Source organism: Gopherus evgoodei, chromosome 1 (assembly GCF_007399415.2).
Source record: "Gopherus evgoodei ecotype Sinaloan lineage chromosome 1, rGopEvg1_v1.p, whole genome shotgun sequence".
Lineage (NCBI taxonomy): Eukaryota > Metazoa > Chordata > Testudines > Testudinidae > Gopherus > Gopherus evgoodei.
Window position 1 is genome coordinate 54,734,214 of NC_044322.1, and position 288,358 is coordinate 55,022,571.

The 288,358-nt window shown below is 42.6% G+C and overlaps 2 protein-coding genes across 9 annotated transcripts; both read right to left on the bottom strand.

Moving 5' to 3' along the window:
* Positions 1 to 14,254: 14,254 nt before the first annotated feature.
* MLNR (motilin receptor) lies at positions 14,255 to 17,689 on the bottom strand. The gene is made up of 2 exons (XM_030544615.1): positions 16,918 to 17,689; positions 14,255 to 14,570 (listed from the first exon to the last, which is right to left on the bottom strand). The coding sequence occupies exons 1-2, from the start codon at positions 17,687 to 17,689 to the stop codon at positions 14,257 to 14,259; spliced, it is 1,086 nt and encodes a 361-aa protein (XP_030400475.1). The 3' UTR covers positions 14,255 to 14,256.
* Positions 17,690 to 19,181: 1,492 nt separating this feature from the next.
* On the bottom strand, positions 19,182 to 214,217 carry FNDC3A (fibronectin type III domain containing 3A). Of its 8 annotated transcripts, none has more exons than XM_030564891.1 (27): positions 214,030 to 214,217; positions 201,386 to 201,483; positions 194,394 to 194,522; positions 152,255 to 152,330; positions 108,970 to 109,046; positions 102,914 to 103,151; positions 98,674 to 98,946; positions 94,332 to 94,390; positions 84,132 to 84,289; positions 82,058 to 82,117; positions 80,398 to 80,536; positions 78,366 to 78,419; positions 77,326 to 77,450; positions 74,350 to 74,524; positions 72,045 to 72,131; positions 69,569 to 69,707; positions 60,223 to 60,291; positions 50,986 to 51,104; positions 49,651 to 49,756; positions 48,765 to 48,940; positions 47,346 to 47,459; positions 42,686 to 42,835; positions 34,004 to 34,287; positions 31,464 to 31,673; positions 29,985 to 30,151; positions 26,171 to 26,298; positions 19,182 to 21,576 (listed from the first exon to the last, which is right to left on the bottom strand). In XM_030564891.1, exons 3-27 carry the CDS (start codon positions 194,490 to 194,492, stop codon positions 21,262 to 21,264), a joined length of 3,597 nt encoding a protein of 1,198 aa, XP_030420751.1. In that variant the 5' UTR covers positions 194,493 to 194,522; positions 201,386 to 201,483; positions 214,030 to 214,217; the 3' UTR covers positions 19,182 to 21,261. The 8 variants fall into 8 exon arrangements, with proteins under 8 accessions (XP_030420751.1, XP_030420762.1, XP_030420743.1 ...); XM_030564902.1 differs by lacking the exon at positions 214,030 to 214,217 and adding an exon at positions 203,143 to 203,302; XM_030564883.1 differs by lacking the exon at positions 201,386 to 201,483.
* Positions 214,218 to 288,358: the final 74,141 nt, after the last annotated feature.

A 288,358-nucleotide genomic window follows, 5' to 3' on the forward strand; every position in this document is an offset into this window, starting at 1 on the left:
CCAAGAGGCTGTGGCCACAAGGAAAGCTCCTGGTGGCTGCATTTGAGAAACACACTAAACTCAGCTTCTCTGAATCTACTCTGTGCCCTGCCTTGATTTCAAGGGAGTCAGACCAGTTTACACTAGCTGAAGTGCTGGTCCTAACTTATTTCCTAACTCCCTGCTATTCACTCGATTGGTTTTTTATCTTTTGTTCACTGTGCATTTAGTTGAAGAGGCCTGATTGTTACTGGAGATTTTTAAAGTTCGCACTTTGTTTTTATTCCTTCACTGCTCTCATTTCTCTGTTGGCTTATGCACCTTTCTCAGTTTCTCTCCTTCTGTCTGAAGGAATCTTCCCCAGCTGTAGCTTAGGCACATCCTATTACTGCACTGTGGATTTCCCAGGTGCTATTGAATTCCAGCTAGTTTTCTTGATCTCATTGTCTTCATTTCCTGCCATTTTATTTTCAAGCCTTTGTGTTTGATCCCACTTGTATCTTTTTCAGCAGCCACATAAGATTCTCTGTTAATATTAGTCTGGATATTTCTCTGGCCTTGGGTCCTTAAGTAGTTCCATGGAATCTAGGCTTTGCTATTTATTTTAGCCTTGAGGTCCCTTCCAGCCTTACATTTCTAAGGTAAACATTAGAGCAGTGAATGGCTTAGCTCAGTGGCTCTCAACCTTTCCAGACTACTGTACCCCTGTCAGGAGTCCCATTTGTCTTGTGTATGCCAAGTTTCACCTCACTTAAAAGTTACTTGCTTATGAAATCAGACATAAATACAAAGAAAGTGTCCCAGCACACTATTACTGATGAATGGTTTACTTTCTCTTTTACCATAGAATTATAGATCAACTGGAATATAAATATTGTACCTACATTTCAGTGTATATTATGTAGCGCAGTATAAACAAGTCATTGTCCATGTGAATTTTGAGTTGGTACTGTCTTTGCTAGTGCTTTTTATGTAGCCTGTTGTAAAAGTAGGCAAATATCTAGATGAGTTGATGTGCCCCCGGAAGACTTCTACATACTTCTGGGGGTACATGTACCCTTAGTTGAGACCCACTGTCTTAGCTAAGTGGATCATCTTCAAGACATACAGTTAAAGATGACCTGAAGTTTCTTTTGGGATAGACTAATGGTGACTTGCTGAGGTCTGTTGGAGAATGACAGTCCATCAATTAGAGAGAGCAGTAAGAAGGCCATATTCAGTCCTTGTGAGATCTCTAGCCAGTACTTTGTTTTAAGGCAGCCAAGGACCAATGGTGCAAGCTGCTAAGCACCAACAGTTCCCATTGACTCCACTGGTCACACAGCATCAGGCCATTAATGAAAGGCTTGGCATGAGGGAGGGAAGAGGTCAAGGACCAAGTTCCACCCTCAGTTTGACCTAGGAAATCCCATTCATGTTAATAGAGTTATAGGAGTGTAACTAATGGCAACGTCTAGCCCATAGCACTATTTTAAAAGTCTAACTCCATTGCAACAGTTAACCTTATTTTAGGTGCTTTTCACACCACTAGCTGGATATTAAAGCGACACTGTATGATATTGTTGACAGGGAATATCTGAATACAGAATTTCACAACTGAAAACACACACCTGGCCATAAAGCTATCAAATTTAATATTTACCAAATCATGTTTTCTTTTTACAGCCTCAGTAGACACAGAGCACATGGATTTGATAGAACAGGCGTATGAAACAAAAGCCTCCATTTTATAGCCTATTGAGACTGCCTATGTTTGTTTCCGCATGGTAGGTGCGAGTCAGAGTGATCAGGGAAGTTTGGACTCCAAGAAAGAGCAGGCTATTTGCTTTTGGAGAGAGTGATGAATGGATAGTAACAAGACAGAGATTATACTAATCAAATTTACAACATGTACAATTTCTTTGGAATATGGCTTTGAATAGAGCCATGAAAGAGCAGGCAGCCCAGCTTGGACCTATCCACTCCTAGACTGAAATACGGGCCTCTCAGGAAGAATTATGTGTTTTTTCCTCAGCTAGCACAGGGACATGCTTCCCAGGGGCACCCAGGGTTGTGGGGCACCTTGCTACCACCTACCCTTACTGAGAGGGAACCTTGTCTGCCTGTTGGGGGCCAGTTCCCTGACTCTCGCAGCCACACGCAACAAAGCACTCCCCTCTCAGCCCATGGGCTTCGCTGTTTCTCAAGCTGGCTAGCAATCTCAAAAAGAACAGGAGTACTTGTGGCACCTTAGAGACAAACAAATTTATTTCAGCATGAGCTTTCGTGAGCTACAGCCCACTTCTTCGGATGCATAGACTGGAACACACAGACAGGAGATATTTATACATACAGAGAACATGAAAAGGTGGAAGTCTGCATACCAACAGGACGAGTCTAATCAACTGACATGAGCTATCATCAGCAGGAGAAAAAAAACTTTTGAAGTGATAATTAAGATGACTCATAGAAGATGTGAGGAAAACTTAACAGGGAAATAGATTCAATTAGTGTAATGACCAGGGGCAGCGCCAGGGTTTTTGGCGCCCTAGGCGGGGGTCCTTCCGTGCTCCCAGTCGTTGGCGGCAATTCTGCAGTGGGGGGGGGTCCTTCCACGCTCCTGGTGTTCGAGGCACTTCGGTGGCAGGTCCCGGAGCGAGTGAAGGACCCGCCGCAGAATTGCCGCAGGAGACCTAGAGCGTGGAAGGACCCCCTGCCACAGAATTGCCACTGAGGGCAGCAAAATGGCACCCCCCCAAATCCTGGTGCCCTAGGTGATCGCCTAGGTCACCTAAATGGAAGCGCCAGCTCTGGTAATGACCCAACCATTCCCAGTCTCTGTTTAGGCCTGAGTTAATTATATCTAATTTGCATATTAATTCAAGTTCAGCTGTCTGTCTTTGGAGTCTGCTTTTGAAGTTTTTTTGTTGCAAAATTGCCACCTTCAAGTCTATCAGTGAGTGGTTAGAGAGGCTGAAGTGTTCTCCCACTGGTTTTTGAATGTTGTGATGGCATATAATAGGATTCTAGGTCACCGTAGAACTGTATGATGTTCGTGGGTCTGGAAGGACAAAAGGCGAGGCCATCATGTGCCAGCAATGCCCCTCTGCCATGTACATTGGCCAAACTGGACAGTCTCTATGCAAAAGAATAAATGGACACAAATCTGACATCAGGAATCATAACATTCAAAAACCAGTGGGAGAACACTTCAACCTCTCTAACCACTCAGTGACAGACTTGAAGGTGGCAATTTTGCAACAAAAAAACTTCAAAAACAGACTCCAAAGAGAGACTGCTGAACTCGAATTAATATGCAAATTAGATACAATTAACTCAGGCCTAAACAGAGACTGGGAATGGTTGAGTCATTACACTAATTGAATCTATTTCCCTAGGTTAAGTTCTCCTCACACCTTCTATGGGTCATCTTAATTATCACTTCAAAAGTTTTTTTTTCTCCTGCTGATGATAGCTCATGTCAGTTGATTAGACTCTTCCTGTTGGTATGCAAACTTCCACCTTTTCATGTTCTCTGTATGTATAAATATCTCCTGTCTGTGTGTTCCATTCTGTGTATCCGAAGAAGTGAGCTGTAGCTCACAAGCTCATGCTGAAATAAATTTGTTAGTCTCTAAGGTGCCACAAGTACTCTTGTTCTTTTTGCGGATACAGACTAACACGGCTGCTACTCTGAAACAAATAATTCTCAAACACCCAAGGTCTCCAAGTGTCCCTCCAGCACCCAGCCCCTTATCCACTGGGCAGAGGTTTTCATTGGTAACCTTACATGACATTCTTTGGTGAACTAGTATGTAGATCCTAGACCCTGGGATCCCTGCACCTCTTAGGTACCTCTGTTCCCTCTGACAATTGGCACAAGGTGGTCCCTCTGGGTCCAACCCTGCACTCACTGACATAATTAAAATGGTGCAAAAGGCTGAGAGGACATTTGTTTTGTTTTAGTGAAATCTGTTAAACCAAAAAATGGCTTATTTTAGATTAGCAGTCCACACCAGGCTCTGTACCAGTTTAGCTATATTGGTTTAAATTCACTTCTTAATTTGTATCTGTGCAGCTTTCTTGTATAGATCATACCTCTGTCTCAATCCCCTCTACTTTACTGTCTGGTGATAGTGTCTCATAGTTTTCAAACTTCTCCACCTCCTTCAACTGCCTTTCTGCCACATAAGACAATGCTCTAGGGGCTTGTTTTTACTACCCACCCACCCACCCACACACACACACACACCACGTGTAACATTAAACCAGTCTAGTTAAATAGGTACAATGTTGCATATGGACACACTCACATCAGATTAAACCCAGTTTATAGAAGTTTAGTTGCACAACTCCTTCATTTGAGAGGAAGGTAAATTCGTCAATCTTAACTTATTTCCTTTGTAACTAGTCTAGGCAATGTGCACTCCCATTTTTAGTAAGAGGAGCCATGAAGAAAAAAAAAGTCCCTCTACATCTCAACTTGCTTAGCACTAACAGCAAAATGACTTGAGAAATGGCCATTTAGAAATAAGACATCAAAAGCAAAAAAAGCAGCCAGCCTTATCTGAGAAGCACTTATTCATGTGAGTAGCATGTTTGAGTTTGGAGGATTTGACTTTTGCTTGTATTTAAACAAACTATTTCTGAAGAAGTGTACATCAAACAGTTGTACAAAGTGATGATTATGTTTATACAGGTCTCTTCTTGCACTATATGAATTTTAAAAATATTTTTCAGTGCATAAGAATAACCATACTGGGGTAGACCAATGGTCCGCTTAGCCCAGTATCCTGTCTTCTGATAGTGACCAACGCCAGGTGCCCCAGAAGGAATGAATGGAACAGGCACTCACCAGTGATCCATCCCCAGTCATCCACTCCCAACCTTTACCAGTCAGAGACTACGGACAACTGGAACATGGGCCTGCATCCCCAGCCGTCTTAACTAATAGCCATTGATGGACCTATCCTCCATGAACTTGAGTTCTTTTTTGAACACAGTTATACTTTTGGCCTTAACAACATCCTCTGACAATGAGTTCCACAGGTTGACTGTATTGTATGAAGAAATACTTCCTTATGTTTGTTTTGAACCTGCTGCCCGTTAGTTTCATGGGGTGATCCCTAGTTCTTGTGTGATGTGATGGACTAAACAACACTTCCTTATTCACTTTCTCCACAGCAGTCATGATCTTCTAGCACTCTATCATTTCTCCCCTTAATCTCTTTTCCAAGATTAAAAAAGACTGGGAGTGTTCATTTCTCCACAGAAGCTGTTCCATACCCTTAATAATTTTTGTTGCCCTTCTCTGTACCTTTTCCAATTCTAGTATATCTTTTTTGAGATGGGGAGACCAGAGCAGCACACAGTATTCAAGGTGTAGGTGTACCATGTTTATACAGTGGCATTTGATAATTTCTTAGTATTTATCCCTTTCATAATATTCTGTTTTTTTTTTTTATCATATGGGGCAGATGTTTTTGGAGAACTGTTCACTGTGACCACAAGATCTTTGAGTGGTAACAGCTAATTTAGACCCTATCTTTTAAAATATATAGTTGGGACTATGTTTTCCAATGTGTATTACTTTGTATTTAACAATGAACTTCATCTGTCATTTTATCATCTAGTCTTCCATGTTGGGAGATCCTTTTGTAATTCTTTGCAATCAGATTTGGACTTACTATTTGGACTAACTTTGTATCAGCAGCAAGTTCTGCTACTTATTTACCCCCTTTTCCAAGATAATTTATGAGTATGTTAAACACCACTAGTCCCAATAGTGGTGTCCATGGAGGACACCACTATTTCACTCTCCTCATTCTAAGAGCTGACAATTTATTCCTACCCTTTGTTTCCTGTCTTTTAACCAGCTACTGTTCCATGAGAGGAACTTCTATCTTATCCCATGACTGCTTTTTTTAAGAGCCTTTTGTGAGGGTCCTTGTCAAAGGTTTTCTGAAAGTCCAAGTACACTATATCTACCCGAATCACCCTTCTCCACATTAGTTGTCCCCCTCAAAGAATTCTAATAGATTGGTGAGGCACGCTTTCCTTTTACAAAAAACATGTTGACTCTTCCCCAACAAATGGTGTTCATCTTTGTGTTTAATAATTCTGTTCTTTACTATAGCTCCAACCAATTTTCCCCCATACTCAAGTTAGGCTTACCAGCCTGTAATTGCCAGAATTGCATCTGTAGACTTCTAAAAATTGGTGTCACATTAGCTATCCTCTAGTATGGAAGTTGATTTAAGTGACAGGATACATACCACAGTTAGTAATTCTGCAATTTCATAGTTGAGTTCCTTCAGAACTCTTGGGTGAATCTCTGGTCCTGGTGGCATATTACTGTTTAATTTACCAATTTGTTCCAAAACCTCCTCTATTGACACCTGAATCTAGGACAGTTCCTCAGATTTGTCACCTAAAAACACTGGCTCAAATCTCCATCATGTCCTCTGTAGTGAAGACTGATGCAAATAATTAATTTAGCTTAGGGTTATATTTGGGGTTCCCCCAAAGAGGACACTGCCAGTTGGGATGGGGGCAGGGGAAGCTGGAGAGGGAGGGGATTCAATTGGGGTGTGTACTGGAAGGGATACCTAGGAGGCACTGGAGGGGTGTAGTATCGCTCCCTATCATGGTGGCAGGGAGGCTGGAGCAAGCCCAGGACGCAGCACCAGCTATCAGTCAGCATCTCCCTGTGGGATTCCCCCTCCTTAGGGCTGGGAGCTGGGGTCCGGCAGCTGTGGCTGCAGAGGAATGGACCAATCAGTTGTGGATACATGAAGGGACCAATCAGGAAGCAGACCAATCAGGGATCTTTCTGAGCTGCAATGACTGCTGTGCAAAAATTCCAGACATGGCCTCTTATTTAAAAAAAATCTGACTAGACAGAAGGCAGTGGATCAAAAAAAAAAAGAGGCAATGTCTGGGAAAACCCAAATGTATAATAACCCTAATTTAGCTTCTCTGCTAGAGTTATGTTCCTTGAGTGCTCCTTTAGCACCTCATTTGTCCAGTGGCCCCACTGATTGTTTGGCAGACTTTCTGCTTCTGATGTACTTAAAACTAGTGTCTGTTAGTCTTTGGCTAGTTGCTCTTCAAATTATTTTTTGGCCTGCCTAATTATACCTTTACACTTGCCAGAATTCATGCTTCTTTTTGTTATCCTTGGTAGAGTTTGACTTCTAATTTTTAAAGCGTGTCTTCTTGTCTCTAACTGCTTCTTTTACTTTCTTATTTAGTCACAGTGGCACTTCTTTGGTCCTCTTATGTGTTTTAATTTGGGTTATGAGTTTGAGCCTGTATTATGGTCTTTTTAAAGAGTTTCCATGCAGCTTGCAGGCATTTCACTTTTGTGACCGCACCCTTTAATTTCCATTTAACTAGCTTCCTCATTTTTGTGAAGTTCCTTTCCTTAAATTAAATGGGATGGGTATGTTCAGTGTCTTCCCACACCCCAAAGATGTTAAATTCAATTACATTATGGTCACTGTTACCAAGTAGTTCAGCTATAGTCACCTCTTGGATCAGATCCTGTGCACCACTTAGGAGCAAGTCAAGAATTGTCTCTCCCCTTGGGGAGTTCCAGGACTAGTCTCTAAGAAGCAGTCCCTAATGGGGTCTAGAAACTTTCTGTGCATACTGTTCTGAGGTGACAAGTACCCAGTCAATATGGGGATAGTTGAAATCCCCCATTAGAGATGCTATAAAAATAGAAAATGCAATAATAATCTCCAAGAGCATTTCATGCTCACCATCCTGGTCAGGTTGTTGGTAGTATATTCCTGCTGATATATTCTTGTTATTCAAGCATGGAATTTCTATCCATAGAGGTTCTATGGTATAGTTTGATTCATGAGATTTTTATTATATTTGACTCTTTCACATAGAGTGCCACTCACCCACCAGCACAACCTACTCTCTAAACCCCTCCCCCTCAGCTGATCTCAGAACTCTAAATCTTCCTCCAGAATGGTCTAGTCTATTGGTCATGGTATTACAATTCCCGGCTCTGCCTTTGTGAGCTAATTAGGAGAAGTCATGTGTCTCTCTGGGCCTCATCCTCCACTCCTCCATCTGTAAGAGTAGAGATAAGAACACATGCTGACCTCACACTGATGTTGTGAGGGAAACTACATTAGAGAGTGAGAGGTGCTCAGATATTACAGGAATGGGGGCTGGTCCTGCCTGAAGTGCCATCCTATTGCAGGTCATGGCATGATAGACATAATGCCTCAGTTTCCCCCCTTCAGTTGACCCATAAAACTTCATGTCAGTCTCTCCTCTCCCAGTACTACCCCTCCTTTGGGGGCAGTTTATTACCCAGTGTGTCAATGATCCATAATATAAATCCATACACATAGGCTGTTTGTCACCCCAGTACAAGTAGTCCTCTCATACCTCAGTACCCCCATGTACCACACACCGGTACCTTTGACCACAGACACATTCCCTGTTAGCCCTCTCTTCTTCCTGTACCAGGACAGCCACACTAGCCCCTCCAGGCAGAGCATAACCCCACTCATCCCAGAATCTCTCTGCTAGATGCACTCTTGCCTAGGGAGCATCCTTCACCCCACACCCTCAGTTCCTCTTGGTCTAGCTCTCCAGCCCTGGAGATGTCAGCAGGTAATAGCCCTATTGCCCCATTGCCTTCAGCCTGCTCCAGCCCTTGGCTCTGGCTCTCCAGCTTAGAGTTAACAGGCAGCTCCCTCTGCTGCTTTTCCTCTTACCTTCAGCCCAGCAAACCTCTCTTAGTCCAATTCTACCTTCAGCTTCCTTCTTGGCCCTGCCACAGTCCCCTCGTCTCTAGCAGCTCATACCTACCCAAGGGTGGCTCTAGACATTTTGCCGCCCCAAGCACGGTGTCATGCCGCAGGGAGCACTCTGCCACTCGTCGGTCCCACGGCTCCGGTGGACCTCCCGCAGCCGTGCCTGCAGAGGGTCCGCTGGTCCCGCGTCTTCGGTGGAGCTGCGGGACCAGCGGACCCTCAGCAGGCATGCCGCCAAAGGCACCCTGCCTGCCGCTCTCCCGGCGACCGGCTGAGTGCCCCCAGCGGCATGCCGCCCCAAGCACGTGCTTGGCATGCTAGGGCCTGGAGCCGCCCCTGTACCTACCCTTCCAGATTGAAGCAGCCTACTTTGGCACAGTGGGACTCCCTGATTCTTTATAGCCCGAATATGCTGCCCTGCTCTCTTAATCAGCCAAATTTGGAGCAACTTCATTTACTGGGGCCAGCCACTTGTGGCAGGGGCCATAGAAGTGACAGACATGAAGAGATTCTATCTGCTATGACTAGATATAATCCTAGCAATTTAGGCCCCTATTCAGGACTGCACTTCATCTTCAGGTTAAACACATGCTTCAAGTGTTGTCCTGAGCTGGGAACTTAGTTTCAAAGTGTCTTTCCTCAACTGCAGAAAAAGAGTATATAAAACACCTTTCACTGAGAGGCTGCTGCCAGGCCCAAAATACCTTCAGAAAATGGGTAGAAAATGCCTTTGATAAGAAGGATTGGCTGAGACAGACGTCAATGGGGAATGAGTGCCTCTCGCTAGACTCAGTTGCCTGCTGCCCTGAGACAGCAGATGGCAAATGCCAGCCAGGACTGGGCTCTAGAGCTTACATTAGTGAAGGCTTTTAAAAAAGACATAAACCCCAGCCAGCATACTAGACTATACAACTCTGGGGGAGAAGTTTTGTCATCAATAGAGTGAACATATCTGAGCTAATTTACTTTTCAGCATAATTCTTTTGCCCATAGCTGTGTCCCCATAGAGATTGGTGGAGAAAGAATGGAACATTCACAGTTCTCCATAGAAAGCACAGGTTAGCCATCCAGGCAATCTAATCACCTCTCAAATGAACCCCTCCAGTCCATCAAAAACACTATTTTTTTCTGCTCAGAATGATCCATTAAACACTGCTCAGCCTGGATTTTCACATTTACTAGAGTTATCGGAATTGTAATGTTCTGAAAGGATATTTTAAAGTTCCAATTCTCATAGAAAATGCCTTAGGAGCAAATTCCGCTTGCCTTTCTCATATGACTTCCAAGGGGCTACTCACATGAAGACGGCAAGCAGGATTTGGGTTTATTGTATTATAACAAAAACAAAAGTAGGAATTTCATAAGGACCAGAGAAAAAAACCAGTTGTTTCCCAGCCTGAAAGAAAGATGGCTTTGTGGATAAGGCACTGCATAGGCACACAGATTTGAGATCAGTACCTGTCTCTGCCCCAGACATCCTGTGTAATCTTGGGCATGTCAAATCACCTATCCGTACCTCAGTTTCCCCATCTGTAAAATGGGCCTAATGATATTCACCACCACTGAAGTGCTCTGAGATCTACTGATGAAAAGTGCTGTGTAAGAGCAGATATAAGATGGGGCCTATAGTTGTTTTTTTGTCATAAGAATGGCCCTACTGGGTCATACCAAAGGTCCATCTAGCCCATCCTGTCTCCTGACAGTGGCCAAAGCCAGGTGCCCCAGAGGGAATGAACAGAACAGGCAAGTATCAAGTGATCCATCTCCTGTCGCCCAGTGCCAGCTTCTGGCAAACAGAGGCTAGGGACACCATTCCTGCACGTTCTGGCTAAGAGCCAATGATGGACCTCTCCTCCATGAATGTATCTAGATCTTTTTAAAACCCTGTTAGTATCTTGGCCTTCACAACATCCTCTGGCAAAGATTTCCACAGGTTGACTGTGCACTGTTTATCTGTCTTATGTGCTTAGTCTGTAAAGCCTTTCTGGCAGGCACTGTCTCTTATGTACCTAGCACAATGGGTCCCTGGATGTCAGCTGGGGCCAGAGCCGGCGCTATCATTTAGGCAGCCTAGGCAATCGCCTAGGGAGCCAGGATTATTCAGGGGGTGGCATTTTGCGGGGGGGGGGGAGGAGGCGGCTCCGGTTGACCTGCCGCAGGCATGCCTGCAGGGGTTCCGTTGGTCCGCGGCTCTGGTGGAGCTGCCGCAGTCATGCCTGTGGATGGTCGGCTGCTCCCGTGGCTCCGGTAGACCTCCCGCAGGCATGCCTGTGGCAGTTCCACCAGAGCCACGGACCAACGGACCCTTTGCAGGAATGCCTGCGGCAGCTCCACCGGAGCCATGGGATCAGCGTGGGGGGGCGGCAAAATGGCCGTGCATCCAGGGTGCGAGAAACCCTGGCGCCGGTCCTGGCTGGGGCATTGATACTACTATAATGTAAACAATACAAAAACCAAACAGCTCTCTGGACCCAACTTCCACAGCGAGCTCACAGACATTACCTTGCTCCAGAAAAAGAGAAGAGCTGCATGGGATTTTGGAGTGTAATTGTTCAGCCTTCTGCACCATTGACTAACGAGACTTTTTGTGGGAATACGGGCCTTACCCAAAACCGCACGTGTCTTTTGGCTGCCGTCAGTGGCTTTTGGCTCAAGCCCTGATAATTTCCCCATTATTCACCTTACTGGTGCATATCTAAACTGATGAGTAGTCAGTAAAAATCAGTGGCCAGAGCCTCTGTGTTTTGCAGACTATATAGATCTGGTTGAGCAGGCCACAAATAAACTGCCAAGGCATATCTCAGGCAGGTCTTTTGGGGGAGAGGCACAAAATACATTTATTTAAAGAAACACCTAAGGCCTAATATTTTGTTGAAACCTAAAAGGAATATGGAAACTGCCATCCTGGCTAAGAGCACTGGGTCATCTAGGGCTCAATCCTGCATCACTGAAGCCAATGAAAGTTTTGCCATTGACTTCAATGGGAGCAGGCGCAGGCCCCAAGTCCACTGTCTATCTCTGGCAGAAGTCTCTACCCAATGCCTGAATAAGGGGAGAAACACCAAAGTGGACAGTTTGGGAGTAACTTACTCCTGGGGGGCTGGGAGTTTCTTCCCAGTCCCTTCAGTTACATTGGTTAATATCTTGGAGCATGAAGTGTTTTAGCCTTTTCAAATGTTAGGTGCTTAAAAAACCAACCAACCAAAAAACAGTAGGGTATGTGACTGTGGGGTGCTTTCTTAGTCAGAGAAATGGCCAACTGATAACTCCAGCTAAGCAAATCACCACACCAACCTCTTGTAACAATGAGTTCCACAGACTAATCACAAGTTGTGCAAAATTGTTTCCCAATGTCACTTTTGTGATTTGCTGCCTTTCAGTTTTTAATCAACTCTCCCCTTATTCTTATATTTCAAGAGGGTAAATCGGAGTACCCTGACATACCTCCTCTTTACCATTCATTATTTGTGCATCCTCTGCTATGTCCTTCCTGATCTGTCTGCTCTTTAGATAATCTCAATAGTTTCATATGGAAGGCTTTCCATGCTGCTGATTAGTGTCGTTCCCCATCTTGGAATGTAGTTGGAATCTATTTCTGATCTATCTTGTTTTTATAGTGGGATGGCCAGAGCTGACAACAGTGAGGATGAAGTACCATTTATAGCTCAGCATTACAATATTTCTAATATTATTCTCCATCCCAGTCCTTAACATCGTACGGTTTGACTGCCAAGGCAATGCAATGTCAGACCCAGCATTTCTATACAACCACTCTACGCTCTGGTTAGTTTGTGTGTGTATGGATTTGTTTTCAAGTAAAGCGCATCACAAGCTTGCAGTTGTGGTTTTCTGAATATATTTATTCTGCGATGCTTGGAAAAGGGATATTTACAATGGGGACTCAAATGATCTTCCTACCAAACAGGGCAGATTTCAAGCCATCACGGTAACCAGAAACCAGTTTGCTTCTGGCATTTTGTATTGATCAGCAGCAATGCAAACAGTTTAGTGAAGCTCACAAATCAGTGTCACAAGGCTTTGTTTTATATACCTCTATTTATTTACAAAGTTCACAGGACAAAATGACATGTTCTATCAAACCCACAAACTAGCAACTGTTCTTTGTTCTCTTGTTAATTTAACATTTTGAAGGGCAAAAATCCAGCCTTGCAGGGGTGAGAAGTTGCTGCAAGGCAAAGGCTGTATGTGTATGGCATGCTATGAGCTAACTGGCTCCTCTGCCTCGTGGCCTTTATTCTAGCCAGCCAGTGCTCCCTTTCGTTAAACTAACGGTTTTGTCTGAGAATTTTAACGTCTGGGAAGGGTTTGAGTCAAACGCTGCTTTCTGGGGAAGTCTGTGCTGGAATTTTTGAGTCATGTTTTAACATGTCCACTCATATCATTGTAAACATTAGTGTAGACAGGACACACACGTTACTACACTAAGGATACACAACCACGGTAGTTAACATAGGTTAACTAACGTGTTAAAACATAACTTAAAGCATAGCCATGTGATCAATTACCCTGATGTGAATGCAGCTTAACTCCATTGGTTTCAGTGGAGTTGTTCCACATTTACATCAATGTAGCTGAAAGAAGAATTTGGCTCTTCATGTATAAGCAATATGCTTGACTTTCCGTAGATAACGATACCTTGTCTTCCTATAGCTCTGCCTGACTCCACCACATTCCTCACTAAAGCATCTTGTTTTAGTCTGGGTTTAAAATCTGTGGTCTCAGTCACAACTAGAAAGTTAACCTAATGTGAGCTAATTATTGTATATATTTAATAAGGAACAACACTGCTATTAAAATTATTACAGAGGATTGGTCCATATTATATAAATTAGAGACCCCTTAAATTGTACAGGTCATGCCTAAGGGACTGATCCTGGAAACAAGCATGCACATGAGCAACTTTACTTGGGGGAGCTTCGTGACGCTAGTCGTGTGAGTAAAATTACTCATGTTTGCACAATTAGACCCATAAATCTTCAACTCCAATCTTGCAGGACACTCATATGGATGGACCCCTGCACCTGCAAAGACCTCCTTGCAGCTGGGCCTTGTAATCTGTAAGTTCTTGTTAATGAGAAATCAATTTCAAAAGGGCAAGGCCGCTCTTGGAGGTTCCTTGGCCATCAAACCCAAACAGAAGAACCCCAGTATTTGGAACTGTCTCTCACAGCGAGTCCTAAAACTTGCACATAGCAACTTTTACCGATTGACATGTAATAAGTTAACAATGGGGTTTCCAGGTAATTGATGTCACCTTGCCCTTTGCTATTTTGTTGCCTTTCACTAGTCCTAGGCCAGTCTCATGATTCTAAGTTGCCTAGTCATTTTCTCTGTTAACAGAACAATACAAGTAGTAAGAAAAAATACAGTACAAAGAATTATAAAACTCCACAAATAGCAAAACAAAAAACTAGTCTTTTCTGACTATAATGCTAGAAATTAATTGCCCTTCCTTTATAGATTCTCTCTCTAGAAGTCCATCCGTGAAGCAGTCTCAGAAGGGGGTTACATACTCTTTTTTTATGCTAGTGCTGGTCTCAGTGTAACCACCAGTATCTCGGGTAGCACTGAAAACCCTTTCTCCAGATCTGCGTGGGAGCAGTAGTTTGTAGACGGCTGCCCTGTATTTCTTTGAAATGAGGTTGTAGAGGATTGGGTTGATGGATGCGCTCAGATAGAAAAGCTGCAAAGCGAATACATTAAAGTACTGGGAGAAAAGCATCATGCTGGTATCCTGAGTGTTTATAAATATGATCCTGCCCACATGGAATGGCAACCAGCAAATTATAAACGCCAGAACCACCACAGCTGTAAGACAAAACAACACACACAAAATAGTTAAGAGTCAGGATTCAGACACATGAAACCACTAACATTCTGAATGTCTAGGTACCAAAACGTATCATATATTATAAGTCTGATTCTGCTCTCATTACTTCCTCTCCTTACACTAATGTAGATCAGGAGTAACACCAGTGAAGTAATGAAGTTATATTGGTGTAAGAAAATGGGAACAGCATCACATCCATTAACTACTTTTCAGAACAAAACAAGGTAATTGAGACCCTCTCCAGCAAAATTCCTAGAGATTATTTAAACGGGGGGAAAGTGCGTATTTCAGTGAATATGAAATTGTAAACGATTGTATCTTCCCTGGAATAGCAAACACAGTAAAAATGAAATTATGGAACATTTTCAACTTCATTTATATAGTATGAAAACTAAGAGGAAATCCGGAATGAGGGGAGTTTTTGTAAAAGTGCACAGCAAATCTATTTTTGTCATCGATTTATTCTTTAACGTGGATATGTTGAAAAGGGTTGTACTGTTATGCCTGCTCTAACACGCTGCATAGTTAATGTGTTCTCTCTACTGGGCTCTTACTGTAATCTACTGTGTGCATTATTTTTAATTATTTCTATTTACAAGTTCACGAAACACATACAATTTCTTTGTATTACTTGTGACTTTTCAAAAGATAACATATGGCCAGTCTATTATAGAAAAGTTTAATGGTCCAAATTCATCCCTTGTGTAATTCCACTAGCTTCAAAGGAATAACCAAGGATCAGTTTGATCCATATGTCAAAAGACACTATCAACTGGAAATTCACATTTCTATCAGAAAACTTGGTCCTACTCTAGTAAAAAGAAATATTTAAGTTTACTACACTTGAAAGAAGTTCGCAAACACGTATTTTTCTCTAGTGGTTTTATTTTTTGCTTTGTGCAACTGACAATGCTCTGTATGTAGTCAGTTTCCTCTCTTGTTAAAAGAGCTTTTCATATGGCAACAGAGGCAGAAAAACCTTCTGAAAAACATTGGCCACAATGTATAAATGATGCTCAATCAACAACTCGAATCTTTTAAAATTAGCCAATATATTACAAAAATTAACACCGGCAATGTTAATTCAACTCTACAACTGTTAAGAACCTAAAACTAATTGTGTCAATGCATGTAAATAACTGAATTGTTTAACAAGATCTTGTTAATGAGAAATCAGTTTCAAAAGGGCAGTCTAAAATCTATTGTATCCATTTTTCTCTAAACACTTATATCACAGTTATCACAGAGTATTTTAGTATCTCCTCTGCTTGCAAATAAATGTTTTGCATTCCTGCAAGCATTTGCGGCTTTGTGGTCTAATCAATATTTTCTAAATACATAGACAGCTGGGAGCCACATGTTCAAATACTGGCAGGGTCCATTCAGCCCTTTGTATTTCTCCCGTAGCTGTCTGATACAAAATCGGTGTGTCAGATGAAGCCTTAGATGTTAAGGAATGAAAATCAGTGCCATTGAAGTAAATGGGAGTATCACCACCATTGACGTCAGTGGAGCCAGGGTTTCATCACAAGTCTTCTTTGCTGCATGTACCCATAATGATTTGTTAGCCCTTTTCATAAACATGCACCTGACCCCAATTCTCCATTCCTTTGCTGCCGGACTGGTTATCCACTTCTGAGACGGCTGAATTTCAGTGGTGCTGACGACTATGATGCATGCAAATGTATGAAAGCAAGATTTAGCAAGTACACCAGAAAAATCTGCTATTAGGCAAGGGAAAAAATCTCCCCAAGGAAGAGGCAGAAGCCTCATTATTAGAGTAATTTTAAACTGGGCAAAGCTTTGGAGACAGCATGAACCTCACCTACTGCTAGAAATTGGCTGAATACATCTATAGGGACCAGTGGTGGCTTGCTGAGGTCAGAGGTCACCAGGCCCCACTGAGCAGTTTGACCTAAGGGATTTTTCCACCTCTGATGTCCCTGCTCTCAGACACATCCCTGCTGAAATCAGTAGGGTGCAGACACTGGCTGAATTGTGCCCTATGAGGTCTCAGTCCTTTTCACCCTGCACTTCACCCTGGAGCCACCTAGGGTGACCAGAAAGCAAGTGTGAAAAATCGGGACAGGGGGTGGGAGGTAATAGGGGTAATAGTTAATAGGAATAAAAAAAAAGCCCCAAATATAGGGACTGTTCCTATAAAAACAGGACATCTGGTCACCCTAGAGCCACCCTGCAGAAGAGGGCTGTGGGGAGAGTGCCAGGTTGCCTTGGTCTGTACACAGCTGATCGAGCCCAGCCTGGGGGGAGCTGGGCGGTACCTGAGGACTGAGTGAGGGAAGGGGCCGATTCCCTGGGACTCACCCAGGATCCTGATGGTCTGTTTGTGCCCCTTCTCCCTGAGGGCTGCGTTGGGGCCCTGGGGCCGGACCTTGCTCCTCCACAGCGCCCTGCCGATGAGGCCGTAGAGCACGTTGAGGCAGAGGACGGGCAGGATGAAGTAGCCGGTGGTGACCCACAGCATGATGCCCAGCAGGCCGGACTCGGTGGCCAGCGGCGTGAGCCGGCACTCGCGGCTGAAGTCGGTCTGGTTGTCCTGCTGCTCCACGCCCACCAGGAAGAAGAAGGGCCCGGCCGAGAGCAGGGCGAAGGCCCACAGGGCCCCGATCACCACCTTGACGCGGCGCCTGGTGATCACCACCTTGGCCTTGAGCGGGAAGCAGATGGCCAGGTAGCGCTCCACGGTGAGCGCGGTGATGTGCAGGATGGTGCAGTAGGTGCAGGCCTCGCTCAGGTAGTGGGAGAGGCGGCAGAGCAGCTGGCCGAAGATCCAGGGCCGGGAGCGCCAGAGGCGGTAGAGGTCGAAGGGCAGCCCCAGCAGGATGAGCAGGTCGGACACGGCCATGCTGCCCAGGTACAGGTTGGTGGTGGTCTTCAGCTCCCGGCAGCGCCGCAGGATCAGCACGGTCAGCACGTTCCCCGCCACCCCCACGGCGAAGAGGCCGAGGCACACGGCGGTGACCGGGATGAGCGCGGGCAGCGGCAGGGAGCTGCAGAGGCGCTCGTCGCACGGGGACCCCGCCCACGCCTCGCCCTGCGCCCTCGGCGCGCTGCTGTTCTCGCAGCCGCCCCCCATGGCGGCGGCTAAGCGCGGGGCTGGGGCTCGGGCGCGCTGCCCGCGGGAGCTGGGGGAGAGGCGCCCTGGCCGCAGCCCATGGTGGGCGGCGAGCGAGGCGGGGGCAGCAGGAGCGTCCGCTCGGGCTGTTCTGCGGCTGGGAGCTGCCGCTGCTCCGGGGCTGAGCTCGGCTCCACTGGCCCCTGCGCTCCCCGCGGAGCTTATATGGCCCCTGTTCAGAGCAGTCGTTTTTCAAAGTCTAATCGAGTGACTGGCCCCAGCCCATCGGAAGCCCATTTTTCACTGCTGGGAAGTGAGCACGAAAGCCAGGCAGCCCCAGGCGTGCACCTGTCGCCAGCCCCGTCCGTGTTCACAGTCAGGGATCAGCGCCCCGCCTAGGCGGAAAAGGAAAAGTGCTAGTCAGGACTGGGCAGTTGTGCTTTAAACACCGAACCGAGCCATGGCTTTAAGGGAGAGTTTTTCGTTCTTTCTTTTACACTCAGCATGAATTGAACATCACGTTCCAACAGATCTCAAAACAAGCCGAGCGGAAACCAGCGATTTTCTCCTGCTCTCAGCCAAAACTTTGGATGTTGGATGCGGTCACCCATTGAACAACCGTCAAATGCGTTATTTGCCTGAAAGTTCTCACCGCCGAGCTCACCCTTCAAGGAATATGACCTCAGCTTCCAATTTGTAATGAAACTCAAAACTATAGCTCGAGAGTATCATCCAGCTTCTGTTGTGACTGTTTCACGCAGATCTATTTTCCAGTCATGCTACATTTAAAATGTAGTTCTTCAAGTAGAAAACGTGCACAATTTACATGACAACGTTGCGCTGGTAGACACAACTGCATTTTAGAATCTGAAATATCCGGTTAAAAGCTGCAGTCCCTGCTTTGACCTTACTCACACAAAATCCCCTGTGGAAGTTTTGCCTAAACAGAGGCTGCAGTTCCGTATGACAAAAATAGATTTAAAAGAGCTTGTATGAATGGATCATGTGGAAAAACTGATAATTTTCTTCTGGGCAACAATTAGCTTTTTTGTACTGTAACTCCTATTTTAAATCACTGCTTCTCAGTCTTCTTGCACTAACTTCTTGTACTGCATAAAGTAGGATTTTTACAATATTTAGGAACTACAGAATATTGTTCAATGAAATTGAATTTCAAATAGTTTAGATTTAATACGCATTCCTTTCTTCACTAACAAAACAATATGGTTATGAAAGCAATAAGGAAAATAATTTACAGGAAAGCAAAGCTAAGTTTTAAGAAAGACACAGTATAGCAATGAGGAATTTTCCTAATCTTCCTATCAGACTGATGTTTGAGACAGTGTCTGGTCACACTTATTTTGTCATAGAATAGACAGAAAGCTTAAAACCTTGCAAAAGGAGAATACTATTTTACATGAATTGTTGTCTCATTAAAAACTATGTCTGTCTGCCAGAAAAGTGGGGAAGTCCAGGAATAGTTGTTATATCCAAAGATCAATTAACAAACATGGAAAAAGAATGATACTTTTATTTTCCACACATTTTAAAGATACTTTTGCTACATAGTTTGTGTATATTTCTATGAGATTAAACATTTTTCATCTGTATGAAGTCCAACATTATACAAGTTTAAAGTGATATGTTTGGTACTGTATCTATAATGTTTTAAAAAGTTTAGAGTTTTTTTGGAATGTACAGTATATGAGGTAAAATTAAGATTACATTAAAAACCGTCTTCACTGCAGTAATCTGCACTGAGGTTCAAATGGCAAATACACTATTAAATGACATTTACTATCAAAAATAGGAGTTCATTTGAATTTTACTATGAAAAACATAAGCCACTGCAGTTTAACTGTAGTGACAAATCTTCCCATTTTAGACATTCAACCATATAGAAATCTCTGGGCTATTACAGTCAATCTCATTTGTACTGCCGAACATGGCACTTTTAAGAAGGTTCTAGAAAACATCTGCTGTCACTGTATTTTGTGGGAAGATATTAGCCTCTACATAAAAGTGACAAATTTAAAATAAAATGTAGACAACCAGTACATTTTAAAGACAGATCATTCTTACCACTTGAGGACCAAGTTCTTATCCATTTCTTTTTTAAAACAAAACTCAACAACATTATTCTACAGCACAGATCATTGGACGTAGAAACAATTACAATACATGCCCGTTCTAATATAAGAGAAATTCTTCAGAGATCTTCAAAACACAAGACAGAGGTTCTTTTTATTATTATTTTAAGACTGACAGAAGTGCTTAATACCATTAAAAATGCTAAATCCAACACAAGTAGAAGTCATTAGTGATCCACTATCTTGTAACTGAAATAAATTAAAGCTAATTACAAAATGGATAACAGATAATGTAAGTGTGATGAGAGAAAATTTTTTTTAAGATCGTTTCACTACAAGCTTTATGTAATTGGCAGTCGTTGACATCTGGCAAGATGTTCAATGGGCTACTTGATAAAGTTCAGTCTGGTCATTCAAGAACTCACAAATGCAAGCTCACAAAACATTGATGAATTATGCAATTGCAAAGTGCTCTAATGCAACGTTAACTACATGCAATCAACAATTTGATACAGTATTCAAAGAGACATTACATTAAAAGTTAGGTTCTCAGGAAAAAGAAGGTTGAAGTTTTCTGGTGCAAATTATTACACTTCCCCCTTCCCCTGATTTGGTGCCCCAAAAAACAAAGGCAGTGCTTCATTCCAGTGGCCACGGCAAGTCAATATAGGGGTAACAGCAAAAATTATGGTTATCCAAGAAAATTTATACACATTATCAATGGAGGGCACATATATCTATATAAACAGCACCCAATCAAATAAAGGTCTTATTTCAAAAATGATTTTTAACTTAGTTCTTTATAGCGTTAGATCAAAAAAGCTCTCTCTCTTCCATGTTTGTAGGAAGCTAAAGAGGCATTTTTATGAGTAAACATATCGGGGCCAAGATAAACCACTTGTGCCATATCTTTTTAGTTTTGCAAAATGTATACTTGCAGTGGAAAACTCTACATTTCGATAAGAATCTTCCTTCATGCATTCACTTCCATCCAGCTTACTGCCTGCAAAATGCCCCTTCTATTTTCATCATAATCCTGCTTCCCAAATAATTAAGAGAAATGAAGAGGTAGAAATACAGCGCTAGATTGCTTTCACAGCATCAGACTAACATTTTATACAGCACAAATTTGTTAGTGTAATTTTTAAATGCATTTTACTCATTTCTCCCTCCCCCCTTATGGTACTAATCCTTAAAAATGTGGACCAGGTTACCATTATTACACTCCTGCTTATTGGTCATAACCTTATAATGATACATTGCCTGCCTTACATAAAGTTTGTACTGCAAGAAGGCATGTTAAAGGAAATATTTCTGTGGCTTGCATTCTATAATCTGTGCCAGCATCTACTTAATAAGCATTTTAAGTGGCTGAAAAGATGTGCTACAATCCCAATGCTGATGCTAAATGCCTGTTTTTGTAAAAGCAAGAGAACAGAAATATTTTTAGAATATGAGAATGTAAAATGTAATGAGCAGCATTCTAAAAGAAAATGGTTTTTCTCACTTTATTACAAAGTACTGAATGATAAAGGCAATCAGAATGGAAAAGGTAGCAAAGAGCACAAGGATGACAGCAGCACACTGTTCATCACTTAGTGTCTGTTGTGTCCTTGAGATTTCCACAGTGTCTTTGTTGGTGCTGGTTGGTGGTTCAGTTCTCTGAGAGATGAATAGTACTGTGGTACTGTAGGGGCCTATCAGGTCCTGATGACCTACTGTTTCTTGGCACTGTCGAATGGCACACACACGAAAACGATATTCACAGTTCAGCTGGAGGCCTGAATACCGGAATGACCAGTCAGGCCCTTTATAAATCTGTCAAGAAAAAAAATAAAATAAAAATAAACAAAAACACTTCTAGCAAACTGGCACATTGTGTTTACTGTAAAAATTTAAACAAAATGGCATACTTATAGTTTAATACAGGGATTGGTAACCTTTGGCATGCAATTAGCCGGGGTAAGCTGGTTTGTGTACCTGCCACGTTCGCAGGTTCGGCCGATTGTGGCTCCCATTGGCCGTGGTTCACCATCCCAGCCAATGGGGGTGGCGGGAAGTGGCGGCCAGCCCCCATTGGCCAGGGACGGCGAACCACTGCCAGTGGGAGTCGCGACTGGCCGAACCTGTGGATGCAGCAGGTAAACAAACCAGCCCGGCCCTCCAGGGTGCTTACCCTGGCGAGCTGCGTGCCAAAGGTTGCCGATCCCTGGTTTAATATGTCTCTATATTTACTGTTGAAGTTACTGTGAAAATGGCAAGTGCTACTGAATCACCTGTGTTTTCAATGACATTCTTCTAGCCATACAGGCAGAAAAAATTAACAAAGATTAATGGAAAATAACTTTAATGCCTAATTAAATTTATTTTCAGTCATTTGGTAAAATACGTAGCATTACAAACTCCACTAGATCATAACTTGCAAAGCACCAAATTTAGCTCCTGTAAGAAGCCTTCACTTTAAGTAAACATTTTAAGTGTCAAATTCGATGTAAATCTCATTGTCTCACAATGGGTTTCTAGGTGATTAATTAGATGTCAGATTGTACGCAGTGTTGTTGTAGCCGTGTCACTTCCAGGATATTAAAGAGAAGAGGCAGGTGAGGTAATATCTTTTATTGGACCAACTTCTGTTGGTGGATATTAGAGAGACAAGCTTTTGAGCTACTCGGAGCTCTTCCTCAGCTCTTCATTCACACTGTTCCTTAATCTGAGGAAGAACTCTGAGTAGCTCAAAAGCTTGTCTCTCTAATAGCCACCAACAGAAGTTGGTCCAATAAAAGATATTATCTCACCCGTCTTGTCTCTAGATGTCAGATAACCATATTCATCAATTCTAACCAAATCCAACACATTTTTGCTGGATTTAGGGGCAGGTAACCGCCATTTTTGTTGTTATCATGAATAAATACAGATTTACACATCCTAGCTTGCATATTTATTGTCTTATACGTGAGGGCTAAATCATGCATCAAAGTCGTAAAATGGGCTACAAATGCAATAAAAAAATAAGGTATTCAGAAGTTTAACAAACGGAGGGTGGGGGTGCTGAAGACGGTCCTTGCTTGGGACTCCGTTTGGTCAAGGGCTGGCCCTGCCTTGAAAAGCCCTCTTTGTGATTCTTTTTAACCTCCCCAATTCAGTGGTCCCAACACTCTGTTCCTTAATCTATCTGTTGGGTGACTAGGCCCTATCTTTCACTGAACTCACTGCTGCTTCAACATTCTGAATGCCGGCCTCACGGAAAGCTGAGGCCTGATCTCCTACGGATCCATGTTTATAGATCCATTTATGTCTGCGGAAGTCTCACTGAAACCAATGAGACTTCATGTAGGCATAATGGTCTCGGTGGGTAAATTCATATGCTGTGTGGATGCCCATCACAAACACAGCATATGTTAATTTCTCTCTTTAAATGCTTTTATCCTTTTCTCTCCCATTATTTGATCTCATATTTAAGTGGAGTACTGGTAGCAGTAAACAAACATCAAATAATCCAAAACCTTTTCCTATAGTTGATTTCATAGTATTGAACACTGTCAAGCAAATAAATGCATGCAACTACTCATCTGTTTAGTGGTGGAAGAAAAAATCAAAACCTGTTTTCTAGATTTAGGTCTGGATTCTGTTGTTCATTTATACTTACAGGGTTAATTTAGTTGCATAAATACCTACTTTCTTTCACAGGTTAATAAATCTAAATAACTCTATGTAACCCTGTTTTGCTTGTCTTGATGCAAAATCTGATTTAAAGATGTTTTATGAACTAATATAATTAATTAGCTGTACAGTCAGATTTCATATAGGTATAATACATTTTCAGAGGAAATACAGTACATTAGGTGTATGCTATCAAAGTAATAAACTTCTCAAACTGAATTTGCTTGACGATTGTAAAAGTAGTACACAAGAGCTCTTTCTACTACTTGCTACATAAAGTGTTACAACCAAAATTTCATATCACATTAAGGGCATATCTTCTGGTCTGGTACAGCTACACTGACAGCTGCCCTACTTTACACCTGGTGGCCCATGGCCCCAAGTGACCATTCTGACAGCTAGGGATTGCTAGAATGTATAGACACCTTGGAGACCCCCTTCTTCCTAGACACAGTTCCCACACCAAGGGATGAGAGACAGGTTGTATAGGAAACCCTACAGCAGACCTATGCCACAAGAGGATTCCCCTACACAGAGGGCACCCTCCACTAGTAGGTCTTAAGGCTGGCCATGTCTATACTACAGGGACTACAGTAGCAGAGCTACAGTGTTGTAGCTCTGCTGGCATAACCCCAGAGTGTACGCACAGCCTATGGAAATGGTCGAGGTTTTTCTGTTGCTGTCACGCCCTAAGTGTTGATAGCTAGGTTGATGGAAGCAGTCGTCCGTCAACCTTGCTGCATCTATGCCGGGGATTAGGTCTGCTTAATTATGGTGCCAGGGGTGTGGATTATTGCACTAAACTGTGTTGACCTAAAATTTAAGGGTAGACCAGATCGCTTTTTTGTATTGCTGGAGTAGCAAAAAGCATCCTTAATGGACAAGAGAATCTGGTTCTAAGGCCATGTCTACACTGTAGATCAGCACTGCTGCAATCGAAGCAGCGGGTGTCGATTTACCAGGTATAGTGAAGACATGCTAAACTGATGGGAGAGCGCTCTCCCATCAATAGTGTACTCCATCTCTCCAAGAAGAGTAAGGAAAGTCAGCAGGAGAGTGTCTCCCATCGACCTAGCGCAGTGTAGACACCATGGTAACTGGATATAGCTATGTTGACTTCAGTTGTGTTATTCACATAACTAAGTTATGCTACTTCAAATCCATTTACTGCGGTAATATAGACCAGCCCTTAGTGGTTTAACCTAATGTATGTGCTCATTAACACGTTACAGGCCAGTTCCCCAGCTGATGTAAATCAGCGGAGCTCCACTGAAGCTCTGCTAATGTGCACCACCTGAAGATCTAGTACTATACATTTTGTAATGAGCAGTTAAGTACACAGTTTCTATCTTGGCTCTTTCAAAAGGGCTTCTCACCATAGTATCCACACAGCTTTAATATTCTGTTTCTATTCAGTACCCTGCTTTAATTTCCAGTGATAGTTTTTACAAACTTAATGCTACCTTTTAAAATCTACCTCAATTTACTGTGCTAAATAATTAGTGAGGCATATGGGATCACACAGATTGTTCTTTCAGTGTCAGGCTTTAAGAGTAATCTTCATTTTCTTTTACAGTATATTGGTAACATGAATCACTTATCAAAAAACAGTCCAACTCTGTCTCTAGAGGATATTACACAGCATTTAATGAATTCTACTGACATACTGAACGCTGCATTTGCAACTTAAAAGCTACAAAATCAATAAGTAAAATATGTAACACTACAATGTAGGTACTGATTTATGAGATTAGCAATGTGCATAATCTACCAAAACACAGGGCTATACTTATTTAATTTGGGCCCATAATAAAATCACAGTATCTCAAAATTAATTGTGCTTCCTCTTTGGAAGGAAACCTGCTTGCTTAATAGTGTGAAACAGAGCTCACAAGTCTAATTATGTGTCAATTTTCTGAGAGTTTATAGTGAAAGACATCAAAAGCTAAGGTGGTATTGTACATCCTCTGTTAAAAGCAGCCTATTTTGTTATTTGGCATCTCAAACTGCATATCTACATGGTAAAAATAGAAATTAACTGAAAAAATTCTTAACTGTTTGGCACTGGTGGTTGGCCACTGGCGGCCTGTCTGCTCTACTGTGCTTTCCATACACCACAGACAATACAGTGGAACTTTCTAGAATATCAATAGCTTTCCTTGAACAGTTCATGATGTGCAGTGAACATCGAGTTTGTTTACTTTTTCTTCATAAATCTTGCTTTCATTCCTTTAATTAGTTTGATTCTCTTTTCTCAATTCCTCCCATTTGTGGACATTTTCCTGACCCTCAGGTGCAAAGAACTGTACGTAGTATTCAAGATGACTCATCAGTACCATGTAGATTCATAGATTCAAAGGCCCAAAGGGACCACGGTGATCACCTAGTCTGATCTCCTGTATAACAGAGGCCATAGAACTTCTATAAAATAATTCCCAGAGCGTATCTTATAGAAAAACATCCAAACTTAGTTTAAAAATGGTCAGCGATGGAGAATCTACCACAACTCTTGGTGAACTGTTCCAGTGGTTAATTACCTCACTGTTAAAAATGTACACCTTGTTTCCAGTCTGAAACTATAACATCCTTTCCCTCTGTAAATATTTTAGAAGAAGAAACCTGGAGGATTAGCTTTGACACAAAATCAGCATGGGTAACAAATATAATGTTTGACCTGCACATTTTTTAATTGCAATTAACTGTCACCAATACACTTCACATAAACATATTATACTTTTTTAATGAACTATACCTGTTTGAATTCTGAGTCTTTTCCCGCCATGACTTGAAGACTATAAATAATTGGATCACCTTTCATTGGTTGCAAAACCTCCCATGTGATTTCACAAGTGTGGTCATTTACTCTCTCTATTCTTGGCGCTGTAGGAAAAAAGCAAATACATTAGTTAACTGGGTATTGTGTCCAGTTAGTGGTTTTCACTAATTTGTAAACTCTAGCCTCTATGGTATTTTATTTTGTTTCTGAAACAAAGAAACAAAAGATTTAAGTGCAAAGATATTTTTCTTATTCACTTCTCATGTTGACTAACACTACATAAATAAGGATGTTAGCACACTGCTTACATGTTTTGTTTCCTTCACAAAAAAGCAAGGACAATTATGATTCTCATGAATGAATATCATAAGAAAGGTTAGTTGCTATGAAGAAAGTAGTCTGAAAGAACTTTTATTCCAGAGAAGTGTTATGGAATACATGTAGATAAAGAATTGCAGTTTAAGATCAACTGACCGAGTCTGAACACAAGAATTGCCATACTCAACCATCAGACAGCGGAAAGAACCAGATTCTTCAGATGACAGCATAAGAACCCTGCAGTAGGCAGAGACAGGATAATATGATACCTCCCCATCCACCAAATACAGAAAGAAGAATCTGTACAGTGAGTGAGGGCTGGGTGAATCTGAGACTATACGAGAGACTATGGAAGAGACTGGGTGCCGGGTTATGTGTAGTAGTCATTTTATACATTCCTCAACAATACAAGGGAAGGAAGGAGCAAATGATGGCATAGGAAGGGGCCTCAAATGAGTTGGTCTGTAGGTGTTCTGGATGGATCTGACCCAGCCCTGCTACCAGGACACCAAAAATGCTAGACTCCAAGAAACATTTCCAAAAGGAATACTACTACAAATGCCTAGGCAAACTTATTTCTGACGTCACAGAAAGTTAAATCTGTACCCTAAGTTTACGGAAGGAGATGTGCAGTTTTGGTGACTGTGTTCAAGCTTGACAAAAGCCTGCCAACCCTGCTTTAATTGAAAAATTACATGTCCCATTAAGTATGGAGCTGCTGCTGATACTTTCATAACACTGCTCTACAGCCAAAATGCTTCTGAAATAAATGTAGTCCAACTTTACTAATTCTGGGTAATGGAGAATGAAAATGATGCTTAAAATTGTTGATTGGCTCTAGTTTTCAAGATATGCTATTGGGTCAGTATATACGACCCTTGACTTGGGAATGGCGGAGGATAAGTGAGTTATAAAGGGAAGGGATCTCAATTTAAACCAGAAATGACTAAAATACATCTTTGACTGGACCTATGAATAAAACTATGACTGGGTTTGGATAGTACTTGCTTTTGAGGCAAAACAATGAATGATGCAATCTGAAGCTGGTATTGCATCATACATGATATGAATTGCATCATGTTATTCCTAGAAGTCATGGATGATGCAATCATAACGAAGCTTACATCACTCTGCTGAACAAATTACTCATAGACTCATAGACTCTAGGACTGGAAGGGACCTCGAGAGGTCATCGAGTCCAGTCCCCTGCCCTCATGGCAGGACCAAATACTGTCTAGACCATCCCTAACAGACATTTATCTAACCTACTCTTAAATATCTCCAGAGATGGAGATTCCACAACCTCCCTAGGCAATTTATTCCAGTGTTTAACTACCCTGACAGTTAGGAACTTTTTCCTAATGTCCAACCTAAATCTCCCCTGCCGCAGTTTAAGCCCATTGCTTCTTGTTCTATCATTGGAGGCTAAGGTGAACAAGTTTTCTCCCTCCTCCTGATGACACCTTTAGATACCTGAAAACTGCTATCAGGTCCCCTCTCAGTCTTCTCTTTTTCAAACTAAACAAACCCAATTCCTTCAGCCTTCCTTCATAGGTCATGTTCTCAAGACCTTTAATCATTCTTGTTGTTCTTCTCTGGACCCTCTCCAATTTCTCCACATCTTTCTTGAAATGCGGTGCCCAGAACTGGACACAATACTCCAGTTGAGGCCTAACCAGCGCAGAGTAAAGTGGAAGAATGACTTCTTGTGTCTTGTTTACAACACACCTGTTAATGCATCCCAGAATCACGTTTGCTTTTTTTTGCAACAGTATCACACTGTTGACTCATATTAAGCTTGTGGTCCACTATGACCCCTAGATCTCTTTCTGCCATACTCCTTCCTAGACAGTCTCTTCCCATTCTGTATGTGTGAAACTGATTGTTCCTTCCTAGGTGGAGCACTTTGCATTTATCTTTATTGAACTTCATCCTGTTTACTTCAGATTTGCTCTATATCATCTCTAGAAATCATACGGTGTCATGCTCTCTTATTTGTCAGTGTTTGATTTTGCAAAGGGACACATTTCTGTTTAGCCAAAGTGAGCGGAGATGCCTGGTACTTGTGTGAACAGTGCAGATAACTTCTGCTATGTTTGTGGTGAAGTGACTTTTGCATCACAAAAGCGCAGTATAACCACTATGGTTAAGAAAACCTATCACCTTTATTTTGGCTGCAAAATTGGAGATCAGGACAAGAAGTGGGCCTCACACATATGCTGCAACACTTGTGCAACAAATCTTCGCCAGTGGTTGAACAGGAAAAGGAAATCTATGCCTTTTGCAGTGCCAATGATTTGGAGAGAGCCAACAAATCATACCAGCAATTGTTACTTCTGCATGGTGCCTCCAGTTGGGAAAGGTGTGTCAAAGAAGAAAAAGTGGACTGTGCATTATCCAAACATTCCATCAGCTATACGCCCAGTACCCCACGGAGAAGGACTGCCGGTTCCTGATGCACCAGAATCATTCTCACTTGAGTCAGACGAGGAAGAGGAAGAGGATGAAACTTCTGGTCCTGAACCATCAATGTCACAGGACCCACATTTTCTCCCATCCTCCTCCTCTGAACCACACCTCCTAACACAAGGTGAACTGAATGACCTCGTCAGGGATTTGGAACTACCCAAGAGTAAGGCAGAGCTGTTGGGCTCCAGACTACAGCAGTGGAATCTCCTGGCAGGCTATCAGGGCAAATGGAGCCCATCAATACTTGCAGACTATTGCTGGACAGTGACAAGAGATGCTCCATTTAATGAATACAAGAGACAAGCCAAGAAGTGCCGAATAGACACTGAATAGGACTAAACTATGTACATAATAGTTTTTTGCCTTTTGTTTCATACTAAATTTTATTTATATAACCCTTTTGCTGATTTTTAAAGTGTTACATAAACAGGACAGGTGAAATATTATCATGTAAAGCAACCATAAACACATGAAAAGACCTAGGTTTACAATTTATGATTAAAAATCTACTATCTACACAATATACATAGACATAAAATGTAAAAACTTAAATATCTTAGAAACAGTAGCCAATCAGTTGTTTTAATTGTCATATTTGAATTCAGCACATCAAAATACATAATAAATATCACATTTTATCTCTGAAGCAGACGACTTCTCAAAAATTGTAGACCAGTGTAATCTATGTATTTTAATGCACCCATTATGGAGTCTCTGGATGCCACAATGTATCATGTTTGTTTAGAGCACATTAAAGAGGAATTGTTTAAACCCCATCAAAAATAATTAATTGAATAAAATATGATCACAAAGTCCTTTCTATTCAGTTGAGTTTTAATGTTTTTTAAAAAAACCCTTTAACTTGGATTTGGGACTTAAACTACTCAGCACTGTCCCTTAACTGCAAGCTTGTTTATACTGAACAGGACTAGTAGTACTGATTTATTAAGTAGTGAGAAAAATGATATTACAGTTAAATGACAAGTGAAAATACAATGCTTACCTTTCAAGACAGCTGGAACAGATTTGGGAGTTGTGAAAATGTACTCCTGAGAAAGTGGACCTTCGCCAGCTTCATTACAAGCCTGAATACAAAATTTGTAGGATGTTGACTCAATGAGTCTTTGTACTTTGTATGTATGACATGGTCCTCTGTATAAGGATATAAACCTGAAAGTAGAAATAGTGATTATGTAAACAGACTACATAGATTCCAAAGTAATCTGCATGATTTCTACTTTTGTTTTAAATGCACTCATCTTTTTTTAATTGCTGGAACTTAATGAGAAACTCACAAATACCAATTTCCAAGTTAATTTATGATCTTTCAGTAATACAGAACAATGAGCTCACTTTTCAATAAGCAGTAACTGCTACTGGTCTTACTTCGCCTTGGAGTGGGAAAGCGGAGAGTTCAGTATGTGGTGCTTTCATTATCATTGCTCCTCTATAATCTTCCTGCTTTTCAAAAGTGAGTGGGCCTGGATTTTAGCTACCTGCACCTCAGCAATACTCCTCACTAGTTCCAAGAAATGGTCAAGTCTCTGTGGTTCCCATTGCTCTTCCACAATTTTGTGGGGAAGGTGTGCTATGGCCCAAATGTCACATCTGTGCGGGAGAGATGTGTCACAGTTGCAACATACGTTGTTGTTCTGACGGGTTTTTCTAGGCTGGCCACACTCTCTTGTGTCATGATGCTGGAGCAGGTTAGTTTCACTGGCCCGTCTATTTGCTTTTCAGTCTTGGGGGTTCTAATACATAGCTCAGGTTTTGTCCCAGAGAGAGTGGAGGGGTTTTGTTACCATATTCTACTCCTGCTCATTTCTGAGTTGGGGTGCAGGCATGAATTACTTTTTGATGGCGATGGTGAATTCCCTGCTATGTGGATCTGCATTTCTTTTTCTCCCTATGTCAGGACAGGTTCCCACTTGGTAGACCCCTACTTTTGTCCAGTTCTCAAGCTATCATATGCTCATACTACAGTAGTGTATGTGGTGCAGTGGTATTGTGTGTTTTGCTATCTAGGGAAAGGTGGTGCAAGTAAAAAATTAATGAATTTAAATCCTTAAGCTCCTCACCCTATAAAGAAAGCGTCAACAAGGTGAGAACTCACCCCTCATCCCCCAAGAGGCACATCAAGTTAAAAGAATTAGATCAGACTTAATCAACATAAATACTTAATAAAACCATAGAAAACAGAAGAGCATGGTGGCACAAGCCCTCTCAACTCCACATCAAGCTCCTCATGCTGAACCTTCACTATGAAAAAACTGTTCACAGTTTTAATTTCTTGCACCCGCTAATGCTGAACATCAGAGTCTCCCCTTTTCTTCCCTAGATAGACAACTTCTTAAATTCATTTTAAATTAAACCAAAGGTATGGTGTCTTCTTACATTATGCCTTTCTGTTACTTCCTTATCCATTAAACAACACTATGTGTAACGCAGAGCACATACAAAAGGAAGTGATATTAGTGCTAACCTTCCATTCTTATCTTCCATTTGAAGGTGATAATGAATGGAGTCAGTTACTGCTTTTGAAGTTCCCTCTCCCCATTTTAGCTTGAGAGTCTGAGAACTGTATACAGCACATTCCAGGCGAGGCGGATCAGGAGGCAGTGGCTTTGTTTTCAGTTTTATTGTGTGGCTGAAAGGACCTGCTCCAAGACTATTTAGTGCTTGAATTCGTATTCTAATAATTAAAAAGAAAAACATTATCCATGTAAATATGAATACAGATTTAAAAGGGTAATTAATTCCAGCACTCACATTCAAGAGTGTTACAGTAGAGAATAATAAGGTCATTGAATAGATACTACTTTTTATGATATACATGTCCCTTACCACTAAGAGCTGTTGGATTTAGTCATAAATATTAATGAATGTGCATTCATCCTGCAGTACTTTAAACAATCTATTCTATTAAAAATAAAGAATATTAACGCAAGGGTCATCATATAATAAGAAGCAATAAAAGTTCTAATGTCTGTGTCCTGGGACATCAAGTGATCGTAGTTCAGCACAAGAACTTATATTTATAGGACTTATATTTATAGAAAGCCATGATCTTCTGAGTCCCTTCCAATTACTGCATATTTTCATTATACGTGATAAATGAAGTAATAAGCAACAGACAAACATTCAACTTTCTCTGATAATAAACGTCCATGTTAGGACCGGCCTTAAAAGAGTTGGGGTGGCCTGGGAGAAGTTCTGAGAGCCTCCTAGAACTGAACTAATTCATTAAAAATGGAAGGGAATATTTGGGCTGCCATCAGTTTTTTCTCTTGCAGGTAGTTTGCAATGATGCTGGCATCACTGGTAGTGGCGCAGCTGGTCACTCCCCACAATGAATTATCAAGGGGTCCACAAGAAAAGAGGGAAAGAAAACAATAAATCAGAGGACTAGCAGATGTGAACTTTGCAGGCCATTGTGATTGTGGTAGGGGCTAGGAATAATCTGTAATTTTCAGGAAGTCAATGTCGCAAACTTTCAATCTCAGGAACAGGTTTACAGTTTAAAGGTCTGTGACTCAACAAAGAAGATTAGAAACTTATTTTTACAAAACAAAAGCAGAAAATAGCCCAGAGATTTAAAGAGCACAGAAATCAGGGGGACACAGCTGCAGACTTTATGGATTTCAAAGGTAGCCTTGATTAGACCAACATTCCATGACTCTAAGCCACCTCATTTTCCATTAAAATATCATACATTAATGTCTGTGTGTTTTGAAAAAAAAAAATCAGTGTTTGAGTAACTGCAACAAATAATCCAAGCTCTAAACATACAAAGGTTACAGTTGCAAAATGTTGGGATCCCTTTGTATGCACGTATTTAATTCCTTATATATCTATCACTATAGAACTGTTTAATTTTGAGTATGTTAATTTATTAGCACAGTGTAACCCTGGTGAGCATATATATGAGTTTTGTTTATTTTCACAAGAAGCTGGCAGAGTTTATCAAAACTATAATAAAAAAGTACTTTTGTGTGTCCAAGTGCAAAAATATCTTTGCAATGTCAATTTCCAGTTCTTTAGTAATATATATATTTTACAATTTCTCATAATGTGGCAGGCAGTAGTTCTTCAATTACTAATATAACAGTTTTAAAAGTAATAACACAAAAATCTCTTATTTCTAAAAAAATATTAAGGGTTACCCTGGCAGTCTATAATGAACGTCACACACACGGAGTGAAACCTTGACCTCAATGAAGTCAATGCGCGCTTTGACATTGACTTCAATGGAGTCAAGATTTCACCCAATATATTTTAATGCAGAGGATCTATGTTTGTAACATGAGCATAGAATGCTATTCTACTGTAAAAGTGACTAAAGTGGAACAGTGGAATTCTGTGTCCATCATCTTTTAATAACCGCCATATTAAATTTAACCGATTTACAAGGAAAAGGATATTTTCTGTAATTATCACTTTTGCAGACACCACCTGGGATCTCAAAGTTATGCTCTTTGTGCCTAGATGTATCACCACTAGCAATAAACGTTCTGCAGAAATTGCATCACACTCTGTAACAACCAGGCACTGGATCAGAAATGGAACATAATGACAAATGGACACAGCAGATCAAGTGATGTACAGTCCTATCATGGACAGTTCTTACCTAATTTGACAGATATCTTAGGAGTCTGTCTTTTTTTCAATAATTTGGCAACATCTATACAGCTTGTTTCATGACGACAAAGTCTCACTGAATTTGAATTTACAGTCAGAATTTTGTTAAGCAATATCAAGCTGATGCATGAATGGAATTAGGTTCTCTTTTTCCAGAACTGTATTGGTTCTGCCATGCTAACAGGAAAAACTTGGTAGACACAACTAAATGCCCATAGTGACCAGATCTGTTGAGTTCATTACATAGTCTCTTTTCTGACCATAGCTACATACTAATACTTTGATAGGGTGGTAGTGATTTGAAGCAATGTGGGAACAAAGACAATAGATTATTTTCCTTCTATGTAAAATGCTAAGGAAGCCACACCACTTTGCACAGCATACCTGTATGTTGTGTCTGGCTGCAAATTGTCTATGAAATAGCTTGAAACCTTCCCAACAGTTACAGGCTGCTTTTCTCCATAGTCTATGCTGTAGCCAAGGATTTCAGAACCATGGTCACAGGGCTTTTCCCAGCTTATGGCAAGGCATGTGGAAGGTGAATAGTGTGGACTCTCCACTTCATCTTCACTTCTTCCCTGAAGACAGGTCACAACTGCAGGCACAGAGGCTGGCGTCATGCATACAACTACTTCACTGAAAGGTCCTGCACCTGCAACATTCACGGCCTGCAAATGCAAAGTAACACAAGAATGGCGATACTGGGTCAGATCAATGGTCCAGCAACTCAGTATCCTGTCTTCCCACATTAGCCAATGCCAGGTGCTTCAGAGGGAATCAACAGAACAGGTAATCGGCAACTGATCCATCCCCTGTTGTCCATTTCCAGCTTCTGGAAATCAGAGGCTAGGGACACTCAGAGCATGGGGTTGCATCTGATTGTCTTGGCTAGTAGCTGTTCGATGGATCTACCCTCCACAAACTTATCTAATTCTCTTTTGAACCCCGTTATAGTTTGGCTTTCACCATGTTCCCAGGCAATGAGTTCCACAGGCTAACTGTGTTCTGTGTGAAGAAGTACTTCCTTATGTCTGTTTGAAACCTGCTGCCTATTAATTTCATTAGGTGACCCCTGGCTTCTTGTGTTATGTGAAGGAGTAAATATTTCCTTATTCACTTTCTCCACACTGGTCACTATTTTATAGAGCTCTATCATATCCTCTCTTAGTCATCTCTTTTCCAATCTGAAAAGTCCTAGTCTTTTTAATCTCACCTCATAGTCTTCCCTCCCCTTAATCATTTTTGTTGCTCTCCTCTGTATCTTTTCAAATTCTAACATATCTTTTTTGAGATGGGGAGACCAGAACTGCATGCAGTATTCAAGGTGTGGGTGTACATACTAGTGGCATTATGATATTTTCTGTCTTATTATCTAACCTTTTCCTAATGGTTCCTAATATTCTATTGGCTTTTTTGACTACCACCGCACACTGAGTGGATATTTTCAGAGAACTATCCATGATGATTCTGAGATCTCTTTCTTGAGTGGTAAGAGCTAATTTAGACTCCATCATATTGTATGTATAGTTGGGATTATGTTTTCCAATGTGCATTACTTTGCATTTATCAACATAGAATTTCATCTGCCATTTTGTTGCTCAGTCCCCCAGTTTTGTGAGATTGCTTTGTAACTCTTCGCAGTCTGATTTGAATGTAACTATATTGAGTAATTTTGCATTGTCTGCAAATTTGCCACCTCACTGTTTACCCCTTTTTCCAGATCATGTATGAATATGTTGACCAGCACTGATCCCAGTACAGATCCCTAGGGGACACCACTATTTATCCCTATCCATTGTGAAAATTGACCATTTATTCTTACCCATCATTTCCTATCTTTTAACAAGTTACTTATCCATGAGAGGAGGTCCTTTTATCCCATGACTGCTTACTTTGCTTAAGAGCCCTCTGTGAGGGATCTTGTCAAAGGCTTTCTGAAAGTCCAAGTACACTATATCCACTGGATCACCCTTGTCCACGTTTGTCGATCCCCTCAAAGAATTCTAATAGATTGGTGAGGCATGATTTCCCTTTCCAAAAGCCATGTTGACTTTTCCCCAACAAATGGTGTTCATCTATGCGTTTGATAATTCTATTCTTCACTACAGTTTCAACCAATTTGCCTGGTACTGAAGTTACGCTTCCCAGTCTATAACTGCCAGGATCACCACTTGAGCCTTTTTAAAAAATTGGTGTCACATTAGCTATCTTCCAGTCAACTGGTACAGAAGCTGATTTAATGATAGGTTTCATACCACAGTCAGTGGTTCTACAATTTCATATCTGAGTTTCTTCAGAACTCTTGGGTGAATCTCATCTGGTACTGGTGGCATATTACTGTTTAATTTATCAGTTTGTTCCAAAATCTCCTCTATTGACACCTCAATCTGGAATAGTTCCTCAGATCTGTCACTTAAAAAGAATGGCTCAAGTGTGGGACTCTCCCTCACATCTTCTGCAGTGAAGACCAATGCAAAGAATTAATTTCACTTCCCCACAATGGCCTTATCTTCCTTAAGTGCTCCTTTAGTACATCAATTGTACAGTGGCCCCACTGATTGTTTGGCAGGCTTCCTGCTTCTGATGTACTTAAACTCTTTGCTGTTAGTTTCTGAGTTGTTGGCTAGTTGCTCTTCAAATTCTTTTACTTTTACACTTGACTTGCCAGAGTTGATTCTCCTTTCTATTTTCCAGAGTAGGATTTAACTTCCAATTTTTTAAGGATGCCTTTTTGCCTTTAACTACTTCTTTTACTTTATTGTTTGTTGTGGCACTTTTTGGTCCTCTTACTGTGTTTTTTAATTTGGGGTATACATTTAATTTGAGCCTCTATTATGGTGTTTTAAAAAAGTTTCCATGCAGCTTGCAGGCATTTCAGTTTTGTTTAATTTCCATTTAACTAGCTTCTTCATTTTTGTGTAGTTGCCCTTTCTGAAGTTAAATGCTACTGTGGTGGGCTTCTTTGGAGTCCCCATCCCACCCAAGGATGTTAACTTTAATAATATTATGGTCACTATTATCAAGCAGTTCAGCTATATAGTCTTCTCTTTGACCAGATCCGGGCTCCACGTAGGACTAAATCAAGAACTGCCTCTCCTCTTGTGGGTTCCAGGACTAGCAAGCAGTCATTTATGATATCAAGAAACTTTATCTCTGCATCTCATCCTGAGATGACATGTATCCAGTAAATATAGGTATAGCTGAAATCCCCCATTATTATTTAGCTTTCTATTTGTATTGCTTCTCTAATCTCCCAGAGCATTTCCTAGTTGGGTGGTTGGTGGTAGATCCCTACTGCTTTATTCTTATCATTCAAGCATGGAATTTCTATCCATAGAGATTCTATAGTACAGTTTGATTCACTTAAGATTTTTACTATATTTGACTCTATTCTTTCTTTCATATACAGTGCCACTCTCCCACCAGCATGACATACTCTGTCATTCCTATATATTTTGTCTCCTGAAATTACCCTGTCCCATTGCTTATCATTGTTCTATCATGTTTCTGTGATGCCTATTATATCAATATCCTCATTTAATATGAGGCGCAAAGTTCACCCATCTTAGTATTTAGACTTCTAACATCTGTATACAAGCACTTAAAAAAATTATCACTTTTTAGCTGTCTGCCATTATGTGATGTAATTGAATGGGACTCATCCCATTAGTCTGGGCCACGTTCAGGTCCCACGCCAGAATTGACTGTCTAACCTGTGGGTACAGCTTGTCCAGCACCTTTAGGGAATGGCCAGCCATGGGGTTGGCAAAGATGGAATGCCCAGCCACTCCCGGGTGGGTGGTCGAGATGGCTGCCAAGTGTACCTTGATGAACAATGTCACCACCCTTGGTATTTCAAGTGCAGTAGGTAGTCCAGGATAAGTGGTATGGGTGCCTGCACTGGAGGTGTGTGGCTCTGAGAGCACCAGGTTGAAAACCTTTTCCACTTGGCAAGGTAGCTGGCCCTGCTGGAGGGTTTCCTGCTACCAAGTAAGATCTCCCTAACAGGAGCCAAGCACCTGAGTTCCATGGGGTTTAGCCATGGAGCTTACAAGCTGCGAGGTGAAAGGACTGGAGGTCTGGGTGGTGAAGGCAACCACAGTGTTGGGTGATCAGATCTGGGACCAGGGGCAGTGCTATTGGGATATCCACCAACAGCTCCAGGAGCATGGTGTACAAGTGCCGACTAGGCCAAGTCATTGCCACCAGTATGACCACTGCCTGTCTCTGCGGATCTTGAGAAGAACCTTGTGGATGAGTGGGAACGCAAATGATCCATCCAGGGGAGGAGAAACATGTCAGCAAGTGAGCCCAGACTGTGATTCTGGAAGGAACAGAATCACAGGCACTTTCTGTTGCCCCATGTGACAAACAGCTCAATCTGGGGAATTCCCCACCTCTGGAAAACGCTGTGTATCATGTCCAGGCGGATGGACAACTCATCGTTGTGGAAGGATCTGCTGAGGTAGTCCGCTGACTCATTTTGGGACCCTGGGAGGTAAGACACTTCCAGGTGAATAGGCTGGGCTATGCAGAAGACCCACAGCTCGAGGGCTTCCCGACACAGGGGAGAGGAACAAGTCCCACCCTGCTTTTTTGTGTAAAACATTGCAGTTGTGTTATCTGTCATAACTCCCACACACTTCCCTTGCAGTTGGGCTTGGAAGGTTTGGCATGCTCCTCAGACCACCCTCAACTCCTTGATGTTGATGTGGAGCAAGAACTCATCCTGTTACCAGAGGCCTTGCGTCCATAGTCCTCTCAGGTGAGCACCCCATCCCAGCACTGATGCAACTGTTACTAGAGACAAAGAGAGCTGGGGTTTGTTGAAGAGGACTCCCTCGTACACCTCCTGTGAGTTGAGCCACCAGTAGAGGGACCACTGTGTCCAGGTGGTCTCGCCTCGGATGGTAGGCTGACACTAACCAAGCTTGTAGAGGCATAAGCCTCAGCCTGGCATGCTGTACCGCATAAGTACATGCTGCTATGTGGCCACGGAGCCTCAAGCAACCCCTTGCTGTGGTCATAGGATGCAGTCTGAGGCTTTGAATGATGTCCGTCATTGCTTGTCTAAGAAACTGAGCTGATAAACTCTATCCTTTTAGTCGGTGATAGGGTTGATTCGTGTTCGTTGAGGAGGAATCCCAACCTGTCGAAGGTGGATCTCACAAAGTGGACCTGAGCCTCCACTTGATCCCTGAAATGTCCCCTAAGCAGCCATTTGTCAAGGTATGGATATATCTGCACTTGCCTCCAATGCAGGAAGATGGCCACGACCGACATGCACTTGGTGAATACTCGTGGGGCTGTGGATAGGCTGAAAGGGAGGACCGTGAATTGGTAATGGTTGTTGTAGACCACAAACATGAGGAAATGTCTGTGGGCAGGATGTATTGAGATGTGGAAGTACACATCCTTGAGGTCGAGGGCAGCGTACCAGTCTCCTGGATCTAGAGAGATGATGATCGAACTTAGGGAGACCATGCAAAACTTCAGCTTTTTCATGAAGCTGTTGAGGCCTCGCAGGTTGAGGATGGGTCTGAGACCCTCCTTGGCCTTGGGGATGAGGAAGTAATGGGAGCAGAATCTCTTGCCCCATAGCTCCTGAGGAACCTCCTCCATTGCCCCTGAGGTGAGGAGCGTTCAGATCTCCTGCATAAGGAGATGCTTGTGAGAAGGGTCCCTGAAGAGGGATGGGGAAGGGGGGTCAGGGGGAGGAGCAGAACTGAAGAGAATATCCCAATTCTACCGTATGAAGGCCCCAGCAGTCTGATGTTATTTGTGACCAAGCACGGTAAAATTGGGACAGACGGTTCAGGAAACAGGAATGAGGATCCCGTCTATTGACTGGTGCACTGTCCTCATACACATCTTCATAAGGTCTGTTTAGTGCCTAATGAAGACCGTGCCTGGCCTTGGCCTAGGCTAGGCAGGGGCAGGGAAGGCTTGCACCTGCCATTCTTGCCACACTTTCTTGAGAAGCCCTGCCTAGGCTGGGGAGGGTAGAAATGCTGTTGGGGTTGGGGCTTAAAATATTTGAGCTGGGTGTCCGGTGTATGTATGCTCAGTGATTTCATTGTTGCCCGAGAATCTTTTAGGCTGTGAAGCCTGGAGTCTGTTTGCTCCACAAACAGGCACATGTCATCGAATGGCAGGTCCTGCAGAGTTTGCTGCACTTCTGGGGGAAGCCCAGATACCATGAACTTCTCCTCATGTCTGCAGCATCCAATGAGGCTTGCAACAAGGTCCGTGCCACTGCCCTGCCCTCTTTCACTATGGCCCCAACCTCTTCCCTGGACTCCCTGGGTAGTAACTCCTTGAACTTTAACATGGAGCTCCAGGAGTTAAAGTTGTACCTACTCAGGATTGCCTGCTGGTTGGCAATCTTGAGCTGGAGTCCCTCGGTCCAGTAGACCTTCTGGCCGAATAGGTCCAGCTTTTAGAGTCCTAAGGCTTTGGGTTCGGACACTGCTTCCCCTGCCTTTCATTCTTGTTTAATGCGGCCACCATCAAAGTACCCGTTAGAGGGGATGAAGTACTTTCTTTCCACTCCCTTTGCAGTTGGGGGAATGGAGGCAGGATTTTAGTATTAGCCTGAATTGTCTTAATGAGGGGCAAAGCCATCCTCGATGGCCCCTCCAGGACCAGGTTATCCACCATCGGGTCCTCTGGCTCGACAACCTCCTTGGCTTGCAGCCCCATGTTGTGAGCCACTCTGCACAGCAGGTCCTGGTGTGCCTGACTGTTGATTGGGGGCGGCCTGGAGGAGGAAGACCCCGCTACTGCTTTGTCCAGGGAGGACGAAGGCAATGCTGGGGGGACACAGGGCCCTGCTGGCCATCTGGAGCCCTGGAGATGTCCTGCTTGGTGCCAGGCTACTCTGCGATGACTTCAGGTTTGGTGCTGGTGGTGGGCACAGGATTGGGAGGCGGCTGTGCGGCCTGCACCGATGTAGTCTTGGAGCCTCAAGGGGTGGGACAAGCCACAGCTGCCGGGGGCATTCATGGTTCCAATACCATCGAGTGGGGGCCCCTGGAGTGAGTGCCCTGGGTCTGGTGGTAGGCCCTCAGAGTCCAAAAGGGCCCCTGCCACTGCACCTGCTATGGCACTGCACCCACATCCTGCTTGTGGCGGCCTAACCTGCGCCAGCTGTGCCGCGAATAGTGGGACTCTGCCTCCGAAAATGTGGACCTGAAGTGCAAAGGCCACAGTGGTGCCGAGCGGAACGGTGCTGGGGATTGATGCCATGAGTACGGTGCAAGGAGCGGTGCTGCGATGGGGAACAGTGCCGTGATGAGTGGTGCCAGGATGGAAAGCGGTACTGGGATGTAGAGCAACACTGCGACTCAGAGCGGTGCAAGGGACAGGTGCCGCGTTGTCGGTGGTGACCAGAGCCTCGAAGACTGAGTTGGGGACTGTTGTGGGGAGCGATGGCACAGGGAGCGAAGCCCGGGAGATGGTGATCTCCTCAGCATTGACGGCTTGCCTCTAGAAGATGCCTTGTGCTGAGGCACTGGGAGCCTTATCCTGACAGGCGGGGGACTGAGGAGCTGTCACAGCAATTAAGTTCTGAGCAGCCTCAAAGGTGTCCCGGTCGGATGGGAGTTCTGTGTCCTCCACCTGGCACTCTTGATCAGGAGAGTCCAGAGGTATCATACTCAACAGCTCCCCCTGTGGGGCCAAAGTCAACAGAGCCATCTCCTCTGCCGTCGGCACCAGGTGCTCCTCCGTTGGATGCACTCTGGCAGCGCTATCTGATGCAGTGGTTCTTGGCATGGGCGAACGCCCCATGTCCGTTTTCCAGTGCTGCTTATGCGGCACCAAGGAATAACAGCAGTGCCGGGGAGACCCTCCACTGACTTTGGTGTCAGGGAGCGCCAGTGCTGATGGCCAGAGTCCTTCCTCCGCACTGTCTCATGCATGGAGGCCGGTGCACTCTGCAAGGAGGAGCTCGGTGCCAGACCCTGCCAACCCTAAGCCAGTTGCGGACAAAGGGCTGCCTCTGTTAGGAGTTGTTTCAGCCTGAAGTCCCGCTCCTTCTTTGTCCTGGGATGGAGTCCCTTGCAGATTTTGCACCGGTCTATTTGGTGTGTCTCCCCCAAACACTTGAGGGAAGAGCCATGGGGGTTGCCCGTTGGCATGGGCTTATGGTAAGTTCTGCAAGGCTTAAACTCTTGGGATCGAGGCATGCCCCAACCCCAGAGGGGAACAGGAAAATTGGGGTGGAGGAGCGCCCCCACTCCTACAACTAACACTATCTAAGAACTTTTAAAAAACAATTTATACACTAAACTAGCTGAGACTAGAACTAGGGGAGAGCTTGCGAGAGTAAGCAACCACAATTCCAACGATCGTCACTGGCGGTAAGAAGGAACTGAGGAGGTGCCAGGTTGGCAGGGTCCTATATTAACTGCCATGGAGGGGACACTCCAGGGGGCTCCACAGCTGACCTGATGCATGTTGCTAGTGGAAAAACCTTCCAATGACTGTGCACATGGCACGCACACACCTAACTGGAATCGATATGAGCAAGCACTCGAAGAACCACCTGCAGTTCTGCCTGTCTTACTGACTCTTTGCATGGAACTAGAAGCATATCAGCGAATGCTATCATGGAGGTCCCGGACTTCAATCTCTTACAAAGCAACCTACTTTGGCCTCCAGGACCTCTTTGCTACCTTTCCCTATGTCATTGGTACCTACATGTACCACGACCACTAGCTCTCCTCAGCACTGCACATAAATCTGTCTAGATGTCTTGAGAGATCTGCAACATTCACACCAGGCAGACAATTCACCATCACAAACCCATATCTATATTTCTAATGATCGAATCCCCCATTATTATTACTTGTCTCTTCCTAATAACTGGGATTCCCTTCCCCAGAGAGGTATCCTCAGTGCGAGAGGATACTATGACATCATCTGGAGAGAGGGTCCCAATTATGGGACCGTTTCTCTCCGCTCCACTTTGATGTTCTCCTTCCCTGAGAAAGTAAAATAAATATTCATGGAAACACTAAGAACTTGAATAGCAGGATACCAACAACAGGTCTTCCTCTTTACCTGAACCCTGCAGTAATATATAGTTGCAGGCAAAAGTCCTTTCATTTCATAATTGAGTCCAGTCCCACAGTAACAGATCTGCATGCATCCTTCCACACTGCCCCACTCCAAACGGTATTCTGTGATGTCGGCTCCATTATTTACTGGGACCTTTAAAGTTAACAGAAATAATTAGGACTTAAATTCATTGTCTAAAAATCAGACCAAACTCACCAAATCTTGACTACCTTCTCTATAAAACAGTAAGATAATGAATGTAGCATTTTAAGCCATAAAAGTAGGCCAGAAAGCTGTAGAAACTGCATTTCCACAGGAAAGTCACTCTATGGTAGCGTCAGCAATCTCCAGTTTATTACAGTACATGCAAAACACTGCATTATTTTATTGGTCTTGAGCACATTAAAATACTAATGGATAATGTTCATGGTGGCAGAATATTATATGTGGAGCAGTAACTGCTTTTTCAGTTGCTTAAATACTGAAGTGACACTAAGTGATAATCATAAAATCTATTAAATGCGGATATACTTCAAAGTGATTTCTCTTAAAGGACTACATTACAAATAATGAAATAAAAATTATTCTTTTCTTTCATGGAGGACTTACCAGTCTAAGATACTGCTTCTCACTGAGGATATGCTATTATGAATCATTGCTCCAGGGCATTTTTTTTTAAAAAAGAATCATTAGTTTAAGAAGTGGACTATATGAAAAAGGAATGTGATTGAACATAAACAACATTTGAGAGAATTATGTTTGATGTCCTGTAGCTGTGATTGACAGAAATCTTTCTCTTCTATAATTTACAATAAATTGTGGCATATTCTGGACTATTTTATAGATTACATTAAAATTGTTAAAACACATTTAGGTTGCAAAGTCAAACACTATAAAGTTAAGATGCACCAGAAACTAGGTTGGCTATGTAAACTTTAATCCTGCTCCCGTGTGTATATATCACAATACAGTATTTACATATATAATTATATATTACTGTTTCTGGAGGACTCCTGCTCATTTAGGACACAGAATGGACAATCGAGGAATGAGGCAGCTGTCCAAATAGTTTTATTCTCATTTTTCAGTTAGTGGCTCCAAGCCTTACTTACTCCACAGTGTTCAAAGCCTATGAGCAACACAGAATTATTTCTCTCATGGTATTTTTGACCATGGTACTTATAATTGTATCTGTGTTGCACAGCCATTAATTAATTTATCTCAACTACAAGATGACAGAATTACTTTTCCCATTTTATAGATGGGGAAATCAAGGCAAAGAGGCTTGGCTGAGACCACACAGCGATTCAGTAGCAGGGCCAGGATTAAAACTCAGGACCTCCTGATTCCCAGTGCTATGCACAATCCTGCAGACCAAACTGCCTTACTGACACAGGGGCTGAGCATCTACAGCTCCCAATATCATTGGTTGCATTTGTGAATGCTCAGCACTTCTGTGTCTCAGTCTGCGGGTATCTTAAGTTGGGCACCAGTAAATGAGGAATACACAATTAAAATGTTGGTTTAAATGACTTGTTTGAAATCATATAGGAAGACTGCGGCAGAAGCACGGACAGAACAGAGTTCTCCTGTGAAGCATTCACAGCAGTAAGAAGGAACTGAGAGGGCATAGGGCTAGCGAAGTCTGATATACAGGCGCATGAGTGCGGCACTCAAGGGGGCGCCACTGCCTACTCTATGGATACCGCTAAGGCAAAAATCTCTGACAATCGCATCCATGGGCGTGCACACCTAGAATGGAACTGACATGAGCAAGCACTCGAAGAAGAATCAATGACATTAGCTGTCAGAAGAATCATAGAATATCAGGGTTGGAAGGGATCTAAAGAGGTCACCTAATCCAACCCCCTGCTCAAAGCAGGACCAATCCCCAACTAAGCCATCCCAGCCAGGGCTTTGTTAAGCCTGACCTTAAAAACCCCTGAAGAAGGAGATTCCACTACCTCCCTAGGTAACCCATTTGAATGCTTAACCACCCTCCTAGTGAAAAAGTTTTTCCTAATATCCAACCTAAACCTCCCCCACTGCAACTTGAGACCATTACTCCTTGTTCTGTCATCTGCTACCACTGAGAACAGTGCAGATCCATCCTCTCTGGAATCCTCTTTCAGGTGGTTGAAAGCAGCTATCAAATCCTCCCTCATTCTTCTCTTCTGTAGACTAAATAATCCCAGTTCCCTAAGCCTCTCCTCATAAATCATGTGATCCAGCCCTCTAATCATTTTTGTTGCCCTACGCTGGACTCTTTCCAATTTTTCCACATCCTTTTTGTAATGTGGGGCCCAAAACTGGATACAGTACTCCAGATGAGGCCTCACCAATGCCGAATAGAGGGAAATGATCACGTACCTCAATCTGCTGGCAATGCCCCTACTTATACAGCCCAAAATGCCGTTAGCCTTCTTGGCAGCAAGGGCACACTCTTGACTCATATTCAGCTTCTCATCCATTGTAACCCCTAGGTCCTTTTCTGCAGAACTACTGTCTACCCACTCGGTCCCTAGTCTGCAGCAGTGCATGGGATTCTTACTTCCTAAGTGTGGGACTCTGCACTTGTCTTTGTTGAACCTCATCAGATTTCTTTTGGTCCAATCCTCTAATTTGTCTAGGTCCCTCTGTATCCTATCCCTACCTTCCATCTTATTTACCACTCCTCCCAGCTTAGTGTCATCTGGAAACTTGCTGAGGGTTCAGTCCACACCATCCTCCAGATCATTAATGAAGATATTGAACAAAACCAGCCCCAGGACTGATCCTTGAGGCACTCCGCTTGATACTGGTTGCCAACTAGATATGGAGCCATTGATCATTACCTGTTGAGACTGATGATCTAGCCAGCTTTTTATCCACCTTATAGTCCATTCATCCAGCCCATATTTCTTTAACTTGCTGGCAAGAATACTGTAGGAGACTGTGTCAAAAGCTTTGCTAAAGTCAAGGAATAACACGTCCACTTCATTCCCCTCATCCACAGAGCCAGTCATCTCATCATAGAAAGCAATTAGGTTAGTCAGGCATGACTTGCCGTTGGTGAATCCATGCTGACCATTCCTGATTACTTTCCTCTCCTCTAAGCGCTTCAAAATTGATTCCTTGAGGACCTGCTCCATGATTTTTCCAGGGACTGAGGTGAGGCTGACTGGCCTGTAGTTCCCCGGATCCTCCTTCTTCCCTTTTTTAAAGATGGATACTACATTAGCCTTTTTCTAGTCATCCGGGACTTCCCCCAGTCGCCAAGAGTTTTCAGAGATAATGGCGAATGGCTCTGCAATCAAATCCACCAACTCCTTTAGTACGCTAGGATGCAATAGAAGGCCATTATCCCTGGAGTGTGGAAGTAGGAAAGAGGCCACATGCTGGGTTCAGGGATGGTCAGTCTGGCTCTTTCCTCCCCTCCTCTCCCATGATATCTGAGGAGCTCATTCCCCACTGGGGCCATGCCCTAGGTCCAGCAAAGGTTGTTGGAGACGGGGGGTACCCCCTCCTGAGGAGGATGCCTGCTCCCCGAGTCCACAGGGAAACATGCTGCTGCTGCATTGTTCCCAGTGCAGTGTGGGCATCTTAGATTACAATGTTCTTATGCAGTTATTATTTTGATATGCTGCCAAAATTTTGTTGACAATGCAAATGACAGAAGAGAATGGTGATTCTCTGGCCCCAAGACTTTCGTCCTGCTGAATTTTAAAGTCCCGTTGTAAACAATGGAAGTATTAGAGATTCTTTTAAAAAAAACTTTCAAAACTCTTTTTCATGAAAAGTGTTAGGCAGCCTAAATATAAAGGTTTCTACCAGCTTTCTCTTGTAATGTGGGATTCCATCCAACACTTTGTTTGTTTGTTATTTATGCTCACTGAGACCATGTTACATAACATGAACTTTCCATGTGAGCTTCTGCAGAAGTATTTATATATATATATATTTGCTTTTTAAAAGTGAACATTTTATAGATGCAAAAATGCATCTGAAAAGTCTTCAGCCTTTTTGCATTCATCTATAATGCTAACTCCACATCACATAGTAAGCAATTTTTAAAAAAGTTAAGAGTCCTGCCCCATCCTGCAGTGACAATCTTTTTCAAATTTAGTCTTGATGAGATTTATTTTGCTTACTAAAAATCACGCACCTGAAAACTGAGAGGTTAACAGATAGACCCTTTGCTACATTATTACTGATGTGATGATATAAAGTACAAATCAGCTTAGAAAAGTGGTGAGTGTAAAACCATCATTGTATTGTGTGGCTATCTGGGTTTTCTGCAAAGGAAGAAACAAATGGTCTTAAAAAAGTTAGAAAGAATCTGCATCAAATTCATACTCACAGTGTAGCACTAGTGGAAAAACCCATAAAAAAATCAAAGGAACAAGAGGACATTGTGTGTTGAAGTTTGAATATGCGTAGATCATTTAGCTACAAATATTGTATAAAGGAAATGGCAAATGATGCTTTGAGGACTTTCAAATTCTGTGTTTAAGTTTCAATGTAAAGATAACCCATAATCAGGCAGCTTGTTTCTATTTTGGTTTTTTAAAAATGTTGTCTTAGCTACAGTTTAGGCTTTTTAAAATTGACAAAAGAATGTAAAAGGTAACAACCTCAAGACATAAAACAAGCCTAAAATACACAGCATAACAAATATTCTTACCTCCCAATACACCTGTGCACATGTTGCTGATCTACAGGTCACTTGAGGGGATTTGCACTGATCCGGTGGTCCAGGGGCTGTAGTAATTTCACATTTTTCTGAATAGGGTCCAAACTATTAAAAATAGGTTGACATAATTACTACCATATTTTTAAACAGAAGTTTTGCCCACAGTAGGTGTATATACTGTTAGTGTTTGATAGCATCAAATATTGTGTGACTGTAATTCGTAAGATGACTTGTCATGACTTCAGGGTTCATTGCAATGTTTGAGCATTCTTCAGAACTACTATAGTATTCTTCCTCTATTGGAGATGTAGTGAGAATAAACATGACAATTTACACTCTGTAACTTAGAAGAGCACATGACTTTGTAAATCACAGTAGCGAGGCTATATATGACAGCTAACCTATAACAGAGAATATTGTACAACTGTGTATTTATTTAAAATCTAAATGAAACAGAAGACTCCAAATAATAGGCTACAACTACAGTTCTTCCTCTGGATGTTAGAAAGTAATTCAGCATTCATGACTATTCTGCCCTTCGCTTCTCTGCCAATATTGACAACTAGTGACAATCGTAATAAAGGTTTCTGTGAGGTGTACTTCTGTACATTAACTAAACTGAGATGCCCACTCATTTTACTTGTAAATTAGGGTATTGGCTATTTAATAAAATCAAATATTTTAAAGCAATGGTTAATTTTAAAGCAATTAATGTAAGGTTAATGTTCAAAATATAAGGAACCAGAGAACATTTTCTTACACTTTGTGAAGTACACACTAATAGATAAAAAACAGAAAAGAAGAAAATGCTAGTTGCTGTGCTCCAGAAATCCTTCAGCTGTGGAATGCACACACAACAATCAATGTGCAAAACTAGAGTATAAAAAATCATTTACCTACTTACTTCACAGAGGTGTTATGATAATTTATTAAAGTTTGTACAGTGCTTTGAATAAATGTTATAACATCATTATCATTTAGATTTAAGTAGTAATCAGATGTTTGCTCTTTCCTTCATCCAAACAATCCAGGCTTATTCAAATTGGTCTTTAACTGTTGGGTACTACAGTGCTGCAGTAAATCACTGGAACCAATTAAATCTACATTAAGAATTTGCATGACAAAACTTCTGAATACACCTCTACTTGGATATAATGCTGTCCTCGGGAGCCAAAAAATTTTACCGTGTTATAAGTGAAACCGCGTTATATTGAACTTGCTTTGATCCACTGGAGTGCGCAGGTCTCCCTCCGCTCCAGAGCACTACTTTACCGTGTTATATCCGAATTTGTGTTATATCAGATCACTTTATATTGGGGCAGAAGTGTATCTAAAACTTTTGAAAACAACAATATGCATAAAAATGACTGCACTCTATGTAACTCATTTGATTTCAGACTGCCTCCTTACCCCAGCTTTGTTAGCTGCTCGCAGCCTAAAGCTGTACGTCTTTCCAGGAAGAAGGTTGCTTACGGTGCATTCAACATCAGAGCCTTGATAAACCTCTCTGTGTTCATCTGTTTCCACAGAAGACATTTCCAGACCATAACAGGTAATAGGTGATCCACCATCTGCTTGAGGTGGTCCTAAAAAACAGGGAAAAGGATTATATGGTCTTAAAAATATATCAACACATTTTGATTTCTCAGGCTATATCTACACCAGGGGTCAACAACCTGCGACATGCAGCTTGCCCGAGTAAGCACCCTAGTGGGCCGGGCCAGTTTGTTTACCTGCCACGTTGGCACGTTCAGCCGACCGTGGCTTCCAGTGGCAGCGGTTGCAGTCCCAGGCCAATGGGCGCGGCAGGAAGCTGCATCCCTCCCCACTTCCTGCCACCCTCATTGGCCTGGGACAGTGAACCACAGCCAGTGGGAGCCGCGGTCGGACGAACCGGCTGATGCAGCAGGTAAACAAACTGGCCCAGCCCATCAGGGTGCTTACCCTGGCGAGCCACGTGCCAGAGGTTACCGACCCCTGATCTACACTATAGACTTCTGCCAGCTTTGCTATGTCAGTCAGGGGTGTGAAGAGGTATGATCTCTGACTGACACAGTTGTGCTGACAGAAGTCATTAGTGTAGATGCAGCTATACTGGCAAAGTTGTACTTTTACCTCTACAGTTTGTTTTACTCGTGAGGGGCGGTTTTACTATACTAGTACAAAACACCCGTCTGTTGATAAAGCTGCACCCACACTTGGAGAACCTGGCTGGCATACTATACTGATATACTGATGTTGGTAAAGCACTCCTAGCATACACTTGGCCTTAGATGATAGTCACAATAACAATTACCCCATCTCAGCTGAATTTCTTTTGCTCTTGGTCTACCCTGTAATCTGGGAGGTTGGCCTGCACCAGGAAGCACTGCTGGTGTCTGCACCAATAAAGAATCAGATGCCTGTAAAGGAAAAAATTGACAAAAGCCGTAATATAACCAGGTGAATTTTGACCTTACTTCATAAAGAAAATGAGAATACTTTGAATTACAAATAAATATCATAAATGTCATAAAAATCAGTGAGGTAAAATATTGATAAATATTTCCATGCAGATCTCAGTTTAGGAGAAGATCTATAAAAAGAGATCAATAACCAGGGACAGTAGGAAACACATACAATTTTTGCACTGCTGTAACTATGTCAATTAGGCATGTGATTTTTAATTGATATAGTTATACTGGTACAAACCTAGTGTAAATACAGGTATGCCAGTATAAGGGTGCCTGGCACAAGTATAGCTTATTCCCCATCCCATAGGGGAATTAGCTGTATCACTATAAACATTTTTATATGGTTATAACTGTGTCCATACTAGAGGTTGTATCACTTTAACTATCCCGGTAGAGGTTTTGCTGTAAACAAGGCCTGAGAGAGAAGATAAGTAAAAATTGTTACCAAAAGGTAGCAATTCTTTTTTTGACAGCAAAGTTGAATTGTCCACTTTTGCACTGCTTTTTATAATTAAATATGCAGTAAACATCCACCTCCAATTTGGGGATGTGCACAGGAATGCACAGCATACCCCTTGTGTAGCACGGAGTCCCATTCCCTGCATATGCTCAGGCAAGGGCAGGCTAGAGGATCAGAGGTTGTGTCGATCTGCACACTGTTGCACAGGGATCAGAGGTGACTGCAGCGCACTATTCTGTGGCCTGAGGAAACATTCATTCCCTGCCCCACCTTCACATGTATTTAGCCCAGCTATTTAGACTGGGTGCTAGAATGACGATTTGGCTCTTGGAGAAATGAATATTCACATTGCTGTGCTGAGTTAAACAGATACTGCTTTAAGAAAGTTTTATTATTTCCAACAAATCATATCAGAAAAGTAGTGCAATTATATTGTCATGTTTTCTGTAAATTTGAATAGCAGTTGGAATAAGTAAAACATTTGTACAGAGAAATGTTCACATTTTATTTCTCTAAGAAATGGGAGCAGAAACTCTAAACTTTGGGGAAAAAATTCTGAAAATTTCTTGCGTCCCCAGTTATAGATCCTATATTACATAGTGGTTGTATGATCATACTACAACATTCAATGTTCCTAGCTTGACCAACAGATTTTCTTAAAGCTAAAGAGGTTTTCCACAAGTGTCACATTTATATATAAAATATCAGATAATATTACCGCACTCTGCCCTCCTTCCCCAGTACAGTATACACGTAAGCGATAAGAGCAGCCTGGATGTAGTCGATCACACAAATGTTCCCTAGAAGCTCCACTGTATATTACGTTCCAGTTGTTTCCTGAAAGGTTAAGAATTAGTGTGCAATGAACCAAGGTGCAATTTTCAGCATTTCAGTATCAGACACAGCACATATCCTAATTTAACTAAACAAACGTGTGTCATTTGTCAGACAAATTCAAAGCTTGCTTCGAATTTCCTGGAAATGATCTAATTATCTCATGACAATAGTTTCCTAGACAAATTTGTGTAGATTTGCTGAAGTGAAATATCTCCCTTATCTGACATACTCATTAACTAAGATGTACAATTTGTATTTAATAAAGCAGTTTAAATGTGCTTACTGGTCTAGTAATAATGTTTTAACTAAATAGATGGAAGAAAAATAATAGATGAGCCCATGGAAAAGACACTTTAATTAAATCATATGTATTCATTTTACACAGCAAGTCTATACTTCCTAAAATTAAAGTCTGATAAAGCCAGCCTGATGCCTGAGCAGTAGGAAGGGGCTTGCAGCACCTGAGATAAAATAAAGTTACCTACCCTTTGTAACTGGAGTTCTTTGAGATTTTTTTATGAATCTGTAAACTCAGGTGTTGTACTCTATGATTGGAGAATTGCTAACATAGTTCCTATTTTTAAGAAACGGAAAAAAGGCGATCTGGGAAACTACAGGCCTGTTAGTTTAACCTCAATTGTATGCAAGGTCTTGGAACACATTTTGAAAGAGAAAGTCATTAAGGACATAGAGATAAACAGTAATTGCGACAAAATACAACATGGTTTTACAAAAAGTAAATTGTGCCAGAGAACTTAACCTCCTTCTTTGAGAATATAACTGCTTTTTAGATAAAGGAAATGCAGTAGGTCTAATCTACCTGGATTTCAGTAAGGCATTTGATACAGTCCCACATGGGAAATTATTAATTAAACTGGAGATGTGGATTAATATGAGAATTGAAAGGTGGAGAAGGAAATGGTTAAAGGTGAGACTACAACAGATCATACTGAAAGGTGAACTGTCAGGCTGGAGGGAGGTTATTAAGTGGAGTTCCTCAGGGATCGGTCTTGGGATCTATCTTATTTAATATTTTTCTTATGGACCTTGGCACAAAAGGTGGGACGGTAATCAATCCGCTAATAAAATTTGCGGATGAGACAAAGTTGGGAGGTATTGCCAATATTGAGGAGGACCAGAATATCATATAAGAAGATCTGGATTACCTTGAAAACTGGAGTACTAGAAATGGGATGAAATTTAATAGCGCAAAATGCAAGATCATGCACTTAGGGACTAACAACAAGAATTTTTGTTATAAGCTAGGGACATAGTTGGAAATGACAGAGGAGGAGACAGACCTGGGGTGTATTGGTTGATCACAGGATGACTATGAGCTACTAATGTGATATAGCTGTGAAAAAAGGCTAATGTAGTCCTAGGATGCATCAGGGTGTGGTATTTCTACTAGGGTCAGGGGAGTGTTTATACTATTATATGAGGCACTGGTGAGATCTTATCTGGAATACCGTGTGCAGTTCTGGTCTCCCATGTTTAAGAAAGATGAATTTTCAAACTGGAACAGGTGTAGAGAAGGGCTACTAGGATGATCCAAGGAATGGAAAATCTGTCTTATGAAAGGAAACTCAAAGAGCTTGCTTGTTTAGCCTAACCAATAGAAGGCTGAAGAGAGATATGATTGCTCTCTATAAATATACGAGAGGGGTAAATACTAGGGTGGGAGAAGGAGTTATTTAAGTTAAGCACCAATGTGGACATAAGAACAAATGAATATAAACTGCCATCAACAGGTTTAGGCTTGAAATTAGACAAAGATTTCCAACCATCAGAGGAGTGAAGTTCTAGAACAGCCTTCCAAGGGGAGCAGTGGGGGCAAAAAACCTAACTGGCTTCAAGATTGAGCTTGATAAGTTTATGGAGGGGATGGTATGATGAGACTGCCCACAATGGCATGTGACCGATCTGCAACTGCTAGCACCAAATATCTCCAGTGACAGGTGATGAGACACTAGATGAGGTGGGATCTTAGTTACCACAGATAATTCTTTACTAGGTGCCTGGTTGGTGTCTTGTTCACATGCTCAGGCTCTAAACTGTTTGCCATATTTGGGGTCAGGAAGGAATTCCCCCCCAGGGCAGATTGGCAGATTTCCCATCTGCGTTTTTTTTGGCCTCCTCTGCAGCATGGGGTATGGGTGACTTGCAGGTTTAAACTAGTGTAAATGGAGGATTCTCTGCAACTTGAAGTCTTTAAATCATGATTTGAGGACTTCAGTAATTTAGTCAGAGGTTATGAGTCTATTACAGGAGTGGGTGGGTGAGGTTCTGTGGCTTGCAATGCACAGGAGGTCAGACTAGACTCTCATGATGCTCTTTTCTGGCCTTAAAGTCTATGAGATGTGTGGTCCCGATCTGTATCCCACTGTGGGTACACATGTGCTCCATATACCTAGGACCAGGAATTCTAGCAAGTAGTGTCCGTTGGTCTGCGCATGCAACCTCAGTCTCCTTGTGTCCTTGCTGATGGTATAAAGGGCGGTGTAGACTGATGCTTCTCCAGTTCCTCTTCTGACCGCGCATCAGAGATGATCCGAAGCAGAGGAGGAGGAGGGCAGGTAGTGGAATACCGACAGGGACCCCACATCTCGAAGAACTCTAGTTACAAAGGGTAAGCAACTGCCCTTTCTTTTTGAGTGCTGGTCCCTATGTGTATTCCACTGTGGGTGACTGACAAGCAGTACTCATAAAGGAGGAGGAGGAGGAGGATGCAATAATGGAGGTAGTATGGCTGCTTGTAGAACCCCTGTTGTGGAGGCTTGGACCAAGGCATAATGTCTTGTGAATGTGCGGATGAACCTCCACACTGCTGTCTTAAAATATCAGGGAAAGGTACTTCTTATCTATTTGGCGTACGCAATCCGGTCGAGTCAAACCACAACGTTTTATAAATGATGTTCAAGGCACAAAGACCTCCAGGAAGTTGAGTCATTTTGGAGTCCTCAGCAATCTGTGTCATGGGCCGTGGATGCCCACACTGACACAGTGGGATGTCTCTTAAACGCCACCAAAATTCCGCTGAAGCACAAGTTCCAAGTGTGACACTACACCCCCTATTCATCACAGTCATATTATGATATGATTACGGCATAACTGTGAAGCATTTTGTACAAGATGTGTCACGTAAGGTGTCATAAACAGATGGTTAAGGGTTAATGTCTCTTTTACCTGTAAAGGGTTAAGAAGTCAGCCAGGTTTACTGAGCACCTGACCAGAGGACCAATAGGGGGACAAGATACTTTCAAATCTTGGTGGAGGGAAGTCTTTGTTTGTGCTTTTTGTTTTGTTTGTTGTTCGCTCTTGGGACTAAGAGGGACCAGACGTACATCCAGGCTCTCCAAATCTTTCTGAATCAGTCTTTCATTTGTCAAAATTGTAAGTAATAGCCAGGCAAGGCGGATTAGTCTTACGTTTGTTTTCTAAACTTGTGAATGTTTCCTTTTGCTGGAAGGATTTTTACCTCTGTTTGCTGTAACTTTGAATCTAAGGCTAGGGGGGGCGGAGTCCCTCTGGTCTATATGAATCTGAGTACCCTGTAAAGCATTTTCCATCTTGACTTTACAGAGATAATTTTTACTTCTTTCTTTCTTTCTCTTTCTTTCTTTCTTTCTTTCTTTCTTTCTTTCTTTAATTAAAAGCTTTCTTTTTAAAAATCTGATTAATTTTCCTTGTTTTAAGATCCAAGGGGATTGGGTCTGAACTCACCAGGGATTGGTGGGGGGAAAGGAGAGGGGATGGTTAATTCCTCCTTGTTTTAAGATCCAAGGAGTTTAAATCTGTGTTCACCAGGGAATTGGTGAAGCCTCCCAAGGCAACCCAGGGAGGGGAAAGTCTGGGGTTGGGGGGGGGGGGACAGGGAGTGCGCTAGATACTGAATTTCTGGCTGGTGGCAGTGTTACCAGATCTAAGCTAGTAATTAAGCTTAGAAGTGTTCATGCAGGTCCCCACTTTTGTACTCTAAAGTTCAAAGTGGGGAAAGAAACCTTGACATAAGGTGTCATTGGAAAAGTTGATTTGCTAAATATGATTATCCTATGTGTGTACATATATAATTGTTGTATCTGAAGTTGTGAATATTGACTATGTATCTGTATTTCAAATGTGGTTACACCTAGGTGACACCCGCTAGGCAAGTCCTTTTCCAGACCCTGTAGGGAACAGAAGCAATGACATTTCCTGTTATTCTCGTGGCGAACAGGTCCACTTGGGGAGTTCCCCACCTTTGGAAGAGTGTTCGGGCTACCTCCAGATGGAGCGACCACTCGTGGTGAGAGAAAAAGGATCTGCTGAGGAGATCTGCCAGCATGTTCCTGACACCGGGGAGGTGTCAGACCTTGAGGTGGATCACATGCTCAATGCAGAAACCCCATACTCTGAGAACCTCTTGACAGAGAGCCGATGAGCATGCTCCCCCCTTGCCTGTTGATGTAGAACATAGAGGCCGTATTGTCTGTCAGCACTCTCACCACCTTGTCTGCCAGGTGCAGCAGAAAGACTCTGCAGGCCAAACGTACCACTTTGAGCTCTCTGACATTTATATGCAGCATCATCTCCTCCGGGGACCATGTGCCCTGGGTCTGGAGTTCGCTGAGATGTGCTCCCCAGCCTAGGTGTGAAGCGTACAATATCAACTTGATGGAGTGACAAGGGCTGTCGAATGGAACTCCTTCTAAGACAGCCCTGGAGTCAATCCACCATTGCAGCGAGGCAAGTATCGTTGGCAGGATGGTAATGACTTTTTCCAGGTGATCTCTGGACTGGGAATAGACGGTTGCCAGCCAGGCTGTAAGGGCCACATCTGGAGCCTGGCATGGCAGATGACATATGTACATACTGCCTTGTGTCCCAGCAGGCACAGACAAACCGTGGCCATGGTCAAGGGGAATGTGGAGATGCCTGCAATGAGGTCCACCAATACTTGGAACCTTTCCTGTGGTAGAAATGCTCTGGTGCAGGTGGTGTTGAGAATTGCTCCGATTAACTCTATCCTCTGTACTGGAACTAACATTGACTTTTTGTTGTTTACCAGCAGGCCCAGGGATCAGCACGTGGCCTGCAACACCATGACATCTCTTTGGACTTGGGACCTGGATCAACCTTTGACTAACCAGTCATTGAGGTATACGGGTAGATCTCGATACCCTGACAACTGAGGTAAGCCGCTACTACCGACATGCACTTGGTAAACACCCTCCGTGCTGTCGCTAGGCTGAAAGGGAGGGCCGCAAACTGGTAGTGGTCTGATCCCACCATCAAGCATAGGAAGTGCCTGTGTCCTTAGAATCATAGAATATCAGGGTTGGAAGGGATCTAAGGAGGTCATCTAGTCCAACTCCTTGCTCAACCCCTTGTTCCTGTACATGTGAGGAACCTCTTCCACCGCACCGTGCTGCAGTTGGAGAAAGGCGGGAAAGATATATCCAGGGTATAGTTTGATAAGTAGCACTTGGGTGCATCCTCAAAATGCCTGCTTGCTCCCATGCTTAGTACGCGTCAATCCCACTTGGGCAGAGGCGGGTGGCATTTGAAGCTGCTGCTCTTTTTGTGGGATGGCTCCCGCCGGGGTTGGCTCCCTTGGCCCTGAGATGGCTGCGGTTTGAACTGCTTACGGACTGGACCAGGGATGTATAGTCCTAGAGTTTTCAAGATAGTGTTGGAGTCTTTTAACCCATGCAGTTTGCTGTCTATCTGCTTTGCAAACAGGGCCCGGTCGTTGAAGGGGAGGTCCCACATAGACTGCTGAGCCTCAGTCAACAGGCCAGAGAGGAGCAGCCAGGATGCCCGCCACATAGAGATGGCTGAGGCCATGGTGCGAGCCGCGGAGTTCGTCACATCTGAAGCTGCTTGGAAGGCTGCTCTGGATGCAGCCGGGCCCTCTTCGAGGATCGCCCAGAATTCCTTCTTGGACCCTTCAGGAAGCGAAACCTCAAACTTGGCCATGGCCTGTCACATGTTGTAATCGTCACGGCCGAGGAGGGCTTGGTGGTTGGTCACTCTCAACTGAAGGCTGGAAGACGAATATATTTGTCGCCCAAACAGATCCAATCTCTCTGAGTCTTTATTTTTGGGCTTGGGCCTGGGTTGTCCCACCTTTCCCTTTGATTAACAGCCTCAACTACGAGAGAGTTTGGGGCCGGGTGGGTGTAAAGATACTCGTGCCTTCAGCTGGCACGAAGTATTTACGTTCAGCCCTTTTAGAAATGGGGGGGGCAGGAAGGAGAGGGTTAGGCACAGGCCATTAATAATTTCTGATATCCGTTTGTGTAGGGGCAAAGCCACCCCAGCAGGTGCGGTGGAGCAGAGAACGTCAAATAAGGACTCCGATGGCTCCTCCGCCTGGACCCCAGGTTGGAGGCAACCCTCTTCAATAGTTCCTGATGAGCTTTAGCATCATCTTGTGGAACTGGGTGAGGGGGACCCGTGATGGCTTTGTCCAGCGACAATGAGGACAAAGCCAGTGCTGTAGGAGCCATATGTCCCCCCACCACATCCCCTGGTGGTCCAGCAGGCTGTTCCCCTGTCTCTTCATGGGCCTGGGGGGTCCTGCCTTCCGGGGCCTCTATCTCTGGTGGAGGGAGGGATGCTGAGGCTGATGGCCTATCTGAGGCCCCCTGTCACCGTCTGGACTGTCTGCGAGGGCTGAGGAAACCCTCAACAGTTCCAGGGATACCAGGCCGCTGCCGGCCACTGGCCTTGGGGCCATGAGGTTGGTTGCAGTGCCGACAATGTAGACAGTACTGCTGGTGCCAGGGCTTGTCCTGCTGTCAAGGACTCCTACTCAGTTCCAGAGTCGGAGGTGGAGTGGTCGCTGCCAAGGGACCATGATCGAATGGACCAATGTTCCTTCACCATGTGGTGCTGGCTGCTACGCCCTGACAAAGTCCTGATCAACCAAGATGAGTCCCTCGCACAGGAACTTGGGGACCATTGGTGTTTGGCGGATCAGCATCAGTAATCTGTCGATCTACACCTCACGCTGCTTGACCGATACTGGGACATGGAATGGGATTGGGTGCTGGAGCGGGCCAGTCGTCAGGAGGATCTCCCTGATTGTGGGGATCCAAGTCTTGGTGACAGGTGTCGGTGACCACGTTGAAACAATGGTTCGCATGACCAGTGCCGCAGCCTTGGAGACACAAAAGGCTGGTCTTGCTGCTCTTGTCAGGGGGCATGAACCTCGGTAGGTCTGCGCGCCAGGTTACCTACTGTTGGTGCCCAGGGTCCGGAGACCAAAGAGGGCTCTGTTGAGCCTGCCTCCCTGCTTCTGAGACGTGATAGCTCTGAGCGAGTGAGCACTGGCAGAACATTCCCCGCAGTGAGGAACAGTACTGCTGAGGTCCCAAAGTGGGTTTACCCTTAAACATGGGCACTGCTGGAGCCAGTGTGGGCATCAGGATCTCCTTTGTTGCCTGCAGGGCCTTGGGTGTCAACAGGACATCTAGATAACGGATGCCCTCGTCACTGTCTGGGGTGACAGGCATGGTACGGGATGGGATGGACCACTCTACCTGAGCTGGGGCCTGACTACCTGACGGAGGTGCTGAACCGCTCAGCATGGGTCTTGGCTCTCTTCTGGCCCTGTCCTTTCCCTTACGGGAAATGGGAGATCTTCCTCTTGTGGTTCTCTTTGGCTTCCTGGCCGGAGCTGGGAGGGGGATCAGTGCTGGTTCGAAGTTGGTGCCGTGGGGCACTCCACACCAATGCTGTGGTGCTCAGGGCTGACTCAGACCTCTGCTCCAGTGCCTGGCACTCCAGCACTGACTCCATCAGGAGTGCCCTGAGATGGATGTCTCTCCCACTTTTTGTTCAAGGTTTGAAGGATTTACAAATGTGTCATTTATGTGTCCTTCGCCTAGACACCTCAAACAACTAGCATGTAGGTCGCTGATGGGCATAGGCATAGGCCACTTACAATGATCGCAGGGCTTAAAGCCTAGGGACTGGGGCATGCCCCGTCCCTAGGCTGAGTCCCATCTGCGACCGACTAAACTAGAACTAATACTAAGGGAACTACTAACTATTATACAACTATTTTATAGGAAACATTCAGAAGAAACACTGAAAGAAATGGTGTCAAGTATCAGAGGGGCAGTCGTGTTAGTCTGGATCTGTAAAAAGCAACAAAGGGTCCTGTGGTGCCTTACAGACTAACAGATGTATTGGAGCATAAGCTTTTGTGGGTGAATACCCACTTCGTCAGATGCATGTGGTGGAAATTTCCAGGGGCAGTTATAAATATGCAGGCAAGAATCAGTCTAGAGATAACGAGGTTAGTTCAATCAGGAAGGATGAGGCTCTCTTCTAGCAGTTGAGGTGTGAACACCAAAGGAGGAGAAACTGCTTTTGCAGTTGGATAGCCATCGACAGTCTTTGTTTAAAACTGAGCGGATGGTGTCAAATTTGCAAATGAACTTTTAAAGGTGGCCATCCTGCAGAAAAAAAACTTCAGGACCAGACTCCAAAGAGAAACTGCTGAGCTTCAGTTCATTTGCAGTTGACTACAGTGGAACTTAAAAGCCATGCTTCAGTACCCTTCCAGAACAGGGATGCTTTCCTGAACTGGGACCATAGCGCTGTTTTAGCCTGAACCATGCTACACACAACTAGCTATAAACTAAGGGCAAAAACAGTTGTTATTCCAAAAGGGCTCTGCATCATTTTCCTCATTTAATGATGGTAAGCACAACAGGCATGTTATTAACTAAAAGCTCAGCCACAAGAAAAGTATCCATTCTGGTTGATCTCTGCCATGAACCAAGGGTGTACTATGTGGTCTTATCTGTAATTTGGCCATCCACATAGAATGCCTGTAATACGAGGATTAAATCTGAGCCATCTCTTTAGATAGAATAGGATACAACCATACAGCCTACTAATTACAACTTGTAAGAGTATTCTTTATACATACATTCAGAAAAACAGAGTACCTTTTAGTGCCTTTCATTTTTCTATTATAGCAGTTCCCAGAGGTGCCAATCATCTAAGCATACAAAAACAGTCCCTGCCTGACAGAATTTACAATGTATATCAGAGATATAATGAAATGCCAAAATCAGGGAATACCGTGCTATATTTGAAAAGTTCCTACATTAATTCTTACCATTTGAGCCTTCAGAAATCTCCACGACATATTTAGTTACTGCTGCCCCTCCGTTGTCTTTTGGTGGATCTACCAAATATGAACAAAAAGTCAGGCAAAACACACTCTTCTGGACACTATTGTATTTACATGACATAGATGAAAAACTTTCTGTGGAATATTTAAGGAAGTTAAGCTAGTGTCTAAGACCCAGATTTTTAAAGGTATTTAGACATTGCTCTGGTCAGCACTGCAAGGCCTAAATAACTTAGAAAAGATGGTTACTCACCTTTGTAACTGTTGTTCTTCGAGATGTGTTGCTCATATCCATTCCAATTAGGTGTGCGTGCGCCGCGTGCACGCTCGTCGGAAGATTTTTAACCTAGCAACACTCGGTGGGTCAGCTGGGCGCCCCCTGGAGTGGCGCCGCTATGGCGCCGGATATATACCCCTGCCGACCCAACCGCCCCTCAGTTCCTTCTTGCCGGCTACTCCGACAGTGGGGAAGGAGGGCGGGTTTGGAATGGATATGAGCAACATATCTCGAAGAACAACAGTTACAATGGTGAGTAACCGTCTTTTCTTCTTCGAGTGCTTGCTCATATCCATTCCAGTTAGGTGATTCCCAAGCCTTACCTAGGTGGTGGGGTCGGAGTGAGATGTTGCAGAATGCAAAACTGCTGAGCCAAAGGCTGCATCATCTCTGGACTGTTGAACCAGAGCATAATGTGAAGCAAAGGTGTGGACTGAGGACCAGGTAGCTGCGCAACATATCTCCTGGATAGGTACACGAGCCAGGAAAGCAGCAGATGAAGCCTGAGCCCTGGTAGAATGCGCGGTGATGTGGCTTGGGGAAATATGAGCCAAATCATAACAAGTGCGGATGCACGCTGTCACCCAAGATGAGATCCTCTGAGAGGAAACAGGTAGGCCTTTCATTCAGTCTGTCACTGCGACAAAGAGTTGGGACGTTTTACGAAAGGGTTTTGTCAGCTCAATATAAAATGCGAGCGCTCTACGGACGTCCAGAGAGTGCAATTGTTGCTCCCGTCGCGTTGAGTGTGGCTTCGGGAAGAAGACCGTGAGAAAGATGTCCTGGTTAATATGAAAGGCTGAAACCACCTTAGGGAGGAATGCCGGGTGTGGTCGCAACTGCACCTTGTCTTTGTGGAACACAGTGTATGGCGGATCCACCGTAAGAGCCCTAAGCTCGGAGACTCGTCTGGCCGATGTAATGGCTACGAGGAAAGCTGTCTTCCAAGACAGGTATAGTAACGAGCAGGTTGCTAATGGCTTGAATGAGGGAGACATAAGTCTGGTTAAAACCAGGTTGAGGTCCCAGGTAGGTCTGGGTGGCGTACTTGGGGGTATAAGCGCTCCAAGCCCTTGAGGAACCTCAGAACAATAGGTTGATAGAACACAGAATGGCCATGTTCACCTGGGTGGAAGGTAGAGATGGCTGCCAAGTGTACCCTCAGTGATGATATTGCTAGGCCCTCCTGTTTGAGAGACCAGAGGTAGTCCAAAATACAGGGGATTGAGACCTCAGTGGGAGTAAGATTAAGCGTTTCACACTAGCAGGAGAAACGCTTCCACTTGGCCAGACACATTGACCACGTGGAAGGTTTCCTGCTACCCAGGAGAACTTGTCGTACTGATGCAGAGCAACGCAACTCTGACTGGTTTAGCCACGCAGCAGCCACGCCGTGAGGTGAAGGGCCTGCAGGTCCAGGTGGCGAAGTCTGCCGTGGTCCTGAGTTATGAGGTCTGGGTGGAGTGGTACGGTAATTGGGTTGGCTATCGACAGGTCGAGCAACGTGGTGTACCAGTGTTGCCTGGGCCACGCTGGAGCAATCATGATGATGCATACTCTGTCCCTGCGGAGTTTTAGCAGGACCTTGTGAACCAGCGGGAACGGTGGGAAGGCATAAAGGAGCTGGCTCTTCCACAGCATCAGGAAAGCGTCCGAGATCGATCCCGGTGAGAGACCTTGGAAGGAGCAGAACATCTCGCATTTCCTGTTCTCACAGGAAGCGAACATGTCTATGTGGGGAAATCCCCATTTCTGGAAAACAGAATGAATAACGTCCGGGCGGATTGACCACTCATGAGACAGGAAAGACCTACTGAGTCGATCCGCCAGAGTGTTCCGAACGCCTGGGAGAAAGGATGCTACCAGATCTATCGAGTGGGCTATGCAAAAGTCCCAGAATTGGATGGCCTCCTGACAAAGGGGGGAGGATCGTGTCCCTCTCTGTTTGTTTATGTAGTACATGGCCATTATGTTGTCTGTAAACACTGAGACACAACGGCCTTGCAACTGTTGCTGGAACGCCTGGCACGCCAGGTGGACTGCTCTCAGTTCTTGGACATTTATGTGTAATGCCAGCTCCTGAGATGACCAAAGGCCTTGACTACAAAGGTGACCGAGATGAGCACCCCAGCCGAGAGATGACGCGTCCGTTGTCAGGGACATTGAGGGTTGGGGCGGATGGAACAGCATCCCTGCACACACCAGGGAGGGAGTTAGCCACCATTCTAGGGAGCCTAGGGTGCTTGGGGGAATGGTGACTATCGTGTCTATTGGGTCCCTGCCCAGGCGGTATACTGAGTTGAGCCAAACTTGGAGAGGATGGAGGCGGAGGCTGGCGTGTTTGGTTACAAACGTGCAGGCAGCCATGTGACCCAGGAGACCGAGACAAGTGCGAGCCAAGGTTGTCGGGACATTCTGTAAACCTTGGATGATTGTTGCCATTGCCTGAAACTGCGGCTGTGGTAAGCAGGCTCTGGCTAGACTGGAGTCCAGGATAGCTCCTATGAAGTCTAACCTCTGCGTGGGAACCAGAGTGGATTTTTCTATATTGATCATCAGGCCTAGACGTGTGAATAGGTCCTTGACGATGCCCACATGCTGAGTGACTTGTGTCTCAGAGGCCCCTTGGATGAGCCAATCGTCCAGATACGGAAAAATGTGTATCTGACGTCGGTGGAGGTAGACGGTGACTACGGCCATAAACTTTGTAAATACCCTTGGGGCTGTAGAAAGGCCAAATGGCAGGACCGTAAACTGGAAGTGCTAACGGTTGGCTACAAAGCAGAGGTATCTCCTGTGTGGAGGAAAAATGGTGATGTGAAAGTACGCGTCCTTCATATCAAGGGTGGCATACTAGTCTCCAGGATCCAAGGACGGGATAATGGTCCCCAGGGATACCATGCGGAACTTCAACTTTATGATAAACTGGTTGAGTCCTCGCAGGTCTAGGATAGGTCTGAGACCTCCTTTCGACTTGGGGATTAGGAAATAACGGGAGTAAAACCCCTTGCCCCTTTCGGCCATTGGTACTTCCTTTATAGCTCCCATGGCGAGGAGCATCCACACCTCTTGTCAGAGGAATTGCTCGTGAGAGGGGTCTCTAAAGAGGGACAGGGTTGGAGGCTGGGAGGGTGGGGTTGAAATAAATTGGACGTGGTACCTATACTCCACCGTACGTAGGACCCAGTGATCTGAAGTTAACTGGGACCATGCCAGGAGGAAGTAGGACAGATGGTTGGAGAAGGGAGGAGAGGGATCCTGGCCTGTAACTGGTATGCCACCCTCAGGCGCACCTTCAAAAGTTCATCTTTGGTCCCGGTGGTGGTTTCGAGGGAATCTTGATTTTGGCCCCCTTGGGGTCCTGATGGTCTGCGACCACCTCGGCCGCGCTGCCTGCCAACGTCCTGTCTTTGTCTAGGCGCAGAGTATGGGTGGTGAGGCTGGGGACGGAAAGGCCTGTGTTGGGTCACCGGCGTATGCATGCCGAGAGAGTGCATTATGACCCTGTTGTCCTTCAGGCTTTGCAGCCTGTGGTCAGTCTTTTCCGAGAAGAGGCCTTTACCATCAAATGGCAAGTCCTGAATGGTATACTGCAGCTCCGGTGGGAGGCTTGAAACCTGAAGCCATGAGATATGCCTCAGGGCAACACCCGAGGCCAGAGTCCTGGCTAATGAGTCAGCTGCATCCAACGAGGCCTGGAGTGAAGTTCTGGCCACCTTTTTCCCTTCCTCCAAGAGGGCAGCGAACTCTTGGCAGGAGTCTTGAGGGAGAAGCTACGTAAACTTACCCACCATCACCCAGGTGTTATAATTATAGCGACTAAGCAAGGCTTGTTGATTTGCCACCCGGAGCTGTAACGCACCTGCCGAGTACACTTTGCGGCCGAGTAAGTCCATTTGCCTAGCCTCCTTCGATTTCGGGGCTGGCGCCTGCTGGCCATGGCATTCCCTCTCATTAACAGACTGGACAACTAGTGAGCAGGGAGGAGGATGGACATGCAAGTACTCGTACCCTTTAGGGGGCACCATATATTTACGCTCGACTCCCCTGGCCGCAGGAGGGATAGAGGCTGGAGACTGCCATATAGTATCGGCATTGGCCTGGATGGTCCGAATAAACGGTAGGGCCACTCTAGTGGGGGCATCTGCCGATAGATGTCCACTATTGGGTCCTCTACCTCTGGGACCTCCTCCACCTGGAGATTCATATTGAATGCTACCCTCCTTAGGAGGTCCTGATGGGATCTCAGGTCGATTGGAGGAGGGCCCGAGGAGGATGTTCCTGCCACCGCCTCATCTGGAGAAGAGGAAGAGGAGATGCCGGCGACAAGCGGGTCCTGTGTGGCCTCTTGCTCTTGGGCGACCTCCTGCTCCAGTGGAACCTGGGAGTCTGGTGGGTGAACTGGGGCTTCCTCCATAGCAGTCGGAGGGGGACGGCTAACCGTCACCTCTGGCACTCAGTGCTCTGATGGGACAGAGTAGGACAGAACTACTGGTACGCCTTGGGCCTGGTGGTACGCCCAAGGTGTCCTGAAAGACCACTGATGGGGTCCTTGGTCCTGGGCCTGAGTCTCTTGGAAGACTCTGGTGGGCACATCAGAATCGCGGTCCTGTGCCTAAGAGCTGTCCATGTGGGACGACACTGATGCGTGTCTGGATGGCCATGGAGGGGCTGAAAAGCCCAGGGCAGAGTCTCTGTCTCTAGTGGACCTTGCTCTACTTGGTACCGGGGACCGGGACTGGGAGGCATGCTGGTACCGGGAATGAGATCGGGACCTGCGACCGGAGTGGTGCCGGGAGGTCGACTGAGATCTCGAGGCTCAACGTTGAGAGCGGCTACGGGAGTCACGGTGCCTGGAGCGGTGCCGGGAGCTGGATCGGTGCAGAGAGTAGTGGGCCGGCGAACGGGATACTGAACGGTGCCGTAAGTGCGACCGGTACCGAGGAGGAGAACGGTGCTGGGACTGTGAGCGGCGTCAGGAGCGGGAGCGCCAACAGGACCTAGAACGTCTGCAGGACCATGATCGTGAACGGTGCTGCTCTGCTGTGCCGACAGAGGATGGTCTTATCAAGGCAGGCTTGCCCATAGACTGTATTACCCGCACCGGCGGTGCCGGGGGTTGAGGCAGCATGGACTCTGTCATGGCAATCAGATCCCTCGCTGTTGAGAACGTCTCCGGTGTGGACAGAATAGTAAGCGCAACCATGGCTCGTGCCGGGGAGCTGACAGGCACCGGACTCGACGGCCCTTGTGGGACCGGAATCAACGGTGCCGACATCGTTGGTGCCGTGGTAGGTGTCAGTGCCGGGCGATACGACTTAGACGGGCTCTCTGGCTGCGGTGCAGGTGGCACGGAAGCAGCAGGACTCTTAGTCTTTCTCGACCTCGGTGAGAGGGAGCGGTGCCGAGTCGACTTCGGTGCCGGAGATGGCTGGTGCCGAGAGGCCCTGGCACTACTGGCGTGGTCCAGTGCCGAGGAGGCGCTTCTGCCCGCCGATTGACCAGCGCTCGGTGCCGAAGGCAGAAGGATAAGAGCTGCCTCCATGAGGAGCTGCTTTAGCTGACAGTCCCGCTCCCTTTTTGTTCTCGGATTAAACCTTGCAAATGTGACACTTATCTGTCAGGTGAGATTCCCTGAGGTACTTAAGGCAGGAGTCGTGTGGATCTCCTGTTGGCATCGGCTTATGACAGGCCAAGCACGGTTTGAAACCTGGTGAATGGGGCATGGGCCCCGGCACCGGGTGCGGGGAAGGGGCTAATCCCCGAACCCCTCTTAACTATACACTAACTATGAATGATAAAAATTAACTAAAACTGTATAACTTTGAACTATATACACAAAAAAAATAACTAGAGAACTACGAGTAGCTAGGGAGGTGAAGGTCAGTAAAACCGCACTCCACTGTTCCAACAACCCATAGCGGTGCCACTCCAGGGGGCGCCCAGCCGACCCACCGAGTGTTGCTAGGGTAAAAATCTTCCGACGAATGTGCACGCGGCACGCGCACACCTAATTGGAATGGATATGAGCAAGCACTCGAAGAACAAGCAGGACATAGGCTCTTAAGCACCTATGTCACTTTTAAAAATGAGAGTTGGGCTCCTAAATCACTTGGTTTTACAATGCTGAGTGAAGCAATACTTTTAGAAGTCTGGGCCTAAGTGCTTTTCTGATTGGGTAGGGACTTGAGAACATATTTAAGTACTTCGCTGAATTGGAGCCTTGTCGGGTTCCAGAAGAAGTTGCTTTTTTTTTTTTAAATGGAAAAACCAGATGTTAAGCAGATTTATTTTAATGACTAGGTCAGAGATTTAATTACTTATATGTAGGGATGTCAATTAATTGCCATTAACTCACGTGATTAACTAAAAAAAATTAATAGTGATTTAAAAAATTATCGCAATTAATCGTAGTTTTAATCACACTGTTAAATAGTAGAATAACAATTGAAATTTATTAAAGATTTTAGTTGTTTTTCTACATTTTTAAATATATTGATTTCAGTTACAACACAGAATACAAAGTGTACAGTGCTCGCTTTATATTATTTTTTATTACAAATATTTGCACTGTAAAAATGATAAACAAAAGAAATAGTATTTTTCAATTCACCTCATACAAGTACTGTAGTATGACCTCTTTATCGTGAAAATGCAACGTACAAATGTGAATTTTTTTGTTACATAATTGCACTCAAAAAGAAAATAATATAAAACTTTAGCGTCTACAAATCCACTCAGTCCTACTTCTTGTTCAACCATGCTAAAAGAAACAAGTTTCTTTACATTTATAGGAGATAATGCTTCCTGCTTTTTATTTACCATGTCACCTGAAAATGAGAACCGGCATTCATATGGAAATTTTGTAGCTGGCACTGCAAGGTATTTATGTGCCAGATATGCTAAACTTTCATATGCCCCTTCATGCTTTGGCCATCATTCCAGGGGACATGCTTCCATGCTGATGATGCTCGTTAAAAAAATTATGCATTAAACAACCTAGTGACTGAACTCCCTGGGGAAGAACTGTATGTCTGCTGTTCTGTTTTACTTGCATTCTGCCATATATTTCATAGCAGTCTTGGATGATGAGCCAGCACATGTTGTTCGTTTTAAGAACACTTTCACTGCAGATCTGACAAAACGCAAAGAAGGTTCCAATGTGAGATTTCTAAAGATAGCTACAGCACTCGATCCAAGGGTTAGGACTCTTAAGTGCCTTCCAAAATCTGAGAGGATCGAGGTGAGAAGCATGTTTTCAAAAGTCTTAAAAGAGCAACACTCTGATGCAGAAACTACAGATCCTGAACCACCAAAAAAGAAAATCAATCTTCTGCAGATGGCATCTTACTCAGATGATGAAAATGAACATGCGTCAGTCTGCACTGATTTGGATCGTTATCAAGCAGAACCCGCCATGCATGCATGATGTCCTCTGGAATGGTAACTGAAGAATAAAGTGACATATGAATCTTTAGCACATCTGGCACATAAATATCTTGTGATGCCGGCTATAACATTGTCACGCGAATGTCTGTTCTCACTTTCAGGTGACGTACACAAGAAGAGGGCAGCATTATCTTCTGTAAATGTAAACAAACTTGTCTGAGTGATTGGCTGAACAAGAAGTAGGACTGAGTGGACTTGTAGGCTCTAAAGCAGGGGTCAGCAACCTTTCAGAAGTGGTGTGCTGAATCTTCATTTATTCACTCTAATTTAAGGTTTCGCGTGCCAGTAATACATTTAAACATTTTTAGAAGGTCTCTTTCTATAAGTCTATAACATATAACTAAACTATTGTTGTATGTAATGAATAAGGCTTTTAAAATGTTTAAGAAGTTTCATTTAAAATTAAATTAAAATGCAGAGCCCCCCGGACCGGTGGCCAGGACCCGAGCAGTGTGCGTGCCACTGAAAATCAGCTCGCATGCCAACTTCGGCACTCGTGCCATAGGCCTACCCCTGCTCTAAAGTTTTACATTGTTTTGTTTTTGAACGCAGCTTTTTTTTGTACATAATTCTACATTTGTAAGTTCCACTTCCCTGGTAAAGAGAGACTGCACCACAGTACTTGTATTAGGTGAACAGAAAAATACTATTTCTTTGTTGTTATTATTCACGATTAATCACCTGATTAGTCACGCTGTTAAACAATAATAGAATACCATTTCTTTAAATATGTTGGATGTTTTCTACATTTTCAAATACATTGATTTCAATTACAACACAGAATACAAAGTGTACAGTGCTCACTTTATATTTAGTTTTATTACAAATATTTGCACTGTAAAAAACAAAAGAAATAGCATTTTTCTATTCACCTTATACTCATAGATTGACAGATTGTGTGGGAATTTGTACCTGGACTTCAGGAAGTACACATATTTCAAACTAGAGCTGTGTGAAGCTCTCATTAGAAAATCTGAAAGTATTCTTCACTCTGCTGGTTTCATTATAAACCCAAAGCTCAGACCAGGTTCATCCAAAGGTTTGTGAACCCAGGTCCAGCTGTAAGCGAATCTAAGCCAATTTATAGTTCTGCAATGAAACACTTTCACTCATATATTTTCAACAGAAACCAGGAAAGATTGTAGTTTTGGCAAAGTTTCCCTTGAAATCAGCTCAAATATAGAAACTCCAAGTGAAACTCAAAGACAGTAGTAGAGTGAGCTCAGGCAAACTGAAACCAAAAAAAAGTTTCTCATGAACCCCTGTGAACCAAAAAGGCTAAATTTCCCATAGCTCTGTTTCACACCTGATAGTTAGACTACTGTGGCATCCTCCTAAGTACCCTGAAGTCACTAGGTCAATATTCTGCTCATGGTTACACTAGTGTTAATCCAGAAAAACTGCTGACTGCAGTAGTACTGAGAGCAGAATTGGTCATTCTTCACATACCAATGTACATAAATACATGCATCTGAGGAAGTGGGTATTCACCCACGAAAGCTCATGCTCCAAAACGTCTGTTAGTCTATAAGGTGCCACAGGATTCTTTGCTGCTTTTATAAATACAGAAGAAAGTATCAAAATAGAACTGAACAAAAACTTTACCCCAAATTATTTTAAAACTTTGTGCACGAATTTTTCCTTTAACTGATGGTTTTGAAGGTACTCCAGGCTTGTCTGGGCAAGTAGTAAAGTCAACTACCTCACTTGGACTGCTTTTGCCTTCCAAGTTATAGGCAATGACCTGTAAATAAATAAATAAATAAAAATTATATATATATACACATACATGTATATATATATATGTATTCTATAAACAGCAAATGTAAATTTTTGGTAATCTACAAGCTGCTAATGCAAAGTGTGTCTAAATCATTTATATATATGTTTAATTCATAGGTTATAAATCAGCAAAGGAAAGAAAATTATCACACATTTTTGTATATTATACCATTTTAGTAGTCAACCACTTCACTGAAACGAAAAATGGCAGAGAATTGCCAGCAGCGAAATTTTAATATTTTAAAAAATGAAAATTAAAAAATTAGCATTTTATAACAGTTGTAAAGAAAACAAAAAACAAATGAACAAACCCCCCCCAACATTTTCAAATCCACCTGACTAAAGTTAGGCTCCTAAATCTATATTCAAGGCATGTAAAAGTAGCCTGATGATAAGACACATTCAGGAAGCTGCAGCTCCCAATGACTTTAATGGAATCTGTGGGCACTTGGTACTTTTGAAAATCTCACTACTTTCATTTATGTGCCCAAGTATGAGTTTAGGAATCTAACTGTAAGTACAAGGGTTTGAAAATTTGGCCACAGAATTTTTGGTAGTCTTAAATACTGAGTGGTATTTTTTAAATAAATGATCCTTAAACACAAATACACCACAACCTCGATATAACATGAATTTGGATATAACGCGGTAAAGCAGTGCTCCAGGGGGGCGGGGATGTGCACTCCAGTGGATCAAAGCAAGTTCAATATAACACGGTTTCACCCATAACACGGTAAGATTTTTTGGCTCCCAAGGACAGCGTTATATTGAGATAGAGGTGTATAAACTGCATATGCACAGAGGCAAATTTTTAAACTGCAGATACATCAGTCAGTTAGTATTTAACTTAAAAAAGCAGTTAGATCACATTATGGTTGCTGGTCAAATTTTATATCTGAAAAAAAATTAAAATTAGAGCTACACAATACTATACTAAACTACTCACTTCACCTTTTGCAACCCATTAGTTTGAAAATAGCCTTCAAGCCCACCCTTCTCATTCTTCCCCCACAACTTCTAGGACACCAGAAAAATTTACATATATATTATAAACCCTCAAAAATAAAATTACATTGGAAGCATTCATACAATAGCAATACAGAAGTTTGGACATTACACAAAATTTTACTTATTCTACTGAAGGAAACTGAAGTACTAAAATTTGGATCACATATGTTCCTCACTGTGGTAAAAATAATTTTGTATGATTAGTTTAATAAAATATTAAAAAATGTGACATTTTAATAAAAGCAAAACATTATAAAATAGAATACTTGAGACAACATAGTCCTCATCTTTTAAAACTTTTTTCTTTTAAGAAAATAGCTACAGAAATACAAAGTAGGAAATGTAAAAAGTAACTGCACTAATCACTGGTGCCAACAAAAGCAAGGAAGTTATTAAATAAATCTGTCACACCATCTTTCCACGATCTTAAGGAATGCTACTACTACTACTCCTAAACCTCTTCCATCTATAATGAAATGAGAGAGTTGATTAACACAGCATTTATTCTTTGTACTGTGTGGGAGAACAAGAGCCTCTTCTATTTAAAAATGTTTCAGTTAAACAAAATAGCGTTTGAAATTTGTATTATGTAATATGTTCTTGGAGCAATATTGTGCTATTAAATCCCCACAGATCTATCTCCAAGAAGCATTTTAAGTGTTGTCAGCTTAAATACATATGCAACTGCTGGGGCCCCAATTTTACACTATGTTGGGGATATCCTGCTCAAAACAATGCACGACTAATGCATTCCCACACTTGGTCCTTCATAATTTTTTTTTTAACTGTTGTAGCATCACTAGTTAAAATGATTAGGCCAACATATTCTACAGTGAGTACCCCGAAGTTTGCGTTCTAAAATCTTTTCAGGTTCCTAACTAAGGGGCCTAATTTTCAGCAGCCTCAAGCAACAAGCAGCTGTTACTGTAATCAACAGTAACATTATGGTTGCTGGTCAAACCAAATTTGAACAGCAGCTGTTACTGGAATGCCCTACGTAAATTATTAAATGGAGATTTTAAAATGTATTGAAAAAGTATTACTTCTGGTAAAAGATCAAATAGCTTTCCTCTCTCATATTACAGAGAAGGCATGCTCTCCTTGGGCAGCTCTCGTTTCTTACCAATAAATGTATGAAGTGATATTTTAAGTTTATCCAAACAGTACTTTAGAAAAGTATCAGTAAGTGTCTTACCAGTTTGTTTCATCACAGAAACCAACTGTAAAAAACAACTGCCAACACTGAGCAACTTTGCAATGAATAAAACCAAAAGAATCTGAAGAATCTTACCCTAAATTTATACTTTGTACTACGTCTAAGATTCTTCACTGTGCAGGTGAGATCATCTCCATTGTATTTTGGTTTGAAACCATATCCCTATAGAAGGAATAAACTATTAATACTTGAAATATATTTATAAACCAGATTATATAGACTAGAATCATAGAATATCAGGGTTGGAAGGGACCTCAGGAGGTCATCTAGTCCAACCCCCTGCTCAATGCAGGACCAATCCCCAACTAAATCCCCAAATGGCTCCCTCAAGGGTTGAACTCACAACCCTGTGTTTAGCAAGCCAATGCTGAAACCACTGAGCTATCCCTCCCCCCATATAGTAGATCTCATAAAATCTGAAACATAGTAACCTGTTAGGCTGCTTTGAGTGAAATTTTTATTCTGTAAACAAATATTTTTGAGTCACCCATCACCATTTGGGATGGTGTACAATGGAAATAAGAGAATTATGATCAAAATAATATGATAAAATCAAAATAAAGCCATCATCTTCTGACTATAAAACAGAAGTTCTAACGCAACAAAAGGGAAAAGGAGAAAATAATATGTAGCCGATATTGGTCATACTAACGTATCTTTTGAGGGTAGTAGGGGCAATCATAGCAGGATTCACTGAAAAATGATTCATTGAAATGATTGTCAAGGGGAGCAAGTTCCACACCACAGGGACTTTTGCCAAGATCCTTCAAGGATTTACACATGTACTTGACTTTCTATACAAGAATACTACTCATGTGTACAAAGCTAAACAAGGTGTGTTTCTTTCCAGGATCAGGGCTTAACAGCAAAAGCATAACTGATAAGGATGATTGTTTGACATAACAAAAGAAAGGAAAACAATATGGTTTTGTCACTGTAAAAGCAAGTCATAATTTTCATTTAAGAGGAGGGAAAAGTCATGACAAATGATATTTCAATATTAACAGGTTTTCCTTGGAAATTATGGGAAATCAAGTAAATAACCTTAATTTACAATAAAATTTGTTTAATTTTAAAATGATCGTTGAAAATTATTTAAAAGCCCATACTATACTACATAGAGTTAAATTTGTAAAAATTAATGAAGGTCGCTTATTCAGAAGGGGACTGATGGGAGTGGTAAATGCCATAACTTTTTAATTTAACAGTACTTTGAAAGACCATAAGCCCAAGATTCTTTTATGTAAGGTTCCTTACTGCTCTGGCTGTGTAAAGGGGCCTTGAAGTGGGCATAAATGCAATTTCCTTTGTGGCCCTCTTACACTGCTAGAATGGGAAAAAGGAGGCCTTACTGTAAATGAAAATCAGATTCATGATTTGTATAAAAATAATCACAGAAGTCATACAGATGAGGCTAAGACTGCAAACATAGACAAAGAGAACAGCATGGGCAGATCTCTGTGCCTGTGTGGTTCTCTTTCCAGGGCCTGGGCCTTAGTCAGGAGCTACAACCATTAAGGGACTTAAAACAAGAAGGGTCAACTTAATCTGCTACTTTATCTATAGTCAATGCAAGGGATGCTGAAGTGTAAGACAGTGATCAAATGTGCTGAATTTGTTCATGAAAAGCACTTCTGGGAGGCATGGAAAAAGAAAATAACCAATTGCCTCATGGTCAAGATTGTATGATTAGTTGTTGCAGTCGTCATGGTATAAGTAGGATACAGCCTGTATAAACTGCACAAACTCGGACACTTTCTTACCATCTCTGACATGGTCTTCCACAGAAAGGATGTGCTCAAAATTGACACCAATTACTTGCTCATTGTTTACAAATACATCCCTTTAACAAACAGGGACACAAAGAAAGTGAGAACATCCTTCCAACAATGTCCTCTTACTTGCTAGCAAGACTCATCCCTTTACAGGATTGAGGATAAGGTATATTCTTGCCAAGGCCAAAGCCTAATTTGCAATGTCCGTAAGGCAAGAGACGCATGAATGTTTAATATTAGAATATAATTTCATTACAATGGAAGGACATTATTAAATATTTCTATTTTATTTACTGATATCACCTAACCATTAGTAAAAAACCTTGCTGATTACAAAAATCACAATTGCATACTAATTTCTGTAGTGAATTTTTTTTGCACATATTTTCCCAATTTTGATTTTATGATATGAAATTTACCATCTCCCTCTACATTTAACGTATATGTAATAAAAGCACCCATAAGTCTCATTAGAACAACATCACATCCCCAACAGAAGATCCTGTCAATGGCAAGTGTTGTTATTACATTGAGATACTATTACGTGTGCTAAAACATTCATTTATGGTCTCTTCTCTTATTTAGAATATTTATTTCACACTTACTGAGGTCTCATCCTCCATCTCTAAAATATAAGAGATTCCTTCATCTGTTGGTGTTCCTGAGGGTTTAGTCCATTGTAAGGATAACCAGGTAACTCCAGCTTTAATCAGCATAGGACTGGCTGGCATTGATGGGGCAGTGCCTGAGGTATGATACAGGACTTCTTCACTAAAACCACTGTTTTGAAACAAACAGTATGTAAACTAAATAGGATGAAGCAGGAACAAGAATAATACGGAATTGCTATAACAGTTTCAGGCCAATTTGTCAGACATGCACATCACTGGTAATTGCATACTGGTACATGAAGTTGACCATCCTGTACAAACAAATTGTACCTGTGTGCGTAAGTCATGCTAATACAGGTTATACATGCCCATATTTGAACGTTTGGCCTGGAATTAATATACATATTTGTTAACCAAATAGACCAAGAACACAATTTATTTTTTAAAATCCATATAGAAGTGACATTATTTGGACAGCAGTAAGTCTCTAAAACACTTGCACGTTTATGTACTTTATCCAACTAATGCCAAAGCTTGTTCTTTCCACCTCTGCCCTGTACTGTTTTCATTTGTCCAAGATTTACTAAAAAAACCAACCAAATTCATTCTGCTCCCTAACCAGCTACCTGTGCAAACACTTGTACACTTCTAAGTGAGCCTACTACTTATCAAGTGTTAATTTTCCAGGAGTCCAAAAAAATGGGACACGTAAAGCCTCTCTGAAAGCTAAGCTTCTTGTGGAATTGCCAATACAAAATTTGTATTTTGTAGTAAATGAAAATACAGTGTAGACCACTGACTAATCTGGCAAAGCCTGATTTGTCAGCCTTACCTGATATATCTTTGGGTAGCCTTATTTGGAGACAAAAGGCAAGTAAAGGATACAGGAAAGAACGAGAGACATTACGAAACAGAATCATTAGGGAAGGAAGCAAGAGTGAATGAGGGATTATTGGGAGCCTGGAAAATATAGTTCTCTGTATGGCTTACGCAACAAAGGTAGCAACCTAACAACTTTTATTTCAAAACTTGGATTTCTTCTACACTGTCTGGACTATCTGGGTCTTTTTAGAGTGGAATCCATCATGATATCATTTAATTTCCCTGCATATCTATTTACTTTTGTTTTTTTATGTTTTCAAACACATTATAATGATGTGACTACTATAACAAAAAGTTGTGATCTTTAAGTATAACAGATGGGCCATAATTTCACCACGTTTTTTTTTTAACAAATAAAAACTAAAAGACAACACGTGATAAAGGCTTCCACAAAGGCAACATGCAAATCAGACCTTGAGAATTACTATATAATGAGCACAAAACACGATAGAACTTTCCTAATTTTGGGGACGATATTAATTTTTGTACTTGCACTAAATCACTAGTAAGAACGTCCCAGGAACAGAGATGCAGAGGTGTGTATATCATGAAGTTAGTTACTTTGAACAAACAAACAAACCAACCCAAATCTATATCTAGGTATGCTAAATGCATGGAGTGAATGGAAAGGCGTCATGACCCCGCAGGTCTTGAGACTGGGTCCACAGGATTGTCAGTTAACAGTCGTCTCCCTGCTCCCACCCAACATATTGCTACTAACCAGCCAAGCAGAGAAACCATGAAAACAAAAGTTACACGAGGTCTCCCCGGGCCCTCACTGGAGGAACACCAGGATCTCTGATTGGTCAGGGCTTCCTATTTAAACCCAAAGAGAGCCACAGGAAGTTGTCCACACAACTGGGCTCTACTTGGCTGTTACATCAGACCTGGTTCCTGCCTCTCTGCCTGGACTCCAGGTTCCTGCCTTGTTACTGATTCTTGCCTTTTCTCCAACTTTGGCTCTGACCCTTTGCTTGATTCCCAACCCCAACCCTTGCTCCAACCAGATTACCCAGCCACCTACATCCCGGCCCCAACAAAAGGGCAGATAACAGACCTGTCTACCCCACACTAAATGCCAAAATACCTAAGCATTCACCCAGTGGGTAGATGTAACTAATGGGCACGTTAACACAAAATAAAGTGTCAATTTAAAAAAAATGTTCTTAATCTATTATTTTTACTCTGTAGGCCCAATCAAAAGCGCACTGAAATCAATGGAAAGAGTCACACTGATTCCAGTGGGCAATGGATCAGGCCCCCGATAATTCACTCAGAAACCTTCTTTTAGCTATTTCTCTCTGCTTCATTTTTGTACTTTTCCAATTTAGCAAATATTTTGTGCTGTATTTCATATGTGCTTGAAATTAATAATGGTTAATAACTTAAACACATATAGGATTTATAAAAACAGAACATTTATTTTTGGTCAGTAACATCACCTAGATGAAATGCTGCTCTCAGATGCCTAAAGTTCCCAACAATGTTAATAAAAGACATCCTCAATCATACCTAGGGCAAAATTTGGCCCCTCCTCTTGTAAGAGCTCTCCTTAAATATTGTTTATTACTTAAACGGAATTATAAAGCCAGTAGTGTATTTTTATGTCTATAAAATATGTGATTTAAAAAATGTTTAGAGAGTGATTAGTTTTAAAAGGATATACCACCATACAGATTAATGCCCTCCACTAGCTTACAATACAGGAAATGTGAGCTATATGTCCAGATATTCACAGATGGACTAGGAGGTGTTCTGTCTGTTTTTATTTTAATTTTCAAGATTTTATCATAACTGTTTATGTGTAATGTTACCTATTAAAATTACTTCAAAATAAAGATTTCTGCTTTAAATCTTTTAAAATCAAAATGGTTTAATAACAGGAGCAATATATCGTATGTAGTGGTAAGAACCTCTAGGAGGTTTAAGAGCATTCAATGATATGTCTCATGCCTTATCGTGTATATTAGGTGGGGATATAACGTTATTTAATTTCATCAGTATTCTGTTATATGTTGTTCCTACATATACATGCACGTGGATGTAGACACACTACATTGTTTATGTTTATAACATGGTAATACTCACCTCATGCCCATGTCATTTTTGGCTGCCAGTCTAAAGGTGTACCCCATTGCTGGTGATAGTTTAGTAATTCTATTCTGCTTCTGTTGGCCATAGTAACACTGACAAAACTCTCCATTTCCTTTTCCCTAAAAGGAATAATTAAAACTCATATTATTTACACTGTTCATTAAACAAGCACATCTACTGATTAAAACAGTTTGCTAAATCTTGAAGAACGTTCATCCAGTTAAACTCAAAACAAGCCAAGGATGCCATGGTTATGAATATTGAACTCAAAATGCTGTTTTCTCAGTCCTTAGCTCCACAGGGCTGATGAAGAGGGCTGTGCATGTTCCGCTCCACAGCCCATCTAACTCCTCTCCTGATAAGCTCTGAAGTGTCTAAGGGGATGGGTTGGGAGATAGGTGAGCGATGCATCCTTACACAAGGAAGGAGATCTTCACATGGAAATGACTCTCAGCTCACAGATCCTGGGAGGAAGAACAGGGCCACCAGAAAGGAAAAAGCCACCCTAAACAGTGACCCAATAATGTAAATTTTAAGAGCCACCTGATAATACTGCCATTTTCTATTTAGCAAGCAAAATTTGAGGAAATATAGCTGTATTTTTGACACCTTCTTAGGAATGAATTGTATATTACCAACACTTGTCTCAAAGATATAGGTCACAATTAAGGATACAATTTGGTCACAGATTCTGTGACTTTAACAGACCTCCATCCGTGACTTCTGCTTTCACCCCGCAGTGGCCAGTGGGGCTCCAGCTGCCAACCCTGCCCTGCAGCTGGCAGGGCTCCAGCTGTCAGTGCCTCCCTACCCCTTGTGCAGGGCTTCAGGTTTAGCCCCGTGGTGCTGAGCTCTAGATTCCATAATTTATAGTTTATTGCCGGCATCCTGCCCGTGAATTTTAATAAAAATCCTCTTGCCAAAATCTTAACCTTAGTCATAGTTTTCCTCTGAAGATATGTTCACATTCACATAAAACTATTTTAAAAAAAATATAAAGAGAAAAATAGTATAAATACAGCAAACTTGCTTACCTCATCCCATTCTAAAAGATAATTGTGTATTTTAGAACCATTGTCACAAGATGTCTGCAACAAGAAAAGAATAAAATTAGGACACAATAGCAGCAGGACAAGATCACTTTAGAAAAATGGCAATGGGCTAGAGACATTCATTTATAGGTCACCTGTTCCAATCAAGTCACGATTAGAGGTGAAAAAACTGCTCTCTGATGCTGGCTGTTTGAGGTTTACCTCAACTCTCCTTTTATTGGCAACACACACCTCTGAAAAATATTCTGGCAACAGTGTCAAATACCATCCTATAGCAATTTTCTGAGGAGGGTTAGATAGGTTAAAGGGTATATAAAGGGTTACATTAGCTTATCTTAATGAAGGAATATATATGTGTTTTGTAGTTTATGCCATGGGTTTTTAGCAGCTATGGGAAGGTCTTGAGGAAAAAAATGTAACTGGTAAGTTACAAGGTAAGTTGTAAAAATGCTGAGCTCAAAATGTGGCTAATAAGAGAAGAGAAGCATCTAATTATCAGAACTGGTTCTAACAAACAAAGAAAAGTTGTTTTGTGACATGATTAACTTATAATGATGCCTAATACAGCAATGTTATCTTGAAGAAAGAGGCCCACTCATGAACTCTTGTCTACAGGCTTAAAGGTCAATCCCAAACTAGCCAAAAACTATTTTTTAAGATAAGAGAATAGTCATCATGACATCACTTGTTTCTTACACTGTATAAAAGAATCAGGCTTCCTAGGAGTATTTATCAGATCCTACCTAATGATGCTGAAGCAAATCAGGATGAGAGGGTTATCCCTGGGACTGATCCTTTTGTGAATATTCTCATCAAATGCTTATGAATGTTTGTTACTGTGTGGATGTGGTAATTGTTTATTATGTAGGCATTTTAGACATGTTTAGAGCAACTGTACAAATACCATTTGGCCTTCAGATCTGGTGAATTGGCAATGTGGCAATACTATGTATTAATAATTCCAACAAGAGCCAAACTACAGCCACAGAGATTTTCTTAGTGTGATGGCTGATGATCTTGCCTATTACATTTCCTTTACTACATTAAAAAAACACCCTATAGATTATGATGGCCTTAACTTGTTCTTTTTCTGCTTTTTCTACATTTATCTTTGAATCCTGAAAAATGGCGAAAATACTTCTCCAGGCCTACGAAAGTCCATAGGACAGGAATTCTTTTCCATAAGTGACTTACTCCTACAAAAATAGGTTGTGCACCCCATTTTCTGCTGAAAACAGAGAATCAACATAAACTCAGTTAAATGCACAATAGTCTTTGTAAACTACATTTTGTAACAAATTAATTTGACAAAAATATACCGTACAGACCTTGAAGTGCAAACAGAAATGGTTTTGACTAAGTTTTAATAAACAAAAATACTGCATATCAATAAGTCATTTAAAAAATAGTCCATGTTTTAGATTTTGAAATAATCTGCAAATGACGAGACAAGTTCTTATTTAAATTTTAAAAGTTGAAACTTTAAGTGACATATCTATTTGTCCTCAACTCCACTTTTTACTTTAGCTGGATGTTACTGCTAAAATGATCAGTGGTGATTTAGTTAGCTATGTTGACACTTAAGTTGGCCATCTTTAAGTTTCAGAGTGTGAACAATTCAACTGAGATGAACAGAGCAATTTATGTTTCTTTAGGCTATTGGTTCAGAATGTCTGCAGTCTCACAAAGATAACAATTTATACTTGGGTTCATGTTTTTAGGAGTCTCAACACCAAAATTAACACATTTCTTTTTTAAATGCAAAAGTTTAGATTCTGAAGCATTCATTTGATAACAAATATTTTACAGTGTAAATAGTTGCTGATGGTCACTGTGAAACAAAAAAATAACACATAAAAATGAATGCAGTAATAAACTTTGAAAACATCCTTTGGGGTTGATTCAATACTGCATTACTTCCAACAACTGTAATTCCACTCTTAAGGTTATACTGAGATTTGCACTTAAAGCAGGTATTAAATCTCATCCTGTGGTCATTTAAAACAAGTCTTACCTTCCATTGCAGAGTGAGAGAATTTTTGGTCCGGTTAGTTATCCTTGGAGGATTTGGAGTATCAGGTTCACAGCTCATTGTTGTAAAACTCTCAGCTTCTGAAGGGCTTCCCTTTATGCAGTTGCATTCTGCTTGGACTCTAGAGTAGAAAAAGAGGTCAATAACATTTTGTTTCAGAATGTAAAGATACAATTTCTGTAGAACCTGAACTATATTTTGAGTTCATAACATTCAAAAAACAGCATATTCCCATCCCCTCCAAATGTTATAGTTAAAAGTAAATAATAAAAAAAGGTGGAAAATTTCTGCTCAATACAATTTATGTAAAGGGGAAATGCAATAGACTGCTTTGGATATACATACATAGTGGTTCCCATCAGTCAACAACTACCCTCCCTATAGTTATATATGAGAAACCACAGTTATCCTCTTGCAGTATACTGGATACCACTATGTGATAACCAAAGGTAAAGGTAGACTTTTAATGGTGACCAATGTATTAAAAAAAAATTATCCAAAGACAAAAGCGTACAAAAACACTGAAATTTATTGGTCAACCTCCATATTTTGTTTTCAGATATTAGCAGATTAATATTGTACACATTCCATAAATATGCAGTAAACTACAAGAACACTAAAAGCCAATTATTTAAAAGACAGACATTATGAGATGTATTGATATGCAGAGTATCAGATACATGAAAGAATTTAAGCAACTTCCACCAATTTTCACAATTTGTGCAACACCAGAAAGAAAAACATAACATATCATAACTTTAAGTTTGGTCTTTATTATTGACCACCTACCTGCATTAATTAGAGAAAAACCTAAAAACCATTGTGGTTTAAGGACTTCATGTTTCATACTTAGGCCAAAATGTTCATGCCTGGATACCTAATGTTAGGCACTTAAATACATATTTATCCAGTTAAATGTGTATTCTCCACCTCCTTTTGTTAGTCTGAAGTCTCATTAACTAGCATCTAAATTAGAAACAAGAGAGAGAGATAGAGAGAGAGGAAAAGGAACCAAGCATGGCATCTTCTCCCCACCCTCTGCCATTTCTTCCACGGGCCATGAATTGTGCAGCAGTTCCTGCTGGAACTGCAGAATTATAGTGAACTAGGGACCCTTGTAACAGTGCATAATCGGTCAGATTCTCTTGCCTGCTACTGTCTTAATAGTACAAAGTGGCCCTAAAATGTCCAGAAATAACCAGTGGAGAATTCCCTTTGTGTAGGTGAGCTCTCCATTGGTGGAAACCTGGCAGAAATGGCTCCTTCACCTCCTGTGCTGATGCTGCCATAAGAAGAAGGAAGGGAGAGTGTCAGGGGCGTTCTGGTAGCATGAAGTGAGAAGGAGGGAGCATGGTGTAGTGAGCACCACAACTGGCTTCCAGAGTCTGCCAGTCCTGGACCTCAGGGAGAAAGAGTTCACTACTCTTCATTTGAGAGTATCAACATTTCATCTGTGGCTAGTTCATAAATTATAGTGATCATCAGAGGAAGAGCAGCATGTCTGGTGTAAAGACTGAAGAAATCAAAGTCAGTTACTGTGTTCATACTGTTATACATACTAATTACAGTGAATAGTTTCAAATTTGGAAAGTTACTCTAAAAATTTCCATTGCATTTAATAGATAAAAAGAAGGGTACTTACCTTGCATGGTAATCAGTTGCTGGCCTGAGATCATTTATGGTAACACTAGTTTTTTCTCCACTGGAAAGAAGTATAATTTTGTTTAAAATATTGTCTCAGAATAACAGAAATTAAAGAGGGAACTAATTTAATCAATCCACCTTGCAGTGCAGGATTGTTCCACGCTATTTCCTAATGCTTTGTTGTTCCAGTATATTTAGTGGTGTTTTATTAAAGATGTATCTATCTTTTGGTTTCCAGTTCTTTTATATAAAAAAGATTGTCCTTCACTTTACGTGGTCCCCCAATGTGTGAGATATCATTTGAGTCCTATCCTTAGGTGGACACTATATGACAGTAATATCTTAAAATACTAAACATGTACATAAACGCTTTATAAACACTGATTTTCACACCTCCCTGAGGTAAATAAAATCATTACTTAAAATAGTAACTGATTCTTCAAGAGAGCTGCCACTGTATATTCACATTTGTGGGAACACCAGAGATGGGAATACCAGCACACCTGGAGTAGTTCTTACTGGGGCTGAATGAGCCCCAATTACTTCAATTTATACAACTAGTTCTCACACCATTTTACATTCAGAATGAGGCTTTAAAAGGGCTGTGTAGCCCTAGCCCCATTCCTTCCACTAAACCCAAGTCCTATGAGTATAGAACTTTGAGGAAGAAGGGATGGTGGCAGGTAGCGTGCATATGCAGAGACAACACACTTGAATAACCATAATTACTATGGTAAATAATTATTTTTATTCTTTGAGGTGGCCTCTGCATATTCCTACTTGTGAGAGGCAAGCAAGAAGTGCAGCCCCCAGGAAGGCATCCATTAGCTGGTTTGGGTAGCTTTTAGATTACGTTGTGAAGGCTCATCTCTTGTCCCTTTGTTTTAGGGAAAGAGTTGCAAGGGTCTACGATTCTGTTGGTGAGGCTTAAGTTTTGCTTACATTTCGCTGTTGCCAGGATATTGTGTTCTGGAAGTAATAAAAAGTTAAAAGACTGTCATGGGGTCTGTAGCGGGGTGATCCCCCGCTCCTGCCTGGGAGGACTGCAGTGGTAAAAGCAGGCCTGGAGAGAGCTGCAGCTCTAAAAGCTGGGCTGATTAGGGAAGCGGCTGCAGCTGGGCCACACCCCAATCAGGCCACAGCTGGCCTGTATAAAAAGGCTGGGAGACAGGCGCTCAGCAGTCTCTCTTTGCATTCAGAAAGAGAAGGGCCTGGCTGCAGGGAGATTAATCAGGTATCTAGAGTGGAGCAGGCCAGGGGAAAGGCCAAGGGAGTCCAGCCTAGGAAGGCCCCAGGCTGCAGGCCTGGTAACGCCTATTAGGTACTGGGTTGCAGGGGAAGCCCATGGGTAGCCAGAGGCAGCAGGTCCAAAACCCTTTGCCTGTGATGAGTAGCTTATACGCTGCAGTCTGCCCCAATGAATGGGGGCTAGATGAGGACTGCCAGTAGCCAAGACTGAAGCAAGTGGGGATAGTGGGTGGGAGCTTCCCTGGGAGGCGGAGACCCAGACTGTGGGGGTACTTCTAGGGGGCAGGACCCAGTTAAAGGGGCACTGGGGTCCTGGGAGGGACATGGGGGCTAGCAAGCGCTAGTGGGACACCGGCCTGCAGAGGGCGCTTCAACGGCTGGAGAGCTAATTCCTGGAGATGACCAGCAGAAGGCACAGCAGGGGTGAGGCCCGCATGTTTACAGGGTCCCAGAACCTTGGAAACATACCTTTGTTTTGGTGGTAGTAATAGTAGTACAAATTGAAGTAAGTAAACAAAAAAGATTTCGCTCTGATCCTGTATCATTTCAGAAACCTTAACTTCCATTGTAGTCAACCAAAGTACAGTCAGTGGAAGATGAAGGCATTCTGTTCCTTAAAGGGTCAAGCCTTTACATAGTAAATTATTGGTAAAGATTTGGGAAATAAAGCAGTTTCATCTTACTGATTAAAACAATTTGCCTCAAAAGTGAAGTCTTGTGAGATGTCTCATTATCTCACTCTGTAGATAAAAGGCAGTTTTTAAAATAGGCTTATGTACAAAGTTCAGGGCATCAGTAATCTAATAAAGATAACAAATACCTACGTATACACGGTTTTGTATTTTCCATCTTTTCCGGTGTTTGAAATCAGAACTTCATAAATGTACACCTCCGGCATATTATTCTTGTCAGTGTCCCCATTGATGGCACTGGATGGAGGGGACCATGCAAGTACTACTGTCCGTGCCTGAATGTCTGATATCTACAGAAACATAACATTTAAGAACTCTGTCATATAACTTCAACTGTGGGCCAACACTGATAACTAAACAGTATGAATAAAACAGAACAGAAAAAGTGACTTTTTCAGAATATTTGTTCAATTACAATAACTCACTGGTTAGGCTACAAGTGGGACCAAACTATGTATTTGGAAATACAGGAAATGGTATGATCACTTCCACCTTCAGACACAAAGCTATTTGCAACCAAAGAACATAGATAAGTAACCAGAGCCATCTAGTGGCAAAATATAACTGAACAGTCTGGTTACATTTGTTTGTCATTCTTGTGTATAATAAATTCTGGGAATAATTGTTCTTTATTTAACACGGCTCTAAATTTTTTTATTAAACTTGTTAAGACATGAAGTTAAAGGGACACCATGAACAACAACAAAATTACGCCTCTGTCTGAACATTTATTATCTATTGTTACATGTAACATTTAAGATTACTAAAACTGAAAAAGCTGCTTTTATATTCAAGACTGTGTATTGTGCCCATCACCATAGTATCTGAGTGCCTTCCAAAAGCACATTAAGTGACATGACTAACATTTATTGTGTGGTGCTCTTTCTTCCTTCCTCTCCCCAAGGGGAAATTTGTGCATGGATTTCTTGTTATTTTATTTTTTTAAGCATATGTATGCTGTGTTATTATTAACGAAGGTAAGTTTAAAGAGCATTTGAACTTTAGAATGGAAAGTGGTGAGGTTTGCAGTGGTTCTTTGATCCTGCAGGAATTTCTTCTGCAATCTTGAATCAGTTCTCTGAGAAAGCTCTGTCTTCTATATAAACAAGTCTCCCCCTTGCAGTACACAGCTATGTTGTGCCACGGGGCAGAGTTGTTGACTGAAGTCCAGTTCTTGTCACAGAGCTCTAGATGGCCTTTCAGGTATCCCGGTCCCAGACCATTAAAAGCTTCCCAAATAGAGACCACGAGTTTGAATTTGATGTGACATTCTAGGGGGAACCAAAGTAGCAAGTAAAAGACATCTCTGATGAGCTCATGGTAATCCTTGTTGTGCAAGAGGCATGCTACTGTATTTTGTACTGTGTACTCCTGGGGGAATTCTGCACCACTGCGCAATGCAGAATTTGTGCAGAACATTCCCCGCAGAAAAGATGGTTACTTATCTCTTGTAACTGTTGTTCTTCAAGATGTGTCGTTCAGGTCCATTGCAATTAGGTGTGCACGTGCCATGTGCATGGATGTCAGAAACTTTTTCCCTTAGCAGCTCCCGTCGGGACAGCAGGGGAGCCTCCTAGAGTGGCGCCCTTATGGCAGTGTATATATTACCCTGCTGGCCTGACCTCCCTTTGGTTCCTTCTTGCCATTGACTCCGACAGAGGGGAAAGGAGGTGGGTATTGTAATGGACATGAACAACACATCTCGAAGAACAAGAGTTATGAGAGGTAAGTAACTGTCTTTTCTTCTTCGAGTGATGATTCATGTCCATTCCAATTAGGTGACTTCCAAGTTTATCATTGGAGGAGTGTAGGAATCCTGGAACGATTTATTGAAGAACAGCTCTGCCGACTACCACATCATCTCTGGCCTGTTGGTTGACAGCATAGTGGGCTGTAAACGTATGCACCGAAGACCAGGTAGCTGCTTTACAGATCTCTTGGATAGGGACCTGAGCCAGAAAGGCTGTTGAAGATGCCTGCACTCTGTTGAATGAGACGTAATTGCTGGGGCTGGGACCTTGCTCAGCTCATAGCACGTGCAAATGCAGTCTGTAATCCAGGATGATATGCGTTGCGCAGACACAGGAAGGCCCTTCACTCTGTCAGCTATGGCGATGAACCATTGGATCGACTTGTGGAAAGATTTTGTGCGCTCTATGTAGAACTCCAAAACTCTCCATACATCTAGTGTGTATAGGCTGCAGTGTCTCGGGCTCGTGTGAGGTTTTGGAAAGAACACTGGTAAGCAAATGTCCTGACCCATGTGGAATTGGGAGACTACCTTGGGGAGAAATTTGGGGTGTGGTCTAAGCTGGACCTTGTCCTTATGAAACACCGTGTAAGGTGTTTCGGCGGTGAGGACTCTCAGCTTGGACACCCTCCTTGCTGATGTAATGGCCACCAGGAAAGCCACCTTCCAAGATAGGTAGAGGGAACAAGTGGCCAGGGGATCAAATGGTGGGTTCATGAGTTTGGAGAGGACCAAGTTCAGGTTCCAGGCTGGGACTGGTGGGTGAGAATACGGGAACACCCTCTCTGGCCCTTTGAGGAATCGCCCCACAATGGGATTTGAAAACACTGAGTGCCCAGACTCCCCTGGATGGAAAGCTGAAATGGCCGCCAGGATGGAGGAAAGAGATAGACCCTATTGCTTAAGGTGTAGGATGTAGTCTAAAATAACTGGGACAGGAGCCTGGAGAGGTTGAAGGGGCTTGGGTTCACATCAACAGGAAAACCTTTTCCATTTTGCCAGGTAGGTAGCCCTAGTGGAAGGTTTCCTACTACTGAGAAGAATTTGTCTCTCTGACTGAGAGCACTGGCTCTCCATGGGATTTAGCCATGGAGTTTCCAAGCCATGAGATGTAGAGATTGCAGGTGGAGGTGGTGCCCATGGTCCTGCGTGATCAGATCCAGGTGGCGGGACAGGGCTATCGGGGCATCTACGGACAGGTCTAGGAGGGTTGTGTACCCATGCTGCTGGGGCCAAGATGGGGTGATCATGATTACCGTTGCCCTGTCCCTGCAAATATTGAGGAGGACCTAGTGGACAAGCGGGATAGGAGGAAAGGCATACTTTAGACTCTTGCCCCATGGTTTTAGGAATGCATCGGCGATTGAGTCCGGACTGTGGTTTTGGAATGAGCAGAACTGAGGGCACTGTCTGTTGCTCTTGGTGTGAAGAGGTCTACTTGGGGATAACCCCACTTTCGGAAGATTAACTGTATGATGTCCGATCTGATTGACCCCTCATGCATGTGGTATGACCTGCTCAGGCGATCCTCCAGCTCGTTCCGTACCCCTGGAAAGTACGATGCTTTGAGCTGAATGGATTGGGCTATACAGATGTCCCAGAGAAGAAGAGCCTTGCGGCAGAGAGGTGAGGGGCGGGCTCCACCTTGTTTGTTTATATAGAACATGACGGTGGTGTTGTCTGTCAGGACTGTCATGCTGCGACCTTGCAATGTGGCATGAAAGGTTTGGCAGGCCAGATGAAACATCCTGAGATCCTTCAGGCTGATATGGAGAGGTATCTTGTCCTTTGACCCCAAGCCTTGTGTCCTCAGATCTCCTAAGGGTGCGCCGCAGCCCAGATCTGATGGGTCTGTTACTAATGTCAGAGAAGGTTGGGGCTTGGCGAAGGGGACGCCTGCACAGACCACTGGTCGGTCCAGCCACCAACGCAGGGATTCTAGAACCTGTTCCAGTATCATCACCACAAGGTCCTGGGGGTCTCATTACAGATGGTAAGAGAGTGCGAGTCATGCTTGTATGGGCCTGAATCTCAAACGGGCATGCTTGACCATGTACATACATGCTGCCATGTGCCCTATTACAGGGGTCGGCAACCTATGGCACGTGTGCCAAAGACGGCACACGACCCAATTTTTAATGGCACGCTGGAGCCTGCCAGGACTCCAGCATGCCACTAAAAATCCTGCCCAGCCCAACGCGCTCTCCTCTGCCCTCCACTTCCCCCGTGGGGGCAGGGAGCAGAAGCATAGCTGTGTGCACGGGGTGAGCAAATGGCCCCACTCTCCCGGCACGGCAAGCTGGGGGGTCCGCGCTCCTGGGCCGGAGCGTGGTGCCGAGCGCAGCAAGCTACCGGCCCCTCCCCCACCTTCTCCCCTCCCCTGGAGCCATGCCGCCGCGCGCAGCGCTCTGGGGGTTGGGGCTGCGCGCTCCCGAGGGCAGTGTTTGGCTCCGCGGGGAGGCAGACACGCTCCCCACTCAACCAGAGGGGCGGGGTTGTGTGCTCCCGCAGAGCAGCGTATCTAGCTCTGTGTGGAGCCTCATGGTAAGGGGCCCAGGGCTGAGGGGGGGGTGGATAAGGGGTGGGGGCAGTTAGGGGACAGGGAGCGGGGGGGTGGGATCCTGGGGGGGGTTAGAGGCGGAGGGGGACTGGATGGGGCATGGGAGTCCCGGGGTTTGTGAGGGGGCAGGGGGTGAATAGGGGTCAGGGCAGTCAGGGGACCGGGAGCAAGGAGGGTCCTCGGGGGGGAAGTTAGGGTGGGGGTGTCTCTGAAGGGGGTGGTCAGGGGACAAGGAGCTGGTGGGGTTGTATGAGTTGGGAGTTCTGGGGGTCCTGTCAGGAGGCAGGGGTGTGGAAAGGGGTTGGGGCAGGCAGGGAGTGCGGGGGGGGGGTTGGATGGGTCAAGAGTTCTGGGGGTCCTGTCAGGGGGCAGGGAGTGGTTGGATAGGCATGGGAGTCCCGGGGATCTAGCTGGGGACAGGGGTGTGAATAAGGGTCGGGGTACTCAGGGGACAGGTAGAAGGTAGAGTCCAGTCTGGGGACAAGGAACAGGGAGGCTTAGATAGGGGGTGGGGTCCCAGGAGGGGATAGTCAGGGGACAAGGAGCAGCGGGGTTGAGAGTTTTTAGGGGGGCAGTCACCTAGCACTCTCCCCTGAGCCCCGACCCCACACACCACACACTTTTCCCTGAGCCCCGCACCCCCTCCAGGCCCCTGCCCTGAGCCCTGTACCTTCCTCATACATACCCAGCCCTCTGCTTGACTCCTTCATCCCCCCCCACCCGCAACCCTAGCCCTGACTCTGGCACCCCCACCCATACCCAGCGCTCCCTCTGCCCTGACACCTACACCCCCTCACATACCCAGCCCCCAGCCCTGACTCCAGCCCTCTGGGTCCTGGCTGCCAGCCCCCGCACAGCCCGCTGCTGGTCTGGGGTTCTGGCTGACGGACCCTTGCCAGCCGGGGTCCTGGCCGCAGGCCCCGCTCAGCCAGCTGCCGGCCTAGGTGAACAGAACCCCAGACCAGAAGCAGGCTGAGCGGGCCGGCAGCATAAGATCAACATTTTAATTTCATTTTAAATGAAGCTTCTTAAACATTTTGAAAACCCTGTTTATTTTACAATACAACACTAGTTTAGTTATATAATATATAGAGTTATAGAGAGAGACCTTCTAAAAAATGTTAAAATGTATTATCGGCATGCGAAACCTTAAATTAGAGTGAACAAATGAAGACTCAGCACATCGCTTCTGAAAGGTTGCCGACTCCTGCCCTATTAGATGCAGATAACACCTATCGTGGTGGGGTACTGAAGCATTGATTTGACAATCTGCTCTATGGCTTGGAACCTGGGCTCTGGACGGCTTGTTTTTGCCTGTACCAAATCCAGGATTGCCCCTATAAACTCTATCTTTTGGGTAGGTATGAGTGACGATTTGGGAGGAGCCCCAGTCTGTGAAATGTGTCCATGACCATCACCATGTGGGACTGGACCTCGTCCTTGGAATGACCTGTCAGTAGTCAGTTGTTGAGGTATGGATACACTCGAACTTGCCTTTTCCACAGGGAGGCCGCCACCACCGCCAGCATTTTGTGAACACCTCAGGGGCTGTAGACAGGCGAAACAGGAGAACCGTGAACTGGTAGTGATATTGGTTTACGACAAACCAGAGGAAGTGTCGGTGCACCGGATGAACGGCAATATGGAAGTGTGTGTCTTTCATGTCGAGGGCAGCATACCAATCCCCTGGACCAGCGATGGAATGACACTGCTTAGGAAGACCATATGGAACCGGAGTTTGACCATAAATTTGTTGAGTCTGTGAAGGCCTAAAATGGGTCAAAGACCCCCCCTTTGCCTTGGGGATTAGAAAGTAATGGGAGTAAAACCCTTTTCCCCTTAGCTCCTGTGGAACCTCCTCCACTGCACCTATCTCGAGGAGCGAACAAACCTGCATAAGGAGTTGCTCGTGAGAGGGGTCCCTGAAGAGGAACAGGGAAGGTGGGTGGGAGGGAGGGAAGGAGGAGGAGAACTGGAGGAAGTATCCCACCTGTACCATCCATAGGACTCAGTGGTCTGATGCTATATGGGACCACATATGGTAGAAGTGGGATAGCCGGTTTAAAAACCGTGGGGATGGATCCGGGAAGTGGGTTGGTACACTGTTCTCAGGCGCACCTTCAAAACCCTTGCTTGATTCCAGGCTGGGGTTTATTCTGGCCTTGGTTAGGCGCATTATTCTGCTGTCTATGCCTGTTATTTCTGCCCCTCCTGCAATATAGCTCCTGTTTGGGGTGGAGTTGATACTGCCAATGCTGCTGAGGCTGAGGTTTGAAGGGCTTTCTCTGGGTTGCTGGCGTATGCATCCCTGGCGATCCTTAAGACTGTGCAGCCTGGAGTCTGTTTGCTCTGAGAAAAGGCCCAAGCCCTCAAAGGGAAGGTCTTGGAGGGTATTCTGGACCTCTGAAGGGAGGCCTGATGCCTGGAGCCACACTGAACGTTGCATGACTACCCCTGAGGCAATGGTTCTGGCCGCAAAGTCAGTTAAATCGAGGGAAGCTTGTAGCGAAGTCTTAGCCATAGCCTTTTTCCCCCTCGATTAACACCGCAAGCTCAGAGTGTGAGTCCTGGGACAATGATGTCCAAGAGTTGAAGTTATGTCTATAAGGATTGCCTGCTGGTTGGCTATGCATAGCTAGAGGGTACTGAAGAGGTCCAAATGCTTCGACTCCTTGGCCTTTGGGGCCGAGGCTTTGTTGGCCCTGTTGTTCCTTCTCACTGACTGCTGAAACAACTAGGGAACAGGGAGTCAGATGGCAGAACAGGAACTCGTAGCCCTGGGAAGGGGTGAAGTATTTCCTTTCTATCTCCCTGGCCACTGGCATGATGGAGGCTGGGTCTGCCATATAACATTGTAATTCATCTGTATGATCTTTATGGAAGGAAGTGCGACTCAGGAGGGACCCTCGAGCGTCAGGATGTCCACCATCAGATCCCCTCGCTCGACTGTTTCTTCTGCCTGGAGTCCCATATTGAGGGCAATCCTGTGGAGTAGCTCCTGGTGAGCCCCATGATCGATCAGTGGTGGTCCTGAGACAGATATGCCCACCACCACCTCGTCTGGGGAAGAGGAGGAAGTGAGGTGCAGCTGGTTGCCCTCATCTAGACCCTCCTGTGTGTCCCCATATGCCTGGGTCACTTCAGGGCCTGGCGGGCTGACACCTCTTGAGGTGTCGCAGTGCTTGGCACTGCCTCGGGCATTGGGCCTGGAAGTGCTGGTTGCTCTTGGGAATCCGGGAGCAGCCTGGAGAGAGTGGCATCCCTTGTCCTTGATGCATACCTGTGTGGCAACCTGGAATGGTGTTGCATGGATTACCCGGACGTAGAGGCTCTGGAGGTGATGCCCTGCTGCTGGTGGTAGGCCCATGGGGTCCAGCAGGTGCCATGGACCCGGAGGAGGCCATTGTGGCTGCCATGCTGAGTGGGATTCTCTGCTGGCCACGGTTTGATGTCTGCTGTAGCTGGAGCGACCGGAGTCGGCCTCGGAGCCAGAGGCTGTCGACGGAGAGGACCCGGGTGGTGCTGAACATTGAGTGGCCGCAGGGTGCCATGGAGCTGGGGAGCGGTGTATGGCTGACCGGGACCGCGAACGGTACTGGGAGTCTTGGGACTGGGACCGGTGCCTCTCACTCGATGCCAGTGAGGTTGTCGGTGCTGCACTCCTCTAGTGCCAGGTGACCAATGGCATCATGGACTGGCATGCAGTCATGGCGGATGCTGCTGTGGGGTTCGCTTCTGGTGCCATAACCTAGCGCTGGGTTGCGGGTACCGGAGAATAATAGGATGCCAAGCTTGAACGGGAGTGGTGCCGAGACAGTGACCTCGAGTGGCGCATCACTGCCGGCTTTCTTCTGGAAGACACCCTCTTGGGCTTCTTCCTGCACGGGAGGGGATTTGGCACCAACAACTCAATGAGGTCTTTTGCTGCCTCGAAAGTGTCGGGGGTGGCAGGGTGTTCGAGGACCTCCTCCAGATATTCGTTGGCACTGAATCCGCTGGGTACTGGATTCAACGGGGCCTGTGGCGCCGGAGTCGACGGTGCCAGTTCTTGGCTCGGACCTGCAATCTGTCTTTGTGTGCTGGGAGCTTCTTTGAGCAGCTAGTAGCTCTTTGGGGAGAGCGCCCTCTTTCCCCTTTCTTGTGACATTTAGTTGGTGCCAGAGAGGTCGACCAGTGCTGAGGTTGGTCATCCTGTCTCGGTGCCTGTGCAGTGCTGGGTCGCGCATGCATGCCGGGGCACTTCGCACCAAGGAAGCTGCGGCCAGTGCCGGCTGGTCAGGGGCTGGTGGTTGTAACGCGGCCTCCATGAGCAACTGCTTAAGGTGAAAGTCTTTCTTAATACGTGGCTTGAAGGCCTTGCAGATTTTTCAGCACTCTGCCTGATGAGACTCTCCCAGATATCGGAGACAGGAGTCATGGGAATCGCTGTTAGGCATAGACTTGTAGCATGTGGCGCAAGCTTTGAAACCCCGGGCAGCAGCAGAGACCCAGGCATGGGGGCAGCAGAGGGGATCCCAGGATGTGGGGTGGTAGCAGAGCACCTCGTAAAATATGGGGGTGCTGCAGCATCCCCTGCAACCCTACTTCCCTGAGTAAATGTTTAACCATGTAACCGACAGAATTTTAATCGGTTACACGGTTACTGTTTTTACATGTTATTTACATCCCTAGTTTTGACTATCCCAGCAGAGGAAAACCTTGGACTGAACTGGCCTCAGGTGGGTGAGATAGGAAGTGGCCCAGGGAGGGCAGCCTTAAGCAGCCTCAGTTGCCAGACCACTGGTGGCCCCAAAGGACTCTAGGTTGGAGCCTGGTGGAGTGGGAGGGCCTTGGGTCCCCTAACAACAACTCCCCTGCTCTTCATGGGTCATGTCCCTGACCACTAGCCCATGTTTCCTGACCAATCCTTGAGTGAGGACCATTACACTCTGCCAACCAGAAGCATCTCTTTGTTGAGCAGGTTTAACTTAACCCAGCTTTTCTTCATGTATGAGCTGATCCTTGTCAAGCACTGGGCTAGGATGATGGAAATGGTTTTGCCATATTTTTGAAGGATACAAATAGCTCTCATCTGCATATTGTTGGCATATGAGCTCATTAGGTCTCAGTAGTTCTGCTAATGGCTTCATTTTGATGTTGAATAGGAACTGAGAGAGAACTGATCCTTATGGAACTCAGCAAATACAGGTCTGGAGGTGAACAAGCAGTTACAGACTAAAAAAAATATTTTCCCCATTTGTTTACTTTGTGCATTTGACAGTACTTTATTCAGGGTGAATCTTACTTTTTTCACTGCATAGTAAATTAGTCGAATTTCCATGTCCAAGGCCCTATTTTCACTCAGGAACTGGGAAAATGGACACCATGCCATTCAACTTCAATTAAAAGATGTAGTAAAGCTGCAGCTCAGCCAGCATACTGATAGCACTGCAAGCTACAAAGACTATTCCCCTCAGCGATCCACACACACTTGCCTAAGTACCGAATTAACAAATTTCTGCTTGTAATATACTGAATAATTATTTGAAAATTTACTGAAAATTTTTACTTTTGAAACTGATTTTGAATGTTAACAAACATTTCCCTGATTCCTTTAATGATAAACTGCCTATTATAAGAGAGAGTTTTACCTGTATAGTTATTATGTCAGCTGCATTAATGCCACATATACAGAACAGAAACAACAAAATAACAGGATTCTGTGCGTGCTTGAATGATTTTAACCTTGATGAGTTTACAGTGGATGAAATTCTCTTCTTAATTACACTGGGACTGTATCAGGGCGAGCAAGAAAAGAATTCAGCTTAGTAAGTTTTAAAAAAGTCAGTTTCTCTAAAATTTATGAAATGACCACTTTAAGTAATTTGAACTTCAGTGAATGACGAGCCCTCAGTCTGGTGATTTTTCATTACTGTTTCTATCCAAAGGTCGTCCAGACCTGGACAACAGAAAACCAAGTATCACTACAGGGTAAAACCTGAATAGCGCAATTCTGATTTTGTGGAAAGTAGCATTTACTTACCACTGGCTTGGTAATATTCGAAAGAAGTGCTTCGAGTGCTTTTGTTTCTTCATCCTTTTCTTAAAAAACAAAACAAACAAAAGTCAATGAATAACTGTTTAACATTTTTACAGTAAAGCATCTTTTTAAATCCAGACAATACACACACATTTAGATGTGTGCAAGTGGAACTTCCTTATCAATTTAAGCTTCACTGATATAAGGCACTCTAAAACTGAAAGAAGAGTACCTAAACAAGGGGGCTGTATAAATTTCATAGATTATAGAGGCATGACCATCTCCTAAAAATATATTTATTTGAGTTTAAATAACCCATTGCTTTGGAGGGCTTGGAGACATCTTAGATATCTCAGTTACCTACCCTATTTTGTCCGTAGTATATTTTTAAAAGTGTTTACACTAACTAAACACTTATTTAAGATGCTTCATACATTTTCTCATATGCACTACTGAGTGGACTGATCTAACCTGGCTTAGGTAGATTAGAGGTTAGATGGGAGCTGTAGGGTATTTTTCCTTCATTTCTTTTTTTAAAAATGAGCAAATTTCAAGTGAACCCTCCTGACTTGCTAAATCTCCCACCAGAAAGTGAGATCAAGTTAATTCACTATTTTATATTCATAAGATTTTTCTTGTTAAAGTTGATTAAAAAATATCTGTGACCTGTTATGCCCTTGTTACTGCAATTCTAGGTGACATTATAAAGTGTTTCCTCTTTTTAAATCAACTTCAAATTTGACATAAAATCCACTGAAATAAAGTAGATTTGCAAAGAAGGCCTGCTCTGCGTGTGTATGTATTTATTTATTTATTTATGATTTTTAGTCAGAACAGAGTAAAACCGAACTTCATAATAACTGCATTTGAATCAATGATAAACAAGTGCAACTGTGAACATTAAAACCAAAAAGAGAAGGAAAGAAGCGACGATGAAAGTAGAAAGAAAAAATTTTGGTACACAGAGCTGCAATGCTGTTAGGAGAAAAACAGCAATTACAGTTTATAAGTGATTACATAGAAATACCTTTGCTGTTAAGATTCTCAATTGTTAGACAATAGAATTTTGGATGCTGCCTCAAAGAGAAACATCTTTTATATACACATGTACAACAGAGGTATGATGTCTATTAAAAGTATGTATGATGAAATGAGATGATGTGCAAATTAAAACAACAAAGGTAAAGTCAAGCCAAAATTTGAACAGTCTCTGTTTTCTTACTCTAAAAAGTTTGGCTACTTTAAATATACAGCACATATTTAAGGTTTATAACTGTACTGTAAAATGCTTCACTGATTTATTCTGTAACCTTCCAAATAAAACTGCTCAACATCTCTCAGTGAAACGGTGAGAACTGCATTTTTCTTAGTATTCCACGTAGACTATTGACAGCTAAGAAGTCTATCCTTACTAATATGCTATTTTGTTTTTAAGTTTACTAAAAAGCTGCAACATAGTGTACATTAAGAGCAATACTATTCACACACAGTGAAAATAGGCAATCGAGCAACAGTCATATAGCCACAGATCAGCCCAGCAACAACTCTGCCCCTTCCAGTAGGGAGAACACAGAAGTGATGTAGCCAGCCAAGCTGTGCGTGGTCAGCCACAGAGGTTGAGACAACAGTTCAGCCTACTGGTTAGAGCTGGGTTGGAGGTAGGGACAGAGTTCAGGAACTAGTCAAGGGTGAGTTCAATCCCTGAAGGGGCCATTTGGGGATTGGCCCTGCTTTGAGCAGGGGGTTGGACTAGATGATCTCCTGAGGTCCCTTCCAACACTAATAATCTATGATACTCATGTACAGTAAGTACTAGAGGGACAGAAGCAGAATGCCAGAGCCAGAGGGTAAACCAGAATCGTAAACCAGAGGCTGAGCTGAGGACTGAAGCCCAAGGCTGGAGCAGAACAGGGGCTGGCTTGAGAGCGGACAATAGATAGATCAGGAGCACGTTCAAAAACAAGGCTAGAGCAGGATAGGAACCAGGTAGGTGCAGGGACTGGAATGAATGGTTGGAGCAAGGACTGGAAACAGGATCTGGGCAAGCGCAGCTTTCAGCGTGGTATGTGTTGAGCAGCTGCTGATCTGCTGTGGGTGCTAAGCTTAAAAGATGGCTGCTAAACCATCAGCCAATCAGGTGCTGTGGCTACTTTGTCAGTTCCAAGGCAATGCAGCTGGGCTAATTGGATGCCTAGCAGCAAAATTAGTCAGGGAGCAGGTTAGCAACTGGTCTGGCCCCTGACAAGTGATGATGAGGGGATACCCTCTCCTGTGCAGCAGCATGACTGCTTTCTTTCTTCACTGGCTCAGTGCTGCACTAGCAAATATTGATGACATCCTAACTAGATATGGGTGCAAGGTTGTAAAGAGCCATAAAACCAGCATCTCTGTTAAATCCATGTTTTTTAGCATCCAGCCGAGATATGAATTTAAGTTCCCAGGTTTGTCTTTTGAAGTTGTTGTGCCACTTTTCTTTGAGGAAGAGGACTGAGTGATCAGATGTGCAGTGAAAACTTTGTCAAAAGTGTTTGCTGATGGGCGACAGGGTGTTTTTGCCTTTTATCATTTTTCTGTATGAGTTCATTTGAGAAAGCAGTGACTGTCTGGTTTCACCCACATAGTTGTTGTTAGGCATTTGATACATTGGATGAGATATATCACGCGTTGTGAAATGCAGTGTAGTTGTAGCTGTGTCAGTCCCAGGACATTAGAGAGACAAGGTGGATGAAGTAACATGTTTTATTGGACCAACTTCTGAAAAGCTTGTCTCTCTCACCAACAGAAGTTAGTCCAATAAAAGATATTACCTCACCCACCTTGTCTCTCTAACATGTTGTGACAGGCATGCATAGAACCCACGGACCTTGAAAGATGTGCTGTGTTGGTATTCATCATTGTAGCAGTGGTGATATGTCTGCAGGTTTTGCGTCTGTTCTAGAAGGGTATGGTGCTGCTTTGAGTTGGTGTGTCCTGGTCTACGGGGAGCTTGCGTCTGATGATGAGGTGGGATGGGGGGAGGGGAGTTGTTTGAAGGCCAGAAGAGGGGGCTTAGGAAAGATTTCATTCAGGATGTGGTCCCCATCAAGTATGGGTTGTATCTGTTTGATACCCCTTAGAGGGCCAGTGTGGGGTGGTAGGTGGTAGGCGACAAGTAGGGCTGTGTGATCAATGGTTGTTTTTCCCCTATATTGAAGCAGGTTTTTCTAGCATATCTGATCGGTCCATTCCATGATGTGATCTATTTCTCTAGAGGATTGTCCATGTGTATCCTGGACTTTCTTTTCAGAGCAAATACTTTGCCTGTCTGCAGGTAATAGATTTTTTTTTTTGGTATGTCTGGGATGGTTGCTGGGTCTGTAGAGGTAAGTGTGGTGATCTGCGGGGATTTTTTATATAGGTGTTTGTAGGGTTCCTTTGCTGAAGCTGATTGGGATGTCAAGGCATTTGATGCTGGTGTGGGAGTGTTCTAGAAGGAGCCTGATGAATGGTTAGTGGCTGTGGAGGAAATGTAAAGCAGTAGGGATGCAGACTTTGGGCTGAGTGCAGCTGACGGTGATGTGCCTGGGAAAGGCATCAGCAACTAGTGCTCCCACTGAACCCTGCTAGGACATGCCCAGAGCAGAGAAGAGAGATGGGGCTGGCAGTGCAGCTCCACCAGAGGTGGCGCGGGGAAGCTCTCTGAGTCCCGTCCCTTACTCACCCACAGCCACAGTTACCTGCTTGGCAGTAGGTTTCTAGTGCCCACTCTGGCCTGAGCCACGCCTGCAGTGGGGAAGTGATGGGAGAAGTAAGTGGGGAAGGAGCTGTGGGGAGGGTGGGAGCAAGGTGGTGCCAGATTGGAGCAGGTGTAGGAGGTGCACGGGGAGTGGAAAAAGGAGCCAGAGGTAAATGAGTGGGGAAGTCACATGCCCCCCCACAACCTTTAAATTGTGCCCCCAACCATCAAGAGTTACAGGTCATCTCTGGCAGAGACTGTTTCCCTCCATGTTCTTTACAGTGCCAAGCAGACTGTTTGCACTCTATAGGCACATCAACATGCAGTACAAAGAACATCAAAGAGAGAAACCACAATGGTGGACGAAGTGCAGACCTTTATCTAAATGGAATTATATGATGTGACCTACAAAACTTGCTCAGATCAATCAAGATGAAGCTCGCAGCTGCAATCTCTTGGGGCTGTCCCTCACTTTAATAACAAAGATGGTTGTAATCTCCGTTTTATTAGATTATGTGAAATCAACAGGATGCTGTCCAGCTCCAACCTAGTCAGTACGGGAGCTCCACTTCTACAGACAATTCACAGAATAAGAGGTAGCATTTATGTTAATTTTTTGCTAACACTTACCTTCTACTTCTGTATCCACTTGAGAATTACTTTTTCCTTTCCCCAAAGACTTGCTCTTTGTAGATCCTGTCCTGACACTACTTGCGTCCTGTCCTTTCACAAGTCCATTATGTTCATTTGTGGGAGAAGGACATTTCTGAGGTGATGGTGGCGGACTGTTCAATTTATCTTTCTGTGTTCCATGCCGATCTTTTAATTTTTTCTGTAAACGTTCGTATGTTTTACTAGATCTTTCGTCTCTAAAGTTGGACCTTCCATGGGTAGAGAGAGCATCTAAATTAAAGCAAAAACATGAAATGCTCAGAAAATATCATAATGTATAAAATATATTTACAATTTAATTTAAAGAGACTCCATATATATCTTGAAATTATATCTGTTCTTTTCTCACTGTGAACCTAATTAGCATAAAAGTTTATCTACTTAGCATTTCAATCAAACGTTAACTGTTGCATATAATTTTTTTTAAGGATAAAAATGTAACCTGTCTTCCTGTTTTAGTTAATACAATAGATCTTAAATATTCGGAAGTCTGCTTTTCCCTCTTTGATACTATTAAATCCTGCACCTATGTGGAAAATTAGTGCTTGCCAATATGACATCTGTCTCCCTCCACCAATGAATTACAGGCCAAGTAGTCTCAACAAGGTCCTGTTGGTGCAACAGACACAGTAATACCTATTCTGATTTATTTTATAGAGTGCTGTAAAGAAGTATTAAAACAGAAAAGGGAGAAACCACAGTGAAACCATATAACTCTTATAAATTCACTTACCACAGTGTTTGAAGATCTCATTTCAGGGCAGCTGAAACACCACATATTGAGCAAACAAAATGAATCAGCACTTAAGCCCTGATTAAGCAGACCACACTCATTTAGCAAAGCAAACTGAAGAATAGGCTTTGTTGAATTGGGACTAGAGAGCATTTTACTATAGCAGTAAGGCACAGCAGGGGATGGACATTGTACCCTAATGGGGGTTCCAGTCAAAAATGTTCACCTATCTCCTACTGGCTGCAACTGGCAACTAAGTTTTGGAACAGAATAATGAATTACTATTTTAATGGTCTTTCAGCAAAAACCAACAGAGATCAGTAGAAACCACCCCCAGCAGCTGAAGTATACTAATGGCATGAAACTAGTATAGTCAGGCATGCTCAGCACATTATTAATCTCTGTTTAAAAATTAACAGTAGATTTCTATATATTTATAATATCACAAGCAAAGCTATTCTCCTAATCTGTTTGATGAGGCGGTAAAAACAGTGAACAGCGGTGAACTGGTGTACAGCTGTGACTTCACCAAAAAAGCCCAATCACCCAAACAGAGCATGGCTTTGGACAAATAATGACTAACAACAAGAAAGAACTGTTCGTTCTTGTCAAATTTTGTACTAAAGATTCTACTTCCTTTCCCAGCGCTAACATTTTCATTCTTTTTTAACATCACATACAGAAGTGCTTTAATTACACAGTGCAGCCTTTTAAAAGGTACACACCACAGCACCAGCTCTGTTTTCTCAGTGTAATCCTATCTGTCATTAGTAAAGGAAACAGCTGGTGTTTGTTATACTTATGGGAAAAGGAGATTCCTCTCAGGGTGAACAATCTGTCACTTTACTTTCTCATTTTATGCACTAGTTGCATTTAGATTAAAAGTTTAGAAATGGGAAGACAGGTATCAGATGGACGAGATGGTTGACTTATCAACTTTTGGTAGCGAAGACATTTTATTAAAACAGATTACTTAAAATGAAAAAGCTTTTTAAAATGTATTCTTTGCAATAATATACACGACATATATATGTATACACACTTTATAATAATACTAATTACAATATATATAAACAATCTAACTATGAGGGAATAAACCTTCTGGATATTTTGATTTATCACTAATGTTTTAAATGGGCAGAAGTAACACACCAGCATCTTAGCTTGTGTAAATGTACCATATTGTTGCTCATAATCTGAAAAAATAACTGTGAAGTTCACTTACAAATATAAATATTAATTCAATTCTCAAATATGAAGAAAAAAGAAGAGCTAGCTCCTGTTCTAGTCTGAAAATTTTAAACATGAGAGATATTTTCTTTCAAAATTTGCCATTTTATTCGGAACAATCTGTGGGTGGAATGCTAGCTTAGTTAAAAATATAAAAATGACTGCCATTAACTTTATATCTTTCTACTGTGTGAAATAATCTACATACAATAAGTAAACCAATTATGATCAGAGCTACATATGTCCTACAATTCTGAAGTCATGGAATTGGCTGCAGTATCAATTCCTTACCATAGAACTGTGCAGCAGAATTAAAGGCCTTAAATATATGAGAAAGTTTTAGTTGTTTAAATTGGTTTCTAAACAGACTTAGTTAAATGGGTACAAACCACTTGTGTAGACACTCTTGTTTTATTTTAAAAAGAGTCTTATATTGGATTTAGTATAAGCTGGTAGGGAATCAACTGAGCTAAATCCAACATAAGACACTTTTAAACCAAAATAAGATTGTGTCCAAGGGGCTGGGGGGTGGGGATGGGAGGGAGAGTTGTACTAATTTAATTAAAATGCTTTAGAAACTGATTTTTAGTTTAATCAATACAACTTTTTAGTGTAGTCAAGGCCTAACATTTTATTTAAAAAAATAAATTTTGAGCCATTATTGGGCAATGAAATACTATCCCCCAGAGCCTGAAAACAGCCTGAAAGAGCAGACCTGAGGAGGGCAAACTCATTCATTGCAACTGAGAGTTGACTCTGAAGTGTACTGATGACATTTTGAATCTCAACTTTATTAACCAGTTTATTACCAATCATTTTATTAGAAAAATCCTGCTAATGTGCTTATTTATGGTTGCTGATGCACTGGTGGATATTTGAAAAGCGGCCAATTGGGTGATCAGATTACTAGGGAGGTAAGCTAGGAGTTCAAGCTCTCCCCCAAATTCCAAGTCACTTTTGTTTCTGCACAAAAGGGAAAGGAAAGAGAAGATGAATACTCTTCCTTTTCCATTTCCTATCCCCATCTTCTCAGTGCCTAAGCCTCTGCTAGCTCCTGGCTGCCAAAAACCCAAGCTACATTCCATACTGGATCCCAGGAAGAAAAACTCCAACAACCCCAAACCCAGAAGTCACAACCTGCAGCCAGAGCTGGTGCAAGGAAGTTTCGCGCTCTAGGCAAAACTTCCACCTTGCGCCCCCTGGCCCCAGCCCTGCGGCAGCTCCCCGCCCCCGCCCTGAGGCACCCACCTGTGGCAGCTCCCCCGCTGCCCTGAAGCACCCCCCTTGCAGCAGCTTCGCCCTACTCCTGGAGCCATGCGGCACCTCCCCACCCCAGCTCACCTCTGCTCCACCTCCTCCCCGAGCACGCCGCCCGTGCTCTAATTCTCCTCCCAGGTTTGCGCGCTCGGGGAGGAACAACTGTAAAAAAAATTGGGGGCATCGCTTTCTGGCACCCCCAAATCTTGGTGCTCTAGGCAACCGCCTAGTTTGCCTTAATGGTAGCACCGGCTCTGCCTGCAGCTACCACTCCTGACGTCTTCTGGAATGCAGTTTGCTGCTGTTTATACAAAAATGTGCAACTTGGCTAAGAACCATAAATATTGGAACAGTGCAAAATTTAAAAAAATTCAAAAATTCAGGTATACATTGAATTTAGTGTAAAATAAACAAGGAATAATGTACTGTTTTATTTTTCACATATTTAATTCAATACAGATGCTCTGGTTTTGAATTTACTTGACGTAACCATGGAAATTTCAACATGTCACAGATTTCTACGCTGCTTATGTGGTAGAAATTCACAGAATTTGGATCCAGTGTCCCATAGAGAACAAAGGGCCTACTTATAATGCTGAGGTAATGGATTTAAATACTGAATCAGAGGAAAAAGTGACACTTACTGAATCACTAAAATCATATCATATAATGCCTTGCCTTTTCCAGTGTGTGAGGGCTCCCTTCTAGAACTCACCAGGCCTAATTCTGCTTAGACTGGGATATCAGACAATTTTCTGAAACAAAATACTTAATGTACTTTAATAAAAACGTATATGGTTCCCTGATACTGTCTTTATTTGTACTGCAGGATGCCTAGCTAACAGCTCGAATTTAGGCTATAGTACTGCTTAAATTTAACAGTTATACAACAGAAGAATACTGAATGGACTGGAGTCACCAGAGGAACACGAACACATTGCTTTGATAGGATATGTAACTCTTCGACAATTTACTTACCCAGATCTCCATATACCTGTGAAGTGTGATACTGTGGTATATACTGCGAAGCCATATCACCTGCTCCAGTCACTGTTGAATATATATGTCGTGGTGGAGGCGGCATCATGGCTTGAAGAGGAATGAAACCAGGCAACGGATGATGCGGAGGCCGATGTATTACTGCATGACTGCCAGGGTGAAATTCTGGAGCCTGGGGAACCACCACAACCCTTCGAACACCATTGTCTTCAATAACCTGTAAGCCAAGAGGACAACTTTGATCAGGTAAAGGACTGCTTCTTAGATAGCAAACAGCTAATTTCAAATATATGCCACAAAGAGGAAATGGAGTCTGGAACTATGCAGTCTGAAAGATGATAAATCAATAAATCTTTTTAAAAGAGAATTTTTCGTTTTGAATGTAAGAGCAAAAGAATCTTCAGTGGTATAAGTAGAACAAAATAGATGATAAGACAAAAAAAAGAATGCGGGCGAGGAAAATGAAGGATACTTAGTAGTGTGTTTCTGTAGGTTTCTTGTAGGAAAGTGTAAAAGTACAATTGATTTCTGGGTGGGAAAATAATGGGGAGAAAATACTTCTCCCCCCTCTTAAAATGAAAGCTGCGTGTAACAAAATTTTATAAACAGTTTTTAATCCTTTTAGGCCATTTTGAGGTTCACCAGTGTAGTTAATCCATTTTTTAAAAAAGTGGAAAACTAAATATGATTCAGTTGGTAGTATAACCTGCTACCTAAAAAAGGATCTGGCTTGGAGTAACCATAGCTCAAAGTATTGTGGAGGCAGTAACCTTAGCCTCCAGAGTGCCAAAAAGAAAAAAAAAATTACACAGACTTCAAGATCCCAATAACAAGTGTTACAAAATACCTCAAAGGAAGTTGTCAGGCCTCTCAGCTGGCAGGTCTGCATGCTGATGAATTTGTAGTTGATATGTAATAGGGTGCGATAGATGTAAAATGGGGTGGGGTGAGGTGGGGAGGGTGGAAATAGCCATTCAGAAAAAAAGGAAAACCTGTGTTCCCACTGTAATATCCTAAATAACTTCCTAAAATAGGGAACAGACTCCTTGGAATATATTGTTATTTGCAATGATATTTGGTGAGATGACCACCTACTGCAATGTAGGTGTGGGAACAGGAATACACAACAATTAAGATAAAGAAGTTAAAATCTGTTTAAGGCTGAATTGATCAATTACAGAAATACTTATCTTGAATTTAAGATTAATTTTTTAGCCATAACATAGCTTTAAAATAAATACCATGTGACTTTCCAAAGGATTTGGTACTTTGAAACTGTCCCTTCCTGTAAAAGAAGAGTATTTTAAACTAAAACAACGTTCCTCAAAGCTACCAAAACCGACGAAGTCCTATTCTTGCAATTCGAATATAACAACAACAGTATAGGCAACTATAATTAGAGTTGGCCAGCTTAATTCCTCAAACATAAAGATGTAATTTTAATTATTTAAGTCCCTTATGTTTGTAGCAAGGATAGTCATACGAGTTATGCTTCTAAGGGCTTGTCTACATTACCCGCAGGATCAATGGGAAGAAATCAATCCAGCAGAGGTCGATTTACCCCATCTAGTCTAGATGCAATAAATCGACAGCTGAGCGCTCTCTCGTCGACTCCGGTACTCCACCGGAGCAAGAGGCGCAAGCGGAGTCGAAGGGGGAACATCAGCTGTCGACTCCCTGCGGTGAAGACACCGCGGTGAACAGATTTAAGTTGTTGACCTTAGCTACGTTATTCACGTAGCTGAAATTGCTTAACTTAGATCGATCCCCTGCTCCCCAGTGTAGACCAGGCCTTACATAAAAAAATTATACTACATATTACAGCAACATTTGGAGTCTGACAAACTGAAAAAAAAAGAATTAAAGATATCACTTCATCCTTACTCTTCCCTGCTGCGCTTAGTTATTGAGGCACACATGGTGTTTAACATTCTGCCTAGTTCACAGACTCCTGTGGTATCTCAGCATGTCCGAGTAAGTGAAGGATAAGGCAATGGATTTAAATGAAGACCTTTACATTAAAGGTGAACTTCAAGTGTGTATACATATATATATTCAAAGTTAAACTGCAAAATGCAGCAAATCATAAGGCTACGAAAGATATTCAGCACAGCATAATTTATTAAAATCTTGCTTTTCAGGTTCTGCCACATCTGTGCCTGCTCCTATTTTCCATGATGCCCCAGCACAGTTTCTACAGCAAATCTTAACATATAATCTGCTGGAAAATGGAGACAATCTAGATGGTAGTGTCGTCAAACACCCAGCCTGGAGGTTGGATCTAGCCTGTTTAAGGCATTTATCCAGCCTAATAACAGATTCAAATTCTGTAGAAAGCAAGATTTCATTAAAATAATGTTTCTCGCCCTTAGGGCTTTAAAAAAATGCCAAATGTGATCTGATGGTAAACGAAGCGCAAACCAATATAATGCTGTCCTCCTGGGTAACTTCCCCATTTATGACATTAAGCTCTGAAAGTCCAATTATTAAAAGTTAAGAGTTTCAAATAATTTATATGCACAATTGTGTCTGATTTAAACATTAACTGCAACTGTGTGTGCAAATCAGATAACTGCACATGTATAAAAATCAAACAAAAACAGTGCCCAAGTATGATTTTTTTTCCGCACAGCACTGAGGGATGCTGAAAGCAACAATAACTTTACAAGCGAAACATTTAATTCTGGCGTAAGGCCCATACTCTCTATCTTTGTGCAAAGCCATCATCATCATTGGGAAACCAACTACAGATCAATGAATGTAGACAGACTTAACTCTGTAGAACAGGCAGGCCCCCACACAGTAACTAAAAGTGTAATTTTACTCTCTTCACAGAATGAATTTCACTCCCACGATATTGGGGGTAAAGCAAGCCCTGTTTTTTTTTAAACAGTATATCACGTTTTCTGAAACACTTATTAGTTTTATATAATGTGTGAAAACCAAGACATGTCTTATCCTATATGTTGGCTCTAATCTCCAGCAGCAGAAAATATGGTGCAAAATCACCAAATTCAGGAGCTAGGGCAAATCCAGGCATAAGAGACCTACACTAAAATGATACATAAATGATATCTATATTGAATAGCCTTCCCAGCCTGGCGGTTTTGGTCATTTAGCATATATTTCTGCAGGTTTTCAACTTCTCTTAATATATACACATTTGCAGGGCACCTTCAGGTTTTTTTTTTCTTTTTAATGTTAAGTATAAAAAAACAATTACACACATACAAAATGGGAAATGACTGCCTAGGAAGGAGTACTGCAGAAGAGGATCTGGGGGTCATAGTGGATCACAAGCTAAATATGAGTCAACAGTGTAATGCTGTTGCACAAAAAGAAAACATCATCCTGGGATGTATTAGCAGGACTGTAGTAAGCAAGACAAGAGAAGGAATTCTTCTGCTCAACTCTGTGCTGATTAGGCCTCAATTGGAATATTGTGTCCAGTTCTGGGTGCCACACTTCAGGAAAGATGTGGGCAAATTGGAGAAAGTCCAGAGGAGTGCAACAAAAATGATTAAAGGTCTAGAAAACATGGCCTATGGGGAAAGATTGAAAACATTGGTGTTTTTTAGTCTGGAGAAGAGAAGACTGAGGGGGAACATGATAACAATTTTCAAGTACATAAAAGATTATTACAAGGAGAAGGGTGAAAAAAATGTTTTCTTTAACCTCTGAGTATAGGACAAGAAGCAATGGGCTTAAATTGCAGCAAAAGCGGTTTAGGTTGGACACTGGAAAACACTTTCTGTCAAGGTGGTTAAGCACTGGAACAAACTGCCTAGGGAGGATGTGGAATCTGCGTCACTGGAGGTTTTTTTAGAACAGGTTAGACAAACACCTGTCACTGGAGGTTTTTAAGAACAGGTTAGACAAACGCCTGTCAGGAATGGTCTAGTTTTTCCGTAGTCTTGCCTTGAGTGCTGGGGTCTGGACTAGATTACCCACTGAGGTCCCTTCCAGTCCTACACTTCTATAATTCTAAATTAAAATCTCTTGTTGGGACTTTATTTGTTTTTGGATAACTATGAGCTTGGTACTGGTTGCTTCCACTGGCAGCAAGTTATCTATTTGTTGTCAATTTTTTTTTATTTGCTACAGAATCTTTTCACATAAATCAATACACAATGGTATGCTTTGTTAGCAATAAGCATTTCAGAACTCTTACAACATAAAGGTTTTACCAGGATTTGATAACTCTGAGTTCTGGGTGACAGCCAAGAGAGGCTCTGTGCCCTCAATGGAAGCAAACAGTATATATTAATTTCACTAAAATTATTTAGCCTTTCGTATTTTATAAATGTTTTAGCATTAAGTAACCCACTTGAAATTAAAAAAAATACAGAAGAAACTAGCTCATAGCAAAGACGTAAGATTTTTATTTTTCCTAATGATAAAACATGAATTTTAACAGGAAACATGCCTTTCTGTAATGATCTAAAACAAAATGAAACAATTAAAAAACACAAAATTCATTTTGCTGCCAGATTCAGTATTCTAATATTAAAGATTTAAGAACCAACCTAGGACCTGTCGATTAGCACGCAGCAAGACAGGGTATGAATATACGGCAGGGGTCGGCAACATTTCAGAAGCAGTGTGCTGAGTCTTCACTTATTCACGCTAATTTAAGGTTTCGCAAGCCAGTAATACATTTTAACGTTTTTAGAAGGTCTCTTTCTATAAGTCTATAATATATAACTAAACTATTATTGTATGTAAAGTAAATAAGGCTTTTAAAATGTTTAAGAAGCTTTGTTTAAAATTAAATTAAAATGCAGAGCCCCCCGGATTGGTGGTCAGGACTTGGGCAGTGAGAGTGCCACTGAAAATCTGCTTGCGTTCCGCCTTCGGCACCCATGCCATAGGTTGCCTACCCCTGATATACAGCATGTGAGCCTGCCATGCAGATCATGCTACTGCACACTAACAATTCTGACTATGGTATATTTAGTGTGCAGTAGCAGAGTCCACATGGCTAATTAGGGTATGGCAAGCTAGAGCACTGTACATTCACCTGACTTGCTGCACATTAAATGACCATGCAGACAAGCCTTTATACACAAACTTTCCCCAGCAGAGAGTAAGTGAAAGTAGGTGAGCCTCCTGCACTGTATGCAAACACTCTGCTGGCGGACAGAATTTTATACTCTCTCATTAACATATGCACCACCTGACTGGCTTCGGTTTTTTGGGTTGCATTTTTTGTTGTTTGTTCGTTCCTTATTCTATACCACAGGTTGTGCACACTGGATCAGCAAAGGCAGAGTAGGTTGGCTGCAGATCCAGTACAGACGTAAGAGGAAAAAATTGTATGGTTTGTGGGAAGTTTTAATTAAGATAATACACTGACAATTATCAAAGATTTGTATTGCAGTAGTGCCTAAAGACCACAACCAGGTTGGTTCGCCATTCGGCTAGGCATTGTAGAAACAAATAATAAATGACAAATATATCCCAAAAAGGTACTTGGCACTTGGTCTTACATGTTCTCTGTCCATTACTGTTTGTCTATCTTGTCCATTTAAGTTCCAGTTCTCCAGAGAGCTCCTTGGTGGCAGAACACTTAACCATATGGCGCCCCCCTGAAGTCTGTGGGGCTTTGCACAGATGAAAGGGGTCTACCAACATGAAGCTCAGTGCAGGACTGGGGTCTTGGAAGGTAGACTAGAATAGGGAACCACGTCTTCCTCATATGTTTGTACAATGCCTAGCACAAGGGTTCCCTGACCCTGCTTGGGAACTTCGCATTCTATTACAACATAAATAACCGGGAGTAACATGAATATTATACACATACATCAAAAAGGAGGCTCATAAAAGCATACAAGGAGACTCCTACTGAAGAGACTTTATGGGACACCACATTTACTTGTGCAAATCACTGTAATTCTGAAACTTACCTTGTCATGTTACCAGGTCAGACATGTCAGCTTATTGTTATGTTAGTCCCAGGATTTTATGTATGTTTTATTTAACTGCACATGTAATGTGAATATATGAAGCCATATGAATCAGATGTTTGGACATACCTGTGGGGCATATCCAGGAGGCACATAAATAGGAGGCACTGAACCATTTGGGGACATCATTGGAACTTGAGCAGGACCTAAATGGGTTACAGAAGTATTTCAGTACAGCATGGTTTAATAAACTTTAAAAGTTTTAAGTCCATTCTGAATTGCAATATCTCTGCAAAGAAATAAACAAGATAATATGGACAACAGAGCACATGGGCTGTAAAGATAAAATTATAGTGAAGGGTGCTCAATTCATGTGAACAACAGATATGGCGCATACAAAAATTATTTCCCTGTAAATATTTCCCTCTTTTTGGAAATAAAGCTTCTTTTTTCAAATACACAAAGCTATAATCACCAACAGTAATAATTAAAAGGAAGAGAAATCCATGTGTATTCTTCCTAGGAAAATATTTGAGAAGGATGGTTTTGTGGCAAAAGCACAGGATTGGGAGCGTGGAGCTCTGTGTTCTATTCTCAACTTTGCATTGCAACAGACTTCCTGGGTAATCTTAGGGAAAGTAAAATGCGTAGGCTGATTTCAGAGGTGCTGCGCACCCAGAACTCCCAACTATTTCAAAGGAGTTACAAAAGGGATGAATTTGATTCTTTATCTGTAAAACCAGGATAATACTTTTCTGCCCCAAAAGAGTGTTCTTATTCTTAGACTTGGGACATTAATGCTTCTAAACTGTGTTCAGATCAGCAAATGCAAGGTGCTAAGAAAATGCCAATTATTACCTATATAAGAAGATTAATCCATCCTATTGTTGGTAAACAAAGATGCTAAAAGAAAAATCAAGGTAATTCTGCCTGAATGCGAAAAACTGGGCCAGAGCAACAAAAATATTTGTAAACTTAGTGTCTGATCAAATTTGAAAACTTTATACAAGATCCTCAACATAAAACATGCAATGCTATAAATGTTTTAATCTGCAAAGAAGCTCAGTTTTACTTTCTGTGTAATTGGTAGTCCATAACTTTGACAGCAAAGAAAAATTCTCTATCTAATTTCAAGAGCAAGGTCTTTAGTTGCAGATGGGAAAAGATGGGTTAAAAGCCAACTTTAATGTAGCCTTTTCCATATTTTGTTTAACTCGGAATTACAAATTTTCTTCAGCAACCGAAGCAGTGGGAGTTCTGCTGGAGTAAGGAGTGTTGAAGAGGACCATAAACAATATAACAAATATATAAACCTACAATGGGTTGCTACTGTCCCTAACTTTAAAACAGTCTATCTTAAACAGAATATTTCAGAAGAAAAACAAGGATGGAACTACTTAAAAAATAAAGTCAATAGCAAAAGCTGCAGGCATATTAAATGTATCATCAGCCTAAAACAGAATATACTTTACATTTTTAAATAAAAATAAGGGGTCTTTTCTTTGCTGCTTGTATCTTGTAGCTGTTTATACCCAATAAAAATGTTTTCAAAGTGGATACAAAATGATACCACTCTGCTTTAAACCACTCACTTTAAACAAATATAAATGACTACACAAGTTATAAGTCAGCTGAGAATCATGCCCACAGTTCTTCATGCTGCTCATGTCTAATTAAAACCCTTCATCCAGAAACTCTGGTGATGCACATCTGTGAAGAAAGATTATAGTATGCATATAGACAGTAAGCACATCAATGGATGTTTACTTTTGCTGCATCTGGCCAAATTGAGTGTTCTGAACAGCAAACTATACTTCATTCGGAAGACCACCAATTTTGTGTATTTAATGCCTTTCTGTCTTGACTGATATAAGCAGCAGTTTTCTCCAAAGCCAACACAAAAGTTGCCATATGGTGGCATTAACACATTGCTCCCAACACAGCTATGTTCGCAAACCACCTACTCCCCCAGCAGTCAGAAAATAAGAGACTCAAGGCAATTTATTAACTTGAATGAGTCCCACTTGTGGTGTTAGCATTAAGACAAAGTGCTAACTTTGAAATATTTATTTCCAGACTTTAAAATTCTGATGATATAAAAATAGAGAAAAGATGGTTTCTTCTCACTCAGGCTGTAATGGTGAACTCCATTATACTTCTGATTAGGTTTTTAAATCATCGTAAAATGTAATAAATGGTAGATAAAATTAAAAAAAAAAAAAGAGCTTGGCAGAGTTCCCTGCTATGGTGTTTTTGGCAGAAATCATGGTACTGCTAGCATGACTTGGGAAAAAAAAAAAAGGGTTTTTTTGTGAGAGCTTAAGATAAAATGCTAATGCCAAATTTTTAAAAATATAAAATTGTTTTTTTTTTTGTTTTTACAACTAACGTGAAGATCTTGGTTTTATTTAGGCATAATACATTGTAAAAGGAACTGTTATGTTTCTATTTGTTATTGCTTCAAGTTACTTGTTAGACTGTTGATAAGTACACATGACAAATTTACTGTTCCTAGCCATGAAATACAGTAATGATGTCACATTATCAGCCAGTAATGACATTATTAGGACGTGTTAACATTTTAATTTTTTATAGTGTATACAAATGAAATTCTGCTTTAGAAAGTGTTTCCTTAATATGATTATATTTGATTATTAATGTCAAAGGTTTTATTATCTAAATTGCTAGTCTGAAATCTTCTATATATTGCAACATGCTGAATTTCATTATGAAAGTAAAATTGAAGGACACAAAGAAAAAATTCTGATAGAAATATTTTATAGTTTAAAACAGTGGTGCCCAACCTTATCGCATAGGAGGCCCACTGAAACCTACACACAAACTTGTGTGGCCCAAAGAGATTCTACATATTTTAATATGATTTAAAGTCACCTGTATTGATCTATATTTTAAGTTCAGCTTGTTTTGTATGTATTTAGATAGAAACAATGTATGTACTGTATTGTCTATCTACACGCTTGTGTAAACTAAAATTATGTAAACATGACGACAAACTGCTAATAAATTGCACGTTAGTATATTGTGTTGAAGCAGGCTGCAGGCCTTATGAAATGCTGTGGTGGACTGTGTACAGCTGCAGGCCATAGGTTGGATACCCCAGTTTAAAATATAATTGCCTGAAAAATGCCTTACCACACACTAACAATATCATATTAAAACAGAAGACACATGTTTTCCCATACTTTCAACAGTGCCATTGTATCAGAATGTCTACATTTCCCTTAAATTATTACGGCAGACGTTGCTTGTAATTTTTTTTTTGGTGTGCATTTTACCCCAAGGGGAAATAAAGAGATGGTGGCAGGGAACAAGTCTCCTGAGACATTTGTTACAGAGTTCATGAAAATTAAGAACACTTGCAAGAAGCAGTGAAACCTAAACACAATAGCTTAGGTCATATCAACTGTAGCAGAATGCTTAAAATCTTGAGCGTGCCTATTTGAACAGAATGTAAAAGAAAATGTATCATGACTTTTACAAACACTATAAAGAGGGAAACAAAATTAATATGATGTATGCTTTCTACTGTCCCAGACATAATTTAATCTTATGAAAATACATTTCAAACCTGTAAACTTCAAAATATTGAAAAAAACTTATTTAATCAGATATGCAATCAGTTTTTTTAGTTTTTAAATCTCACTTTCTCATTCAATTTTGAATTCAGTAAAGAAACTGAAAACTTAAATGGACTGAATTTTCAACATAAAAACCAAACATTTTATCAGTCTATAAACAAAGATCCTTTCTGGGCAGTAACTGTATATAAAAGTGCTCTTATAAAACTAGTATTCATAAAGACCTCAAAATGCAATATTTGCTTCTAATTTTATGTTCTGACAGACAGGGAGGTCCTTAAAACAGGATACACAGTGGTACACATTAATCTACTGAACCCACATAATAATAAAGACAATTCATAATTTTACATACCACCAGATCTATGTTTAAATGTACCAACCCTTTTCTACCTTTTATAGCTATTATATATCTGGCATCTGCTGAAAACACAGGCTGGGTTTAGATTTATGTAATGCTTTTCATGTTTTAACGCAAAAGCAGAACTCTTTTTCAAAATACAGTCAGCAAATCTTACCACTCATTTTGTTTTTACTGTAATAGCAGAAGAGTAAACAAAATCCAGTGATCCAAGGTTGGACACGTTAGCAGCTTTAATTGAGAGAATGCTTTCGTTTTTGTGCTGGTTGAGGAAAAGCTCCTTTGACCGAGTCACATGATCATCACATGACTTACTGAGAAAGGAAAAAAGGGAAGCTTCAGGTATGCAGCAGAGTGATTTGTTCTTGTAAAGATTACACTTCTTTTTCTGTGATAAGATTTTTATCTTGTAAAGTATGTACTAAAAGTGGATCCAAAAGCTTGTCAAAACAAGTGGTAAAAGTAGGTCATTTTAAAGAAGATGACAACTGTTCTCAGTGGAATACCCCTCAGAGAAACACTTCATTTACTGTTTTACATGATGTATACTCTGATTTTTTTTTGCAATCTATTAAGTACTACATAATCTGATGTGATTATTTACAGAAGTTCTTATAATTGAAATATTTTTACATTTTAATTAACAGAATTAAGTTTTAAAGAATTACTTTAACCACATATTTTCTGATTAGGAGGGTTTACCTTTAGCTGATAATCAGTGAACCCGTGGGGAAGCAGGTACATACAAATACTTCTTTTTAAACAAACACTATTTTGACACCACGTTTAGCAAGCTGCAGTAGTTGTGATACTAATCTGTGTGGATGCTGCAGGTCATGAACACTGCTATACTTAGCATTAGTCTAATGTGAACAAGGATGAATCACTCTCTCTTTGTTATCCTCAGGAGGAAATAGTGTTCAGGATTTACTGCAGCACATTAGTTTAACTATGTCTCTGTAACTGAACACCCACACTTCGACATCACACAGGCAATGATATGCATCACTGACGCAAGCACTGCCAGGATCAAATACAAAAGCCACAGCAGTTGAAACAATACAGTGCACCACTGACGTAGCAGCATGCCCATCTAACATTGACAGACTGCAGTAAATCAATAGTCCCCGATGCCAGGAATAGTTGCACCACTCTTTCTTTATATAATAGCTAAGACTTGGAAGTTTTATTTTAGGCTTCCAGCAGCTACAGTAATTACAAGAGACAGCAGCAGCAACAACAAAAAACAAGAAGTCTATATCTCTTTAAACTCTGTCTGTAGGATACCATGAAGAATCATCTCTAAGTGACAGACACTAGAAAGTGCTACAAAGAAAGAACTGAGAATTTTACTTATAATAAGCAGATAATATAATCCAAGTTTTGGACTTGAGCTGAGAAAGAGGCACCAGTAGGAGCTGTGAGCACTACAAGGATGTGGATAAACAGTGCTGTCAATCTAACACTTTCCATTAGCCCTAAATTCACACTGACAAAACGCCTCCCTCCCTCCATCAGTCTAGCTTTGGCATCAAGGCTATGTAGTAGCTGCTTGTAAACTGGGGTGGCCAATTTAAATATATACTTTTAAACTGAGTGTTAAATCTACCCATGAGTATATTGCAGTGAACAGGGAAGCTTATCTTATAAAAGAATAGTAGAAAGAATGCAAGGGGAAAACGCTCAAACAAAGCAGATACCTTCAGAATTGGAAAAACCCCATCAGCTTCATCCAAAGAGACTGAGGAATAATGGATCAAAGGACAGAGAGCTGTGAAGCGTGATCATCTCCAACCACTCCTGAAGAGTCCCTTCCAAAAACATCCCAGGCTTTTCCATGGGGGAGTACACACCCATTCAAACTGAGAAAATAAAAGGAGGCCATCAAATCCCCTCACAGAGGCAAATTGCCTGGAAAGGACAGATTCCCTATAGGGTTTTACAATCAATAAACCAATCAACTCTGTCCTATATGGGCTCAAACCTTTGAGAAAACAGAAGATACAGGCTTCCTTGCCCAAAACATCAAATATACTTTTATTTCAATTATTTCTCTGACCATAATGCAATCTTTTTTGCCAGTTACAGGCCTACTCTTTAATCAATATAATCTTCAAAATATAAAATAAAATCTTGGACTTTGCAGCAGATGATCAGCCTCTGCTAACTGGGGACATGTATGCCATCCAAGGTGCTTAGACAGATCTGTCGCACATCAGAGACTAATATAACTCTACCTCATCAAGCGGTACGGTACATCTGAATGAGGAGGTTTTCAATTAAATGGAATTATTATACAGTCTCTGTTCCAGACTCTCAAAATGTTCAGTTTGGGTCCTTTCTTTTATGGATAGTATCAAACTTGTCTTGAGTAACTATTGTGTGTCTATGCCAAACCCAGGGTTGTGAGTTCAATCCTTGAAGGGGCCATTTAGGGATTTGGGGCAAAAATCTGTCTGGGGATTAGTCCTACGTTGAGCAGGGGGTTGGACTAGATGACCTCCTGAGGTCCCTTCCAACCCCAATATTCTATGATACACTATGATTTACCACTTCCAATAAATTTATGTTAAATGTCTCCAGTCCTCTTATATCTTGTCCTGATCCAAATACCTGGCTATACATAAATCACCAGGCATCACAAGGAGACAAATATAGTATATTAGACTGAACACAAGGAATTTTTCCATTTTAATGTTCTTATCCTCAGTTGTAAAAATCCAGCTATGTTCACTGGCTCTTTAAAGTGATTAAACAGCAGTGTTTGTCTTACAGTTTGTTCTCACATAAAAAACTAACTGGGGAAAAAATGAAAGACTCTCAGTTTCCCAAGATCACCTTTGTGCAGTGCTTACATGATAGGACTTTCACTATCTGCACATAATATTCAATAGGTGCATGTACAATAAGACTGAGGTGATTCCAAATTAAACAAACAACCAACCTGGCCACCTGATGGGACTTAAAATAGCTCTTGCTAGGGAATATAAATACATCATCTAAAAGATTTTAGTCACATAGTTCAGCATTTTTTTCCGTGCTTCCTCTTTCAGTCCTTCAAAAGAAAAAAGTTTTATTACCTGAAAAGGTCTTTTCTGTATCTTTATATCCAACTCTCTGCACTAAACAGTTATTTCTTTCTGTCACAGCTTAGCAGGCTGCACTAATACCTAACTAAAGTTCAGATTTTTTTTGCATCTTCTGCTTTCTCAGGAAATAAGGGAATTTATTAATAATTAAATAAAGAGATTTTGGGGTCCATTCAAAAGCATCTGGCAGTCCAGATTTGGCCTGCAGTCCATAATTAACTAACCCTGATCTAAGGAATCCTCTTTCTCCAGTTGTGAATTTCTTAATACTCCAAAAAAAACCCCAACATAAACCAAGAATAAAATCTGCATATAGGTAGGTCATGACTAAATAAATCAACTATACACATTATTGCTTGTATCCAAAATACTTATTTTCAGGGTGGGACATTCCAGAGTTATGACTGAAATTATATGGAAGATGCCTTCGGGAGATAATGAACTTCTATTTTCTGTATTTTAATGTCTGATGGTATTTGACTATTAAACCACATATCTAGCTACGAGGATAGGAGAAAGTCAGGAAGGCATCACTGCTCCAAGAAAGCAACACTCATAGGGTATGTCCAGAAAGTAGAAGGCATCCAAGTTGTGATACTTTGGTGAATAACCGTATAGTAAGTGAAGGCCCTGATAAAGGCCCAGTATGAGGCCTGAGGCCTGAGCTAAAGTAATGGTCAAGACTTTGCTAACATAAAGCAAAGTTAAGCTGTGAGCCAGAGGCAGGCTCTGCTCACAGAAGCTGGCAAGGAAAGGGCTAATGCAAGAAGATACATACCTAAAAGGTACTGAACACTAGAGATCAGAACATTCACATACTTGCACATTCCACACAGATAATAAGGAACAGACTGACCCATCCCAATGACGGGGCAAAAGGCTAATATGATGGATAGAGTTGTTTTGTTCGAACCAACATGTACAAGGTGAGAGGCGGCACCTTACTACATAAAGGGGTTGTACTTTGCTACGTAGAGGAGTTGCACCTCAAAACGTCAGGAGTGATGTGTAACTTGTTTGTACCTGTGTATAAGAATGCATCCCTGGGGCGGTGTCTTTGTCCGGCCTAGGGGGCAGTGGAAAGTCCCACCACTAACTGAGCCGAGTCCATTGACTGCGGGTACATATTTGCAGTATGCCCTGTAGAGTAACGATCTGGAGGGAACTGTATCCAATACGGCAATAAACCTGGCCGATGTGCCTTCGTACCTTACTAGACTCTGTGGTCATTGGGGGTTCTCTTCGGGTCTGCCGTGTCAGCTATCTGCAGAGCTGGGGCAGCACAAGAGGGAACACATGCACGCAGCTGAGTGATACCAACAAGGAGAGAGCAGAGCACCACACCGGTAGCATCTGACAACACCTCTGACAACACCAGTGACCCCGACCGCTGATCTGGTGAGTAAGTGAGCTGTCCGCTGTAAGAATCGCAATCTAACATGGCAGAAAACCTCGTGCTAGGGAACCCCCTGATCCCCTCCCTTTTGATCCCCATGGAGTTTTATAACTCATGGACCCGCTGGATTGCCAGTAAGGTGGGTCCATATGAACTGAAGAATGGGGAAACATGGACTGGCATATATAGAGCGATTGTAGAATCCGAGGCTCTGAAAAATAGTAATAAAAGTAAATAGGCAACAATTATGCAACTACTGTCTATGGCAGTGAGATGGCTGAAACTGCATACTGGCCAAACAAGTAATGGAAAAAGCAGAGCAAGTAACAGTAACAAAGAAACAGTTAAAAGAATCAAAAGAAGCTAAACAGCCCTGGAATGCTCCCACCGCCCTTGCAGGGTGGCAAGCAGCCCAGAGACAACCAGTACAGGAACAGAGTGAAACACCGGAAACAGCTGTAAGAAACCTACAAAAAATACATGTGCCATCCCCTGTTATAACTATTGGTGGTAAACAGCAGGCTTCAGGTAGCTACCTTGTGTCTGAAGAATGGGGACAGAAGCGGAAAAAGGTGGTCCTAGTAAAATTAAAAGATGAAACTGGGTCCACTGCATTGAAACCATCACCTTACGATAAAAGCCAGGATCCAGTTAAACTTAAACTGGAACCTAGATTGGTGCCTGTCAGAACGGGACAAGTAAGTGCACAGAAGGAAAGAGTAGCAAACAATACTTTCATTGAATTGGTAAATCAAATGAAGGAAAAAATGGAACAGTTCACAGAGCACATTAGGAGACAGGAGCTGCGACTCGATCGCAGGGGAGTGAATAAAAAAGAATTTCGAAGTAAAAAACTGAAATTAAGCAGGTTAACACCTAGAATTGATGCATTAACACATGGAGCTGCCCAGAAACAGTTAACTGCAGCAAAAAAGGGCACTCCCATTAACCATTTGGCATGTGCACAAAAGCAACAGACAGTGGGAGAACAAATTCAGGTTTTAGAAGAGCAGGTAATTACCCCCAATCTCCTCTCAGAGCCAAGATAAAAACCAGGGGCGCAATTCCTAACTGTGTAGGTTCCCAATTGCTTTGACCCACGGAACCACACTCCGCACTCATATCTAAAAATAGAACCTTCTTTCTCAAATATTTTTCCATACCAGTTAAGTTTTGACTTTTATATGTTTTCTCAGTTTGCTGAACTCGCTGCTGCTGCCTGTGCTTTCAAATACCTTGATAGAGTTAATCTCTCTTGGCTCAGATCTCGCTACCTTCCTAGGTTGCTCTTCACCCCCCTTTTTCCCCCCCACCTCTCCTCACTTCTGCCCTCTCCCTTTGTTTTAAAAGTTAAAAGTTATAGTTTTTACAGTAACCTCCAAAAAATAAAGCAATTGAAAACAGAACAAAACAAGAAACAAAAAGAAAACAAGGTAAAAACTTTAAATCCAGTAAATTAATTATTTTAACCCTTCAGGAATGCAACAGCTGGAATTATTCCTAACTTTCCTGAAGATATGGTTGCCAAGCAACGGAAATGCACTCTCTGCTTCTAATCCTAACCACTAACTAATATTTGAAACATGGGCTTTTCTTATTTCCATATAGCAGAGTTTTAAAATAATGTTAAATATAAAGTAATGCAAAATTCCTTGTTACCAAATTAATACAATACATTTGGCAAATATTAATAAATTTTTATCAGATTTATGCTACAAGTTTTAAATAAGGTAATAACTTGTTTATTCAAACATTTAACCCTTTTTATTTTTGATGGTGTTATTTTGTACAGTTCTGAACAGAATTCTGGCGCCATTTGTTTTTAATTGTAAATTTGTCCTGTATGTCATGTGTGTGTGTCTTGTATCTATGTTGTTTGTGTCACGTGACTATTTTTAAAAAAAATTATTTTTTGTTGTTGCAACAAAAGTCAATTTTATATCCTTTTAAAAAATATATATATAAATTGTGGTACCACACTATTTTAAAATCATTGTTGGGGTATAATCATAGTATTATTAACACCAGTTTTTTGAGCAAAGTTCAAAAAGGTTTCAGTTACAAATATATGTACATATATTTCTGTCTCAACAAATAATGCAATTGCAAACAAAAAGAAATTTCTTTTATCAATCACAATTTTGTTTTTTAATTTTTTTTTAAATTTGTTATTCAAAGAAAAAATGTAAAGGGAAACCTCAACATTAAAGTAAAGATAATATTAACAAAATGTCAATTTCTTGTCTGGGCTTTTTATAAACTTGTTTGCACTGTTAAATATAGCTATAAGACTGTCATAACCAAAATGTTTTAAAATAACAATTTATGCATAAAGCTAACCAAACAATTTCAAAAGGTTTCTATATTTTCAACAGGTTTCCACCTTTGGCTCCCAAACATAACAAAGCAATTTGAAAGTATACCCTCAAATACTCTTAAGGTATTTGCATGTATCTGTATTTAAAATTTAGTTTGCCTTAATGTTATAGTTGGTTTAATTTTATATGCTTTTCTTTTGTTATGTTATATTAATGGGAAGCAATGGTTGTTAAGGTTTGTGCTTCTAAACAGTTAACAAAAGTGAAATTGGTATCACGAGCAAATTAACTCTAAAAGCTTGTTAAAATTATGTTACTAACCCTTTTGCTGAAACAAAGTGTTCAGCAAGGGAAAGCAATACCTCTTCTCAGGAAGATTGTGAGCATTTATTTTAGCCGTTAAGCAGTACATTTAGTATTAAATATTAGTAATGCACCCCAAATGAAAATGAATGTCTATACAACAACTGCAAAAGTATAACTTGTGTTATAAAAGGCTCGGTCCCTATTACATTGTTCTTATCACTTTGTAAACAAACCAAGTTAACTGTGTATTAAGTTTGGGTTACTACAAACAAACAAACAAAACTTTACTATGTTAATTAACAAAAGTTGTTTAAGTTGCATCCCACAGACGAAAGATGCCAAAAAATATCACACCCTGAAGACACCAAATAATATCAGTATACAGTGAAGAAACCTCCAAGCAACAAGAAAAGAAAAATGAAGCGCTTTATAAGTAAAAGACTGGTCAAATACACTTCTATCTACCATATATGGACAATTAAGTTAACAATCAGATAAAAACCACTAGCTGGATCAGAAAAACTATCATTTAATTTTAACTTGATTACTGTGTAAAAACAACTGAATTATTGCTGTACTACTGTACTATCATTGTACTGCTGTATTATTGCTGTATTGTATTATTGCTGTACAACATCTACAATGTGCATAACCTTGCTAAACTGTTTAACCAACTCACAGGTAAAAATCAACAAACGAATGGCAGCAAACACTATGAAGGCAAGGAAAAAACAAATTGGTAAAGAAATTAAGTTACATAGTAACTACAAATTGGGTAAACAAATTGCCTGTTAGTACCAGTCATAATTTGGGTCAGTGACACTGCATCCTAACTGAGGCACATGTTATTCAAAACAATCTTGTTCAGTGTCTGGGTACTAATATTAAATCCTGACACAGCAATATTTAATAAATTGGTTACTATCTGTTCAGTAGGTTATCTGGAAGACAGCATCCATAAGAAACAACTGGATCTACATCAACTACTGGTGTATCACAGAGCAGTTCAACCAATGGAACAGAGAAGCTACCCACTTCTCTTTCCTGCCCAGTAAAGCTTACCCAAGGGTGACGACCAGCAGCAAGGGTAACCTATAATATGAATGGACAGTACTGTGTAGTAACTAATTACAAAATATTTATATATAAAGGCCTCAGTGGTAGTGTCACTACTCCAAATTTCTGTTTTACTTCTCATATACATAACACTGTGGGACACACTATCACAATCCCTATCACAGTATTTTAAAACACTCAGCCTACTATTAATGATGAGACAGGTGATAACTGGAATTGCCCTAATAGGAGTGTGTTTCTGTCTGTGTCACCAAAGTAAAAGGGCCAGAGTACACCAGCAGCCTGGAAAAACAGGGCTATGCTTGGATATAAGTTGGTGTCATATGTACACATACATACTATACATATAGGCCCATACACACTACAAATATATGCCATATCCATATAATTCATATATATTAATTATTCGGAAGTGCCTCTAAGGATCAATCATAATATTACATTCCTCAGTCGTGGTCCCGGGCCTAACATTCCCAGGCCCACAATAAGGGACTAAAAAATAATTGGATAATATCTGTCTCTCAGTCGTACGAGGGAATGTGCAGACTAAAAAGACAGATGGGGCATGAGTGTATGGATGGTAAAATAAGGTAACCACTTAACAGTGTTTAGCCCACTGGGTTATCTTTAGTCCATGCATTATGCTTTTCCGGGACGATGGGTAAACATCCTCCCCATAAAAAGACAAAAAGTGGGGGAATGTAGTAAGTGAAGACTCTGATAAAGGCCCAGTATGAGGCCTGAGGCCTGAGCTAAAGTAATGGTCAAGACTTTGCTAACATAAAGCAAAGTGAAGCTGTGAGCCAGAGGCAGGCCCTGCTCACAGAAGCTGGCAAGGAAAGGGCTAATGCAAGAAGATATGTACCTAAAAGGTACTGAACAGTAGAGATCAGAACATTCACATACTTGCACATTCCACACAGATAACAAGGAACAGACTGACCCATCCCAATGACGGGGCAAAAGGCTAATATGATGGATAGAGTTGTTTTGTTCGAACCAACATGTACAAGGTGAGAGGCGGCACCTTACTACGTAGAGGGGTTGTACTTTGCTATGTAGAGAGGTTGCACCTCAATACGTCAGGAGTGATGTGTAACTTGTTTGTACCTGTGTATAAGAATGCATCCCTGGGGCGGTGTCTTTGTCCGGCCTAGGGGGCAGTGGAAAGTCCCGCCACTAACTGAGCCGAGTCCATTGACCGTGGGTATATATTTGCAGTATGCCCTGTAGAGTAACGATCTGGAGGGAACTACTACTGTATCCAATACGGCAATAAATCTGGCTGATGTGCCTTCGTACCTTACTAGACTCTGTGGTCATTGGGGGTTCTCTTCGGGTCTGCTGTGTCAGCTATCTGCAGAGCTGGGGCAGCATAAGAGGGAATACACGCACGCAGCTGAGTGATACCAACAAGGAGAGAACAGAGCACCACACCAGTAGCATCTGACAACAAACCACAGGAAAAGCCAAATATCTACCCTACAGATCTTTTTTTCAAAGGACATGTTTTCTCCTCTTTCTGTTCATAAAAATGTTATACATTTAAGTGAATTCACTTTGAACTGGGATCTGTTGAACTGTGTAGGTTTCAGAGATATACAAGAAAATCTAACAGTAGATTTGTATGCCCTATCTCCATTTTAATGACAATAAAGTACCACCAGTACTTCCCCTTCCTAGTAAATAGACTAGGGCAGAAACTGGGAAAACCATTTTCTTAGGTAAGTTGGAACAGAGGCAAAACTTACATAGCAGGAGGTGACAGGATAAGGATCTGTTTTTCATCAAGACAGAGTGGAGAAAAATTTGTAGGACAGAGCAGCTGGTTTAACTAAGTGATCTATCAGAAAAAGAGTGACAACTATGTAATTGACATCATGAGTCTTGAATATTAAGGTGGCCTCCACTGATGAAGTTCTGGGACCAAAATGGCTGCTATCTAGTTCCCATTAAGAACAAAAAGGTTTAATGACAGCTGTCCCTATTTTTTTTAAACAAATAGCTCAATGTTCCTGTAAAATCTATTTCATTGAATGTATAGACATCATTCTCTTTCCATTAGCCAGTGAGTTTGCTTTTCTGACTAGATGAAAAGGTCTTTTGTTACAGCTGACAGAAATGGAAATAAGTCCTCAAGAACTGATCTCATCCCCCTCCTCTGATCATAGACACTACATGGAATTACAGTTTAGCCCTCTAATGACAAAAGCAGATGGAATTTCCTGAATTCCAGGAAGCTGATGTGAAGATTCTACCTGTGTTCAGAACATTTGCTTTGCACTAGAAAGTGTTCAATATGCACCTCTGAACTCTGCAGATTTGTATCTACAAGAACCTTTCATGTGTGTTCTTGAAGTCACATGTTTCTGAAAACAGTCTTTATTCAACCATTTGAAGGAGGATGAAAACTGTCTGAAGCAAATGGGATAAAAGAAGAAGTTGTCCCAGATGCAAGCTCCCTCTGAGGCAACCCAAGCTGCACACAACAAGCTCAAAACCAGATCAATCAAACATCATCCATGTATGACATTAAAAAAAAAAGAACTAGGAGATGATGGGCTCTCCATCCCCTCCTCTGTCCATCCACAACAAGACAACTATATGAATACAACTATAGTATGCAACCCTTCCGAAGACAGAATGGAGAATGAAGGCTTGCTAAAACACTGCTGATCTTAACATTTATTTTATTTGGCACCTGTATAACATGGTGATTAGTGTACTATTCATACTTATACAGCTAGATGAAATTCCTGATTCTGGCAATCACTTTTAAAGTAAACACAGAGGAGTATAGTTTTCAGTGATCAAACAACTTTATGGAACTCTTATCCCAGGTCAATCAGCCCAGGGCTTTGGAACATCTGAAGAATCCAAGACATTGCTTTTTTGGTTAGACTTAAAAACTATGCTTCAACTAAACATTGAGAGGTACTATAATCTACATCACACACCTGACCTTTTCCCTAATGAAGTGGTTTCTACAATATCATTTATGTCACAAAACTACTGCTGTTCCTCCCACTCCCCCAGGGGCAAACTTCAAATTCTGATGTTGACCCCGCAAAACCAGGGTTCCTGGGGATCTACGGATGCAAGAAAATCCCCTGGATTGACTGCCAAAAGCACTTTTTAAATCTATTCCATCTACATTATTTTTAACAGGTTTTACCATTTCAAGTCCAGAATTGGTTCTCCCCTTTCATCTTTTTTGGTTCTATAATGAAAAGGGAAAAGACTTCCTGATTCTATCATAGAATCAGAAAAGAGATAATAGAATCCTTTGCTTGACATAAAAAAAAATAAATTTCCTTACACAAAGGCTCCACCTACCACGAATCAAATAACTAACAGAGACATTATAGAGGCACCAACCTGCCCTTTTCAATCTCAGTTCTACATCTTTTCAAACAAACTAATACAGACAGAAGTACAATTGTGGAAAGAAAGCAGATTTGCTACCTATAAATCAATCCTCAAGGTAAAGTGGGAAAGAAGTAGGATGGGGAAGAGAAAAATTACTGCTAGGGCTATTGATTAATCGCAGTTAATTCGTGATTATCTCACAAAAATTAATCATGATTAATTGGTTTTAATTGCACTGTTAAACAATAGAATATCAACTGAAATTTATTAAATATTTTGTTTTTCTATATTTTCATATATATTATATTCTGTGTTATAACTGAAATCAAAGTGTATATTATTTTTATTACAAATATTTGCACTGTTAAAATGATATACAAAAGACAATATTTTTCAATTCACCTCATACAAGTACTGAAGTGAAATCTCTTTGTCGTGAAAGTGCAATTTACAAATAATAGATTTTTTTTGTTACATAACTGCACTCAAAAACAAAACAATGTAAAACTTCAGAGCCTACAAGTCCACTCAGTCCTCCTTCTTGTTCAGCCAATCGCTAAGACCAACAAGTAGGTTTACATTTGCAGGAGATACTGCTGCCTGCTTCTTATTCACAATGTCACCTGAAAGTGAGAACAAGAGTTTGAATGGCGCTGTTGTAGCCGCTGTTGCAAGGTATTTACATGCCAGATATGCTAAACAGTATGCCCCTTCAGTATGCCCCTTGGGCATCATTCCAGAGAACATGCTTCCATGGTAATGACGTTCATTAAAAAAATAGTGTGTTAATTAAATTTGTGATTGAACTCCTTGGGGGAGAATTGTATGTTCCCTGCTCTGTTTTACCCGCATTCTGTCATATACAGTATTTCATGTTATAGCAGTCTCGGATGATGATCCAGCACATGTTGTTTATTTTAAGAACACTTTCACTGCAGATTTGACAAAACACAAAGAAGGTACCAATGTGAGATTTCTAAAGATACCTACAGCACTCGGCCCAAGGTTTAAGAATCTGAAGTGCCTTCCAAAATCTGAGAGGGATGAGGTATAAAGCATGTTTTCAGAAGTCTTAAAGGAGCAACACTCCAATGCAGAAACTACAGAGCCTGAATCACCAAAAAAGAAATCAACCTTGTGTTGGTGGCATCTGACTCAGATAATGAAAAGGAACATGTGTCGGTTTGCACTGCTTTGGACTGTTATCGAGCAGAACCCATCATCAGCATGGACGCATGTCCCCTGGAATGGTGGTTGAAGCATGAAGAGTCGTAAGAGTCTTTGGTGCCTCTGGCATGTAAACATCTTGCAATTCTGGCAACAACAGTGCCATGAGAATGCCTGTTCTCACTATCAGATGACAATGTAAACAAGAACCAGGCAATATTATCTTCTGCAAATGTAAGCAAATTTGTTTGTCTTAGCGATTGACTGAACAAGGAGGAGGGCTGAGTGGACTTGCAGGCTCTAAAATTTTACATTGTTTTATTTTTGAATGCATTTTTTGTACATAATTCTACATTTGTAAGTTCAACTTTCATGATAAAGAATTTGTATTACTGTACTTGTATTAGGTGAATTGAAAAATACTATTTCTGTTGTTTTTTACAGTGCAAATGCTTGTAATAAATATATTTAAATATAAATATAAAATAAATATAAAGTGTGCACTGTACACTTTGTATTCTGTGTTGTAATTGAAATCAATATGCTTCAAAATGTAGAAAAATATTTAAATAAATGGTATTCTATTAACAGTGCGATTAATCGCGCGATTATTTTTTTCAATTGCTTGATAGCCCTAATTACTACTAACAAAAGTATTACTAAGTAATCTTCCCGTCAACTATATCTCCTTTTCTTCCTTTGTACAACGGATTCTTTTTATTAAGCAGATGTAAGCAGTGTAACTCTGACCATGCTTACACAGGGAGTTTAGTTCTCACTGAGTTGACTCAGACTAGTTGGTGCATAATACGTAAGCCATACTAATAACGTGCACACAGGATGGTTGTGCCCACTTTCAATTTGCATCACTGTGTATATACAGCAGGGGCTTTGTGTGAACTAAGCTGGTGGCATTGTGCAAGGATATCCTATTGTCTTTGGCTTTGCTGGTGAGCTGTGTGCATGCTAGGATTTTTCTCATCGCACACTGTGGAATGCATAATATAAGCCAGGCAGAAGCCAGTGGCGAATTCTGGACTTCGGATCAACTTAAAAGATTCCCATGATTCTGCTCCCTTTGTCCCATGCGTCTTCTCTTTCTGGGCAGGCTAGCACCATTTTCAGTTTTCAGCAGTGACTCCTGCAGCAGCAGCAACGGCAGCAGAGGAAGGACGAGGAAGCCGAGAAGCCCACTGAGCAATTGCTACTACGTGAGCTCGTCCTGGAGCCACTTCAAACAATGCAGCACTGTTTCTAGGCTTAGGAAACCAGTGATAATGTGTGAGAAAGGATCATTCTGCAGACCTGAGATAATTAGCAGTGACAAAAGAATTTCAGGATGTCAAAGGCAACCTTTTTGGAGATCAGTGCTGAAGCAGCCCTGGAACTGCAGCAGAAGCATACCAATGTGTGGTGCCCCATTCTCACTGAGAAGCAGGTCACCATTGCTCTCTGGAGTCTGGCCATCCCTGAATGTTGCCAGTCTATAAATAACCAATTTGACTAAGGAGATCAACCATTGGGACCATTGTCATGCAGGTGTGTGATACCATGCATAAGGTACTATTGCATCAGGTTACAAAACTTGTTAATGCTCAGATTTTTGATGGCTTTGCACGCATGAAGTTCCAAAACTGTATTGAGGTAATAGATGGGACCATGTGCCTTTAATTTATCTCCCATATCAGGCCTTTAAGTATATAAAGAGAAAGGGGTATTTCCCTACGGTGCTCCAAGGGCTGGTTGACCACCAGAGCAGGTTCACAAACATAAATGCAGAGTGATCTGGAAAGGTCCACAGTCTTTTGGAACTCACCTCTATTTACCCGAATGAATAAAGGAGACTGCCCCCAGGATCACCGTGGACATTAATGGTAGGGAAATTGCTCCATTTATCCTGAAAGTCCTGGCCTATCCTCTGCTTCCCTGGATAAGGAAGCCATTCACAGGCTACTTGGAGAGAACGAAGGAACTGTTTAACTATCGATATAGTAGCTTCAGAATGACAGTAGAGTGTTTGCTGGCCACCTTAAAGGCAGATGGCACTATTTATGGACTAGGTTGGAAGCTGCAGTATTTTGTTTAAAATTATAGCTGCATGTTGTATTTTGCACAATATTTTTGACAGTAAGGGAGAAAGTCTTAACGATGGGCGGGAGGCTGAGGTGTAGAGACTTGCTCAGCAGTTTAAGCAGCCAGAAAGGAACCCATGAGAAAATGGAAACAGCCAGAATAATACTGTCAGGGATGCTGCCAAAGGCGGGCTGGCCCTTTAACGCAGGTGGACTCAGATTTGCCCATAGCTACTTGGGGCAATTAGTGATGCCAGCTGGGTGTAATGGAGTTAGTGACTGACTCCAGCTTCAGAGGACTACTTAAATAGAGCGGGGAACAGTCTATGGGGAAAAGATTCTGGAGAAGACAGGACTCTCCTGCAGGAAGAACCCACAGGATAGGCTCCTGGGGATGAGGGTGGGGAAAGCACCAAGACAGGGATAATAGGGTATGTCTGCACAGAAATTAAACACCCCCAGCTGCCCGGGGTCGCTGATTCAGGCTTGGGGTGTGCGGATGTAAAACTGCAGTGCAGACATTTGGGCTCAGGCTGGAGCCTGAGCTCTGGAGTCCCACAAGGGGTGAGGATCCCAGAACCCTGGCTCCAGCCAAATCCCGAGTGTCTACACAGCAATATTTAGACCTGCAAGCCTGACTCAGCTGACCTGGGCCAGCTGTGGCTGTACCACTGGCCTTTTATTCCAGTGTAAACATGCCTATAAAGGTTGGAAGTCAGGTAGGAGAACCCACATAAAGCAGAGTAGGCTCCTGTGGAGGAGCCCTAAGACAGGGCCTACAAAGATCAGGGAGATTCCTAAGGAAAGCTGCCAGAGTCCCTGGGAGAAGAGAGGCAGCATGGGAAGAAGGAAGATAAGAGAAGCTCTGCATGGGCCAAGAGAAGGGACTGCAAAGCAGAGGACTTTAGTGGAACCTGAGAGGGGCAGAAGAACCTGCATTTGATTTGGATTTTTAGTTGGATCTCATTATCCCAGAAAGGGACTGAGCTTTGTGTGATTTGACTGGAGGTCTGAGCCAAGGAAGACCCAGCAAGAGGCAGATGGCAGGAGAAAGTGCCAGAAACGGGGATGCCCTGCAGCATTGAATGCTGACGCAAGGGAGTATTACAGGTGGTGAGTACACTACATTACAGATGCCTATTGCTCTTAATTTGAGTTTCAGGCCTGAAAATGTTCTGCTGTACATCCAGTTGTTATCTGGGGGAGGCAGGGGGCATAGAATGTGAGCACTGCAGTGTCTTTTAGGGGTGGTAGAAGTGGCACGTTGTGCTGCTTTTTATCTTGTGTCTGCTGTTATACTTTTGTAAAAATCTCTGACATGCAAAATTCACAGCTTTTCTGTCTATGATTTTTAAAGGTTTTTATTATTAAACAATAATTTATTATGTAACAAACAGAAACATTTACTTAAAACATCCGTGAAACACAGGTTTAAAGTGACACAGTCAAGTGGAGAGCAATGCACAACAATGGGGTTGGGGGAGAGTTCACAGGCAAGTATATGTCTTGCCTCTGCCTCTTGTTCTTGTTCTTGGACCTTCTGGTGTTGAGTGTCAGGCTCAAAGTTATCAGGGTGTTAAAGGGTCTGAAAGAGCAGGGCTCCTTGGTGTAATTCTTCTTGCTGCCCTCAACTTGGGCTAGGGAGGGGATTGGCATCTGGGAGCAAAGCTGTGGGAGTACAGTGGGAAACACATGCTGGTGTTCCCAGGATCTTGTATTGTCCAGGGGCTTCAGCATAGAGCTTTGACTGTCTGTGTGCCCGCTAGTAGCATGCACTGCAGCAGAGCATTCTACTTCTGTATTGCCTCTGCGTATCCCTGTGTCAGAGGCCTAGCTGGCCCTCTACCTTGTGGAGCTTGTCAAAGCTCCTGGTTTTGCTGGGAGTCTTCCAGAATCGGGCTCTATCTCCCAGAGGCTACTGAAACCAAACTGGAAGGTTTTGGGCTGCTAAAAGTCCAGCGGCACAGCTGGGCTAAGGCAGGCTCCCTACCTGCCCTGGCCCCATGCAACTCCCAGAAGCAGCTGACGTGTCCCTGTGGCCCCTGGGGGGGGGCATGGGGTCTCTAAGCGCTGATTCCATAGCTCCCATTGGCTGGAAACTGTAGCCAATGGGAACTGTCAGGGTGGTGCCTGCAGGCAGGGCAGTGCACAGAGATCCTGCCTCCCCCCACAGGGATGTGTTGGCTGCTTCCTCAAGCGGCGTGGCGTCAGGCAGGCAGGGAGCCTGTCTTAGCCCTGCTGCACCACCAACAGGGAGCCGCCCAAGGTAAGTGCCACCTGGCTGGAGCCCACACCCCCCACCTCCTCCTACACTCCAACTCCCTCCTGCCTCAATCTGGAGCCCTCTCATGCACCCAAACTCCCTCCCAGAGCTCGCATCCCACACCCTTTCCTGCACCCCAATTCCCTGCCCCAGCCCAGAGTCCCCTCCTGCACTCAAATTTCCTCCCGGAGCCCGGACTCCCTCCTGCACCCCAACCCCTTGCCCCAGCCCAGTGAAAGTGTGTGTGTGTGGGGGTGGGGAGCAAGCGACAAGGGAGTAGGGGATGGAGTGAGCTGGGTGGGGCCTTGGAAAAGGGGGGGTGCCAGGGTGGGACCAGGGTGTTTGGGTTTGTGTTATTAAACAGTTGGCAATCCTGAAGGGAATGGGAATAGTTAATTCACAGAGTAATTGGGAGTAGTTAATTAGACATGGAAGCATCTGAACATGGCTAAGGATTTTAGTTAGACAAGGAGAAAGGAAAGGAAGCTCCTGAGAGGAACTGCCAGTGAGCCCAAATTAAGCAAATGCTCTCCAAACAGCGAGGCCTGGGAGAATCCCTCAACAAGCAGGGGAAAGACTTCAGAGCTTTCTATGCAGTGGAGAAGCCTGATACCTTACAGCTGAAGTAGCTGCTGCTGGCACCTAGAGACTTTTGGTTTGGAACTAAAGTTTTATCTGGGCTCTTAGATAAGAGCCTTTATATCACTGTATAAGTGCTCATTTCAGAAGGTTTTATTAAAGGGAGACATACTACTGTAAAGCAGAGTGGCTTCTCCTCAACTGCACTGTTTCTGACCTCACTGAGGGTGGAAACTGAGGCAGGCTACAGCAAGCCACACTCAGTGTCTTTTGCCATGGCAATGCTCTCTCCCCAAGCTCTTTGGATAGTTCTCTGGTTTCTTCCCCCTCTCCAACCTCATATACAATCTCCAGCTCTCCATTATCTTTATTTTTGGGAGGTAGGGGTAGGGGAGTCTGAAATGAGGTCTGCAAACGTTCATTCCAAGTTCTCTGTTTCTTCCCCCTCAAGTTACCCAACTGCTCATTCATTGATAAAGGCCCTGTCCTTGAGAGTCTGGCCAGTGCAGGTGCTCTGGCTATGGGAGTAGGGGAAAACACCCAAGTGGTGGTGGTTCATATTTCAGAGAGGCTATGATAGTATTTTTCTACGATGTATTTCTCATTTCCCCTCCCTGAGATTCTTCCCACTCTGGGGGAACTCCAGATGGTAAGCGGTGGAGGCCTGGGGCTAGATTAGGATTTTTTTGTGTGCCGTAGATGCTGTTTGAGTTTGCAGTTGTACCTCAGCGGCTGTGGGTGTTGGGAATTATGTTCAGGGTTTGGCTTTGCAGTTTAGGCTATGCCTTGGAAGTGCTGATCAGGTGTTGGAGGGACTAGCAGGGGGTTTCTGGGGGCAAACTAGATACTAAACCCCCTATACATCCCTTTTAAGATGCCCTGACTCTCAGTGATGTTATACTGAGGTGGGTGACTACAAGGCAAAGAACAGCCTTATTCAGAAAAGCAAAGGGCAGATCAGCAAGATACACTGTGAAGTTATTCATCAAGACAGTCCTTTCAGAAGTAGTGAAGGATTGGAAGGGAGTTGTAAGATATGCTGGAAGCAATAACCATAGAGCGATTCCCCATAATGTCCAAACCAAAAGTGAGCAATGCCTCAATTTAGTTTCTGCTCTATCTCCCCTGCAGACATGCTGAAAGTACAGAGAAAAACAGATTGGCTTTTGCGCTGATTGTTTGAAGCCTGAACTGCTCCTAGTCTTTTTCTGTATAAGTCTGTGAAAAGTAATTTGGAGCTGTACAACTATGCTATTGCTAAGCTAAACTTATTTTTTGTACGAATGCGTTACAGGGCATATACAATTCAGCAGGAAGCTGCAGTCTTAGTACCTTTATGGGCATGCAATGCCCATGTCTACTTTACGTAAACTGAGAATACTGACCAAACTTTTTTTTCCTGTAATGCTTGTCTCAAACTGTTGAATTTAGCACAGCTGAATGTCTTGACTATTCGAATACACAATGGGAGGGGAAGGAAGGAGACTGTTGTAGTAATAATAAGGTCTACAAATTTACTCTAATTGTAAGATCAACTGTAAAATGTATATGACAGTGTAGTTCATAAACTGTTACAATAAATGATAACAAATGTTAATTAAAGTAGGTAAAGTTGTTTATGATAATAAATGTTATAAACAAGTGTAAGAAAACCAGAGAGACGAAATTAGTCCAAACAACAAAAAGGACCTGCTGATAAGATTCAAGAACTGTTGAAATCGTGATTGGTAAAAACAGAACATGTGGAACCAGAAGCTAATGGACCAAAATTGGTGTGAAGGATATTAGGTCTAACTGGTAGACAAAATAATGAGGGGGATGAACTATAATATCACCCTATTTCCCCATTTTAGATTTCTTAAAAAGAAACTGAATAAAAAAATCATTGCTCCACCCCACTTTGCACGCCAGCTTGTTTTGTCTCGTCTCATCTCATCTTCTTTGACCCCAAGATAAAAGAAGCAGACCAGACTAAAAGATCTTTTTCTAGGAGGAAGGCCAACTGGCCTTAACCTTGTTTAAGGAACTTTTATTTTCATCTGAGAGTACTGAAAATCATGACGACATCCAGCCATTAGTAGGACTACCCAATTGCCAGCATCGCAGTCAGGTAAAATCTTGTTTTGCCTCCCTTTTCTGTTGTGTTACTTTCTGCCTCGCTAATTCTTTCCTACTACACCTCTACCTCGATATAACGCGACTCGATATAACAAAAATTCAGATATAATGCGGTAAATCAGTGCTCCGAGGGGGTGGGGCTGCGCACTCTGGTAGATCAAAGCAAGTTCGATATAATGCAGTTTCATCTATAACGTGGTAAGATTTTTTGGCTTCCGAGGACAGCGTTATATCGAGGTAGAGGTGTATCTTTTACCTCAGCTTTCCATTGAACCCTGAAATCAACTAAACTGCGTCTACCCAAACCTGCTCTGTCAAAGGAAAAGAAACCCAACAAGATGATGTCCCTGACTGGAATATAAACCAGAATCCAAGCAGCAGGTGCCATAGTTGATCTGCGAGACAAAGCATCCATTTGTGATTGACCAGCCACCCAGTGTTCCAAAGACATCAACAAATGTTGTATTTTCCGCACCTTTTCTATCTTTTCTCTCCCCAACTGTATGTCTGTCTGTTTATTAGAAACAGGAGAAGTGAATACAGTAACTCCTCACTTAAAAGTTGTCCTGGTTAACACTGTTTTGTTATTAGGTCGCTGATCTATTGGAAAAGATACTAGTTTAAAGTCATGCAATGTTCCATTACAAGGTTGTATGCCTTGCCCCACTCTGCCTAGTGCTCCTGCCTAGTGCTCCCAGACCCCTGCAGCTCTCCCCGATTCCCTGCAGTGCTCCCTGATCCCACTCCCTGGCAGGAGCACCGGGCGGGCAGAACAGGGAAAGCCTCCATGCCCTGACCCTGCTCCCCAGCAGGAGTGTCAGGTGGGCGCAGCAGTGAAAGCTGCTATGCCCTGAGCCCGCTACACTCCTGCCTCAACCAAGCTTCAAAATCATTATTGGTGAGTAGAGTATTACATTGTTTGTTTAAAATTATTTAAAAGTTATACTGTATATGTATATAATATCTTTTGTCTAGCAAAAAAAATTCCCTGGAACCTGACCCCCCCACACCCCATTTACATTAATTCTTATGGGGAAATTGGATTCGCTTAACATCATTTCGCTTACAGTAGCACTTTTCAGGAACATAACTACAATGTTAAGTGAGGAGTTACTGTATAACAATAAATTGTACAGACAGATACTTATATGTTGAGGAGGATCTACCTCCAGAATCTGGGGCTGGGTTTCTGGGTGGAAAAAGAACTTGATTCCTACACGATCGCCCTCAAGGTTCTGAGTCCAGGGGAGATCCTGGCTTTCTGGGAAGAGCTCTTAACTGACCTCCTCATGTTCCTCCTTCATTGACCCTTGCTGCTTGTCCTCCGGGTTTGGGAAGAGGGGCACAAAGTCCACAATGTCCTTGGATTTGGCAGCGGTGTAATTGCTCAAAATTCGACCCAGCTCCTCAAGAATTGGACAGATTACATTTCTATGGCTGGACTGTTTCCTGACTCCCTGGTTTTAATGTAAGTTACTCCTGAGCTAATTGTGCTTTATCTGGCACTGGTCAGCATCCCAGTTGTGAATTCTGGTGGATATCTGACTAGCAATATCCAAACTCACAACTTTAAAGCAGTGGCTGGCCCCTAGGGCATGCTGAAGTTATGCTTCTCCCCAGATGACGATGAAATCTAGGGTTTCAGCATGGCTCCAAGCGGCTGCTCAAGGCATACTGTAAAGACTGCTGCAGTAATATTGCTGTAATGCCAGTATATTGGAATCCAGGACCAAGTGCGCCAATCCTGGCACTGTGCCAGTTTTTAAATGGACAAGGGGACATCCAGTGAACTTGACTCCATAACAGTGGCAGGCACCCAGGTAAACAGACAGGTCAGTAATAGACATCCACATAGCAGTGTGGCATAGCAGTTGGAGTACAGACAAAGTAGCGCACAGCAGCATTGTGTGCCAACAAACAATCGACTGCACTAACAATTCATACTGAACTTCATACACTTTGAAAAAGGACTACAGAGTTTGCAATAAATGCAGCATTAGTGCACTCTAAGGAATTGCATCATGTATATGCAAGGATTTTCAGACTGGACTAACTCAAATTAGTGCAGACTACAGCCCCTTTACAGACAAGCCCTCGGGGGGGATACTCATCAGATGATTAAACTGAGGAAAAAAGTTTTTCTGCTCAGTAAAAAGGAAAATATGTTATCTTTGTTTAAAAACAATCTCATATAAATGAGATTTAATTATATGATGCCATAAGAAATACTATGAGAGTAAAGTGTTCTCAATGTAACATACCTTAAGTGAAAACACCAAATGAGAATTTTAAAAAATCTGATTGCAACTTTTTTTCATGTGTGCACATGTAAATCAGTTAAGTGCAAGTCCACTGGCATGGTATCTTTGATCTAGATTTAATAAAAAAATCCCAATCACATTCCTATTTGGATCAATTTCACTTCTTAATTTCTATTTTACTTTTGCCTCTTTAGCTCCGCAATGAGAAATGTGTTGGGCTGCTTCCTTTCCAGCAGTGGGGTCATAACAAGGATGAAATGGGCTGGACACACAATTGGAAGTATCAGTACTGTAAGATACATGTCAAGGACATAATTATGAAAGTTTGCACGTGCATAGTACGCACACAGTAATGGAATGTATGTGACACAACATTGGTATTTCAGTCATGTGCCCCAAAAGTGCATAGTATGAGGGGGATGGGATGGGAGGGCAAGGGAGAAGAGCAGACTGGGTGAAGGTAGAGAGAGAAAAGCTAGACAACAGGGTATGTCTACAACAGCAAAGAAATACCCATGGCTTGCCCATGCCAGTTGACTTGGGCTCACAGGGCTAGGCTGCAGGGCTGTTTCACTGCTGTGTAGACTTCTGGGCTTGGGCTGGAACCGTGCTATAGGACACTGTGGAGTGCCCAGAATTCTACCCAGCAATGAAACAGCTCTGCAGAATCGAGCCCCGTGACCCCAAGTTGGCTGGCATGGGCCAGGCATGGGTTTTTCTTTGCTATGTAGACATACCCACAGACACTAACAAAAACCGAGTACACTGTAGACACCTAAAGAAAAAATAAGGTGATTGCTTCATATTATATCGAGTAAATACAGAGAATCATAATCTCATGTTAATTTTTATTTTATTTCACAGATTCCTAAAACACCCATCGCCACAATATTGTAATAGCTAGGATGAAGAAATCTGAATTCTGTTTAATTTCTTAGCTTTTAGATCTGTCCATTTATGCTGTAATACTATTAATTATGCACATGCTTTAAACAGAAATCAGTGACTGGAAAATCATTCATTTCTCCTTCCAACATTAATCTATAGCCAACTTATTATTCTTTTAGTGAGAAAGTGGTTTGATAGACTACACATTTCATTTCCTCTCTTAGCCATCTGATTTTAAGATGTTACTAGAAAGACGGATAAAACAGGTATTTTATAAAACCTTTATCCAAAGTTTAATTGTTTAGTTTCTATTTAGAATGTAACAGGGAAACCTACAGCGTGTGTGTACACACACACATACACACACACTCTCTCTCTCTCTCTCTCAAGGAGCTGGAAAGGCATAAGAAGGAGTTGTTCACCTTGTGCAGTAACAATGGTGGATTAGCCACTGGGCCAACAGGGCCTCTGCCCAGAGGCCCCAGCCAATGGGGGCCCTCCCATAAAAATGGGCATCTATGTGCCCCTACCTGCTCTGCCTGGAAGCCCTCACACCCCAACCCTACTCTCCAGCAGGACTGCTGGGTGGAGTGGAGCAAGACCTTGCGCCCTGACCCAGCTCCCCAGTAGGATCGCTGGGGTGGGGGAAGCCCCTGTGCCCCAACTCAGCTCCCCGGCAGGAGCGCCAGGCGGGTAGGGAAAGCCCCTGTGTCCTGACCCAGCTCTCCAGCAGGATAGCCAGGTGTGGGGGGGAGCGAGGCAAGCTCCCCTACCCCGACCCCATTTCCTCTGCAGGAGCATGGGGAGGCGGGGTGGGGGGACTGCAGGCAGAAGAGGTGGGGAGGGCCCCACCCATGCACTGGCCCAGGGCCACACGGCCCCACAAACCCCTAATCCGCCTCTGGCAGTAACTGTAGTTTTTCAAGATATGGGTTTCTATGGGTGCTCCACTTCAGATGCATATGCTCCTCCTAGCCCTTAATCAGGAATTTCTAGCCAGCAATGTCCCTTCAGTCCGTGCATGCACCCTATGCCTCCTCTTGGCAGACATCGGGGCTATATATACACATTTGGAATGCCCATCACTTAATGGTTTAGCATCCTGGCAAGAGAGGCAGCATTTGAAGCCTGGCGAACCAAGCATAACTTGCCAGGAGAAGACAAGTCTCCCGGGGGAAAAGAGAGTGGAAAAACAATCCTCTCACCCAAAACTAATCAGCCATACTAAACACCACACAACAACCTACTATCATAAACTAACACTGAAGAAAAGAGAAAAGGCTGGGTATGCTCTAGACGGATATGCTAATGCGCCATCTTGGGACAAGGCAAAAGAGAAGGGGCTGAGGGTAGTTTGCCCAAGCACCCGTATATAGCCTTGGTGTCTGCCACAAGGAGGCATAGGGCGCATGCATGGGCCAAATGGACACTACTAGCTAGAAATCTCTGATCAAGGGCTTTAGAGGTGCATGTGCCCCTGAAGTGGAGCACCCATATGAACACTACTCAAAATAAAAATCAGATTTTCCCCAAAAAAGCAAAAGTTCTGATCAGTTACCTTCAGAATTCAGAAAGCCTTGTTTCATTAATTTATAACGTTCTTAAAAAAATTCTCCACTGGCAGGAGCCCACACATATGAAATGGGAGTCAGAGAAAGGGTTTGTTTTATTTATTTAACTCTGTGGATACTGGACAGGGCTGCGGCTGGGGACTCAAAATTAAACTAACAATGGAAAGAAAATTACACTTCTAACTATAGCATCATATTACCGTTGCTTCATAATGGATGTAAACTTCCTCACCCTTTCAACTCTTAAAAACACATTTTAATGGATATTTTATTCCTTATTTTAAACTAAATTAAACCAAAGCAAGGTTCCTTATTCTTCTTCTTTACAGAGACTTGCCTTACACTGATATTTTATTCATTTCAAAACATGAAGTATTTATGATCCATTCTAATTTGCACACATTCTCATTTTATGAATACGGCAATTTTCCTTTTGCAGAGCCATATATAACATAGTCTCTCTTATTATGTCAAGTAACATTTAATAGCCCTTAGCTGCAACTTGTGACTGTTATAAAATGTGCTCAGGATGAGTCATCTTCATTCACATACTCTGCAGTGGAAAGAATTCATGAATGGACTATCTGCTGTAATTCACTTCTACAAAGAGAACCCATTCATATATTTTAAACCCAGTTTTATGAATCACTCTAATGTAGCTTATAATTCCACTTTAGAATAAGAAAATTTTGTCTTAAGGAAGGTTTCACAAAAGCCCATAAACACTACTACTATCAAAAATGGCTATATAGATTTATAAGAACTTTCCTTTTAAAAAATATACATTTCAGTAGAGCAAACTGACAAACTAAGATAGAAGTCCTGTTACCTAACTAACAAACAAAAAATAAGTTCTCTCTGGAAAGCAGATGCTCATGGGATGGTACTACTAGTCTTTCCCCAATAGTTTGCTGGTTTAAGCTGAGCTCAGATCAGTGGTGACCAGAGGTCATTACTATCTGATGACTGTTTGGTAGTCAAAGTGAGTAATTTTTTTTTTTTAATAAACATATAGAGAGCTGATCACTAATGTATCTAGGTGCTCATTTTAAAATATGTGTTCTTAAATAAAACTATCTACAATGGGTTGCAACTAAGAACCCATGGCTGTTATCTGCAGAAATGTTAGCAGCCATGCTGTCATTTTTTTAGGAATAAAAAGATGAATATAAAAAATCTGAAGAAAATCTAATAAATATATTTTATTTTGTCTTGAAGCTCATTAGTACTCTGATGGACCATCAAAGGGATTGAATTGCCAAGGTAGGGCCCTTCAATTAAGACTGTTCTGCTGCCATCCCTGGATATTTCAAACCCAGGAAATGATCACAAGGACCTTTCATCCAATCTTAACTCCATGAAAAAGGCATTAACTGAAATTACTTCTCACCTAATGTACTTCCAATCATCGAGGGCTTTCCAGATCACCAGCCTAAATTACATTTGGAAACAATCTGGAAGTCATGACAGGGACTTGAGTACAAATGTACTTGCAATACCTTACCCCTCACAAAAAATGGGCAGCACATTTTTCATCAGCTAGTGCTTCAGGGTAAATTCAAGGATATTCCTAAAAACATCTACCCTGACACACCCTTTCGTCTGATAGGAGATTCACTCAAATTTGTTTTCAAATTTAATTAGAGTGTTTTTAAGTGTTTTTTTACCTTTATCTAGTACAGCATCCCAAGTCATGAGAGCACTCATTTGAAATAAAAACCATCAGCAAAAAATTATGAAGTCCCCCATCTCTTAACATGCCATGGTCTCTAGATAACACCACAAGAAAATGCAATTAAATATTCTAATTATTACATACACAAATAACGTATGGTGACTTCATTAGATGGTGCACTTGAAGTCCAGAATCTGGCCTCTGGAATATCAACAAGGCATTAAGAAACCCAAGAAACTGACACATGGTGATTTTCTAAATCCCCCATGCAATACCACACCCTCTCTATTTCTACTCCATAAGCTCATCTCCTTCTAGAAAAAAGATGGCGGCTCATTATTGCAGTCTAAGATTGTAAATAGATTAAGAAAATAGCACCCTTGGAGTAGTTAGCATATACTGTTTCAAACAGGTATCAGAGGCCCAAGGAAACAGAGGAAGAGCTTTTGGTATAAAAAGTTGAATTTAAACAGACTCATGACATTCCTTCTGATCCAGCAAATGCACATGAACTTTTGTCCGAGGGAGGGCCAAGCCCCCACCCTTGCTGCATGGTTGGAAGGTCTTTGATTTGTCAGGGCCCCACAGCATTGATGGGCGACTGTTGGTATGTTTAATATGTGTGTAGATCTGTTTACTGTTTTCTTGTACTGTTTTCTGTATTCTTTTATCCTTAAATAAATGTATTCTGCTTAAGAAGCTGTTTGGCTACCGGTAAAGACAATATCATTGTTCTTGGTGAGAACCTAAGAGCACAAACTGCAGAGCTGCTTGGGATAAACACACTGAAAAAAAGGAGGCTGCAGCTTAAAACCTCAGTCAGAAGGGAAAGGGCTGCAGGTCTCTGCTCAAGCAGGTGAAGTGGAGAGACCCGAGACTGCATTTCTTGAGCAGACCACAGAGGGGAGTTAACGGGACAATTACCCTGACATTATGACAGTTTCCTCCGGCTATCAGAAATCATAAAATATGTCCCATAAAACATGATGACAAAAAACGCCTGCCGAACCCAGAGAAAGGAGAAAAATTGGCATCATGCTATGTAGAAACCTGCCACTGGATCCGGAATGGAATGGTTTGTAATGATAAATGGCCAAATACTATGTAACACTCTCCTGGATGGTCACACCCTCCTCTACAAGAGGAGGGGTTTGTCTTTTTTTTTCCTTAGCACACACTTTGGCAACAATTGTACTGCTGTCATGATAATAAAGTCTCAATGAACTGAGTCGTAACTCCAAGTGGTGTACTGGAATGGAATTTGTCCCTCTTTTCCATTAAAGACTTCATATTTAATTGGAGGTGGTTTTATTATGCCAATTGGAGTGTCTTCACCAGATGCGCTACAATGGTGCAGCTGCACCACTGTATCATTTCTAGTGTAGATTGGCCCTTAGTCTAGCTGGACCACATTGCTGATGAGAAAGAATTATGAACTGGGATAAGTAAAACTTTAAAGTTTGATTGTGTATATTTTATAAATTACTAGTAGTTTAGCAGCCATCAATTAATTGGCTTTACCCAATTTCAATTTAATTATACGTCTTATGAAAATAGCCTGGCTGGCACCAGTCAGATTTGAATCTTTCTGCCCTTGTCAAATATGCATTGTCAAAGATTTGCAATTTTTTTCTTTAGCTCTCAACAATTTTCTCCTTTATGTTACGGATCCCTTTCTGTTTACAGGACTTTACTACCAAAAGACAGGTAGCAGTGACGACAAATACTAGCAAACTGCCACATTGATAAGTATCAATCTGGTGTGTATGCTTAGAACACTAAAAGTGCACAAGCATTCTCAAACCTTTTCTTAACGCAACCCCCTTGTATGTTTAAATTTACTTTTATTTCTCTGGCCTTGCAATTAGATATATTATTTGTAGTGTGCTGAAAGCATTACAAAGCGACAAATCTTATTGACTCATGAGCTTCTGATCTAAGACAAATGATAGAAGACAACACACTCACAGAGTTCTGGGTGATCAGCAGATGAATTTATCACAATTAAGTAAATAGGGTGGTGAATGAAGACACAGGTTGCACAAAAGCATGTTCTGAGGAGAATTTTAACAAAGACAAGGGGAGTGCTTGCTGCATATTATTAGGAAGGTCATCCTGAGTGCAGGGGTAGCAGGGAAGAAAGTACTCAGCCAGCACATAACTTCCCTCCAGTTGGATTTAGAATGTCTGAATAAATCTCAAGGAGATAGATTTGATGCAGATGATGCTGTTATAAGCATTTGATAAATTATGTGGGCATATAATATATTTATTACATGCTCGCACAATGTATCATGTGGCTATTACTTCCAAATATATGATGAGTGTGTTTGTATGTGCGTGTACATGCATGCACAATTTTTATGAATATAGAGAACATTCCCTCCTTTATACAAAGAACTTCACAGAAAAAGCATAACTGAAAAATTTACAGAGATGACTCAGCAGCTTTCATTGCAGGCAGAAAAAGAAGACTACATAAAATGAATGAAGTAGAATACAAAAGAAAACTAACACTAGAAAACAAAAAAGTTTTAGCAGGTATTCTGGTGAACTAGGTAGTGAGGAGAGGATAGAAAAGATGCGCTAATGAAGAAAAGGGAAGATGAGTGGAGTTTACTATAAACCATTGACTAAAGAAAGTAAGTGACTCAATAGTTTTTAAGGGCTTGTCTACATGGGGAAGTCAGTGTGCAGCAAGTACATTAACAACTCTGCAGTCACTCCCCATATGGATGCTTATTATGCATGAAGAGGATGCTTGAGTGGTTTAGCTGAATGCACTTCCAAAGTGAATTAAGCTAATAAACACAAAGGCACTCTTAAGTACGAGTGTCCACACATGGAGTTAGTGCAGAGTAGCTAGTATGCATCAGCTAAACAAGACACGAGAAGTCATTCTTCCGCTTTACTCTGCGCTGGTTAGGCCTCAACTGGAGTATTGTGTCCAGTTCTGGGCACCGCATTTCAAGAAAGATGTGGAGAAATTGGAGAGGGTCCAGAGAAGAGCAACAAGAATGATTAAAGGTCTTGAGAACATGACCTATGAAGGAAGGCTGAAGGAATTGGGTTTATTTAGTTTGGAAAAGAGAAGACTGAGAGGGGACCTGATATCAGTTTTCAGGTATCTAAAAGGGTGTCATCAGGAGGAGGGAGAAAACTTGTTCACCTTAGCCTCCAATGATAGAACAAGAAGCAATGGGCTTAAACTGCAGCAAGGGAGATTTAGGTTGGACATTAGGAAAAAGTTCCTAACTGTCAGGGTAGTTAAACACTGGAATAGATTGCCTAGGGAAGTTGTGGAATCTCCATCTCTGGAGATATTTAAGAGTAGGTTAGATAAATGTCTATCAGGGATGGTCTAGACAGTATTTGGTCCTGCCATGAGGGCAGGGGACTGGACTCGATGACCTCTCGAGGTCCCTTCCAGTCCTAGAGTCTATGAGTCTATGAGCTACTCTGGGCTTTTCCCCCATGTAGACAAGCCCTGAGTGAGGGACAAAGGAAAAAATTCCAGATCTGATTTTTGAAACTTTCTGCCAACTCTTTCAAAGTCTGAATGATGGATAGAAAAAATTGGTATGTCTTGCTGACATCTCAGTATTAAAAGTTCAGATCAGTTCTTTAGATTTTCTTTCTTTATTCCAAATTCTTGTTTCAATAATCTACCCTCCATGTCCATGTTTCCCCAAATCAAACCTCCTTAGTATTGTCATATCTTTAACTTTAATGTCACCCAACTGTTGAAAGGATAGGTTTAAAACTTTACCTGGGAGTGCACCTATGAGGCCTACACCTAGGAACAGTGATCAGTCACTACCCAGACTTGGGGGTTTAGAAGCACGTGGGAATCGGCAGTTGGATCCAATCACAATAGACTGGTACCTATCCAGAGATTGGGATGAGGAGCTTGTGAAAATTGGCAAGGATTAAATCATTTGTTTAACTACTGTTGTTTAACTATTGTTATCACAGATTGCTGTGGTATTTATACAGAGACAATAGTAATATTTTTGCATGTAAACTTGATAGATGACAATTTACCATATGACTGGAACACGTTTAAGGTTATAATGTGTTAGGATATAGATATTCAAGCCTGTCTGGCCTACACTTTAAGAATTTAGGTCTATTCTTATCACTTAGCTAGTTATAGAAGTATAAAAGAAAGAATCAAAATCATTATCTATCTGTGTAAGCGCCTTCTCTCACTGTGACAGTCTGAGGCCCTGTTTAGTCATATTGAAACAAGGCAATCTGGGGCTGTTCGGAAGGTGATCTGATCTATCACCTCCAGAGAAAGGAAAGAGCCTAGAACATGTAAAAGGAAATTTAGTTTGATAGTTTTCTGTCTGGTAAGAACTCACTTATCAATAGACACAGTCTGTATAGATGTAGTTGTGAAATCCTCACTTCTGTATTGTTTTGTATGTTTATTTGCATGGTCTCTGTCTGGTTCTGTGATTGTTTCTGTCTACTGTATAATTAATTTTGCTGGGTGTAAACCAATTAAGGTGGTGGGATATAATTGGTTAAATAACCATGTTACAGTATGTTAGGATTGGTTAGTTAAATTTCAGTAAAGTAATTGATTAAGATATAGTGAAGCAGAACTCAAGTTTTACTATAGAATCTGCAGTCAATCAGGACGTGCGGGGGGAATGGGAACAGGGACTGGGGGTGGGGGAACTAGGATCATGTTTTGCTAAAGGGGGGAATGGGAACAGGAACAGGGACACAGGCAAGGCTCTGTGATGTCAGAGCTGGGAAGGGGGACACTAAGGAAGGAAACTGGAATCATGCTTGTTGGAAGTTTACCCCAATAAACATCGAATTGTTTGTGCCTTTGGACTTCGGGTATTGTTGCTCTCTGTTCATGCAAGAAGGACCAGGGAAGTGAGAGGGTGAAGGAATAAGCCCCCTAACACAGTGCATGAAAATGCAGTATCTGTTCATCTTAGATTCAATCCCCTTATTTAGTCTGTTGATAATTTAAGATTACAATAAAAAGATTGAGTTGTTATACTGATGAGTTCAATACCTTGAATAAAAAGAATGAACATTTAGTCTCATGTTCATTATGTTTTATTCACTTTTGCCTGAATATCAAGGTATAAAAGTACTATGTTCCCCACAGAAATTGTGAAGTAATTATTACACTGACATGTTTCAAATAAATCTCAGAAAACCATCGGTTGCAAGGCTGACCAATTTGTGGTTCAAAAAGGGGAAAAGAATAAACGGTAACAAACAAATTTCTGAAAAGGTTTGAATCCTCTTTAGGGTCACGTTAGAATCTTCAATACAAATCTGATTATAACACTATTCTGAAATAATTTAGTTGCTAAACATTCTGCAGAATCACGAAAACTAATAATGAAAGGGAAAATAGTTTTCACTGTCTGTTAATTTACTTCCTTTGAGATTTTTTAACACTCCAGATAGCTAAAATATAATTTCCCCCACGCAGCAGATGAAGACAGAATAACTAAGTTTTGAGAGCACCATCCTCCCCTTATATAAGGGATTTGTCATCCCACAGTTCTCAGTTAAAACTTTAAAAGCCATACTAGCAAAATATAAATCTAGGAATAATTACAAAACAAACTATTAGCATTAAACAAATTATTTAAAGGACAAGTTCTAGACTTGTATAAAAGCTCTCAAAGAAAGGAAATTAACAGCTAAGGATAATTTTCCGTTTCTCTCTTCAATGTTCTGTACCAGTCCATATATTTTTCACCTCTCATAGTAGTACAAGAAATCCAACATTCAGGATGGATTAATATTTTACAGTTGCCTGCATGAGCCACAAAAGCTGCATCCAGTTATGTTTGTAGATAGCAACAAATCTAGTTCTTGGCCAAGTTGTACATGAACAAACAGTAATGGTCTTTCATCTGGACAATAAGCTCAGGTATTGCAGGCTCATCCTGAAGGTTTGAGAGTTACACTATATGAATGGTGTTTGGAAAAGAGGGGGAAAGGAAGAGGCACCTGTTCTCCTCCCCAGGAAGCCCCTGGGTCTTTTTTATTAGTCAGTGACTGCTCAAACTTTTTTAATTCCTCCAAGACAAGAATTTTCATTGAAGGGAGACAGCTGCCAGTCTGACTTTAGAGTGACTTTTTTTAGACAGGTGATTCGAACCCAAAGAACCTTTTAGCTATCTAAGAATTTATATAGGGATGAATAGTAGTATCTAAATAGGGGGTGCCTAATTAATACCCCCAAAGCTTTAGAGCTCAGACAGAGGAGACAATAGAACAAAAAGACAACCTGATAATATAGAATGTACCATCACTAAAGAAAGAGACTAAGATAGGATGAGGTCTTGGCAATGTATGACTACTTATTTTTGGCAGCCACAGATCTGCTCAATTATTGCAGCCATCTAATAGATCTTAGACTGCATGGCCTGTGGAGAAGAGCTGAACATTGTCTTTAGAGAAGCTTGCATTTTCCTGTGTAAGAGGACCTTGAGTACTGCTTCAGGTTTCAAGGAGATGCTAGTTCCCTTATCCACTTTGCAAAAAGATGTATCTCCTCTTGGGTTCTCTATGAAAATATCTGCATTTTCTCCCCAGATCAGATATAACAACTTTAGCAATATGTGTAGTGCTAATTTTCTTTCAGAGGCATATTACTGTCCAACAACTATATCCTTCACAGGTTGGTTATTCTTGGGGGAATTCTGTGCCACTGTGCATGTGCAGAATTTATGTCTCCCACAGATTTCTTTGCTTCTCTGCAGAAAAATGACTTTCTGATGTGGAAGCCACAAAAGCGGTCATGCAGCCTTCTCCAGCAGTATGTTTCGGCTGCCCAGGGCAGCTGGCAGAGAGGTAAATCACTATGGGGCAGAGAGTGGGACTGGGGAATAACCAGCTGGTGGCTTCCAGCTGCTAGTCCTGGGTGGGCTGAGGAGGATGGGACTTCCTCTTCCCCTGCATGGTATCCAGGGCCAGGTCAGACCCACCCCTAGATTTCTCTCCCAGTTGCAGGAAGCTCTGCAAACTCCCTCCCTCCCTGCCACTTCTGGCACCCATCACTCCTCAGCTGCAGGGGGAGGGATCCATATACAGGGAGCTGCTCCTCCATCTGCCCAACCCCCATGCATCCAGACCCCCTCATACCCAGACCCTCCCACCAAGCCTCCCCCCTGCACTCAGACACTCCTACCCCAATGAGCCCCACTTCCCTTGCACCTGGACCATCCCGACAAGCCACCTGCACCCAGATTCCCACCCCACGAAGCCCCAACCAGCTGCACCTGGATCCCCACCCAACTGAGCCCCACTCCCCCAGCATCTGGACTCCCCCACTGAGCATGCCAAACCCTGACTCTCCTGCCGAGTTCTATCCCCCCTCCCCCACCCAGACTCCCTCCTCCTGAGCCCCAGCCACCTTCACCTGGACTCCTCTACAGAGTCCAATTACCATTGCACCCAAAATCCCCTAACAAGCCCTTGTGTATCCAGATCTCCCATTGAGCCACCTGCACCCAGATTGCCCCACACAGAACCCTCTCAACCCACATCTGGATCCCCCCCACACTAAGTCCCTCCACACTTACATCCTGCCTTGCTGAGCCTGCCTGCCCATACCTGGTGCACCTGGCACAGAGGGGAAGGGCCCTGGGGTATTTCTGGGGCAGGTCTGATCCTTATGTTGTGTCAGGGCTGGATGTGGCCTCACCGCTGAGTCCATGTCCTGGGGGGAGCTTTACAGTGATCTCTCACCTCTGTGCAGCCAGTGGCCTGTGCTCCCCACTGCCATGCTTATCGGACAAATAAAATCTGCAGAATTTTGCAGAATGTTAAAATATTTGCACAGAATTTTTATTTTTTTGGCACAGAATGTCCTCAAGAGTAGTTGGTGCACGGAAAGAGCTTAGAGGGCCTTGTAAGAAATAGAAAGTAACAGATCTCAGAAAACTAGTTCTGCTGCTTTTGACCCCTCCACTGTTAGTATCTGGAAAGCAGAAAAACCTTCTCCATCCTTTTTATGCAATTGAGGATCTGAAATCCTGCCCATTCCCTGAATTGCCTCCTGTGATGCTTCCCAAAGGTACCTAGGGTTGTGAGGTACCTTGATGCCATCTGCCCTTAGCGTGAGGAAATCTTATCTGCCCCACAGGTAAGACAAACAATCCCTGGACCGAGGCAAGCCCCACTGTCTTTCGCTCCAGGTTAGCAGTAGGCATACAGCAACCCACAAACATCTCCCTGGAGCGTCCAATGGACACTCTCAGTACTCACAAATTTGCTGCTTCCAAAGAAGGATTACACCCCAGCTTACCAGTTACTTGTCAGATCACCATCTCACTTAACACACAGCACAAAGATATGTTTATAATGAAAATAAGTAAAAGTTCATTTAACAAAGTATAGAGATGCAAGTGATAGCAATTAGAAATACTGGAAACAAATGGATACAAATAAAATAAAATCGTAACACATTTCTAGAACCTAGACTTACTTCATGAGATACTTTCATGTGTTACAGAGCAATGTTCGCCCAAAGTCCTTCCAGCCTTTTACACCAAGCTTGGCTGTGAGCCTTTGTTCATAAGACAAATGCTGAGCCTCCCGCTGAACCCCAACTCTCTGCCCAAGCCCTGATCACCCTCCCGCCCTCCGATCCCCTTGATCCCAGCCCAGAGCACCCTCCTGCACCCATGGAGTCAGCGCCTATGCAAAAAATGCCACTATGGCTAAATAGCAGAGTAAAAGAGGCAGTTAGAAGCAAAAAAGGCATCCTTTAAAAAATGGAAGTCAAATACTTCTGAGGCAAATAGAAGGGAGCATAAACTCTGTCAAGTCAACTGTAAAAGTAAAATTAGGCAGGCCAAAAAGGAATCTGAAGAGCAACTAGAAAAAGACACAAAAATTAACAGCAATTTTTTTAAAGTACATCAGAAGCAGAAAGCCTGCCAAACAATCAGTGAGGCCACTGAATAATCATGATGCTAAAGGAGCACTCAAAGAAAACAAGGCTATTGCAGAGAAACTAAATAAGTCCTTTGCATCTGTCTTCACTGCAGAGGATATGAGGGAGATTTCCACACCTCAACCATTCTTTTTAGGTGACAAATCTGAGGAACTGTCCCAGATTGTGGTGTCAGCATAGCAGGTTTTGGAACAAATTAATAAATTAACAGTAATAAATCATCAGGACTAGATGGCATTCACTCAAGAATTCTGAAGGAACTCAGATATGAAATTGCAGAACTACTAAGTGTGGTATGTAATCTATTGCTTAAATCAACCTGTGTACCAGATGAGTGGAGGATAGCAAATGTAACGCCAAGTTTTAAAAAAGGCTCCAGAGGGAATTCAGGCAATTACAGGTCAGTAATCCTAACTTTAGTACCAGGCAAAAAAGTCAAAACTATAGTAAAGAACAAAATTAACAGACATATAGATTAACATGATATGTTGGGGAAGAGTCAACATGGCTTTTGTAAAGGGAAATCATGCATCACCAATCTATTTGAATTGTCTGAGGGGGTCAACAAGCATGTGGACAAAGGTGATCCAGTTGCTATAGTGTACTTGGACTTTCAGAAAGCTTTTGGCAACATCCCACACCAAACACTTTCAAGCAAAATAAATAGTCATGAGATAAGAGGGAAGGTTCTTTCATGGATCAGTAACTGGCTAAAAGATGGGAAATTAAGGATAGACATAAATGGTCAGTTTTCACAAAGGAAAGAGGTAAATAGCAGGGTCCCACAGGGATTGGTACTGGGACCTTTGCTTTTCAACATATTAATAAACTATCTGGGAAAGGTGGTAAACAGCGAGATGAAAAGTTTGCAGATGATACAAAAATTCTCAAGATAGTTAAGACTGCAAAGAATCACAAACGGATCTCATAAAACTGGGTGATGGCAACAAAATGGCAGCTGAAATTCAATACTGATAAATGCAAAGTAATGCACATTGAAAAAAATAATCTCAATTATATATACAAAATGATGGGTTCTAAATTAGCTGTTACCACTAAAGAAAGAAATCTTGGAGTCATCATGGACAGTTATCTGAAAACATCTGCTCAATGTGTAGCGGTCAAAAAAGCTAGCAGAATGTCAGGAACCAGTAGAAAAGGGATAGATAATAGGACAGAAAATATCATCACGCTATAGTACCAACAAATCCATGGTATGCTCACACCTTGAATACTATGTACAGCGCTGGTCATTCCATCTCAAAAAAGATAGATTAGAAATGGAAAAGCTTCAGAGAAGGGCAACAAAAATGATTAGCAGTATGGAACATTTTCCAGAGGAGGACAGATTACAAAGGGCACTGTTCAGTTTAGAAAAGAGACAACTAAGGGGGGATATGATAAGAGGTCTAAAAATCGTGAATGGTGTGAAGAAAAAGTGTATAAGGAAGTGTTATTTACCCTTTTCATAACACAAAAACTAGGGGTCACCAAATCAAATTAATAGGTAGCAGGTTTACAACAAACATAAGGAAATACTTCTTCACACAGTGCACAGTCAATCTGTGGAACTCATTGTCTGGAGACGTGATGAAGGCCAAAAATATAACTGGGTTCAAAAAGAATTAGATAAGTTCATAGATCGTAGGTCCAGCAATGGCTATTAGCCAAGATGGTCAGGGATGCAACCCTATGGTATGGGTGCTCCTAAACCTCTGGGTGCCAGACGCTGGGACTGGACAACAGGGTATGGATTACTCAATAATTGCCCTTTTCAGTTCATTCCTTCTGAAGCATCTGGGACTGGCCACTGTTGCGAGACAGGATACTGAGCTAGATGAACCATTGGCCTGATCCATTATGGCCATTCTTATGTTCTTATAATGTGAGTAAGATTTCATTTCTCCAATGTGACATTCTACAAGCTAGAACATGCTAACAGTAGGGCTTGAGGCTATTTTTTTTTTTAAAGAAAAAGAATACGGGCCTGGAGGCACAAAAGGGGTTAGGGGCTGTGATGTTCAGTGTCACAACTTCCAAGCACCTAGAAAAATCACTGCAATTCACAAAGCCTGAGTTAGGCACCTAGGCTTCCAATATAATGAACAGGAACACAGAGAAACCTAAATGTGTCTACACTGCAAATAAAAACCTGGGGCTGTCCCATGCCAGCTGACTCGGGCTCCCGGGGCTCAGGCAGTTTAATTGCTAGAACCTGAGCTCTGGGATCCTCCCACTTCAGGGTCCCAAAGCTCAGGTTTCAGCCTAAGCCCAGAAGCCTATTATTCAATTAAACAGCCCCTCCGCCTGTGCCCCATGATTCTGAATCAATTGGCATGGGCCAGGTGTGGGTGTTTAATTGTGTGTAGCTTTAGTCTGCAATTCACAAAAATCAGCATGCTGGACAGGGAGCCACCTACTTTAGCCAATGGAAGATGCCGATGAGAGGGGTATTTGCTGAACCCTACTCTCTCACGGAGATTGGTGCCTAAATCTAATGCAGGGCAGAGCCTATCTCTGCTTGTGATTCTCAACTGTGACATCTTTTCTGGAGTTATGTGCCTATGCTGATGAAGCTGTTGCATTCTGGATAAAGTCACTGAATAGCCACACTGGATCTAGAGTCTTCCACATCTTGGACGAGTGCTCTAACCACAAAGCTATAGAATCATTCTCATGCTTGTGCTTGCTCTCTCTGTGTCCAAAATTATTTTTTAATTATTTATCTGAAATACAACAGCTTCAACAGGAGAGACTGAGGGAACCCCACATCAGAGTATCCCATAGCTCAATTGTCAGAAATCCCTGCAGGAGAAGGGGCATTTGAACACCCTAACTATTGGAGTAAAAGTTCTGAGGGTGTCCTCCTCCGCCATCCCCCAAGCTATTTTGTGTGAACTCATCTGCGGGACGTGCTCTGGTAGGCATGCTCAGAGGTTGTCTACTGGATCAGACTTGCACCCAACTCTGGCCTGGTCTACACTAGGAAATTAAGTTGATATAATTGCGTCGCTCAAGGGTGTGAAAAGTCCACACCCTTGAATAATGCAGTTAAATCGACCTACCTGCCCCCTCTGCTCCCCCAGAGACAGCAGAAGGTAAATGGGAGAATTCTCCCATCAACCTAGCTACCGCTTCTCAGGGAGGTGGAGGACCTACATTGATGGGACACCTCTTCCCTTCAGCATAGGTAGTGTCTTCACTGAAGTGCGACAGCAGCGCTGCTGTAGTGCTTTAAGTGAAGACAAGCCCTTAGGCTTGCTTAAGCCCTTAGGCCTACCTAGCTTCCTCCAGGTTGTGAATCACTCTGGGGGTTAGGCAGGAGATAGGCATCCGGCGGTGGCCTAAGGGAAGCAGCAGTGTGCATGCACAGAGGCAGAAACATAGGTGCCTGGGAAACTTTTACTGCAAAAACATAGGCGCCTACAAGGTTTAGTGGGAGTTTTGTGCCTCACAGTGGTCCTGAAACTGGGACTTATGTGCCTAAAACAGGACTTAGGCACCTAAATTCTTTTGTTCATTCAAGCCTAGGCACCTAAATTCTTTTGTTCATCCAGGCCTATGTTTCTACCATGATAGCAGTTCTCTGAAAGTAAAGAGTAAGTGCCTCTAAGAATGCATGAAGTTTACAGATTCATGTCCTGTTAGTGCCAACTTTTTAAGTAGTGCAGTACTATACCACACCTGCATTGGTGAGTACAGGGAGACCAGGAGCACAGAGGCCAGTCTAATGCCAGAAGCACTGCTACTTTCACAACTGGTGCCTATACATTCATGGACTGCTGTGATAGTCACTGCTTCCTGGGCCTGCAGCTATTATAGTGGGAACCGTTTAATGCTCTCCACAAGCGGAATGAAGAGTTCATTTTTTAAAAAAAGTTCACTGCTACATTTCCTATTCTATCTTAAAAATTCCTAGGATTAATTTTACAGTTACCTTCAAATGACTGCCAAACAAACCATTTCCAGACTCAGTAAGTAATTTTCAAAAACTGAATTACAGCTTTAAATTCTAAAATTGAGATGTGCATTTAATAAATAAGCAAAACCATAATTGTTCCTATAGTACTTCTTCATCTGCACTGTAGACTTTACAATAATTTCCTCTGCAGAATCTAATTTCATGATACATGTAAAAATGCACTGGTTATGATTATGATAGTGAAAAGGAAAAAAATCTATACACTAGCATTAACTGGAATCTTCTATAAAACTATTTTAAAATCATATCCTCCTCAACCCTCTTCCTACAACTTCAAAAACCACACATTTACACAATGAAAGAATTTCTTGCAATACCTTTTGTTTATACTGAAATTAATGAGAATATCAAGGAAATACATTATTAACTTTACCTGTAATGCACTGAAACTGCCCATCTTCTCTTCTTATTGTAAAAGCCTCCCCTGGATTAACTTGCACCAGTATAACCTTAAAAATAAAAAGGTGTTTGAAATTGTTACATAGGAATGAGTCACATAACCCAGCGTACCCAACAGGCCATCTTTCTTCCATTTAATGTATACATTCCTTTCCATAGCACGCTGCTTGCTACCTTCTTCCTGGACAGAAATGAATTAAGTTAACATAAAGGTACACACATGACTTAAATATAAATCTTTATGTAAAACATTTTGAAAGTTCAAAGATTAAACCAACAAATGGTTGAGACAATAACTTTATATAATTTACTTTCTGGATTGCTGGCGAAATTTAAAGAGGTACTTCATTTTATATTATTCCAACAACAAATATGACCTATTAACTTGGACATTAATCAAAACATTATAGATAGCTTCATAAAGAAGGCTTATAATTCCTAATATTTGAATATTAATCATAACTGCTTGGCAAATAGCTCTCAGCATGAGGGAAATATTGTGCAATTTCTTTCCTTTCACAGTACTAGTATGTTTCTACTTTCATTAATAGATAAAGCATTACATAAATAATGACAGAATAAGACCACCAGATGTGCAGCTTCAAACACTGTATGTATATTTTTAATCATGGAAATCTGTTTATCCTCCTAATGTTGCAGAACCAGCTTGCTTTTCTATAAATTGTACATTACTTGATAACTGAAATAAACAGAGGAAGACTGATCTGTACCAAAACCAGAAATCTGTAACCTCTTCAGCCTTTTGTGTTTTAATTATTAGCCTGCCTTTCTGTGTGGGAAAGGGCTTTATAATCACTAAAAGAACCTAATTATAATTAAAAACAAACAAAAAAAGAACAGAGTCAGTATCCTCCATGTTTCCCTATTTGGACAGAATCTTTGTCTTGTTCAGTCTAGTTCAGACATTTGGGTCTGTCCAAACATAGTATATGTCCTTTGTCTCATGTAAACTACAATGCAATATTTCTTAATACATATCATCCACCAGTGTCCTGAACATTAAAAATTAACATGCTAAGGAAAATAAATTGGATTTGTGCTTTTTTATGGTGTCCTAAATAAACAAAAATTTGAAGTGTCTCCCCCACTCCCCTCCGTGCCTGTTTATTCACTTTAGGAATAATAAACCACAATTTCCTGTTTTGCTGGAGGACACCTTGGAGGACGAGAAACTGGAGAAATAACTTTCTTAGCCTTCCATTGAAGAGGCAACAGTACTGAAACTTTCACAAAGATCTTAACTCCCAACTGTTTGCTGGGCGTTTAAATTAAGGGGTGAATAAATTGAAATCCTTCTCTGCACAATTGCTAAAGGCTCACATTCTTGGTACTTAACAATTCATAATCTTGACAGTTCTCAAGCAGGACAGAGTATTCCAAATAAAATAAAGTCTGACCTTCTAACTTAAACTAAGAAAAAAGTATTTAAAAACAATTAATAATCCTCCTCTTCCAAAAAACTCTGAAAGAAAACACAATTCAGGCCACCTTTTTAATACTTCATTGAGAGGAAAGAGTGTGGGAAGAGACAAAAGCATTTCCTTTCCCTCGTTTTGCTGATTACCATTACAAATTAAACAAACAAACAAAATAAAATAAAAATAAAAATCACAGTTTTTAATCTCGATTTAATAGTGACTTGATGGGAGTCACTAGATACTCAGCATTCAAAGTCAGGCCACTGATTTCAGTGCCTAAATACTGATTTGGCGTAACTTTAAGTATCTGTTTTTTTTAAAAATCCAAGTTCATATTTTCACACACTGTACAACTCTCCATTTGTTAGCGGTGTTACTTGCCTTTGAAAAACTCCCAGACTGCTGGAACCAAATGGCTACGTTTGTTTTTTTAAAAAGTGAATGCCGTTTTATCAATGTGTGATACATTAAATCTATGAATGTTTTATATAAAATATACAAATGAAAACAGCACACTGTATTCTAGAATTTTTTCATTAATGTCTCTGATCTATTTTATATTTGAGATGGAGAGCCAAATTCTGCTCTCAGTTAAGTTTATGGAATTATTCCAAATTTATATACATTCAAAAGAGCAGAATTTGGCCTGGAGTGTACAGGTCCGGCATTTAAGTGCCAATTCCATAGAAAAACCTTGTGTATGCTGCTACACTTGTACAAAAAAAAAGTGACAAGTAGAAGGAAATCCACTAAAGAGTTCATGGTGATCTACAACAACCGACATATGCAATCAGGGTAAATAATTATTCTCTCCACTAAATTTTTTGCATTGTTAGTTTATAGATTTTAAAATTGTTATTTCAGGGCTTTTCTAAAAACTGCCTAGACGTATGTTTATAAAGCATTTGAATTCCATGGTTTATTTTATTTCATCCTAGTGAAGTCTTAACCTAGAGGTGGGCAAACTACGGCCCATGGGCCACATCCGGCCCGGCAGACCCTCCTGCCTGACTCCTGAGCTCCTGGCCCAGGAGGCTAGCCCCCGGCCCCTCCCCTGCTGTTCCTCCTCCTCGCAGTCTCAGCTCGGTGGCGGGGCTGCAAGCTCTTGTCAGACCGTAGTTCTGCAGCTGTGCTGCTTGACCTGGTACTCTGTGCCGCTCAGTGGCATGGCTGGTTCCTGTCTTGGTGCTCTGGGCAGCGCGGCTGAAGTGCCGCCAGCCGCTGGTGCTCCAAGCAGCATGGTAAGGGGGCAGGAAGCATGGGCGGTTGGATAGAGGGCAGGGGAGTCTGGGGTCGTGGTCAGGGTATGGGGTGTAGATGGGGTCGGGGTGGTCAGAGGGTGGGGAACAGGGTAGTTGAACGGGGGCAGGGGTCCCGGGGGGGCAGTCAGGAAGGAGAAGGGAGGTTGGATGGGGTAGCAGGGGGCAGTCAGGGGCAGGGGTTCCAGGGGCAGTCAGGGGACAGGAAGAAGGGGTGGTTGGATGGGGCAGGGGTCCCAGGGGGAAGTCAGGAAGGAGGGGGGGTTGGATAGAGTGGCAGGGGCAGCGAGGGGACAGGGAGGGAGGGATGGATGGGGCAGGTCCTCGGGGGGGCATCAGGGGACAGGGAACAGGGGGGTGGGATGAGGCAGGAGTCCCACGGGAGTCATCAGGGGGTGAGAAGCAGGGAGGGAGTTGGATGGGGGGGGCCACGCTTCCCCTAATCAGCCCTCCATACAATTTTTGCCCACCCAGGGCCACCTGGGGGGGGCAAGTGGGGCAATTTGCCCCAGGCCCCGCAGGGGCCCCGCAAGCCCTGGCTCAGCGGCAATCTGGGTCTTCAGTGGCGGGGGGCCCTTCAGTGCTGCTGAAGACGCGGAGTGACTGAAGGGCCCCCCGCTGCCGAAATGCTGCCGAAGACCCGGATTGCTCCTCCACTTTGCCCCAGGCCCCCTGAATCCTCTGGGCGACCCTGTGGCCACTCCTGTCTTAGCCTCTCTACTTCATTCTCACTCCCACCCCTTAACCTTTCCAGCTGCCTCTGACACTATTTTTCATTCTTTTTATAGTCCATTCACCCTCAGCTTTTGTGATAATACTATCTTTGCCTCGTTCTCCACTCTCCTGCTAACCCTGTGACCACTCTTCAATGGCTGCTTTTCTGTCTCACTTTTCCAGTGTATAGGGATTACCAAAGAACTATGTTCTTGGGATACTTTTTTCCTTCTACGCTTTATCATTAGATAACTCCAAATGAGCAGATATGGTTAACTACATTTCTATACAGATTACATTAAAAAGAACAAACCAAAAACTAAGGTAAAAGAAAGTTATTGAAGTTACAAGTCAAGAACTCAAAAGCTTGGAAAAGCCACATTTACAGTTGACTGCGCAACCTTAATTCTGCCCCTCTGCATGGAAATATGCTCTGAGTGAGGGAGGAGTATTATGGAAAAATAGTATGTTATCAAAGAACATCATAATGCAGAAGGAGGCTGAATTAAGGTTGCAAGGATGACAATAAATCTGGCATTTCCTAACTTCTGAGCACTTGATTTTGTAGTCTAAGTAGCGTTCTTTTAACAGTGTTTTTTTTTGTTGTTGTTTTTTTGGATGTAATACCCTAGGGTTTTTTCTTTCCTAAAAGGAGAAAGGTAAAAACAAATTCTACTATGTGCAACTATATCCCTCCTTCAGCACCACCCCCCTTTGGACCCGGAATCTTCAGCATAACTGTATAGACTTCTGCTACTTGAGCTAAAGGACTAACAACATTAGCAGGTATCATGGGAACATTGTTTTCTCAGATTGGGAAATGGGGTGCTGGGTCTAGTTAGTGGTTGGAGTGGGGGAATTTAGCTTAGTCTGGCTCTCTCTCCTCTAGCAATGGCAGTTGGGTGAGCTCTGAACTAGCTGGCTGTCTACATTGCAATTTTTTAACCCCACAGTCTGAGTCAGATGACATGGGCCATCTGCGGTTCTTTTACTGCAGCGTAGACATACCCTAATGGTACATCTACACAGCAGTTGGGAAGAATAATTCTGGGCTCAGGTAGATGTACATGTACTAGCTCTGCTTGAGCTAGAGCCTAAAAACAGCAATGGTGCCACAGATTAAAAAACATTTTAATACCCAACAAATATTTGAAATGTTTTTTCTGACATTCATAAGCTTACTTTGTGATCCATTTGCTATCATGTCAAGAAACAAACTGTAACTAAGTGATAAATGCCAGTTTCCTCACAAGACCGAATCATATCACATATTAAAAAGTTCACTAGGTTTTTACTGAAAAAAAAAATGGTTACTAACTTTTCTGTAACTGTTGTTGTTCGAGTTGTGTTGCTCATATCCATTCCCACGTAGATGTGCGCATGCCACGTTCACTGTAGCCAGAAGGTTTTTCCCTCAGTGGTATTTGTTGGGTCGGCTCTAATGTCCCCAGAGTCAAACTCCCATGGCGCTATATATACGAGCCTGCTGCCCCACTGCTCCCTCAGTTCCTTCTTGCCAGCAACTCTGACAGAGAGGTAGGCAGGCAGGTTTTGGAATGGACATGAGAAACACATCTCAAAGAACAACAGATGCACAAGGTTACTAACCATTTTTTCTTCTTCGAGTGCTTGCTCATGTCCATTCCCATGTCGGTGACTCCCAATCAGATGCAGGAGGTGGGTTCAGAGTTCAACGACAAGCAGACTGTAACACTGCTCTGCAAATCCAGGATCATCCTTAGCCTGCTGCGTGATGGCGTAGGGTGTTGCGAAGGTGTGGACTGAAGACTATGTTTCCACCCTACAGATATCCTGGATGTGAACATGTGCCACAAATGTGGCTGAAGACGCTTGCACTCTTGTGGAAAGTGCCTTCAGTGCCAGAGCAGAGACTTTTGCCTTGTCATAGCACATGCAAATAGGAGAAGTACAGAGCACGTTGGCAAAAATGGACCTTCCGTGCACCCCGGGTGAAAAACCGAGATAGCCATCAGGTGTACTTTAATCAGAGACACCCACATCCCTTGCCGCTTCAGATGTAGCAAATATTCCAGAATACATGGTATTGATGCTCAGATGGGTGAGACCCCTTTCTGTACTGACCAGACTGAGAACCTTTTCCATTTTGCCTGATAAGTGGCCCTGGTGGATGGCTTTCTGCTGCCTAACACAACCTCTTGAACCACCCCCAAGCACATTCATTCCAAAGGATTCAGCCATGGAGCTTCCAGGCTGTGAGATAGAGGGATTCGAAGTTTAGATGATGTAGGCATCCATAATCCTGAGAGATTAGATCTAGAAACACAGGTAGGGTGATTTCTATTACCGCCAAGAGCTCCAGGAGAGTGGTGAGCCAGTGCTGACAGGCCGGTGATATCAGAGGTTGCCAACCCCTGATATAGAACATTGCTGTCATGTTGTTTGTAATTGTTGCATCATTGTCGGCTTCCCTTTCAATGGCACCTGCGGTCTCGGTGCTGTAGCCACTCTTGCCTCCAGTGCCGAATCGCACCTGGTTGGTGATGGCAATACCAACAGGGATATTAAGTCCCGTGCTGCCTGGAACACCTCATGGCATTGATGGAAGCTCCAGTCTTGCACTGCTGTGGCTCTCCCTCGAAGGAGAGTTCAATGGCACTGTATTTGATGGCCCCCTCACTGGGGCTGGAGTCAATAGTACCAAACTGGCAGCTTTCGAGCCTGAGTGGCCTTGCATGGGTCTCCTTCTGCCAGTTTCCTTATGACTGGTGGGCTTCGGAGTAGGGGAGCTTACCTTGTCCATTTTGCGTTGTTTCTTTTGCGGCATCAATGAATGTGATCAGTGCCATGTGAGCAGACCTCTTCTGCATGGGCAAACTTTGGTGGGGTCGGGAGTCCCAGGATGCAGATGGCGAGTCCCTCCTTGGCACCAAAGAGGCCAGGCTGTGATGCCTCTCTCTTAAAGAAGCTGGCGCACTTCTTATGGAGGCAGAGGTTCTCGGTGCCGAGTCGGCATGACTTGGCTCCGAGGGAGGGCAAAGAGCCGCCTCCATCAGAAGGAACTTGAGTTTCTGGTCTCCTTCTTTCTGGGTCTGGGGTTTGAAACCTTTACAAATCCTGCAGCAGTCACACAGATGAGATTCACCCAAGCCGAGGCGGCATTGCTAATGGGCATAGGCTCATGGCAAGCCTCACATGGCTTATACCCCAAAGACCAAGGCATGTCCTGGTGCCAGGAAAGAACCCCATTAAATGGGGTCCTACTCTATTACTACTAACTAGGCTGGCTGTAGCAACTAACTGCTAAAATTTTAACTATTTACAGGAGAAAAAGACAAAAGTCCACCGGGGAAAGTATTTGCAAAGCAAGGACAAGCAGTTCCAGCGACCATCACAGGCGGAAAGAAGGAAATCAAGGGGTGGTTGGGCAGCAGGCCCTTATATACAACGCCACAAGGGTGTGACTCCAGAGGGCACTAGAGCTGATCTGACAGATGCCACTGAGGGAAAAACCTTATGGTGACTGCATGTGGTGTGTGCACACCTACATGGGAATGGATATGAGCAAGTACTCGAAGAAGAATCCCTGTTCGGACCAAGGATTGGCAATCTTTGGCACAGGGCCAGTCAGGGAAATCTGCTAGTGGGCCAGGATGGTTTCCTTGCCTGCAGCGTCCACCGGTTTGGGATCAAAGCTACCACTGGGCGTGGTTTGCTGTTCCAGGCCAATGGGGGCTGCGAGAAGTGGCGACCAGCACATCCTTTGGCCCATGCTCCTTTCTGCAGCACCCATTAGCCTGGAATGGCAAACTGCGGCCAGTGGGAGCTGTGATTGGCTGAACCTGCAGACTCTGCAGGTAAACAAACTGGCCTGGCCTGCCAGCAGATTTCCCTGATGGGCCATTAGTCAAAGGTAGCCAATCCCTGGTTCAGACTCATGCAGCTGTTCAAAGCAAGTAAAACAGTGCTTAACATTAAGACCCAAGAACCACATAGATCACAGAATATCAGGAGGTCAACTAGTCCATCCCCCTGCTCAAAGCAATCCCCAGACAGATTTTTACCTCTCTTCCCTAAATGGGCCTCTCAAGGATTGAACTCACAACCCTGGGTTTAGCAGGCCAATACTTGAACCACTGACTTATCCCTTCCCCTTTAAAAAAATATATGGAGATACACCTATCTCATAGAGGTGGAAAGGACCCTGAAAGGCCATTGAGTCCAGCCCCCTGCTTTCACTAGCAGGACCAAATACTGATTTTTGCCCCAGATCCCTAAGTGGCCCCCTCAAGGATTGAATTCACAACCCTGGGTTTAGCAGGCCAATGCTCAAACCACTGAGCTATCCCTCCCCATATCTAAGCTTCTCTCCCGCTCCCCCAAAAGATCTCAACTATTTCATTTAGACTCATGACACTCCTGTGAGATAGATAAGTATTATCTCCATTTTGCATAAAAGGAAATTAAGGTAGTACTAGTGCTCAAAGAGAACACAGTACTCAGAGTTAACACAGGAAGTTTAGAATAGAATACAGCAGAGTTTAGAATAGAAACTCGGGTCTCCTGACTCCTGATGCGTCTAAACTTCAAAATCATCTCTTTCTTCCTTGCCTGACCCTCAGCAGATCAGATCTATGCTCCAACAGGGGGTGCATGGTTGTAGTGACACATATGCTAGGATGTCTAATTAGAGGGCGATTGAACATTTTGAGAGCTGAAGTGAAAGGAAGTTTTAAACTAACAGCGAGCTGAATGCTGTATTGAAGTTTAATATTGGGTTCCATCCTAGACAAAGCAGTATTTCATACTTACAAAGTGCATTTATTGAATTTACTAGTCTTAAACGTTTTGTCCTCTACCAACGTTTCATCACAATATTGTCACAAATAAATTAATGACAGTGGATATACATGGACACCCCTGGTTGGGAAGGGCTCTCTCAGCCCCTTTAACAGCATCTATGTCAAGATCCCATGATCAGGCGTTCGCTGCTCTCTATCTGATATTAAGCAGTGTCCCACACAATACACCAATTAAAAAAATTATAAATTTGAATATTCAAATTCTTTATCTATCACCATTCACCACAGTAAATTACATAGTAATTATAATGTATGTGTAAATGCATGGTTTAGTTGGATCTTCCGTGTCAGACTTCTGATCATAGTTTGAGGAGCAATGCAACAAGTCTGTCCCTCTACTGTGTTTATGTGCCTCAGCTGTAATTTTGAAGTCAAAATAATGGCAAATTACTTATTTAATAATTTGATAACATGCAATCTTACCTGACTCTCCTTTTAGTCAGGAGTTCTTTGCAACCTTTTAACTTGGTCTTCTCTTCCTAAGGGTGCCTCTACATTTCAAATTAAGGTGTATTTGTAGCATATGTAGGCATAACTGCACTACTTTTAATTTAGCTTGCATGGGTAACAAAAGCAGTGAAGATGTGGAAGGAAAGATTTCAGCACTGGCTAACTGCCTCCAGTACAAGCCCACTGGGGACCCAGGGAATATACTCGGGTTGCTAGCCTATTCCAGATATACCTACCATGCTACAATTACACCTTAATTTGTGGTGTAACTGTACCCTCAGTTTGGCCCCATTTCTCAACTCCCTTCTCTAACCCCTCAGCAGATTCCCTGCTTAGCTATATGTTTCAAATGAACAAAGTGACACTTTGCTACTCAATTCATATTGCATATTTAGATACAAGATACGTATCATTAATTCATACCATGACACCTGCTCAGTATCAAACTAGCCCTCATATGGATTAATGTCTAAGATGTGGAAAGAGTTTGGTTCAGTTTATCTCTCAGCCATGAGATTTCCAAGAATGTGCTGCCAAGTTCACTTTCAGTTCTGATTTTGCTGACATCAACCTACCATCATAATTCCAAAAGAGAGAGAATCCATCCATTTGGAGAGTTTTACTTAGTTAAAATACAGAAAGGAAGGGACTTTAATAGCCAGATAAATTTTGGACGAGTCAGACAACTGGAGATATATAGGAAGAGCATTAAAAATTCTCCTACATTACTTAAACTCATTACATACAGGGTCTCCATTACCAAAAAAAAAAAAAAAAGACACATGCGGGAAAATGTTTATTTCCTCAAAACTAGAACAAGAAGGAATTGGATGCCTTGGTGACTTTTGGGATGTCCTTGATCTCTGATGGTGCTGTCACGTTTTTTGTTGATTATTTTTTCCGAGTTTTTTTGTTTTCTTTTTAAAAGCAGGATCTGACCCATAACTCCAATTTGAAAGAGCACAGTAAATATTTCTTGGATGCTTAACCAAATTGGGAGATGAAAGAAATGGACCTGAGGGACAAATTAAAACAATGCTACAGGTGTGAGACTGAGGCTGCAAAGGGAGAAACACGTTGCAAGGGACATCTGTCTAGGTCAGGGTTGTTACCATCTTGACTCAATGGATTGTTGTAGTAAGAATGGAGTTTTGGAGACCAGAAGCTCTTCCAAGCTCAACATCTGCAGACAGGTCTAGAAGTGACCTAACATAGCATACCATGAATAAAGACCGACAGAAACAGATGAAAAAAGATCTTTACATAAGAGGCCTTGGTGAAAATATTTACATCCTCTTAGTCAGCATGACCATGGCATTGTTTTGTAGATAGAATAGTGCAAGTGACAGAAAATGGTGCTGATTCATGCCTGAAAATTCCCTTCAAATGCTCTGTCTTGATGGGCAAAAAGGCTGTGGTTTTTCAAATGTGTTAGCTTAACACAACTAAAAAGTCCCATTAAGATGAAGGCTAACACATTTGTAAGGTTGGGGAGCACAGACCACAGCTAGCTTCAATCATGTCAGTCTGCTTCTTAGCTAAAGATGATGGAAAAGCCCCGTTAAATCAACTCAGCTAACACAACTGAAAATCACACCCTTGTTGCCAATGAAGATATACCGAAAGACAGACTACCTTACCTCATATATATTGCACTGTACTTTACATGAAACAAAGGACAAAAACAATATTAGGATAGACCCAAATGTCTGAACTAGCTTGATCAAGACAAAGATTCTGTCCAAATAAGGAATCATAGAATATACTCTGTTCTTTTTCTTGTTGTTATTGTTTAATTTTACCTCAGTATCCACCATACCTACAACAGGACACAATCATTAATAGACTGCTAGGCTTAGAACACCATCAGCTACTAAAAAGGAAAGAAAGCAACTAGGGCTGTCAATTAATTGCAGTTAACTCATGCGATTACCTCAAAAAAATTAATCGTGATTAAAAAATTAATCGCGATTAATCACAGTTTTAATTGCACTGTTAAACAATAGAATACCAATTGAAATTTATTAAATATTGTGGACTTTTCCTATATTTTCATATATTTTGTATTCTGTGTTGTAATTGAAATCAAAGTGTATATTATTTTTATTACAAATATTTGCACTGTAAAAATGATAAACAAAAGAAATAGTATTTTTCAATTCACTTCATACAAGTTAGGTAGTGCAATCTCTTTGTTGTGAAAGTGCAATTTACATTTTTTTTTTTACATAACTGAACTCAAAAACAAAACAATGTAAAACTTCAGAGCCTACAAGTCCACTCAGTCCTCTTCCTTGTTTAGCAAATCGCTAAGACAAATAAGTTTGTTTACATTTACATGTTGCCCTCTTCTTATTTACAATGTCACCAGAAAGTGAGAACAGGCATTTGCATGGCACTTTTGAAGCTGCATTGCAATGTATTTATGTGCCAGACATCCTAAATATTCATATGCCTCTTCATGCTTTGGCCATCATTTCAGAGACATTTCTGTGCTGATGACGCTTGTTGAAAAAATAATACATTAATTAAATTTGTGACTGAACTCCTTGGGGAAAAATTGTATGTCCTCTGCTCTGTTTTACCTGCATTCTGCCATATATTTCATGTTATAGCAGTCTCGGATGATGACCCAGCATATGTTGTTCATTTTAAGAACACTTTCACTGCAGATCTGACAAAACGCAAAGAAGGCACTAATGTGAGATTTCTAAAGGTAGCTTCAGCACTCAACCAAAGGTTTAAGAATCTGAAGTGCCCTCCAAAATCTGAGAGGGATGAGGTGTACAGCATGTTTTCAGACGTCTTAAAAGAGCAACACTCCAATGCGGAAACTACAGAACCCAAACCATCAAAAAAGAAAATCAACCTTGTGTTGGTGGCATCTGACTCAGATAATGAAAATGAACATGTGTCGCTCTGCACTGCTTTCGATTCTTATCAAGAAGAACCCGTCATAAGCATGGACGCACGTCCCCTAGAATGGTGATTGAACCATGAAGGGACATATGAATCTTTAGTGCATCTGGAACGTAAATATCTTGTGCTTCCAGCTACAACAGTGCCAGGTGAACGCCTGTTCTCAGTGTCAGGTGACACTGTAAACAAAAATCGGGCAGTATTATCTCCTGAAAATGTAAACAAACTTGTTCGTCTGAGCGATTGGCTTAACAAGAAGTAGGACTGAGTGGACTTAGAGGCTCTAAAATGTCACATTGTTTTATTTTTGAATGCAGTTTTTTTGTACAAAATTCTACATTTGTTAGTTCAAATTTCATAATAAAGAGTTTGCATTACTGTACTTAGGTGAATTGAAAAATACTATTTCTGTTGTTTTTTTACAGTGCAAATGCTTGTAATAAAAAATAAATATAAAGTGAGCACTGTATACTTTGTATTCTATGTTGTAACTGAAATCAATATATTTGAAAATGTAGAAAACATCCAAAATATTGAAATAAATGGTATCTATTATTGTTTAATAGTGCAATTTATCACAATTCATTTTTTTAATCACTTGACAGCCCTAAAAGCAACGTAAGACTGGTGAAACCACACGGCGGTACATAAACTTCAGTAGTTGGGGCAACTTTTTCTCAGATGCTCTTGGCCTCCTGGCCACTTAAGGAAAAAGTAGGATAAACCACAATCACAGATCTTCTTTGTACAAAGTACTGTCTCAGTTAAAGAGGTGAAAAACCCTGCTACTCACAGGGCACTTCAGAGCCAAAAAGAATAAAATGTATAGACTTTACTATGAAGCATCCAATACCAAAAGTTGCTAATCCAGGCTTTGGTGGGTAGGAAGGGGAAAAAGAGGCAAAGAGATTGATTCACCATGTCACTCCAGTTTTATGGCAGCATCACTCCATAGTCCAGACTGCACTGAAAGCAGGGATTAAACTCTTTCTGGGGTTATTTTTAAAAATGCTGACCTTATCTACCAGTGAGATAAAACTGGAGTGACAATAGTGAATCAAGCCTTTTAGCTTCAGTAAAATATCTCCTCAATCCTTTGTCAGGATTAACTACTTAGCATAGGAAACTTCATAGTAAAACACACATTTTCTCTCTTCTGCTCCTCAGAGTACCCTATCAGAGGGAACTCTCTGAATCAGGCCCAAAGGGTCAAAACAAGAGTCTAGCCAACCAAAAGAGCTGAAGACAAACTGATGGACTCTGGAAAAGCAATTAAGCCACCTACTTTCTTTTTTTCAAAAAAAAGAGAAGTAATGTCTCATTTTTTTCTCTCCATCAGCATGCAGGAAGATATATATCTACCACCTTTGCAGCTGCAGAGATATTTGAAAAAAATCTACACAATAAAAAATACACACTATGTGGTTTACTAACAGATCTCTTTCCTGTTTAGAGGTTAGCTCTAAGCAGTTTGAATTCAATTATCTCAGGAAAGGTATCACAACAAACTCATGTATGTTCAAATGGTCAAAAACAATCAGATCCACAGTTAAGACTACACCTCTAACCTTCGCCAGGCACAACAGCACATGTGATATGAAGATCCACCTGATTTAAGGAGATCTCTGCAATTCATGGGGTCAACAAGGTGCACTGAAGAGAGAATTCCTTGCATTGTGAGGTTAAATTGGAGTATTCATATTATTTGAATTATGTTTTTATTAGGTAACTCTTATTTTGTGATAGGTTTATTTAAAAAAGGGCAGAGTTGAAATATGATGATCATACTAAGGACTAATAACTTAAGCAAACATAAACTTAAATATCAAGGGACCCAATTATGATTTACCCAAATTTTGTTTACTGGTTTGGTATTCATAGCAGCATCTTCAAAATCTTTTACAATGTACAATGGGCTATGTATCTAAAATACAAAAAGACTCTCAGACAGAAAGTGATTATATGATAAGAACCTAAATATATAGACTCTTGTATCTGCAGTTAAAAGCTTTAATAAAGTAGTTAGTGTAGAACAGAGTAACAACTTTTAAAGGTAGCTTGGGCTTCTGAAAACAATCTACATTGTTGACTTCCAACTAGCAACATTTCACTTTCAAATATTATATCTTTATATTTACTGGGACACAAGACAAAATAAAAACCCCAAAGACATGAAATATTTTTGAACTTGTATCAATTAAAGGGGACATGGCTGTAAGATTCCTGATCGAACACAGCCCTCCAAAATCAAAAGGATCATCAACTCTTTGAAGAGAAAACTAATATAGTTTGTGGATACAGGCTCTAAGTCTGAGCAAACTAAACACATCATTACTCCTTATTTCATGTCCTACAGTCTTGCTCATGACACAATTGTATATGTGAATAGCTGGCACAATCCCTGTTGTCTCCACAAACTAGTATCCTATGTCATCACACAAACAGCAAATCATGAAGAGTTGTACTTTAGTTTTGGTGGAAGAGGTATTTTCAAAGTAGAGATTATTTTTCTATGGGAGAGGGAGAGAATGAGTCAGTTTTGGGATGTTCAGACATGAAGACAATCTACATTTTCCTTATAAAACTAGCTAAATTCATTCTTAGAAATTTTAAAATTTTTGTTTTTAGGAACAAGTTACACTTTGGGATGAACTGTTACAGGCAAGTTATTAATCTGTAATGGAAAAGCTGATACATCTATCACTAGAAACATAAATGGCACTGACAAAACAGTGTGGTCTTTAATAGCAATGTGTAAACTCAAATTTTGGCATCACTATTAAAATTATTGGAGTATGTGGCAGAATCGGTATAGGGCAATAACAAATTACAATATTTCTTACTAAAGGGAAGAAACCTGAAAATATTCTGTTTTATTACATTAACTTTGCTTATGACTGAAGTCACAGACAATACTGTGAAGAAATATATTTTGATGTAACCCAGCTCTATGGTCTGAGATATTCAAATGAAAGATACAGTAAGGTAAGAGGTACAGCTACTGTTAATAGGACTGATTACAAATGGGAAAAAATCATTGTGCTGTTGAAAAGCAAAGCTCGCTCTCTCTCTCTCTCTTTTTTTTTTAAACGGGCTGACTAGCTGTAACTGCTAAAGGTAATATGGATCAAGTATATTTCTCTAGAGCTCTGAAACCACAATTTAAAAAGACAAGTCATGACCAAGATCTGGAAAAGCAGATATAACATTCCTCTCCTAGGTGTTTTACTGCAAAAGTGGAGATAAGGGCTACATTATTTTTTTTTAATATGAAAGCCTCTCTATTAAGTATTTCATAAATACAGCTGCTGAGTAACTGGCAAACAGTTGTCAACAGAAATGAACAGATGATGGAAAACATTTTGTATTCAAATTGCATCATCTTTAAATACACTAGTAAAACTGCTGCAATATAAAAATGGTACTCTGTACAGCTTTGTCTAAAAATGCTGCAATTGTAATTAGCTCAGCAATATTAATTAGAAGTATTTTAGGCAGACAGTGAAAATGTAAATTAATTTTAAAGCAGTTTACAAATTAGAACAAAGCTATAGCTAATGTGCTTAGTGATTCCAACTGTAAAGATTTTTAAAATGCTCCACTTATCTTGGTTAACGGGTGATGCAGCCAAGTTCTCTATAAAATGCACATAGTGCATCTTTAACAGTCTTCTTCGTGATAAGATGAAATACACCCAGATTTGGCTTCTTTGTTTGATCTTGGGAAAAAAAACATAATACATACACACCTCCTTGCAAAGCCATGGTTTACACTCATTGTTATCAGGGCACGCACACATAACAAATAATTTTTTACCACTGTGAAAACCAGCTAACAGCTCCAATCAAGATGTTAGTTACCAACATGCTTAATCTAGTAAACCATTCAAAAGCCTTAGCACTTTCACTTACTGTGGCTCGCATCCTTTTATTTCTCTCATTCAACTGGTGCTACCACACTGACAAAGGGTGAAGGAAGATTCAACAGTCACCACTCCGGATGTTCCAATCTGTTCCATTCACTAAAAATTGAGGTTATCTTCACTGATGTGCCAGACATTGACCTCCCTCTGTTTAACAGAGCACCTTAGCCTAAACTCCATTCCTTAAAGTCTCTCTCTTTATCTCTTTCTATTGCTGTGCATCCATAACACATGTAGAGGCAGGATGTTAAAGGTATGACCAGTTATCAGTATAGTCAGCAATACCTACCTCAAGCCTTGCTTCCTATCAAATTAGCCAATGTACAGTGAGCTTCCTGCTGTACACGAATGTATCATGTCACCATAGCAACTAAATCAACAAATAGCTGCAGCAGCATCTGCTTCTGGATCATATAACGTCAGTCAACAGAAGGTTAGGATTTAAGGGAGCAAAGCTTCCAAATATATTCCATTTTAGAGTCATATTTTTAGTTTAGCCTTCTGATTCCAAGATAGACTCTGCTAGCTGGGAATGCACCAACTTCTGGCTCTGTAGCTGGATATATGATGCAGTGGGTGGCTTCAGTTTGCAAACAAATGAACAGAAATAAAGCAGTTAATTAGGGGATGAGCTTCATAGCAGAAAATAAATCACTATCCAGCTGCTGAGCTCCTCACATTAGTCTCAGATACTCTATATTTTATATGGATAATATGTTAGGTGTTTTAATATTTTCTTTTGTCATTTTTTAATTCTCCATCTCCTAATTTTGCTTGAAAATTTTTATGATTTATATATGTTTATTTTAAATGCTATCATGTACAGAAACAGAGCTGCATATTTAAGAAATATAATCGGGGCAGAAAAAGATGGTATCCCTCTTTCTCCTACAGCTCTCCCTGTATTTCTTCCCACTCAAGTCTTGATCTGCTACATTCAAACTGGCCACTACTGGTCGCTAACAACATCCTGTTTCTGTCACCTTTGATCTCTATGGTAACTTGGGTCCACTGTGTCTCTGACCTATTTATGGACATTTGGTTGTGATGATATCCTGATGCAGTACATTTGAACAAACTGACCGTAATAGAACATATACATGAAGCTGGATTTAAGATTTTTAACTCCAGGACTGTATGTACTGTGGGGAACAAAATGTCTTCAACAAGATGTCATAACCACAGATATCTGGGACATGATAATATTAGATTCAGACATTCTGATAATTTCTAAGTTTTCTATACTTCAGGCAATATTTTAATCATTAATGCCCTCAAAGCTGATAAATATGTAATGCATATTTATGTATGAGAAGACCAAGCCTACAAACAACTAAAACAAAACAAACAGCTTCACAGTTGTGTAATGTCAGGCGTTAGAAATATGGTATGAACCACCCACAATTTATTTTTAAGCAAAAGTTGTCCAAGCCAAAAGCTTCAGTACATCATGACTACTTTTTTTTTTTTTAAACACTCAGTTTTAGGATTTAAAGGGTCTGACCTTCCATCCACTTGCACAGAACTCTATTTAAAAGGAAATTATCCGGTCAAATTTGGCCCAAAGATCTTGGTTTAAAAAATAAAAACACAAGGATCCTTGTGTGGTCCAATGAATACAAACCTGGACTGAGAGCCAAGAGACCAAAATTCTATTGTCATCTCTGCCACTGACATGCTGTATGATTTTCTGCATGTCACTTCACCTGTCTGTGCCACAGTTTTCCTATCTGTAAAGCTGAAATAACTATATTTGAATTTCTGTTCTTCTGAAGTCTACTGATAAAATCACAACATGTAACCTAAATATTATCTATTTGGAACACAGAAATTGCCATACTAGATCATGTTAGTGGTCCCTCTTATCCAGCAAGACCAGTGACCAGGACCAGATGTTTCAGAGGAAGTTCCAAGAAATCCTGCAGAACACAGTTACAGGATAATCTCCCCTCAATAAAGCTGTGTATGAACCCCAAATGGTTAGGGGTCTGACTTACACCTTGAAGCATGAGGCTTATTTCTGTTCCAAAATAATAGATTTTTTCAAATAGAAAAAAAATATAAACATAAGACCAACAGAAGTGTTTCCATGATTTAAAAAAATATTCTAATAGAAATATTTAAAATAAGTAACTTTCCCATTGCAGTATCTACAGTCAAAGCACTGAGATATTAAAGCAAAAAGAAAAATAATGAAAAGTAGATTAATTTTTTTAAATGTTCTCTTTCGATCATTAAAGGTTTACAAGAAATGAAGGAATGGATTTGTTAAAAATGCATTTAACTTGTCTTTTAATGTAAGTAGGAGTTGCACATGGACACTGATAGTAGAACAGAACCCTTAAGGAATCCTAATAATGAATTTAATTAACAACTTTGACATTCTAATCTGCCTCAGGTTCTCTTTAAAAAGTATTCTATTTTTAGGAAATTAAGTTCCTATTCTTCAAACCTTCTATTCCTTCTCTTTGCCCTCAACTTTTCCTCCATCTTTGTCCCCCCAAAGCATTATCCTATATTTTAAAACTCTGGATGTGTGGTACAGGGAAAAGGAAAACGTAGTAAAAATATTAGTAAAAAACTGAGGAATAAGATTTACATTGTGGAATAGTCTCTTCCAGGAAGTGGTAGATCCTTGAGACCTTTACAGCAAATCTTAATACAAAAGCAGTTGAAAATTTATTATAAGGCAGCAGTTACCAAATGGAACCACTAAACTGACTAGTTATATTTGCAACCTTGTTTCCAGCTGCTTCTACAGGTGCTCATCCCTTTCACTGTATTCATTTGTGCTGACTGATGATCTCACAGTGGTTGAAGAGAAAACGTTTACTGACTTTATTAGATCTGTCAGCTGCCTTTGATACCAATGGCAAGGTAATTTCTAGGATACTTGCTGCCACTAGTAAGAATGTATGGGGTCGCTTGGGAGGTTCCCTTCATTCTTTTCCAGAAGAGAGGTTTTGAGCAATTGTTCTGCCACCTCAATAGCTCTCTCCTGCAGGATACCACAAGGCTCAACTTCGTCCCCAGTTCAGGACCTGATCACTGGAAGGGTCATCTCTCTGAGGGCTAAAATGTCACAGTCTAAATCAGCTGAGGTGCTCAAGTTGGTGTTCCCTCTATTTGAACAAGAGGAGCTACTAGCAGAGCTTTCCACATGACAGTTCCTTGACTCTGGAATACATATTCCATCTTGGCCCTCCAAAGATCAGATTTGTTAACCTTCTGGACATACTGCCCAGTCCATCTTTTCTTGCAAGCATGTTGTGAGGTTATAAGCTCCACAGGTGGAGGAGTTGAGACTAAAAGATGATTCTGTGAGGTCCTTTGCTATGATTGGATAGAGGGGCTTGGATTTTATTTTTGTGAAAAAAATCTGTGGCTTGGAATCTGTGTAAAGAGAAATTTAAATGAAAAATTCATACTGGTAGATTTCAGAATTTTTAATATATTTCTAATTTAAGAGTTGTGAACAGACTCCAGAAAAACAATTAATAAATAAATACATAGAAACCTGAATGTCTGTAAAAGGAGCTGAAAATGAAGGTGAGCCACCCTCTCACTTCAATCAGAGGTTACACCACATAAAAAGGATAAGACTTTAAGAAGCTAAAATTAACTAAAAACTTTCCTAACACTACTTTTCGATGTAAGTATTAGTCTACATTTCAGTCAGGGGAATTTTTAGTAAAAGTTATAGACAGGTCACAGGCTGTAAACAAAAATTCATGACTTGTGACCTGTCCATGACTTGTACTATATACCCTGACTAAAACTTGGGTGCTCTGGGGCAGGAGGTGGCCCAGGGACACTATGGGTGCTGGGGGTGGGACGGTGGTGATGTGCAGCCCGGGACCCTTGCTGCTGCTGGTGAAGGGGAGAGGAGGGCTGGTGCGGCAGGCAGGTTCCCTACCCAGCTCCGTGCAGCTTCCAGAAGCTGCTGGCATGTCCCCTAGGCAGACTTGGAGGTGCTGCCAGAGGGGCTCCGCACTCTGCCCCTTCACTGAGCACCTGCTCCACAGCTCCCATTAGCTGGGAACTGCTGCCAATGGGAGCTGTGGGGGGCAGAGCCTGCAGGCAGAGGCAGCACGCAGACCCACCTGCCACGCCTCTGACTAGGAGCCGAGGGAGGGGCATGTTGCTGCTTCCAGGGAGCCCCCCTGAGGTAAGTGCCACACAGAGTCCTCACCCCGTCCCGCACCACAAGCCCAACCCCCTGCCTCAGCCTTGAGTCCTCTCCCGCACCCAAACTCCTGCTGCTGCTGGAGGGGGAAGGTGTGTGGTGGCCCAAGACTACCCCAGCAGTGGTCAATGCAGCTGGTCCGGGGGCCACCCGAGCTGCTCAGGTGGCCCCCAGGCCAGCCACATCAGATGCTGCAGAAGTCCCAGAAAGTCCCAGAATCCATGACTTCCATGACCTCCATGACAGACTTGCAGCCTTACTTGTAGTTGCTACAGTGAAATTATGCAATTGTGAATTTCAGTTATCACCAATGGAAATATTTCTTTTGGTTTGTTTGTGTATGGTAAAATCAATGTTAATTGACATTTGCTGATAAAAATCTCATTCTTCCATGCAAAAGGAGCCCTCATCATGGATTAGTATCCCATTGTGCTAGGTGCTGTACTAACAGAACAAAAAGACACTCCTTGCCTCAGAGAGCTTGCAAACTAAACAGACAAGGCAGACATAGGTTGGGGAAATGTTTAGAACACATAAAGTGAACAATGTGATGGTGGCAAATGTCATGTTAGTTCCATGGCTTTTTTTTAGGAGAAAGTTTAGTTAGGAGGGGATCAGCTAAATGGAAGGGGAAAAGATGATGGGGACAGGGCAGGTATGAAGAGGGTCAGGCGTACAGCTGTGAAATGAAGATGAGATAAAAGGACGGTGAGGTAAGGTTGGATCAAACAGCCAATTAGCACAGGGCAGAGAAAGTCCAGTCAAAACAACACAATGTTCTCCAAACCAATGGTACACTTGTGGCTATTCCTGCCCATACTGGCTGCAGACTCTGGCTGCCTCTTTTTAATGCACATGGTCAGAGGAGACTCTGCCTGAGTCCAAGGGCCCCCAGAGAGAGAGAGAGAGAGAGAGTATGTGTGTGTGTGTGTGTGTATCCTTGCACAGTTCTGAGTCCAGTGGGTGCTGGGAGGAAGTGTGGCCCCAGCTGGGCCCAATTTCCCCTCCACCCCAGTACAAAAGTCCCTGCGTGCACCTCTACCAGCTTGGATGCTTGCACCCCTACAAGATGGAAGCCATGACATAATTCTTCATTGACAGGAGAATGGTTTAGGAGACCTACCAATTTTTTTCCATTTCTAACTTCTTTGAAAGACAAGTTAGGGGAAGAAAAATAGCTAAGCAATGTTATTTTTAAAACTGCTGGTAATTCAAGAGCTCTATTTCATATGGCTGAAAAGAAATGTTAACAACACAATTTAATCATTAGTTTTATGCATACAAAAATCATCACTGTGGTGGAAACAATATTTTAAAAGACGTGTTTTTTTAAATTTAAACCAGATTTTTTGTATTTACACAGAATCATAGAAGTGCAGGACTGGAATGGACCTTGAGAGGTCACATAGCCCAGTCCCCTGTACTACTACCGTTTCTGACAGGTGTTTGTCTAACCTGTTCTTAAAAACCTTCCTGCCTGAGAATGACATTTGCTTTTTTTGCCGCCGCATCACATTGACTCTTGTTCAGGTTGGGACCACTTTCACCAGACTTGCCTTCCACCTTCAGAATCACAACCAGTTCCTCCCTGATAGTCAGAATCAAGTCTAAAATGGCTGTGCCCTGGTTACTTCCACCCCACCTCATCTGTCTTCTCATTGGAAAGGTGGACTTCATCAAAGGGCAAGTTCTCTGTGGTGTTTTGCACCTCCCTGGGAAATCCCAAAGCCTGTAGCCACTGACTCATGGTACGTTACAATGGCTGTTACCACTGACCTTGATGATGTGTCTGCTGCATTAACAGCTGATTGAAGTGAGGTTCTGGCCACCAGCTTACCTTCTTCAATAAAGCTTGGAACTGAGTTCTGTCTTGCTGTGGCACCTTGTCTACAAAGTCTGTGAACTTGGAATAGTTCAGATAGTCATACTTAGCCAACAGCCCTTGATAGTTTGCTATTCTGAACTGAAGTCTAGTGGATGTGAAGATCTTCCATCCCAATAAGCCTATACATTTAGCCTCCCTGTCAGAAGGAATAGATTCTGGATGTTGTTCTGTAGATCTCTCCATGGCAGCCTTTATGACAGAAAGCTAGGTCTGGAATGGGTAAAAAGAAATTCCTTCTCCTGGGCTGGGACAAAATAATGTTTTTCTGCCCTCTTTGAGGGGGGTAGGTGCACATGTGCCTTATGTATGCCAGACTGTTCTAGCAGGTTGCAGAATAATATCATTAACGAGAAGTGCTATTTGACTGGATCTGGTAGTTTGCAGTATATTCAAGAGTTTGCGTTGAGGGCCCTGGACCTCCTCTAGGGCAGAGGTTCTCAAACTAGGGTGCATGGAATGTATTCAGGGAAAGGCAGGCATGAGAAACTTTAGGAAAAAAACTTTCTGCGCACATTTTACCCACACAATGAATAACTAGCAAAGTTGATTCATCCATGGTCCAATACGTCTGTTAGTCTATAAGGTGCCACAGGACTCTGTTGCTTTTCCAGACATATCAGGTCCTCAGATGGTGCTTTGCATTTTGACAGATTTCTGTTAAGCTTGCATAGCATTATACAAAGTTGTTTCAGTATGGAAAAGAGATGACTAAAGGGGAATATGATAGAGGTCTATAAAATCCTGACTGGTGTGGAGAAAGTAAATAAGGAAGTGTTATTTACTCCTCATAACACAAGAACTAAGGGTCACCAAATGAAATTAGTAGGCAGAAGGTTTAAAACAAACAAAAGGAAGTATTTCTTCACACAACACAGACAGACAACATGTGGAACTCTTTGCCAGAGAATGTTGTGAAGCCCAAAACAATAACAGGGTTCAAAAAAGAACTAGATAAGTTCAGGGAGGATAGGTCTATCAATGACTATAAGCCAAGATGGGCAGGGATGCAAACTATGCTCTCAAGTGTCCCTAACCTCTGTTTGCTAGAAGTTGGGAATGGGCGACAAAGAATGGATCACTCAATGATTACCTTTCTGTTCATTCCCTCTGAAGCACCTGGCATTGGCCACTGTTGGAAGACAGCATATTGGGCTAAATGGACCATTCGTCTGACACAGTATGGCCATTCTCATGTTGCCATCTATATGTTAATCCATTTTCTGTGACACAGTATGCACATTTAATTGTAAACGTGAAACACAATCACAGTTTTGCTTTTGCTCTTATTACAATTGATCGTTGGCTCATTCATGAAACAGAAAAAAAAACCCTACCCAACTGGAAAACAAAGAAGCCAAAACTGATTCAAATGAAGCTCCACTGCCACTGCTTATACTGGTATAGGTACTAGTGTGGCAGGAGGAAGGGGGGTGTAAACTACTACAGACAAATAGGGGGGCACAATCAAAGAAGTTTAAGAACATCTGCTCTAGGGAGATCTGGAGTTCTTCTGCCGCTCCGTGCAAAAATTCTTGGAACTGTTTATAGTCATCTGGAAAGGACAGAGACACTGTGATGACTGCTTCATTGTGAGATCTTGTTTGTACCGATGGAACCAGCTCTGGCTGTATCCTTAGAGGAGAAAAGTGGAGTGATTCCCTAGAAGAATGTACAAGCTCTGCATCTCTTGTATATGGGTCCCATGATCCCCAGTATGATCAGAAAGCTGGGGCAGGAGAGGGCTGTGGAGGTGCCCAAGGCAGGGACTATGAGGGTGTTTGTGTAAGTCACTCTTGATCCCAAGGTAAATGCCAAGGTGCACATTGGTACTGGGACATTCTGAATCACCTGTCTGAGCTAGAATTTCTTGGAAGAAGAGATGATGGTTCCTCTGGTGGTGAGATTCTCCAAAGGAAGAATAAATTGGGCTTGGATCCATTAGTGGTACTGATGGTGCCAATGGAGGAAAAGCTAGGCTGGTAAATGGAAGAGAGGATAGACTTGTGTCATGGCCAACATCTCCTGGTGGAGCTAAGATCTTCCTAGTGAGAGAAGGTCCTGATGATGGGAGAAATTGAGGTTCAGGAACAGCAAAAAGGTCTTCTGGTGTTGTATGTGTCTCTGTCCTCCCTGGAGTATATGAGATCTGATCCACTTGTGCTGACAGGATCAGAGGAAGGAACATGTTGGTGTTGGTGGTACGTGAGACAGCGACGGTACCATCAGTGATTGAGACTATTGTTGCATGTCCCTTGCTGGAACCAAAGGATCTCAATGTTTCAGCTTGGATCATACCAGTGGAATTGATGTTGTTGATATGGGGTGCTGTAGACTCCTGGTTCATGGGCTTCTGTGTCATGGCCCTGGGACTTAGAATGTTCTATGTCCTTAGGTACTGAGGAAACAGGATTGCTTGGTTTAGGTAGGGTTGCATCAATGGCCTTCGAAGCAGTCTTAGAGGGAGACCTGCTTTTAAGTTTGTGAGAGCATTCCCTGCTCTCCTGATGAGACCGTGATTGAGGGTCTGTGGGTATGGATTCCTGCACATAAAAGTCAGACCTTGTGACAGAAGATGTCCTCCATATTGATTCAGGCAGATGTACGGCTGAGGCGGGGAAGGGAGAGTCCCTCAGTTTGGGTCCAACCACAGCCTCGTGACCTTCTTCATTAGGTGTTTCTAAGCCACAGTTCCCACGCCCCATGGGTACAGCTAAGGAAAGAGCAGCAGATACTGCACCTACCCAAGAGGTGTGCTTCCCTGAAACAGTAAAGGCAGTGATGATGGTTGTCGCTAACTGAAAGGTGTGTAAGTGCTTGAGACTAAGTAAAGTTTAGCTTTAAGTGAAAGCACTCGTGTTGTCCTGTTTGTGGCAGCCATCTATCAGTCGGACAGCCGTGTCTCTCCTGATTTATTTCCTGACACCACCTCACACAGAGTAAAAGTTACCAAGAGCTTTGGGTTAAAATAACCCCGGGTAACAACCTGACATCTCAGGAGGTGTGCTTCCTGCTTGGAGCATGTATGTGAGACATTATAGAAAGGTTGCCAAGGCTCATCTGGCCCTCTGACCACTATCCCATGCTGCTCATCCATGTGGGCACTAGTGATACTTCCGGGTATGACTCTGAGCAGATCAGTAGTGAAGAGTGAAGGAGCTGGGGGTGCAAATGGCATTCTCATCCATCTTGATGGTTGAAGGTAAGCACCCAAGCAGGGACAGACATCTTGGAGATGAATGTATGGTAGTGCAAATGAAGTTGCCCGGAGGACTTTGGTTTCCTTGACCATGAAATGCTGAGAGAGGGCAGCTGGCAAGAGATGGTGTCACCTGATGAAAGGGAAGAGCATCTTGGGACACCAACTCGCCAACCTAGTGAGGAGGGTTTTAAACTAGGTTCAAAGAGGGCAGGTGACAAAAGTCCAAAGATAAATATTAAAAAAGGTAACCTTGACAGAGGGTAGGAAAAAGGGAAGATATGGAAAATTACAATAGGATCATAGGAGAAGCATGAAAAAACAGTGGAGGAATCTGCTCAACATCTTTGATGTCTACATACACTTGCAAGGAGTACAGGAAACAAACAGGAAGAACTGGAAGTCCTAGTACACAAGCTAAAATATGATGTAATTGGCACCACAGAGACTTGGTGGGGTAGAGCTCAGACTAGAATACTGGTATAGCAGGGAATAGTTTGTTCAGGAAGGATAGGCAGGGAAAAAATGGATGAAGTGGTGCATTGTACATCATGATCATATAAACTTGTTCTGACGTCCAGATGGAGGTGACAGGCAGACCAGCTGAAAGTCTCTGGCTGAAGATAAAAGGGAAAAAAAACAGAGGCAATGTTGTGGCAGGTACCTACTACAGACCATCAATCAGAAGGAAGAGATGGATGAGGCATTTCTAGAAAAACAACAACAGACATATCCAAAATATACGACCTGGTAGTAATGTAGGACTTTAACTACCCAGATAGCTGTTAGAGAAGTAATATGGCAAAACACAAAATGTCCAATAGTTCTTGGAATGCATTGGGGACAATATCTTGTTTCAGATGGTGGAAGTAACCGGGGGAAAGCCATTTTAGACTTGATTCTGACTATCAGGGAGGAATTGGTTGTGATTCTGAAGGTGGAAGGCAAGTCTGGTGAAAGTGATCACAAACTGAACATGAGTCAATGTGATCCTGTGGCAAAAAAAGCAATGTCATTCTGAGATGTATTAACAAGAGTGTGGTATGTAAGACATCTGCTCTATTCAGCACTGGTGAGGACTCATCTGAAATAATGTGTCTGGTTTTGAGCACCACACTTTAAGAAAGATGAAAAAAAATTGGAGTGATAACAGAGAAGGGTAACAAGCATGACAAGAAGTTTAGAAAACATTATTGTGACACATGGCTAGAAAGGGTTAAATGTTCTGCAAAATATATAACTCCCGAAAGGCACTGAGGGAGATAATGTTTGTGTTTTTGTGTATTTACATATGTATGAGTAGGATCAACAATGTACAAACAGTCCCTAGCTATGCTGTATTCTGATATCATTTAAATGAACCGTAAACCTGGGATACCTCAGTATTCATCTCTTTGAAATGTACTGTGAATGGTGGAGGAAAAAGCAAGTGGTCTTATGTTAATTCATATAGTTAAGTACTGGTAATGGCCTTCCTTCAAAGCCATTCTAAGTATCTTTTGTTCCTCAAGGAAATCCCAACTTGTCGAAGAGGACATGAAACTATATAAAAGATCCTTGGGTCCTGATTCTGTCATCTCAGATCTGCTTAAGCTTCTTCAGGGGAAGTTTGAGTCGCAAGATTGAGGTCCCAGTTATGCTGGTATGCCCTGACTGTGATATTTGGACACTGAACTATAAACTATGACAGGGTGGGCAAACTATGGCCTGGGGGCTGCATCCAGCCTGTCAGACCTTTTAATCCGGCCTTCGAGCTCCTGCCAGGAAGCAGGCTCAGGAGCTTGCCCCACTCCACATGTGCCATGGCTCCCAGAAGCAGTAGCATGTCCCCCCTCCGTCTCCTACACATAGGAGGACCAGGGGGCTCTGCTCACTGCCGCCGCCCCAAGTGCTGGCTCTGCAGCTCCTGCAGTGAAGGGGGTACATGGCGCTGCTTCCAGGAGCGCGAGATTAGTGCTGCCTGGAGCCTGCACACCTGATGTCCTCCTGCAACCCATTCCCCTGCTCCAGCCCTGATCCCCCTCCTGCCCTCTGAACCCCTCAGTCCCAGCCTGGAACAGCCTCCTGCACCCCAAACCCCTTATTCCCAGCCTTACCCCAGAGCCCGCACACTCAACTGGAGCCCTAACCCCTCCTCCAACCCCCAGCCCAGAGCCCCCTCCTGCACTCTGAACTCCTCATTTCTGGCCCCACCCCAGAGCCCACACCCCCAGCCAGAGCCCACACCCCCTTCTGCACCCCAATCCCCAGTTTTGTGAGCGTTCATGGCCCGTCATACAACTTCCATACCTATATGTGGCCCTCAGGCCAAAAAGTTTGCCCACCCCTGAACCATTTCTGAAAGAACTCTTTGCAACTACAAAGCTCACCGTCTCTGCTATGAATCTGAACCTAAATGAATCGAACTCATGTCTGTATGTATGCTGATCTTTTAACCATACTCTCACTCTTTTGTTTTTTAATAAATTTTAGTTTAGTTAATAAGAATTGGCTGTAGCGTGTATTTGGGTAAGATCGTAAGCATTCATTAACCTGGGAGGTAATGTGTCTGATCCTTTAGGATTGGTAGAACCTTTTCTTTTATATGATCAAATAAGATTTATAGAAATTTTCATCACATTTGACGTGGTTGGAGGCCTGGATGGAGGCCTGAGGCTGGATCACTTTGGGGAAACATATTGTTTGGACTTCTCAGTAACCAGTGAAGTTAATAAGGAAACTGGTTTATGCTGGCTTGGTGAATCTAAGTATTGGAATATCCACTAGCTTTTTGGGGTTTGGCTGCCTCATTCTTTGCAGTTCACCATAACTGAGTGACCATAGCTAGCTCCCCACTAGAACCATGGTCATAATGACCAAGGGGGAAAGGTTGAAAAACCTAGACATGACTAGTTTAGAGAAGAGAAGGCTGAGGAGAGGGACATGATAAGTCTTCAAATAAGTTAAGGTCTGGTTATGAACATCTTCTGCCTACATTAACTGGGCTAAGAGCAATTTGATCTTACTGGGCTCTTGGCAGTGTAGTGATCCCCCTTCATTGACCCAACAGCAGCAATGGGGCACCTCTGGGATTAAAGTGTTGTGGATCATTTTCAGATCTGTACAACATACATTAAGGAACTGGAAAGGGGCTGAGGAGAAGGTGTAAGACCACCTGCAGAAGTGATGCTGGCTCCTTCCTGGACTTTCTTTTCAGGGACAGGTTTTGATTGCCAATTATCTTGTGGCCTCAATATTGTGGCACCAGCTACTGTGTCTAGACCCTTCCCTGGGCCCTTTGAACTGGATTTAGAGGGACATCAACCATTTTTTAAAACAGTCACCACTGGCTGCACCTGGTTAACTATTCTTGAAATTAGAGGAAAGGGGCTCATTGATTTAGTCAGCAGGGTGGCCTTTCGCCTCTGGTCTGGTCAGCAGTTGCTATACCCTGAATCCCCACTGGCCTGAAAGTCCCTGGGCTTCTCCTTCTACGTTGTGCTCACAGGATGGGCATGACTCTCATATACTTTTGTTGGCATCTGACTGATTACGAAGTCTAGATTTGCCTCCATTCTAAAATGGCCTTTTTTATGCCTGGTGACTTCTGCGAAGTGCACAACTGGACCAGCCATTTTCCAGTTTACGGCTCTTAAAAGAGCTGCTGCTTTTGAACCTGCTTTTTCTGCTTAAGCTCTCTCCTCCAGAAGCCTGTTTTCTGCCTTTACTCAGGCTGAGTTGACCAAGCTGTTCCCCCAATTGTTCTTAGCTGGTCAAGCTGGAAATTGATGACAGCTCTTGCTGTTCAGACCAAACTCCAGTCTGTGTTTTGTGTGTGTTTAAGGTTGTCACAGTCACAATAAAAATTGACCCCATGGCGCTGTATATTGCTAACGCTTATATATACATGGGAAAGGATCTTGGGAAGGGTTGAAGGTGTGAGCGTGGAGTGAAAGATTCCTTTGCAGGTCACAAGAGGCTGAGGAAGGGAGAAAGGAACAGGTTAACTCGACGATCCAGCTATGCTTGAAGATAAGGAACGAAACTGCAGCTGAAGGCCAATGCACACAAACAAGCTCCCTGCTGCCAAACAGCCAGAAGCCTGTGAGAAAAGAGAACTGAGCCAGACAGACCTGACAAGGTTGCAGAACTAGACAGACTGCGAAGGCCAGTGAGTTGAAAACAATAGATGTGTTTTGAGGAAACTAAGAGAGCCAAGGAAGACCAGTTTGGACTGGTATTGAGAGCACGGGGGGGGGAGGGGAAGGGAAGGGGGCAAAGGTCCCTAGCTGAAAACGCCCCCAGAAGAACCCAGGGCTTAAAACCCTCCCAAGAGCTGAAGGAAGTTGGAGATAAACAGCGGACCCTAGGCAGCCTGTGTACAGGACAGAACTCTTGTCTACCCTTCTCCCTCTTCTTCTTACGTTAGATCCAGGCTTGGCCAGCCTTGGGTTGTGCATGTGAGAGTATGGAAGTGGGTTACGGTTCGGGTACTAATGCTTTCTTCCCTCTTCCAAGTGACGTGGGGTGCACCCAGCACTCACCCGTTATTTGATTAATAAAGCTTTAAAACTAGTCAATTGGTGTGCTAGTTCATCTCCTCCCCTAAAGATCCTGCGGCCTCAGCCTGATCACCTGAAGCCCCAGGCAGATTGGTAACAAAGTCTTCTCTGAATTCCACGTGGCACTCCCTCAGTGGGCTGCTCAGTATCTGCAAAGTTTTAGCAGCGGCTGTTCTTTTCAGGGGGAATCCTGTACTCTCTTACTAGCTGTCTCTCCTTCTGTGGATGACATCCTTGTGCAATCAGGCAGATTGTTCTCCTGGAAAGGTCTGATGCATGTTCCTTTTGCAACCATGACTAAGATGCAGCTCTATGGTATGTGTGTCAAGGTGCAACATTATGCCACCCTCTCATCTCTCTCATACAATCTGGAGGATGCCTGTCTGCGGGTGGCTCTATGACCCCAGTTTGGAGGATGTTCTACAATCCTCTTCATAAGTGCTCCAGTGACTTGCAGTGGAGGGTACTGAATCGCATCATAACAACCAATCATTTTGAATACCATATTACCCCTGAGGTGTCTGCACAGTGCTCCTTGCGTCTGGCTTCAGACACAGTGTTTCATTTTTTCCTACACTGCTCCTAACCAATCCCTCTTTTTGGGCTTTCCCCAAGCCCCTAATTTGTTCTCCAAGTGAGATACAGTGCTCACATTCAGCTGCTTTCCTGCCTGCTAACTTTTTGCTGGGACAGGAAAAACTAGCAATTTTGAAATCTCAACAGAACAGAATGGCCGAGGTAGAGCAGTGTGATGTGCTAGGGCTCTTCTGAGCACTGATTGTGGCCTAGCTGTTGATTGATAACACTTTTTTATAAATTGACTTGCAACCTGGACACTTTTGGGTTGATTTGGTGTGTAACAGTATTTTGAATGAACCTGATGATGTTTTAGTGATCCATGTTTAATGTTCTCTTAAGATGTATTTTGCTTCATTTTATTCTTTTTCTGTGTGTACATATTGTAATTTTATAACATGTTAATTGTTTTTAATGTGATTTTATGTGAATAAAGATGTTTTTCATGTAATCTAGGACCCAGTAAGGTGGAAGGGTCCCAGAACTGATACTGCAACCTGAGCTAGAATATCTACACTGCAGTTATAAAGTCCCACAGCCTGTCAGTTGGCAGCAGTCTTGTGGGGAAAAAAAAAATAGTATGTGATCATGTAATTGAGTTTGCACAGGCATCCTTAATTCTGACATTTCCTAATTTTGGAGTGCTTGACTTTGCAACTTAACATTCTTTAAACAGTTATTTCGATGTAATTTCCTACATTTTTTAAAAACTGAAAAAATTAGAAAACAAAAATTCCATTAGGTAGAATTGTATTGACCTCCCCACTTGTGTCATCAGAAGTGCTAGAATCTTTATTTCCACAGCAGTTTTCTACCAGAGCTAACAGAGGAAATGATGACAGTAGAAGACGTATATTCTTTGTTTACCTGCCACTATAGGTGAATGGAGAGTTTGTCTGGGGGCTTCACAGCTATTTGCTGACAGCAAAGGAATGCTGAGACTCAGGAACGATGGGCTCAGTTCCAGGTTCTACAGGGGAGTGTTCTCTAGACCCTTTTACCCCATCCCCTAGCTCCTTAGTTCTAGACAAATTTCAAGTTCCTGCTCCAAAAGAAGTAGCACTAGAGCTTCTTAATAAAAGAGTTATAATATTTATTTTTTTAATATCAGGAAAACAACATTTTTCCTAATGCGTTTCTGGAAATGGCTGAATCATTTTAGCTAAAGCTTTTAAAAAATAAGCTTGAGGCAAACATCTGGCACAGAAAATTTCAGCCAAAATAGTTTAAATTTGGCAAAGTTATAAGCAATTGAAACCAGGATCTTATAATGGGAAATGGTGGACACTATTAAGTATAAGCATTGCTACCTGTGCTGCCTATAATATGTTTAATATACACCATGGGTAATAGAATTATTCATGCAAGATCCATTCATATGGACCTGTATTCTCTAACCCTCCTTCTAATGGCACATTTGACTGTATGGAAAAAGGAAGCCTAAAAGGTTATACATGTGGACTCACAAACACAGGTATATGTAAAATCTTTCCCTTCTCAGTCCAGCTTTTACATGCTGCAAGGAAAGTCAAAACTGTGGATTCATGACACAGTGTTGGCCATGGACTTGTCACAGTGAGCTCATACGGTCACAGTCATCTGCTCACTATGACATCTGACATCCCCTGTGGGGGTGTGGAGGAATATTTGTGAGGGCACAATGGGGCCTTAGCCACGCTCTGCAGGGGCGGGGAGAGGGAGCACCACCCAGCACCACTCTGCACCCAGCACTGCTCCAATTGTGGCTACAGCATCAGCCCGACTCCCAGCCTGGCTGTGGCTCCACACTCAGCTACAGCCCTGGCTGTGGCTCTGCCCCTGGCCCCAGCCCCCTTACCTCTGTCATCCCTCCCCGCCACCAGAGCCATGGCCCTGCTCCCAGCCCCAGCTGTTAACCACAGCTCCCAGTGGGAGAGGGGTGCAGACAGGGGTTGGGAGGTGCGATGTGAACAGTTTGTGGACCACTGGTATAGGAGGACAGAATTGGCTGGAAGAGAAAATTCTCATTTAAAGAAACAAGTCATTTGTGGATTTGCAAATGTTTTAAAAATACAGAAAAAAATCTGTGAAGTTCATGCACTTAGATTTTTTAATCTGATATATTTCAAGAGTTTCCCCAGAATATGAGTTCAATTGGAAAGCAGTGGTGTAAATATCATCTATAAAATCTCCTCTACCAAGAGAGCATTTCCCCACCAGACTCAGTACGCTAGAAGCGGTGTTCTTTCTAATACAGGATTATCAGTACTAGGAGGGTATTATGGAGAAAGGTCCCAGTCACCATAATTCCAGATCTTTTCCACATTATGAAGACAGTTTCTCCTCTGTGTCAACTAAATCCCAGCCAATCCCAGAAAATAATGTTAAACACAAAATATCATGCACAACAGAAGCAATGATGAAATAAAAGACAAGGAAACAGCTGCAGCTGTCCTTCATGAAGGCAGAACACAGAACCGGGAGAGGAGACCACCTCATGAGGAGATGTTGTCTCAATTATGCTAAAATTATATATTTTCCCCAGTTGCTAGATTTGACTTTTAAAAGCACAGATTTTTTTTAAGAGAACAAAGACTAATATAACATATATATTACTGTTTTTGATTTTAAGCAGCAAGAAAAGGACAAACAAAGCAAGCTATCGCATGATTATCTATCACAGTGATACTCGGATTGAGGCTTGGGAACCACAAGTGCAGCACATCATAGTAAAACACTGTTTGATTTAATTATTAAACCAAGTTATTAATCAATCAGGATGCATTTATTATGTTATTAACCGATTGTAGAATACTTGGTCAGTCATTTCGCTGGGGAATTATATATATAAAAATAGTAAACGAAACAATGAATTCACACTACTGTGGCTCTTTTGGGTAATGCTGATCACTAAGGTCTGAATATCGCTTATCTATCGTATGTTTTTCAGCAAAAAAATGTCAAAATTAGAATTTAATTAGAATTTACATCACAAATGAGATGTAAACTAGTTTAAATATTCACTAGCATCTCTCCTTAACTCTGCACGTTGAAACAAAGAACTTCTTACTTTATAACTAAAAATTTAATAATCAAAAGGCCAGAGTAATAAGGTAGATATCCTTTGAAGTTCTACAGTCATTTTTATATCTATCTTGTATTGCTCTGTTGATTAGAAAGATTATTCTTTACTAGTGCAGGCCAATACCACCCAGGTACAGCTTTTAATATTAAAACTTATGAATCTCAAAAGAGCAATTGCTTGCAGAAATACTAACTTGGAGACCTGATAATGCTAAAAGCTCCTTTTTAATTCAAATGTTTTCACCTCAACTCATACTTGAAAGAAAGAGAGAAAGTTTCCCAGTCAACATGGTTTTAAAAGCAAATCTCAACCACAGCAGAATTATTTAACAGGATCATTCTTCAGTTAAACAGATGATTTTCTAGCATTAATAAGTTTCTGTATCACACCGTTGATACAACTGATGCTATATTAAAATTAGATGAGACTACTTGCAAAATAAAGACTGGATCCTGCACAGAGAAAAGGCCCTATGCCCTTGTGGAACACCACTGACTTCAGCGGTTTGCTTACATGGAGATAGTTGCAGGATCAGAGTCCGAGTGCAGAAAAAAATTGAACATTGTATTAAAATAGCAGCATACTGTGCATTTTTTGCACTACAATCATAGATCCATGGGTAGAAATAAACATAAATGAAAACAATTACAAGATTCCAGCTATTGATCATTATAACAATGGAATAATTACGTTTTAATCAACAGATCTTTTATATAAGTTCTTTGGCAGATATGAATTTTAACAGTTTTGGAAGCATTAACGTACAATATATTTAATTAGGCAAATAATCCTGGAATAGTAATTTATTATTGTAATATCTCACAAGCTGTTTCTTCATTGAAGGTTTATATTAACATATTAATACTATGTCTTTTAAGGTTAAATGTAGCTATTTGTGATTTTCATATGACATCCTTAATTAGGCAAAATAAATACCATTTTCTTTAAATACTGGATGCATTTTTAATAACATTGTTAAACTGTTTTTAATTTAATGTAAGAGTGATTTCAGTTACAAATTGGAGAACAGAATTTATCCTTGTTTGGTACTGATTTGAAAATTATTAATATACTATGAGCCAGATCCTTAGCTGTTGAAGCGAATAAATATATGTTGATTTACACCAGCTGAAAATCTGGCCCTGTATTTCTAACTGGACAGATGCATGTCTTACATAAACAGACAAACATGAATGTTTCCAGATGCCAAGTATTTAACTATATTAAATAGCAATAGCGTATTTAGTGTAAGATACATTAAGGAAGCACAATTGATCAGTGGAAGATCCACCACTCTGCTAGAAAATCCAAATCCAGAGTTTGGAGACAAAGAATTAACAATTTACGTCCTACTCCTTCACTGAGCTCTGTACACGTGAACCTTTACGCTCATAAAGAGTGCACTGCAATATTGTTGTGCAAAGGATAAAATCCATTACTTTGGGCATTGCTTCAAGTGTGTGAAAGTTCTTTTTAGCCAAGACATCAGCTTCCTCTTGAGGCAACGGAAGGACAACATTCTCTGAACAGCACTCATCCTTCTCAGAACTTTCTAGAACTGTGTAGCAATGAAAAGTCAGAGAATGCCAGCCCTGCTCCACTAGCCTGAGTTGAATCTGGGTAGAGCTTGGAATTGGGGGGATGAGAAGGCCTGATAACCTCACCAACCTAGATTCCTCACACATAGCATTAAGGAGCTCCATCAGAACTGGGATTAGTTGGGAAAAAAGTGGGGACACTGTCTCCACCAGCTAACTGTTCTATTCCCGGTGTGTGCCTTTGCACACCATAGGAGGAACAGGGCAGCCTACCCAGGTCTGGCTCCAGGCACCAGCGCAGAAAGCAGGTGCTTGGCACGGCACGTCTGGGTCTTCGGCGGCAATTCAGCGGCAGGTCCCCCAGTCTCTCTTGGAGGGAAGGACCGGCCACTGAATTGCTGCCGAAGAATGAAGTGGCGCAGTAGAGCTGCCACCAAAGTGCCGCCGATCGCAGTTTTATGTCCTCTTCCCCCAACCCCCACTTGGGATGGCAAAAAAGCTAGAACCGGCCCTGAGCCTACCCAATGTCTATTTATGGTAAGACTTCATCTTTTGAGGTCTCATATCCAGAGCTGAAAGTAAGCCTGTACGGTAAGGTATGGCGTTCTGGTAAGAAAGCAGGTACACAGCCGACTGTACCGGCAGGGCCACTGATGGGGACGGGGGGAAGGAGGGTGCAAAAGGGGCAGCTGTCCCAGGGAACGTCAATTTAAAAGGGTACAGGGCTCCCGGCAGCAGCCAGAGCCCCAGTCCCTTTAAATCAGTACCACAGCCCCAGGGCTCCTGGCCGCTGCCACTACCCCGGGGCTCCGGCAGCAATTTAAAGGGCCTGGGGCTTCCAGCCACTGCTGCTGCTACCGCGTCAGCGGCCAAAGCGCCGGGCCCTTTAAATTGCCGCCAGAGCCCTGGACAGTGCAGGCCGGGCAGCACTGAAGAGCTGGCTGGGGGAGTCTGGCCCCAACCCCGCCCCTTCCAGGGGCCCAGTGCCACTCACCCACCTTGTCCAGGACCCTGGCCGCCATGTGTACCGGTAAGTCCATTAATTTACTTTTCCACCTCTGCTCCTATCCCTCTTGGGAAAGTGTGACTATCCCACAGAACAATCGAGGCAGGAGGGGCTAGCTGAAGAATGGACTGACTGACTGTGATGACTGCAGCACCTTATGCATGACAAAAATCCTGTTATGTCTCACCGCGAGGTAATAGATAACAGAGAAAGAACAGGTGATCAGAGTGCACATACCAGCAACAATGTAATCAACTACTGCCTAATTTTCAGAGCTCCTCACAGAAATTACATTTTCAAAAATCTAAACCCTAGTTTATTATTTTTTGCAGTTTAACATGGGAAATAAATGTTTACCTTTTGGTTGTTGTGTTCAAAAAGGCTGCAGATGAATGTTTATAAACAGCATCACAAATATCTACTATCCCACTAACTCAGGCGAAGTAAAATATCAGTTTTTTCATAATCAATCTTGTACCATGGGGTCTCAATTGGATGAGCTAATGATAGAGTTGTAGCTACAATTCTGAACATGCTGGCTTTTGCAAGCTCCAAACATAAAAGTACTTAGTTAATGCTGGTTTCTAAATCACAACAAGAAAAGTAATAAATGTTTCCAATAAAGGGTTCTTGACACTGAATAAATACATTTCCAAATTATTTAAGGGTCATTTAAGGGTCACACACAAAAGAAAAACAAAGTCAAATCAATTCATAAATAAAAGTTTTGCTAATTTCTGTGAGATGCTAAATTGTAGCCAGATCTGTTATATAACTTGGAACATGGTAATGAAAAAATTGGTATTAGCTGTCCTTAAATGTTATTAACTGAAAAACTAGCTAACATTTTGTAGAATTCTTTTAAATAAATCTGTTAACTGTTCTCTGAGGGTTATATCCAGTTTCTATGCATGACTGCTCCCTAAGGATAGATACTGCATAAACTACAAACTTTTTACTCCTAAAAAAATTAAGAAGCATAATTTAATCTCTAGTGTGGTTCTTGGTTCAAATTCTTTTCTTTCTTAGTAAAAAGATAACAGAATATATTTCTTTTTACTAAAACTTCCCCCAAAGGACATTCAAAAATACAAATTCCTTCAAACCCTGGAGGTCATTACTAAACAAGCTGTATGAAAGGGCAGATTGATTAGCCTCGTTTTTTGGAGGGGATAGAGAGAAGTTACTTACATGGGTACCTAAAGGTAAAGTAAGAATAGAAATGGGAAGAAAAGAGAGAAATATGTGAAGAAAGGGTATGAAAAGAGGAAAGTAGTTAAGCAGAAGTATTGAATGTCTAGAGAGAAATGTGAGTAGATAAGCTTTAATATGTCCATACCTTTTATTCAAGTTTTTGCTTAATGGGTTGCTGTTTAGTTTAGGCAGGGATGGCTTACTTCTGCTTTTGGTTAAAAGTAGTTAAAACTGTATTTTTATTAAATAAAAGCTCTGTTTTAAATTTTCAGAATAATTTCTACCTGTATTATATAATTGCCATCTTTTTTAAACAATGTATGTAAAAATTCGGAAATGTATTTAATACCAGGAAAAAGATTCTCGGACACAGAAAACTGGAATATCATATTTTCTTCCCCCATTCTCTTCTGTCGATACACCCACCACATAACACTTAACAGTTCTGCCTCCTCTTCATTTAAGCCTCATTCAGCTCTCATCCCAATTTGATCTCATACTGGGTCTTAGTTTGGCTAGTTCACTCCATTTCCTCTTAAAGCCAAGCAACCAGGCTTCTCTTCTAAAATGTCTTTCCGCTCCCATTTCCCTTGTTACTGTTGGAATATATGACAGCATCCCTTTGTCTCCTTGGCATGCTCTCTCTCCCAGGGCTAGAAGTAGCGTTCACAAGAATTCCCCAAATGGCCCTGTTTTGGACATGTATAGGGATCTTGTTTTTCATTAAAGCAAAAAACAAACATATGTAGGATGAAGAAAAAAATGATTATGAAGTGTCTATTGTAGCAAAGATCTACTGTCGATAGGTCATGGAGGCCTGCTCCCTTGTGGCATAATATTGCTCCATACAGTGCACATTTTCTGCTGGTTTGATAAGAAGTATATTGTGTTCTTTATTAGTTTTGAGGAACCATTAAAAGGCTTTATATGGTACTTTTCTGAAGCAACAAAATTGGCATCTATATTGGTACCAGATTTTTTGAAACATTACTTGATGTGACCCAGGGACCTCCTGGGATCCATTGAAAGAGGGCACTGGGGTGCAGAGGGTCACAGGGAGTCCCTCAGTCTGGTCTCTGTAGTTTGTCAAAGAGTGTCATGTAAGGTCTCTTCTGAAAGCCTGTGTCATCATAATTGTTGCATGATGGATGGATGGATAATATGTAAGGAGTTATGTATAAATACTGAAAATTATGCTCTTATGGTCTGTGAGCTGGGGGCTGCTCACCAGAAAGCAATACGCAAGTTTCTTTCAGGCAGCAGATGCTTATCTACCTGCCTGGCTACATGTAAATTGAGCATTGCATACTTCACAGTGAATGCCTATTGACAGCATGAACAAAATGCTAATTCAGTAATTGCAAAGTCACCAGGGGAGATTCTAACACAGGAAAAAACAAACAGTAGGGGTTACCCTGTTTACAAGTGAGGACAGTGGATGGTTAGAATGGTATCTGGGGATGCAGACTATACTCAAGTATCAGCTAAGGGACAAGCAGCCAGCTGGCTTGTCTTATGAACAGAGGATCACAGACAATCAGGCTTTTTAAACAATGGGAGACACACTTTTGGATGGACTACCCTTTGTGAGACAGAAGAAATGGCTTGTTACATTTAGGTTCCAAAAAGCATGTTAACTTTTATTTTATATGTAACCATTTGTTTCAATTAACTCTACTTGCTTCTTCTCAAATCTCTGTTCATTAAACAAACTTTTACTTGTTTTTCAATATAAACAAATCTAAATGATGCTATTTGAGTGATCCTGAGGTGAAACTGGTACATGTGTGTACTGTTTCTTTGGGAGCAGTGGATCTGTGAATTCTGAGATAAATACTAACAGGAATTGTGCCATAATGTGAGACTTTAACTTCCCGGATATAGATTGGAGAACAAGTACTACTAATAATGGTAGGGCCCACTTACTCCTGGATGTGGTAGAAGTCAGTTTCCTTCCTCAAATCATCACTGAACCAATAAGAAGGGATGCAATTTTAGATTTAGGTTTAGTAAGTAGTAGGACAACATAGAACAGCTGGTCATAAGAAATAACCTTGGATTGACTGATCACAAGATGATTCAGTTTAAATTAAATGGAAGGATAATCAAAACTGGGTCATCAAGGATTTTTATTTTTTTTATTTCAGAAGGGCAGATTTTGGGAAACTAAGGGAATTAAAGAAGTCACCTGGACTAAAGGGTTCACGGGCTTCAATGTGGAGGAGGCTTGGAATTTCTTTTAAATCAACTATACACAAATTATCTTTAATTTGCATCCCAAGCAAGGGGGAAAAACTTGTAGGGAAAGACTCCAGAGCCATCTGGATGAATAATTATCTCAAAAAGGTTATTAGGAGTAAGTAGAAAGCCCATAGTGAATGGAAAAAGAGATTGATCAGTGGAGAAAGCTATATCTTGGAGGTTAGAAATTGTATGAATAAAGTGAGAACTGCTAACAGCCAGTCTGAATTAGTTCTTGCCAAGGAAATTAATATAAGTAGTCAAAGGTTTTTTAGTTACATAAAAATAGAATGAAGAAGGATGAGGTCTGTGTGCAGTGTGGATAGGGAGAAGCTTAAAGATAATCTAAGTAAGTCAAAAAACTAAATTAATATGATGTCTCTGTTTTCAATAAGGAGAATAACATGGAACATGGGTACGAAGGCAGGATGGCTGATAGAAATGAGTGTATAGAAATAGCTATGACCACAACAGAGGTGGAAGAAAAACTTGAAGAGTTTAATGCACTCAAATCAGAGGGACCAGACAATTTCCACCTCAAAATACTGAAAAAACTGGCACATGAGATTGCTAGTCCAGTAGCAAAGATTTTGAATAAATCTATTTGGGGTACTACTGCATGACTGAAGAATAGCTAATGTCATACCTATGCTTGTGGGCAATTACAGCTCTGTTAGTCTGATGTCAATAGTATGCAGGATTTTAGAAGAAATTGCAAAGGAAAGAATAATTAAATTTATGGAAGTAAACAGAAAATGAGATGTAATGCAACATGGGTTTACTGGGGTATAGACTGTGCCAGTGTGATGGGATGTTTACCATACATCACTTCTGAAAGGAATAAGGAAGGCGAGAAAGGACCAATTAATATGAAAATGCCACACATTCAGGCAGGAGTGGCACCAGGGTTTCTGACGCCCTACGCGGATGGCCATTTCGCCGCCCCTCGTGGGTCCGGCGGACCTACCGCAGTCATGCCGGCGGACATTCTGCTGCTGGAAAGGCTCCAGTGGAGCTGCTGCAGTGATGCCGGCGGGCGGACTCTTGGTCTAAAGGCTCCGGTGGACCTGCCGCAGGCATGACTGTGGTAGGTCCACCGGAGCCTTTAGACCAGCACACTGTCCGCCGAAATGACTGCGGCAGCTCCACCAGAGCCTTTCCAGCAGCGGACCGTCTGCCAGCATGCCTGTGGTAGTTCCACCAGACCCGCGTGCCGCCCCCCCCCACCCAGCAAAATAGCGCCCCCCCAAAAATTCTGGTGCCCTAGGTCATTGCCTAGGTCGCCTAAATGGTAGCGCTGGCCCTGCATTCAGGGATTGGGCTGAAGAAGCAACCCTTGACTGGAAGATGAAGCTTAGGTCAGTAGGTGTGGGCTGGACTAATATAAAGCCAGGAAGATGGCAACAGAAATGGTTGCAGTGAGGAAGACTGCAGCCACCCTCTGTGCACAGAAATGGGATGAAATTCAATAGTACAAAGTGCAAGGTTATGCATTTAAGCTTTAATAAGAATTTCTACAAAAAGAGGTGGGCTCATCAGTTGTGACAGATAAGAAAAGTGACCTGAATGTGCTGGTCAATCACAAGATGACTGAGTCACCAATGTGATGCAACTGCAAAAAAGGCAAATGCAATCCTAGGATGGATCAGGCGTGGCATTTTCAATACAGACACAGACATGTGTCATTATACAAGGCACTGGTAAGAACTAATTTTGAATATGGCATACAATTCTGGTTGCTCATGTTCTAGACAGATGAATTCAAACTGAAACAGGTGCAGAGAAGAGCTACAAGGATGATTCGGAGAATGGAGGGCCTGCGCTATGAGAGGGGACTGGAAGAGCTTGGCTTGTTTTAGCATAATGAAAAGAAGGCTGAAAAGGGAACCACAGAGGGTTAAAAGCTATTTAAGCTAAAGGACAATGCTGGCACAAGAACAAAATGGGTATAAACTGCTTGTGACCAAATTCAGGCTGGAAATTAGAAGAAGGTTAGAAACCTTCAGAGTGAGATTCTGGAACAGCCTCCCAATAGGAGTTGTGGGGGGCAAATAACTTAATTAGTTTTGAGAGAGAAATGAATTTATTAATGGGATTATATGACGGGATTGCATGTGATCATGGGGGCAGGACTTGGCAGCTCTGGGGGTCTCTTCTCATGTATGTCTTATGTCCCTCAAATCCCAAGCTTCAGGGCTTCAACAGGTCAATTGCAAGGATCAGGAAGGGATTTCTACACACTCCTCACCCATCAATGTATTCTTGTTTTTTTTGCTTTTTGTCTCCTTCCTCTGAAAGATCAGAGATGGTCATGGCTGGAGATGGGACACAGGACAGGGCGGGCCAGTGCTCTGAGGTGGCACTGAGGATTCTCTCTCTCATGGGCTTAGCTAGCTGGTTCTTGCTCGCATGCTCAGGGTGTAATTGATCATCATATGTGGGGTTGGAAAGGAATTTTCACCTAGGTCAGATCAGCAGTGACCTCAGGTTTGTGCCTTCTTCTGCAGCATGGGATGTGGGTTATTTGTGGGGATGATCTGGGTTTCTCTCACTTAATCAATTCCCTGCCATTTCAGGAAACTCTGACATTGGTGCATCTCGGTACTGCCTATTCTCTACCTGGCACACACCAGTTTAGTCTCTTGTGGGCTGTAATACTTCAATCTAATTTCAGTTGTTGGGTTTAATGTGTGGGTGCTGGGTGGTGTTTGTGACCTGTGATATACGGGAGATCAAACTAGATGATCTGGTTGTCCATTTTGGCCTTAAACTTTATGATAATTGCTAACAGGCTCTCATTGTAAATACCAAAAAGTTTTTGGAAATATTTACACTCTCTATAAGCAATGTAAATGTCTCAAGAAAAGGATCAGAATCTCACACCTGCAGTACTCAGACTGCAGTTTCTCTATTCCACAGCCTAAAAAGTGAACAAAAAACACAGTGAGCCTAGATCTACACTGATTTCTCAAGAGATATCAGAATGCTGTGATTATTGTTTTCAAGACTTTTGCTAATGAGCATTCTGGTGTTTTTCAGGATTTGTAGCTTTTCAAATATCCCACCTCTTCAGCTGGTACATAACCACATTTCTTTTGCATATATGGCATAAAAGAAAGCAAAGGTGCTGAAGTTTCTTTACCTGCTGTGCGCCATCCCCACTAACAATAGGGGCAGGTAGAAGAGGAATTTCACTACTTATAATCTGAGCGGTATCCAATAGTGGTGGGTGTTCTGCCATCTTTGATGGAACATTAATTCACAGGATCACCTGTAAAGAAAAACTACCAAAATTATATAATGTGCATGTTATTAAAATATAAGCGAAATCTGATTTCATAGTAAGTATCTTTTAAAATAGTATTTAGTGTTAAAAAGTAAAGTTAACTAGATAATTAAATGCACCAGTATAAATCTTTTTCATAACCCATCTCAAAGGACCTTTCCATAAATATGACTTTAAGGTTATTTTGGAATGCTAGCACAGTGGTTCTCAACCAGGGGTACGTGTACCATTGGGGGTACTCAGAGGTCATCCAGGGGGTATCCAACTCATCTAGATAATTGTTTCTCAACCTGGGGGTTGCAGCCCATGGGGAAGGGGTTAAGGGATGGGTTTGGGGGGTTACAAGTGCAGGGTTGGCATTAGGGCAGGAGTGGGCAAAATTTCTGGATCAAGGGACACATCTGGGCAGGAAAACTGTAAGCAGGAGCATGAATGTAGGCCTGGGGCAGGGGGTTGGGATGTGGGAGGGGGTGAAGTGTGCAGGAAGGAGCTCAGGGCAACGGGTTGGGGTACAGGAGGGAGGGGTGCAGGAGGGGACTCAGGGCAGGAAGTTGGGATGCAGGAGGGGGTGCGGAGTGCGGGAGGAGGCTTAAGGCTGGGGTGCAAGAAGGGTGCGGCAGGGGTTTAGGGGGCTTAAGGCAAGGGGCTGGTGTGCGGGGTGCAGGAGGGGCTCGGGGTGTGGGCTCCAGCCCGGCGCCATTTACCTCGAACGGCTCCAGGGTGGCAGCAGCACACAGCAGGGCTAAGGCAGACTCCCTGCCTGCCCTGGTCCTGCACCACTCCCGGAAGCAGCCAGCATGTCTGGCAGTAGCTCCTGGGAGTGGGGTGGGGCAGGCGGCTCCACTGTGCACTGCCCTCGCCCGTGGGTATGACCCCCAAAGCTCCCATTGGCCGCGATTCCCCATTCTCAGCCAATAGGAGCTGCGGGGGGGGGGGGGGACGGGGACAGTGCTTGCAGGCGAGGGCAGCACACAGAGCCCTCTGCGTGGAGCCTCGCCATATTAAAGTTTAAGTTGACAGCTAGATATCCACGAGGAGATGTCAGAGAGATGGACCAAGATTTTAATTTGTACAGAAGATAATAGGAGTTATCTGGAGTGAAGGTCCACACAGTTGACGGTAGTTAAATTTGAATCTGCAGATGAGATTACCCAGAGATAAGATTTAGAGGGAGAAGGAAAGAGGACCAAGGACAGAGCCCTATGGAACACCCAAAGAAAGGTGGAGGTGGGACGAGGAGTACCCTCTTAAGGACATGATAAAGGAATGATTTGAAAAGTAGGATAAGAACCAAAAGAGGGACAGAGTCACAGAAGCCAAAGGAGAAAAAAAAAATTGAAAAAGGAGCATTTTCAGTGCCTTTGCAGGTGACAGACAGGTCAAGGGGAATAAGTATATCTCAGTTATGCCATATTCATATCATAAGCATATTTCCATAAAGAATATGGAATGTAACGTCTCAATACAAAAATTAAATTGAATTAAAAAACCCACACTGAGTTAGCATATTTTTAAATGAGCAGGAAATGCACAAAATTATTCTTCAAGATTTATTTAAAAAAAAATAAAACACACACCTCCCTTCTAAAAAACCTTGATTAGAGTGTGTCAATATGTGGAGTCATCACAACTAACTCGTACTTTCTATCTACTTCCTATGTTGCAAACTATGCTTATTCTCCAATATCTATCTACTCAATGAACACTGCAGAAAGACTCAAAGGACTTTCAGAAGCAAGCAACCATCATCCTTACCATTGTGCTGACAGTAGATTCTAATAATCTGAGGAGCAACATAACCAGGAATGGTTTCATTTGGGTTTTTTTTCCTACTTCTAGGTTATCCAGCTAACCTAGCCTTCCTGTTTTATCAACGTTAGTTTAAACTTCTCTCAGAACAGATATATCTTCTATGTAGTGAGGTACAACAGTCCTGGTGTTCATTATTCACAGCATATTTAATACAATTTCCTTTCAGTGCACTTCAAGTTTGTCTTTGTTAGTATCAAACAAGCGAAAGGCTCCTATGCTAACATGAGAATTGATAAAGACAGCTTAATGGCTCTCAACCCTCTACAGCTAAATACCGAAGATACTTATTTGACCAACTGAAAAGATGTTATGCAACCTACAATATAAAAATAGATTTGTTGTCCAACAACCCAAACACAACTGACCAATTTAACTTATTTACCCCTTCCAGGCTGAAACTCTCTTGTAAATTTTCTCTGGGCTTAACTTGGAATACAGAGCTGTAAGCATACAGAAACCTTACGGGGGGAAAAAGCCCAGAGCAGCAAGTGCAGAGTAGCTAGTGCACGACGATATTCAGTATAAAGTATGAGTGGAAGTAAGGGGGTCTGTAACTAGTTAGTGCAGAGTGGCTAGTACACTTTACATTCACATCCTAGCTTACTCTGCACTAAACTCTCCATGCAGACAAGCCCTAAACCTAGGACCCTACCAAATTCACAGCCTTGAAAAACACGTCACGGACCATGAAATCTGGTCTTGTGTGTGCTTTTACCCTATACTATACAGATTTCACGGGGCAGACCAGCGTTTCTCAAATTGGAGGTCCTGACCCAAAAGGGAGTCACAGGGGGTTTGCAAGGCTATTTTAGGGGGTTTGCGGTATTGCCACCCTTCTGCACTGCCTTCAGAGCTGGGCGGCGGGAGAGAGGTGGCTATTGGCCAGATGCCAAGCTCTCAAGGCAGCACCTGCCAGCAGCAGCACGGCAGTAAGGGTGGCAATACCATACCATGCCCCCTTGACTTCTGCGCTTTTGCCTTCAGAGCTGGGTGGCCGGAGAGTTGCAGCTGTTGACTGAAGGCCCAGCTGTGCAGGAAGCAGCACAGAAGTAAAGGTGGGAATACTATACCATGCCATCCTTACTTCTGTGCTGCTGCTGGCGGTGGCTCTGCCTTCAGAGCTGGGCTCCCTGCCAGCAGCCACTGCTCTCCAGCTGCCCAGTGCCGCCACCAGCAGCAGCGCAGAAGTAAGGGTAGCAGTACTGCAAACTCCCCCCTCCCCATTACACCACCATGAAATTTCAGATTTAAATAGCTGAAACCATGAAATTTACAATTTTAAAAATCCTATCACATGAAATTGACCAAAGTGGACTGTGAATTTGGTAGGGCCATACTATACCTAGACAGTCTAACATCATCTCTTCCCACTGAACCAGCTTAGCTACTATTTTTGCTGTCATGTCAGCAGCACAGGTCTTCCCAAAGAGATCATGAGATGCTAGCAGTCTGATTGTTCATTCCTATGGTTCGTGGAGTTCCTGTTTTCCTCTTTCTCCACCTAGCTCACAAGTAATGCTATCAAGCCATCAGTTTGCGTGGTGGAGCAAGTCCGAAGGATTTAATCCAGTTTATCATTAAATGGGCAAGTTTATTACCCTGAGGCGACCCAGTTGTCTTCCCAGGTCTTATAATACTGAGTTTTTTTGGTCACTTCATATTCTTGTGGTACTACTTGCGCTCCTGGGGATGCACATCTCTGTCAGTTACTCAGCCACCTCGTGAAATACTAAAGGTCAAACACATGGGTTCTGGATCTCCTTTGTACAGACTGATACCAGAAACTACACTTCCATCTCTGGCTAGCTAGCAGCACATCCATGACAGTCTTCTATGAGATATGCCAACAATAAAATTAGCTGGATCACAGAAGCAGAAAACACATTGGTCACTCTTAACATAGCACATAACCAAGCTTAACAATGTGTGCAGTGTTATTTGTACAGCTAAATGGCTTCTAGCCTTTGCCTTTAAGGCCTTCAACAAATTAGGACCTATCTACCTTAAAGACCCTTTCTAATTCCACAACAATTCAAGGTAACAGTACTCAATAGGAATCAAAACTCTGTTGACAGAGCCTAGATTCAAAGACTTGAGAGCAGAAATCACAGCACTGTCCGTGACAGGTCCCCCTCCCCTGGCTGCCCCCCAAACTTCAGAACTGAAGATCAGATGGAGCTCTCACCTAACCATTTTCCTGACACTCTCTTAAAAAGGCATTAAAAATTACACCTGTGTGTACACAACACCCAATACAACACAGCCCCTGATTTTGATTGGAGTCTTGGGGCACTACCACTATGATAAATAATGAACTACAAAGAGGGGAAAAACAAATAAAAGGGCATAAAAGGAACAACAGAAACCTTCAAAATGAAATCAATGCTAAATAATGTTTTATTTTGTGCCTAGATAGCATAGTGATGTATTGGAAATGTTGAAGATAGGGGAGTCTCCCAATTTCCTTGTGTCAGTAGAGCAGTCATGTACATGCTTCTGCCTGCGTCCTCTTACAACTACCAGCTCTTGTGAATCAGAAACTCAGAAGGTCTATTCTTCCGATGGGCTTCAGCGGAAAGCTGTGCTGGTGCTCATACTTTCTTCAGTAGGGTTCATTTGTGGTTAGGCTCCCACAGAGCTAAGGAAACTCTCCTCCTCAGGTACAATAGAAATTTCTACCATAAAGATAAAAGCTCATCTGTGCAGGAGGGCAAGAGGTTTCTCGGGGGCTGGTCCAAGACTGCAGAATGAACTGATATACCACCACAAACTTCACCATCTTCCACTTCAAGTGTGAGGAACACATCTTCAATCTAGCCTTCTCTAACACACACAAAACAGCAGGCACATTTAAGAAAACCAAAACGAGAACCCTACCAAAACAAAATGACTATACATAATTTTCCCCCTTGCCAGAGAATGAAAAAGAACGAATCAAGTGAGACAGATGTTACTCTCTCTGCTTAAAGCACTATTGGAAGGAGTTCACATATTACAGCAGGGATCGGCAACCTTTGGCACACAGCTCACCAGCACATCCCTCAGATGCCCCATTGGCCTGAGACAGTGAACCGCAGCCAGTGGGAGCCACGATTGGCCAAACCTGCGGATGCGGCAGGTAAACAAACCGGCCTAGCCAGCCGGGGTGCTTACCCTGGCGAGCCGTGTGCCAGAGATTGCTGACCCCTGTATTGCAGCGATGAGGGTGATATCAGAATATACAGAATTAGACAGTGACCCACAAGGTCTGTATCTGGGCTACCAGAATTATTAAGCATGCTAAAGAGATTCTTTTTACATGTTTATACTAGGGCTGTTGAGTGATTAAAAAATTAATTGCGATTAATCGCGCGATTAAAAATATTAATCATGCTGTTAAACAATAATAGAATACCATTTATTTAAATATTTTTGGATGTTTTTCACATTTTCAAATATATTGATTTCTATTACAACACAGAATACAAAGTGTACAGTGCTCACTTTATATTTATTTATTACAAATATTTGCATGGTAAAAAAAAATATTTTTAATTCACCTAAGTACTTTAGTGCAATCTCTTTATCATGAAAGTTGAACTTATAAATGTACAATTATGTACAGAAAAATAACTAACTGCATTAAAAAATAAAACAATGTAAAACTTTAGAGCCTACAAGTCCACTCGGTCCTACTTCAGCCAATCGCTCAGACAAACAAGTTTGGTTGCAATTTGCGGGAGATAATGCTGCCTGCTTCTTGTTCACAGTGTCACCTGAAAGTGAGAACAGGTGTTTGCATGGCACAGTTGTAGCTGGTGTCACTAGATACTTATGTGCCAGATGCGTTAAAGATTCATATGTCCCTTCATGCTTCAACCACCCTGATGACGGATTCTGCATGATAACAATCCAAAGCAGAGCAGACCGACGCATGTCCATTTTCATCATCTGAGTCAGATGCCACCAGCAGAAGGTTGATTTTCTTATTATATAGTTTGGGTTCTGTAGTTTCCACATCTGATTGTTACTCTTAAGAATTCTGAAAGCATGTGGCACATCTCGTCCCTCTCAGATTGAATGGCAATTCAGATTCTTAAACCTTTGGTCGTGTGCTGTAGCTATCCTTCGTAATTGCACATTGGTACCTTTTTTGCGTTTTGTCAAATCTGCAGTGAAAGTGTTCTTAAAATGAACACGTGCCAGGTCATCATCCGAGACTGCTACAACATGAAATATATCGCAGATTCCAGGTAAAACAGAACAGGAGACACAATTCTCCCCCAAGGAGTTCAGTCACAAATTTAAATTAAATACATATTTTTTTAATGAATATCATCAGTATGGATGCATGTCCTCTGGAATGGTGACCGAAGCATGAAGGGGCATATGAATGGTTAGCATATCTGGCATGTAAATACCTTGTAATGCCGACTACAAAAGTGCCATGCGGATGCCTGTTTTCACTTCCAGGTGACATTGTAAGTAAGAAGCAGGCAGCAGTATCTCCCATAAATGTAAACAAACTTGTTTGTCTTAGCGATTGGCTGAACAATAAGTAGGACTGAGTGGACTTGTAGGTGGTAAAGTTTTACATTGTTTTGTTTTCAAGTGCAGTTATGTAACAAAAATGGAACAGTTTTTCATCAGAAAATGCAGTTTCATGAAAACAGAAATGTTTTGTGGGACTGCATCAATTTCAATGAAATTTGACAAACATTTCAAAATGATTCAACATAGAAATAGAGTATTTCATTCCAACTTTCTCATTTTGTTTCATTCTGACTTTTACATTTGTAATATTCACAAAGTAAAAATGAAGTATGTAACTACTTAATATTTATAATGTATTTACATTCTATATGTCAACATTATCCAAACAAAACATTTAGACATGATCACTAGATGCTTCAGAATTAAAATATTTAATGATTGACTTTTTATACAAATTTCAAAATGCCAAAATTTCAAGGACAGAAATTCAATTTTCCAACTTGCTCTGTTGTAAATCAATACTGTAAAGGTCTCAGCCATAGTTTTCAAATGAGGACACTTACGTAAAGACAATGGTAAAACCTAGAGCCTCCAGAAAGGATCCAATTGACCCATGAGCTGGGTCTGTTCACAGACATTTTTTGCACGTCTGGAAGGCATGCTGGAAAGAAAGCAGTAGCTGCTGTCATATAGAGCCAGTATGATTAAAGTGAGTATCAGCAAGAGCAGATTTTTCCTGGCTAATACAGAGACCCAAACTCTTAAAGAGGTAATAGATTACACCTAAGGAAAATCATTTTGTGGAGATTAGACCTTGACAAACCAGTCATCTGAAGATGGCAAACAAGTACAACACACATGCTTGTTGTATCCACTTACTGTCTCATCCATTTCTTGGACTGTAAACTCTTTGGGGCAGGGGACTGTCTTTTTGTTCTTTGCATGCACAGTGCCTACCACAACGGGCCCCAATTTGCTGAATGGGGCTTTTAGGCACTTAGTTGCCTGTGAGAGGGGTCCCTCAAAAGGAATGAGGTCTTGGAGATACAGAACTGAACAGTGTACCCTTTCTTCACTAATTTACAATGCCTTCCTATACAATTTCACTACATGCTGCAATAAAAGAAAGATGACCCCAAGTTTGTTTTTTACACCTTTAATAGTTCTTCAAAATACCTATTAGATCTCCTAATTTCCATTTGACATTTCTCCTCTTCCACCCCCCATTACATTAGGTTCCTCTCAAACTCCCCAAGGATTGGAAATTATTATTTTTTTTTTTTAAGTAAGGAATCTGTTTGGCTCAAAAAAATCTTGAACCTTGCCAAGTGATCATTTTTTCTTGCCCTCCTTTTTTGTTTAAGGGTACGTACAAATACATAGTGACTCAATTATATTAGTAAGGGAACTCCATGCCAAGTAATTTCCTCCTTTTTGACTGGCTTCCTCTTTTTAAAAGATTATTTCAAATATTCACTGTCAGAGTGGTAGTTTTTAGTATGATCTTTGTAGTACACATGGAACTACTATGTAATTATTAAATAATACTGATCTAATATTTTATTGATATTGTATATGGGTACAGAAATTTAAGTTCTATGCTCCCCCAGACTCTTCCTCCCCCCATCCCGGCTCAAACTCGCTTTTCCCTTCCTCCCTCCATCCCCAGCTCCAGCAGGCACTTGCTCTTTTACACCCACAGCCCCAGGGCCAGGAGGAGCTACTCAGTGAGGTAAAGTTACTGTCTAGTTACACTGTTATTATACTTCCCTGTATGGGTATAAGGGTCTAGCTTATATGAGGCTATTGGGGAAAAACAAGCAGAAAGGCAACACAATGAATCTAGATAAGCAACCTCCTACCCAAAAACTGTGAAGGCAATTACAGTTCAGTGGCCTAGTTCCATGCTTCAGCCCAAAGTTACAGTTGTTTTGCCAGTGCTAACAGATCAAAGGTCTATGAACAGTTAAAGTGATTTAGGGCATGTATATACTACAAATTTTGGTTGACACAAACTACAGCAGCATCCAGCTGCTGAAGTTAGTATATCACTCGTGTGCATGCATACTTAGCAGCTTGTGGTGGCACTGGACATATCTACCAGGAATGCTTGGGTCAATGCAAAGTGCAATACACGATGGATTGTAATTCCAGTATGCCATGCATTGCCCCACCCCCACAAAAAAGCAATGCCTTTTGGAAAATTTTTGCAATGTGTTGTGGGATAGAAATGATTCACCCAAGGATCTCTGGGAGGTAGGGGGTTAAGTTGCCACCTCATCCCATAATTTTTGTACTTTTTTTAATTAATCCTACAAACCTGTGATACTTTTTGATGTCCACCATCTATAATGGAAGCATGGAGCCTGAAGAGCTATGCATTATTCTCATGATTGTTGTAAATACAGGACACATGATTCTCCTGTATTTGGAGACTCGCAGGAACAACCGCAACAACAGGGGACATGATGATGCCTTCAAGGACAGATTCTGACAGGATAAAACAATTCAAGTTGCAGACAGTGAAGTGCTGCTTCTGGGCCTGAGAAACAAGCACTGACTACTGGGATCACATCATAATGCAAGTTTGGGACAACAAGCAGTGGCTGCAGAACTTTTGGATGCAAAAGGCCATATATATATTTCTGGATCTGTGTGCTGAGCTTGCCCCAGGTCTCCACCGCAGGAACACCAAATTGAGCTGCACTGACAACTGAGAAGCAAGGGGCAACCACACCCTGGAAATGTACAATGTCAGACTGCTACTAGTCAGTGGGAAATCAGTTTGGAGTAAGAAAATCCAGGGCAGGTGCCATTGTCATGCAAGAGTGTTGGCCATTAATCATCTTCTGCTACACAGGACTGAGACCTTTGGCAGCATGCAGGACATAGTAGATAGATTTGCAGCAAAGGGGTTCCTGGACTACAGTGGAGCAATAGATAGCATGCTCAGGAGGAGGGATAGCTCAGTGGTTTGAGCATTGGTCTGCTAAAACCAAGGTTGTGAGCTCAATCCTTGAGCAGGCCATTTAGGGAACTGGGGTAAAGATCTATCCTGGGATTGGGCCTGATTTGAGCAGAGGGTTGGACTAGATGACCTCGAGGTCCCTTCCAACCCTAATATTCTCCTGCATGCACATCCCCATTTTGGCACTAGTCCACCTTGCCACAGAGTACATCAACGGAAAGGGTTACTTACACAAACATTAGAAGATCATTGGAGACACTTCACTGATATCAATGTGGGCTGGTCAGGGAAGGTGCATGTCATCTTTATGAACACAAATTGTTCAGAAAGCTGCAAGCAGGGCCATTCCTTCCTCACTGGTAGATTCTCACTGCCTATATTGAAATGCCAATAGTGATTCTGGGGGATCCAGCCTACCTTTTGCTCTCCTAGCTCATGAAAACATACACTGATTACCACAAAGCAAAGATTCTACCACCAGCTCAACAGGTACAGAATGACTGTTGAATATGCTTTTGGTAGATTGAAGAGACGCTGATAGTGTTTACTCACTAGATTGAATTTCAGTTAAAACAATATCCCAGTGTTTATAGCTGCATGTTGTGTCCTGCATAATTTCTGAGGCAAATGGGGGAAAGCTACCACCATGGTGGAGGTAGAACATCTGTCTGCTGACTTTGAACAGCCAGACACAGGGCTATTACAAGAGCTCAGTGTGAAACTATGCAGTTAAAGAAGCCTTTAAAAGAGCATTTTAACAGGCTGTGGTGGACAGTTCTCTAGCCCTAAAGCTTCAGTTCCTAATAGCACCTATGCGGTGCTTCATGTACTTTTATAAATATGACTGGGTGTTTTCTTGAACCTATGAGTTATGTGGTGCTCTAGATTTACAATGTACTGGATGCTCTGGAGTGGATGCCCTATCCACTCTACAATGTGTTGTGAACTAATAAACAATCTTATTTAAAAAAAACAAATTTATTGATTGGCAAAAACAGTACAGAAAAACAATGTGGAAAAAACAGGCAATGCTATACAAACTGTAAATATAAATTAACAGAATGGCACTTTGAAATTAGAAAGGTAGAAAAAAAATTGTCGATTTCAGTGCACAGAGTCCATTGTGGCTACATGTATACCATTCTTTGCTGTCCCCTGACATGGAGTGTTAGAGGTACAGCTGCAACCTGTGATGCCATGTGGAATGCTGGAGTATGTAGGGAGCCACTACCGTGGAGTTCTCTAAGGACTGCAAAAAGTGAAGAGTCAGACATATGGACCTGTACATCAACCAGGGTCTGCAGCATTTGTGTTTGCTGCTTAAGAAGCCCTATTATGCGTTGATGCATCACCTTCTCAGTTTCTTGGGCCTTTCTCCTGTCCCTTTTCAATGCTCTCTGCTGTGTTAGCCCTACAGGCCCTCTGCTTGCAGTCCAATGCAGCACCGTCTTGCAGGATTTCACCAAGTGTGTCCTTTCCACTTCTACTTTCCCCTCATGGGGCCAGGTGTTCTGCAGATGTGGAAGGGGAACTCTCCAAGACTGCAATGGTAGCAGCTGCTGATAAAGACAGACATCATTAGATTTACAGTGACAACAGAAAGGGAAGGGTAAGTTTCAAGACTACCTCCCTTATTCCAAAATTTAAAAAAAAAGAAAAAAAAACTTTTTAATAAGATTGTTTATTATAGAAACGTAGAATTGTAGGACCAGAAAGGACCTCATGAGGTCATTTAGTCCAGCTCCCTGCACTCATGGCAGGACTAAGTATTATCTAGACCATTTCCGACAGGTGTTGGTCTATAACCTGCTCTTAAAAATCCCCAGTGACTGAGATTCCACAATCTCCCTATGCAAATTATTCCAGTGCTTAACCACTCTGACAGTTAAGAAGTTTTTCCTGATATCCAACCTAAACTGCCCTTGCTGCAATTTAACACTTTTGCTTCTTGTCCTATCCTCAGAGGTTAACAAGAACAATTTTTCTGACTCCTCCTTGTAACAACCTCTTGTGTTCTTGAAAGCTGTTATGTCCCCTCTCAGTCTTCTCTTCTCCAGACTAAACAAACCCACTTTTTTTTCCCAATCTTCCCTCAGAGGTCATGTTCTCTAGACCTTTTGTTGCTCTTCCCTGGACTTTTGAGCTGTGCTCCAGCTCCAGGCAAAAACCTGCAGCTCCACTGCTCCGGAGCTGCTCTGCACTCCAGCTCTGGGCTCCGCTCCAAAGTCCTGCTTTCTCCCATTTGTCCACATCTTTCCTGAAATGTGGTGCCCAGAACTGGACACATGCCTCAACAGGAGTACTAGGCAGCGCGGAGTAGAGCAGAAGACTAACTTCTCCTATCTTGCTTATAACACTCCTGCTAATAAATCCCAGAATTATGTTTGCTTTTTTTCCAACAGTGTTACACTGTTGACTCATGTTTAGCTTGTGACCTACTATGACTCCCAGATCCCTCTCTGCAGTACTCCTTCCTAGGCAGTCATTCCCCATTTTGTATGCGTGCAACTGACTGTTCCTTCCTAAGTGGAGTACTTTGGATACGTCCACTATTGATACGCTGCTTCCGGTGCTGTGTAGAAGCACTCGCCCTCCAACTGCAGTTCTGCAACCACAGTGAATACGGACTGCCAGAGGCAGGGAAGAAAAGGAATGTTGGTTGTACGAAACAGAATTTCAGCTCCTAATCCATAGGTGCTGGAACTAGGGGGGCTGCAGCACTCACTGGCTTGAAGTGGTTTCCCTTATACACAGGGTTTACAGTTTGGTTCAACGGTTCTCAGCACCCACACTACAAAAATTGTTCCAGCACCCCTGCCCTAATCCATGGGTCCAGGTATAGGGCAACTGTACTGAATATTTACACAATTTTTCCCCACTAGTGGTTGTGATTTTAGCTGATTTCACTCCTGAGAGTAACAAAGGTGCAGAGAGCTCAGCTTCTACTGGCACCCCAAACCAACCCAGACCTGTATGCCACTAGCCAGTTTACTGTAATACTGCCAGCTAAACTCATTGCAAACTGGTGTGGGAAAATTTCCTTCCACAGAGGAAGAAATCAAGGACAGTCATCCCTAGAAGCCTCCGGGAAAGGACTGTGGAGTACCTCCATGAAAGTTTCATTGAGATCTCTCAGGCGGATACAAGATACAGCCCTATGTACATAAACTGCTCTGCATGCCCTACCCCCCACTTAATTAAACAGGGAAATGAAAAGCAGGTACTAACTCTACCTTTGTTTGTTGAACCACTACATCTTCTCGTATAAACAATGAAAATTCAATTCTTGATCATGATACCTCGGAGATGGTGAGGGGAATCTTTAAATGTCAACACTTTAAGGAAAAATTTATGCACACACTTACCTTAAGTCCCTTCCTCTTCATCTAGCTCATCCATGCTCAGATGGCAGGACTGACTAGACTGTGTGGGAGTCCTGAACAAGTTCTGGGTCACAGTATATCTAGATTCCCCCTCTCCACCTGGCATCTCCTTCTTCTCCTTGCTGTTCACAGCAGAAATCTCCGTCTCGGGCTCCTCCAAGGTATTCATGCTGGTTTGTGGGGTGCTGATGGAGTCTCTGCCAAGTATGCCATGCAGGTTATAGTAAAGGCGGCAGTTGTGCAGCTCAGACTAGATCGACTGTTGGCTTCCTGGCTTTGCGATACACGTGCTGCATTTCCTTTGCTTTCACGTGGCACTGCTCCTGAGCCGTCATACCCCTTTGCCTGCCTCCCCCATTCAATCTTTTTGTAGATGTCCAAATTTCCATGGCTGCTTACATTGCACAGCCTCTTCTCACAAGCCCAGGAGATCCAACACTACGTCTACTCCAGGCAGGAGTTCACCTAGTACATGGAGCTCGCATTGTCACTTGCGCACAACAAGAGAGAGTTGCTATTGTCCAAGGTGTGCTTGTTAGGAAGAGACATTTCAAAAACACACAGGGGAAGGGGTTAAGAGGGAAGAAGAGTGGATTTTGGTCTCTGACCTCTCGGAATTGGAGTCTATAACTGTGACCAGAACAATCACTGTATCAGGGAATGTGGCATTGTGGGACAGCTGCTGGAGGACCATTAGGCTCAAGACAGATCACACAGCATCTCTACTTGCACTGCATCAACTTCAGAAAGCCAAACATGACCCTACACCAGGGGTCGGCAACCTCTGGCATGCGGCTCGCCAGGATAAGCCCCCTGGCAGGTCAGGCCACTTTGTTTACCTGCCACGTTGGCAGGTTCGGCCGATCATGACTCCCACTGGCCGCAGTTCGCCGCTCCAGGCCAATGGGGGCAGCGGGAAGTGGCACGGGTGAGAGGTGTGCTGGCCATGGCTTTCTGCCGCCCCCATTGGCGTGGAGCGGCGAACCACGGCCAGTGGGAGCTGCAATAAGCCGAACCTGTGGAGGCAGCAGGTAAACAAACTGGCCCGGCCCACCAGGGTTCTTACCCTAGCGAGCCGCATGGCAGAGGTTGCCAACCCCTGCTCTACATCATTCAAGGATGTAGTTTTATTGCATTGCCATAATGAGGCACTTATGTCAATGGGAGAGATTTGCAAGGCAATTTACATAAACCCAAATCTGTAGTGTAGACCAGGCCTTAGTCTCTGGGATTGGGAGGAGGGGGAGGGCTGATCAAGAAAACTGGACAGCTTTTAAATGACACCCACCCAGGTGTGAATTGTCCTGCAAGTTAAAGAAACAGATTTCATTGCCCACACACTGTTTGTCACAGAACCATAGGACTGGAAGGGACCTTGAGAGGTGATCTAGTCCAGTCCCCTGCACTCATGGCAGGACTAAGTATGGGATCGTGCTTCATTTTGTAGCACATAGTGAAATTGCTAACTATAAATAGTGACAAAAGATTACACTATTCAGTTCTGTCTCTCCTGGCCCTCTTCCACCATTTCTTTTCAGGAATCCCTCTCATAAGCAACTAAGAGAAAGTTCTCTCTCTAAGAACTCAGAATAGTAGAAGGCATCCTGCTAGTATTATAGGTATATTTTTTATTCATTGTGTTACACTTGACTAAGATGAGGATAAGAGAAAATATAGTATTCCACGGCATGGTCCTTACCACTGAAATTCTCATTAGATTTTTACGGAATCTTTTAAGTTCCATATTACTCCTGCATCTTTTGCCTTCCTCTGCAGCATGAGGCACAGGTCACTTTCAGGTTTAAAGTAGTGTAAAACCGTGGATTCTCTGTAACTTGAAGTCTTTAAATTATGATTTGAGGACATTGGTAACTGAGGCAGAGGTTAGGAGTCTATTTCAGGAAGGGGTATGTGAGGTTCTGTGGCTTGCAATGTGCAAGGGGTCAGACTAGATAATCACAATGGTCCCTTCTGACCTTAAAGTCTATGAGTCTACATAGTTACAGACAGATATTACAGTATATCACTGACAGACATTATGAAAAGATAGAGGAAGGAGAGTTATTGCCAAAGTTCTCTTTCCATCACTAGGCATTCTAGTGCACTTATTGTTTATCTTCTTATAGTAGTATACAGACATTTACAGTTTTTGTCAATGTGCCTACTTGTATTTATCTTCTTAACCTGAAAGAGATCTCTCTGTTCCCCAGTATTAAGTCACATCTGCTGCCTAGGCAGCAAAAAAACCAAACCTAATCTAGTTATTCCCTGCTTTGCTGTGAAAAGATGAAGCTACCTCCTGATAAACTGTAGAGAATAGGTAACTTTTCAGTACAAAAATTTAAAGTGTATTGAAAAACTGAAGTTGGGACTCATAAGATTTACTTTAATATCAATCTAATATCAAACTAGTGATACAGTAGTTAGTATATTAGATTAGGAAGAAGACATAAGACAAGGCCTGGCAACAACCATTCTTAACACACAAGATTGTGCTACACAGAACTCCTGGTTTTGCTTACTGAAGACAGTGAATAGTGTACTTTGAGCAGTACATTATTCGGTGGATTCTGGCATTTACTTTCAGAAAGGAGAACTATGGAAAAATGAGGAGGTTAGTTAAACAGAAATTAAAAAGGTACAGTGACTAGAGTGAAATCCCTGCAAGCTGCATGGACACTTTTCTAAGATACCATAATAGAGGCCCAACCTAAATGTATACCCCAAATTAAAAAACACAGTAAAAGAACTAAAAAAGAGCCACCGTGGCTTAACCATGTAAAAGAAGCAGTGAGAGATAAAAAGGCATCTTTTAAAAAGTGGAAGTCAAATCCTAGTGAGGTAAATAGAAAGGAGCATAAACTCTGTCAAATTAAGTGTAAAAATGTAATATGAAAAGTCAAAAAGGAGTTTCAAGAACAGCTAGCCAAAAACTCAAAAGGTAATAAAACGTTTTTTAAGTACATCAGAAGCAGGAAGCCTGCTAAACAACCAGTGGGGCCCCTGGACAATTGAGATACAAAAGGAGCACTTATAGACGATAAAGTCATTGCAGAGAAACTAAATGAATTCTTTGCTTCAGTCTTCATGGCTGAGGATGTTAGGGAGATTCCCAAACCTGAGTCGTCCTTTATAGGTGACAAATCTGAGGAATTGTCACAGATTGACGTGTCACTAGAGGAGGTTTTGGAATAATTGATAAACTTAACAGTAACAAGTCACTGGAACCAGATGGCATTCCCCCAAGAGTTCTGAAAGAACTCAAATGTGAAACTGTGAAACTATGATTTGTAACTTGTCCTTTAAATCAGTTCCTGTACCCAATGACTGGAAGATAGCTAATGCAATGCCAATATTTAAAAAGGGCTCTAGAGGTGATCCCAGCAATTACAGTAAGTCTAATGTCAGTACCAGGCAAATTAGTTGAAACAATAGTAAAAAATAAAGTTGTCAGACACATAGAAGAATGTAAACTGTTGGGCAAAAGTCAACATGGTTTCTGTAAAGGGAAATCATGTCTTACCAATCTATTAGAGTTCTTTGAAGGGGTCAACAAACATGTGGACACGGGGGATCCAGTGGACACAGTGTACTTAGATTTCCAGAAAGCTTTTAACAAGGTCCCTCATCAAAGGCTCTTACTCAAATTAAGTTGTCATGGGATAGGAAGGAAGTTCCTTTCATGGATAGAGAACTGGTTAAAAGACAGGGAAAAAAGGGTAGGAATAAATGCTAAATTTTCAGAATGGAGAGGGGTGTTCCCCAAGGGTCAGTCCTAGGACCAATCCTATTCAATTTATTCATAATGATCTGGAGAAAGGGGTAAACAGTGAGGTGGCAAAGTTTGCAGATGATACTAAACTGCTCAAGATAGTTAAGACGAAAGCAGACTGTGAAGAACTTCAAAAAGATCTCACAAAACTAAGTGATTGGGCAACAAAATGGCAAATGAAATTTAATGTGGATAAATGTAAAGTAATGCACATTGGAAAAAATAACCCCAACTATACATACAATATGATGGGGGCTAATTTAGCTATAACTAATCAGCAAAGAGATCTTGGAGTCATTGTGGATAGTTCTCTGAAGACATCTACACAGTGTGCAGCAGCAGTCAAAAAAGCAAACAGGATGTTAGGAATCATTAAAAAAGGGATAGAGAATAAGACAGAGAATATACTATTGCCCCTATATAAATCCATGGTACGCCCACATCTTGAATACTGCGTGCAGCTATGGTCCCCTCATTGCAAAAAAGATATACTGGCATTAGAAAAAGTTCAGAGAAGGGCAACTAAAATGATCAGGGGTTTGGAACGGGTCCCATATGAGGAGAGATTAAAGAGGCTAGGACTTTTCAACTTGGGAAAGAGGAGACTAAGGAGGGATGTGACAGAAATATATAAAATCATGAGTGATGTGGAGAAAGTGAATAAGGAAAAGTTATTTACTTGTTCCCATAATATAAGAACTAGGGGCCACCAAATGAAATTAATGGGGCAGCAGGTTTAAAACAAACAAAAGGAAGTAGTTCTTCACACAGCGTACAGTCAACCTGTGGAACTTCTTGCCTGAGGAGGTTGTGAAGGGTAGGTTTATAACAGGGTTTAAAAGAGAACTAGATAATTCCTGGAGGTTAAGTCCATTAATGGCTATTAACCAGGATGGGCAAGAAATGGTGTCCCTAGCCTCTGTCTGTCAGAGGGTGGAGGTGGATGGCAGGAGAGAGATCACTTGATCATTACCTGTGATGATCCCTCTGGGGCACCTGGCATTGTCCACTGTCAATCGACAGGATACTGGGCTGGATGGACCTTTGATCTTACCCAGTATGACCACTCTTATGATCTTCTGGGTCTTTTCAACTAGCATATTTGTATCCAGTTAGCTTCTGGCGTTCCATGAGCCTGTTCAAATTTGTATACAATACTCCACTACCCAACCATCACAACCTGATCCCTATTCTGGGATTCAGAGGACCTGGGTTTTATTCCCAGCTCTGCCACTTGCCTGCTGGGTGAACTTGGGTAAGTCACTTCACTTTTCTGTGCCTCTGTTTCCCCACCTGCAAGATGGGGATAACGAAACCCACTTCCTTTGCAAATCATTTTGAGATCTACTGATGAAAAGTGAAGCAGAAGAGCTATGTATTACTACTCCACTACTAGGAGCATATTAGCCACTTAGATCTCCAGACCAAACCCTTCAGCCTTTCCTCAAGCTGAGTTCTTAGGTATTTAGGCATCTAAATACCTTTCAAAAGCTGGTTCTTGGAGCTTAAGCAATGAACAGTTTGATTACCTAGCACAGAGGTTCAGAGTAACAGTTTGGACACTGCCTGCTCAGCCGCCTACCACATACACACACCCTCAACACAGAGCTATGACAGACTCTACCTTCAATCAGGGACCAAGTTTTTGTTGTTTTTTTTTTTTAGACAGACACCCGTAATATGAATATGCATGTACATATACATATATACCCATATATAATGACCAAATCTTGCAAATATTTTTGCAGATAATTAACTTCATATAAGCAGGTGACCTTGGGGAAGTCCTGGCTCCAATGAGTGCACTCCTATGTGCAGAGCTAGCTATATATGCCTGGGTCTTTGCAGGGCTGTGACTTGTATTAGAGCAGTTGACAGTATTTGAGATCACGTATTTTTAAGAAGTGATTTTAAGACATTGTACTAGATTTAAACAGATAATTAAAAAACAAAACCACCGAGTACCCACAAGTTCTAAAAATAAAAAGGCCTGTATTTTTGAAACTTACAAAAGAAGTTACTTTTTGAACTGAGACACTGTATGCCAAGTGGTAGTCTACAGTGAAATTTTACAAGCCGGTCAGAAACCACCTTGAAAAACAAGATTTAAAATTAAATCACTAACATGTCCATAAACCATTGTCCACAAAGTGTTGGGGTTTTTTAGGTTATGAAAACAACTTATTGTTCACTTATGTTTATTTACCTAGTTCCTACAATAAAAATAGGCTCATCAGTTTCACTTGTACTGCAAGTTAGTTTCACTTTCTGATTGCCAGGAAGCAACATCATGTTTTTGTTTGCATTCCACACCCTGTGTGTACGTGTTTGGGGTTTTTTTTTGGTTTTGGTTTCGGATTTTTAAAATTTAAAGAACCAGGAAAATATTTCCATTCATATTACCGGTTTATTTGTCTATTTTAAGAATTTGGAGTGTAAGTCTAGCTGGAAACCTCTCTTTAAATCGTAACTACACTGGCAGGTTTCACACTATTTCTAACAGGAAACCAAACGATCATTATCAACTCTCATGGTCTGTGAAGCCAAGTTATGAGAGGGCACTTTCTAGTTTGCAGGGGAAGACAGCATCTTCAGGAACAGGTACCGCAGCCTGCCCCTTGATTGCCGAGCTCACCGTCTGTACTGGTAACGCTTCACCTATGCCCTCCCACACACACACCCCCCCACACGATGCACCCACCCCTTTCACTGCCTAACTTTCACCAAGAGACTTTTCCACTGACAACGGACTTTACATCCCGCGAGCGACACACGCAGCCGCCGCCGCCGCCGCCCCGCGCTCTGCCCTGGCCCGCGCCTCTGCACACGGACTTTGCTCCCGAGGAAGCCCAGCGTGTCTCCAGGGGGACAAAGTTGACGCCGAAGGCTCTGCAGCCCGAACAGCCAAGTCCCAGACCCGGAGCCAAACCCTGCCCGGCCAGGACGGACGAGCCAGTCTCGAGGGCCGGGGTGCGAGCTAAGGGAGCTGAAATCCGGCTCCCCAGAGCCGCCCAGCCGGGAGGGTGTTAACCTGCCGGCCGCCCCGCGAGTGCAGGCAGAGGGGGACGGACCGGACCTACTCACCGCCAGGGCTCCGCAGCTAACGGTTCGGCGCCCCTCACCGGCAGCAGCCGCGGGCAGGGAGCTCCCAATGTCGCAGCTGGAGCGGGGGGGGCGGCACCAGCGGCTCTCCCCGCCCCCTCAGCTACCTGCGCTGCGCCTGGACCCGTCCCAGCAGCGCATCGCTGCCGCCCCGCCCCGCCTCGCTCGCGGGAGCGCGGCCGCCACCTCAGTCAGGGGAGAGGGAGACGCTCACTCAGGAGAGACTCGGTTCCAACACGCTCTGCGCCTGCGCTGCGGGAGGGGGTGTTTGTCAGCAGAGAAGCACAGGGTGGGAAAGGGGCGGGGCGGAGGCAGGGCATAGAAAACCCCGCCCCCTCTCGTTGCCCCTGCTGCTCAGGGGGTGGGTGGGTGCCCAGGTAGTGGTGATGCAGCAGCCGCCTGTCACTCAGCTCCTCCGTGGAAGGGGAGGACAAATAGCCTGTTGCCAGTCAGTCACTGGCCTCTTTAGTATTCATGGTAAAAGTCATCAGAGGCCTACTTCAGCCTTCTCACACCACCCGCTATCTCATCCCTGGAATATCAGGAGAGGGCCAGGGCTCATGTTACTTTGAGCACACTGATGGCTCTCTCTGGCACTCAGAAGCAAGCAGCAGGCACATGCTTATTACAGGTACCAATACTCCAGCACTGCTGCCCTTCCTTCTCCCCAGCCATAGTAACTAACAGCTGACGCTTCAGGAAAAGGAGTAAAGTTATGCATCTCCAGTTATTCAGTAGTGTACATGAGGAAAGGAGGTGCTATCCTTTCCTAATACCCCCAGTTTTAAAGTGGCAGCTAAACCATGAGCTATGATTATCCCTTGCTTAACGTTTATCATTTTAGACATTATTATAGGTCAACCTTAACCAGCTACAGTATTTGACTTAGGGCAAGTCTACACTACAAAATAAAGTCGACCTAAATTATGTCAACATATGGGCACCGCCATAATTAAATCACTTCTGCATGTCCAAACTACACTCCTTGTGTTGGTAGTGCATGTCCTCTACTACCACCATTTGCACTGATGCAGAGAGCAATGCACCGTGGGTAGCTATCCCACTGTGCAACTTGCCACCATCTAGCGCAGGGTGTTTTGAGAACATAAGAACAGCCATACTGTGTCAGACCAATGGTCCATCTAGCCCAGTATCCTGTCTTCCAGCCCAGTATCCTGTCTGCCAACAGTGGCCAATGCCAGATGCCCCAGAGGGAAGGAACAGAACAGGTAATCATCAAGTGATCCATCTCCTGTCGCCCATTCCCAGCTTCTGACAAACAGAGGCTAGCGACACCATCCCCGTCCATCATGTCTAATAGCCATTGATGGACCTATCCTCCATGAACTTATCTAGTTCTTTTTTGAACCCTGTTATTGTCTTGGCCTTCACATCCTCTGGCAGAAAGTTCCACAGGTTGACTGTACATTGTGCGAAGAAATAATTCCTTTTGTTTGTTTTAAACCTGTTGCTATGAATTTCATTTGGTAACCCCTAGTTCTTATGTTATGAGAAGCGGTAAATAAGGAGAAAAGGTTTGCAATGCTTCCTGGGGGCGAATGAGTTATGCAGGGGTGACTAGGAACATGATTTCAACGTCCCATGATGCAGTTTTCTCCATTGCATAATTTTATCAGAATCCCATAATTTTTCACACCTCTTTTCAAATGCCTTGCAAACCTGTGCATCCACCATCCATGAAGAGCATGGATCCTGCACAGCTCTGCACTATTATGATAAGCATTGAGAGCACGGGACGCCTGATCTTGCAGTATTTGTGGAGCCATCAGAGGAGCCTCATGAAGCATGACTCATAGACTCATAGACTCTAGGACTGGAAGGGACCTTGAGAGGTCATCGAGTCCAGTCCCCTGCCCTCATGGCAACACCAAATACTGTCTAGACCATCCCTAAAAGACATTTATCTAATCTACTCTTAAATATCTCCAGAGATGGAGATTCCACAACTTCCCTAGGCAATCTATTCCAGTGTTTAACTACCCTGACAGTTAGGAACTTTTTCCTAACGTCCAACCTAAATCTCCCTTGCTGCAGTTTAAGCCCATTGCTTCTTGTTCTATCATTGGAGGCTAAGGTGAACAAGTTTTCTCCCTCCTCCTGATGACACCCTTTTAGATACCTGAAAACTGCTATCATGTCCCCTCTCAGTCTTCTCTTTTCCAAACTAAACAAACCCAATTCCTTCAGCCTTCCTTCATAGGTCATGTTCTCAAGACCTTTAATCATTCTTGTTGCTCTTCTCTGGACCTTCTCCAATTTCTCCACATCTTTCTTGAAATGCGGTGCCCAGAACTGGACACAATACTCCAGTTGAGGCCTAACCAGCGCAGAGTAAAACGGAAGAATGACTTCTCATGTCTTGTTTACAACACACCTGTTAATGCATCCAAGAATCACGTTTGCTTTTTTTGCAACAGTATCACACTGTTGACTCATATTAAGCTTATGGTCCACTATGACCCCTAGATCTCTTTCTGCCGTACTCCTTCCTAGACAGTCTCTTCCCATTCTGTATGTGTGAAACTGATTGTTCCTTCCTAAGTGGAGCACTTTGCATTTATCTTTATTGAACTTCATCCTGTTTACCTCAGACCATTTCTCCAATTTGTCCAGATCATTTTGAATTTTGACCTTGTCCTCCAAAGCAGTTGCAATCCCTCCCAGTTTGGTATCGTCCGCAAACTTAACAAGCGTACTTTCTATTCCAACATCTAAATCGTTGATGAAGATATTGAACAGAGCCGGTCCCAAAACAGACCCCTGCGGAACCCCACTTGTTATACCTTTCCAGCAGGATTGGGAGCCATTAATAACTACTCTCTGAGTATGGTTATCCAGCCAGTTATGCACCCACCTTATAGTAGCCCTATCTAAATTGTACTTTCCTAGTTTATCTATAAGAATATCATGCGAGACCGTATCAAATGCCTTATTAAAGTCTAGGTATATCACATCCACCACTTCTCCCTTATCCACAAGGCTCGTTATCCTATCAAAGAATGCTATCAGATTAGTTTGACTTGATTTGTTCTTTACAAATCCATGCTGGCTATTCCCTATCACCTTATCACCTTCCAAGTGTTTGCAGATGGTTTCTTTAATTACTTGCTCCATTATCTTCCCTGGCACAGAAGTTAAACTAACTGGTCTGTAATTTCCTGGGTTGTTTTTATTTCCCTTTTTATAGATGGGCACTATATTTGCCCTTTTCCAGTCTTCTGGAATCTCCCCCGTCTCCCATATTTCCCAAAGATAATAGCTAGAGGCTCAGATACCTCCTCTATTAACTCCTTGAGTATTCTAGGATGCTAATGACGATTCCTTGGAAGCTAGCTTGCTGTGGGACATAGAAAGAAACAATTCAAGGTTGTTGTTAGTATTCACAGAGCAGCTATAGATGGTGGAGCGTTGGTTCTGGGCCCAAAAAACAAGCACTAACTGGTAGGATTACATTGCTATGCAGGTATGGGATGACAAGCAGTGGTTGCAGAACTTTTGGATGAGCAAGTCTACATTCCTGGGTGTGCGTGTGGAGTTTGCCCCATCCTTCCAGTGCAGTAACACCAAAATGAGAGCTGGACTGACAGTGGAGAAGTGAGTGATGATCGCTGTGTGGGAGCTTGCAATGCCAGACTGCTCCTGATCAGCCAGAAATCAATTTGGAGTCAGGAAATCTACTGTGGGGGTTGCTGTGATGCAAGTGTGCAGGGCCATTAATCACATCCTGCTATGAAGGACTGTGATGCTGAGCAATGTACAGGACATTGTGGATAGTTTTGCAGCAATGGGGTTCCCAAACTGCGGTGGGGCGATAGATGGCACCCATATCCCTATTTTGGCATCAGAGCGCTTTGCACAGAGTACATCAACAGAAAGGGCTACTTTTCCATGGTATTGCAAGCGCTGGTGGATTACTGGGATGTTTACTGACATCAAGGTGGGATGATCAGAGAAGGTGCATGATGGGTGCCTCATTAAGAACACAGGCCCATTCAAAAAGTTGGAAGTAGGGCCTTTCTTTCCAGACACTGGGGATATTGAAAGGCCAATAGTGATCCTGCGAGACCTAGCCTACTCCCATGGCTCATGGTGTACACCGGCCACCTCAACAGCAGCAAGGAGCACTTCAACTATAGGCTCTGCAGGTGCAGAATGACAACTGAATGTGCTTTTGACCATTTGAAAGGTTGGTGGCGCCGTCTACTTATGAGATTAGATCTCATGAAAAAATATCCCAATGGTTATAGCTGTCTGCTCTGTGCTTCATAATACCTGTGAAGCAAAGGGGGAAAAGTTTCTGCCAGGATGGAGGGTAGAGGTGCAACGGCTGGCTGCTGATTTTGAGCAGCCAACTACTAGGGCTATAAGAAGAGCTCAACGGACAGCTAAATAGTTCAGGGAGGTTTTGAAAGACCATTTTAATAGTGAGCCACAGTAATGTGTGTTTCTGTAGGGTGCTCTGCCTGGCATGGGTTTATTTGCACACAGTATGAACCTTGTAATGAGGTCTGTGTGTGCAGTAATATAATATTGCAAATGCACCAATTGCTATTATGTCTGAATGATGTCAGCTCCAGCCAGCATATGTTGTGAAGTAATACAGATGTATTAAGTTTCCATAAATAGACTTTTATTCCAAACCCATCCAAACAGACATTTATAACTAAATGAAACTTTATAAATACAGGGGAAAGAACCTTAAAAGGGGAAATAACAGTCATTTCCATTTCACAAACAGATACACCAACTATGTCTCTCACAGGTCAGTGTATGTGTGGCTGTGATGGTCTGTACTCTCCCCTATGGTGAAGTGGTAGAGTAGTGCAACGACTTGACCCCATGTGGAATGAGGAGGTCCTGAATGCAGTTCTCTATGGACTGCAGAAGGAGGCAAGCATGGGTATGTTGAACCTGAAGGTCAACAAGAGTCTTCAGCATGTCTGCTGCTTGAGAAGTGCTAGCATCTCCTGCTGCACATCTCTCTCCTTTTCCTGTGGTTTTCTCCTCTCCACTCTATTGCTGTCCCTTCTGTCCACAAGGGTGATCCTTCAAGCTCTCTGCTCAGTATCTATTCTGAGTGTATTCACAAGATAAATGGAAACTTGGTATATGGAACTCACTCCCCTGATCCTTACAAGTTGCAAGCATTACATTCTAACTTGTCCTTGCGATTCATAGAGCGTGACAGCAGTCCTAGCCTTGGTAAGTTTGGCTTGGGGAGTTTCAGGGGATGAGCTGCGACAATAAAGGGGCTGCAAGGATAAGGTCTTTTCCTGTAGCCATATTGTAAGGCCTTGTCTGTCATTAGCTAAGAAGCTGGAAGTCACATAGAATATCAGGGTTGGAAGGGACCTCAGGAGGTCATCTAGTCCAACCCCCTGCTCAAAGCAGGACCAATCCTCAGACAGATTTTTGCCCCAGATCCATAAATGGCCCCCTCAAGGATTGAGCTCACAACCCTGGGTTTAAGCAGACCAATGCTCAAACTACTGAGCTATCCCTCCCCTCTAAATTACATTACAACAATGTAATAGTAGGCAGTTAAGAAGGAGATTCTGTCCTAATAGCACCCACTATCACCAGATAAATAAACAGATCTTAAGATGGTTAAGATGGTTAGTTTGACAGCATTATGTCTGGCAAGAAATCACTTATCAATAGTTGTGGTCGTGAAATCCTCATTTCTTTAATTGTTTTATCTTTATGGTCCCCACTTCTCTATTGTTTGTCTGTATGATCTCTGTTTGGTTCTTTGATTGTTTCTATCTGTTCCATAATTAATTTTGCAAGGTGTAAATTAATTAAGGTGATGGGATGATTAGGTTAGAGAATTTTGTTATAATATGTTAGGATTGGTTAGTAACATTTTAGTTTAATGATTGGTTAAGGTTACAGCTAAGCAGGACTCAAGTTTCACTATATAAACTGGAGACCAAAACGAAGTTCTTTGGGAACCAGGACACAGCCCCAAGATCAGAGCTGCCACACCTCAACACTCTACCAAAAACACTGTGCAGAAACTGGAGCCCCCCAGTCCTGACTGGCCATCAAAAAAAGTTCATCTGTCTTATTGGGAATGGTGAGCATTGTATGTGTAGTGTGTGCATTCTGTTTTGGTGATTGTTAATAAATAGAGATTAAGTAGGATATTACAGTGTCCTTACACTTTACCTCTTTCAGTGGTAAAAGACCCCATAAATCCAAAAAGATTAAGCCCTGAGGCCAGAGGGAATGGGTGTTTGCTCTGAGTCCACACGGAATGGGTGTTTGCCCAGAGCCTGGAGGAGTACAGCCCAGAGCCCGAAGGAATAGAGCCCACAGCCCATGGAGTGGTAAAGTTAGGTGTCTTTCACCTGGAGTCCTAGGAACTGGGAAAGAGTGGGAGTGCCTAAATTAACTGGGTTACGCCTTGAGCCCTAGGAACTAGGTAGAGGTGGGTGCCCTAGAGTGTGCCAGTGATGGAGAATTTTGTGTGGTAACAGGCCGGGGAATAGCTCACCAGAATGAGTATATGCGGATAGAGCAATTGAACTGAATACTGGCACTGTTTTCCAGGCAGTGGTTGCTTTTAGCTGTTACTTCAGTTCCTTAGGGTAACAGAGGCTGAAAGGGAACAGCTCCGGCACGCTTCTGGCTACAGGCTGGACCATATGCTGCTAGCCTGTGTGTTGCAACGGTGCATGCTGAAGTAATTGCTGAGTGGCACATGAAAGTGTCCTTCTGCAGCAGAAGCTATAAGCAGTATCCTCAGAAAGCTCTTGGCAAAGGGTTGCAGACTACCTTCCAGAAAGTTTCCTTAAGATCTCTATGGAGGATTCATGGGACATCACATTGCCACATAAATAAGTTGTTTGCAGTGCCCCCTCTGCCTAACTGTATAGGGGACATGAGAAGCAGGTAGAACTGTATCTCTATTGCTATTTCACTACCTTTTCAGCATGATTAAAAAAGAGTAAAATGACAGATGGTCCCCACAGTATCAAAAGAAACTTGATACTTATCTGAGGTTCTGTTCCCTGCATCAGGCTCAACTATGCAGGATTGCAGGGACTGGCTCCAACGTTCGGAGTCAAAAAACAGGTCCTGGCTCCCTGAGCCACTGGATCCCCTGATTGCCTGCGCCCCATACTTCTCCTCTTCTGTGTCCAACACCTCTTCCTCACTGGTCACTCTGGGGACCTGTGACTCTGGCTTCTCCGAAGTATCTACTGGGCTTCTGGGGGTAGAAGTGGGGGTGGGGTCTCCGCCCAGGATGGCATGCAGCTCTTTGTAAAAGCAGCATGTCTGTGGCTCTGCACCAGAGCAACTGTTAGCCTCCCTTGCCTTCTGGTACACCTGCCACAGCTGCTTAGCTTTCATATGGCACTGCTGCAGGTCCTTCTTGTAGCCCTTCTCCCTCATTCCCCGTACAAACTGCTTGTAGATATCAACATTTCTAGAGCTGGATCAGAGCTATGCCCACACAGCTTCTTCTCCTTACAGACCCAGGAGATCCAGTACCTCCTGTGTACTCCAGACAGGAGTGCGTCTGTAGCGTGGAAACAGCATGAGCTCTCCATGCCGAGCAAACAGGAAATGGAATTTCAAAAATTTGCAGGGCTTTAGAGGGGTGTATACCTGTTTGGCTGGTTGTCAGGCAGCGGAGTTCAAAACAATGACCAAAGCGGTCACAGTGGGGCATTGTGTGACACCTCCTGGAGGCCACTAAAGTAATTCAGTGTCTACGCCAGGGGTCTCAAACACACTGCCCGTCATAGCTCCCCTCACCCCCTACTTCTGCCCCCCCTCGAGCGCGCTATGTCCGCTCCTCTCCCTACCTCCCAGCGCTTCCTACTGCCAACTAGCTGTTTGGCAGAGCTTAGGGCTTTCCAGGACGAGCGGGGATGCAGCTCACTCAGGAGAGGAGGCGGAGAAGAGGTGGGGCTGGGGCGAGGATTTGGGGAAGGGGTTGGCATGGGGGCGGGGAACGGGTGGGAAGAGGCAGAGCAGGGGTGGGGCCTCATGGAAGGGTAGAGTGAGGGCAGGGCTGAGGGGGAGGCTTTTGTATTTTTGTATGAAAAGGTGTCAGTGATGCAGCCCTCAGGCCAATGTACTAGTCCTCATGTGGCCCTCGTGGCGATTTGAGTTTGAGATCCCTGGTCAATGCTGACAGTGCATCAACCTAACTACGTTGACCTAAGCAGTACACCTGTCGTGGAGGTGGATTTATTAAATCAGCATAGAGGGCAAGTTGCATTGGCAGGAGTAACATTTTAGTGTAGACACTTACAGAGTTAGGTTGAGTTAAGCTGCCTTGCATCAATCTAACTCTTTAGCGTAGACCAGGCCATAATGACTTCCTGCAGTTGTGAATTGCATAGGATAGCTGTCTTAAAATATCTAATTCATTTTAAAAGTGACTCTTTGCTTGCATTACCTCATAGTTCATATCTCCCTTTGTAGTATGGATACAAAAGACAAGAGCATACTGAAAGAGAATGTATTTTTTCATGTTATGTGTAAATTCCTGCTTGTTCCCTGTAGACACGTGGCCTAAAACTCATGATTTAGCTGATGTTCTGCCTGCAGACAAAGTATCTCAGGCTGTGATCTGTCAGATCTCAAAACTAAACAAAGTTGGGCCTAATCAGTACTTGGAATGAGACACCTCCCAGGTACTGCAGGAAGTGCTACTGGTGATTCATTAGACAGCATTCATCCCTCTGAGTCAGTACTGAACAACTGCCGTTGCATGATATTAGTGGCACTGTACTGCTGGAAGTGCTGTCTTTTGATAAGGCAAAAAAATCAGGTCTTCATCCACTAATATTATTGAGAGATCCCTAAGAGCATATCCTAGCCCATTTGGAGCCTGGATTGTCTTAAATTCCCCATGCAGTTTCAAAGGACATCAGTTGTTTACAGAACAGAACACCATGCAGATCTAGACAGTAGATTAAGAATATTGTATATTTTTATAAGACTACTATATATTCTTAATCTACTGGTCCTAGCATGCATAATGTTATGTGTTATTAAGCAACTGCGGATTTCCCCATCCCCATGTCCCCCAGTTGTGGGTAAAGTGAAGCAGTTTGCATAGTGCTTTGGTATTATATACTATTCTGTCCTCTCCTACAAGGCAAACTACAGTAGAGATTCATCTGAACAGTTATTCAAACTGACAATATTAAGTCACCAGAAAACCTGAGGGACCAATACAAAGGCCATGGCCATCTATTTTTTGTGCACGCACTAATAGATCTATTTTTCCAAAAACAGCGGATTAGACAAAGCTGAGGTAAGGTTGAGATCATTATTCGGCCAACCAGCCTATCCAGGTCTCAGCAAGTGCTAGAGAACTGGCCAAGAGTTCTCCCTTCATCCATTAGGGGACTTGCCAAAAGGGGCCAAAAAGGCAGAATCTCTTATATCATAGCTAAATAACTTAGAGGAAGAAATCTGTTTTTAGTTTCTAGGAGGCTGTCAGTGAGCACCCAAGTGTTAAGGGTGAACAGTGGGAACGAATATTATAGGTGAGCCCCGCAAGAACAAGGACCTCAATCAACTATTAATAGGATATGACTCATTGTTTTCCCCCCATTTAGATGCATTCTGGCTCTCCTCCCTTTAGTAAACAAAAGAGTACTTTCTCCAGAGAATTCTGAAACTTTAGCTAGGCAAAAATATATTATTTCACGTGTCTTATGGTAGCACCAGTCAGGATTGGGGCTCCCTGTGGTAACTTTAAAATATAGAATACTGGAGCAAGTCCTACCCTCCTGTTCTCTTCATCTTCATGGGAATGGGGACAACCTCCAATTCAAAGGTAAAATAAAAAAACATATAACCCAGCAGAGGGTTTGAATTTTAAGGTTCTGCAGGCATTCATATGTTCAGCAGAACAGCTGATAGCAGGAGCCCTGCCTTTATGCAGACCTTACATAGCTAGGTAGGATGCTTGTAGTGAATGTACATATAAGCAGGGAAAGAGGCCAGTCATGGTAGTAGCAGCTCTGCTGTTGTCACAAGGGATTCCCTGCACATGTAAGGAATTATATGTTAGTAGCATTGAAAACTATCTGCATGAAATACCATATGATAATAGTAACTCATTACTCAAGTCCCATCTATTATTTCCCCCTGGTAAGTTTAAAGGTAATGCTCTTTATCATCATATGTATAAGATCCACTAAGCATTTACTTTAAAATAGGAAATAATTCGGGCTGTTGATAATCGCAGTTAACTCACACGATTAACTCAACAAATCCTGGGGTTTTTTTTTTGCTGTGGGTGGTGGTGGTTTGGTTTGGTTTGAGTGCAGTTACATAACAAAAATAAATCTACATTGTAAGATGCACTTCACAACAAAGAGATTGCACTACAATACTCCTATGAAGTGAACTGAAAAATACTATTTCTTTTATCATTTTACAGTGCAAATATTTATAATAAAAATAATATACACTTTGATTTCAATTACAACACAGAATACAATATACATGAAAAGGTAGAAAAACATCCAAATATTTAATAAATTCAATTGGTATTGTATTGTTTAACAGTGTGATTATAACTGCGATTAATCACACTTAATTTTTTTAATCACGATTAATTTTGTTGAGTAATCGTGTGAGTTAACTGCGATTAATCAACAGCCCTAATTATTTCCTATTTTTAAAGTAAATGCTTAGTGGATCTATACATATGAGTGATAAAGAGCATTACCTTTTATATTTACAGGATTTAGAGGAGAAGGCTATGACAGATACAGAGGCAGCAGTGGTAGTGACCCAAGCAGTGGAAGACACAGTGAAGATGACTGGATGTGGAAGCTGCAGCATGTACATGATCCTGGAAGGGGTACCAATAGGAGTTTCATCTGCGTGAAGTGCTGCCTGGTAAAGCTGATGGAAGAAATGATCCGAGGACTGGAGATGCAGGTAGAAACTCTGGTGAGTTTATAAGGGGGTTCAAGCAGATGATGGAGCAAAGACATGAGGAGTCCTGAATGGAAAAGCTCAGATTTGCAAATGGAAGCAGGACCAAGAACTCTGAGAGGAGACTGCTGGGTGAGGAAGTGGATGCTGGAAGCATGGACTAAGAGAACTAGGCAGAGAAAAAGATGGGCTAGTGAAGGAGAAACAGAGCTCAGGAACAGGTTTGCGAGTGGAAAAGAAGAAGGGGCACAGCAGTGGTTGCTGAAGACTGAGAGGGCAAGGAAGAAGAGAAGAGCAGCTAGTCCTATAAGAAAAGGGGAAGAGTCAATGGTGATAACAACACCAAACATAAGCCCCAGGAGGATACAGGGTGAGTTGTGGAGGATTGCAGGGGTGAATAGGAATTGAGAGGACTTGCAGCCAGAGGGAACAGGGGATAGACTGGAGAATCACACTGTCACCAGGAAAAGGCAGGTCTACGTGATTGGAGACTCCTTACTGAGAAGAACAGACAGGCCTGTAACCAGAGCTGATCCAGAGAACAGAAGGGTGTGCTGTCTGCCGAGTGCTAAGATATGGGATGTGGACCTGAGGCTGAAGAGGATCCTAATTGGAGCAGGAAAGAATCCACTGATTGTCCTTCATATGAGAACGAATGATGCGGCTAGATTCTCGCTGGAACGTATCAAGGGAGACTATGCCAGGCCCATATGCTTAGGGTTTAGCTGATCGCCATATTTGGGGTCGGGAAGGAATTTTCTTCCAGGGCAGATTGGCAGAGCCCGTGTGGGTTTTTCGCCTTCCTCTGCAGCCTGGGAGGCCTGGGAACTTGCTGGAAGATTCTATGCATCTTGAAGTCTTTAAACCATGATTTGAGGACTTCAATGGCTCAGACATAGGTTTGATACAGGAGTGGGTGGGTGAGATTCTGTAGCTTGCGTTGTGCAGGAGGTCAGACTAGATGATCATAATGGTCCCTTCTGACCCCAAAGTCTATGATTCTGTGAGAAATAACAGCCAGTCAGGCTGAATTATTTGCTGGTTTTGTGATCCAATAAAAGGATTCAAATTGTAAAGATCTTATTTTAATATCAGGTTGATGCATCAAAATAAAAGTTTAATGGGATGTTTAGAACTAGATATGCTTAATTTCAAAGGTAAAATCCATGCATGTGGAGGAAGGGGAAGAATCTAAGATTTAAATTACATTATCAACTGCTTTTCTACATAATTTGACAGACATCATTTTTCAAGCTATTTTAAGAGGTTTCTTATAATCAATTTTATACAGTGCTAAAATTGCTTTACAAGAATCGCAAAAGAGTAAATGCTGTATAAGTTTTAATTTACATACTTTTATTAAAATGTTAACAGAGACCGTAACAAGTCACAAGTCTGGCTTCTTCCCCTGCTATTAATAACATGGATGATGACAGAGAAGTTTATACTAGCTGAAAGTGTAAAAATATTATACCAAGGTGAATAGAAGGATTAAATGGAAAAGACACTAATCCACTCAGAGACAACAAATTTCAAGTGTTCAACATCTGGATTATAGAGATAGAGTTTCATACAGTATCAACAATTTATAGGTAGGGCCCTACCAAATTTATGATCCATTTTGGTCAATTTCATGGCCAGAGAGTTTTTAAATTGGTCAATTTCACAATTTCAGATGTTTATATCTGAAATTTCACAGTGTTGTAACTGTGGGGGTCCCAATTCAAAATGGGATATGGGGGTTACAAATTTGTGGTGGGGGGGTTGTCCCAAGATTGCCACCCTCACTTCCGTGCTGCCTTCCGAGCTGGGCTTGGAAGTCAGCAGCTGCCAAGCTTTTGGCAGTTAAAGGAGGTTCCCGGAGATGGAGGTGGGTAGCATCTCCCCCATGCTGCTAGGAGCACCCCAGGTGGGGCCTCCTAGCTAGTCGAGGCCAGTGAAAGATTTAGGCACCCCCCCCCCGCCAATTTGAAGGCCCCTGGAAAACTGGGTGCCCAGCCCCAGGACGGAAGCCCCATTGAGGTCACCCAAGCCCTGGCAGGAGCCCTGGAAGAAGCTCCAAGCCTGGGTGCCCCGAGCCCTGGCTGCAGCTGTGAGGTTGAAGCCTTGAGCCCGGGCAGCCTCCAGCCCAGACTGCCATGGCTGGGGCGGGTGGTGCAAAAGCCCTGAGCCCAGGCTGCCCCTATTTCCAGCTGGGAGCGGGGCGGGGAGGATAGAAGCTCCAAGCCTAGGCTGCCCTGGCTGCAGTCAGCAGGAGCGAAAGCCCGCAGCCACAGCAGGAGCCCTTGGGGGAGGAAGCCTGGAGCCTCAGCAGAAGCCTTTTGGGAGGTGTGGGGGAGACACATACCCTGAGCCCCCTGCCGTGACTCCTGCACCCCCCCCACACATCCAGCCCCCTGCACCCCCTCACACACATCCAGCCCCCTGCTCTGATCCCTGCACCCCCCACACCTCCCCAGCCCCTAGCCCTGACTCCTGCATCCCCCCTCATGCCGTCCCTGCCCTGAAACCTGCACTGCCCTCACACACCCCCAGCCTCCTGCCCTGACTCCTGCACTCTCCCATATCCCCACCCCCATCCTGAGAACCAAACAGGAGCTGCCCCACATAAGCGCTCCATGCCTCAATATCCTGCCCCAACCCTGAGCCTCCTCCCTTGCCCTAGCTTCTGGCCAGTCCCGCACCCGAACATTTTTTTACAATATTTGGAAAGATCATTAAATGGTCCATCAAGACCCTCCATGATTTTCAAGTGGTCTATGGAAAAATAAGTTAGACTACAAGAACAATCAAGATACCTCACTTTATTTTCATTTACTTGCTATTACTTATAGGAGGAGGATGAAGAAAAAAGAATGAAAAACGGGGGCGGAGGGAGATAAGAGAGAATGTTCTTTTTCTTGGCTGGGTCCCAAGGAGGAGCCCCAAAAATGAAGCTGAGTACAGGGCTGGGGGGCCCCACTAACTTTTAATCCACCACTGGCTGTCACGTCACCTGGGCTAGGGATACTGTCAGGGCCAGTGTAACCACTAGGCAAACTAGGCTACTGCCTAGGGTGCCAAGATTTGAGGGGTGGCAAAAAAAGGTGCCCCAAACTTTTTTTTTACACTAGAGTGGAGTCACATCTTATACGGGGGTTAGGTTCTAAAGTCATTGTGTAAGAAGAAAATCGCATATAGTGAAAATTACCATAAACTACAGTATACACTATATGCGATTTTCCTCTTACACGCTGACCTTAGAACCTACCCCCTGCGTAAGATCTGACTCCACTGTACTCATTTCTGAAAATTTATAATAAGTGATGCTCTGGGAGGGATGGGGCAAGGTGGAAGTTTCGCCGAGGGTGCAAAATATCCCTGCACTGGCCTTGGATACTGTGTCAGCTGATCTCCACAGTCTTCAACCTACCTGGACACTACAGCAGACATGGCCCTGCCCACTAGCTCCTCTCCACTCCCTAGCCCACATCACTTGCCCCCCTTAAAGCTTAGCCCTCTTACTTTTAAAAATGATTGCTTGCCCCTCTCCCCCCCTCAGGCTTTTCTGGCAGCCCTGTTGCCAGGTATCCAGTTTTAGACTGGAAACTCCAGTAGAAAATGAGACCTGAGGTTAGCAGTGCTGACTGGAAACTAAATATCTGGTTATAGGAGTAACCACATTAGACTCAGGCTCCTCCCATTCCCAACGCCCACCCCAGAGGGCAGGAAGAGAACCTGTCTTGCTGCTGTGGGAGGAGGGGCAGCTCAGTACAGAGAGAGACAAAGAGAATGGGCTAGAACCAGGTAGCTACCTGCTCTATGTGGGCAGGGGCAGGGGGGATCCTGTTTACCTGCTTGTGACGTTATTGATATAAACTGGGACCATACAGAACATGGTTTGCAACCAAGGTCCTGTAGTCGCACCAAATCTTATGTAAAGGGGGTCATATAAGGTGTCTAAGACCAGGTTATGGGTTACTGGTTATGATTATGCTGTCTGTATGTCTGTATCATTTTGTAGTTGAAGTTATAAGTATTGGCTGTATACTGTCCGTATTTCAGATTGGTGCTGTAGTTCTGGGTGACACCCCAGACAAGTTGGTGTTAGCTCTGCTTAGCCTGCTTGATGGCCCATTAAGGACCATTAGCTACACAATTGACCCATTGAGAGGAGGCAGATACGCCTTGTAACTCAGCAGGGTGTGCAGGAACTGGCCCATGTGACTGCAAACTCCATTTTGCTGTAATTTTCCACAGTAAGAACAAAGAAGTTTCTTACACCTGGAAGAGCCTACATAAGGCTGATGACTCATCTCCATCTTGTCTTCAATCCTGCTTACCTCTGGAGGGATTTTGCTGCAAACTGAAACTCTACACAAGGGAATCATGACCCATCCCAGCTGGGGATGTACTCCAGAGACTTGATTTGAACCTGCAGTTTACTCCATCACTGCTACAAGCCTGAACTAAGAACTTTGCCATTACTGTATGTAATTGATTCCATTTAACCAATCCTATCTCTCATCTCTACCGCTTTCCCTTTATGAATAAACCTTTAGATTTTAGATTCTAGAGGATTGGCAATAGTGTGATTTGTGGGTAATATATGATGTGTATATAGACCTGGGTCTGGGGCTTGGTCCTTTGGGATCGAGAGAACCTTATCTTTTATTGGGGTGTTGGTTTTCATAACCATTCTTTCCCAGGATGTGTGGGACTGGTGGTGATACTGGGAGACTGGAGTGTCTAAGGAAATTGCTTGTATGACTTGTGGTTAGCCAGTGGGGTGAAACCAGGGGTCCTCTTTGTCTGGTTGGTTTGGTTTGCCTTAAAGGTGGAAAAACCCCAGCCTTGGGCTGTGACTGCCCTGTTTGAGCAATTGGTCCTAAACTGGCACTCTCGGTTGGGTCCCGCCAGGGTTGGGTCCCGCCAGAACCGCATCGTCACACTGCTCCCCAGCCCTGCTGTGCTTGCAGTTTACCCCTGACCCCTCCCTTGCTCCAGAGACCAACCCTAGCTCCTGCCTCACTGTGCTTTTACCCCTGGCCCCTTTTACAATCATTCCCGAGGGACCTACAAATATGTTTGGTGCTGGGCCCACAAAAAGTTAATTCAGCCCTGGGTGGGAGAAAGAGAAGCTCCAATCCTAGGCTGACCCAGCTGGAGTGGTAGGAGGTGCCCTGAGCTCTGGCTGGAGTGACAGTGGGCAGAAGCCTACAGCCTGGGTTGCCTTAGGTGGGGGGGAGGGGCGGAAGCCCCCAAGACCGAGCTACCCTGGCTGCAGCTGGCAGGAGCAGAAGCCTCCAGCCCTGACAGGAGCTGCTGGAGGAGGAATCCCCAGGCTTGGTGCCAGAAGCTGTGGGGATGGGGACAGGTGGAAGTCCGGAGCCCAGCTCCCAGGCTGCTGCAGCACTGAAGTGAGGGTGTATCACCCTCATTTCTGTGCTGTCTTTGGAGCTGGGTCTGATCTCCCCACCAAGAACCACCATGCAGGGGAAGGACAACTCCTGTCCCTCCCCAGTGTGGTGGGACTAGCAGCTAGGAGCTCTGGGCTCTGAGGAGCAGGGGAGATCAGATTTCATGGGGAAGGGCTGATTTCAGGATCCATAACATGTTTTTCATGGCTATGAAATTGGTAAGGCCCTATTTATAGGACAGTGCAGCTTGTTAAACATACAGGTTAGAATAAGTGCTGGATTTGAGCCCCTTTTGCTTATGTTACTTTCCAAGGAGTCCCACTGATTTCAATAGGATTACTCATGTGATAAGATCTTATTCAACAAGAGCAAAGGTGGCAGACTCTGCTCCCAGCAGAGCTGACCTTAATTATGCCAAACTCTACAACAAAAAATAATTAATTTAGACCAAAAATTTTCTAACCTGGATACCAAAAATCAGGCATCAGTGTCCTTTGTCAAAAGGAGTTTGCACTAAAAGCTGTATGACAGTAGAAACAAAGTATGTCACTACTTCAGAATAATGCAACCACTGAAAATCATCAAACCAGGATGAGCAGAGAGAATGGCCTTGTTTTCCAAAGTTATGCACAGGGAAAGATGTAAATCTCAGAAATGTTAAGGGTGTCAGGCAACTGACATTTGGTTCCTGTTGCAGGTGATCATGGCAAGAGCTTGGTACTTCAGCCAGCAGAAGCTGATCTAGTTGTTGTTGAAGTGTCATTTCCGCCTTTTTAATCAGCAATGGCTTTAGGCGATTTAATTTTAGCCCTTGAAAATATGCATTTGTTTTTGTATTAACTCAGTCACCCCTCAGTGAGTCACTAATTCCTGTAGTCTTTGACCCTAAAGAAGATAGGAATATAACTATTGGCACAACAATATGCAATATCTCTAATAACTATGTACCAGAGTCTCAAATAAAGATCTGTGCACAAAAATGAAAAATGCAATTGTCTAACTATGAGAAAATCCATTGGAGTGTTACTGTATTTATTCAGCATTGTGTCTGTTAATTTTATAGACGTGAAACATGTCCATATATTTAACAGACATTCATTTCTGGTTTGCTCAAAAGGACAAAGATACGTTGGCTGCATTATGCACTCTCCTTAAATTGCTTAAGACTTTTGCTCAGAGATGAAAGCGTTCCTCCTTACTTGATCCTTCAATACCAGTCTGGTCGTTCTCAGCAGTCAAAGTGTTACCAAGTGGCACACACATTGTATTATGCTGTATCATGAGGTTTGAGTTGTGAAAATAATGGCAGCTTTTTCTGCAGAAAAAGGCTTTTATAGACAGAATAGCCATCCTCTTTGTGATAGAAGAGTATGGGATTTTAGCTCTCCATTAGATAGATAAATATTGGGTTTGTAGCCATGATTCCACAGTTAAATTGCAGGATCCATCTATTTCATTCCCTTAAACAGTAAACTTATTTTTAAAAATTGTCTGAGCTGAACCTTTCCATGCTTAAATCTCACTCTAGTGGTGAATTGATTTTTTGTGTGGAACATTAAAATGACATCTGCAGTACTATTATGGCACTGGAAGAAGTAAAATTCATTTTAAAATATCCTTGTGTTTTTTTATGTAATCAAATACCTAAAACATAGCTTACTGTTACAGCTTTACACTTATCAGGGACTTACTGTCAGAGCCAGGCCATGGACAAACTGTGTGCACTGGTCAGCTGCTTAAATTGCAGCAGGAGATGCGTAGCAGGATTGGGAGCAAGCTGGGGTCACGATACAAGAAGGTCGGGGTTAGGCAGCAAGTTGCAGGCAAATAGCAGAGCTGGGGTTGAGCCAGGTCAGGATATCAGAAAGTTGGGGTCAGGCACTGGGTTATAGACAGCAAGCAAATAAAGTCAAGGGTGAATCAGGGTCAGGAGTCAGTGTAGAGTCTGCTGCAAGGAAGATCTGGAGTGGAGATATACCAATCTCCTAGAACTGGAAGGGACCTTGAAAGGTCATTGAGTCCAGCCCCCTGCCTTCACTAGCAGGACCAAGTACTGATTTTGCCCCAGATCCCTAGGTGGCCCCCTCAAGGACTGAACTCACAGCCCTGGGTTTAGCAGGCTAATGCTCAAACCACTGAGTGGAGGCAGGCAGGCAGTCTGCATTGTTGCTCACACAGCTCCCCATGATGATTTTCTGGTTTAAACATTAGCATCATTAAGCAGTGGGCTGCGAAAGGGCCACCTGCTGGCAATATTTCCTTCAGAGTCTCTCCATAGGGCCCTCCAGTGGAAACACAGCCTAAGCTTCCAGTGGTGCAGAAGCATCAGCAGCCCAGAACCGCCATGGTCCCAGATTTTATTCCTGCAGGTTCTTACATCACTTCTCCCTCCCTTAAGGTCCTCCTTTGGTGGGGTGCCAGTCCAGGCTTGTGCGGGTGAGCCTTGTGGAATTCCCCCACCAAGTCAGAAGCATGGACATGGGAGGAAGGCTCCCAAGTTTGCTTTTTGGGGCCATAGCCTTCCCAGTCCACCAGATAGTACAGGTGGCCATGCATCTGTAGGAAATAGAGAAGGGCATGCAGGGGGACCCTGGAGCTCTCAACTGTCACAGACCATGGGCCCTGGAGCTCCCAGTCACCATGGGTGATGGTGGGCCCCCGCAGATCTGAGCTGCCGAGGGCGGCCTGGGGGACCCTGTGGGCGGTGGGGGGAGGGACCCTGAATCTCTGAGCCTCTGTGGGCACCTGGGGGACCCTGGCGCCACAGCTGTGGTGAGTGCTGGATCCCCCCTACCATTTTGTCACAGTTATTGTTAGTAAAAGTCAGGGAGAGGTCATGGGCTTCTGTGAATTTTTGTTTATTGCCTGTGACCTGCCTGTGACTTTTACTAACAACAACTGTGACAAAATCTTAACCCTAATTATAAATCTTCTGATTGTTCACAGCAATAGATATGAACATTTACCACATGTGCATGAATCTCTGAATGTTGAGAGCACTCCTTCACCTGTCTGTTACTGGCTGATGGACTCTTCCATCATCCAGGTACTTTCTTGTAGTGTCTTTCTGATTATGTCTGTCATGGTTACCTGTACATGCTACATCATCACCTTAATTGCTGGATAAGGTCTGACTGTTCCTTATCCAGACATGGAATTGCTTCCTCCAGCTTTTAGTTCAGTGTCTCACTCATTTTCAAAGTTAATGCCTCTTTTAATTACTTCCTCAGTGTAGTTCCCCACCCCCCCACATACGTGAGTTAGGCCAGACTATGATCTAGTAGCCCCTGTTCATTTGGGTAAATAGGCATATGGAGTGGACAGACACTTTGTTCCAACTACTAATGCATCTGGCAGCATAAGTGTGCTGGCATATCAGGCAGTGTATATTATGCCAGGTATGGAGCTGATGTACTGTATTCCTGACCCAGAACAGTGGAGAAAATTGGGCTGATGCTATGGAGCACAACAAGATGCTGCCCCTTACTCGGGGCAGATTATATAGTCCAAATCTAGCTCTTTGTGATCAAATAATAGATTGCAAGTGAGGTGGGTTTTTGAACTGCAACACCTTTTATCAATATGCATCACTAAAGCCTTGGAGCTTAGCATCTTTTATCCATTTCACATCTCTTTTCTCGCCTCTCCCTCCTTCACTTCTCACTGGATGTATTCTTTTTTTTTCTTTGTTAACCACTGGTCTTAAGGAAACTCAGTGCTCTATGGTTATCTGTGGCTTGACTTGCTCTGTCTGGGGCTATGTTCTCTTTCTTTCAAGCCTCTAGGCCTGGGGTTTCCAGCCTTTTCATCCTGGATATCTACTTTGGACCAGCATAACACTTGAGATCTACTACGCAACATTACTTATGAGAGAACTTAGATGTAATTAATGTATTTTGGTTGACTGCCAAATATTAGGGTGGTATTTGATACCATGTGCCGTTTGCTTGTTTCTCAAAATTCGGTGCTGAGATGTTGGTCTATCAGAGATGCACAGCGCTTAGATTTGATAATATTTGTAGTACAAATATTTTTGTGGGCCAGAAGAAAGTTTCCGTATTAATAGATTAGGCATTTTGTGTTGTCAGTATCCTAGCATCTGGCTTTCAACTAGATATCAGTCTGCATGGTGACAGTTTCCATTCATACTGTATCACCATTCAAATGTAACATTTCATTCACTCAGTTCATTGATGGTAGCCACCTCATTGATGTCAACTGCCACAAAAAGGTTGGAAACAAATACTGTTTATGATGCTAATTTCTCACCCTCATAGAAAAGTCTCATAGAATGTAACAGAAAAAAATAAGTTTTTTATAGGTGTCTTGGACTATACTATAGAGTTCAATAAAGAATTACTGCATATCCCTTATGTAGAATTATGTAAGATGGTTCAAAGATTCTGTAGAAACTATATAATTTATAGACTTTAAGGCACCATCATGATCATCTATTACAGACTAGATGTTTTGAGAGTAATTTTTATAACGCACAACAGCAAAGTAATTTTCTGTCAAATTCATCCTGCTGTGTATTTAAGTGACCAGCACATAGATATCTGCATGGAAAACCTCTGACTTTGTTATACTGAGGGCTTCCTTAATTATTATTATTCTCTTCTTCAAAGCTCTCCATTCAAAGCTATTTCATTGTTAGGAAGGCCTTTAATTCTTTGTTTCATTTAAATTATTCAATGAATTAATTCACCAGTACTGTGACATATGAGGTACACCCACTTGTCTGTAACTAATGTAAACAAATGCTCATGTTCCCACTGTTCATAAAAATTATGTTTTCTCTTCCTTTGTGAATAGAGGATTTTTTAATATGGGCTTTAAGAAATATCCAGACTACAGCCCTGAGCCTATAAAGATTTATTTATGTGCTTAACTCTACAGACCGTGAGCAGTCCCTATGAAGTGACTGACACTACTCACAGTTCATAAAGTTAAGGAAGTTTGTAAGGCATTGCAGGGTCTATGTGTGGACACCTTAACTTTGGAAAACTAGTATACTCACATGGACTTTAGTGCAGCGTGGCTAGTCACCCATATAATTACCCAGGGTCTCAGGCGGCCTTGTAGAGTCCTCGCTGAAGTGCATGTTGCTGTGGCTTCGCTCCTATCAGTACATGAGCTAGCTAGATTAAAGCTGGCTCAGGTATGTCTATATGTGCTGCAATCACGTCTCAACTGCAGCATGGACAAATCATCACTCTCCAAAAAGCCAATACGATGCAGATAGCAACCATACAGGCTTCTCCACACCTCACCATAAAGATACTTCAATTCTGTTTTGGAGGGGCTCTCTATAAGGCTGAGAGAGTAGTTCCATCTGTGTCCGTTCATTCTCTGGAGTGCCTGCTAAGACTAGCAACAAGGACATGTGTTGTCATGATTACTATTGTGAGGTGGACATCTGCTCACTAGGAATTAGGCTGACTAAGATCAGCTACTCATTTTAGTATCTACTGGACAATTTTCTTCTTCATGTAGGTGATTTTTGGTTTAAAATAACTTTGAACAATATTATAAGGCATGCTTTTGTATCAGAAGCCCTTCCAGCTTTGTTACTTGCATAGTTAGCCAGGAGGGATACATTTGAATGCCGCTGCAGAATGGGACAATCAAAGTCATAGACTGCCTGCTTCCATTCTGCTAATGCGCTTCAGTTTTCTGCAGCTGGCACTACCAACAAGAAAGGGAGATATTTTAATTTGTGGCTCCAACCAAGCATGTCATGCTGCAGGAAGCTGAGAAGGGATGCAGCAAACACATAAAAAACAGTTTTTAAAGATTTGTGAACTAGAATGTTTTTTTTAAAAGCGTTTGTTAATGTGTATAAAATGTTTGTAGGTTGTACATGTGGCCCTATTTTTTAAAAAATCAACATTTATTATTGGGTTGGAAATTAAATTTAGCATAGTATCTATAGCATTTCCTATTCAAAGTAAAAAAAAAAAATCCCAACTACTGTGTCAAATACACCATTGTGATTGTTGTCTTTTAAAAATGATTTTACAGTCCTGTAGGCTTGAAGCAATGAAATAAACTTAAGTTGCTGCATACTTCCCAGGGTATTGGTGCACTTGGCTGTGTAAGATTTGTTATACTGATAAATGGGAAACAGATTGACAAAAGATGAATAACAACAAGTTGACATATTTGTCATAGTGCAACTGTGCTTAATATTTACAGGACAGATTGTGGCATTCAGCTACTCACCAGCACTGGGGTGATTCAGCGCCATACTGCTTCAGGGGGGGCTCTGGGATGAAATCCTGGTCTCACTGAAGTCAATGCCAATGCTCCCATTGAATTCAGTGGAGCCAGGACTTCATCCCTGGGGAAGGGAGTGCATGAAATTTACCTTTCCATAGGAGCATGGAACTGGAAGAGACTTCCTGGGTCACTGAATTCGGTTCCCTGCTATCATAGGCAACCTCATCATATAATCTTCCCTTTGGTTCCTGTAGTCTTTTCTATACAATGCTCTTAGCCAGTATGGTGGACCAGTAGGAGGGAAGGGTTCAAGTCGACAGTTCCACCTTAAACCCCAACCCAAGCACAGATAATGCTATTGTCCCTAGAACTTGGGTGGGGAGCATAGAGCAGGGCAGAAGTTAGGGATGGTCTGGCCTCACAAGTTACTAGAAGTAATTGGGAAGTAAACATGGTAAATAATCTCGGCATGCAAATGACAAAAGTATCTGTCAGTAAGATCAGCTCTTTCTTGAAACCTACATTTTATTTTAAAAGAGAAAGAGGGAGAGAAAGCACTTATCTGACTCTTAATGAAATCCAGGAAACTTTAGTGCACTTACCAGAAAGAGAAATTACTGTATGAAGACTCTCTGATTCATCTCTGTAGATGCTATTTCACATTGAATTTGAGATAGCATAATTAAACAATTATCTATATAATTAATTAACTGGAGCCTGGAAATCTTTTGTATTTGTATCTATTAAATCAGAGGTCATATAAAAACATTCACTGGAAATTTAAAATTGGCATGAGGAAAAGCTGCAGTGTGGCTCAAAGAGGTTTGATTGTGCTGAAATCTTCTAGTCAAGTAGTTAGGGTAAAAAAAAATTAGATCCAATAGACAGTGGTATTGAGTCAATATGATACTTTGCTGAAACTAAATGGCAAGATATTTATATATTTAGCTCACCACTTAAGCTAATTGCCGTTGATGGATGGCACTCACTTAGAACTCCTGTCAAACAGAGCAAGAAAGAGAAAAATAGCTGGCATAATAAACTACAAAGAAGAAGGCCAGAAGGGTATAATATGTAACATGTCATCAAACAGAGATGTAGTAGTATGCTAAGCCTCACTTCGGACTTTCAGGGCACTGTAGCAGTATCCACATGCTACTGCACGGCAAGTTGGTGCACTATAGCTAGACAGTCTGCTTTGCTATGCAGTAACTTGCCATGTAGAAAAGCCCTGAGTTAGAGTGATTAGCTGTTGAATGAATCCCTCTTTATCCAATACTACAGTCAGTATCTTGACCTGTTCAGGTTGTGTAGAAGGGTAAAATCAAAGGAGGATGTATACTTCTTACAAGTGAAGGCAGTTGGTTGCTGTGTACTTTTTAAAGTAATTCCTTCCAGGAAGTTGCATTGTGTGACTCAGGGAGAGACGGCAGAAAGGGACTGCGTGGGCGAGTGAGGTTTAGGTAAAATTATTACACTCTCTAAATATTTTGTCTTTTCTGTCATGCAGCTGTGTTTTCAGAGGGCAAGAAATTTACTGTGAATAGGAAATGAAGCACAACTTTTAATGGCTGTTTGATGTTCTTGTACCTTTTTTCCCCTGTTGTATATTAATTCTTGTTCTTAAGCATCCTTCTTTAAATAAATTTATTTAACAGACTATAAGAAGTATCTGACATAAGTTTTATAAAAGAAGGACCATCTTCTAGAAGCAAAGCATACAAAGGAATATATGTTGTTTGACCTCATTCCAGAGTGGGAAATGAGTGAATATTCCCCACTTTCTCATTGGGAAAAGCCTAATTCATAATAGCGTTACCACATTGCTTGGAGGTTGGTCTGCATGATTTACTGAAAGCTGTCTGAGGACATCTGTGCACCCATACTGCCAATGAGCAAAAATCAGAGTCAGTGATTATACAGGACACCCATTAAGTTCTTCATGTGATATAGGCAGGGGATGTGGGCCATCTGACCTAGTGGTTAGAGCTGGAGCCAGGAATCAGAGCCAAGGGTCAGAAGCCAGGCAAAGTAGCACAGCTGGGAATAAGGCAGGCATGGAAGTGATCACAGCTGTGGGTGTAAGTGGTGAGCAGCCAGTAACTTGCTGTTGCTGCTGGTTTCTGTCAGCTTACGAGGTGGGCCAGCCAATCAGGCAGTTCTGCTGTTGCTCGTCTGTGTTCATTAGTCTGTCTGGAGCCAGGGCTAGCTTGTCCACCGTTCAAGTGCAGGCCCTTGGGTCTGACAGGGGTGAATTAATTAAGGTTAGTCATTGACAGCAGTTCCTGCTGCTTGTAGCGTGTGGATCACATGGCCTCTGGGAGATGGAGACTCACTCGGACACCACCTTCATGTCACAAGATCAAAATATGGTGGGACTTATTCAAGGGATGGAAGGGTTTCAAGGGAGAGACAGCATTGGTATCTTGGAAGGTAGCAAAGTACACACATTCTGGACATTTTGTGGGGTGAATAATAATGTCAAACCTCCAATACTTTTTCTAGGGGGTAGAACTAAAGAGAAGACCTGTACTATGTCTCTTACACTGTGGAGAAAAGAAGAAAGAGCGGCCCACTTCAAACTTCTGACTAGTGATTTCATGGTGTGGGGCACATCAGGGAGAATGAGTTAAAGGGAAAAGAAGAGATTTAGAGAATGAGGAAAGTGGTGGTGGTGGGAAATTGAGGGAGACATTTGAAGTGATGGGGAAAGCAGAGGGAAGAGGGTGAGACAAACAAAACTGAGCTAGAGGTAGAGGTGGAGAACACAGTGAAAGACTAAAAGGGTATTGAGAGGGAGATAGAGGACACAGGTTAGAAAATTGGGGATTCAAGACAGGAGATAAAGGGCTGTGAGAGAAAGGGAAGAACTTTGACTAAGGGAAAAAAGAAGAAAGTCAGAGTAAAGGTCACACAGAGAAATGATTGTGGGAAGAAAATGACAGAGGCAAAACAAGGAGCTAAAGACAGAGGAAGAATCAGAAGAGAAAAAGAGGATTAAAGTAGTAAGTTCTTGGAGATCAAATAAACTGAAAGTTATGTAAAATTTAAACAGAAAGGAGACACTGAAAAAGAAGTTGAAGAAGGAAAGCATACACCAGAATACAAAGTATGGAGATAAAGAAAGGGGAAAAGAGAAAAAAAATCAAGGTAGACATGGACTCTATTCTGTTGAAAGTCTGATGCCAACCTATTTTTATATAAACTGTATTGAAGTATGTGATTGTATTTATCAGGCAGTGACAGGGCACATGCCATAGTAGTAGGGGGCAGGGGAAATTGATTAGCCAAGCCTGAGAAGATGGTGGTGTCAGATGGAGCCTTAGGATGGAAGGAAGAGATCGGAGCTCATTAACTGGCAACCTCTGCAGGTGGTTCTCACTAGCTTTTGAAAAGACATAAGACCAACAGGAAAAGCTATATTGTTAGTACAAGTGTGCAAAGATTGTAGTAAATAAGCTACTGGGCTACTAAATATATCCATTTCCATTTTGTATCCATATTCACTTACAATGTTGTAACACAATTCAAGAAAACTACTTTTCTAATATTCTAGAAGTATGGAATTAAAAATAATGCCAATTTAATTGTAAATTTTCTCAGTTAATGTATAATGGCCCCTGTCCTTTGAAATTTCAGATTGCTGTTCTGAAGCATATGAGCACAGCTTTAAGTAATATGAACAATGTTGCAAATACTGAAAATTGCAGAGTACGCTAGCTAAGATCAGCATTAGTTTACACAATTTTTTTCTCTCATCTAATTTTTCCATATGATTTAATATGGTTTAGTGTTGTACACTAATGATTCCACTCCCTTTTGATCAGACTAAACCCTCTTTTTTGGAGAGTGGGAACAGCTCTATGAAACACAAATACAGTCAACATATGGCTCAGAAGATTTGCCCTTTCCCAGTGTAGGATACATCGAAGCAAAAATTTGGTCCAGAGGCTTCCATCAAGCCTCTGGAGGCCAATTTTTTTAAAAGAGAGGTCAGAGGACAACTAAACTTACAGCTTCCAGAACAAACTACAAAACTCATTTAAAGAATGACTCATTTCCTATAATACTCAAAATATCATTTTGATTTGATCATTTAAAAATAATTCCTGCTATTGGGGAGGAAGTGCAACATTGACTGATATTGTGTTTTACATAAGAGTTGTAGAGGGTTCAGATACCACTGTGATGGATGCAGTCTATCAATTGACAGAGGACTGATCACAAAGGAAAAATAATATAATGGTGCTAAAGAATATAAAGACCCTTAATCAAGCTAGCCAATATGTGGACATACTTAAAGTAAGAAACCATGTCACTGTATCACAATACTCCATTGCCTGCTTACTGTTTGTCACCCACGTTTGTTTTACCACATCTTACATTTACAATGTAACCTCTTGGGGAATGATTGTGCCTTGTGATTAAGGCTCTGAACTGGAACTCAGTCATCAGGATTCAGTGCCCTGCTCAGTCACAGGCTTCCTGTGTGACCTTCAACAACGTAGTCTCTCTGGCATAAATTCCCACAGGGGTTTAGGCATTGCGCAGCTGTGATTGGCCCCTAAGAATGGGATTCACGAACGCTGGCCTGCCTAAAGTAGCCAGTGGGAGATGCTGACAAGAGGGGTGTGTGCTAAGCCTCTCATGGAAACAGGCATTTCCCTACAGCCCCGGCTTAGGCATCTACCTCTGCTAGTGATCCACAATCAGAAATCCCTCTCAAGTCAGGAGGCTTAGGCATCTTAGTTGTTGCTTGTCAGAATGGATTAGGCACCTGCCTCGTTCCATGCAAAACAGCCAGAGGAGGAGATGCCACCACTCCCCTTATAACTTTCAGCCCAATGATTAGGACACTCACCTGGCATGTGGGCTACCCAGGTTCAATTTCCTCTTCTGCCTCAGGAGCAGAAATATTTGACAGTGGTCTCCCACATCTCTCAGGAGAGTGCCTTCACCACTTGGCTAGGGGATATTCTGAGGTGGGTCTTTCTCGATCACTCCTGTTGATGCTGTTCCACTTTGGTAACAGTACCTCCCTACCTGGCTGGGTTTTGTGAAGATAAATTCACCTTGTGAGGTGCAGCCATGTTAGTCTGGATCTGTAAAAGCAGCAAAGAATCCTGTGGCACCTTATAGACTAACAGACGTTTTGGAGCATGAGCTTCCGTGGGTGAATTTGTGGGTGAGGTGCTTAGATGCTAAGGTGAGGGAGGCTAGATTCACAGAGTGTAAGGCCAGGAGGGACTGTTACGTCATCTAGTACGGTCCCTCGTATAACACAGGCCAGTTTCAACCAGTTATCCCTGTACTGAGCCAATAACTTGAGTCTGGCTAAACCATATCTTCCCGAAAGATAAATAGTCTTGATCTGAGGACAACAAAAGAGACTCCACTCCTGCCCTTGGTAGTTTATTGCAGGGGTTAATCACCCTCGCTGTTTAAAAAAAAAGTGTTCTTAATTTCTAATTTTAATTTGTCTGGTTTCAGCTTCCAGTCACTTGTTCTTTTTATACCTTGCTTTGCAAAGATAAAGCGCTTTTTAGTACCCAATATTTTCTCCTTGTGAAGATACTTATACACTGTAACCAAATCCCATCTCAGTCATCTATATAAATAGATAGGGTTGCTAGCTGTCTAATCATGGAAACCCAAACACCCTTGCCTCACTCCTTCTTTGAGGCTCCACCCAGCTCACTCCATCCCCCCTCCCTCCATCGCTTGCTCTCCCTCAAACCTCCCTCACTTTCACTGGGCAGGGTATGGGGTCCATGACGGAGAGTGGGCTCTGGGCTGGTGCAGAGGGTTTTGGAGTGTAGGAGGGGGTTCCATGCTAAGTCTGGGGCAGGGGGCTGAAGTGCAGGAGGGGGTGTGGGGTGCAAGCTCTGGGAGGAAGTTTGGGTGCTGGGGCAGGGGATTAGGGTGTGGAAGGAGTGAGGGGTGCGGGCTATGGGAGGAAGTTTGGGTGCAGGAGGGGGCTCAGGGCTGAGACAGGGGGTTGGGGTGCAGGAGGGAGTTTGGGGTGCTGGCTCCAGCCGGGCAGCACTTACCTCAGGAGGGTCCCTGCCTGCCCTGGCCCCACGCTGCTCCCAAAAGCGACCAGCACTTCCATCTGGCAGCAGCTCCTGGGTGGGGGGAGCAGGGGGTCTCAGGGGGTCTCTGCGCACTGCCCCTGCCCATAGGTACCACCCCCACAGCTCCCATTGACCGCAGTTCCTGGCAAATGGGAGCTTTGGAGTCCACGCTCAGGGCAGGGGCAGTGCGTGGAGTCCACACTCAGGGCCATGCAGGGCCAGGGCACATAGGGAGCCTGCCTTAGCCCCACTGTGCTGCCAGACTTTTAGCACCTAAAATCTCTTGGTTTGGTCTCTGGGAGATAGAACCTCATTCCAGGAGACTCCCGGCAAAACTGGGAGAGTTGGTAACCCTGTAAGTAGATAGTTTTGATGGCCTTGTCTTCACTACTGGGGAGATCGATGCTGCTGCAACCGATGCAGTGGGTGTCAATTTAGCAGGTCTAGTGAAGACCCACTAAATTGACGACAGAGCGCTCTCCGGTCGACCCTGGTACTCCAGTTTCATGAGAAGAGAAAGGTAAGTTGACCGGAGAGCGCCTTCCATCAATGCAGCACAGTGAAGACACCAGGATAAGTCGACCTAAGCTACATTGACTCCAGCTACGTTATTGACACAGCGAAGTAGTGTAACTTAGTTCGACTTACCTAGGGCTTGTCTTCACTACCAACATCTTCTGGGAAGCACCTAGCACCTTTCTAGATACTATAACATAAAAACAATACAGCTAAGAAAAGGTAGGTATGTAATTACACACAAAGTTTTGCATGTGCAAGTGGGTCTTAAATATAGTTTTAACTGCATAAATAATGCCAGTTTCTGGAAATCCACAAAGTGGATCTGCTAGTGTCACATGGGCCTAAGGATGGACTGCTATGTTGAGGGGAAAAATGTAAGGCTTTTTACAAACTGATCCCATTAGTATGAATTGCACCTCGCTTTCCAAAATTAAAAAAACTGTCCAGGAGAAGATTACTCAGAAGAAAAAAGATAGATATTTCTTAAACACTTAGTGTATATAAGATCTCTCATAACGTCCGTGTTACAGAAATAAGTGAGTTTACATTTCATTAGTGTTATGTCTTCTAATACTGAAATACAGGATACAATAATTACTGTCATCTGAATCTGTATTAGCATGGTCATTTCCACAGTAACATTCCTACTAAGTATATATATGATTCTACCGAGGTCATAGTAATTCTTTTCTTATGAGATATCTCTCTGCATTTGTTGCTCATACACTGAGGGAACAAGTAGCACCACAGAAATGAAGAGTGAGCAGCCTCAGGGCCTTTCTCAAGATATTTTAAGATTGAGATATTTTCAGCTGGTAAGTCTGTGGCAAAATAATTGGAGGTGTCTATATTTTTTGACAACATTCCGTTGGTCTGGCTATTTCAGTAGCACCTACTTTAGAACTGCCTCCTTGATAAACTAGATCTACACCATAGGAAATTTAAATGAAAAAATAAAAAGGATGTTATTTTTAGTCATATACTTTTTTCATTCGTTCTAAAAAGGCTTCATAAAGGACCAGTTAGACCATGATGATTACAGACAATGTGCGCAGCATGTCAGTGCTAGCAACTGGATATCGTATCATTATTTCTTGGAAAGAGAATTGTTAGGCTATTTGTGTTCTCTTGTGGTGTACCTACAGTACTCATTCGCACCTGCAGATGTGTCTGCTCAAAGAATAGGATGACTTATTTTGCCTAATTGCAAAACCCACTTTTAACATTGTTGGTTCAAAATTTCTTCTGAGACTTTTAGACGCAGGGTGAGATTTTGTGGCAAGTAAAGGTAGTTTAAAGCAGAACTTTTGAAAGTTGAGTCCCTCACTTATAGAAAATTAAACCAATCACACACTCCACCCCTCAACCCACCATGTTGCATTAAAGGCCTGTACATCTTAATTCACACATCTTCTTTAGCTAGTCCAGTGGTCTGCAAACTTTCCACATCATGCCACCCCTTACCTCGTTCACACTCCTTCCTCCCCGATCCCTCGGAGCCAGGGCCATGAGCAGGGCCACAGCTCTGGTGGCAGGGGTGCGGACAGAAGTAAGAGGGTTGAGATTGGGGCAGCAGCTGGAGGCGGGTCTGGGGCTGGGAGAAGAGCCTCAGCCAAGGCCCAAAGCTGGGGGAGGTGCTGGAGCCAGGGTAAGGAGCAGAGTCATAGTGGGGGGCCATGGCTGGGGTTGGGGCAAGCGCTGGGAGCAGAGCTGTGGCTGGGGGCTGAGGCTAGAAGCGGGGTTGGGGCCAGGCAGGGGCCATGGCTGGGAGCAGGGCTGAGTGACACTTCCTCCCTTCCCCACAATGGGGCTGGCCTGTGCCCTGCCATGCCCCCCTGAACATTCCTCTGTGCTCCCCTGAAGGGGCACACCACACAGTTTTGGGAGCACTGAGTTAGTCCTTCATGTCTCTCGCCTCCTACCTCTGCCCCACACAAACACATTTTGGGGATGCTGGTGTAGGTCTTCATAATATTACACATCTCCTTTCTTGTATACTTTAACTCATAGACTCATAGACTCTAGGACTGGAAGGGACCTCGAGAGGTCATCGAGTCCAGTCCTCTTCCCTCATGGCAGGACCAAATACTGTCTAGACCATCCCTAATAGACATTTATCTAACCTACTCTTAAATATCTCCAGAGATGGAGATTCCACAACTTCCCTAGGCAATCTATTCCAGTGTTTTAACTACTCTGACAGTTAGGAACTTTTTCCTAATGTCCAACCTAAATCTCCCTTGCTGCAGTTTAAGCCCATTGCTTCTTGTTCTATCATTGGAGGCTAAGGTGAACAAGTTTTCTCCCTCCTCCTGATAACACACTTTTAGATACCTGAAAATGGCTATCATGTCCCCTCTCAGTCTTCTCTTTTCCAAACTAAACAAACCCAATTCCTTCAGCCTTCCTTCATAGGTCATGTTCTCAAGACCTTTAATCATTCTCGTTGCTCTTCTCTGGACCCTCTCCAGTTTCTCCACATCTTTCTTGAAATGCAGTGCCCAGAACTGGACACAATACTCCAGTTGAGGCCTTCCAGCGCAGAGTAAAGTGGAAGAATGACTTCTCGTGTCTTGTTTACAACACACCTGTTAATGCATCCCAGAATCACATTTGCTTTTTTTGCAACAGTATCACACTGTTGAGTCATATTAAGCTTGTGGTCCACTCTGACCCCTAGATCTCTTTCTGCCATAATCCTTCCTAGACAGTCTCCTCCCATTCTGTATGTGTGAAACTGATTGTTCCTTCCTAGGTGGAACACTTTGCATTTATCTTTATTGAACTTCATCCTGTTTACCTCAGACCATTTCTCCAATTTGTCCAGATCGTTTTGAATTTTGACCCTGTTGTCCAAAGCAGTTGCAATCCCTCCCAGTTTGGTATTGACCGCAAACTTAATAAGCGTACTTTCTATGCCAACATCTAAATCGTTGATGAAGATATTGAACAGAGCCGGTCCCAAAACAGACCCCTGTGGAACCCCACTTGTTATACCTTTCCAGCAGGATTGGGAGCCATTAATAACTACTCTCTGAGTACGGTTATCCAGCCAGTTATGCAACCACCTTATAGTAGCCCCATCTAAATTGTACTTTCCTAGTTTATCTATAAGAATATCATGCGAGACCGTATCAAATGCCTTACTAAAGTCTAGGTATATCACATCCACCGCTTCTCCCTTATCCACAAGGCTCGTTATCCTATCAAAGAATGCTATCAGATTAGTTTGACACGATTTGTTCTTTAGAAATCCATGCTGGCTATTCCCTATCACCTTATCACCTTCCAAGTATTTGCAGATGATTTCTTTAATTACTTGCTCCATTATCTTCCCTGGCACAGAAGTTAAACTAACTGGTCTGTAGTTTCCTGGGTTGTTTTTATTTCCCTTTTTATAGATGGGCACTATATTTGCCCCCCTCCAGTCTTCTGGAATCTCCCCCGTCTCCCATGATTTCCCAAAGATAATAGCTAGAGGCTCAGATACCTCCTCTATTAACTCCTTGAGTATTCTAGGATGCATTTCATCAGGCCCTGGTGACTTGCAGGCATCTAACTTTTCTAAGTGATTTTTTACTTGCTCTTTTTTTATTTTAGCTTCTAAACCTACCCTCTTCCCGTAAGCATTCACTATATTAGACATTCCTTCAGACTTCTCAGTGAAGACCGAAACAAAGAAGTCATTAAGCATCTCTGCCATTTCCAAGTCTCCCGTTACTGTTTCCCCCTCCTCATTGAGCAGTGGGCCTACCCTGTCCTTGGTCTTCCTTTTGCTTCTAATGTATTGATAAAAAGTCTTCTTGTTTCCCTTTATTCCCATAGCTAGTTTGAGCTCATTTTGTGCCTTTGCCTTTCTAATTTTGCCTCTGCATTCCTGTGTTATTTGCCTATATTCGTCCTTTGTAATCTGACCTAGTTTCCATTTTTTATATGACGCCTTTTTATTTTGTAGGTCACGCAAGATCTCATGGTAAGCCAAGGTGGTCTTTTGCCAGATTTTCTATCTTTCCTAACCATTGGAATAGCTGGTAAAACTGGTAAAATTGTTAACCATGTTGACATCTAAAGCATCATCACTGGTATCCAAGTTAGCACCCATTGAAATTAATAGGTTAGTTCACACCTAAGAGCTGTTTTTTCAGGCTCTCTGCAAACTCCGATGGATGTGTCTGAGTTGGTTACACTGTCTTCATATTTTGAAGGTTTTCTCTGCAACCACCATAACAGCTAGAGACTTAGGTCTTGTCTACACTACAGAGTTTTGTCGACAAAAGGCAGCTTTTGTTGACAAAACAGTGAATGCGTAAACACTGAGCTGTGACTTTTGATGGCAAAAACATCCTGTTTTGGTGACAAATAACACCATCCCGATGAGACATAAGGCTTTTAGTGCAAAATTTTTGTCAACAGATTGCCAGTACAGACACCACAATTGATTTTACTGCTTTAACTGGTCTCTAGGAGGTGTCCCACAATGCCCATCCTGACCGCTCTGGTCAACAGTTTGAATTCCATTCACCCCTCCCCCTTAGAAGCCCTGGGAATTTTTGAAATTCCATTTCCTGTTGGCTTGGCATGGAGAGGTCTCATCGCATCTTCCCAGGAGACTATGGTAGGTTATCACAGCAAATACTCTCCCGCTTGGACCACTGTGGAGCTACTGGATCTGCTCAGTATTTCGGAGAGGAAGCTGTGTAATCTCAGCTGGGCTTGAACTGCAGGAATTTTGACACCTACAGGTGGATTTCTTGAGGTTTGTGCGAAAGGGGCTATGATCGGGACACGCTGCAGAGCAGAGCAAAGATAAAGGAGCTGAGGCAAACATACCATAAGGTGAGAGAGGCAAACCATTGCTCTGGTGCTGCATCTAAGACCTGCAGATTCTATAAGAATCTGGACAGAAGACAGTGCATCATGGGACATTGAGCCTGGTCCCAAGATGTGCCGCAATCCACTCCGCCTTCCCACAAGACCTAGCGACCGAAGGTGTTAAGCTGGACTGTGGGTTAGGTACCCCCAGTGCATTGCTCACACTGTTGATGATAATGCCCCAACTGTGGACGTGCTCTGCCAACAAAGGGAGCGATTGTGAACATGCAATACCGATTTTTATTATAGCGTTTTTGAGTGTCGACATAACTTTTGTCAACAAAACTCTGTAGTGTAGACAAGGCCTTATTCTTTCTTTTAAAAAATGAGAGCTGGGACTCTGGAGAACAAGTGGGATATCTGTCTGCATCCCTGTCCTTGGCTAGTCATCCCCCAGCCCCAAGAGGCATGTCCCACACTTTGGGAAATACTGCTTTAAGACTTGCATGGGCTGCCTCTGAGCAGCATTTCAACCTGAAGTTGCCCATAATTGCCACAGTGCTGTGATGATAGCCCTGACCTCTCCTGTTCTCAACAAATTCCTTCCCAATTCTGCCCCCTATGCCAAGGTTTGCAGGAGCTGAGGGGAAGGTCTCATTGCTTGAACCCAGGGAATTCTGCCCCAACTAGTTAAGGGGATTTTATGGCTCTTGTACACCGTGGCACATACTCAAATTCTTTGATGAATCAGGTCCACAAAAATTCTCTTACCCAAACTGGAATTTGGTCAGGTCCGAGGTTAACACCTTCATTGTCTGAATTATCGGAGGACACGCTTCAGCTGGATATCCCCAAGTTAAAACAGGCAAGAGTCAAACACAAAAGTATGCACAACAAATGGCTATTGCTCCACTGCAAAGAAAGAGTTAATTTCCACTGTAGGACACTGAATTTAGATGACAGTGTTCATCATCATGTGAAACAACATGTGACATGGCATGGACAGCTATCTAGGTCACTGAGAGATGCTTTATACAGACATGTTCTACATTATGGAAACTTTAAACATGCAAATATGGGAAATCTAGGAAGCAGAATAAAACAGCTACAGCTGTATTTGCTACTTATCATGCTATGTCTGCTACTTTGAGTCAGGAAGGGAAAAGGAAAATAGCTTATTTCAAAGCCCTGATGTGACAAAATGGTGCAGCTCTGCATTGTATTCTGACTGATTCTGGAATGAATCGTTCACAATGACATTTGACTGGCTTCTCACTGTAAAAGGAAATTTCTCTTAGCACAACTGTGTTGGCATCTGAAAGGTCAGCTATTCTTTTCTGACATTCCCTAGTGGTGGTAGTCATCATCCTCCCATGACCATATAAGATCTTCCTGTTGTTCTCTTAGACAACTCTATACTATGCACTGTTCAGAGATTCCATTAGTAAATACTTCTCAGATGTCCCTCATCTCAAGGGATGTCCCTCAGTTTAAGCTTAAAGTTACCAACAGTCTACACAAATGCAGTGCCTCTCACTTATATGGTTGAAAATTATTTACCTCAGAAATAAAGAATCTTGAAATTGAGCTCATAGAAAGAATGCAAAGAAAGAATCTCACAGCAGTTTGTTACCTGAATAAATATTTTTCATGTCCCTTAGACTGGGTCTTTGTCATACACTAAATCCCATCTGGGAATTGGCAGGTTTATTGGTATGAGTTACTATTATCTCTCAGTAATGTAAATTACCAACACTTGTATGAAAGAGATATATTGCAGAGGCAACAAATGGGTTATGCAATCAAAAATTAAAATACAGTATGGACTTCTGTTTACTTTTCATTACAACTCTGAAATATGTTCCTGTTACACAGATGTACAACAAAAATCCTGATAACTCAGAATCACAGTTTCCACTCCAGGAAGTAACCTGCTAGAGCCCCTGTCATAACATTTTTTCCCAGATCTGGACCTTAGCGTCCAAAACATGGGTGTTAGCATGAAAACCTCCAAGCTTAGTTACCAGCTTGGACCTGGTAATTGCTGCCACCAGCTAAGAATTATACAGTGCCTAGCTCACTGTGGTCTCCCCAAAACCTTTCCTGGGGAACCCCAAGACTCAGATTCCTTGAGTCTCACAACAAAGGGGAATAAACCATTTCCCTTCCCCCTCCTCCCCTCCAGGTGTTCCCTCCCTGGGTTCCTGGAGAGATATACAGAAGCAAGCTCCGTGAATCTAAACAAAGGGATTCTACCCTCCCTGTTGCAAGTCCTTAAAACACAAGCACCGAGAGAGCTAACCTCTCTCCCCCCTCACCCAGAGGGTATGCAATGTCAGGCTTAACCAGGCATAACCTTGTCTCCTACCTTGAAGGAACGTTCCCTGGTATGTTTGTCATACCAGGCCTTTTGCTCTTCCTGAGCATCCTTTAGGTTTTCTTTAGCAAGGGCTAAAGAGTGTCGGAGGGTGCTTTGTAGGTTGCTTACAAAGTCCAGAATGTTAGTTCCTGGAGAAGGCGTAAACCCCTCCCATTGCTGCTTCACCAACTGTAATGGCCCCTTAACCTCGTGGCCGTACACAAGTTCAAATGGTGAAACCCTAAACTGGGATGTGGTACAGCCCTGTAGGCAAACAGCAACACTAGGTCCCAATTATTGGAGTGTTTGTTTACGAATTTACGTATCATGGCCCCCAAAGTTCCATTAAACCTTTCCACCAGGCCATTGGTTTGATGGTGGTACGGGGTGGCAACCAAGTGGTTCACCCCATGAGTTTCCCACAGTTTTTGCATGGTCCCTGCCATGAAATTAGATCCTGAATCTGTAAGGATGTTGGAGGGCCAACCTACCCTGGCAAAAATGTCTGTTAGGGCCTGACACACAGCGTTAGCCCTGGTGTTGCCTAGAGCTACTGCTTCCAGCCATCGGGTAGCAAAGTCCACGAAAGTCAGTATGTACTGCTTTCCTCTGGGTGTCTTTTTTGGGAAAGGACTCAGAATATCCACAGCTACTCGCTGAAATGGGACCTCAATTATGGGGAGTGGCTGGAGAGGGGCCTTGACCTGGTCTTGGGGTTTTCCCACACTTTGGCATACCTCACAAGACCGGACATACTTGGCAACGTTCTTGCCCATCCCCTCCCAGTGGAAGGACTTCCCCAATCTGTCTTTGGTTCTGTTCACCCCAGCATGGCCACTGGGATGATCTGGGCTAAGCTTAAGAGCTTCCCCCAGTACTTAGCTGGAACCACCAACTGTTTTTGCAGCTGCCATTCTTCCCGGTGTCCACCAGAAAGAATCTCCTTGTATAAAAGTGCTTGGTCTATAACAAACCGGGATCGATTAGAAGAGCTGAGAGGCGGTGGGGTGCTCCGTGCCGCTGCCCACGCTTTCTGAAGGCTGTCATCTGCTTCCTGCTCAGTCTGGAACTGTTCCCTTGAGGCTGGGGTCACCAGTTCTTCCTCAGACTGGGGACTTGGGCTTGGTCCCTCTGAAAGTGATGTAGGTGATGGGTTGTTTCCGTTGCTGATGAACTGCTCTCTGCTGGTGCACCTGAGGGTATTTCAGGCTCTGGCTGAGCCTTTTGGGTATGGCTGTCTGTTGCTTCTGCCAGTTCTGGCTCGCTGGCGCCCTCTGGTATTGAGTTTGAAGATGTGGTTGCAATTGCTGGTGCTGGCTGCTGTTCCAGTTCCGGGCCTGGGACTGGAGGTGCTGTGGCTGTTTCAGTGGTTGGCATGGAATCCGGGTCCACTACCTCTGTCTGGGTCTCTGGTAACACAGACGGGGCGTCTGTGGACGGCTCCGGAACAGGAATGGGTTTGGAAGCTTGCCTGGGGTGGCTGCGTGTAACCATTCCCACTCTCTTGGCCCATTTCACCTGGTTGGCCAAGTCTTCCCCCAGCAGCATGGGGATGGAATAATTGTCATAGACTGCAAAAGTTCACATTCCTGACCAGCCTTTGTACTGGACAGGCAGTTTAGCTGTAGGCAAGTCTACAGCTTGTGACATGAAGGGGTAAATTGTCACTTGGTCCTTTGGGTTGATGAATTTGGGGTCGACGAAGGATTGGTGGATAGCTGACACTTGTGCCCCCGTGTCTCTCCACGCAGTAAACTTCTTTCCGCCCACTTTCAAATTTTCCCTTTGCTCTAAGGGCATTTGAGAGGCATCTGGGCCTGGGGATCTTTGGTGTGATGGTGGTGTAATGACTTGCACTCGGTTTGGGTTCTTTGGGCAGTTGGCCTTGATATGTCCCAGTTCATTACACTTAAAGCATCTTCCAGCTGACTGGTCACCGGGTCAAGGTGGGTTACTGGAGACTGGTGAGGTGGAAAAATAGGGCGTCTGTGGCTTTCCTTGGGTTGTAGGTGGGGTCTTTGGCTGCCCTCGGTTGTAGGGCTTATTGTCGGTGTGCCCCCTGGGGTATTCGCTCCCCTTGACAGTAGCTTTTTTGCTTTCTGCCACTTCCATCCATTTGGCTCCAATCTCCCCCGCCTCGGTGAAATGTTTGGGTTTTCCATCTTGTATGTACCGTGTTATGTCCTCAGGAACACCATCCAAGAACTGCTCCATTTGTATGAGGAGATGCAGTTCGTCTAAGGATTTAACATTGTTTCCTGATATCCAGGCCTCATAATTTTTTCCAATGTAGTAGGCGTGTTTGGGAAATGACACATCTGGTTTCCACTTTTGGGTTCTGAAACGCCGACGGGCATGATCCGGGGTTATCCCCATTCTTAATCTGGCCTTGGTTTGAAACAGTTTATAATCGTTCATTTTCTCCTTAGGCATTTCAGCTGCCACCACTGCTAAAGGTCCACTGAGCTGTGGCCTCAATTCTGCCATGTACTGGTCTTCAGAGATGCTGTACCCAAGACAGGCTCTTTCAAAATTTTCTAAGAAGGCCTCGGTGTCATCACCTGCCTTGTAGGTGGGAAATTTCCTGTGCTGTGGAACAAGTATTGGCGAAAGGTTGTTAGGATTGGCTGTGTTTTGTTGCTTAGCCTTTTCTAATTCCAGGGCCTGCCGGTGGGCTTCCCTCTGGAGTTCCAGCTGTTTTTGGTGGTCTGCATCTTTGGTTGCTTGCTCTCTTTTGTAGGCTGCCTCTCTGTCTTCTTGTTCTCTTCTGTGGGCCGCCTTCTTTCTCTTTCTCTTTCTCTTAGCTCCATCTCTTTTTGTTTTATTTCTAGTTCCTGTATTTTTTTCCATATCTCACTTGTGCTCTGCGTCTTTGATTTGTATCTCGGCCTCCATTTTTGCCTTAGAAGTCATGGTTCCTGTTTTCTTGTGTTGGGTTGCCCTCTGGTTTTTATTGTCTGAACTGCAGGTTCTCTGTTGCCTCCTGGGGTCTGCCTAGCAACAATGCCTTTTTTTTCTCTAGCTAATCTTTTAAATGTAAAGTAAACCAGAAAAACCACTTTATTTGCATGTGTATTGTGCTGGGTATTTGACTCTCAATGGGAGTGCTATGTTTAACAAATGACCTTTTGTCACAGCTTGATAGTTCCTTGCTTAATATGCAAGCTACTGCCAGGAGAGAACAGAAAAAAAATTTCTCTCTGGTTCCTTTTAAAACCAAACTCTTTTCTCTCTGCTTAAAAGCCCTAGCAGAGAAAAGAAAATAATATTCCTACTGGCTTCTGGATTCTTCTATCTATCCACACCGCTCTGCCATCATGTCATAACATTTTTTCCCAGATCTGGACCTTAGCGTCCAAAATATGGGTGTTAGCATGAAAACCTCCAAGCTTAGTTACCAGCTTGGACCTGGTAATTATTGCCACCAGCTAAGAATTATACAGTGCCTAGCTCACTGTGGTCTCCCCAAAACCTTTCCTAGGGAACCCCAAGACTCAGATTCCTTGAGTCTCACAACAAAGGGGAATAAACCATTTCCCTTCCCCCTCCTCCCCTCCAGGTGTTCCCTCCCTGGGTTCCTGGAGAGATATACAGAAGCAAGCTCCATGAATCTAAACAAAGGGATTCTACCCTCCCTGTTTCAAGTCCTTGAAACACAAGCACCGAGAGAGCTAACCTCTCTCCCCCCTCACCTAGAGGGTATGCAACGTCAGGCTTAGTAAATCTAACACAAAGAGATTTTCCCCCTGACTTCTTCCTCCCATCAATTCCCTGGTGAGCTGCAGACTCAGTTCCCTGGAGTCCCCACTAAAGAAAAACTCCAACAGGTCTTAAAAAGAAAGCTTTATATAAGAAGAAAGAAAAAGGACATAAAATGTCTCTGTAATAAGGTGACAATATACAGAGTCAATTGCTTAAAGGAAAAAAATGAATAAACAGCCTTATTCAAAAAGAATACAATTTAACACATTCCAGCAACTACACACATGTAAATACAAAAAAACCAATATAAACCTATTGTCTTACTATCCTTGTACTTACAACTTGGAAACAGAAGATTAGAAAGCCAGGAGATAGAAAAATCACTCTCAGAGCCGAGAGGGTCAGACCCAAGACAAAGAACAAAGAACTCACACCCAAAACTTCCCTCCACCCAGATTTGAAAAAGTCTTGTTTTCTGATTGGTCCTCTGGTCAGGTGTTTGATTCCCTGTGTTAACCCTTTACAGGTAAAAGAACATTAACCCTTAGCTATCTGTTTATGACAGCCCCTTACCTATTGCAGCTCACTTCCTGCCCAGCCTGACTTAGCTCCACTGGCTGGTATGTTAGACTCAAGGCTCTGCTCACACACTGCTCATTTCCTCCAAGAAGAAGGGAATACAAAGAGCCCTGTAGAACCTGCTCATCCTCACCATGTCTTTAGTGGTGATCTAGGAAGGCCATGCAGACAAAGTGGATGGTGGTGTGTGTGTTAATCCTTCTTATGTCCCTTCACAGCTCCAAAGCTGGGCTACATTGGGTATGTCTATATTGCAATTAAAATCCCCTGGCAGGCTCACGGAGCTCAGACTGCAGGGCTGTTTAACTGAAGCACAGAGTTCCAGGCTCAGGCTACAGCCTGAGCTCTAGGACTTTCCCACCTCGCAGGTCCTAGAACCCAGGCTCTGGCCAAAGTTCAAAGTCTACTCTGCAGCTAAATAGCTCTGTGAGCCTGAGTCAGCTGGCATAGACCAGCCACAGGTGTCTAATTACATACTCACTCTGGCCCCCGGAATCTAAAAAGGGCATGTTTCACTTCCTGTCCTAAGTTGTTGGGTAGTGTTGCTTGTACTGTTAAACTACCCAGCTCCAGGCCAGCCACTGGCTGAATTTCAGTGGCAGATGAAGGGATCTCTGTGTAGTTTGTACATCAGTTCATAATGCACTTTGGAATCTCTGATGGCACAAGACACTGTCTAATGCAAGGCCATTCATTCAAAGTGGTGAGTGGAGTCTGAAACTCCCTAAGTTCCATTATTAGTACCAATGGGTGGAGCAGTTTAGCAAAAATGATAAGAAACCATTGTAACCCTTCTGCTAGGCCATGGTGGCAGCAAGAAAGGCTGGGTTCAATATCTAGGGGTTCTTCTTAATATTGCAAAACAGAACTGACACAAGCCCCCACACCCAGTAATCTGGGAAAACTAAACACCGCCTCTGTGCACCTGTAAAAGGCAATACTTTCCCACAGGCAAGCACTGAGTCTGTGTATAACAAAAGAAAACTTTAATTAAAAGGGAAAGGGAACTCAGCATCAATTTGGGAAAATACTACAACCACGATTCAAAAGCATGTATGCATTAGCGCACCCCCACTGACTTTCACCTCCTTGAGCTGTGAAAGTCCACCAAATGAATGTCCATTAACACACCATTCCCCTCTCCCTCCGCTGCACCCCCCTCACAGTTGATTGTCCTTGGTCAGCAGAGACCCAGAGTTCAGAGTGTGTTTACCTCTGCAACTGGCTCACTGCTGCTGCTGTCTCTGCCACCACTTGCTGCTGTAATCTACTGCTATCTCTACCCATGCTGGCCACTTACCACCACCATTATCTCTGCCACTGTTATCGTTGCAAGCTGCTGCTTGCTGCTCACTTCCACTTCTGCAATGTTGTCTTCTGAGATTCCACTACTTAACTCAATTCTTAATGACCTTACTGGGCAGTGGAGAAGCTCACTGCTAGTGCAGTCTCTGTGTTGTGTTTTAATACAACACAACACCATCTCTACCATAAACATCAGGTCTAAAGTTTAGCCTGCTCATAATCAGCACTAGATAGAAATGAAAACTCTCAGTTGAATCCTATCCACTCTATCTAGTGGATAGAACTGTTCAACCAAGAACCACCCCCAATTAGGAATGTCTATCACCACCATGTCTCTCTTTCACTGGGATTTGGCATCCCTACCCTCTGCTTAGCATGTGAGGCTCAATCAGGGCAGGCTAAGTATAGTTCTGCTGCCTTTTACTCATGCAAAAAGTATAACAACATTTCATTACCCCAGCATTCAATATTATAGTGAATTGCAACTGAAAAACCAGCCAAAATTGAACATTTTGACAAAGTAGCTCAGTGTGTTGAACACCTAGGCAGAGTAGATGTGTTTATGCAAATATGGTCTGCTTCTGAAGTCTTTTCTCCCAGTTCATCATTAGATGTCAGGGGGAAGCTCATTCAGATCTTGCTTACACTATCTTGTACCATTACTTAACCCATAAACCAAACCTTTTCAATGTTGAAGGTCTGAAATAAAAAAAATACACAATTTAATTTGCTCTTGTTATTTTCATGTGCATCTACACTCTAGTTTCTCTTCCTCTTTCACCACCAAAGAGAGTCCACTGGTGAGGTAGCTGCAGCCCCATCATAAATAGGATATAGGCAATCTTGTGAAAGTCTTATTATTGTGAGATTTCAGACCTGGGATTTACACATGCAAGAGATCCCTATACTGTCATTTGGAAAAGCAATTAAGCTTTTGGGTACTTAAGCAAAGCAGAGCTCCAAATTTTTCGAGGTTCACTCATAACATTGTGCATTAGCTCTGTGTCTGTAGACCATATTCTGCCCTCAGAAATGTGCTCATAAATCCTATTTACTTTAATGGGAGTTTTACATGGGTATTTGAGGGAGAACTGGCCCTAGTGTATGGTCTTTCCTTCTGTCCCATATTGTTGCACTGTACAGTACCTGCTCAATAGGATGTGTCTTCTCAATTGAGACTTTTCCCAATGCACATTTCATTGTGGAACAAAAGCAGACTAACACTGTGTATTTACAGTATTTTTGTTGGATATCCATGCCACTGAATGTGAAGAGTTTAGTACCACCAGAGAGCCATGTGCTTTGTTTTAAAGATGTCCATCGGTAAGGTCTGGTACAGATATTCATTCTGCAAATTCTCTGCAGTGTCCACCCAGCAGCAATGGGCTAGAAAAGTCATCCAATTCTTTTCTTATGGAGGGAGATATTGTTACACTCTACTCGCTAGCTCAGCCCTAGGCATCTCTCAGGCAAGTCGCTGATCATACCAAATTACCTCACATTTTGTGGAATGATTGACAATGTGGACTTCAACAGGGGACTGTGTGGAAACCGTTACCTAGCTTCCCTTAGAAACATGAGTTAGAATCATAGTCACAGTTAAGGCAGGATATCTAAATCAGTGATATTGGAGCTTCATTTCTCAAACGTAAAAGAACACACCAACAACATTAATTTCTGTGCTACAGAATGAACAAAACTTGACTTATAAAGTAGCAGAGCAGATTTTGCCTAATACTGTGACTCTTGTACATTGACGCTGTGGATGTATAGTGGTCACAAAGAGAAAACCCCTGCTGAACGGGGGATTGCCCAGGGGTGCATGGCCAGTGGAACAGCCATATAACCTTCCCTTGCAGCCTCTGGCATAGGGGCACGCTGAGGGTGTGGCCAAGGAATGAAGGTTCCATGGCTTGAGTACACTGCACTCAAGCTACTTTGCAGTACTGGATGGCTTTACTAAGAGCCACTGCAGGCAGCATAAGTAAGAGCACTCCCTAGGGTTACACTTGTTTAAATCAAGAAAATTCTGGTCCCTGGCTGTCTCCAGAATCTGTGAAGGTGACAGATAGCATCTTTGTTCTCCTCATCCCTTCAGGCTGTACTGAACTCAGATTGGCCACCGCTGGGCCAGCTTGGTGTTATACTAAATAGTTCCTGATTCTATTGTTCCACTTGGATGGGTGTTGGAATCTGAGGGCTTGTCTTCACTACCGGCTAAGTCGGCGCTGCTGCAATCAATGCAGCTACGTAGATTTAGTGGGTCTGGTGAAGACACGATAAGTCGATGGGAGAGCTCTCTCCCATTGACTTCAACACTCCACCTCCCTGAGAGGTGGAAGCTATGTCAACGGGACAGCATTTCCTGTTGATATAGCGTAATGTAGACACTGCTGTAAATCGATCTAAGCTATATCGACTTAAGTTACGTAACTTATGTAACATAACTAATATAACTTAGATTGACTTACCTCATTAGTGTAGACCAGGCCTGAGTCACACAGGGAGCAGTTATTCTCTTCTATGGATAAGACAAATATTGAGTCAAGGCTTTTTAGGATTTCCTGCTTCCTTCTCCCTTTTAAGCTTTCTGAACACAATACCTTTAGTTGTCTATTTTCAGTCAGAGATGGGCCTGTGCATCACTATTCCAGATTGTTTGCATTTTGGGTTTTGTTCAGGTCCATCTCTATTTCCAGGCAATTCTATTATTCTGGAAAGATCTTCAGCCTCTTTGAAAGTCCATGCCATACTTGGCTTATCTAATAAGAGTATGATCACCTATGGACTACCTCTAACTTATATGAACTAGATTTATAAATGGAATACTCTTCCCCAAACACACACACAGAATTTGCTGTTTCCAGGCAGCTCAACAGACTGTAGAATGGTTACAGAGCAGTGTACTTACAGGCATGGCAATGTAAGGTTATTATTTTTAAGAAACAGGAATGGCCCCAGCAAAAGTCTGTGCCTTTCCAATAAAAATACACTTTAAAGCTGTTCTTTACTGTTTGCATATCCTGTTTGCCTTTTTGAACTCCATGGGGGGTGGGAGGGGAGCCATGCTGTTTGCATTCATGGATTTACTCTGCTAGCCGAGGCTTCTTATAACATTTGCATTTGTTCATAGAGTGAAAATTCCTCCCATTACTGTATTATTAAACATTAAAATGGCGGCAGAAACTTACCTGCTTACTTACTTATAGGCTTAGTAGCAGCTTCTGTCCCATCCATGTCTGCTGCAGGCTCCACAGTGGGCTGCTCTTCAAGGGGTGCATCAGTTCCCCTGAGTATGGAGCCAGAACTTGCTGCTGCTGCTGCTACTGCTCAAAGCCTGCTCTGGAGCTGGTTTCAGCAACAGAGTGACTTCATTGTCCCCACTCAGGACCTGTAGCTGGCGCCCATCAGTTCCCATGCTGGATTCTGGGGCCAGCAGGGCACCCTCCCAGCTGCCCAAATCATCATGTGTGATCCAGAACAGTTGGCTCCATGCCCAGCACCCAGTCAAACGCCTCATAAAACGGGCCCGAGATGCGGTTCTGATCCCTGGTTTTCTGGTACTCACACTTGAGCTGCTTAATCAGCTCCCTGTACTAGTCACCAGTCCAGTAAATTTGCAGAGCTGTTAGCTTCTTCATTATTTGCTAGTATGCATGGTCATTTCTGGTACTCTCATAAGAAACATCTCATTATATAAAAAGTCAATTGCATTTGAAATTGAATTTTTTGATTAAAATACCATTTGTAAGTGTGATTGACTGACAGTGCCTTTCCACCATATATCACTAATTCAAATTAAGCTCACGGGCTGTTGTGACTGAAAGAAATGGTTGTTCAGTGGTGTATGGAAAATGAGCTTAGAGGCTTCAATTCAAGTGCAAGTGGTCCTAATGGCAAAAATCAAGGTTACAACTGGCACCAGGAGACTGAATTGCAATGGAGGAGATTGACCCATCCTCTTGACTCTGAAAGGGATCCTGAGAGCTGAGGCACTCTGGCAGCACATTGTGAAGGAACTTTCATCATCATTTCAATTGTTGGACCTGTTCTATGCATAAAGAGATATGAATATCTGGGACTGTCAATCCAGTACCTTTCATAAGCATAACATTCATGCAAAAGAGAGGAAGAAGAAAAAAAAGCCATTTCTAAGTGTTATGCATTGCCAAAAGGTGAATAAGATGTGAACAGTCAGATGTCAGAGATGGTAAGCCAGTTCACATCCTTCCAATTCAACGGTTAGAATTTTGTATTTTAATATTTAAACAAAATGTTAATATTTAAACAGTGAAGCTCAATGTTTGAGGCAGTATTTAAGGACTGTTTTTATTCCTTCTATCAGAAATACATAGTTATTAAAAACAGGGTTTTTTTTCCAGTATTTATGGCAACAGTCTTTCAGGTGACTAAGCATAAAGAGAAATGTATTTTGCTAAGTAACTTTGGAGCTTGTCTTTATTTAGTAGAATAATCTGTTCAGCATTAGTAGACCTAATTCCACCCTATAGGAGACTGAGATCTTTACTGACCATTTCATGATTTGCTATAATCATTTATCACAGACACCTCCTGCAAGTATTGTACTGGATCTGTCTGTGACCATTAACTTTCAGATGGTCTAATCTATTTATATACTACCACTCTTATAACTTTTCCAGGCTGAAAAGAATTCTCAAATTTCCCTCCTGGCCTCTTTCTTTAAATGAAGTTTGACTCAAAGGTGGATCAAATTAGGCTATTTATCTCCTTTTATATACTTGCGTGCAAAGAAATCTGCTGATTGTGCAGTTATTCCAAAAGAGCTCAATTTTATTTTCATACTATCAAAGGAAAAGAAAACACAGGGTGGAATTCACTTGTGGTGCAGAGACCACACACCAAGCATTGGGCATCATACTTATGTTTGTGCGGGGGTGGCATGGGGTCAGGCTCTCCAAGGACGTGCCAGCCATACAGGAGTTTCTGCACCTGCTGTGCAACATGGAAGGGCTTGCTCTACGCTTGCCTATGATAGGCTAGGCTCTTTTTAGGTCACATTTGGGCATTTTCAGAGACCTTTCCCCCTCAAAGGTCCTTCCAATTATGGGGGTGCTCCATCTGAGTGTTTCAAGAGAATCGATAGAGGTCTGGCTTGTTTCTGAAGGCAGAGTTGTCATAAACAGATAGTTAAGGGTTAATGTCTCTTTTACCTGTAAAGGGTTAACAAACAGGGAACCAAAAAAACACCTGACCAGAGGACCAATCAGGAAACAAGGTGCTTTCAAATCTCGGTGGAGGGAAGCCTTTGTTTGTAGTTTTTGGGTTTTGCTTTGTTCTCTCTGGGCTCTGAGAGTGACCACACATACCTACAGGCTCTCTAATCTTCTGTTCCAATTTTGTAAGTACAAAAGTAGAAAGACAGTTTAGTTTTTAATTGTTTTTCTGTATTTGCAACTGTGTATCTGGCTTGTAGAGTTTTAATGTGTTTGGGTGAAAGTATTTTAAATTGTATTTCTGCTGGAGAAAGCTTTCTTTCTATTGTCTATAAGCTGAAAGACCCTATAAGTTTTTACCATCTAAATTGCAGAGATAGAAAAAATAAAAGGTCTTTCTTTTTAGTAAAAGTTTTGCTTTTAAGACCTATCTGATTTTTTTCTCCTAGTTAAGGCTCAAAGGAATTGAGTATGTACTTAACAGGGAAGGAGAAGGGAGGGGAAGGGTGGAATCCCTTTGTTTTAGATTCACGGAGCTTGAATCTGGATTGCCTCTGGGGGAAGGTATCATTCCTCTCTGTGTGGTGATTCAAGGAATTGAATCACGGTAATCTCCTAGTGTATCCAGGCAGGAAAGATCTGGGAGGAGGTAAAGAGGGGCGAGGGAATGGTTTATTTCCCTTTGTTGTGAGACTCAAGGAATTTGGGTCTTGTGGTCCCCAGGGAATGTTTGGGGAGACCAGAGTTTATCGGGTACTCAGAATCCTGATTGGTGGCAGCCTATCAGATCTAAGCTGGTAATTAAGCTTAGGGGAATTCATGCTAGTACCCATATTTTGGACGCTAAGGTCCAGATTTGGGAATTATACTATGACAAGGGTACGGTGAGATCCCAGGTCAGGACTTATCTTCAACCCTACCTGGCTGCAATCAACAGCACCTGGTCTGAGTCTAGGCAGCAGAGATTTGCAATCTGTCTTTCTCTCAGCAGCTTCACTGGAAGAACCTGCTAACTGTGGCATACAGCAGCTTTCCTCCTGGTCACCATCCCTTCCTGTGACAAACTCTTCCTTTTAGGGTCATTTCCTTCAAGTGGCGCAGGCTCTGCAAGTGTGCCTATGTAATACTGATTGAGCCCAGAGCAGCTTGTCAGCCTTTTCCTCACCACAATGCTGCATGTTTCCCAGCACATCAAGGAAGTCTGCAGGCAGGTGGAGATGCAGATGGACCAATTGTCCTCTCTACTACAACAGTTTTACACTGAAGCAATTAATCTGCTCCCAACACACCAAAATCCCATAGAGGATTCAAGGTTAGCACAGCTGCTGTTCCAGGGTATCTCATCTTGCTCCTGAACACGTACTATTCCCTTGTGAGCTTTGTGCAATAGGGATGACTTTTTACATGTATACATGTGAAATGGAGAGGGACATATCAAATGAACAAAATATTCAATATAATCAATACTTACCAATTTGAGCAAACAACCCAACAAAAACCATATTCAAGGCAAAGGGTTTCCTTTACCCCCAAAAGGGAGAAGAGCCTGAGTGTCAATGAAGTCCACTATCAAACTTACATGGAATGCACTCAAATTCTACGGTTACAGGCAGCAGTATAAAACCTAAGACACAGAATCATAGAACCACAGGGTTAAAAGGGATTTGTTGTGGCTAAACCATCCAAAACAGATGGGTATCCAGTCTCTTTTTGAAAACCTCCAGTGAAGGAGCTTCCATGACCTCCCTAGGCAGTTTGTTCCATTATCCTTCTGTTCTTAGAGTTAGAAAGTTTTTCCTGAGATTTAATCAAAATTTGCTATGTTGTAGTTTGAACCCATTGCCTCTTGCCCTGCCCTCTGTAGCAAGAAACAACAGCTTTTCTACATCTTTTTATGGCTGCCTGTCAATTATTTAAAGACCGCTATGTCCCCACTTAATCTCCTTTTTCCCCCAAACTAAATATATGCAGTTCCGTCAGCCATTGCTCATATGGCTTGCATTCCATCCCTTTGATCATCTTCGTTGCTTGCTTCTGGATCCTTTCCATTTTCTCTACATCCTTTCTATATGCTGATGATCAATATTGGACACAGTACTCCAGCTGAGGCCTAACTAGTGCTGAGCAGAGAGGTACTATCACCTCCCGCGATTTGCATGCTATGCCTCTGTTAACGCAACCCAAAATTGCATTTGCTTTCATTTGCAACAGCATTGCATTGTTGACTCATGTTGAGGTTGTGATTCACCACAACTCCCAGATCCTTTTCAGAAGTGCTGCTGCCAAGCCAGTTATCCCTCATTCTGTATTTGTGCATTTGGTTTTTCTTTCCTAAGTCTAGCACCTTACCTTTGGCTATGTTGAATTTCATTTTGTTGTCTATAACCCAGTTCTCCAATTTATCAAGATCCTTTCGCATTTTAGCTCTATCCTTCAAAGTGTTTTCAACCCCACCCCTGCTTTCTGTCATCTGGAAATTTGAGCAGCATTCTGTCTATACCTACATCCAGGTCATTAATAAAGATGTTAAATAACACTGGACCCAGAATGGATTCTTGTGGAAGTCCATTTGAGACCTCCTTCCAATCTGACATCATTCCATTACTAGCTACTCTTTGTTTGCAGTTGTTTAACCAATTATGTATCCACTTAATGGTAGTTCTACTGAGCCTACATTCCTGCAGCTTACATATCCAAATGTTAAGTGGGACTGTGTTAAAAGCCTTGCTAAAGTCCAAGTATATTATGTCTACAACATTCCCCCATCCACCAAACCAGTTACTTTGTCAAAGAAGGAAATAAGCCGGTTAGGCATGATTTGTTCTTAGTAATTCATGCTGGCTGCTAGTGATCACCCCTTTATCCTCCAGGTATTTGCAACTTGAATGTTTTATACATTGCTTGAATAGCTTCCCAGGTATCGAAGTCAGGCTCATGAGTCTACAGTTTCTTGGTTCCTCCTTTTTCTCTTTTTAAAGCTGGGCACTATATTAGCTCTTCTCCAGTCTTCCAGGGCCTCTTCTGTCATCCATGAATTTGTAAATATTATTGCCAGTGGGTCTGAGATTTCTTCAGCTAATTTCTTCGGCATCCTGGGCTGAACAGCATCAGACCTTGCTGACTTGAATTCATTCAAATTAGTTAGAATATCTGTTGTGTTTGTTATTATCCTTATCTGCATCCTTTCCCCTTTATTGTGTATGGTAACTTTGCTAGTCATCCGGTTGCTTGTTATTTTTTTGTAAGAAAACTGAAGCAAAGTAGACATTGAACAGCTCTGCTTTCCTGTCATCTTCCATTACCAACTCACCTTCTCCATTGAGCAGTGGGCCCATGCCATTCCTCATCTTTCTTTTTTGTTTGACATATTTGTAGAACCCCTTCTAGTTGTCTCAAACATTCCTTGCCAGCTATAACTCATTCTGTGCCTTGGCTTTCCTGATTTTGTTCCTACAAACTTGTGCTATTCCCATTTATACTTCCTTGGTGTATGTATCCCTTTTGGTTTTTAGATAGCTAAAAAGCTCCTTGTGCAGCCACATTGGCCTCCTGTGGCTCTTCTTATCTTTCCTCTGTGTCAGAATAACTTGATGCTGAACCTCTAGTATTACATATTTTAGGAACTGCCAGCTCCCTTCAACTCCTTTTCTTCTTAATTGCTCTTTTCATGGGTCCTTACTTCCTATTTCCCTGAGTTGGCAGAAATCTGCCTTCTTGAAGTTCAACGTTCTTGTTTTGCTGCTCTTGTGTCTTCCTTTCCTCAAGATTTTGAATTTTATCAGATCATGACCACTTCCTCCCAAGTTCCTGACCACCTTTATGCTCACAAGTAATTCATCCCTGTTGGTCAAAACCAGATCCGAAGTGAATGCCCCCCCCCCCACTTGTTTCCTCAACTTTATGAATGAAAAAGTTGTTCCCTACACATCCTAAGAATTTACAGGACATATTATGTTTTGCTGTAAGAGTCTTTCAACAGATATCAGGGAAGTTAAAATCCCCCATTAATACTAGCTCACGTAGGGTCAGGGTCAGCTCTAGACATTTCGCCGCCCCAAGCAGGGCGGCATGCTGTGGGGCGTACTCTGCCGGTCGCTAGAGGCAGCAGGCGCTCCTCTGGAACTCCTGCAGCCGTGCCTGCGGAGGGTCTGCTGGTCCTGCGGCTTTGGTGGACGACCGGAGCCGCGGGACCAGTGGATCCCCGCAGCACGCCTGCGGGCGGTCCACCGGAGCCGCCTGCCGTCCTCCCAGCGACCAGAAGAGTGCCCCCTGCGGCATGCCGCCCCAAGCATGCACTTGGCGTGCTGGGGACTGGAAGCCGCCCCTGAGTAGCATAGCTAATATTTTATCTGCTTGTAGAATACTGATCCACTTCCTCTTGGTGGTCTCCCACCTAATACCAGCAATACTATTCTTCCCCTTTTATCCCCCCCCCAGAGACTCTCAGTATGTCTGCTGGTCACTTCCTCTTGGACCTCTGAGCAAGTGTATACATTCTTGATGTACAGTACAACACCTCCTCCTTTTTTCCCATACACTCCTTCCCGAAAAGACAGATGGAGAGCCTCATACCAATTACTTTGTACGTTTCTCTTCTGTGCTTCAAGAGGTTCCCAAGAGTAAAGGCAGCAGAATCAGGACTGTGTATAGGTCAGAAATACAAGTAGTAGACAGCAAGCTGTCTATGGATAGTGAACATCAATCAAGGCAGAATGAGATTCTTAAACATAGTGCTGCTGCAGTTGATATTTTTTTCAATTCCCTGTCTTTGAATGATCATTTTGTTTCTCTCAAGTTCCTTTTGGATCATAATTATAATGGAATTGGCTATGATAAGCCAAGATTTCACTGATGATTTTTTCTACTCATTCATAGAAACCAAATTTTATTTGGTCTTTCCTTTTTGCAGGGAGAAGAACAAATTTTACTTTGCAGCCTCTACTTGAAAGCCTTTAAATATGTTCTAAACCGTGTTTATTTCTTCAATCAGTTCTGAAAATGGGGATTTGTTGATGAGGAAAACTGAGCACATCCACTGGTTAGGACAAAGTTCTAATGCTCCCTGGGAAATCACTGAGAGCCTTGTGTATTTTTCAAGGCAGAATTTGACAACTAAAATCAGATCTCTTTGGAACAGAAAATCATCATCTACTTTCAATACTGTAGAATGCTGTAAATCTTTTGGAAGTTAATAGCACTTCAGTGTCAAACAAATCTGCTTTTAGGAGCTAGTACAATGTCAGCTACTGCATTGTTAAGGTCACTAGTGACATTTTGTTATTTTTTCGATAATAGAGGCTTACTTGGAGCCTTTTTATTGACCTAAGCAAAGCTCTCTGTGTATTTGAGCATAATGTTTTAGTGAGAAAATAATAGTACAGGACTGTTGCTGAGAGTATTTATCAATTGCTGTCAAATAACCTTTTGTAAAGAGCAATGAACTGAAACTTCTCTCTGCCAGAATCACCAAGGTTCAGTTCTTGGCCTGTTATTTTATTTATTTGTTTTGTAACAAAAGTAATGCTATGATTATTTTTTTAAAAACTGTAACAGTTTCTTGGCTATGCAAGTAGCACCATTCTATATAGGCCAGAGAAACATTTTTGGTGTTCGTTTTGGTCTCCACTGTGATCCTAATAAATCATAAAATTGACTCAAGGTGAACACATTAGTTCAAAAATCAGAATCTGAGCTACTTACTTCAGATCCCAGGTGTGTGGACCTCCTGCTTTATTTTACTGGTTTGGCAGATTCCACCTTGAACTTATACTGCACTTCAAAAGCAGAGATCCTCCCAAACTGAAAACTCATATCATACTCCTTTCCTTTCCTGTTTTCTAAGAGTGATAGTGGGGAGGAGATGGTTTTCCAGAATCTGTAACTGAGCCCATCCCCTTTAATGGGCTGACTGGGAACCTGAATCTGTGCACTCACAAACTCTAGGAATTTGAAATCCAGCCAGGAACAAATGTCTGGATTTTCTGATTCGGGCTGGTCTCTGATTCAGAGACTTTAGAAATGATAAATGACTGTTTAGTACAGGGGTCAGCAACCTTTCAGAAGTGGTGAGCGAGTCTTCATTTATTTACCTTAATTTAAGGTTTCGCGCGCCGGTAATACATTTTAACCTTTTTAGAAGGTCTCTTTCTATAAGTCTATAATCTATAACTAAACTATTGTTGTATGTAAAGTAAATAAGGTTTTTAAAATGTTTAAGAAGTTTCATTTAAAATTAAATTAAAATGCAGATTGGAATAACAGGGACCTGGTGGGATAAATCACATGACTGGAGTACTGTCATGGATGGATATAAACTGTTCAGGAAGGACAGGCAGGGCAGAAAAAGGTGGAGGAATTGCATTGTATGTAAGAGAGCAGGATGACTGCTCAGAGCTCCAGTATGGAACTGCAGAAAAACCTGAGAGTCTCTGGATTAAGTTTAGAAGTGTGAGCAACAAGGGTGATGTCGTGGTGGGAGTCAGCTATAGACTGCCACATCAGGTGGACTAGACTTTTTCCCGGCAACTAAAAAAACTTACTAGATCACAGGCCCTGGTTCTCATGGGGGACTTCAAGCACCACGATACAGGGCCGGCTCTACTGTTTTTGTCGCCGCAGGCAGCTGAACATAGAAGCTGCCGCCAAATTGCTGCCGCCGTGGAAACATGTGTGCCGCCTTAATGGCACACGGACAGCTCCCGCCGTCCGCGGCGGCAATTAGGAGCGCTGCTTGGGGGCAAAAACACATGGACTGCCGCCCCTTGCAGATTGCCACCCCAAGCACCTGCTTGGAAATACTGATGCCTGGAGCTAGCCCTGCCCCGATATCTGTTGGGAGAGCAATACAGTGATGCACAAACAATCCAGGAAGTTTTTGGGAAGTGTAGGGGCCAATTTCCTGGTGCAAGTGCTGGAGAAAACAACTAAGGGCAGAGCTCTTCTTGACCTGCAGATACAAACAGGGAAGAATTAGTAGGGGAAGCAAAAGTGGATGGGAACTGGGAGGCAGTGACCATGAGATGATTGAGTTCAGGATCCTGAAACAAGGAAGAAAGGAAGGCAGCAAAATACAGACCCTGGACTTCAGAAAAACAGACTTTGACTCCCTCAAGGAACTGATGGGCAGGATCCCCTGGGAGAATAACATGAAGGGGGAAAGGAGTCCAGGAGAGCTGGCTGTATTTTAAAGAATCCTTATTGAGGTTGCAGGAACAAACCATCCTGATGTGTAGAAAGAATCGTAAATATGGCAGATGACCAGCTTGGCTTAACAGTGAAATCCTTGCTGATCTTAAACATAAAAAAGAAGCTTACAAGAAGTGGAAGATTGGAAAAATGACCAGGAAGGAGTATAAAAATATTGCTCAGGCATGCAAGAGTGAAATTAGGAAGGCCAAATCACACTTGGAGTTGCAGCTAGCACGGGATGTTAAGAGTAACAAAAAGGGGTTCTTAAGGTATGTTAGCAACAAGAATAAAGTCAAGGAAAGTGTGGGCCCCTTACTGAATGAGGGAAGCAACCTAGTGGGACAGGGGATGTGGAAAAGCAATGTACTCAATGCTTTTTTTGCCTAGGTCTTCACAAAACAAGGTCAGCTCCCAGACTACTGCACTGGGCAGCATGGCATGGGGAAGAGATGACCAGCCTTCTGTGAAGAAAGAAGTGGTTCAGGACTATTAGAAAAGCTGGACGAGCACAAGTCCATGGGGCTGGATGTGTTGCATCCGAGAGTGCTAAAGGAGTTAGTGAATGTGATTGCAGAGCCATTGGCCATTATCTCTGATAACTTGTGGTGATTGGGGGAGGTCCCAGATGACTGGATAAAGTGTAATGTAGTGCCCATCTTTAAAAAAGGAAGGAGGAGGGCCCGGGGAACTACAGGTCAGTCAGCCTCACCTCAGTCCCTGGAAAAATCATGGAGCAGGTCCTCAAGGAATCAATTCTGAAGCACTTAGAGGAGACGAAAGTGATCAGGAACAGTCAGCATGGATTCACCAACGGCAAGTCATGCCTGACTAACCTAATTGCCTTCTGTGATGAGATAATTGGCTCTGTGGATGAGGGGAAAGCAGTGGACGTGTTATTCCTTGACTTAGCAAAGCTTTTGATACAGTCTCCCACAGTATTCTTGCCAGCAAGTTAAAGAAGCATGGGCTGGATGAATGCATGGACTATAAGGTGCATAGAAATCTGGCTAGATCGTCGGGCTCAACTGGTAGTGATCAATGGCTCTATGTCTAGTTGGCAGCCGGTATCAAGCGGAGTGCCCCAAGGGTTAGTCCTGGGGCCGGTTTTGTTCAATATCTTCATTAATGATCTGGAGGATGGCATGGACTGCACCCTTAGCAAGTTTGCAGATGACACTAAACTGGGAGGAGTGGTAGATACGCTGGAGGGTAGGGATAGGATACAGAGGGACCTAGACAAATTAGAGGATTGGGCCAAAAGAAATCTGATGAGGCTCAACAAGGACAAGTGCGGAGACCTGCACTTAGGATGGAAGAATCCCATGCACTGCTACAGACTAGGGACCGAGTGGCTAGACAGCAGTTCTGCAGAAAAGGACCTAGGGGTTACAGTGGACAAGAAGCTGGATATGAGTCAAGAGTGTGCCCTTGTTGCCAAGAAGGCTAACGGCATTGGGGCTGTATAAGTAGGGCATTACCAGCAGATTGAGGGAAGTGATAATTTCCCTCTATTGGGCATTGGTGAGGCCTCATCTGGAGTAGTATGTCCAGTTTTGGGCCCCACACTACAAGAAGGGTGTGGAAAAATTGGAAAGAGTCCAGCAGAGGGCAACAAAATGATTAGAGAGCTGGAGCACATGACTTGTGAGGAGAGGCTGAGGGAACTGGATTGTTTAGTCTGCAGAAGAGAAGAATGAGGGGGGGATTTGATAGCTGCTTTCAACTACCTGAAGAGGGGTTCCAAAGAGGATGGATCTAGACTGTTCTCAGTGGTACCAGATGACAGAACAAAGAGAAACAGTCTCAAGTCGCAGTGTGGGAGGTTTGGGTTGGGTATTAGGAAAAACTTGTTCACTAAGAGGGTGGTGAAGCACTGGAATGGGTTACCTAGGGAGGTGATGGAATCTCCTTCCTTAGAGGTTTTTAAGGTCAGGTTTGACAAAGTCTTGGCTGGGATGATTTAGTTGGGTATTGGTCCTGCTTTGATCAGGGGGTTGGATTAGATGACCTCCTGAGGTCCCTTCTAACCCTGATATTCTATGATTCTATGAAAGTAGCCATTGAGCAGCTCTGCCTTCCTGCCATTTTCTGTTACCAGCTCACCTTCTCCATTAGGCAGTGGACCAACACTATTCTTCATCTTTCTTTTTTGCCTGATATATTTGAAGAGCCTCTTAATGTTGTCTCTAACATTACTTGACAGCTGTAACTCATTCTGTGTCTTGGCTTTCCTGATTTTGTCCCTACATGCTCATGCTATTCCCATGTATACTATCTGAAGATTAATTTGGCCCCTGCTTCTAACACTTTATGATATAAATTGAATTTACACACTATAACACTTAAAGAATGTGGTATCCAAGATAGGGTTGTCATTTATCAGTGATAGGAGAAAGGAAGAAAAAATGTGTTGGAGATGAGAGATCATTAGGAGATGGGAAGAGAAGTTTTTCAAGACTCAGGAACAGGGTGACCAGTGGGGCAGAGTTAAGGGTATGAGAAGGGAGCAAAGAAATGACTGGACATAATGGAGAGGGTAATTAAATCAGCCAATGAAATATAATGATACTTTAAACAGCTGGTTTCAGGATTGTGTTAATATGTGTGTTTACTATGCAGGAGCATTAGATCACATGCTACAAGCTGCATATTTCCTTCACCTCTTTAGGCAGTGCAGAATCCTTTCTGCATGGTGTCTTTGGGTTGGGGGTCTCAGTGACAGGCGTCCCTTGGATCCAGGCAGATTTTGGAATAGCAATCCATCCATATAACCCTAGATGAACCAAGAGTAACTCTCCTTCTGTATCTTGAAAGTCATCATAGTGGTTGGAGACGCTTGCAGTTAACAGGAAAAACTGTGGAGGTCTTGGGGCTCTGAATGGTTGCTCCTGGCCTGTGCAGAATACTATATCCTGGTTCTGCAAGGCTCTCAGAAAATCCACAGGTTGGGGGATAGGGCAGGTGTCAAAACTCCTTCCCACTTCTGCTGAAGGAGGGCAAATTTCCACCCTATGGAATAGTTTGGTAGAATCTCTGCAAATAACAGTTTGGCGGAATCCATAGACACTGTGGTATGCGAGGTTTCCCTCCACAGACAGCATTTGGGCTATTATTGTTCATCCAGAAACTCCTGTAGGTTGTACAGTGTTACCATTACCCATTCTAGTCAATCACATTTCTACTGAGCAAGACTTAGATGCATAATATCACAATATACTTTGAGCTAGATAGCTGAGAATCTGCAACTGCCATTGGCTGGAGTGGATTTACAGGTGCACAGCATTTCTAAAATCAGACAACTTATATTTAAGTACCTAAATATGGATTTGGAAGCCAACTTTGGGTGGGGTGCCTCCTTCAGAAACTTGGACCACTGAGCCCATGTATATTCACTGTATTAGTTTGTAATGATAGTAACTACATTGACTATCATTTTACTCAAGACCTCATTGTACAGAAGCCTTTAGGTGCTGAACCAAAACTATGGGCCTGATTCTCCTCTCACTTATACCAGTTTGACACCAGCATAACTGCTTGGATTGCAGCAGAGTTACTTGTGATTTACAGCAGCATCAGTGAAAGAATAATCAGGCTTCATTTGTTTTAGGAGAATCACAACTCCTGTTTGAGGAGTTGCCTCAGGATTGGCTATGTTCTCACTATATAGTCTGGAGGCGGTCATGCTTTTTATTTTCTTTTTGAACTCTTTTGCCATAAATGAACAATTAATGACGTTGGTGCACCACAGTCTCAGGATGTTTTTTACTCTTATAACACACTTTTACTTGTCCTGGCATCAATCATGTGTTCTGTATTATGGACAAATACAAGTTGAGGACCAGCCACTGAAGCATAACACTCCCACAGTGCGAGAGAGTGGAACCACACCGTCCCATTCATTCAACGGGAAATTGCACAGACTCCACAGTAAGTGGGGGGCTTGTGTCACTCTCACTCCACCCATCCCCTTGAAGCAGTCAGCACTGTATCATGCTGAAGGGGAGTTTAAGGGCTACAAACCAATTAATTTATTCCAGAAAGTTCACCTCAGTTATTAGACCTGGATTCAGTGAAGTCCAGCCATGACTCAGTTTTCCAGCTAAACTGATTGAGGCAAAAGGAAGCCAAGTGAATTACTCATGTTCATACAGTCAGTGTGAGTCAGTAGCTTGGCTGGGATTTGTACTGACTTCCAGAATTTTAGTCTATCCCCTTGATACTGTTCCTTCTTTTTAGTTTGGAAAACATCTAACACATTGGGAGCTCTTTCAGAAACAGACAATGATCATCGCCTCAGCAGAGACTGTACATACTGAGCATCTGAATAAACAAGCTACCTTTTTAAAACAAACAAGCCCCCAAAATAAACTAAAGTACAGACCCAGCAATCCCAGTGCAATTGCAACCAGTGGGGAAATGGAAATTTTAGAGGATTAGCCTCCAACCTGCATGACAGGAACTGCAGGATGAAAGGAAATGGTCATATCCCTGATGACGCTGCTGCTATCTTATTGTGGCTACAGGAAAATTTCCAGACTTTTGTCAATTTATTTTCCACTTGTAGCCTTCCTGCAAATTTCATAATGGCCCCCATGCAGTTTTACTGGCGACATTTGAACACTGAGTCCAGTGACTCCTTGTACCCTCATGCATTGTGACAAATGCTACCTGCTTCCACTGACTTGCTGAGTGACCTTGAGCCAGTCACTCAAGGTCAGATTTTTAAAGGTACTTAGGTGTCTGAAGATGTAGATACCTAGTGGGATTTTCAGAAGCACCTAGATGCCTAAGGGAGTTAGGCACTTATGCACTTCTGAAAATCCTATTGGGCACCTATCTACATCTTCAGACCCTAAATACCTTTAAAAATGTGATCCCTTGCCTCTTTGTACTTCTTTTTCATCTCCTTTGTCAGTCTTGTTTATTTAAATAGTAAACTCTTTTGGTCAGAAAGTGTCTCTCACTACATGTCTGCACAATGCCTAGCACAATGGGACCATGATCTCATTTGGAGATCCTATGCATTACCATAATATAAAAAGTAATACTAGATATAATAAATAAAATATTTCAAGCAGAATACAGGCTGGATGCATATAGAATTCAAATTCCTACTGGACCCACCAATGAGATGTTACTAACTTTAATCATGTTTAATTTTTCTTATCATAATGCTCAGAAAACTTTATACAGCATTAAGGTTATCATTTTAAAGGGAAAATATATTTGCATCCCTAAAGGATTCCTGTGTTAGGAAAATCAAACAAAAGCAAATCATTCTGTAGCAAGATACTGAGTTTTCCCATTGATAAAGATCTTGTTGAGGACTTTGCAAAGAAAATGATCTCCAGCTTGTAAGGTCGAAATGGAAAAGATGATTCTCTACTTCCAAACTATAGCTGCTGACACCAATGGGAAGAATAATGGGAGTGGGGCCTATATTTGTGGGACATTAAACAAATTGTTGCCTTGGCTAGAAAGAAAAAAAGCAGCATCTGATCATAGCATAACATATTGATCTGCTGTGGCCTCGTCATTTCACTACAGCAAAGAACAAGGGATGAGTAGCCACTAAGCAGATCTTTACTAATGAAAATCTTGTAACTTCAATGATAGATGCAGTGCAATTTAAGGTGGATGATGTGACAAATATTTTCAGTGATAGCTGCTTTTAGATAAAATTAAGGCCGATATTTTAGCAGAGAGCTCTGAGAGTGATATTCTAGTGAGCTCATTTTAGTGCAAACTCTGTAGAATAAGTTTAAGGAAGTGATGAGATTCTTTACTAAGTGTTAGGATGCCTTAGGTTTCCCACAAACTTTAGGGTTCTGCATCTACTGAAATATCTTGGAATTTAATTTCATGACACTTCTCCCCTCATCTCAAGACTGCTTTCTGGATGAATTGCTGTCATAAACATACAGATAAGGGTAGCATAAAATCCCTCCTTTACCTGTAATGGGTTAAGAAGCTCAAATAACCTGGCTGGCACCTGACCAAAAGGACCAATAAGGAAAGAAGATACTGAAGTTTGGGAGTGGGGGAGGGGAGGTTTTGTTTGTTCCTTCTGGTTAGAGACAGAGAGACCAAGCAGGTAACCCAGCTCCTACTGAAATAATACATATAAAATTACGGAAACTGTAAGTGATAGCAAGGAAATGAGTTAGATTATCTTCTGTTTTAGCTTGTGAATTTTTCCTATGCTAAGAGGAAGGTTTATTCCTGTTTTTGTAACTTTGAAGTTGAGCCTAGAGGGGAATCCTCTGTGTTTTAAATTGTTTTATTACCCTGTAAAATTACATTTCATCCTGATTTTACAGAGGTACTTCTTTTACTTTTTTCTTTATAATAAAGTTCTTCTTTTAAGAACCTGATTGGTTTTTAGTGTCCTAAAAACCCAAGGGTTTGATCTGTGCTCACTTTGTAACCAGTGGTTAGGATATTATTCTCAAGCCTCCCCAGGAAAGGGGGTGAATGGGCTTGGGGGAATATTTTGGGAAAACAGGGACTCCAAGTGGCCCTTTTTCCTGGATTTGTATCTAAATCACTTGGTGGTGGCAGCAATACTGTCCAAGGACAAGGAAAGGATTTATGCCTTGGAGAAGTTTTGACCTAAGCCGGTAGAAATAAGCTTAGGGGGTCTTTCATGTGGGTCCCCACATCTGTACCCCAGAGTTCAGAGTGGGGAGGGAACCCTGACAATTGCTCTTTATATTTATGCTTTTCTAGACTGCATTAATAGCTGTTGTCTTTAAAGCATTTTACAGTTCTCTAGAAGCTGACATGGATTATTGTATTTTTGTTCCTTTCACTCTTGGAGCTTTTAAAATCTGATTTTATGTAAGTAACTTTTGGGAAGATTATGGGGCCATCTTTTAGTATGGCCTTTTTTTTCATTCAAGTGGTAATATTTTGACAGGAAAGACTGTATTGCAGTGCTGGGTAGAGTTGGTTCCAAGGTAGCCATGTTATGTAGAAACTTGTTGGTCAGCTTTAGCTTTGGTAAAACCAACGTTAGAGTGGGGTGGGGCCAGAATCCATTTGACCAGAACCAGCAGACAGTTTAGGGGGAAAAAGTTTTTGGTAGCACTCCACTCCGTTTTAGACAAATTAGGAGCTTTTCATTATGCAAAATCTCAACTGGGGTTGGTTTTTAGATCCAGGTTCTATTTATTCCAAACCTGTAAAATTTCGGAGACACAGATAGAAGTGTAAAGGTTTGGTCCATCTCTAATACAAAAGAGAGAAACACTTTTTTAAAAGTAAAAAGTGTAATAACAAAGTGCAAAAGAAAGAAAGAAAGAAAGAGACTTTCCACGATGATTTCCAAAGTTTCAGCTGTGTAAGTATTCATCAACATTTAACTGGATCAGATCCTCTCATCCCTCACTTACATCATCATCTTTTTGTCCAGGCTGCTGCTTCAGTGTCTCATGAATGGCTGGTTCCCCTGCTGATTAAACAACAAATATAATTTCCTCTTAGACTGTGTAATTGCTGTGCAGCAATGGAAAGAGTAGAATATGGGACTATGACTCAGCGCTTGGCAAACTGTGGCCAAAAAAAGAGGTACAAAAAGTGATGAATACATTGGAGATTTCTGCACAGAAATAAAGTTTTTAAGTACATAGTTGTCCTGTAAAATTAAAGAGCTTATGTACTTGGACTAATATAAGTGGGGCAAGAATATAAAGCAGTTTATGTGCCTCTAAGTTGACAAGTCATGACATCCGCACCTGCTATTACCACTAGAGCGAATGTTCTTGCAGAATTCCTGTGATTGCCTTGATTCTAAAGGCTTTCAAATTCAGCTCTGTTGCTTCCTAAATTGGTCAGCAGCTGAAGATGCTGATATTTATAATCCTGAATATATTTTCAGTTAATTCTTCTCACATTTATGTATTATTGGCCAAATTTTACATGAGGTAAATGCATGTAACTCTCATTGACTTCAGTGGGGGTTGAAAGTATGCAGCTGTGGGCACCATTTGGCTGCATGCTTTTATTTTTTTAAACAACATCTGTTGTAAGAAGACTGCATCTCAATAAGACCTCCAAAATACCTCTTTGTATCTGGACAGACTAATGCCCAAAGTTACAGACTCTTTTCTTAAATGAGGAGACAGTTTGCTGGAGTAAATCTCAATTTTCTGCTGACATTATCACTGGAGAAATGAAAAATAACCCCATAAACTTTTGCCAACCTGCATCACACAAAGTTGCATCTGAGGAAGTGTCGGGAGATTGAAGTCCAAATCTGGCAACACCTCCCTGTGACGAGAGTCAGTGGCTGCGTCGCCTAGCAGCAAAAGTCAACAGCCATGGATAGGGAAACCGAGGCCTCTCTGTTTCACTGGGTTCTGACCCAGGACACTATGAATAACAGTTCAGTTGTATGGCCAGAGGGCCTGCTCCCTGGGCCATTTCCTAACCCGGCTTCAGTTCCTCCGCTGCTGCCAATGGTCTGCATCTGGATTCCCCCTGGAGTCCTTTCTGATTGTGTTACAGAGGGTTTTCCTCTTTTGTTCTCAGTTCCTGCAGATGAAGGGCCTGTGGTGGCTTGGCAATGGGGTATGGTCCCAGCCGTGTGACGCCCCAGTGGCTTCTCTGAGGGAGTTTGCAGTGCACAACTGCTCCCGTGCTCTGTCCACCCTGACTGAACTGAGTTGCTCCCTTTTGAGCTCAGCCACCACTGTGAGCATACCCAGCAGGTGCAGCTTGGCAGGGCCTTCTGGGCCCAGAGCTGCTCAATAATCCTTAGTTTACCAGTGTGGGGCTTGTGCTCCCTACCACAGGAAGCAGATGCAGAGCTGGGTTTCTTCTCCATACAAGCAATAACCAAAGTTGAAGCTCCTGTATCAATTAGAAGATCATTAGGCCAGTGATGGAATCCTGGGGCCCCGAAAGCTGAGTAGATGAGGGAGCACATAGGATTTGAGCCAGGAAAAAGTATGTTTTTGGCAAGCCCCAAGGCAAACAAACCAAAAGTAAGGATGCTTTAGGGATCTGTGGGAATCAAAGTAAATATCAATCAAGATTCAAGGACTTTTCTATCTAGAAAATTTTGAAATTCTAAGCTCAAGTTACTGCATTTAAAAAAACAATCTCAAACAAAAAAAAAATATGTAAAAAATGAAAACCTACTTGTTACTCTTTTGGAGTTCTGTAACAGAAGAACTTGCCAGTGGCAAATTACATGCTGTTCAAATACAGACCATGGCCTAAGCCTTCAAAGACTTATGCTTGTGCTTAATTTTACACACATGAGCAGTCCCACTGAAGCCAATGGTTACACTTAAATCTCTGAAAACCAGGAAATAGAGACTTAAAGTACATGCCACCCCTGAAGTGCAACCTTAACTTTGTGCTTTTGAATGATGCCCCAACTGTACCCATGCAGCTGTGCCTTGTAAGATCTCCCGTGTAGCCGCTCTATGCTGGCGGGAGAGAGCTCTCCCATCGATTATAATTAAACCATCCCCCCAGGGCCTTCCCTATAGAGGTGCAGGGCCTGGAACAAATCAGGCTCCCTGCTAGTCTCTTCGCCGTCCACCTGGTGTGCTTGCCTGCTCACCGCCTGCCCATTCACTGCTCTCCTCCTCACCGCTCGCTCAGCCGCTGCTTGCCTCCTTACCGCCTGCCCACCCGCTGTGCTCCTCCTCACCACTCATACCCCTAATAATTTTTGTTGTCCCTTTCTGAATCTTTTCCAATTCCAATATATCTTTTTAGAGATGGGGCAACCACATGTGCATGCAGTATTCAAGATGTGGGCGTACCATGGATTTATATAAAGGCAACATCATATTTTCTGTCCTATTATCTATCCCTTCCTTAATTATTCCCAGCATTCTGTTCTTTTTTGACTGCCACTACAATTGAGTGGATGTTTTCCGAGAATTATCCATAATGACTCCAAGATCTCTTTCTTGAGTGGTAACAGCTAATTTAGACACCATCATGTTATATGTATAGTTGGGATTATGCTTTCCAATGTGCATTACTTTGCATTTATCAGCATTAAATTTCATCTGCCATTTTGTTGCCCAATCACTCAGTTTTAAGAGATTCTTTTGTAGCTCTTTGCAGTCTGCCTGGGTCTTACCTATCTTTTTGTCCTATGACCAAGTGACCCCTCAAATCCCAATAGTCTTTTTGATAAACTAAATAGATTGAGCTACTTAAATCACAGTAAGATATTTTGTCCAGCCCTCAAATCATTTTTTTGTCTTCTCTGCACTTTCTCTAATTTTTCAACATCCTTTTTAAAATGTGGACACCATAACTGAACACACTATTCCACTATCTCTCTCAATGTTGTATACAGAGGTAAAGATTACTTCCTTTCTCCTACTCGCTGCTCACGTGTTTAAACATCAAAGACTTACATTAGCCTTTTTTGCCACAATATCACACTGGGAGCTCATGTTGAGTTTGTCCGTTACAACCCCTAAATCATTTTCAGAGTTGCCGCTTTCCAGGATACAGGTCCCCATTCTGTAGATATGGCCTGGATTCTTTGTTCCAGATGTATGGTCTTGCATTGGCTGTATTGAAATAAATTTTGTTTGAATGGGCCCAGCTTACTAAGTGGTCCAGCTTGTTCTGTATGATTGTTCTGTCCTCAACATAGACTGGCAGCGTGGTAGACATTCTGTCATCTGCATATTTTATTAGCTTTGATTTTATATTTACTTCCAGATCATTGGTAAAGGTTTTCTAGCATCCTGTAACAAAAACCCAAAGGTAGGGCAGTAACTGCATGCATTTTCATGCCATGTACTGTTCCTGTTCTCTCTTTCATGGTGACAAGTCCTAAGAAGCTGTGAAATGGGAATAATAAGTACAAATTAGTACCACCCTTGACTTAATTATCAATTAACTAACCCTGAACAGGGCCGGCTCCAGGGGTTTTGCCACCCCAAGCAGCCAAAAAAAAAAAGAAGCCGTGATTGCGATCTGCGGCAATTCAGTGGGAGGTCCTTCGCTCCGACCAGGAGTGAGGGATCCTCTGCCGAATTGCCGTTGAATAGCTGGATGTGCCGCCCCACTCTGGAGTGGCCGCCCCAAGAACCTGCTTGCTAAGCTGATGTCTGAAACCAGTCCTGACCCTGAAAGTGTCAAAAGGAAATGAAGAAACTTCACCCCATCTTCTATTTTAGGGTGCCTAGAAGAACTGGAAAGGACATCTTAAGGTTGTACACTACAAAGCAAGGAATTCAAAACAATGTACTTTAATTTTTCCCTGTAAAAGAATGTTTCTGAGCCTTGGAACAACCAGGACAATTGCAGTATAGCCCTCAAGCAGCTTTTACAATAAACTTAAAACTTGTGTAAGTAGGGTCTGAACAAGATCTCCCCTGCCATCTAGTGATGACCTATGGAAGAGGACTTCAGGATCTGATCTTGTTTTCATTGGCACACCCACCCTGCCTAGGGTCTCAGCATGATGGAATTGCTTGCCCAAAATGGTCACTTTGGGCTGGTTTTGGATCATTGGCCTCTTGTTATTAGGGCAGGAGTAATAAAGGGTTGTTATCCTTGTTGTGTAAATTCAGGGCAGCAGAACTGTGCTTGGCATACCCTCATTAAGGGACTCACCCTCAACTAAATGGCACTTGCTAGACAAGGGACATGGGTTTCAAAGGCCAGGGAGTGGGGGTGTGTATGTGTGCAGCTACTTGTAGTGAGTGGTTTGGGCCCTGCTTAAGGGTCCTAGAAACCATCTGAGACTCTCTCTCTCTCTCTCTCTCTCGTGTGTGTAATAACATAGCTAATTTATACTCACTTGAGAGTTTTGTTTTACACGGCACGGCTGAAATCGCTGATACCTAGGTCTAAGTGTTAGACCTGCTTTGGAACAGTGTCTCTGATGCAAGAGACTGCCCAGTGTGCACCAGCAGTGAGGCTCTCCCCCTAGCAGTTGAAATCACTGACAGCTGTGTTAAGTGGTGGGATCTGCAGACATCCAGGTGATTGGCTGGCAGGGTAGCCAGTGGAGAAGACTGATGTGGAGCCCTGCAGAGAGGTGTGGCGATTGGCCAGCAGAGTGGCTAGTGAAGAGGAGCAGTGAGCGAGTGTCTAGGCAGTGGAGTGAATAAGGTGCCTTCTTATCCTCCCCTCTCCACCCAGGGTGGGAGGTGAACTCTGCAGATGCACCTCTGACCTCTGGGTCTGCACTGACGAAGGACAGCAACTGTGAGTGAGGTGCAGAGACGGGATGGGCACATTAAATGGACTTTTGGTTGCTGGACTTAAGAACCTGAGGGAAAAGGACCTGCCCAACTTACTTGAGGGTGTGTCTTTTGCTCATGGTTTGTGTTTATGAACCCTGTTTGCAGTGTTTTCCCAAATTAATGCTGAGTTAGTTCCCCATTTTTTATTAAAAGTTTCTTTGCTACAGTCAGACTCTGTGCTTGTGAGAGGGGCAGTATTGCCTCTTAGAGGCACCAGGGTGGTGTGTAATTGTCCCAGGTTACAGGGTTGGGGCTCGAGCTGGTTTTGTGTTGAATTGTTGAAAAACAACCCCTAGATACTGAACCTGGCCCTACTTGTTGCCAATGCTGACTGGCAGAAAGGTTACACTTGTCTGGTGTGAAATGAACGATCTGGGAAACCGATATTAAAAACAAAAGTTAAACACTTTTTTTAGGATGATGTCTTGAGGCACTATAGGGAATATGGATTTCAACAATCCTCATTGATGTTCACACCACCAACCAATTGAGTTTCATCCACAAATTTCGTTAGCATGCTAATTACTCCCCTTTCAGATCAGAAGGCAGATCAGACCTGACAATGATCTGTGTGGCACTCCTACGGATACTTCTCCTGACCCAGACACATTGTTTTTTATTATTACTCTTTATTTGTGGTCCTGCTGATTTTCAATCCAGTTGATAGCGCTTGGGATTAGGTGGTTATGAAATAACTTGTCAAAGATTTCATGAGTTTTTGTTTTTAAAGCTACATGAGGTAGACAGCCATAATTTGGTAAGATTCCTGGGCAACACTTTCAGGTAACATGTGACTAACAAAATACAGGCAGACACAGAGAACTGCAAAGGTGCTGTGTAAAGCAAAACACTTGGGTCTGGTTAATCTTCTCAGAGGCAGATGGGAGCACTAACAGAGCATGGTGGAACCGCAGGTGGTACAGTTGCTCCTATAAAATACCACAAAAGCCCAAAGATGGTACTGGACATAGCAAATGTAGGTCATCATTCAATAAAGCTGCAATTGATTCAATGGGATATGATTGCCCTACCAGAAGGGATTCTGGAAAAGCAGAGTCAACAGCATTCATTGACAGAAAGAAGTCAGAGGCTTCAATGTGACACTCGATCACTTAGTAAATCACCACCAGACATGGAAATTGCATAATCAAATCTGAAGAGAAGCCTCACAATCTGACTGGCAATCAGTGTAAAATGTACTGCTGGATGCAGTGAGGTGGGTAATTGGGCATCTTGTATAAAATCGAACACTGGAAAACCAGAAGAGCAGAATCTTGGAGTGATGCAAATTGCAGCAGTAAATATAAGAACACTATATCAAGTAGGCAAAATTCAAAAAGTGTGTTAGCAGAAGCTAAATGTTGTGTCCTTGGAATTAGAGAAGTGAGATAGACAAGTTGTGGACATATACAACTATAGAACAGTTATGATATGATTTATTCAGGTGGACAGAAGGAGGAGTTGCAATAGTAATCACTGAGATGAAAAATATTGCTATACCAGCACACTTCAAGGTAATTTGCAAGGTTTGGCACCAAGACTAGAGGAAGCTGAAAACAGAACCTCCTCACTAGGGGAGACAGTGGGTACTATGAATATAACTGCAGAGCAACAGGAAAGAACTATTAAAGCACTACAGGAGAAGATTAATGATCTCGAGGGAAGATCAAGGAGAAATAAGCTGAGAATTGTGGGTGTCCCAGAGGGGCTGGAAAAAAGGAGGCCTGTGGAACTTTTATCCACCAAGCTGCCAGAGTTTTCGTCTCTCCCACCCCACTCTCAGCAGAACTTAGATACTGGGAGAGCCTATGACTCCCTTGCTCCAAAACCCCATCCAAATCCAAAGCTCCAAGCCATAACTGTAAGATTTTTTAAATATAGCATTAAGAAGCTCATTCTGAAAAAAGCCTTTGAACTTAATAACCTGGTAAGGACACAGGCTGATGATTTTTCCTGCCTACACCAAGGCCGTGATGGAGAAGAGGGCTACATTCAATAGATAAAGTGGCCTAGCCAAAGGGTTGGGTTTGGAATATGTCAGTTCTTTCCCTGCTAGTTTGAAAGTTAAAAAGGAAGGCAAGATACTTACTTTTACCACAGCTTAAAACAACTCTCTCAGATCAGTCTGAGAGTGTGGGATTCAATTCTCAGCCTAGCAAAAAACTGTAGAGGGCAAACCCATCATTTTGTCTGCACCCTTCCCTGAAGTTCTATTTCGTTGAGCTTCCCCAGCTCCATCAGTAGAGGGAGTTGCCTAGGCAGCAAGTTGGTGGGGAGAAGGATCTCATCTCTGTTGAATTTTGATCATCCTGATCCTTCACCCAGCTTCAGGAAACAGCTCTGGGCTCTGGCTGCTGATGCTAGCAAGCTGGAATTTTACAGTAGGGACACTCCAGCTTTGCCTACACCCATCCTAATTCACCAGGAGCATCTTACCCCCCTTACACACACACACACACACACACACACACACACACACACACACACACACACACACACACACACACACACCATGATTCCAGTGCATTGGGAGCAACTAGTCCCCTATACCCCCAATTCCAGTGCCCTTGGAGCATTTTAACCCTATTCCTACATGGTTCTAGTGCCCTGGGAGTATACCCACCTCCAAGATCCTGATTCCAAGTAAACTGCTTCACCTGACCTGGGGACTCTTTACACCTGTGGACTGGCAAGGCTCAACAGAGGAGTGTGATGTTGTTTTCTATCTGAGGCCCTCTCCTTTCTGGTACCTTTTCCAATCCCTCCCTGCTCCCACCCCTATTTTTTTTTTAATTCTCCCCTTTCCCCCTGATGATTTTACTTTGTTTCATCCCCACCTAATTTCCTAGATTCTGGGTTTATAGTAAATCTGAAAATATTCACTCCATTTGCTTGAAGTGTACCTAGACCAAATGGCAAACCAGACGAGGAGCGTCTTTGGTGCTCCCCTCCATTCTGAAACTTTTGAATACCTTGTTTTTTACAATTACACAATAAAACAAGGTTCACAATATTGCAGCTCAGCTCTCACTTCACTTCAGTTCATTTTTATATGTCACTGACCAACTCACGATGCCCCACTCCTTATATTCCTGCAAGGGCATAGCTGACAGCATTATACAAGGTTCAAGGAAAATGCAGTTCTTAGAAAGTCTGGAAGATTCCACAAGAGTCTACAAAGATCCAGAACATTCTAGGCAATTAGTGAAAAATGAATCCTCATACGGAATACCTAGAACATGTTACTTCAATCATTCTATTTTCCCTTTTGTCGCTAACAACAAGAAGAGCACCTCGAGTCCAGTGCCCCCTGAGCCCAGTGCCCCCAAACTCCTGCACCCCAGGCGGTGGCCTGGGTCACCTGCCCCTAAATCCAGCCCTCAGTGTACACTTATAAGAGATACCATATCCAAACAATGGAATGAAGATTTCAGTTTAATGATTAATCTTTTCAATTCCCCAACTGTAAAAAAATCTGATCTCCTAAAATCATTTCTCTTTCTCAGTTTTTCTATTTATTTCCCACATTATACCTGTTTTTTGCTTTTCCTGGTCTGCCTTACCCTTTCCTCTCCCCATCATGTCTCAAGGGCAGTGAGGGGGAACCCAGATATTCCTTTACTAGACCTGAAACTAACAATGGCCCAAGCAATGAGATTATTCAAGCCCTGATAAAGACATATTTGAGATAAACACTCCTGATGGCTAATATTATAAATTATGTTTCCTGGGACATCAAAGGGGGTGAATCACCCAATAAAAAGAAAAAAAATTCTCATTCATCTAAAAACAATGAAAGAAGATATATTCCTGCAGGAAACCCACCTTAGTGACTTGAAGGCAGAGCAATTTAGGAGGGGCTGGATGGAGGAAAGGATGTTTAACCAGTTCTCTGCAGCCAAAGGTGTAGCAATTTGTTTCACAAAAGACACAAATTACAAATTCTAGATGTACAGAAATTTTCTGTTCAATATCTTCACCAGTGATTTAGGTAATGGCATAGCGAGTACACTGATAAAGTTTGCAGATGATACCAAGCTGTGAGGGGTTGCAAATGCTTTGGAGGATAGAATTAAAATTCAAAATGATCTGGACAAACTGGAGAACAGGGGTCAGCAACGTGTTCATACATGGACACCAGTGTCCATGGTAAAAATTTTGAGGTCCGTGGGACCTCAAGATTTTTACCATGGGGGCACTCACCTCGGGTGGCTCCCCGCAAGCGGCTCCCTGTCTTTGCAGTTGCTGGCGGAGGCACAGCCAGGTGGCTCTACATGCTGCCTCCGCCCTCTCCCCCTGCCCCAGCGCTGACTTCATGGCTCCCAGACCATTGGCCAAAAACCGCAGCCAATGGGAACTGCGGGGGCAGCACCTGCAGACAGAGGCAGTGTGCTGGGAGAGGGCCAGCAACAGCAGGGACAGGGCTCCCCTACCCCTGCCCATGCCCATGCCCAGCCACGCCCGGACCTGCCACGGCCAGGGTGCCCCTCAATCCAGCTTGAACCCAGCTCTGACCCGGAGCTGCCACCACAGGGAGAGGCACCACCCCCAACCCAGCCCAGATGCTGCTGCAGGTAGAGAGAGCTTGCAGGGAGTTCTATCTCCTCACTGTAGCCCTGGAGCACACTCCTGCACCTCAAACCCCTCATCTCTGGCCCTCCCCAGAGCCTGCACCCCAAGTCTCTGCCCCAGCCCTGATCCCCTCTTCCCCATCCCCACCCCAGAGCCTGTACCCCCAGCCGGAGCCTTCAGCTCCCACCCCAACCATCTGCCCCAGCCCTGAGCCCCCTCCCACACTCTGAATCCCTCAGCCCTAGCCCCACCACATGAATTTTGTTATGTGCACCAATATGAAGGTAATGTGTCACACATCACCTCCATATTGGTGCACATAACAAAATTAATTCCATACATGTGTGGGAAAAATTAGAGGGAACACTGAAGTGAGTTGAATTTATTATATTTATTATTATTGTTATTATTAGCTAGCAAGCTAGGTTACTGGGGTTTTTTTCAGTGTGGAAAATTATGTGTGCTATTTTATGGGTTGAATGACTGAATGACATAACCCCCCCCACCAATGTCCGTTACTAAGTCCGGTAATTTTGTCAAGTGTCTATCGCGCAACATGGTGGTGCTGACTCCAGCTGGAGAAATGGTTTGAAGCAAATAGGATGAAATTCAATAAGGACAAATGCAAATTACTCCATTTAACAAGGAACAATCAGTTGCACACATACAAAATGGGAAATGATTGCCTGGGAAGGAATACGGTGGAAAGGGAACTGGGGGCTATAGTGGATCACAAGCTAAATATGAGTCAACAGTGTAATAGTGCCAAAAAAAGTAAACATAATTTTGGGATGCATTAGCAGGAATATTTAAGAAAGACATGAGATGTAATTCTTCCATTCTACTTCACACTGATAAAGCTTCAGCTGGAGTTTTGTGTCCAGTTCTGGGCACCACATGTCAAGTAAGACGTGGACAATTTAGGAAAGTGCAACAAAAATGATTAAAGGTCTAGAAAACTTGACCTCTGAGGGAAGACTGAAAAAATTGGATTTGTTTAGTCTGGACAAGAGACGACTGAGAGGTCACATGATAACAGTTTTCAAGTACATAAAAGGTTGCTACAAGGAGGAGGGTGAAAAATGCTTCTTGTCCTAGCCTTAGAGATTAACAAGAACTAAGGGGCTTAAACTGCAGCAAGGGAGATTTAGATTGGACATTAGGAAAATCTTCCTAATTGTCAGGGTAGTCAAGCACTGGAACAAATTGCCTAGGGAGGTTGTGGAATCCCTCTCATTGGAGATTAGACAAACACCTGTCAGGAATGGTCTAGTTATTACATAGTCCTGCCTTGAGTGCAGGAAACTGGACTAGATGACCTCTTGAGGTCCCTTCCAGTCCTACACTGCTATAATTCTATGAAGAAGGTAGATTTTTGCTGGTGAAGGCTAAGATCTCTGATGCTCTGTATATCCTAATTAATATATATCGACCAATAAAGATGATCCAGGTTTTAAGATTTTTTTCCAAATTAATTAATATCCTACTAGAATCCAGTATCATAGCAGGGAATTTTAATGAGGTGTTGGACCTTTTTTCAGTCAAGTCAGGCTTCCCCAGTATGTATAATCACTGGTTAGAAAGATTATAAGAGACTATATGGGAAAAATTGGGGTTAAAATATGTGTGGCAGTTGCAGAACCCTACGATGAACGATTTTACTTTTTTTTCCTGCCCACATTCCACATGTTCATGAATAGATTTTTTCCTGATTTTTATGAATCTGGCGGACTCAGTACTTAATAATGAAATCAAGTCTATCATGCTCTTTGATCATGCACCAGCAATACTAGAATTTTCCCCTCCCGAGACAAATTGGATTTGTAAAGGATGGAGACTGAAAGCCTCTCTTTTGAAAGATTAAAATTCAGAACTATGTCATGCAAATTTGTTTTTTCTTGAAAATGAATGGCACATTGGAGATAGCCCATTCTGCCCCATGGGATACACTAAAAGCTTTTATTTAGGCTGGATCATTTCCTAATCAGCCGGTAGGAAGAGGGCTAGCCAGGCTCATCTCCTGAAATTAACCGAACAATTTAAAGCTATGACTTTGGAATGTTCAAACTATTCCTCCCAAGAAAAACCTTAAAAAAAGTAATTAATCTTTGGTATGAAGTAGGTAGACTGACTTCAGCATGAGCTGATTTTGCTCTTTTTAGAAGTAACATACTGAATGCTGAGGGAGAAAGCAAAGAAAATTTTCAGATACAGATTAACAGTGAAAGGTCAAAGGTCCCAAATAGTATCACTCAAATCAGAACAAGGGCAGGTTATTACTTATAAAAAAGAGTTCAGTGATCAATTTTTGAATTTCTATCAGGCTCTTTACAATAATGATTCCCCACCTGATGCAGAAGAACTGAATAATTTCGTTAAAACTCTTAACCTCCCACAAATCTCAGAAAAGCAGCAGGTCAAGTTAGCCTCTCCCTTGCACAGAGGAAATAATCCAGGCCATGGAGGAAATGAATCCAGGCAAGATTCGTGGCCTTGATGGCCTACCAATAGAATTCTATCAATGTTTCAAAGAAATTCTGTCCTTAAACTGTTATAAATGTACAAAGATGCCTTAAAGAAAGATACCTTACCAGCTAATATGAGGGAAGCCCTAATTATTCCCAGGATCCTTTTTATTCTGAATTCCCTCCCTATCCATATTAGACTCATAGACTCATAGACTTTAAGGTCAGAAGGGACCATTATGATCATCTAGTCTGACCTCCTGCACAATGCAGGCCACAGAATCTCACCCACCCACTACTGTAACAAACCCCTAACCTATATCTGAGTTATTGAAGTCCTCAAATTGTGGTTTGAAGACCTCAGGCTGCAGAGAATCCTTCAGCAAGTGACCCATGCCCCATGCTGCATAGGAAGGCGAAAAACCTCCAGGGCATCTGCCAATCTGCCCTGGAGGAAAATTCCTTCCTGACCCCAAATATTCCTCCCTTTTATTTTACCAAAAATCAACAACATGTTCAGGTCATTCTTGTGGGGTGCGGTTAACAAACCCAGAATCTCCTTACAAAGACTACAGCTCCCTATCAAAACAGGCAGTTTTAGATTTTTGAACCTTCAACTTTACCATCAGGCAGTAATTCTTAACCAAATAGCTCCGTGGCTCATTCCCTCATGTAATAGAGCTCCGGACTGGCTCCAGCTGGAAGCAAAATTGGTTGCTCCTTTACTCCTTTCCAATTTACTG

What these genes read in the sequence shown, in the direction of transcription:
- FNDC3A (XM_030564883.1), bottom strand. Translation starts at nt 194,492, where the DNA reads ATGGCAGAACACCCACCACTATTGGATACCGCTCAGATTATAAGTAGT. An exon ending in AAAAATGACATGGGCATGAG is followed by an intron (nt 74,525 to 77,325) that starts GTGAGTATTACC and finishes GTTTCAAAACAG; the next exon opens with TGGTTTTAGTGAAGAAGTCC. An exon ending in CAGCCAGACACAACATACAG is followed by an intron (nt 31,674 to 34,003) that starts GTATGCTGTGCA and finishes TTTAATTATTAG; the next exon opens with AATACGAATTCAAGCACTAA.
- MLNR (XM_030544615.1), bottom strand. Translation starts at nt 17,689, where the DNA reads ATGGGGGGCGGCTGCGAGAACAGCAGCGCGCCGAGGGCGCAGGGCGAG. An exon ending in ACAGACCATCAGGATCCTGG is followed by an intron (nt 14,571 to 16,917) that starts GTGAGTCCCAGG and finishes TTTGTCTTACAG; the next exon opens with CTGTGGTGGTTCTGGCGTTT.